The sequence below is a fragment of the Pseudochaenichthys georgianus genome, chromosome 6, assembly GCF_902827115.2.
Source record: "Pseudochaenichthys georgianus chromosome 6, fPseGeo1.2, whole genome shotgun sequence".
Lineage (NCBI taxonomy): Eukaryota > Metazoa > Chordata > Actinopteri > Perciformes > Channichthyidae > Pseudochaenichthys > Pseudochaenichthys georgianus.
Window position 1 is genome coordinate 23,124,591 of NC_047508.1, and position 233,779 is coordinate 23,358,369.

Here is a 233,779-nt window from a genome sequence, read left to right on the forward strand (position 1 = left end):
GTAGAGAATTAAGACACACTTGGTAGAACCTTTACGTAATCTTTTTTTAAATTGCTACTGTCACAGTAGATATATGAATTATAGCTCCTACGTATTGGCTAGAGATATGTTGGAACTTGGAAAAATACTGCAGCTAGGCAGTGATGGTTATAAAAGTTGTTTATAAAGGAAAAATTCTTCTGTTCTTCTGGTGTGGTCCCTTGGCTCTCTACTACACTAAGAGCAGTGGATATGCGAACACACGCATGCAATCACACACACACACACACACACACACACACACACACACACACACACACACACACACACACACGCACGCACACGCACACGCACACGCACACGCACACGCACACACACAGATAGTTACAAGTGACTGAGGTCAAATTCAAGCTCAAGCAGAGGGGTGTGTGAGTTGGGTTTTCATGTGCTTTACAGATTGGCTGGAGACTTGCAATGTCGATTACAGCCGCTGTGCTGTAATGCGGGTGTGTTTGACAGCTTTAATGTCACATCTCATTCCTTAGCCCCTCTGCTGTCCAATATAATCTAACATGCTTTATATTAAACATTTCTACATATGCATTTCCCCTGGAAGCGGGACTTTTGTGCAAAAGAGACACAAATAACAGTCTTCATCTCTGTACTAGTCACTGTCTTTACTTTTCTGGGATTAACTATGCATTGAACATTATAAAAAAGATACACTGTTTGTTATTCTACAGAAGTTCATTGCAGTTCAAATGGGTGCAATAAAAATCAATCTGCAAGAATACAAAAAAATGCGCAGACTTAATGTTGTCATTTGTTCTTCTCTTCTTATCTGTTTAATAGTCTCTGCAGGATATGCAGCATTGCTACTGTACTGTAATCCTCTAATATGATGTGTGAGTGAGTGTGACCTTTCTGAACCCAGTAACCCTGGCAGGGACCCAATATTTTTCAATTTTCCAATAACTATGGAATGTCTATGTTATTGTCTCTGATGACTCATCATATTACCTATTACAGTTTTGTGGAAATAATGTCTTTAGAGGCACAGGATTGTCAACTTTGATGTTTGGTTAAAAAGGGATTTTATTTTGTGAAATATTGCACATGTTTGAAGCCTGTCTCCATTTTCAGCTTTCTGTAACCACTTAAAATGTCTCCAGGATGTATAAGAAATGGCGTCATAGAAAAAAAATCATATTTTCCATCTTTCAGATAGAGACACATACTTTTGGCTTTATTGGTCTGATTTCATGGAACTTAAGATCGATTGAAATCATTGCTGGTGAGGAATGATATAATAACATAGCGGCCAGAGATGAGTCATCACTAATTTCATGTTCCCTTTTAAACCCGCTGTTCAATTGTACCGTTCAAACACTGCGGGGGAACGGTACAATTGAAAGCCCAGGCAATGAGAAAGCCGAGTCATTACATCACAGTCATACAGTGTGGCATACAGTGTGGATGGGGAAAAACGCTCCAGAAACAGAAATCAGAAGCCGAAGTTCAACTCTTGTTTCATTAGTGGCCCAGCAATTATCAGCAGAATTGGTTAGAGGAAGGCATCGAGCCAGGGGTCTTACTTACGGGACAGGAACACAGTGACACTCTGCGGACACGCTTGGATAAGAAAACCATAACACAGCCCTGGGGTGTGCCATAGTTGTGCGTTGATTGACAGTCCTTCATCTGCATACTTCTGCCATGAGGCCATAAGAATCAGAGCCAAATTGTCTGTTTGCCTTATCCGCTGTATATCATGTAAATGAAGTAACGTCCTTCTGAGTATAGATGAAGGAAACTATGGTGAGCACTACACAGCGACTATATTTCTGAGGCTTTTGTTTAAGAAACTCTTGGCCAATTTACCTCTAGTTTTTTAAATACAAAATGACCAGCTGATATGCAATGTTACTATTGCTACAGCTGGCTTTGCACCAACTACTAAGCTAGCCAGTTGCACAGTTTGCCAATTAATCGGTGGTGTTAGCTCCTTCCTGCTAGCTGAAATCTGGTTTAACTTTATCACAGCTCATATCAGAAATACTGTAGTTGGATGCTTCTCTTTGACTGCCAAGTGATTTATAGCGCTGTATCTTGATGGGCCAATTATGCAGCTAGTCACAAGCTTAGGCAACAGCTGCAGGACAGGGACAGCTGTGACTTCCTGAATCCCAACTACTGACACTGTTGCCAAGCCAGACTAACCACAGCTGGAGCAATCTCATTCTGATATCAAGCAGCTTACATTAAGTTCTTGAGAAACCTAGATACATTTTATGATCAAGGGTAAAGAAAGGGGATCAGGGCTGTTTTAAGCATATTTCGAAATGTACTGCACAGCTGGTTGAATCCTTTCCAGGTAATTTAGGATTCAGAGAGGCGTCCTTTGTAGCAAAGAGCGCCACTGAGGGGTTTGTTTAAGTTATTCAACATCACTTGGTGACATAACAATTAGAGATGTCCCGATCCGATCACGTGATCAGGGATCGGAGCCGATCACGTGATTTTCAAAAGATCGGAATCGGGAGAAAAAAATCGGGGATCGGGAATTATTATTATTTTTTTTCTATAAAATGTTTTTTTTTAATTTAATGTTACAAAACTAAAATGACCATGTTCATGTCTTAAAGTCATCCTGAGGCCTTAGTTTTGGTTTAAAATGACACAACATCATGTATGTGTTGCTTCTTTTGGGCTTGTTTTCAGACCTGGTTGCTTATTTCTCTCAAATCTGGCAACAGAGTGGGCGCAGTGTCTAATAGTAGCAGCAAGCTAACGAGAGGCTACGTTCAGCTGGTGACTCGGGAGTCGGGACAGAGAAAATGTCAGGAGTTTGGAAGTATTATAAAATTGAAAGCGAAGGCAGTGTAACAGCCAGATGCAATGTTTGCAAGGCAGAGGTTCTGCGTGGTGGAAAGAATAGAGCTACGTTCAACACGACCAATCTAATACGCCACCTGAGAAACAAACACCAACAACAACAGGACGAGTACACAGCGGCCACTCAGGGAACGGCACTGACACAACCGACACTTTCAGAGACTTTTAAAAGGAAAGAGAAACTGCCCCAGAACAGTGAAAAGGCCAAAAAAACAACAGCCAAGATAGCTGAATTCATCACGTTGGATGACCAGCCGTTATCTGTTACCTTTTTTTTCTCATTGCATAAAGATCGGATCGGGAAAAATCGGTATCGGCAGATTGTCAAAATCAAATTATCGGAATCGGATCGGGAGCAAAAAAAGGTGATCGGGACATCCCTAATAACAATGATGGACGAATAAGCGAGAGTATGTACATTTATCCATTCTGCTATATTACATTAAACTATCCATGAAAGGAACAAAGAGAAGAACAAGCAACAACATCCCTTGGCCTTATGGAATAAGCTGTTACACCATTAAGCCTTTGAGGAGATGATTATAAGAAACACAGTGGAAGAAGCAATTGTCATCCTGATACTTGCTCCTGTAGATGATCATAAGAAACTTAATGGAAGAAGCAATTGTCATACCACTACTTGCTCCTTCCTGTATGTCTGCCTCAGAAAGCGTAAAATGTGTTCATCTTCCCTTTCTTTATGTCTCTGTTTTTTTCTCCTCGACTTCTCCTTTCATCCTCAGCCAGAAGTTTTTGGACATTTAAGATGTAAAAAATGCAGGAAAGAGAAGAAAGGACAGTTCTAAAGGAATATGGCTCGTATTAATCTGGAAATATTGCTTTACCTCATCTGAACTAAATTACTGGTCTGAACTTGCTGTCCTAGGAGAGCAGGCAGAGCGCCACCGGCAGCCCAGATGGGCAAGGAGTGGTCGGCAGATCTGTCACCGTGACCACGGCAAGCACATGAACCCCTGGTCTGTCGAGCCCTATAGCTGGCCTTTTATACAGCGGATCAAAAGTGGTTCTTTGTTGTTGTTGGCCTCAGAGTTATACTCAGGTGCAACTTCTCTGCAAGAGAATCCAGACTCTGCATGTGTAACAAAGAGGAAATCTAAATCAAATCAAATCAAGTTTTATTTATATAGCACATTTATAAAGGAGTTTTGGTCGAGCCAAAGTGCTGTACATATAATAAAAATAGCCTACAGTAGAGACACTTTACAGCAAATACAACAGCACAGATTGTTCAGAATATCAGTATGAGAAAAACGACACCCTCTGTCCTTAGAACCTCACATCGTACAAGGAAAAACTTCCAGAGAAAACCCACAGTTTAAGGGGGAAAAATGGGAGAAACCTCAGGGAGAGCAACAGAGGAGGGATCCCTCTCCCAGGACGGACAGACGTGCAATAGATGCCGTGTGTAAATCGAAGAGATAATTCATTTTACAGCATATAGACCGAATGTTAGGAAATGCATGTGTCTGTAATAAGAAGATGAATCCACAAGGATGTCAGCTACAATCCTGTGGAAGCCATCAGGGAAGCAGCATGACGAGACCCAAGGCAGGACCGCAGAGACAGGTTCAGCCACGACCCGAAGTCCACGACTTAATCCAGAACTCAGGATAGAGGATCCAAGACACAGGACTACAGCAAGAGGATCAGCTTCGACTCCGGATCCCGGCGTAGATATAGATACAAAACAAGAAAAAAGATTTGGCTGGGTTAATCGGAACAAGAGAAGACACAGACACAGACAGAGAGGGAAAAGGTCATTGGATAAAAGTTATTCTTGATAACCCTCTAGAAAGATCTCATGAACTTCCCCACTCAATCTATCAAAATTGAGTGGGGAAGAAGATAATAGAATGTGATCTGTTGTAAAATATTAAGGATTTCCTTCTAGATTATGACAATATTGGAACAATTAATATTATTATTAAAGACAGTCATTTTGTTGTTCTGTGAGAGCTAAATGCACATTGCTAGAGGCCATGTAATCTATGGTGACACGAGATAAGCTGCCTTATGGTCTGGCTAAAGCTTGTCATGGTTTGTGTTTTCCACTGTTAAGGAGCAGAGGCAGACACAAGTGACTGCAACCTCTCTCCCTGCTAGGAATTTAAAGGTGTGATTGCACGAGCGACGAGTAAACACTGGCCCATCTGCTCTCTCTATCACCCATAACTGAGCAGAGCTGACACACAAAAATGTCACCACGCTATGGAGTGAAATAGACAGCAGCCTCAGAGAAACAAGAAATAGATATATGACTATTACGTAATATCAATAGCCAATGGCATCATGTTAAGCAAGGCATGTTGCTACTGTATGGTTGCTCATATCTCCACCTGTCAGAGGTAAAGGTGAAAAGTTTTAAAACGACCCGCTTTCCTAAGATGAAAGGCGTGTTATCTCAAGTTGAGGTTTAACAGGGCTTGACCTCAGAGATACAGAGAGGCTTCCTGTCGTTGTGTTGGTCAATCAGAAGGCGGTCATTGAAGAAGGCGGAGCAGCAGGTGTGTTTTTGTTCTTTAATCAATTCCAGTGTTCCCTTTAAAAAATATTACAAGACAGCAGAAAGCAGTGATTTATCTCCAGCAACGATCTTTCATGAAAGAATTCATAAATTACCACGCTGCAGATGCCCCTGACAGAAACCAGCAGGAAGGTAACAGCAGTTACGAGTCACAGCAAATGAAAAGCCTCATGCTTCAGTCACAATAACAACCACTAAACACATTAGTACATACAACACTGTAGACCTGTACATGTATTGTACTTATGGGCAACTAGGTGACATAAAAAAAAGGATTATGAATCCAATCAATCGTGAAAGTGAGTAAAATGTATGATAAAGGTTTGCATACACACAAGTATTAATCAAAGTTATTCTCACAGTGTTTGTGTCCAACACTTACAAATTAGGGCAAATTCCAGAATTCGTGTAACACATTGCATTTCCACCTTATCCTACTTTGAGTTTGTTTTATAAAAAGTATCTGCTCATACAAAGGTTTGATTTGATATGAATATGTACTTACATAATACAGCTACACAGTGCAAAAATATGTTATTAAACAAGCAATTTGAACTGCAGGTAACCAGTTGCATTATAACGAGATGTTATGCACCAGCATTTTTTCATGCCCATAATAGTGTGTCCATTTGACAGCTGTGGTACAGTAGTAGAACTAATCACACTTATCTAAGGATCATTGTGGATTTTGTACTATATAGTCTGCATGTCTTATGTGGCAGATGCCTTAATTGGTTTCCTGCAGACTCAACCCTGCTCAATATCCTTTAAGTGCAAAAGCCTTACACACAGGACCTGCCATACTGACAGAAGGATCACAACAAGGTACAAGAGCTGAGATTAGATGATCTGGGATATAATTGAATGTCTTGTACAATTCCTTCATTTCTGAAAATGTTACATGTTGGCTCTGATAGCCTAGTTTTTCATTGCTGGACTTCATCTACCTGCAAAACACTAAACCTCCACAAACCTCACGTACAATGATCATTTAAGTTAAGATGGTCCGAGCTGTTCAGGACACCCCGCTGACAGCTGATGTCGCATCATTTGCATTTTTCAGACTTTTCCCTTCCTTCTCCTTGGAGCCCAGAAACATATTCTGCCAAGTGGTACACGTTTGAAATGGCAACGCACAGTGGAGGTGTCATGATGAATGTCATCACAGTCAACTTGTGTTGTTTCCGCCAGGGGGGCGTCTTGCCGTAATTTGACGGCTTTATTAGATAAAATGTATTATCTCTTCGATTTACACACGGCATCTATTGCACGTCTGTCCGTCCTGGGAGAGGGATCCCTCCTCTGTTGCTCTCCCTGAGGTTTCTCCCATGTTCCCCTTAAACTGTGGGTTTTCTCTGGAAGTTTTTCCTTGTACGATGTGAGGGTCTAAGGACAGAGGGTCTAAGGACAGAGGGTCTAAGGACAGAGGGTGTCGTTTTTCTCATACTGATATTCTGAACAATCTGTGTTGTTGTATTTGCTGTAAAGTGTCTCTACTGTAGGCTATTTTATTATATGTACAGCACTTTGGCTCGACCAAACATCGTTTATAAATGTGCTATATAAATAAAACTTGATTTGATTTGATTTATTCAGCTCGGAACGCCCTGAACTCGAGCCGAGGGCGTCCGCTCTAGGGGTGGACGGCCGCCCTCTCAGCCCTGGTCTTACGGAAACACTGTTGTCACCATACATCTCAAAAATCCTTCCCAGTGTCAATGCATATGAACTCTTTAGAAGCCAGCTGTTTCATCACAGGATTGGCAAATGTCCATATGGTCTGAATGCTCTTGCATCAATTGATGCAATGTGATTCCAAAGATTTCTGTTGCACTTGATAGGAGAGGTGGATACTGGTCATTGTCCCTGTGTTTGTACGTTCACCTGGCATGCATGTAACCTCTGACCCCAGGAAACGCATCCCCGTGGGAGAAGGAAATGTGCCTGTGAGGGGCCCACTCGTGGGCGGCGGAGTGGTTTTATACACATACTGGCATTATCTGCATCTCCTGCTCAAAGGACAGGGCCACTAAATATACCCTGCGATGCCTTCCCAGGCTCCTCTGGGCTGGGGAGATGCGGCCGCTGCCTGGGCCGAAGGCCAATGACATGGCTGCCGACCTCCTCGGAAAGTATTTTTAAGGTCAATTACAGGGTACAGTGCCTTTAGATGACCGACTGGTGCTGAGGAGGCCTCATATTAAAGGTTTATGTGGAGAAGGCCCAGAGAAGCCTGCCTTAGCTCACCCCAGCTCCCATTGTTACCACACACCCACTGAGACATTGCACTCTGAAGGATTCATGGGGTGATGCGTGCAGTGTGTGGGTGTGGTTTTGTAATAAAAGAGAGATTGACATAGATAGATAAGACATTTATTTGTTTGTGAAGAGGATCATTTATGTATTTGGTGAGGTAAAAGTCAGTGAATACAATCCTCTTGTGGAGTCTTTCATGTTATGTTGTGGCTAACCTGCCTCCACTCACATATAATTACTCATCCTGTCCATACAGTCTATGTACAGTACTGTGTGACAACATGAGTACAGTGAGAAAGATTGACAGTTGAGAGCCACTCTTTTGTTGGACCTTCTGAAGTTGAGCTGCAGGTACTAAAAGTCAGAGATAGTTAAACCAAGTATTTAGTTTTCTAAAATTGCAGTACAAAATTACAAGGAAAGGAACATCAAACACTATACCAGAGAGCCAACATGTAAGTTGTGTAATAAATACATTTTACATTTGGAAGATACCTATTTAATTTAAATAACTCACACTGCCTGAGTCTCATAAAGTCTTTAATTGACCTGCAATTTTATGGATTTTCAAATTGTGTCGATGTTAGTGTGGGCATCTCAACTTTGTTTAAACATATCTTCAGATTCTAAAGTTGTAATTGTTGTGGTTTATAGTGCGATTGTTACAAAATATATTTTTAGCAAGCACACAGGCTTTAAAATGTCTGAGAAGAACACAGTCTCAACAGAGAAAACACATTCATCCACCCAGACACAGATTGTAAAATATTCTACAGAATAACAAACACACTTTGTTGCTCATTAGAGGGTTATCTTAATCCTATGCTCCCACACATTCACGTACACAAGCCTCATTCTTTAAACATAGGCCACACACACACAGACCCACACAGCTGACCAGCGCTCAATATAAACGGACATCCAGCGAGATGATTTTGGTCGCCTTCAGGGTTCATTCCAACACGACTCGGGCCGGCCATAAATACAGGCCTGTCGAAATGTGTTCTACCCCACAGAGAGGGGAGGGGAGGTACAGTAGACACCATTCACCTCTTTGTGTATTTGGAGGGGGCAGAGGGAAGGTTGGAGTTGGTGGCTTTGGTCTCCATGAAGAGTGAAGTGTTGATGGGACAAAAGTGAGGGGAAGGATTGAAAGGCCTATTTGTGCAGATGATGGGCCGGGCATCTCTGTGTTTGGTTTGCTGTGGCTCTGCTACAGTTCAATGGCAGCTCTATCCCTTCTCTATTTCAACCCAGATGCTTAAATAAAAGCAAAATAAAGGCACTAGAAGATGCAACCCAAAGGGTAAACATTGATATGTGTTTTAGTATTTAACTCTATCACTTTATCACTGTGCTCCAGACATAAATGACATTTTGAGTCAGTAACCCTTCAATTAGCTACAGTTAAGCCTGAGACACCAGTCTAGCAAGGAGCAGCCAAATAGTGAGCAAGCAGTGAAGTACAGAGTTATTACTTTTAGGGATAAAAAGCATGTTGGTATCAAACATATATCAACCATTTGTTATAACCCCAATCCTTAGCTAACCTTCACCACATGATATCTGCCATTTTAATGTGTTTTCAATCAAAAACAGGACTCCAAAAATTATGTTTTTTCCAGTTATATGTTTCCTTTGAAGCTATCTGCTACTTGTCTGTGTCTGATATTTTTGTAGGCATACAGAGTGGGCCTTTCCTCCTTTTTCAACTCTTCCTCTTTCACTTCTAACCCCCCAGGTCCCACATCAACTCCTGCTAGTCCAAATCCCCACACTTTGTTTCCCTGGGAACATCATCACTCCTGGTCCACATGGCTGGGCGAGTACACATCGCCGAGCTGCTAAGTCCACACTAGCTGGGGTGCCCGGTGTTTGCCCTGGGCGTTCGTGACCGCTGGGCTTTCTGGGTCAGAAATGGCACACCAGGGTGTGATGGGCTTTGCTCTGGTAATGGCCATCATAGGTGTGAAATTCCCATAGCCGAAGCCCGGCAGCTCTGGAGCCCGGCAGATGCTCAGACAGAGGGAGTGGATGACTGTGAGACCTTTTGGTTAGCCACCGTCTCTTTTTAGTGGGGCCCTTTCTTGTACACAAATACAATACACCCATAGAACTAGTTTGTAAAAGGCTTTATACTCCTGCTGTACAGTCCTAGTGTACATTTCAGGTGAGCAGCAGTCAGTGAGTCATGGAGTACAGTCACCACATGTAGTCACCCTCAGTTTCCCTAATTGACAGTCACAGGAGCGTAGCTGTGGGTGGGGATGGGGAGGCCTTTCATTGGGGTTCTGGGTGTGTCAGCACTCTGACCTGGAATGACCCTTGCGCTGCTGTACAACCTTACTGCAACTCTGGCCAAATCTGGTTGCACATATTATCATGCATGTAAAAAAAAAAAAACATTGCTGTTTTGTACTTGTTAGGCTTTAATTTTGAAGAAGATATATGCATGTGGAACTGAAGTTAATATTAAATTAAACGAAGACCTGATGCTTAATCTTTTCTTTAGCAGTTCAGACACTTCATTGTCAAGTATTGTTCAAAAGGCAGTACTGGTTATCAAACAGTAATGACTGTGTGTGCTTCATAGTGCACCAACTGCTGTGGTGCACAATTTGGCACACAGCCAGGCTACTACACTTGATTCGCCTGTCGTCTTGCCATAGCTACTTTGATTCATCCTCTTTTTCTAAAAAGTCCAGGATTGCTTCCTGTTTTTTTCAGAGGAAAGTACAAGTTTCAGAGCTGTATAGATGTATGGAAAGCAAATGTATCATCTCTATTTCAGCTATATTTATCTCAAGTCAATTATATTTAGTATTAAATACAGTAGTTCAATGTATTTCTAATTGCATGTTGCCTTAAAAAGATCACAGTTTAATTAGTTTTGTGACCCGGGTATTACTCCCTGAGGGGAAGTTAGACTTCTCCAAGGTCATTAAACACTTTATATGTTTAACATTGGTGTTTTATATGACTTTTTATGCCACAGAGAGGGAGAGAAAGAGTCTATTTGGATGGTTGGCAGAGTGAGGATATGAGTTTAAGGGTAACGTTTAAAGCTGTGTTTTTTTTAATGCACTGCATGAACTAAAATGACTTGTTTAGACAAGTACTGTATAACACAAGCCATTGGTATCCTGATATACAAAGTCCCCAGGGCTGGTTTTACACAATCTCCATATTCATGCTGGAAATATTGAGGAGTTAATGTTTTGCCTTACTTTGATACATCCTACAAAGGTTTTCTGTGTTGAGAACACAAAAAGTCCCCTCTCTTTACATCTGGCTCGACTCTGCTTTCAATTCAGGTTGTTACGAGGAACATTTCAATTTCACAACAACCTATGATTGAATCCTGAAGCCTAATATAATTCCTCTTGCCATTCAATGGCAAGTTGTCTCTGCTGCAGTAAATAACATGAAATCCTATTGTATGACGTTTTCTATGTATCTCGTTGACTTGCATGCCTACAGTATGTGATTTCACTCTGTACTATAATATTGTATTTCGTTTTGGCCCAGCCTTGTTGTTTTGCTTAATGTGTATAATGCCTGGCGCTCAGACTTTTGCCTGTGTCTTTTAAAATCCTTTCACAGAAGCAGACAGTTTTGGCTTTTCTGTAACCTAAATTTCTTACGAGATGATGGTGGTGTTCCTGACCCTAGTGGTGTTTAGATATTCACCCGTATACCCCCTTATTTAAGGGAGTCAGGAAGACATCTGAAGAACTCTCATTGAAACCTGTTGTTTGTAACAAGCAGATTTCTGCACCAGAAGCACGACATTCTCATTACATTTGCAAGCTGTGTTTGTTTGGGGCCTGGTCTGAATTTATCTTACAACAACACGATTCAACAGAAATGATGTGTGGTGGTGCAAAAGATTATATGAACAATTGAAATAAATGTTGGAGGAATCATCGATACAGGAACAGAAATGGGTGCAGAGTGAGAGAGATGTATACAAAAGTGCAAACTTTGCCTCATCCCTGTTTGTAAATGGACTGTATGTACATTACAGCTCAACTCGGCCCCTAGTGGCTGGAGACAATATTTCAGTAAATTCCACCTCAGTCCTAAATCCCATTTGTAGATCTTGAAACACAATCACATCTTTTGCTACTAAATGTGGCTGACAGCCTGTCATTACTATTCTAATTGTCCTTATTATATGGACCCATAGTGCTATTTTTATCTATTTACTGTCGTAATGGTAATGACAAGACGTAATGACATAGTAGACAGTAAACAAACAACAGCTTTCAGATGTTGGATTAGTTTTTTTTCCGTCATTTAAACCCCAGATTAAAGACATAAAATAGCACAGAAGGGCTGTCCGTGGCTCTGGTTTTGGAGGATTAGTGTTTGTTAGTAATAAAGAGCACTGAAATGCGTTTGTATCCCCTTTCTTTGCCTTCCCTGGACCAACCACCTCCAACAGTCTCAAGCCCAAACCCCAGGACTGGGCTTTCAAAGCCTACAATGAAGGCAGCCTGTGACCTTAAGTACTGTTTTGTGGACCCGTGTAAATGTGACACCATTATACCACAGAGAGGGTCTGTGTAGGTGTTAATGCTAGTGTGGGAGATCCCAAGAGATCTGTATAAATCCTTGCTTACCTCATAATGTGCTGCCAAAAAAGTTGCATAGTTTTGGTTCCTTTTGTTTCTGTCTGGGATATTTTGAATTGCTCGAAATCTTAGCAATCCCCCCAATGTTGTTTTTGAATACTCTGTTTCAGTGTTCTTTAGCTTATTCCTGTGGAGTAGTCCAAAAACGATCGCTGTTTCTAAGACTTGTTGAACTTCATTCAAATAAGGGCTTACTTTTTTTCTTTAAAGTTCTTCAAATGGGACACCATATCATAGTGGTCCAAGTGGATGTAGTGGTGTGCTGCTGTGGTGTGCATTTCATTTTGTTTGCAGCATCAAGGCAAAACTGGCTTTTTATGAAGTGGAACTTGACCTTCAGCATTTACAAGCAAATACGTTTTCTCAGTTTCTTGAAAAACTTAGAGCCTCAGTTTTTGCATTTTCATGCCAAGGACCTACACTGCAGTTTGACCTCTAGTAAACCCATAACTGTTACCTGATTGGAATATTCTTTACTGTGTCTGTTTCACTCTTTAACTGGAGGGAATTCCCTTTGCCGACACGTCTTTCCTAATTACAAGTTGATGTGAAACTGTTAACTTCCCTGTTGTTACTGTTCTTTTATTTTACTTTGCACCTCTCTGCCTGTGCCATGGCTCAGTTTAACTGGCAGTCTTGGTAGAGCTAGGTTTGTGTGTGGTGGCACTGGGGGCAGGGAGCAGCGCTCGCTTGGGTTTAGCATACCCTCATAATTACAGACAGTAAACAGCTAGAGCTTTTATGCCTATTTTCCCTCGTCTAATGGGAGAGAGTTCACTTTGGCATAAAAAGAAAAGGCAGAGAGGAGGGAAAAGACTGGAGATGGACAAAAACTGTCACCCTTATTTTGGGTGTTGACCCTGTTAGCCGTTTGCAAAGAGTTTGTGAGACTCGGAGACAGGTTTATAGACATACAAACTCACAGACATTGTCCCCACCCCCTAGAACTCAACACACATACTTCTTAAGCGACAGTCTTTTGATGTGTTACTTATGTCTTACAGTAAGTCTTAATTAAAACTTCCAACACCCCCTGCTTAGATGTGTCTCTCTTTTAACTTTTCTCCCTAAAAACTGTTAAATTGATCACGGCCTTACTCTGTGTTTCTTTTTCAGTGTTTGTCTTTCCGTCTGCCTGTCTGTCTCTGTCCTTCCCTCTCTCTTTGTGAATCTCTGCTGCCTCACACTCTTCGCTTGGTCCACATTTAATTCTATTCCCTTTGCTTTTCCTTTTTCGTTTTTTTCCCTTCACCTCACCTCACCACACCACCCACACACACACCCACCCACCCACCCACCCACACACACACACACACACACACACACACACACACACACACACACACACACACACACACACACACACACACACACACACACACACACACACACACACACACACACACACACACACACACACACACACACACACACACACACACACACACACACACAAACGTATTCTTTCCATACTGCATATTCAGTGCAGCTCTGAGGTTGTGTATTCAATGTAAAATATGAAAACAAATAAGTAACCGCGTGTGGATTTGAACCATATGCTATATACCGTCTCTCTGTCTCTTCTCCTCCTTCCTCATCTCTCCCTGTCCCTCTCTGTCTGTGCACTGCACAGCGCTGGCAGGCTGCGTAATGGGAGTTTTTTTTTCTAGAAGTCTGCTCCCCCTTCTTTGGCTGGGACAGGCCTGGAACGTGCTACTGGCTGGGAGTGTGGAAGGGAAGCGGGGAGTTAGGGAATGAGGAGGGGAGGGAGGGAGAGGGGGGTGTGAGGGCTGAGAAGGAGGGAGACTGGAGGGGTGGAGGCGTGGTTTGCAGCTGGTAATGAAGTCTTCTCTTTTCATCCTCAGAAGGCAGAGTGTGAGCGGACGGGCCCGGGGTCTGCGCGGCTCCACAGCTTTCTCTGCCTGTAAAGTGTGCCGACCGCCCCTCCGCTCAGCGCTGTGCTGCCTGTGCGTCAGCACCCGCCTGCCACAGCTGGAACACAAAGAGACTGAGTCTGAGAGACCGCTACAGTCATGAGGCTTTCCATTGTATTGGCTCTACAGAAAAACTCTTGAGGTAAGACCTTAAACTCCTTCATGTGTTCTGCTCCTGCCTGTCTCTCTCTCTCTCTCTCTCTCTCTCTCTCTCTCTCACTGCTCTCACTTTACTGTCTGTCGGTCTCTGTTGATTGTTGTGGTGGGGGGTGGGGGCTATAAAGGGGGCTGTCCAATTGAGGTCCCTCCCACTTTAAGTGTGCGAGTGTGTGCACATAATAGTGTGCAATGGTAGGTAGGTGAATGTTTGTGCATGTGTGAGCATGCACACATGAGTGTACTGTACATTATGAGACTGACTGAGTCAGCATTCAGTGAAAGGTTTATGCTAATAGTGACAAATGGCTCCTATTAGTCAGGCAAGTAAGAGGGTCATATTGGGGCCAAGACATTCTGGAAAAGATGGGACATCATTAAAAGGATGGGAACTTTAGTAACAGTCTGGATCTTGGATCACTTTGTTTTTTTTTTACACTTTATTTTGTTTTATTGTTGGTTTGTGCTAGTTTTATTGAAATATACAATTGTGTGTGTATCCTGGCAGGGGGTAACATCTGTTGAGTTATTTATTTGCATTGTTGATTGCTGTTTGAGTCAGATGGATGCAACAGGCTCGTCTCTGTAAATAAAAAAGGACAGGAGACTCTACTCATCCGCAACCCAGTGACACCAGGCTTTGAAGTGATTTCAGTGGATCTGTCCTCCTCCCCGCTGGGCAATTCAGATCCGGCCTGCTACTCACTGACTTTCATCCACATTCCCTTGGAAATCCATCCATCTGTATTCTCTCACTTACCTCCTTCCTGCTCCCATTCACCCCATGAGTTCTTGCACGCTGATACCCCTTAGTGAGCCCTTCCATCCTATCAACACCTTCTGTATTCTCATAGAAAGTATTCCTACTGTTTTATTCTCCACTAGTCTGACACTTCTAGGGAATGGGTCTTTCCAATACCTCTCCCGGAGAAAAAAAAACTAAGCGACTTTCCATTAGTTTCTGCTGGGCCATGAGAATTATGGTTTCCCAAATGAATAGTGTACAGAAGCCCGGCTTAATTGAAAAAACACAAGCATGGTCTGCCATGGACGAGACGGTCCTTGTGTCACTGCAGAACTGTGCGAATGTACTTTCCAGAGCTGGCGTGTGGGAGAAAAAAGAGGGAGGAAAATACAAAAAAAGCACAAGATAGAGTACAGACAAACAGAGGGCCGAGGCAAGTAGAATTACGAAATAAAAAGTTGGAACATCGAAATGACTGACTGAAAACATTGATGGGAGTTTCCACTAAAGGTTTGGAAGTGAATGCAGAGACATTGGGGGATTCAATGATATACCAGCTATTATGAAGGAATTCAGAAGTAAAAGAAAGTAGTGTTTTGTGTGTACATTTCATGTGGCCTCATCTGGTCAGGAAAGTGTGTATAAAAGGGGGTTTAAGGAAAGGAGGCCATCATTAGGCTGCTTGCTGGTCATTAAGCCCCAAAGGGAAACAATAGAGCCCACAGTAAAACCTGCTGGATTGCAGTTAACAGCAGCATCTTCCTCATGATGTTCCCAACAGGGAGTCATCATAACAGTTAACCCCACTGAAGCAGTCTGCTCTGCTATGAGACCACCATGAGCCTTTAGAGAAGTGTGTTCTTGATGCATTTCCCATCAGAACAATACTTGACATATCCTATTAATATCTGCCTCGTTATCTTGTTGCTGACTTCTGTCTCTCCCGCCCCTCCTCTGTCTGTCTTCGCCCCCTGCCGTGTGACGTGTCTGTGTGGCAACCCCATATGGCGATGATTGAGACCACGCCGTTGGTTCACATGGCACATTTGTCACACACATGTTTGCCAGAAGCTGTTGTTGCTAGGGTTGCTAGGTAAAGCATCTTGTGTTGACTTCCTCTCTGGGTGGCTCATTTTGTTTGTCAGGGCACTTTGACCCCTGACCCCGCTACCACTCACACCACTCTCACACCACTGCTCATTAATGTAACTCTAGACTCCCTGACAGCCCCAACGCCCCCACTCTTCCACCACACTCATGCATGCATGATTACCAGGAGAGAGGAATATGGAAAGATCAACACTTGCAACAGTAGGTCTTAGTTAAAGTCGGCCTTCTAAAGATACATCCACTGGGATTCTGTAATGAAATTGTATGCAGGAGTGGTGACCTCACTGTAACAAGAGAGAGTGTGTGGTGATTGAAATGTGAATGGAAAGATAACACTCCTTTTTTTGATTAATCCACATTTGAATTTTCATTTAAAAAGGCTATTCATCATAATCCCCCCAACTAGAGTCTTTGACTACGTGACTATTTATATGTATTATTAAATTCAGTCGCAAGGGGCCTGATAATGGCCGTACGGTTGGTTTATTAGAAGCTTAGCAGGTGCTCTCCAGACAAGTTACTGAGGTGACTGGTGAGGTTATCCATCCCTCAATACGCATGTGGAGTGATAGGGTCATGACTCCTGACCTCTGTCCCACTCCTGACTTTCATTGGGCTTCAATAGTCAAAGCTGAACAGTGAACTTGACCTTATGAGAAAATACTCTGCCCCGGTGGTTTAATATTCCCTTCATCACCAGTGTAACAGAGCTGGTGGAGTATTTTAAGGAGATGATGAGTAAATGAAAGTGCTTCTCATGGGTTCAATTATATGGTGTGTGGGGATTCCCTGGCAACCATCATAACCACCATATGAGTCTTTGACACATAGATTGTCCCTCAGCAACACTTTTGCTTATCTTGACTTAGACAAATATCATATTACAAGCACAGAACTTAGGGACAGTCACCAAATAGCATCCTACCGAGAAAGACAACAATGCCTACAGACATATTGGGGTTCATCCCATAATCCTGATTTGTGATTTTGCACATAGATATACTCATTAACAGAAAAACTAGTACACATTTTCTCTGATGGTAAAAATGAGTTCTAATAGGCGGTGAATGAGGCATACAGTATTGTCAAAGTGACTTATCGAAAAGCATGTGTGACTATACAACTGACAAATCCCTGCCATACTGTTTTTTATTAACATATATTTAAATAAATAGCTGGCTTTTACATAGATATACTTCTCGGAAACACACACCACACTACAATTCTTGTCACTTCTCCCTCTGTCCATCTTAAAGATTAGAGAATGGTTGTTTTGAAAGTGCTGCCAAGGTGTTTAAAGAACACATCAAGAGCAAGGGGGGAAACAAAGAAAAGAGATGCTGTCCTATCTTGTTCATACCTGAATGCCTGAGTTTAAAATGTATAAAATGATCCAGTTTGGATTGCATTTGACAGTGTACCCGGATTTGCTCCCATCACTAAAACTCGTTAGTTAGTGTTAGTGGTGCAATCCTTTCAATAAACACGTTCGAAGGCCAAACTATATTTCTTTGCCCATATAATTTCCATCTAAATTTAAATACATAATTGAAGAGTTGCCTTCAGGTTTTCTGTGTTAATTCTCTGAAACTTTACTAATATAAGTATACAAAGTTTTAAAAGTATCGGAAACCATATAAGGTTTGAGTTCTGTCAGTTTAAGAGTAAGTCTTTGTCTTTGTCTTTATTAGGATGAGATCCCCATTAGCACTAGCATGAGCATTGGCTATTCTTCCTGGGGTCCTCACACACTCAAAACATACATAAACATACAACAAAATTAAAACAAAACAAAACAGCTCATCATTTCATGCAATTTACAGTGAAATGAAGTGAAAACTAAAATGGTCATCAATTATCGCCATCTGAAGTGAAAGCAATTTACTGACACATGTTTTGTATTTTGGTGTTGGGGGTTCACTTCTGTTTGGATTTACATCATGCAACAAAAATAAATACGCTATAGTCTTGTCATTGACAGTAAAATAAATGGTGGTATGAATGAAATACATTTAGGTTTTGTCGAGCTTATGAGGGAAACATCCATAGTGTTAGCAAAAGCTTTACTTCTCAATACAACAACACACTGTTGACACACTGCTCCTTTTGCTGCCTTTTCTACGACTCATAAGTTCTAAGTAAAGTTTGTCACAAGGTCATTGGGTATAATAAGGATGCTGTTCAAATGCAGGCAGCTTCCTGCGCAAACCAGACACTTTGTCCTCTCCTCTCTGGTGCTCTCTCCAGCTGGTGGCGCTCTGACTGACCCGCACCTAGTGTACCCGCACCTAGAATTGTGCCTGTAGATATGATTTGGAGGCTGAGGTTACTCAAGGTGAGCAGATTCACCGCAGTGCAGATGTAAATCTCATAACTTGCATGAGGAGAGATTCCCTCTGGTTCCATCATTTCAGCTCTTTCCCCACCTCCTTTTCCTCTATCAGTGTCTTCCTCCTCAAGCTGAACACATTAAGCATATTTTCCATCCTACCTTACTGTACTGTATGTCTGTTTGTCAGGTCACACTTTCATTCTTAAAAACCCCCTGAGCTACCACACGCATCCACTCACACACTGACGAATATGTGTTACTATTATTATATGTGTTACTATTATTATTATTATTATGTACAGCATGTACAAATTAGTTTAAGTATGCTGTTGGGTTCATTTTAAGAATTCTTAACAACAAATCTAAGCATTTCTATCAGATTGTAGGTGGTATACTACAGTATGTGTCTGCTGACAAATAACTGTTGGATAAGCCGCCACGTCTTTATGAGACACTTTATCCAACAGGCAGAAAATTGGCCGGAATGTTTTCCTGCTCCTCTGCTCCTTCTGCTGAATGCAGACCCAGCAGCGCTGATTGCTTCTGACAGTGACAACAAGAACAGGCTGTCTGAGAAGACTTTCTGAAGACCTCCTCCTGCATCTGCTCAGAAAAGTCAGAAGAATCAGCCAAACCAAACAAGAAATTGCTTTTCTCTCTGAACTTCTTTGAGAACTTTCTGGAACTTATTATGGAACGTATTAAAGTTGGGCTACCAGCATACAAGTACTGCAGTGGTTGGCAGTTAAGTTTAAAACGTGTTTGATATTGGTTGAACTTTGTGGACGTACAATGTGCAGAAATAAAAAAACATCATTGTATTAATTCTTCCGGATGCTTGGGTCTGCAGTTGTGACATCAGATCTTTTGGGGGAGGGAAGCAAGGGAAATCACCATACAATTATAGGTCAGGCACATCCACAGACGCCTTGGCCAGCTAAGCAGCTTTAGAACTGCTTTCCCTTTTCAAATCCTTTTCCACTACATTCCTGCTCTTCCCCTCTCACTGCTGCGTTTCGCTCCAGATGTGGCATTGTTTGGACACATTTGTTTTGGGCTTGGGCCGGTAGACCTGTGCAGGGTGTGATGTCATGCTCTATTTAAAGGGAAAGCCATGAGAACTGGGTGGACATGAGTGCACTGTGGTCTCACTTCAAAGCCTCTGTCTAGGACTACTGATGACTGTCATCCATGGCACAGCAATCTGTGTCATGGACAGATGACCACATTCATTTTAAGTGTTGACAGACATGTCATTTTGAAGAGGTTCATATAGGAGGCACCACTTTTCACAAAAGCAAGATGGGTAAAGTAAAACAATTGTATATCTCAAATCGCCCACCGGGTTTACTGAATTTAAAAAAAATGTGGAATACTCAATCACAGAAACAATCCTTAGTTTCATTTGAAGTTTGCACTGTAGTTCTTTGTGGTATAACCGAGTGAAACTTAAAACCATAGTTAGATTAAATGAATAGATGATGCCCTCAATTGAACCAACAAACATGACAGGGTTTTCTTATGGTTGAGAGGAGTCACATGCTGCACAAACTGCCATGCCCCTCTAATTAACTCTGTCAGTCAATGAACCTGGCACCTCATGCCATTGAAGAATGGGATAATGAATCTCGTTCTCTGTCTGTCCCTCAGTGTGTGGGGTATATGCATGAACAGTATGTGTATAGTTTATTCTACACCACTCTAAATACGATATAATCCATTGTTAGTGGGAGTTAGGAATGGCACCTTTTCTTTGAAGAAGGGATGAGCAGATATTTTCCTCGATGACTGAGCTTATTGTGCCTTTTTATTTAAACTGTCAGCATAGTGGAGAGTCAGCAGCAGCTGACTATGAGGCTCTACTGTTAGATTCCCCATGGGAGTTCTGCCTTCAACACTGTTTGGCCTTCAAACACATATATTTGCCAGGTCCTCTCTAGGGTCCCTGGTTCAAACAGCTATAAGCTCCAACCCTGCTGAATATTTCCGGTTCAAACGGGCATGTTTGCTAGATCTTCACCCCTCACTGTTCCCTCTCCGTGTTTGTTCAAGGAGTTCACAGTGGCTTTGTGGTCCTTTAGGAGTTGAAACATGGAATGAAACAAAGTGCTTGCAGACGATGAGCGTATTTCCATTCGTTCATGATACATACTCTCACACATACAGACACAGAGAAAGTGAAAGCAGCATTTGGATAACAAAGTCAACTGTCATCCTATGAAAACAGAGTCTTGAATGTTTTTAAAACATTGTTTGCCTCACCTGTGTGGAATGATGGTCTTAACAAATCCAGGTGAGCTGTTCTGTTCTCTCACATGTACGGCCATAGTTGATGCAGTTTATTGCAAGAATATTTAAGAAGCTCCTTTCCAAACAAGTTGGAAGAATACGTCTTCCCACTTTTGGCAGCACATATATAATAATCCTCTTGTGTTTGAGAGTAGTTATATATATAAAGCCTAAGATGTTTTTGATGCAGACACGTGGGTGTTTGTGGGTCTCTTTTGACTCTCAGATTGAAGTTCCCCTGTGGTCAACATCAGAGACTTGGACACAGACAAGATTGCACACTTGCATGCACAGACTTGCAAACAGACTTTTGGATAATTTATATTTACTTCCATACACGAACATAAACATTAAAGATAAAATGAGGCAATTCTCTAGCATGTGTGTCCTGTCTCAAATACATACTCACAAACACCCAGCATCCCGGGTTTCTTCCAGGCGGATTGGCCAGGAAAACGCATGGTGAAAACATAACAGTTCGGCCCCTGGGTCATAAGGTCTAGCACATCTAGGTGATCAGCGTTTCCGCTCCAGATACTGTTTATGGCTGTGTGTATACACACCATGCAGTCTGTCAGACAATTGTATACACCCCACACCCTGCCTCGAGCTCACACAGCTGGCACAGCCAAACATTCACAGAGTCAGTTTTAGGGAAGGGGGAGGGTGTGTGTGCGTGTGTGTGGGTGTTTCTGTGTGTGTCAGTCTGTGTACTTCTTGAAGCTAAAAAATCTTCAACCGCCACCCACACACAAAAACTAATGCAAAAACAAAACACAAACTCTCAAACTCATGCAGAGATTGGCATGTACAGTAGGCTAACTGCATGGGAATGTAGGCTCCTATAATTCATTTTTAATTCTGGAAACACATTTAGCCAGATTGGATGTATTATCTTCTTGGCAAAATATTAGGCTGATTGCTTAATGTTTCTCTTTGGCATAGAACAATCTGCAGTCTCCCAATCTTGATCTACAGTTTGCAACTGATGTGAAAGTAAATCAAGATGTGTTTCTGCGAAAAGGTGTCAGGAAACAGAAAAAGAGGGGTTATTAAACTCACTGTTTATAGGGCTGAAACAGGTGGCTTGCAGAAATGGGAGGTGCAGATGGGTGAAGTGAGTGGGGTGGAGTAATGACAAACTTCAGTATAAATTAAAGTTAAACATTGTCATTTGAGGGGAGTGTCAGGATGGTTTAAATTGACCTTTACTTTGCTTTAGTCTTATTTGTATTCAGTTCTGCTGTTTGTATGACGGATTCTCCTTTTGCTTCTACATTTCGGTAAGTTTTCAATCTAAAGGGATGTAAAAGGGCAGTACTAAATCAGGTTATTCATACGAAAATGTACCATTCTTTGTCAATGGGAATTCTCTCGTTCCAGGCGGTAAAACAATATTTCACTGATCTCACCAGGAAATCTATCTATCAAAGGAGAACACCTATTTTAAAAATAAAAACAGCTATGGAGGTACATTTTGGCTTCCTGCTAATCCTGTTTCGTGTAGCATCTGTTATGGACTTTACAGAATGGTCAACTTTGTTAACACAGCTGACTGAGATTGTAAGTAAGTATGTAATGTATGTGTGAGAGAATTGATGTATGTTTGTGTATGTGCGTGTGTTTGTGCAGCCATGTACACACATGTGCTTTTGTTTAAATGGCCCCTTGTTTAAATGGCCCCTTGTGGGTTCTCTTGGCTATCTGCTGGTTATATCTCTGCAGTAAAGGTTGGTGCCCACCCCTCAAGATGTACCCTCAGCACAGTAGTGTATATCTCAATTCCATGTTTGCATGTAGCCCTAAACTGCCAAGGAGAAGAAAGGGATTTGTTATGTAAACCATGTGTGACTGCTGACGCAAATGGGAGAGGTTAAAGCAGCGGGAGACTCAAAAAGTGTTGCTTCATCTGCCAATCGGTTTCCCTTTCCAACTGATGTCAGACATGAGATTGACAGTCTGCGAGATGCTATCAGCTCCTAAAAAGCCACTGAGGCTGAAAATAACCACTGATGCTAGTGATAAGTGTATTTTCTAATATTTTTGTTGTTGTTGATAAAACAGTTGTGTTGTAATTTCATATTCCTAAATCCCACTTTGTTCTGTAAAGTCAAACTTTTTTTTAGAGGGGCTGATTTCCAAAAGCTTCCAGGCCTGGTGAGTGGGCGTGTGCAGCTGTGCTAAGCTAACAGTGCTTCTCCCTTTGAGCCACAGTGATGTTACAAATAAATACAACAGATGCAGAGAGTGTACCGTGGAGGCGGATGTTTTCACAGATTATGGGAGTGATCCACTCGCAGTGGGCTAACAATGGCCTCATCAGTGAGAGGTGCAGTGGGTTTGTGCAGCTTTGGGTTGTGTGGTGTTTATGTAGCCCTGGGAAGGCTATCCTGCTACATGTTAACACAGTATTATATCATCTCATGCCGACAGCATTATCATAAGGATGTTGACTCTGGAAAGCTAGGTATGGCTCAGATTCCTCCTAAAGTGTCATCATGCCACAGCCAGGGGCAGCTGCCCCCCACTGTAGAGCCTTTCCCCCCCAGCTGACCCCCTAACTTTTGTGTCCCTAAAACGGTACTTGTAGAAACAAACAAGCTTCTCAAGCAACGAAACAAGCAGTTCATTAATTAAAAGTGAATCATTTTAAATATCATCTTAGGCCCGTTAAAAAACGTAGCTACGACCCTGCATTAAACTGCGGAGCGGCGTTCACACAGACCGCAGCTCACACCGCTGCAGAAAGAGAGCGAGCTGCCCCAGCACCTGAAGGTGGGTCAGCTTCCCCTGGGAGAATTTCCCCTTCCACTAGTTTTGTTTTTACTAAGGACGAGAGCTTGAAACTAAATATTAATAAAACACTGCCGTTTGAATCGATAGCGTTTAACAGACATTCGCTGTTTGGGACGTTACGTTACAAAATACAACACAGACAGCGCTAGCTGGGAGATCGATCACTTTATTTGCTAAACTATGCGGTACTATTAAATCCACGTAAATTACACATCACAGCAATGAGGCCAGATAAATTAAACCAGGATACATCCTCTACCGTCAAAATGGATCTAAACACTACCTGTGTGCACTTGATAAATACTTTCTGATTTTATATTTAGCTACTTATTAGCTGGTTATAAGTTATACAAGCATTTGTACCAGTGCTTTTCACACGTAGACTCTTGCAGGCCAGAGTAGCTGGAGTGATTCAACAACAACACAAAGACATATCTGAGAAGTGATCAGGATGAACAGAAAGAGGAAAAGTAAAATACAGTACACGGAAGAGACCAGGAGGGTCAGAGCAGGAGGAAGAGGAGGAGATGAAGACATTAGTGAAGAAGAAGAAATGTATGTGAGGAATAAAGATCAAGTGTCAGAAAGAGGGACAGAGGAAGGGATCAGGAGGCAGATGAGACTCCAGCTGGACCACATGGTATGTTTTTATTCTCCTTGCGTACATATTCCATTACAGCTCTTAGTATTGACAAATATGTATTGAAATGTGTTGCTGCACGGGTCACCTTTAGCTCTCTTAAGAGATGGGTGATGTCATTTGTGTACTTAATTATAACCAAGTACTCTTATGTACTTACAGTAAACAGAATTCTAGGGTATCATGAGTATTTTCTGCTGTTTTATACTATATTTTTGTTTGTTTGTCTGAACACCTTGTTTCTCTTGTGAATTAAGAACACTTGTGTTAGGGCATGATTTAACAACAAATAGGTTATATATACAGTATAAAATACCTCGTACTGTCCGCCCTCCCATGCCACCCTGTCATGACCTCTTGCCCCCCCCTTGCCCCCCCATGTAAAATGTTCTAGAACCGCCACTGGCCATAGCTGTGTAGGCAACTATATAAAGTACATCTGTTTTTTTGCAGATAATTTTCCTCTGAATCCATCAAACAGGCAAACCCTGCATAGCTACAGTGTATTACAGCATAACTTATGAAGCATACATGTGGTGAAGCAGTTTATCCAATACAAATCCAAGTAGGATTTAAGAGCTATCTTTTGGACAGGTTGGAGTAGGGTTTAGCTTTAAAGTAGGGTAATTTCAAAGATGTACTGTATAGTGTGTTGTTTGATGAAGAGTAGCTCTATCTAAGAGGACATTACATTCAAGCAGATCAAGCCATTAACCTTTCAACTTCACAAGTCATTCTAGTTGGCAGACAGGCCCACTGAAGGAATACTTCTGCCTATAATTCCTAGAGACCCGGGGCTCAATGAGAATGTTTTCTGCAGGAGGCACAGCTCCAGGTATGCTAACAACATAAATGCTCTGAAGCCCTGGAGCAGAAAAGCTTTTCCTGCTTGCAGGTCTGAAAAAAGAAACCTAACGCTTTCAGATTTCTCCTGACAATAGAAAGCCTAATAGGCAGATCATCGCCAGAGCCACAAATGCCTCTTTCTCTCTGGTACTTTTATTTGAGAAGCTTAAACACATTGAAGGAGCTTAGTTGTCTTGTAGACACTGGCGTACACCTGGGAGAGGGGCTAGGGAATCCCCCGTCTCACTATCAGCAGAGAGCACTGATGTTATCTCTTCACCTGCTTCTGAAGGACCTTTTCTGTCGATCTCTGTTACTCTTGTCTTCAGACGTAAATGCAGGGGAAAGCCACATCATTCTGGCCTTTTTTTAATCTTCATGGCTCTGTGAGATGCTAGACTGCCACTGTGGTCCAGGCACCCTCCTTTGGCTAGAATGACATACTCAGTGAGGGGGAGAGAGGGTGGACAGGGCAGAGGTATTACTATCAGGTTACCCTCTAACTACTGCAAAGACTGGGCCCGAGCCAGAGCTGCTATAGGGCTCTTCATATTCCCAGAGGCACTCATGTGTATTCTACGTATGAAATAACATGATTGCCTCAGCTATTCGATTTCACAGAAGTTCGCCATTATTGCTGACATTTTGTTTTCCATCATTTTTTCTGGTTACTGAGATGAAGGGAAGGATAGGAATGAGTGGGGGTGGCAGTGTTTTGGTACAGCAGTTGGATACAGCTATTTCTGTTGGAGAGCAGCTTCTCTCAGTGTGCCATGTGTTTTGAATAAAGCAACATATACCGCATATGTATTTTTACGTGTGATCGACAATTAGACCAAATGTGTTCCTTGTTTCTGACAGCAGCTCCCAAAGCATCAATAAAGTATGCTTGAGAAGGAGCAATTTGAAGTGGTTTGATGTGCTGTAACTCACCAGAGTGCTCTGTGATTAGACTTCATTTCCCCCTTAGGTTTATCTTTATCACTTTCCCTCCCCATTTGTTCACTCTTTTACAACAGTGAACTTGCACTCTTTCTTTCTTCTTTTGGCTCAATGACAATGTCATGAAAGTTCAAGTCCTTGATCAAGCACACACATGCCCACAGATGACTTCAAACACAGCTGCCAATCAGAAGCTTAAACTTTATTCCTAAATCTATTATTTATTTGTACTGCTAGTGTTCGACTAAGTTCCGGGTCTCATTTGCCAGTCTGTGATTGAGGGCATTATAAACCCTTCAACAGAGCTGCTGTTATTATTCAATATCTAACACAGAGCTTCAAGTCACGATGGACCTTGAGTGAGTTTTAATGAAAGATTTCCTGCTTGGTCGCTGCCAGGCCGTCTACCACGCAACATCCCCTGCTCCTTAAGAGCTCGCTCCTTCCTTCAAATTAAGGGTGAGGGAAAAGCTGCAATGCTAAAAACAGAATATTTTCAAAAGAACGGGGCCGTAGTCAAGGAAAGTAACAGGAGCTGTATCCGACTCTAGACCCCGGCATGGGTCAGTGAGAGTGGGACTAGTAAAACCCAGAGGGCCATGTCTCCCCCTCTCACTTCACCAATTTAGGCCAGAGATGAGGTGATCCACATGGTGGGGAAGTGTGTGTGCTTATGTATGTAGGTGTGTAGAGACAGAAGGAAACAGTCAGACTTTGGTTTTGGTCCAAGACAGGAAAACTCTGAAGTAAGCTCACCGTCACCCTCCAGACTCCTGGATAAAGAACTGACCTAATTATGCCTAATGTAGTTTTGTGATTTATTCTTTTAACACAGGGGTGGGGAACCTTTTTCCTGTCAAGGGCCATTTCAATGTTTTCAACATCCTCTGAGGGCCGTACAAATTATTGACCTCTGCTTCAAAAAACAAAAATCACAGCCCATTCATTTCGCCTTTCTTTCATGCTGTGCAAAGAAAAAGCAACCTCTTAATCCAGATATCTCACCATGACTCGTGCATGCATGCACGTGCACGGTGTGGCATGACCACCAAAACAGAAAGATATGGACACAAGATGTGTACAAATGTATTTAGTTTCCTATCCATGTGGACATGATTTAAGTGGGGGGGGGGACCTAACCTCCTCTAGGGGGGTCCAGGGGGCATGCTCCCCCGGGAAGATTTTTTTTTAAATGTTGAAGTTAAAAGCATCAATCTGGTGCACTTTGAGATCACAATTAGGAGATCTATGGATACATCTCTCAACACCCATATGAAACAGAACTGGAAGCAGATTTATTTTTCTTTATGAATATTTGACAAATCACTCCCCTTTCAAACTGTATTCTTTTTACAGTCATATAGTATTTTATACCTGTTTACTTTATTCTCTTATTCTCTTATAACTATAATGATCATATAAAGATGTGCCTTTACCTCACTGGTTGTAGAAAAAGCTTCTTATATTCGTTAGCATAGCTAGCTAACCAGATGCTAATAACAACAAAGTTATTGACTGTCTGATCAGTATGACAGATGAACAGATCGCCACTGGGCTTTCAACTAAAACACAGCCACGCAAAAACTGCGGCATGTGTACGGCTCCTTATGGGTACTGCAATTTTTGGAAGTGCCGGAGCAGAGCTGCGTTCTGGTGCTCCCCGTCAGAACTACACCCCTGTCAGAGATACCACGTGATGAAGTGTTAGGCTTGTGTTGTGTTCAATGACCCTGACCTTGGCCAGGAAATACAGGCACTCACTTGTTTAATTATTTTGCGGTCTAGATTTCTTTAATTTTTTTTTTTTTTTTGCGTGTGTTTAGAAATTACCTCGAGGGCCACACCAAATGGTCTCGCGGGCCGTGTACGGCCCGGGGGCCCCTGTTTTACCCCTGTTTTAACACTATGTTAAGTGTGCATGTGCGCATGCGTGTGTGGCCACCACCAGCCTAATGTGGCAGTGACGCTGAAGAAAAGGTCATGTGAGGGAAATTGCACTGACTATGTCATGATATATCAGGCTTGTTTTCCTGCAGCAGATGTTTGTTTTCGGACAGCTTGTTTTTTTCACCCGTTCCTTGATTTGTGACAGGAGCTGGGGCTTACCCATTTCATGCCGTAAAGACAGAACAGAACAGCCCCCACAGGCACAGGAAGGAGTTTGGTCTGTCAGATGATGTCAGTGTTTGGAGAGGATGAGTGTGTTGGCGGTAGGGAGTTAGAGGAGTCTGGTGGAGGGGAAGAGAAGAGTATGTGAGGGGGAGGCAACACAAGATCCCCCACAGAGATGTAAACTCCGCTACAGACGGAAAGAGAAGGAAGAGGACTCTTTACAAGGATAGAGAAAAACGTTCCACTTTAAAATGTGTGCAATCTAAAAATAACCTCCCCATTCTGCCGACTGCCCACTGGGGCATGCTTGTTAAAAAATATGTCTCCACATAGAGCCAGCGTCAAAGTGCGTAAGAGTAACACAATAAAATAAGAGAGAAAAGGGACAAGAGAAGGAGGGATTACAATGGGAAATTGTAGTGGGAGGGGGGAAAAGAGAGAGTGACAGCAAAAGAAGGCAGAGTGCTGGGAAAGATGTGGGATAGATGAATCTTCTACAAAGTGAGAATGAGTTCATGAAGCCTTAGAGACTGCCGAGTGGATCAGACTACTATGTTGTCAACTGTTCCCTCTCACCAAGCCAGTCAGACAGCCAAGCTATAAGCAACGCCATTACACACCTATTTGGCCTCAAGGCTTTTGTGAGTCTTGGTCCAGCAATAAAAGCACCCAGTGCTTGGAAATGTGGAATAACAGACAACCTTTTACAGGGACCGGTGTCATGGCCTTTCTCTGAGAGGTTCACCTCACAAGCTGTGAATCACACACTAACCCATTCTACAAATGCTTTCCTCTTTGAGCGTCTGACTCACAACTTGCTACTGTACTAGCCAGCCACCCAGCCTGATGTGTCATCTCTATCTCTTTTTCCCACTACTTGGGAAACTTGGTTTGTTTAAGTCAGCACTGGGTCTTTGTTATTTAAGCCAATGACTTACAAGAAGCGTCTTACAATGAGGGGAACAGATTCTAAAAATACTAGACAGTCTCTATGATGTTGAGGTCCTGCCGCGGAAACTAAAACAATCCTTTTACTAACATCTGCCCAAGGGTAGGAGACTCTAGACTGCACAAAGCCATGGTTATGTCTTCCTGAATAATTTGGAACAAATCTTGCACAGTTGCGACCAGGTGGCTCACTGTGCTCATCTTATGGTGAATGTATTGTACATATAAGCACCCTTCATTTGACCTACTGTAAAAACCCAACTGAACTTTGACAATCCAGCTTAAGCAGGGGCTGTTGAAGAATAAGCATCATTCATATGGCAGCTTCAGTTCCTTTCTTTATATAAACACACTCACACTGCAAATGTCAGCATATACATATTGCTCTTATATTCACACAGATGGCATAAAGAACAACGGCTGCCAAGTATACAATCACAGTGATGCAATTACCCAACATAGCTGATAAACTACATATGGACGCAGGATGAAACAAATATACTGAACCTTAGGGTGACTTTTTACTACTGTGATGCCATATTTCCCATTTAAAAGAGGGGCGCTATCACTGTTTTAACAATGGAACATTAGCTGGGCGGCTGTGGAGGGATTGCATCACTGAGGTTATTCGAGCAGCAGACGTCTGAAAGAAACAAAACAGCTCAGAACTAGCGAGGCCGTTGACCAACCTAACACCATTCATAAATTCATCCTAGATTGTAGCCAAGTGCGCAGGACACACACACACACAGAGACACACACGCACGCACGCACACACACACACACACACACACACACACACAGACATGCACACACACACACACACACACACACACACACACACACACACATACATGCACACACCAGGCTTGGAATGTCGTCATTTTAGGGGCAAGGCCATTTGGCCTTCCCGTTCACATTTTTTTTAAGGGCACAAAGGCCACATGACAGGGCACAAAGGCCACATGACAGGGCACAAAGGCCACATGACAGGGCACAAAGGCTGTTTGGTTAAATTACGCTGGTCAATCAACATGACTGAAAAGTGTAGCACTAACGTCAACACCAGTCGTTTTACAAACGGCTGAATAGCAATAGTGTTTCTTAAACGTATACGTTAAGTTCAGCCATAAACCACATAAGTCAGTCAGGGGTAGACAGTAAGGGTAACATTGTATTGTCACTGGCCCCACCATTGTAACCACTGGCCCGGAGCATTCGTCCACCAAAAAAAAATCGACTAATAATGAAGAAAATTAACACATTTGTTGCAATAATTTATGCACTAACTACATTACTACTTGTACTACAACATTTTAATCATCAGTTCTTCCTCATTTTCCTCAATTGTTCATATTTGGTTTATTAAAACAATGATATTGTGGTCATTGTTAAAAAATGTCTGCTATTATTATGAGTATTATTATTTGTATAATGCACTTTCTGCCTTCCTGTCATTAGGAGTTAGACATGTAATGGCTATATGTAATTGATTTGATTATAACCTTCATTATCCTAAACTGCTGGGACATTTCGCCAATACCTTTATATTGTCTACTATTCACTTACTTGTAAGCATAGGTCGGCATTGATGTACAGAGCCCACAGAAGACCTTGTTTATATTGGCATCATATTGAGAGGTGCAGTGACGCGTCCTGAAACCAGGAAGTAAGCTGCTGGTTCCCTCCACAAAAAGCAATGGAATTTCTCCACAGGATTTTGGAAAATAGCTGGAAATAAGGTATTTGGAAAACAAACCTGTTTGATGGTTAGGTGGCGCGATAGTCTGTAGTGAAGAAGGAGCGCCCTCCCGCTCACGGGAGCCTGCTCGCGCTGTGCTCCGCAGCAAACAGCTGTTTGCTGCGGAGCACATCGCGAGCAGCAAACAGCTGTTTGCCTTCCCCCCAACAATGACAACCGACTCACGAAACGCTATGTTGTAGCGTTGATAAACGAAACAATTTAACTAAATTGCTAGTCAAAATACCAATACCACAGGACATTTTGTTTTACTCGTGGCCGTCGTGAAATTCCCACCCTGGCACACACACACACACACACACACCCACACACACACACACCACACACACACACACACACACACACACACACACACACACACACACCACAGAGACATGCACACACATGCGCACACACACACACACACACACACACACACACACACACACACACACACACACACACACACACACACTGCTGGCTGTCACTGCTTCTTTGAGGGAATGGTGGTTGCCAAACTTGCCATAGAAAAATAGCGTGTTCTTTTCCATTTCTATCTCCCCAAAAAGAAGTCTTACTAACTCTTAAAAACACCACAAAAGAGATGTGTGTTTTTCACTCTCGAAAGTTGGACAATGCTATTTCAAATCAGCTCAAAACATTGCAACCTTATATTCCGTTTTAAATGACCACCACTTCTCTTTATGCATGCACAAACTCAGTGGGATACAGAGAATCTACTCTTTGGATACAGATTGCCAATCAGTTGGGAACTGTATCATCTGTTATTCTTTTCCTCAAACTTTTGCATACAACTCGTCCACATAGTTTTCAGAGCAGGAACTTCATGTCTTTTTTTCAGGAAAAAAGAAAGAAAGTTGATGTAATTCTTAGTCTTGACATTCCTTTTGCGACAGATGAAGAGGAAATGATATGACAACCCTACATGTAATATCTGTGATGTCCAACGCTTGCATGCAAAGCAGGCTGATCCAATGTGGGTTCAAAATAAATCAGACATAGCTGGTCCTCAGTGAGTGGAAACAGAAGAGGAAAAAATGATCAAAGACAAAGTCATCCCATTTTACAAGTGTATTGTTTATTTAGAATAAGTGTTTCTTTAGATATTCAATATTTTAACATAGTTCTGTTTAAATAAATCAAGGCTCATGTTCATGACTGCCCCTTTGACCAAGATCAGGGTATGTTTTGGTGACCAGTGGTCCTCGCATGGCTCCTAAAGACCCACTAGCCCTAGATGAATGGCTTTCCCCCTGCCCCAGAGATGCAAGCTGTGCCAACACAAATGGTTGGGCACGCGATGTTGGCGTGACGAATTGAAGTGAGGGCAAAACACAGACCGCAGCTCAGACTGGCAGTTTTTCTTTGGGAGCTGCATGAAGGCAGCATTAGGACCACAATGCTAAGCTGAGAGGTCAAAGGTGCAGGTTACAGATCTTAGCTTGTCCCTCGTCTCAGTCTTTAAATGGGCTGTGACAAGACTTCCGATCCTAACAGCCTGGCCAAATGGTTTATTCATCAGAGCTGTTCATGGGTGCAACCAACACTAGCACGTTTGGTGCACACAGTGGTTGGCACATAAATGCGTCAGTGTGCGCTCCTTATTTCGACTTGTGCAAATGGCAATGTTTCCATCTGATTGATGTGCGAAGCTCTGAAAGCAGGCATTTCATTTGATTTTGACTAAACAAGATTTCATAAATAAGAATTACCATAGGGAAAAAATGTAAACAGTGAAAAAGATACACATCCGATCCCAGCTCAAGTCTTTGTTAAACCTTTGTTTATCATAATCCCTGATGTGTCCTTATTTATGATTTCGGAAGCTATCATTTCTGGTTATCCCTAATGGTCTCTTAGTCTTAAGTCATATATTGTATCCTGTCTCCAAATGAAGTACTAGCCAATGTTAAAACAGTAGTTTAATGTTTGTTTAATGCTTTACAAGATGGTGTGACAGCCTGATATGGCATCAGGTTTTAGCTCCTGTAGTTTAAAGTCAATTGGCTAGATCAAATTGGAAAAACAGAGCCTGTAACTCATTACTCATTCTCAGATTAGATTTTTCTGAAATGCACGTGCAATGTGCAATATAACACACACACACACATTTGTGGGCATGAATGCTTGCGTGCGTTTGAAGGTCAAGAGGGGATCGTTGGTGGTTGTTTATGCAGAGAGTGTGAGGAAGCAGAGTGACTGTGAGAACCTGAGTCTGGAACTGGGTTTCTTGTCTTTCTCAGTCACAGAGGAGCAAAGCGTTTGAGCAGATCTAGATTTGTAGCAGCTGTAAAAATAGGCAGGAGAGGGAAAGTATGATTCATGTGATGGGGGAGAGAATTGCTCCAGCTTGCATATACTGATTTGCTGCACCATGAAGAGGATCCAAATCATGTGCCCAAGTCAGGCCTTATCAATTCGCTCCCACGGTGACTCAAGAGGGGTGGAGTGTAGGAAAGACCAGTTTGATAAGGGTTCAGCTTTATTTAACTGACTAAACACATGCCCCAAAAACTATTCTCATTATTTATGATTTATGATTTATGATTTATTTATGATGAATAATGCGCTCAGAGGATTTTTGAATGTGTGTTTTAGATTAGCAAAAAAAGGTGTAGACCCTTACTTGTATCCAGAGAATTTCTTAATGAGTTGCTGCACTATACCTTGGATTCCTCTGAAGGAAGCGTGGTCACTATGGACAATTCTTGTGATTCCACCAGACGTGACGTAGTGAGTTTGTCAGCTAAAATTACACACCCTAGTCTATTTTTGAAGGTGACGCAGGCACAAGCCGGACAGGAAGTGCAATGGCAAAAGCATTTAGAAAAACCCTTTTCCCTTTTCTGTTTGTATCACAAACCACCACACGTCTTTCATTATGTAGTTAAAAACTGGATTTGTTGTTCAATACTGGAAACTATAAAACGACCTACCCTTCTCACTAACTGATAGAAGAACAGATATCCAGGAAAGATTTGACAAATCAACAGTCTGCAAGTCAATTGGCCGTTACTGGCGTAAGTCTCAGAAGCAGTTTTGTGCTTTTATTATGTTCCAAACCTCTGGTCTGACGGACTTGGAATAAATACCACTCATTCATCCTACTGTATATACTCCCTTAAAAGTTATATCAAATGTTATCTTTTTAAATGTTACATAAATACTCTATTAAGTGCACCTGAGATGGTATATTTTCCATAAGACCTGGGTTGAGTATAACTCCAAAGCACACAGCATTCTCTTTGGGTCCCTCTTTGGCTTGGCCCGGTCGTCCAGCTTTCACGCAGGCATGTGGAGCCGAGGAGGTTGGGCACAGATGAAGCACAGAAGCCACTTTCTCTATCCCTGCCTCCAGCACCGGTCTCCAGTGAGCCTGAGCAGGTCTGAGGGGAACAACGTGAGTTCTGCCAGGGGCTTTGGTTTGTTCCTCAGACTGCAGTTAGCCACTGACCTATAATAAGGCCTCCTGTTCAACATGGCAAAGGCAATGGGGAGAGTGGAAAAGAGTTTACAGCAGCACGGGTTGACTGAGTTTGTTGATCAACCGAAGATTACTCCTGTAAACACAGGTTTGTAGATACTCTGCAAAGCCTTAAGAGAGCTCCATCAGTAATACAAATATTGTTCCTGACAGGCTGTAGTGGTTCGCTCTTGGAGACGGTTGAGTATCTTGATGTACCTTTCTCATCAGGTGTTGACTGAGTCTTTTGAGCAGGATCCTTCAGAAGTCGGTCTTTCTGGCCGAATCAGGGGCTGTTTTGTGTACGTTGGTAGGACCCAGCGGAGATCCAGCTGAATCAGTGGACATGTTGTCTCAGAGGTGCTGTCCTGTCTAGGATGGATTAGATCAATACTGGTGTTGTGTAGTGTTGGGACAGCAAGGACTGGATCAGTACTGGTTCTGTTCCAGCCAGGATCGGTCCGTGCTGCACACTCTCTGTGGATGTATGAATGGCTTCTTGCAGTGGCCGTACAGAGCGTCATTCTTCTCACCCTCATCTGAGGCTGACATCCGAGGGGGAAGCCCAGGGAGCCGGCAGGCTAAATGTTTTTCTATCCCCCTGGTAGGAATGGACGTATCGGGTGCTGTTTTAATGCGTTTCAAGTAGAAAAACAAGGCAGTGTCCTATGACTGAAAGTAGAAACGACAAGGACAGTAGTGAAAACAGACTGTGGCTCCGGCTGTTTGCCCTCCCCCTTGCAGTATACAGGGGGAAAGCGAAAACATCCAGTCAAGCGACAGACTCATCATTAATGCTCTTGGTTTGTTTGTCTTAAGAGTTATTTGCCCCCTTTGCCATTTCCCCAGGAATCTTAAATACCTCTGCCTGCTTGGCCCTCATTGGGTCCCTGTTTAAATAGTCCAACTCAGTGGGAATCCACTATCCAAAAGCTCCTGTCCTTCCCACTGTAGCCAGGTCTAGATGGGACAAAGTGAGCATTCCAGGAATAGCTAAACGACTCCAACCCACCTGCTCCCCTCCCCCTCAGCTGGGAATGTTGTGTGTTTTTGCCCTGTACCCCTACCATACTGTCTATGACTGTGAGGGTTCCCAGGCAGTAGCAGTTTTTCCACAAGAAACTAAAGGACTCATTTACCCATAAAGCATCCCTATAACTCTGCTAAGCTCAAAGTGTTTCCTGTATCTGACTCTCACTCCTCTCTTTCCCTTCCCTTATGTAATGAGGCAGATGCAGGAGGTGTGGCTATAGCAGACAGATGGACATCGCACGAATACTTAACACAAGCACGTTTCACCTCCCCAGACCTGGGGCAACATTGACACAGCTCGTCTGTCAAGCACCACTGAAAAGAGGGAATGAGCATCGAGTGGATCTCAATGCCTCAGAACGAGGAATATTAGTAAATGTTAACATAAAGGCATCCTGAGGCTGGCAGGGGAGAAATAGGGAGGAGCATTGGGGAGACGATGAATAGGGTCCTGTGCTCAGCCCCTGGGTGGACTGAACCCCTCTGTTTGCGCTTTTTTGGGCCTTGGCACACAGGGCTGCCTGTGAGGAGTGGGTCGGAAGCAGGAAGTGGTTGTGTAAGGCGATCTGCAGATGCTGCACAGAGCCCCTTTTCAACAGCAGACCCCTTGGTCCCTGAACAGCGACACATCAGGTAGTCCTCCTGCTGCAGCCACAGCAATACACAAGCCACGCCCACATGTGACCACTAGGGGAGAGATGAGAGGAGAAGATAGGACAGTGGACAGAGAGAGGGGAAACCAAAAATTGGGCCAGTTGCAGAATGTGGAGGGACTGCAAGGAAAGATGACAGTGTGGGCTTCTGCTATTCTAGTCACTGACCAGATAGGAACATATTTTCATAAGAGCGTTGTTAGGGTCTCTGCCAACATTTGACATGGCTTGACAATTTGTATCCATGAAATCTTCTATTACTGCAAAGCAAGAAATGAAGAAAATGATAATGCGGTTACTTTACTGAAATCAGACACGGAAGATCAAGCTGCAGGTGTACCGCAGGTTCATTTTGTCATGGCACATTATGGAGGAACCTGTTGAACTGTAGGCTATTGGTCTAAAGCAGAAAAGCTTCTGTTTTATCCAATTCTGAATCTGAAGTAGGTTGGCAGTCAGAGCTTAGGGCCCCTGGAGCTGGAATCTGTCTCCTTCACTTCCTCCCCCCTTCCTTATATCTCCCCTCCCTCCCTATTTTGGACTTTTGGATTTCTCAGGAGACCTAATTGTTGTAGGTGAATAGCTGAAATCTGCTTTAATATCTGATTTCAGATCCTGCAACTGCCCAAGGTTATCCGGCCAGCCACCCCCCCTCCTAGGTATTTATAGATAGTTTTTGCAGCTGCAAATAAAAGGGCCTCACTCACAAATGTGGTCCATTGACAAAACACTTAGTTTAAACACTGAGCAGGAATACTAGGCACTTCAACCAGTCCATCACGTTCCCCTTGGTTTTGCTGTAATTTTCGTGGCTATTTCCTAACCATTACCTAAAAGTGGTTTTGAGCAGGGTGCATACCACCTCCTGTCCAACAGTGTTAAATAAACAAACACAAGAAAAGGATAAAGTTAGGATCCTGCTGAGATGTCACTAAAGGACAGCTAAACTGAGCTTCACTAGGTATGAATGAGCCTTTGTTATCGTTGTTATTGTTTCCAAGCACTACTTTGGGTGCTACTAAGCTGCTGAAGTGGACCAAAGTGTTGGGGCCCTAAAATAGAAACAATTATTTAATAGTGTTTGTTCAGGCAGGGCAGCTTTTGTGTGTGTGTCCATCAATGTCCCGAGTAGAAACTATCTATGTTGTCTTTACATTAGTTTACAGTTTGTATTATTGTGACATATATTAAAGTGTGATAAAGTGACCTGGTCAGATGTACATCTCTGGCAAATCGTTTAACTCCAGTGAGCCTTTGAAGGTCTGCCAAAGCCACTGAAAGCTTTGAAAACCGAGACACAACAGAGAGGAATATAGACAAAGACAGAATCCAGCTCCCTGTCCCATCATAACACTAATAAAACAAAACAGAAGGAAAGCATACTTCACTGCCACCAAAGACCTGCTGTTTTGTCACAATGTATATTTTTGAATACCGTGTCACGCATTGACACAGGCTACTTAGGAAAGCCTGAGTCGTAATTGGGTCATTTGAACATTTCCGTGGCCTATTTAAAGTGAGGCAAGCAGGGTGAATTTGGAAATTGGAATTCCCTCTTACCATTGGCCAGGGGACTACTGATTTTGGCTTTGGTGCAAATTGAAATGAAGAATAATAAAAGGGAGAGAGAAATATTACTCAATGTTTTTCTTCTTTGCTACCCTTTCCACCCTTCTCTTACCATACAGAACGTACTGGAATAATGCTCGGAAAGAAAAATCCTCTCAGATTTCCCCAAAACACTTAACTCAAAATAACCTAAGCTCGTGATCTTATTCTTTGAGTTAGCCCTGTTGCTTCTAGCATTACTCCCTGACTGTCAATCCTGGGCTTGCTCCACTCAGGTTCATCCTAAATCTTAGACAAATGTTTTCATTTCAGTTCCTGTGACCTAATGCCAAACTGAAGATATATGTTTGTATACATGTAGGTTGCAAAGGAAATAAAGAAAGCAAGAAAGCACACATAAAGACAAGACTGAACTGCTTTTCCTTCCGGAAAAAGATTGTCCCACTCTTGACCTAACAATCAACATTGGCACCTCTGTTGTTTCCCCGACTCAGACTGCAAGGAATCTGGGCGTGATCCTAGATAACAAACTGTCCTTCACTGCAAACATCGCTGCTACAACCCGCTGCTGCAGATACACGCTTTACAACATCAGGAGGATGCGTCCCCAGCTGACCCAGAAAGCCACGCAGCTTCTGGTCCAGGCTCTCGTCATCTCACGCCTAGACTACTGCAACTCCCTCCTGGCTGGTCTACCTGCATGTGCCATCCGACCTCTGCAGCTCATCCAGAATGCAGCGGCTCGTCTGGTCTTCAACCTTCCTAAATGTTCCCACACCACTCCGCTCCTCCGCTCCCTCCACTGGCTTCCGGTAACTGCTAGAATCCACTTCAAGACACTGGTACTTGCGTACCATGCTGCGAATGGATCTGGCCCTTCCTACATCCAGGACATGGTTAAACCGTACACCCCAGCACGTGCACTCCGCTCTGCATCAGCCAAACGGCTCGCTGCACCATCGCTGCAAAGGGGACCCAAGTTCCCATCAGCAAAAACACGTGGGTTTGCTATCCTGGCTCCAAAATGGTGGAATGAGCTCCCCACTGACATCAGGACAGCAGAAGGCTTACACACCTTCCGGCGCAGACTGAAAACTCATCACTTTCGACTCCACTTCGAGCGATAGAATTACTAACAAAGCTCTATATACTAATAAAGGGCTGGCTTATCTGAAGCCAGTTGAGTAGCACTTGAAATGTTTTTTCTCTATGAAGCCTGATGTACTTATATGATTCTGTTTTCTTCAAGTTTGTATTTTGTTGGTCGAACGCACTTATTGTAAGTCGCTTTGGGTAAAAGCGTCAGCTAAATGCAATGTAATGTAATGTAATAAAGGAAAGGCAGGATGGTGCATCATGCAATGTGGTTTGAAGCAGAGGAATTTAAGAAGCTGTTACTGATGCTGTCGTTCAAGCCCTATTCTTTGCTGAGCTCCACCCTCCCGATTTTATTTTAGAGCGGTTTCTCCCAGCATTCATTATGTATTACTTAGTGCCAAGACTATAGGAAATGAATCCCTTCCTGTCACAAGTGTGTTCTCCCTTTGATTCAAACCTCTGTGTGCCAGGCTGTGACCCCGGCAAAACAGAAATACATTTAACTGAAACCCTTTACTTCATCTACTGGGGCTTAGAAAGTAACATTATACCTACTACTCTATAAAAGCCAACTACCAAATCAGTCAGTCACACAATGTATGCTGAAATTATACACGAAAGCACACTTAATTACTGTAAAACCACACAGATGCACATATATACAATTATACCCAATTGAGTGGGCAACTGTACTCACACGCTATCGTTGCATTTGTGTGTAAAAGACGCTTACTTCGACCAAAGGTTCATTCCAAAAATGCGCTTTTGTATATCTGCTGGCTCTGTAGTCTCACAGGAAAACGGTTGTTTTTTTCATGAAAATGTGCTTGTTTTACTTGGCAATGATAAACCGTGCATTTAAGTAGCCTTCTCTCCCATGTTGTTAGGAAAACCCCTTTCACTTGTTGGAACTTGACTGTCTGTCACCTTGTCTGGAGATGTAAGTAGAGAAACCTCCCTATAAGTCTTACAAGCAAAGTTCCTATACCTATAGGTGAAAGGTTAAGAGTGCGGCCTGCAGGTACGCAGTAGACCAAACACATTTTATGCTGATACTCTCTGATGGATTTTAGCCACACCAAAACTTTCCAACTCACCCTTAAGAATAATTATCTTCCCAAATGTCACTTCAGGGGCATACAGCCTATCACTCCTTTTCCTCCATACTCGTCATACAAAGCATTCAGCAGAAGGTGATGGTGTTGAAAGTCATCAGCCATGAAGCAGTATGAGTCACATCTGGGTACAAGAGAAACAAATCAAGCCAGGCTGTCACATTTATTTGAACAACATTCACTTTATTGTGTTCTGTAATGTACTTATTTAATAACACATGACATGGTTCTTATTCCAGATGCTAGTTAGTTTGCATTTGGTTTCTGGAGGGGACTATAGAATTTCCTGACTGTTCAATACATTACTGTGAAGGAAGCGCTAATGCCTATGCCATCTTTAAAAATCATTATTGAGCTTTTGTGACACGGCACCCTTATTATTGCTATAGGAACAGTGGGATGTGTATTGCTGACAGTGTTTTTCGTCATAAATGTATTATGCATGTGGAGAAAGTACATTCTGTCAGAATACCTGTGCTTAATAGTGACACGACGATGTCGTTATCTACCACCCAGCCTGCTTGTGCATGTTATGTTCAGGTGTGTTTGTTCGTCGGTGCACAGGAGGGAGGGTTACGGACGGGTCAGTAAGAAAAGGATGAGTCCCCTGAGGCCGCTGACACTCAGCTTGTAACTCTGCCTCTGCGGGACCATCTCCCCTCAGGACTTTCACCAGTGGGCCTGAACTCCTCTCTGTGCCACTGGCTTGCTGGTGGTAGAGGATATGTGAAAGTTAATGGAGCAAAACTCCAGTTCATATGAAGAAAAGGCTTCCCCTGTAAATCGTTCCTGAATTGATCATTGAGATCCTGTGACTTAATACTTTTAGAAACTCAAACTACTGAATGACTGTGAAACTTGAAAACATTTCTTTATTTGAGATAAAATAAAAATCATACTCTATATAAAACTAAATCCTGTTTTTTTCCATATAGAACTAAAAAGCATGCGGATTAGAGATGCTGCTGTAAAGATGTTCACATTTAAAGAGGACATTTAATTGTGTGACGTCTAAGACTTGTGTTCTTTTAAGTATTTGTTGACATTTTTCGTACTTGTCAGCCTTTAGATAGTTGCAAATTAAGGAGTTAAGGAGGTTTGCTTGGGACTGTTAAATGGTGAGAAAGTGAAATTGATTGTTCACTTTTCTGATTGTTTTTCTTTGGCCGCTTCCGTTCTCTTTACTATCTTCAAGCACAATAAAACAAAAAGATGTATGAGTTCCTTGTAGTGTGTAGTAGAAACCATTGATGTCAAGACTGCCATATTTCATCCTTCACATCTTGTTTGTGTTTGTAGGGGGTCCATCCACCGCATCCAGATTCAGTATTTTAGGGTCATTTAAAATGGCATGCTTGCTAGTTACTTTCTAACCAATGTTTAGTTACTGAGAGTTCAGGACGTCTCTTTTTTGCCTGTTAGAGATTATATTTATTGAGTGTCATTTACCTTGTAAATATCTGAATATCTGTTGCCAGTGCAAGTCAGCTTATCAAGCGACAATCTTCTTCTCTCTTGGTATTATAAAATGCGTGGGCCATTCCAACTAAAAGTTTCTTTTACATTTAATAAAACGTTGTTGGTTTTGTAAAGGAAATTAAATACTTTGGTCCAAGCAAAAGAAGGGACAAGCAAATATTGATAGGATGAAATAAGGAATGCCTGTCCAGTAAGGATAGGGTTATCATGGTAATAACACGGAGTCAGGAAATGTTGCCTAGATTGCCGTATCCTTAATATCCTGTTCGACTCATTTATGTTTTAAAGTCTATCGCACACGTTTTTCACACAGCGACCCACATAGAATTCCATTGAAATGCAGAAATAAAGGGAAATTGTTTCAAAAAGAGGAAAAAATAACAGTCTAAAACAAAGATTCCATCATGTTTGTGGAATGCTGTGGTTAGCAATATGGAAACAGACTGAGTCCAGAATCCAGTGGTTAGAAAAAAATAAATAAATGAAAAAACCCGTCTGAGAAAGAGGAAAAACTTGGGAGGGGGTAGGGGGGGGCCTCTGGAATTACACACCAAAAAAACCTTAGACACACACACACACACATGCATGAACACAGACACATACTGAGACACGCTGACACACACTCACACCACACACACACACACACACACACTGCTTCTATCCGTCCCACCGCGTAGCTAACCACAGTGGGTTAAGGGTGGAGTTAGGGGTGGTGGAGGTAGGGAGGCACGAGTATAACAAGCCTCCTTCAGTACTGTGCTCACTGTTTCATTTGAAGTTTTCGAATGTTGGTTGTCCCGGCGTCTTCCAAATATTCAGAAGGCTTCTGACAAAACATCACTGGCTCATTAATTATGTCTAAATGATACATTGAGAAACAAAGCTACTGACAGACCACTACTGTCCACACTTCTACATCCAGAGCTTGCGTATAAATAACTATGTGGTGGTATAGTCGTGTAAGCATGCTGAGCTCTCCTCACATCGCTGACATATCTCTCCTCCTACTCTGCTTTTGAATGGACACAGGCTTTGGGATCTAAACGGCAAATTGCTTGCATAATAGCTGTTTCCAAAAATACAGAGGAGTAGGCAGGCGCGCTGACCAAAGTTTTGGCAGTGCGCCCCAGCATGGGCCTGAGCCAGCCATTCCCGCAGCGCATTCCCTTCACTGGACCACTCGTGCTGGGAGAGGTGTGAGGAGAGCAGCCAGACAGCTTTTATCCTACCACCTGATCCTCCCCCCTGCATCCCTCTGATTACACAGCCTACGGGGCTCTGCAGTATACTGAGCCCCCCAAACCCCCTCTTTACTTCCTGACAATCATCCCTTGGTATGGTTTACCCACTCGAATGGCTGTCAAGATCGTCTCTCCTCTCCACCCTCTCTGATCTCATCCCTCCTCATCATCGTCTCTCTTTTCTCCCTCAGCGGTTTTTGAGACTACTGTGTGGTGATATTTTAGTTAGCATCTGGTACAGCTGAACAAGACTGAAACATCCTGCTAAGGCTAGTTATTTCTATTATTATAAAGGGAGCCATTGTTTGTAGAAGTGGATCGCTCGGCCTGCTGCTGCCCTTCTCTTGGCTCTAACAATGTTTCCCGTCCCTGGAGAGTCATTGTCTTCAGGATTTAACTGCTTTGTGTGGTATCTTACGCAAGTGTTAAATTGCTCTACTGTTAGGATCACCCATTTTAGTAGCTATGGTCTGTTTTTACCGTTCCTTTTAGCCACCTTCGGGTGCTCTCCTGTTACAAAACACACATCAACAGAAATGTTGAATAGCTCAGGAGAAGTTCACTGATGTGATGAGTCAACAGAGATGTTAACAGTGCTACCAGCATATTCTCACTCAAGCAAACACTACATACATCCTGCACCGAAATTACAGGAAAAAGACCTTTCAGGAAATGGAGTTTTCATTCAGGTCCCTTTTACCCACTCCCTCGGACAGAAACCAAGACATACCTTTGTGTTAGTAATGAAAAGAGGTTTTACTTCCTCTTTTATTCTCGTAATGCACACACAGTAAACACACGTGCACCTATACCACAAACACACCAGTTCTTTAACACTCAGCAGTCTCAAGCATCAGGGTGGTGTTGTGGTAAAGCCATATGGGGCGCCACTGCTTGAGAGACTTAGTGATTTGACAGGAGGCCTAAAGAACACACAGACACACACACAGCCTTAATTGACTTGTAAAACTCCACTAAAAGTCGCTTTTATGGAACAAATTTTAGACCAGTCTCACAGGATTTGATATCAACTTGTGCCCAGCTTGCAATTCTGTCACCACAACACTGTCTTTATACCCAATCCAAGAGCAATTTATACTTTTCATGATGAATAAGCTGAATAAGCTGTACCAAAGACGCCAGAAAATTGGCAGATTGATATGGGTAAAGTCTGTGTGAAGTAATTCTGGTTTGGACCTTGGTGCAAGGGAAGAGTTATTGAGCTGCTCGGGGTGGTAGGGGAAATGGACAAGACATTTGTTAGGGTATTAATAACCCCTTACTCTTTGTACACTGACAGTTCAGGCTTAGGTGCTACTTCTGTAAGGCCCTTGTGATCCTCATACTGCTCTATCTGTTGCTGGAAGCATTCATCTTCAAGCCCGAATCTCAACGGCCAGTCTGTGTAAATACAGTCGAGGCTATATGCTGTATGATTGTGACTGTTGACTCTGTGGACCGAGCGTTTCCTGGTGGAGATGCTGGCAGAGGCATTCACACCAGTTTCCCCTCTGGTGGCAGAGCTGCAGACACTCCGGCTTTCAGATTCTATGGAGGTGTAGAGGGGATGTGATTTTTCACAACCAGGCCTAAACTCAGCCAAGTCTCAGTCTCAGGCCTCACTCCAAACCTGCTAAATACCTCCGGGAGGTTTACCAGAGGATGAGACAAGGAAACACATGGCAGAGAGTGATGCCTCTGGGTAAAAGAGCAGGGTCATATCTCACTACTCCATTTATCAGGCGATATCTTGACACATTGGCTACCGCTCTGTGGACGTAAACATAGCCCCAAAGACACACGCCATCTTATCCGATTTCTATATCTCTGGCCTCATCTCTCTGCCTGTGAGGGGGATCTGGCTTTATACACTGAATAAATGTACTCTTTGGACATGTATGCAGCAAGGGCCCCTCAGGCCTCTTTAGGGCACCACACTCTGGCTGTGAGCTTTCATTTACACTGTAAAGCAGTCAACACACCATCAAGTTTGGAGTCTAATATTATTAATAAGGCAACAAGACATGTAGTGGTCTCTAATTGTTAGGACTATGATTTACCATCTTTTAAGCTGGTTTGGTCCTTTCACCGTCATGTGTGTGCAGTCTGTCATCATCTCTCGGATAATAGCACTAATGGTATGTCAAACAATCTTATCATGACCTCGACATGGAGATGATCAGATAAGATCTCCATGAAAGGAATCTACAGTAGGTGTGTTTTCACCATAGAGCCTCAAGTACAGAGCGAACTTCAGTCAGGGTATACTGCTTTATGTTTAAAGAGAACTAATGTCACTACAGTGCATATTCACTGACACCTGTCTAAAAGCAGATGTTCTGTCGTGCATGCAATGTTTGGCTTTGAGGCGGTGCTTCACATTTTCACGTTGTAATACATGACAGTCTTTTGCAAACAGAGAATGATTTCTAAAGCTACTATGCTACCTAACCATTTTTTTTAGCATTTTATTGTAAAATAAAGTCCTTTAATTTAATAAATGCATTACCATAAAGTAGCTGATAGGGGGTAATCCCTTTCACTAGCAGAGAGGCACTCAGGCAATCAGAATCGGAACATCTGTTGCTGATCTTAAAATGACAAAAAGAGCTAAATATATCTCCATAAAGATGAAAGAGGATTGGATTTTAGTGGATATATTTACTTCATCTCTGCAGAGAGACTACATGCTCAGAACATTTGCTTTCTAATCTTTACGCTAATTATGAATCCATAGGACTCTGAGGGTAAATCTGGATTTATATTTATTTTATATTCTGGCTGCTTTCCTCTAACTATTCTAAAAATGTATAGTTCAGAGAAGCAATGCCTCGTGCAGTAGTGGTGTTTCACAATCTATTAGTTAGCTGTTGTGGAAAGTAACTACCTTAGTACAAATGTTAGACACTTCAATAATTGTCTTTTCATGCCACATTTCAAAGGGTAATTATGTACTTTTTACTACCACCATATTTATCTTACAGATGAACTAACTAGTCACTATACAAACAAATGATTACAATTACAGCTGAAACAATGACTTGATACATTTGCAACTATTCTGATTTGGTTTATTCAGTTTTAAAACAAAATCATTTCAGTTTCACAAATGTGAGAATGTACTGCTTCCTTTTAATTAGTTTAATTGTAAATTAACTTCAGTAAAATGTTCAATGTTAAAGTTTTACCTGTAAAAGACATTTTGTACACAGTGTTATTAGTTTTTTTGGATCTAAATACTTCCTCCACTACTGCTATTTAGTCAGTCTAGATGATGGGGGGGCCAATACAAAGCTCACGTGTACCACATTCATTCAGTAATACTGGGATGGAACAGTACATTTTTCACTCCCTCCACGTGAGAAGGCCATAAGAGCACCCCTTAAACTGTCAGGAATGTGTCTTGCTCATGGACACTTCAGCGGTGTGGAAGGTAGCCAAAACAGAAGCTTAAACCTGAATCCTCCGGGCTAAATAATGATATATCCCGACTCCCTGCCGCCCCAGCATAGTATACCGTGGATATAGCAGGGGAAACAGACAAGAAGGTGGCATAGAAGGAAACTTTTCCAGGCCTAGAAATTGCATTTTGGTGCTAACTCCAAGTGTCATCTGGTCTGACCGCAAACAAAGCAGGAGCAGTGGCAAGCCAAAGTCAACTTGGACCTGAGAAGCCGTGTCTGGGATGCCTGATGAAAGGCAAGAGAACGTCAGTGTGCCCGCAGTTCTCACTGTCAAATGGCTTACTGAATAATCCCTGATATTCCTCCATGATCTAAACCTGCAGCCTGAAAACCTAAAACTGTAGCAACAGAACACTGTGGCATTGTTGTGCCCCTGCTCTAGAGGAGTCTGTGATTCATTTACTGGCGGAACATTTTGGATTCATATGCTGTATTTTTCTCATCCTTATACTGTTGTGAACTTCAGCATTCCAAGACCAAACTGGATTCTTTGTGTGACTGTTTGTGTAGAGGATTAGGACTGATTACAGCCATCACTTCACTGATTTGAAGCAGGACTTATAAACAACCATTTTCACTGGTTTCAAATGTCTTATTGTTGTCAAGAATAGAGAATGTAAGTGTTAGTAGTATCTCCAAGACTTGGAGTATAAGTTTGGCAGCATTCTGAAACTCCCCACTGATCACACTGGCTCTTTGTGCAATGACAGCACCACGGTGAAACGCTGCAATAGTGCTCTCTGCTGGTATGAACTCGGAATATTATTATTTAACTTTTTAAGAATGAATTGGGTTTTTTAAGGTTTACTTTAAAGATGTATTAAAAAAGGAAATATTTTGTGAACTTGGTTTAATGCTTTGCTTGCCTATATTAATAGTTTTCAGATAAGATTTGAAAAGCACATGATATAATCACTTTTAATATTTTGTATAACTTAAACAGTTAACGTTTGACAACTGATCCTCTCTGTTCTCTTCTTCTTTCAGGTTGGCTTTGCTCTGGTGCCTCATCAGCTGTCAGCGATGAAACTGAAGAGATGAACCTGCAACGAGCGGCCCTGTCCCTGCACTTCCTGCCACTGGACGTTTAGTGATTCATACCACACAGAGGACGATGCCCCTGTCTCCCAGATAGCCCTTCTGAGGAACAGGCCTTCACAGCACGCATTGTGCACCATGGCAGGAGAGACTCAGCGGATGCATGCTTTTAAAGAGCTGGCCGCTGAGTCCAAACTGCAGGATGAAGGGACAGCGCTGGAACAGCACAGTGACAAAACCACAAAGGATTCTTCAGAGCACTTTTCAAGCACAGGCACTGATGCCAGAGCCGGCAGCAGAGGGGCCAAACTAGAGAAGACAAGGGACGTTCCTCAGCAGCGTGAGGCTGTCATACGGCCACAGCAGACAGGGAAGATTGACTTTAGCTCACTGCAGAACCGATCAAAATTTGCCACTGACAGGACTTGGTCGAGTGGCAAAGGCAGCCCCCAGTCCCCGAGTGGAAAGGGCCGCAGCCGAGAGAAGGGGAAGCGAGCAGGGAAGACGGAGCGTGGCAACCCGCAGCAGCTGTACAGACTGAGCATTACAAATCCACGCTCCAACCCCACCATTGGGATTGCCTACCCACAACAGAAAGTCACGCCACCCAAGAAGTTGGAGTCGAGTCGGGGCCCAGTCTCGGGCAGCTACAGATTCCACGTTCCCAGTATACCAGAGAGGGAGGCCGAACTTCAGCAAGAAGACCTCAACTATAGCCGCTGCTTCCAGGAGGCCTCGTCTAACCTTACCTCCCAAAGCTATACCTCACAGGCACTGGGTTCCTCAGGTGGAGTTTCATCCCACCCACACCCACCCCTGTCGCAGCAGCAGCAGCAGCCTTCCTCAATGGAGAACAACAGCACACAGCCCGGCAGCCAGTTGATCCTTGCTGACTTTCAGCTGAGTGGATCTAATGTATGGCAGTCTCCTGAACGGACTTTTAACGGTGCTAACTATGGGGTGTCATTACAAAAATCCACTTCCCTGACAGATGCTAATAAGGCAAGTGCCTTCTTGTCTGGGCAGTTTCAATATGGATATAATTTTCTGGAAGAATCAACCTCTGACTCTTTTCCCTGTGAACAGAACCCCCAAACCCAAGACTTTACAGACTCCTCGCTGGGTTCTGTTCATGTGCCCCACAACTCCTTTTCCTTTACGACTGGAGAAGGGCAAAACATTGCTCACAATAGCACTCAGTTTAGTAATGAACAGCTGTCGGAGGATAGAAACTCTTATCCTCAACCCCCGCTGTCTCAGTTTATTCAGGGGGTCCCTTCCTCTATCCAGTGTCCGAGGAATCTGAGCGAGGACTCAGCCAGTAGTGACAGCTCTGGGTCCAGCTCACAGCAGTCAGAGCAGGGGAAAACTGCCCTGCCCGAGAGCACAGACACTATTGCACTGGAAGACAGTCGGGATGCAGCCATCACCTCAGGGAGTAAGAGGAACTGTCATCCTAAAGGCACAGCTGCCAACCAAAGAACACACATTCAAGAAAGTGTGCACCATGCAAGAAATATTTCAGGTCCAGGCTCCCAAATGCACTTTCCCAGCAAAACCTTCAACAACATTCCAGTCAGTAACATTCACACCGGCTCCATGCCTTTTGATAAAAACATCAATAATAAGGTTTTAAATAGGTTACCACAATCATGGGAGGGGCCTAATAAGACATATTCACCAGATGAACAAAACACAATTCAGTATACTGATATGAATGACAAGTTTCAGTTTCAGAACCAGCCAGCACCAGACCAAAGGTCCAATTCATCTAAAAATAGCAGAATGCCCTGGCAGCAGATACGGCCAACCCCTTCCATGCCCAACCAAAACAGAATTGAGTTATCGAGTCAAATAAGCAATCAGAAACTGCCTTATATTGTTTCCCCTTCTGACTGGCAGGAGGAAAGTAAATCCCATAAACATAGCTCACTGAAAAACCCAGCCACTTTTCAAAACAGCAGAACCAGTGATGGGTTTTTAAACCAAAGACAGGAGACTGTAAAACATAGCAATAATACAGTCTCTACTTTTAAAGTTGAGATGAGTCACGCACAAGTATGTGAATCCAAAAATAAGGGGGTGTATTTTGGACTAAACCAGTCCCTTCCAGCACCGGCATCGAGAAACTACAGCTATCCTCCACTACAGGTCCCACCTATGGGACTAATGATGGTGTCACCTTACGAATCTCCTTTGCCCTCACCAGTTCATAATGCTGCGTCCAGTAGTACCTGCTCCTCCCTCTCCCCAGCGTCCACCAGTCCTGTAAACATCAGTTCAGAGGACAGTCAAATGTCAAAGTCAGCCCCCCCTCACTCTTATTATCACCAGCCCATACCCAAAACACAGTTGCCCTCAGATCACCTGAACTCTAACCCTCATCAGTTTCATTCTGATGCTCAACGAAACCATCCTTACGCGCCAGACCGAGCCAAAGACGACATGATGAGCTACCTGCAAAACAGCACACATCCGAAGGCTAATATGGATGGGAACAAAGGTTACATGGACAGTTTTGGGGTTGAGCATCACCAGCCCCCGCCGCCATACTCTGCACATCAGCTGTTAGCGTCCTCATTAGCCGCAGCCAATCTTGACCAGTTAGATGTGCTTCTGACATGCAAGCAGTGCGATCAGAATTTCAACAACCTAGCTTCCTTTCTGGGCCATAAGCAATATTGTGCTCAGCATACGTTTGCACAAAATGAACTCAAAGACATATCAAAGATGGAAGACAGCAGAAAGTTTCACACAGAACCCGCAAAAGCAATGTCGTCTGTATCAAATGTGTTGATGTCACTGTGCCCATCTGACCTTCACCTATCTCTGTTGGGCCTCAATAAAAATGGGGAACTGATATCTGACAGTGAAACAAAAGGAGACAGCAAAGATGATCCAATGAAGCTCCACCTGTTCTCTGGACCTGGTCACCTCCCTGTCACTCTCCCTGAGCTGGAAATGGATGCTAAATTAGACAGCCTAATTACAGAAGCTTTGAATGGACTCGGATATCAATCAGACAATGCAGAGATAGACAGTAGTTTCATCGATGCATTTGTTGATGACGACCTCACCACTGTCAAAGCGACATCAAATAAACAATGCCTGAAAACCAAAGAATCCCTGGTCTTTGAGAGCAAAAATAAACAGGCAGCAGAGGATGACAGGTCTTCCTCACAGGGAAAGTATTTTTATGACTCTGATGTTGAGAATCCTGAGACTGATAAACAGTACACAGAGAGCAAGCTTGAGAAAATATCTCTGAATTTGGAACAAGATGAGAGAATGAACATAAAAAGGGAAGTCTCTCATAAGAATTCAAGAATTGCCTCGAGGGAGAAGACGAGGGAACAAGACAACACATTGAAAGAGGCGAGAAAACTATGCAAGAGTGAGGATGAAAACACAGGTACACAAAGGTTTCTCTTATCCAGCAAGTTTTCTGAGCGTTGTGGCGTTAAAAGCTTTCAGGAAAGCTCTGCACTTAGAGGGTCAACACCCTCACAGGCCTCCACATCTCCAACCTCAAGAACTGCAGTGAAAGAGAGCAAGAGGAAAAACTCTGGAGGGGGCACCTGGAGCAAAGAACTTATTCACAAAATAGTTCAACAGAAAAATAAGCTTCATAAGCTCCATGTTAAAGGAACTAAAAACCTCCAGTTTTCCCTCGTGATGGAGAGACTCACTCCCACTGTGCAGAACCCTGCATTTGGAGAATACGACTACGTCTCGGATACAGACGATGAATGCGAGCCTGTTAAGATAGCAAGCCAGGGCCGGCTGAATCAAAGCAGTCGGTGTAAATACACATACACAAAAGAGTGTAAGTGGAGGGCAAGAAGTGAGAGGGACCAGGCAGCGTGGCGACATGAGTCCAAGGAGTGTTTTGAGGTTAAAAAGAGTGAGGAGGTTTCTCTCTCGCCTGAGAAACATGCTTCTCACCAGAGACTCAGGAGGAGGGGTAGCAGGTCATCCACAAGCAGTGAAGTAAGCACATCTGTGAGTGTTTCAAGCGATGGTATCAGCAGCCCCAAAAGCATTGACCGCACTGACTCCGACTGTGAGAAAAAGACAGACGTCAAAAAGAAAGAATTCCCAGAGCAGCAAACGTATGAAAGGTCTTCCCCGCAGAGGTTATGTAAAGACTCCAGCACACTAGCACTGACATTCTCTAAACCTGTCAAGAAGTACAATACCGACAACGCCATTCTGTCAGACAACACAGACGATCCAAAGAATCAGTCCAATCCGGAAGTTGATGAACAAGTGTCATCCTCACAAAGATCAAAAGACATCATCAAAAACTTTGAAAAAAGCAGAAGCTCTCATACGAAAAGAGCGAAGCTAATGTCTCCTAGGAAGGAAACTGGTAAAACAGTCAATCCAGGCAAAAACGCTCAACAGAGAGAAGACAACCCGTGCACCAAAGAAGAACCAACACACGTGCTGTCTTTACACTGTAGTAGTACAGATAGCACACCACTACAGTTTGATGTACACTCTAACATCATCAACAAAGAACCTGATTTCAATATTGCCACACACACAAAGGGTACAGAAGGCGAGGGGCCCCAAGCCACACAGCCAGAGCTATCAGACAGTACCACATTTGAAAAACAGAGTGACAGTGTCTGCATGGTGAAAGAGACTATTAATTTAGTCAAGGACCTAGACGCACACAAGCCTGCATCCCTCTGCACCTCTTTGATGGATGAGGTGTGCCTGTCTCCAACTAAGCGGCAAGGCCCTTTGATACAAAAGGATACGCTCCACCTCATGCACTACCCCCTGGATCAGGACCAGGGGCTCCTGAAATCCCCCCTTTCATTTGACACCTCATCAATGTTCGGGGATCTGACAGGGTTTGACAGTGGCCTCTACTCAGATATGCCGATTCAGAAAGACGCTTTCCATTCAATGGAGAACACGACTGATAAAAAGGAAGAGTTTGTGTCATCCTTCTCTCCCTTTCTGGAACAGAGAGACTGGAACCTTATAGTTAGCCCTGTACTGCCAGATGAGATATCTCAGTACAAAAGCAGCTCTGAGAAACCAAACGAAAAGAAAACAGATTACAATCATGTTTCTTTGTCTCTGCCAGATAAAATAATTGACTACAGTGAAAGTCTCGACAGATGTGCATCAGAGGATGAGTTGGAGATAAAAAGAATAGTGAATGAGCTTGAAAACCAGCTGCAAACAACTAAGTTGGAAAACTCAACCCTATTAGCTCAGGATGTCACAAAACAGCTGAAAATGAGCAAGTTTTCACCTTTACGTCTGAGTGATGAGACAGAGAGTGGGGGTCTGGATATAAAGTGCTCTGTGCAAACCATGAATGTAGCAGTGAGCAGTTTGCCCTCTGAGCCTTTCACTGAACCATGGTCCAGCCCATTCCACTTTGACCTGATGGGTGAGCAGCACAGTCCCCACACTCCAATGCACAATGAACCAGGGGCCCTTGAGCATCTCACTGAAAACGTGGATGATAGTTTCATCACCACAGTCTCCCATATTGAACACCGACAGCTCCACCATGACCAGGAGTCAGTGAAGAGTGATGCTGAAAAAGAGACTCCTACTGAAACAAAGGAAGAGATTTTAGAACAGAAGAGGTATACAGAAAACCTCATGAAAAGCCTGGAGGTGATTTCCGACTCTATATTCAAAAAAGAACCCATTATATCAGAACACAAGGAGCCGAATGTCACCTCTCTCACAAGTCAACAACGTCAAGAAATTGAATGTCAGGCAACTGATGCAGTTGAGAGAGAAGATCACAGTGAAAAAGAAGCAATTACCGGGAAGGAGAATATATTATCACCTCCAAATATCAATGAGCGGAAGGACGATATTGAATTCATTCTGAACGAGTCACTGTCATCTCTCTCGAACAGCCCTGACCCCACTGTCGATGGAAAACAGCCAATTTCATTGCAGCCAAGTAAGCCCACAGAAAACAACGAGAGCAAGGCTGGGACTAAAGTCACACCAGAGGAGGATATCACAGAGAATAGTCATTTGATTGAGTCCGCTCCTTGCTCAAGTGTGGTGACACAGGACCCACGTGTGGTTGAAGAGTCTGACAGAGACAGTAATGCAGCGTACGATATGAATCGCTTATTTGAAAACAGTGGTAGCAGTCCAGAACATTTGACCACAAATGGATATGAGGAGGCAGAGGCAGTGAAGGGGATCACCGATCAATCCTTTAGCCAACCCTCATCACCAGCTCTACCTGACATTGGTCTCGACATTGACGACATTAAAACCGCAGACAAAGAACATTCCACCGAAAACCATGATAGCACTGAAGACATTAGTTCATTTGTCATTTCAGGAGTTGAATGCTCAGACAGCGTAAACGAGGAAATAACCACCGAACAGGATCCTTTGATTGGACTATCTCCATGTGAGAACCGCAGCCCTGCTAAGACTTACAGTGCAAGTCCAACAACTGCTCTGTCGATGGAGATCGTCACCACAGACGAGCCCTGTAGTCCAATACTTGTGGAACCCAATACAGAGAGCACCAGTCATTGCTCACCCTTCAGAGACACGGCGTCCATGAAGGGACAAAGTCATCTCTTGATTATTTCACAGTCCGATGCCCTTATTGAGAGAGCTTCCTGCAAAGTTTCGCTATTCGAAGATTCATTAGAACCTGAAACAGGTCTTGGCTTTCAGAAACAAGATGATATTTTAAATGTTCAGGACATCAAAGAACACCTTCCTGTTGATTTCCTGGCAAGTCGCCAAAACTCACCATGCAGAGAAGAGGAGGATGAAAGTGATGATTTTCCTCACACTTCCCCACCAACCAGTCCACTCACTTCAGCCTCTGATCAAACAACCTTGGAAAACTGGAACGTTGAAGAGGAGTCATGTCAGTCACAGAGCAAATCCAGTGATATGTCGGTTAATCAAGGCTCGATTCAAAGTATACAGTCCCCCATGAACACAGAAGAAAACTGCAACGAGAACGAGGCTTTGAACAGTGACAGAGAACTGCACACAACAGCAGAGATTGAGTATTCCTTGATAAGCCCACATACTCTGGATTTGGGGGTAATTGAGTGTAAAATACCCACCTCTGAAATCAGCATGCCTTCTCCACTTCCAGTCACCAGCTCAGCAGAACCAGCAGAAGTGTCAGATTGCCTCGAAAAGAGTGATTCGATGTGCGATTTCAAGCTCAGCCCTCTCAACTACAACAGCATCTCAGACGAACCTCCGCAACTGAATCAATATGACTACATTTCACCTGCCAGTGAACACAGTGAGAATGCAGACATCAAGCAGAGTCCAGGAGATGACTGTGGAGCATGTGACCTGAGCGTAAACCCTGCACTGATTTTCAACAAAGCTGAAGTAGAGGTGGTGGCATCACTGAACTCAGACCCTGCAGCTAAAATCATTGTATCAGATGAACCACTGGCCCTCCAGCAAAGCATGGAATCCTCAGGGTTTCCATTGGCTGATTCCTCAACTGTTAATGAAAAGACAGATGTGCAGGTTCACCATGAAATAGTTGGACCTGTTGAGCCTTTGAATATTGACCTGCTACGAAAGGATGAACCATCTGCTGAAGATAGTACACTCTTCATAAACAACATTTCAGATGGTCTGCCCACTTCTAAGCCACTCATTATCTGTGAAAATGAACAAATGCCCCCTCCACCAGACCCATCGGAGAAGCAACTCACAATACAGACTGGCCAGTATTCCAAAGTACACAAAGAAACAACACCAACAAAGACCCAGAACAGTGCTGAGCAGCTCTGTGAAATGTGTCTAATGTGTTTCAGGACTGTGTCTGGGTTAAAGAGACATAAAGCGATGAAACATTCCGTCAGAAGTGAAAAACACATTGGCCTCCAGAGCACAACATCAAGCCATCAGGGGACCATGCTTCTTTGTGAAGCATCACAAACCCCAGAGAAAGAACATAACGATGATTCACAGAGCTGTTACCCAACACAAAGAGACGGGCTGCCTGAAAGTAGCACTCTCATGTCTAAAGCAGCAGAGACTGATTCAGTCCTGGAGGGAATGGCAAAAGAGACACATGCAGTGACAGCGGGTGAAGTAGGCCATCAAAACCCTGTGCTACCATCAAAGGCAAAGAACAACAAAGCTAGAAAGAACAAAATCACTGATGTAGACATCATGACAGACCCTTTCTCTGATGAGATTCTGAATATATTAAAAACAGACCTACTTCAAGCTATAACGCCTGAATTCAAAAGCAGTGGAACACAAGAGATGCGCAAATCTCCAGCAGAGCATATGGAAATCAATGAAACAACTGTTACTGGAACAGAAACATTTCCTCAAGCTGTGACTACACAATCTGGCTTCAACAGCACACCCCACTCTCTAACAAAAGAACCAAATGTACTAAATGAGACTGTGGAGGAAAATGAAATCACTAATACGGAAGAAATGAAATGTACAAGCATGACAGAGATGGCAAATGAGGACATGTATACAGATAGTAATGTGGAAAGTGCTTTATCTGTAGACAATGAGCCAAGAAATACTCTGTGCTGTGCGGTGGAAGAAGTGTGTGAACAGAAGGCTTCAGAAGACAGCCTTGCCCAAGAGATTCTCAGAAAAGTGGTGGCATCAGACGAAGCACATCCTCTCTCCTGTTTGAGTTGCTCCCCTGTCAGTCCTCCCGGCATCAGTCCTGATCTGAAGGCACTACTTGACGACGACACCACATTCTCACAGCTGTTCCCCAGAGATGACGAGGCAAAAAGGAAAAAGTGCCCGAGGGTGTACAGCAAAAGAAACAAAAGACAAAAGCTATTGCCCGATACAAATGTTACTCAGGAATCTCCTCCTTTAGAAACTCTCATGCAAAGTAAAGATCAGTTCACGGAAAACAAAGCAGAGGAGATTTTCACTGAGAGTCAAACTAACCGCTGTGAATATGAGACGATATCTATTGATGATGCCATCATGTTGAACATGTGCCACAACAGCACGTTAAAGACTGACGTCAAGGAGGTGTCAGATGCGAAACAAAGTGATCAGCAGGATGTTCTTGAGGACGTTAAAGAGGTCTGCAACAGCCCCTTGAATCCACTCGAGAGCACCGTTGATGAATCTTCAATTGAATGGAGTGGCTCCAGTGGCTTGGACGCAGGCTCAACGGTGACCTCTGACCCCAGCAGCTGTAAAGCAGAGGAGCCAACTCCACCCAGCCCTTCGCCCCCGCCCTCGGCCCCCCACACCGTAGACCCATGCGTCACAAAGAGTATCCAAACCTTCCAAAGCATTGACATCCAAAACATCAACACCACCTTTCAACTTCCTGAGATTAAGTTCTTCGATCCGAAGAAAGACATCTCAGTGGCTCCTCCGATTGCAGCTGTCGACGTGGAAAACAGAGATGATGAAAAGTCCAAGAAAGTGATGGAGAGACGAGGCAGGAAACGGAAAGACGGCGGAATAAAGGTCAAAGATAAGCAGTACAAGTGCAAAGTGTGCTTCACCTGGTTCCTCACCCTGGGAGAGCTGAACTTTCATAAACTCTCCCACAACCCCTCCCCCCCTCCAACCTGCTACATGTGTGTCCAGCGTAAGTTCAGCTCCAGGGAGCAGCTGAGAGACCATCTGAGGGAGAAACACGCCAAGAACAAGACGGGTATCTGGACCTGTGGGATGTGCTTGAAGGAGATTTCGGACGTATGGATGTACAATGAACATTTACGAGAGCATGCCACTCAGTTCGCCCGCAGGGGTCAGACTCAAGGCTCCATGTTAGGCATTCCAGGCTGCTTCATGCAGGAGACAGCTGTGAAGAACTTTATCACCTCCATCATGCAGCACCGCCCCAGCAAAGCCAGCAGAGAATCCAGCAAAGCCACTAAAGAACAGGAAAAAGCTGTCGCTGTGGGAGAGGGGAAAAGCTCCGAGGGGGCTGAGCCAAAAGTTCACAAAACTAAAAGTAGCAGTGGAGCAGGCGGGAAGCAGAGCACATTAACCCCGCTCGAGGTCCTCCACAAAGCAGAGACACCTAAAAGTGTGGAGATGCATCCAAACTGCAAAGACCCCTCAAGAGACTGCCACCACTGCGGAAAACAATTCCCCAAGCCGTTCAAACTGCAGAGACATTTAGTGGTTCACAATCTGGAGAAGATCTTCCTGTGTCACAAATGCCCCGTCTCTTACCAGGAGGCCCAAGAGCTCAAAGGTCACCTGAAGAGAGAACACGAGGAGGTGGACGAGCCGGATTCCAAACACACCACCCTCTACACCTGTGAGCTCTGCGCGGATGTCATGCATGTGATTAAAAAATCTTTCATCTGCAGCACCTGCAACTACACCTTTTCAAAGAAGGAGCAGTTTGATCGTCACATGGAGAAGCACCTGTCAGGGGGGAACAAAATCTTCAAATTCCGAGGTGTTCTCAGACCTGTCAAAGCGTCGGCTCCCAAAGAAGATGAATGCCATTCGCCTGCGAGTAAAAAGAGGAGAATTCTCTCTGACAGTCTGCAGGAAAACAGCTCAGACAGCGGCATCGCCAGTGTAAGCTCACTGCACTTAAATCAAAGCTCAGAGTCTTCAAAACCCTCCGTGTCCACATCAGACGACTCCACTCAGACAATCACAAATGAATACCACAGTGACACAAACAACACAAATGTAAAGACTGAGGACGTTGCTGAGGACTACTCTGATCTACTTGTAGAGCTGGAGAAATGTATTCATATGGGCTCATCAGAGTCTGATGCAACGAAGAAAGAAGACCTTGACGCAGCCACCTCACCTCTTCCTGATAAAGACACTAATGGGAAATCAATGAGTGATCCATGTGACGTGAAAGAAGAGAACGAGTCAGTCTGCATTAGAGCGGAAACAACCTCATGGTCAGCGTCTAAAGAGAGTAGTAGTGCGGGGGAGGACACTGTTAAGGCTGAGGATAGCTCTGCTGAAGGTGACACAACTGAGACTGGAAAGGAAACAGATTCACTTCCACTTAGTAAAGACTCTTTTGTCAGCTTAAAAGAAAATCCAATTATTTCAAAGACACTTGAGGCGAAGCGTGAATCAGCTGCTGTTGTGATGGATCAACAGAGTGATGATGAGCACTCTCAGAAGGCTTCAAATAATGACAACAAACAGCTAACAGTACCCCAAGGTGCTGAGCCAGAAGGCAACAGTCCCATGAAAGACAAAGCCTCGCCTGCCAAAACAACGGAGAACACTAAAAACAGAACTGGCAGCATGAAGGCTACAGACAGCACACCCGTCGTCAACTCCAAGGTTGAGGACAAAGACTCGTTGAGACAACAGAAGAAGAGGAAAGACATGAAATCCCCCCACAGCCTGCAGAGGGTTTCCTCTCCAGCCACACAGGAGAACTTTGGTGTTGACTCTCGGGCCAAGAAAAAATGTCGCCCCAGCAAGTGTGCAAATCAGTCTCTGCAAAGGAAGGCAGATGGACCCAACGACTACCCCGTGCTGTCCTCAGTGCGGGACGACGTCGTTAGCAATAAAATAGTTTCCAAGTGCAAGACTTCAAACTTGGGGTTGCAGTCAAAAAGAAACTTGCTTGACGGCTGCACACAGAAGAAAGCTGAGATTCCTCTGAACGGAGATTACAAAGCCAAAAAGGGACCTCTGGGGCGGCCTATGCATCCCCCTATCTCAAAAGTGTCCTCAGTTCCCATGAACAATTCTTTGAATAAATCTAGGCCAAAGATGGGGGTTAGGTCAATAGAGAGCCATTCCTACAGGACAGCAGAGTCCCAGAATCACCTCTTAAGCCAGCTGTTTGGCCAAAAACTCACTAGCTTTAAGATTCCTTTAAGGAAGGACACATCAGAAACTATTAACTGAGAGGGGCGCGAGGGATCTGTGAATAAGAGACACAGTTATAAATGTTTAAGAGAATTCATTATGGTGAATGAGATTGCACAGCCTTTTTTCTGTGAAATGCTATCTTTAAATACTTACGTAGTCACTTTATGTCTTCTTTGTACATGTGTTTTTGTTACACAAATGTGAGGACGAACGGCGTATTTGAATTGTGGGTCAAAAATGAATATGTTAGTTGGGGAAATCATTGAACTCCTTTTCTGCTTTTCCTTTGTTGGCTATTATCTGTTTTAGATATTATATGTCATTTACCTAAAGGACAGGAACAATTACTTGAACATATGGTCAAATGTTTTCTTCTAAGAAATGCATGTTCATTTTGCATTGGATCTTATCAGATTACCTTTCTGCAAAAAGGACCAAATGACTTTGTAACTTTCCTGGACCTTTGTCTGTGCACCTTTTGTACATGCTTCCAACATATTCATTTTGTATTAATTTTGTACTTTGCTGTACTGCATTGACATTCATCATACTATCCTTTTGTATAAACTATATGGTGCTGCATTGTGTTTAATTGTAATGTGAATGCAAAATGTCCTCAAAAGAGAACATAAGATCTGTAGCAGTTACACTTCATCCATCCGACTGTCTTTTTCATAGATACTGTGCAAAGCATTCAAATACTTCATATGTAGGCTAAGAAGGCAAGATTAGGAAAGCTTCCATTGTATAATCTCAGGTGCATACAAGGACATTACAGTCCCAAGACCTGTATTCGGAGTTCTTCCCATGCACTGATAATCACACACAAATCACAAACTCAATCAACGTGTCCGTAACTCCAACTGTTTAATTATGAATAGTATTTACTACTACAACAAAGGTGCTTTATCTTGTTTATACTGTATGTATCTTATATTGTATAATATTGTAGGTAGATTGTTGTTTTTGGTGCCATGCTTCATGTCAAAGTTTTATTTTAATAATGTGCAAAAGAATCAGAGCGAGATGAAAGGATTGCAGTGCCTCTGCAAGATGTAAAGTGGTTCACTAAGTGCCTCTTTTATAGATGGTTATTAAAGATCTGTATTGGTCTCTACTTGCTCTTTTCTTCTTTTCTTCATGACTTGTTTTGCAAATGTTCCAACTTCCATCGCTGCGGACTGCAGCTGTCACCACATGCATCAAACAGTGGTCGCAGGGGGAAGCCTGTGCCTGCAGGCGGAAAACAGGTGCACACACAACAAAGTCTGTCTTGATGTGTTCAGGTCTCTATATCCAGTCTATGGTTCGGATCAGCACTTCAAAGAGCTCACTCATCTTTACTACAGGGAAACATTCAGCCGAAGACATTCATCCAGCCGTGTGCTAGTCTTCAGGAGAGGCCCTCCCTTCTGTCGTGGTGCTCTCTCACCCCGTGTAAAATGGCTTCTATCCCTACACGAACATGTTTCATCATCACATAGGAATAAAAAGCCATAGTACACGTTGGCATACACGTAGTAAAGCTGGGAGGAGCAATGTTCTCACAGCGTCCACTGGATGACGATGAAACCTGAGAAAAAGGTGTAGGGGAAAAGGGGAGGATGACAGATTGGGGAGAGAGTAAAAGAAAAAAAGGGTTATTTTATCTGTCCACTTAAAGCTCAATCAAACAGCTTGTTATACCCAACTATTGTGAACCGTTTCTCTTGGTATACAATGGACTTAGTGAAACTGAGATTCATTTTGACGCCAGACACCAGCAGAACAATCAACAGGCCTAAATGCATCAGTCTGTAATGAATATAAATACTACATATAAATGTGGCATTTTCAATGTTGTTATCGGAAAAGCATTATATATAATTGAATATACAAGATAACACTCAAAATACATATGAAGTTGCCATAATGCTTTGTAATGCATTTAATTGGCTTATAACTACAGCGTGTCCATGATAATTGACAAGCTACAAATGGTGCTACCCCTATTGGATAAAGGTTTATAAACTGTTGTGAACACATTGGTGTTTGCTGTGAAAAGAGACCATGGCAGACAGTCAGAGGAAGTGTGGAGAAAACAGAACACAGTGTTGAAATAACTTCTCTAATTAATTAAGTGCTTGGCAGCGCCGCAGAGACCATCTTTTTGGATGTATTGGTGACAACTGAAAATAGCTGTACGGCCACTGAATACTAGAATCTACTTCTCTATCCCTCTCCTCTCCGTGAATCAGAGTTTCTTCAGCAGGAGAACATTCACATTCATGAAGGTAGGTGGGTTTGTTACATCTTGACCTTTGTAACCGTCCTGAAGAAACCATGATCAGCATGTTTAAGATTTCAAGAGAGGCAGACAAGGAGCTGTCACGAAGCTCTGTTGGCAAGCTAATACCTCTACAACTATTACATTTTGTTTCGAGGAATCACCTTTTGTAGAATCTTTTTTATTTTAAAATCATTTTTTACGTATAATATATTCAGGTATCTGTTTTAGATTTGGGTTTCATAGAAAGAAATATTGCTCATGATCGACTTTACTATATTCTTGATTTGAACATCCTTTGCATTGCCCATATATTAAAGCACCTTGAATTGCCTTGTGTTGAAAGGGGCTATATAAATAAACTTGCCTTGCCATATATGACCGACACAGTATGCAATCTAGTACGCTGTTAACATTGGAGATGTACAAAATAGTCATGGTATTGATAGGTCTAGCCTTTTCTTTTTTTGTTGCATATGAATTTATATGGAGCATACACATTATATTGAATAAAATAATATTTAGTTGTTCTGTTAATGTATGCAGAGTTCACAGCTTTTCTCTTTTGCATATATACAGTATACGTTGCATCGATTGTGACCGTTTGTCGGCTAAAATGAGGTGCTGACATCTTTGATTGGCAGCGTAAAGATTGCATGTCATTTGCTAAAGATTGGTAAATCTCTTTTAAACACCTCGGTGATACCCGCTGAGACATGCTGTTACTGAGAATGTCTTCCGCTTTATAGTTGAGATTCAACAGGATAATATCAGAGAGGGTCACACAACGATAATCAAAGCATTGGATGAAAAGAATCTCCTCAGCTGTAGATTCACATAAACCAAAGAAAGAGCCCGAGTGGGAGGTTGGAGGACCATCTGTTGTTGTTGGATCCAATGGCAGTTGCATCAACATTCAAATAACACTTACTGAGAATTACAATGTGCTTTATTGTACACACACAAATGTGAAGAATAAAAAGGAGCTAATCTTCTTGGTAGAAAATGTACTGTATGTAGAGGCTAACGATATGCCAAAGCTAAACTGTATTCAGAGTTTCTATGTGAATATTACAAAATGAAGTCTTACTACATATTCAGTTGGACATGGTCTATTCGCCAGCCGAGATGAAATCAGTAACACTGCAGGAATCTCTGCAGGTCAGGGATGTATTGATGAGTGTGATGCCTGAGAGGCGAATCATTGATCACTTCAGGGACGTTTGAAATGTAAATGAAATGCCTGTGATTAACATGTCAAATAGAACAGTCATGACAGAAGTGTAAGAGACACGTACTGTTACATATTTAAAATGCTGCCAGTTAATTATTTCCTGATGCCGATTTTAATTCCTCGATGTGTGTAATATTGCACTGACAGCCGATAACTTCTCCTTGGTCTTTTACCTGATGCTCTTTGGGTGGGTGGTCTCGCTGCATATTCAAATCGTGTCCAGGTCCTCCGGGGGCATCTGTGTGTTGGAAATGAAGCAGAATTGTCATGTTTATGTTTTGTCACAATTGAACCCAGAATGTGTCATACAGTGTGAGAAGGAGCCCCCCGCACCCCACTGTCATGCATCCTTTTATCATCTGATCGATGAGGAGATTCTCCAGAGTCACAGTCGTACAGGAGCATGCCAGCAGCGCTTTGCACTTTGAAGTACAGTGACATTACCAGTAAGTATGGTCTTGAAATAGTGTCTCCTCTCACTCGAGTCTCATCTGATCTTTTACTTTCTTCCCTTCGTCTCTGTGTCCTACCCTCCTTCTTTCTCCATCAATTTCCTACTCAGTGACTTTCCCTTTTTTTTGCCTCAGCCCATTTTCCTCTCTCACCTTTTATCTCAGTTATTCACCTGCTTCTTTCCCTCCCCCTTCCCTTCCATATCACCCCGTTTCTCTCCACCTTTCATTTATCTTCTTCCATCCCTCCCTGTTGCCCTCTCACCTTCCCACCCGACCCTCCTCCCCTTGTTTTTCCTCCCTTCCTATCTCCTCTCTCCCCTCACCCTCTGCTCCCCCCCCCCGCTCGCTGTGGAGCGTGCTGTTTGCTGCTCTCAGGGAGGTCGGGGGATCACGGGCAGATAGAGATGGGCTACTGGTCAGCGGTAATGACACACAGGCTGAGGGGCCACTGAGGTCACCTCTTTGGGGAATGGGAGGCTTCAGCCACCACGGAGGGAGATAAATAGATGGATGGATGGGGAGGGATTTGTCGCATGAAGGGGAAGGAATGACTGAGCATCCCTCTCTGCACACACAGGGGGAGATCGTGATGGGATGATATCTGAAATCATGTGTGTTGGACAGTGAGAATGTGTATGAATAATTCAATATAAACACGTTCCCCCGGTGTGAACGAAATCAAGACATCAAACTCACTGCCTACCGCATTCTTTACTTTAATGGCAGCGCGCGTGCAGATAAAAATCGACACAGGTAAACCTCATTCCCCCACGACTGGCACATGAATAGGAGTCAAAGGAACTGGGGCACGTAACATCAAAATGAATTACTAAGTTAATGAGCAGATACAAATCAATCATAGTGGGGAGAGGATAATATGGAAGACGAGTCATCAAAGTAAAGTCGTGCCTCCTTTGGATTCCCTAATGAATGGCCGCTCAGCAGGAAGCTGCCGTCCCTTGCTTCCAACAGAGCCGTTATCTGCTCAGCCATTTGTCATCCAGCGGCACCAGAGCGGGAACAGGCTGTACGCAATGGCTGAAAGCACCTGTTTGATGTTCCAGGCTTACAGGAGTACATGGGGTTGCTCTGCAGGGGCTATGCAAACACATTAAAGGCTGCCGGTGAGTGTCTGCAGTGGCTGGAACACCGCGCCCGACAGCAGGTGCCCTCAGAGCGGCCGGCCTTAAACATGACTCACAGCTGCTTTAAACTTTCTTACACATACTTAGTTCAGCTGGCAAGTTTCATTTTCTAATCATGCAGCCAAAATCAATTCTGTCCATACCTTTCATACGGACCCATTTCCCTTCTCTGCGCATTTGGAGGGAAATCCTGTCTTTCAATTACAGAGAAAATCAGCCGGGAGAAAGTCTTATCTCAAATTGCTCTTCCTGGCATGACATTTTCAAATGGACCGAAATGCAATCATGCATATGAGAATTCCATAGACCAACCAAATGACCCTTTATATTCGTAGCAGGAGCTGCTGGCCAGTGGGGATGCTTCTCATAGCACTGAGTCCCCCCACCCCTCCTTCACCGCCCTTTTCTCACTCTTACTCCACCAACCTTCGTCCTCTCCCCTCCTCCACCTCCACAGAGCGCTCCTTCAGCTTCCCCTCTCGCTGTCTCTGCAGTTCTCACAGAGAATGTGAAGGATCTACGCTGACATTTGATGTGGCACAAAATTGGATTTCCAGTGTGATTCTCTCCCCGAGCCCCTCGTGGAGTGTCGTCCACGCTGTGACCAATTGAGTGGCATGCCAGCAGCCAGAGTGTGTACATGGATGGTGAAATGTGTCCGTGACCGGCTCCTCTCTTTTGGCAGATGGCCTGCTAGTTCATTAGACAGAGAAGAGAAAGGACACACACACACACACACACACACGGTCCTCGCTATGCATGTGCTTTTTGTCTGATCGCCTGTGACAATTAGAGCTAATCCAAGCAATAGAGAATCATGCATTAAAGACTGGCTGCACTTATGTGACGTAAATCCCCATGCTAAAAGACCTGTAATCTAAAGTGTGAGACAGAGGTGGCGGGTACAGATGTTAAAGGATGACTCACCACAGCTATGTCACCTGTCTGACCACCAGTATCCCAGAAGGCTTTGCTGAACTCAAATCCCTTATGCCGACAGAGAAAAAGCTCTGTAACAATGACGCCACAGACAAAAGAAAAAGTCCCCATGTTGATGGGTTATCTATGCACAAAATCCCCACACTCTAATCCCAAATCTCTGTCATGCCCTCTGCGCTCGGGACCCCAAGTCTGATTTGGATTTGAATAATTAGAGCTGTTTTTCTCCCCAGAGGACTGGATACAGTACAGCAGTTTCCTCTTCATTACAAACTTTCCACTTCTGCTTTATGTGTGTGTGTGTGTGTGTGTGTGTGTGTGTGTGTGTGTGTGTGTGTGTGTGTGTGTGTGTGTGTGTGTGTGTGTGTGTGTGTGTGTGTGTGTGTGTGTGTGTGCGTGTGCGTGCGCGCGTGCGTGCGTGCGTGCGTGCCCCCTCATTTACAGTGAGCACTCTCCCTACACCCCCCCGCTAAAACACACCCACACAAATGTACACAGACAGGCTTGGATAAAGTGTGCACTCAACACACACACACACACACTCCCAAGGTTTGCTGGGACACGTTAAAAGACAAAGAATACTTTAAAGAAACAAGATGCTGTCATCAATTCCAAGCAGGCAGCACACGACAAAAGACACTAATGAATGAATGAAGTCATAGATGGATGCCAACGTGGCATACGTACCTGCAGGATGTCATTCAGCAGACTCTCCCTGCTTCTCCCCTCTGTGTGTCTCTCACCCCTGTCTCTCCCTCTTTGTGGCTGGCAGCCTGTTTCCAGAGGAGGGAGTGTTCACCCCGTCGAGTCGGGCACCGGGGCTCAGCTGCAGAGACTGACATCATCCCTTTCAGAGAGGAGGTTTTCCCCTCCCGCTATCTGCACCCTCTCTCTCTGTGTCTCGCTCTCCCTTTCTCTCCCCCTCTCTCTCTCTCACCCTAACTTAGCCACTCACTCACTCTGTACAGTAGTACTCCTCCTATCTTTCCCTCCCCTGCTCCTTTTTTCTCCTCTTATATTCTCTCTTTCATTTGCTTCCACATATTGCTTCTATGTTTCAAAGCCAACACACGTGAGAGCTGCTGGCACTAACGCTGTGGCTCAGTAATAAACAGTAACAAGTGCTAAATAAGGCTTTACTAATCCCAGATGCCTGGACTTGTGCTGTGTTTTAATAAAGCATGTGCATCTGTCATCCCACAGGAAACCTATCCATGAGGAGTTCTCCATTAGAGGTGTTATTAATAGATGTGGTTGCCTGCAGGTCTTTCACAATTAGCTCCCCCTCTTCCATTTCCTTCCCATCCCCGTTAAAGATCAAGGGTTGGAGGAGTGTATCAAGACTGGAGCCTAATGGGCAGCCGGCTTTCACCTATCCAATTCTCTTAGATCTGCAAGAATGACAAAAGGTAAGGTGCTAGGCAGAGGAAGCCTCTTTGAGTCTATTGAGACGGATGCCTGCGGTGGTGCCTGCGGTGGGGGAGATCGTTGTTGCTGTCCATGGTGCTGATTACAGCAGAAGGAGACATTACTAAGGACAGCAGTGACCCTGCAGACCCAGAAAAAATAGCCTTGGACAGAGCAGCGAGGGAAAACCTGTTTCACCTGCTGCAGGAAACCTTAATAAATGCACAATCTTCCACACACACACACACACACACACACACACACACACACACACACACACACACACACACAAACACACGCACACACACACACACACACACACACACACACACACACACACACACACACACACACACACACACACACACTCAAGTGCACACACCCACAAACACACATGCACATATTGAGACTTACATCTACCTCCGAGCCTCCTCCTCTGTGTCTCGCGGGCATTTCTCTGCGTCTCAACTCATTTAGGCTTACATTCATCATTGTAAGGTAACAGTGGCAGGTGGGATTAAAATGGATTAGCTGTATTAAAGAAATGTGTGGTGCGTATTACACCCAGACTCTCACACACACACACACACACACACACACACACACACACACACACACACACACACACACACACACACACACACACACACACAAGCTCATGCATTTAAATGTAGACACAGCACAATAGCTTCCGTCCTTTAACACAAACACAGCAGCGTGTTTTAGATACACACGCATGTCTGCCCATACACAGATGCACACAGTCTGATAAAGAAATACATATTGATGTGGGGCCAACACAGCTGTTTGATGAAGACATTCAGGGTGGCAGAACAGGGAGGAAAAGTATATATGCCATGTATACTGCTGCTTTTCTGCCACTCACACTGTGGACTCCTTTTTGTTGTCTTAACTCTCGTCTCAAGAGGTAGCTTTTAGAATCTCGCCTCCTTGTTTCCATAGTGACACTTTCCCTCCTCTGTGCAAGAGAGTATGTGTGTATTTCAGAGACACACAGAGAGAAAAAGACAGGCGTAGGGAGGGAGAGGGGGGGGGATGCCAGCGAGATAACTTGGTTCACTTACATTTATTCACTATAAAAAGAAAGCGAAAAAGGAAAACAGAAATCCACACAGCCAGTTTCCTGCATCAGGGAAAGCCTCCTCTGTTCACTTTTCATTGGCCGTCAGCAGTAAGCTGTTTGAGTCTTTGACTAATGGCTCTGCAGCAGCTCACCGAAAATAAATCTGTTGTTGCTAAAACTGTGATTCCAACAATAGAGTGTAGTAACTTTTGTCACAAGTTCTTTCTTCAGTTTGTGAGAGTTTTTAATTGGAGTAAACACTGGGATTCATGCAAATGTTGGGGCTGCCAGAGTATCTGAAAATATACTTCACACACGTTGAGAACTGTTGAAGGTTTGAGCAATTCTGTTGAAATAATACTTAATACATAAATATTTGTATTAAAACCTTTCTCTTTCTCATCCACCTGGTGAACATAGCCCGAGTTGAATATTGGGTAAGGTTACCTTTTCACAGATTGCATCGCCTTTAAAAATGATACTGATGTTGGTTAGATATGGATTTTAAAATCAATTGTTGAAAGAAAACAATGTCTGTAAAATCTCCTAATTTTACCCTTAAATTCTGCCAAATAATGTAATTGACTCACTTTATCTCTAAATTGTTGCACAGCTTAAGCCTAAACTCAGGAAGCAATAATGAAAAACATTCAGAATGACCTTCAGGGGTAAAACTATTACCTCGATAAAATACTACCTAATCTAAATCTGTGGCGCGCTGTGTGTAATGAATTATTAATTATGGATATTAAATTGCTGAATGTATCACTTTCACAACAACCTGGGTGGATTTAGGAGATGGATGGCAGAAAAACAGGTGTGTGTAATGTGTGTGTGCTCATATGAGAGTGTATATACAGTGTCTTTAAGAGTTTAAATCTCTTCCTGTGGCCCTGTAGGAATCGACACAGAGAAAATACTTAGCCGAGGAGCAAATCCCTTCTCCCCATGCCCTCCAGCATCTCAGACAACAGCGTTCCACATCAGTGAGTCAGTATCAGGAGCAAGGACACTGGAGGCTGGGCTGAGACGCAGGGTCGACTACACATAAGGGGATTGTCTAAACTGAGACGTCTGCCATCTTGAGGTGTCACAACTCTTGTTTATATACAAGGATACACCTGACACACTTAAATGAAGGATGAGCTAAATGGAGCCTCTAAGAAAGGCTGAAATGATGTTTCCCTTACTCCAACCCAGTAATGCAGCACAAAGAAAACGGGCCTAAAAGAGCAGCTGAAGAACTTGTGTTGTGTTAACACAATTGCAGTTCTCATTCATAACACTCTGTTCGATGTCTCACTATGGGATGCGCCTCATCGCGGAGCAAACAGAAGCATCAATCTCATTACGCCAATCCTGATTGGCTGGTGATCTTGACGTCAGCATCAGGGAAATCACCCCCTATAAGTAGCTTGCGCCACAACGCATGCGTCATTCAAACACCTCTTCTCGCTTCAGAGCACATCTCTATAGTAACCGGACAAGCTTAACGGTCCACAGACTGAACCCAAATATAACCATTTCGGTCGACGGGCGCTAGCCGGCTACTCCTTCTGCTTTGCAGGAAGACGGTAATACTAACGCCAGTTAGTATTGAAATCGACGTCGCCCTTCTCTTCCCCGGAAAGTAAGGTAGGTCTGATTTTTTCAAGCTAGCAACACACCTGTTGCTAGCTAGCTTCCCCTTACTACCGTCACCACAGTAGCGAGGACGCTTTTCTTTTTCTCTCTCGCGGAGGAGAAAAGGATTAGAAGTATATTGACACACCAGTCAATATTCTTTGAGAACAAAGGACCCACACCGTCCCTTTTTCTCTGGATTAAGGACGGGTTGGTAATACTTTTCTCTCAACGACGTACCTGTTACGAGCGGGTCCTCTCCACGCCACGAGGCGAACAAGATGGACGCCTCTCCCCCTCACACCAGAGGAGTCAGGGACTCGGAGGCTCGGTCATGCGGCTGCGGGTTGAAGATAGCAGGCACAGACTCACACCAGGTCTGCTCGTCCTGCCTCGGGCTGGAACACGCCCAGGAAGCTATCTACAACTCCGGCTCGTGCGGGCATTGTGCCCGTTTCACCCGAAAGAGCCTCCACCGACGGCTAGCACACCAAGCTAGCTTGTTGGAACAGGACTCCCTCATGTCCACTGATTCGCCGTTTGGCAATCAAGACGCGGGGGCGTCAGCCGCAGAGACTGAGCCCCTCACTGTGTCGGTCTGGGGCTCACTAACAGCGGCAGCTGCGGAACCGGGATCCCACGCCGTGTCAGGCCGGGACCCGGTGGAGGCAAGAGACGCAGGAACGGAGCCCCACGCCTCACCAGGCGGGAGCTCCCGGCGAGACCTCACCATGGTCTCGCCCGTGGAGGCTCGGCCTGCTCCGCATACTGCCGATGGAACTGCTGGTGGCAGCCCACATCCTACCGAGGATGGGGCCGTCACCAAGCAAGAACCCCACGCTGCCAGTGAAGGTGGACCGTTTCCAGTCGACCATGATTGAACGGTCCTACAGAGCCGCAGCGTTGTCCGCCAGGGCTCTGAACGTTTCCTCACTGCTAACCGCATACCAAGCGGAGCTCCGTGAGGATATATGGCCCAGCCGCTGCGAAGGCCCTTCGTCCGAGCTGCCCCGAACCCTGCTCGGTTCAAAATACCGAAAACGCAGAGGTCGCAGTCCGCCCCAAGTCCCCAGCCCAGGCAGGGGACGAGGGCGAGCTGGCCTAGAAAATCTCCGATTCCGGCTGCAGCCCAGGCGCAGCCAACTCAGAATTTCGGCCAGCAGTCGAGGAAGAAGAAGCGAGCGGCGTGACCGCCCCTCCTTCTCCCCTCTGTGACAGAGCTGGAAGTCTACGGTTCCCCAGATCTAAATGTGTTCCCGCCGCCTCGAGAGATGCCTCAACACCATCCTCAAGTCCGCATAAACACATGTCACACACTTATTGATTTTTCTGTCATAAAACATTTTCCGCTGACGCATCCAGGCTTCGAGCCAAGGGCGCAGCTCTAAAAAAATGAAAAGAAAAACAATAACCAGTCCGTCAACTGTTCCCCTTCTGAGAGCAGCTACGGCCTCTTTCAAAGGGCGGACAATTGACGGGTCTGTGAAGGCACCACCGTCACGCGCATGCGCAGTGCCGGCTGGAGCCGTGAAGGCACCACCGCCACACGCATGCACTGTGTCGGTGGGGATTGTCGAAATGGGGCACCACAGTGCTCAGACACTGTAGGGCCCCATAACACAACAAATAGAGTCTCAGAGGGTAAGAGACGTGACATCTCAGCTGGCTCTAAGGAGCATACAGCGGGGGATGCTCACGACATCTGCTTGGGTTTCTCAAGACAGTAACACGGGGCTACAGACTCCAATTCGCTGTCACCCCCCCTCGCTTCTCGGGCATTCTGCACTCGCAGGCCCGAGGAGAGTCAGCCCTCATTCTGGAGAGAGAGATTCTCTCACTCCTAGAAAAGAGGGCTAGATCTATTGTACCCGCCGAGCAGAGTCAGGGCGGCTTCTATTCCAAGTACTTCCTCGTTCCCTAACGGGGAGGGAACGGAATTCGGCCAATACTTGATTTAAGGGCTCTGAACAAATATCTAAAAAGATATAAGTTCAGAATGCTCACTCACACATCTCTGCTGCGACTCGTGCGACAAAACGACTGGTTCACATCAGTCGACCTGAAAGATGCGTATTTCCACATCCCAGTATATTATCCACAAAGGAAATATCTGAGGTTCGCATTTCAGGGGATCTGTTACGAATACAGAGTACTCCCCTTCGGTCTGTCTCTCAGTCCAAGAGTGTTTGTACGATGTATGGAAGCCGCGATAGCCCCGTTAAGACAACAGGGTTTTCGCCTGGCGACCTACCTGGACGACTGGCTGCTTCTCGCACAGTCGGAGCAGGAGGCTGTTACGCAGACAAATGTCCTCGTAAAGCACCTGCTCAACCTGGGTTTCATAATAAACACAGAGAAGAGCATGTTGTGCCCAGCGCAGACTATACTCTTCCTGGGGTTACGCCTGAACTCGGTGCCCTTTACAGCTCGCTTGTCAACGGAAAGAGTGAAAGCTTTCAGAGCTTGTCTCGCTCTTTTCCAGCTGCAACGTTATTTCTGGAACCAACTGGAAATGTGAGATTCATATTTTTCAGATACACAGATCTTATAGTGAGGTTAATCTCATACAGTACTCTGCTCTTCAACACTAATGTGACGCTAGCTGTCTGCATCGTCGAGCATAGCTATTTTAAATTAACAATAACAATGCATACAGTTACCTAACTAGCAAGCTAACTAATGTACAAGCATGACCTTATTTTACCAACCTCACCGAGAAGCCTTATGTTTTATAGTATAATCCTTCTTAATGGTTTACACTTCTCTATTATGTTTTAACTTGTATGCTACGGATAGCATCGTTAGCACAGATGTAGCTTCGTCTCCCTTGTTAGCTGAATAAAAAGACAAGTAAGAAATAAAGTGCTTGAATTTCACTTACCGAATAAACTGCATTCAGGGACGGTCTGTTTGAACCGCAGAGCCATACGATAAGTGCGATATTTTAATGAAGAATACTCCACCAGGCATCAACACAACAAACACGTCGGAGTAGCAGCCTGGAGCTAATGAAGCTAACGGGGATAGCAAAGAGACCACTGACTTCCGTTACATTAGAATGACTTCCGTTACAGCAAGAATCCCCTCACACACACATAGGTGAAACACATGCACATTCCCTACTAAGAACCTTTCAGTAAAATGTTTTTCAGGAGTGTGTGTGTGTGAGGTTAATTTTCAGTATTGTGTGTGTGAGGTGTTCAGTAGTGAATGTGAGAGGATTTCAGTAGTGTGTGTGCATGGCCAGATGTTTTCAGTAGTGTGTGTGTGAGGTGTTCAGTAGTGAATGTGAGAGGATTTCAGTAGTATGTGTGCAAGGCCAGATGTTTTCAGTCGTGTGTGTGTGAGGTGTTCAGTAGTGAATGTGAGAGGATTTCAGTAGTGTGTGTGTGAGGCTTAATTTTCAGTAGTGTGTGTGTGAGGTGTTCAGTAGTGAATGTGAAAGGATTTCAGTAGTGTGTGTACAAGGCCAGATGTTTTCAGTAGGGCTGTCAAACGATTACAATTTTTAATCAGATTAATCACAGCTTAAAAATTAATTAATCATGATTAATCACCATTCGAACTATGTCCAAAATATGCCATTTATTTATGTATATTGTTGTGGGAATGGAAAGATAATTGAAAGAAGGCGGATATATCAATTTAACATACAGTGTGGGTTAGGGTTAGGGTTATGTTATAATAAACATACATACTGTATGTTTATTATAACATTTGTCTGCATGTCAAAATGAAAGACAACCCACACACCTATCAATCATCAAACCGTGGGGTCTTAATTCATTACGTGTTGATTTCGATCAACGGGGGAGAACTTCAGGAAAGTCGACAGAGGGGGGGGGGCAGTGGAGTACTTCGTGACCACAGAGTGTGAACGTTGTGATCAGCTATTTTAGCGCAGTTCTCCAGTGAAGGGGGGAGTCTCCCTCCGCAGCCGGTTGGCGTAGTTTTGGCAGAGTTCCGTTGTACAGACCGACGTTAACAGCAGCCCTGTCTGTGCACACGGAGACCGACTCTGTCGTCCGGTGATCCAACCGCCTTCTGGAAAAGCTTCACAAGTACGTCGGTACGCAAATGCGCTTTGTGACACAAGTGACGGTACGCATTTCAGATTACGCACATAACCTGCGTACCAGTTATGTGCACCCCTGTACCAGAGCCATATTATTACTATTATATGGCTCTGCCCTGTACTACAGCAAAAGTATTCTGCGTCGGGACTTCCTGCAACAACACCACGCCGTTATCAAAGATGTTCTATTGAGAAGACGATCACTACGTGACAAAAGTTTTCAAAACCGTGGCTACTGAAATCAATCTTACTAACTGCTGTCTGTGCAATTTACTCCGCGCGAGTTGGCAGACTTTATTTTGCTTACTTTAACATCATTGTCAGTGGCGTTTCTATATGTACAAAAGTGGTGGGGCACAAAAAACTCAGATATCTATATATAAGCTTCTGCAGAGAGGTTCATGGCTGGTGAGGCACTAGCACTGACTCTTCAGGTTTACAAATATATTAAATCAAAACATAATATTATTTTCAAAAGCTTTTTTTGTCTGATGCTTCAATTACTTTTAAACAGACAGTTCAACAGAAGGATACGCAAAAAAAATGTAATTTTATCATTTAAATATTGAATTGTTCTCTCTTAGTAAGATCTCATTTTCAATAACATTGCAGTTTTACCTTGACTTGAAGATTAAGTCCATTTGCCTATCCTTCTGGACAAACATCTCTATTACTTTTTTGTAAAAGTCCTCCTTATCTTCTTGTAGTTTCAAAAGTCTATCATAAATCTAATCTAATCAATAGATTTTTTATTCGAAAATTATAAAAGTAGGGTAGACATGTGGATATTATCCGGCTGAACAAAACGTACATTTATCTAACAGCTACGTTTCCCACAGATCTTACATTGAGCTATTTTCTAAAATCCTATGGAGAAATCTCGTTGCTTTTTTGTGGAGGGAAGCCATGCGCAGCTTACTTCCTGGTTTTAGGACGCCTCATGGCAGCTCTCTCGTCTCCTCTTCACACACCACACTTTTCGCGGCACACGTACTTACAGCCAATCAGCTCTGAATGATGTGAGATGACGTATGGTGGGGATGGCAGCACTTTGCCCCGATGGTCATTATTTTTTGCCACACACATTAAATAGGAAAATACTCTGAGCATGCGCAGTGTAGTTTTTGCAGTCACCGTTCACTTAGACAGTCAGAGGGAGGGGCAGGATCAGGTTTTGTCCCACATGGCTCTAAACAGCTCAATAGGCACACACTGTAGACACTAATTAGAAGAACACATACTAAAACAGCAATGTACAGACGAATCAGATGATTAAACATGATCTTAAAATATATTTTATATATTTTTTAATTTATTTTTTGCATTTTGTTGTAATCATTATTTTAATACTTTCTGCTGACACTAGGTGGGGCTGTGCCCCACCTGCCCCTAATGACCAGTCGCCACTGATCATTGTTCATGGTGGGGCTAAGCCATTTCTTGGTATGGGTGTAGCCTACCCCAGCCATACCCTGGCGCTGCCACTGGTGGCACGTATGGGGCGGGCCATTCTGCACATGCGTTAAATATTTTAACGCAATTAATTCAAAAAATTAATTACCGCCGTTAACGCGATAATTTTGACAGCACTAGTTTTCAGTAGTGTGTGTGTGAGGTGAGTTTGAATTTTGGCCTACACGGCCCTTCATATACGACTGGGACGCTTACACATGAGGGAGTTTCAGCGCTGGGTGGCCGCCCTAAAACTAAACCCAGAGAGTGATGGTTACTGTGAAATGCGTAATGGCACTGCGCCACTGGCTGCACCCGACTTTTCGAGTACGAGGTGTGACTATGGGTGCTGTCCTTTCACGGAAAGTGGTCACCACGGACGCATGTCTGACAGGTTGGGGAGGTATTTATGAAGGTCGCGCGGTGAGGGGTCTCTGGAGCAGAGACCTGCAGCGGGCTGTGGTGACCACCTATTTAACCACTGGGACATAATTCATACTTGGAACTACAGTTGCGGTTATTGTTCCCACACGGACATGTTATGGGTTACCTATAAATAGGTGTGCCCTGTTGGCTCTCTCTCTTGTCGACCCAGGGCTGCGACCCGACAACATGTCCTTTTCTGCTCCTCATTAAAGTTTCCTTTTGCACCTTCGATGCACCGCCTCTGACTCCATATCTCTCGGCACTACACTGGTGACCCTGACAAGTCTCGAGAAGTTTCCGGGACGGACCCGAACACGGCAAAAGGAACTCATGTTTCTTTCTCGAAATGCCGGGGATTTTTGGAATCGTCCGTGGCTGCCACCGGCACGCGGACTGAGGCTCGGTGCGCGCCCCGCAGAAGAGCTGGGGACGTTGCTCGCCGTTCCTGCATCGGCTTTCCAACCAGCAGGGGGACGATGCACGACCTGCTGGGTCGACCAGCAAACCGATTGCTACCTCGTGGGCTTGTTTCTTCGGAGCGTGCGGCTGCACGTCCTGGCTGCGCGGGCTGACGACGACTAGCGGCTAACCACGAGGGGCTAACGACGGCTAGCAGCTACCCATGGCAGCCAGCTAACGGCTTCCGGCTAGCGGCCGTCGACACCAGCTAACAGCTAACCACTACAGCTAACGGCTAGCAGCTAACGGCTAGCAGCTACCGACGGCTAACAACGACAGCTAACAACGGCTAACAGCTAACGACAACTAGCAGCTACCGACGGCTAACAACGACAGCTAACAGCTAACAACGGCTAACAGCTAACGACAACTAGCAGCGGCAGCTAACGGCTAGCAACTAACGACGTGTTGACATCTGACTGTTAACAATTTTTTTTTCCGGTGCCGGAGAGGAGGTTCGACCAGCCGGTTGACCTCATGTGGACACTCTCATTTTTTTCACCACCTCGACGGCGGTTCCAGACGCCACTCACGGTATCATCGACGCCTGGGTGGTGCACTCCTGGACCCCGTCTCGCCTCAACGGTTTTGGACGTCGCCCATGCTGCCATCGGCCCGTGGGTGGCGCGCTCCGGAGCCTGTTTGGCCTCTCCTGCCTTCCGGGGATATCCAGACGCCACTCACGTTCATCGACGCCTGGGTGGCGCACTCCTGGACCCCCTCTCGCCTCGACAGTTCCGGACGTCGCCCATGCTCCATCGGCCCATGGGTGGCGCGCTCCGGGACCCTGTCTGGCCTCTCCTGCTTCCCGGTGATGCCTCAGCACCTGCTGAGGACTTCATGCCCGCCGCCGCGGCACGTCTGCCTGCGGCCGGGTTGTGCTCCTTCCTCCCGGGGGGACTGCTCCTCTCTTCCGGGGATACCTCGACGCCTGCCGAGGACTTCATGCCCGCCGCCGTTGTGCGTCTGCCTGCGGCCGGGTTGCCCTCTCTTCCGGGGATACCTCGACGCCTACCGAGGACTTCATGCCCGCCGCCGTTGTGCGTCTGCCTGCGGCCGGGTTGCCCTCTTTCCTGCTGGGTTCTCCGCAACACCTAGTGCGGCCCCCTTACCCCGGTGTGGGTGCCCTCGCCCTCGTTAGGGCCCCTGCCCTCTCCTGCGGCCCCCTTTCGTGGCCCGTTCCATGGCCCGGTCCTCACCTGCGGCCCCACCCTCCTCGGCCCTTGTGATGTTTCCTCCACGGACGTGGGGATATATTTTCTTTTGCCATGTTTGAATTCTGGGGGGGCTTGTGTGGTGACCACCTATTTAACCACTGGGACATAATTCATACTTGGAACTACAGTTGCAGTTATTGTTCCCACACGGACATGTTATGGGTTACCTATAAATAGGTGTGCCCTCTTGGCTCTCTCTCTTGTCGACCCGGGCTGCGACCCGACAACATGTCCTTTTCTGCTCCTCATTAAAGTTTCCTTTTGCACCTTCGATGCACCGCCTCTGACTCCATATCTCTCGGCACTACAGGGCGCACATAAATTACCTGGAGCTTTTAGCGGTGTTTCTCACCCTAAAACGCTTTCTGCCTTTCCTCAGAGGACATCACGTCCTCGTGAGGACAGACAATACGACCACAATATCGTATATTAACCGCCACGGGGGTTTGCGTTCTCTCCAGTTACACATGCTGGCGCGCAAACTTATCCTATGGAGCGGTAGACGTCTCCTCTCTCTGAGAGCGACGCACGTACCGGGAGTGATGAACCTCGCGGCATATCTACTGTCCAGAGGTGCACCACTTTATGCAGACTGGACTCTATATCCAAGGATTGTGAGCCAGCTGTGGGTGCGTTATGGCAGAGCCGCGGTGGATCTGTTTGCATCAAAAGACAACGCTCAGTGTCAGCTGTTCTTTTCGATGTGTGATCTAAATGCACCGTTAGGCGTGGATGCACTCGCGCACGATTGGCCCCCGGGCCTTCTGTACGCGTTCCCACCCCTGGCTCTGATACCCCCAACTCTGGCCAGAGTGAAGGAACAACGCCACACACTTATCCTGATAGCTCCGCACTGGCCTGCAATGTACTGGCTAGCGGAGATATATCAGCTGCTGTGCGGGCAGCCATGGCAGCTCCCACTACGCAGGGACATACTGTCCCAAGCGGGGGGGGCGATCTTTCACCCACACCCAGAGCGCTTGGCTGTATGGGCCTGGCCCATGAGTGGTACAATCTGAATACAGTGTGACATGAAGCTGACCCTGGCAGCTGCCAAGCGAGCCAGTGGCACTCATGCGTTATCTGTACAGTCTTCAGGCACTCGGTTCGCCCCAGGGCAAACAGAGTGTGGTTGAAGCCCAACCCTGCCTTTATTTTAAGGCGGTTGGTTCAGGTACCATATTTGACATTGAGGCATCCTCCCCACCACTGTATTCCTCCGGGGAACAGCGGCCGGATTTGCCGTGTCCAGCCCGTGCTTTGCGCACGTACAGGGACGGATCAAGGGTGCTTCGTCATAATGACCAAACCCCTTGTGTCCTGGGCTAATCCTATAAGGGCAAGCCTGTTACTAAGCAACGGCTCTCCCACTGGTTTGTGGAAGCAATTGCTTTGGGGCCCATACGAGTCAGAGTTCGCAGGCACCCTCAGGTCCGCGAGCTCTTTTGACTCAGGGTCTGGCTGCATCCTGGGCTCTGTCCAGGATGTCTCCCATCCAAGACATTGGTACAGCGGCGAGCTGGCCCTCGCCGCTCACTTTTGTCCGCCTCTTAACAGGCTGGACGTTCTACTCCCAGTGTGACTCAAGCAGTGCTGGACACCTGGTTGAGTCAGAGCTCTACCTGTTAAAGTTCTGGTCGGTTTGGTGATTTTCGAGATAAGCTCGCCTGGCAATACGGGAGCTACAATTTCCCATAGTGAGACATCGAACGGAGTGTTATGAATGAGAACTATAGGTTACTTACGTAACCCCAGGTCTCAGAGTAACATGAAGTGAGATGTCTCACCAGACGGCCCTCCTTGCTGTGGTGAAGCGAGAAGAGGTGCTTATTTTGAATGACGCATGCGTTGTGGCGCAAGCTACTTATAGGGGGTGAATTCCCTGACGTCAAGATCACCAGCCAATCAGGATTGGCATAATGAGATTGATGCTTCTGTTTGCTCCGCGATGAGGCGCATCCATAGTGAGACATCTCACTTCATGTTACTCTGAGGTTACTGGGGTTACGTAAGTAACCTATAGTTTTTGAATGAATCACATGCAGCAAAACTGATCTGAAAAACATTATCTGAGTGCGATGGCAGGATGGTATTAAATAAATTAGAGCTTTTTCCCATGAGTGGTTGAAGGTAAGTGGTGGTTCTTGACCTTTTTTTGTGAGAGAAAGAGAACAGCCCAAAGAGCAGAAAGGAACATTCTGAAAGCGGTGAAACTGGACTGTGTGTGTCAGCGTTGCTGTGTGACGCTCGAGTGGATCTGGACTTCTCTCGGCAGCAGGTTGAAGTCATCTTAAGCCCAGTGTTGCTCAGCTGTTCCATCAGCCTGGAGTTATCTCCATAGAAAGCCGCTCTATCAGCCTGACAGTGAGGCTGAGGCGGAGGTACAGCACTCCATCTCTCACGATTTCAAATGACTGTAACCTACCTGCCACACACTTTAGCGGGGCCGTGTTACATCGCAAGGATTTGTTATCACGGAGATATTGAAGTTGCTCGGCCATGTGATTTCACATCTCTGTGCGAGCAGCAGTGTGTGTGTGTGTGTGTGTGTGTGTGTGTGTGTGTGTGTGTGTGTGTGTGTGTGTGTGTGTGTGTGTGTGTGTGTGTGTGTGTGTGTGTGTGTGTGTGTGTGTGTGTGTGTGTGTGTGTGTGTGTGTGTGTGAGTGTGTGTGTGTGTGTGTGTGTGTGTGTGTGTGTGTGTGTGTGTGTGTGTGACTCCAAGCAGGTGGCACATGGCCATAGATGACTGTGTAGTCTTCTCTTCACTTTTTCTATTTTGTCTTGAATCAATCCCCGGAGTGTAACAATACCTATTTCTCTCTGTATAATTGGACTGGATGACAGGCACATCTGAAGTCAGCAGATGAAAGCCTCTCCTGACAATGGTGTCTGGCCTGTGACATGACTTGAATAAGGAAGAGATAACGCTGACACACATACACACACATATATACTCTAGGTGCCCTAAGACATAGTTAATTGAAAAGACACAAAATCTACACACACACATTTTATTTCTCGTTTGCAACACAAATCAGAAGAGCCAGTGAGCAAAAAAAAGGTGATGAATTGATACAATTTGTACAATGATCTCAGATATACCCTACAATAAATGTCATCAGGAACAAGTTGCAGATTGAATGTATTGCTGTGCACACCAAATAGTGCTATCAAACTCTGCGTTCTGCTTGTTTTGCATAACACTAGTGTGACAGACTGAACATTTGAATAGCTGCCAGTAAAACAAATTATTATTCAGTTTCCCCTGTATTCTGCCTTGCCTATTTATATCTCCGTGTGAGGGTGTGAATAGAATCCTGATGCATAAAAACCCACACAAACATGCTAACAGGCTGTGAGCAAAACACACTGAATGCATCTCAATAAAGCACTCAAGGAGGTATTTATAAAAACAGACTCCCAAGTTGTGCCACCGAAGCACAAAATGGGTCTCTCTCTCTCTCTTAGCGTATTTGCTGTTCGCTTTGTCGCCACGGAAACCGCCATTACCCAGACATCCCCACGCTGGTGGACACTTACGTTAAAAGTGTCTCCCATCTCTCTCCCTCTGTCATCACTAAGATCATGCAGGCAAGTAAACATCTCTGAGAAATGGTGCTTCTCATAAGCCACAATGTTTTTGTTCCAAGAACTGGATCTCATAAAAGAGAATACGCTTGGCTTTAGATGGATTAAAGCCACTGGTGGAACACTATGTGGTGCCTAAATCAATATATTATAAGAGAGAGAGAGACATTTTTCTCTGAAGAGACTATTGATTTATCTCACCCAAGTTGGCTATATTCATACTCTCTAATGACACCCTGTGTGACCCATGCTATGGCAAAGGTCTGTGTACGTATGGAACAGGTAAAGGAGTATATAATAGCAGCCATAAATCAATATGACGCGATGTCTAAAAGTGATTGGTTTTCTTTATCTCCTCTAAATCCCCTTCACAACCTGAACATGGCCTCATGGAGAATGCATTTCTCACACAAAAGCTTAAAACAATTATTTGAAACAATGATTTATTCAACTGAAAAAGTGTTGCAGACTGCAAGCAGAAAGAACTGCATGCTGGGAAGATGTTTATGAATAAATTAGAGCAAACCATTAATCATGCACCAATGTCATCATATAAACAGAGAGCAAAACGTTTTACACAAGAACAATTTCGAGTTTTATCTTTTTAACAATGGCTTATAGTAATCACTGATACTGTGCTCTGTGTGTATGCAGCAGGTGGACCCATTGTCATGTGCATGGGTTCAATTTACTGAAACTCAACAGATAATACATCATAAATACTGAAGCATAGAAAGTTACATTTATGTTGAGGCTGCAAGAGCTGGTTCAATTCTTTGGGCAGTTCTGAAGCTGCTGCATTACAATGGATTCAATGCACCTTCTACATTCTCTACAGACAGGACCACATACCATGAATACATACACTAGTATAAGACTGGTGATGTTCTATATTGTGATTATTGTTAACAACAGCTTGATTACAATGAACACGGGAACTGTATAGTTTATTCAGTCACATTTGCATTGGGCTTCTGGCATAGATACCCACTAGCATCAAATGTGTATTGAAGTTTTTCTCGATTGCTAACACACTAACATTCTACATAAAGCACAATTATTTTAACTGATGTGACGGCCCCTAGGCCTTAGACTCAGGTCCCTGGTTAGCCACTCCCCAAATCAGGAGAGATTGCTGACACCTGATTTGGGTTGACTGCTCAGCTACAAGTATGGGTGCCTGAGCAGTCAGTCTCTCTCTCCTCTTGGGTTGCTTGGCTCTACTGGACCTTGATTTGTTTGTGGTTTCTTTATATACTGATGCATGTTCACACTACACACATTACTGATTAACTGACTTCATAGTTAATTTAGTTTCTTTAAATAAATGCACTTCAATTGGATAAATCATGTGTGGTCTCCTTCCTTTGTCCGTCCTTGAGCCAGGGCGTGACATGGGGGCTCGTCTAAAGTCAAAAGTCAAATTTTGACATACATTTTGTCGGTATGAATTTTCTGTACTAATTTAGGTTGGAGTATCACACATGGATGTAGTTGTTTTGGAGAGCTTTATTATAATCTAGTTTGGGCCAGTTTTCTTTGAGGTAAATATTCTAAATGTTTGGTGTGGCATGTGACTGGTGTTCTCCTCTGTGAGGCCAAGCAGCAGGTTCTAATAGAGAGTCTGTTGTCGGGGGTTGGGTTTAGTGTGACAGAGAAAGTGGCTAGAGCAGTTGTCTCGGGATCACGTCCATGGTTTCTTGTGGGGTCGCTGTGTATACAGTTGCTTTCCAGTGCCACTGGGTTTCAGTGAATAAATACCCGCCACAAGTATCTGTACGAAGACTAGGTACGAGTTTAGTCAGATAAGGGACATACTCTAATGAGTTAGTTGAGTATGGGGAGTCACCAGTTGTTGTTGCCACTAGTTGCATAGTGTAAAGGTTTTGTGTATGGTACCTCAATTTGGTTATCTAGGTTGCTAGATTTTTGTGGTTTGATATGGCTAACATTGTGGAAGATTTTGTTCAGTGTCCCTCGGCTGAGTTGTTGGAGCAATGTACAAAGGAGCAGTTGGTGAAGATTGCTCATTATTACTCTGTTGATTTTGATTCCAAGCAAACAAAGGAAACCCTGAAAAGTGTTATAAAGGCTCATTTGCTAGACTGTGCGGTACTGATGGACAGGGGAGGTCAGAGCATGGTCACTAATTATGTGTCTGGCTTAACATTTGAACAACAGGAAAGATTGTTGATTTTGAGGTTAGAAGAAATGAAACTGGATTTGGAACTGCAAAAATTGGCTTTGATTAGGGCAGGTAAAATGTCTGCATCGGCTTTGAATGAGGAACTTGTAAGTTCACGCTTGGATGTTGCAAGTAATTTACTGTTGTTGCCAAAGTTTAATGAAAATGATATAGACACTTTTTTTTGTCTGTTTGAGCGTGTTGCTGATTCAAGGGGCTGGCCTGATGAGGACAGAACTTTAATGTTGCAGTGTGTGTTTACAGGTAAAGCACAAGAAGCCTACTCCGCTTTATCTTCTGACGCCTGTAAAGATTATGATACGGTGAAATCGTCTGTTTTGAAGGCTTATGAGTTGGTGCCTGAAGCGTACCGCCAACGTTTTAGAGACTGGCGAAAGAGTGGTAACAAAACACATGTGGAATTTACACGGGATTTGATCTTGCATTTCAAGCGCTGGTACTCTGCTTCTGGGGTAAAAACATTGGATCAGTTATGTGATTGAATCATTCTGGAGCAGTTGAAACAGTCGGTCCCTGAGAACATTGCAACCTATATTAATGAACATAAAGTCACATGTCCTAGGGAGGCAGCAGTACTGGCTGATGAGTATGTGTTGACGCACAGGCGCATCTTTGGTGAGCGCAGTGACGACCGTGAGCGTTATGAAAGGAATGAATCTCAGAAAGCAGGATCTTTGTCCCCAAAGTATGCACAGCATCCTAATGGCACAAGCAATGCAAATGTGTGTAATTATTGCCATCAACAGGGTCATTGGAAAAAAGAATGTCCTTTGCTAGATGGGAAAAGCAACAATTTTCGTGTGAAGTCAGTTGGTTTGGCTACAACTGTTCATAATCCCAGAGTTGGGGAAACAGAAGTCTTGGCTCCATCGCAAATGCAGGGTAAGGCAATTGATATCTCAGAGGTTGAGTCGGGTTATGCTTCGTTTATGTCTGACGGTTTCGTAACCCTAGTTGGGAGTGACAAGAAAGTTCAAGTCAGGATTTTGAGGGACTCGGGCGCTTTGAATACTTTGGTGAGGGAGGCCATCTTGCCTTTTTCTCCAGATTCAGACACGGGGCGCTGTGTTCCAGTTCGAGGGATTGGTCTGCAAACCATTTCTGTGCCTGAGCATAAACTGTTTCTGTCCTGTGATTTGGTCCAGAGAGAAGTGGAGGTTGGTGTTCGTCCAGAGTTGCCCGTGACTGGAGTGGACATCATTTTGGGAAATGACCTGGCAGGTGGTCGTGTTTGGCCAGATCATGCAAAGCCATTCAGGGGTAACAAAATAAACATTGAAGGAAAGAGTTTTCATGTTAGAGGCGAGGACTGGTTTTGTACTGATAAGTGTGGAATGATGAACTTTGCTAGAAGAAGTAGTTGTTACAGATGTGGCAGGAAGAAACCCATGAGGGCACAGATGATGAAAGCTGGAAGAACAGATAGTTGGAAAACTCTGGCTGGGAGGAGCAGGGGTCTCTTCAGTGTATATGATTGGAAGTGCAAAACATGTGGCAATGTCAATTGGGCTAGAAGGTCAGAGTGCAACATTTGTAACACACGGAAGTATGTGAAAGAGAGCTACAGTAACCTCTTTGGGTAAGATGGGGCAGGCAAGGGGAGCTTCGTCCCAGTCTTCTTGAAGTGTTGGCCGTACAGGCATTCCCTGTTTCGTCCACTAAGCAGCAGTAGTTGTTTTTCCTGGGGTTAGGCTATAATGATTGCAGGTTTTGTGCACATTTCGGTAGTCACCTCAGGTACTTTTTGTCATAGTTCCTTCTTTGCCTAGTATCACTTTTGATAGGCTTATAATGCAGTTTTTATGTGCTCTGAGACGTGTTACTCAGATTTATGAATTGGAAGAAAATGTTGTGTCTAATATTCTTGTTTTGTTTCAGGATCTGAGGTGCTACCTCATTCTTAAGGGGGGAGGTGTGACGGCCCCTAGGCCTTAGACTCAGGTCCCTGGTTAGCCACTCCCCAATCAGGAGAGATTGCTGACACCTGATTTGGGTTGACTGCTCAGCTACAAGTATGGGTGCCTGAGCAGTCAGTCTCTCTCTCCTCTTGGGTTGCTTGGCTCTACGGGACCTTGGTTTGTTTGTGTTTTCTTTATATACTGATGCATGTTCACACTACACACATTACTGATTAACTGACTTCATAGTTAATTTAGTTTCTTTAAATAAATGCACTTCAATTGGATAAATCATGTGTGGTCTCCTTCCTTTGTCCGTCCTTGAGCCAGGGCGTGACACTGACACTCAAAGAGCAAAACATCGGCTCAAATCTCCAAAACTCTAAACACGTTTTCAGCTTTTCACACAATTTGCAAATCAACATGGCACTTTTTGCAAACCACTGCACACGTTTCTCCACGTAAGACACAGGAATCTGACATAAAGTCACGTGTTAGCAGGTTTAAAACACTGATATTCAAAATGCCTCACACATGGACCAATGATCAAGAAGCACGTTCCACCTGACCAAACACCTGGTAGCATTATTGTTGGCTCATCAATCAGGATGTTAGCACTATGAAAAGAACACAGGTGAGTACTTTCTTACAGCAACAATGGAAGCCAACATGGAAGCAAGAGCAAGAGGAAGAGGAGGAGGAAGAGTACTCTCTAATGAAATGAAATGTTATCAACCATGGTTTGACGATGAGAGAGGCTGGACAGAGGGCTCAGCCTAATCTAAGCCGATGTACTGTCGCCTCTGTAATCCGGACACTTAGACTTGAAAACAGGTTAGTCACCAGTTTGTAGCTCTGCCTAATTCATGATATATCAGAGCTTATATCTGTTGTGTGAAACGTATTTACTTCATTACTGTAATTGAATTGTTGGCATGTTGCATACTATAACTACAAACACCCTGCACAATGTACTGTGGTAGACTTACTTTGATGCAACACAGACACTGACCGACCACTATGTCTTTGTTGTTTATCTGAAGGACTGAGAAACAAAGAGGTGGAAGGCCAAGGGTTTCCAATGAGGCAGGAAGCAGCAGTTACATACTGGGTTTTGGAAAACAATGCATCACACTTAGAGAGGTCCGAAGCATAGCAGCTATGTGCTGAGATGCATGTTGCACAATATTATCTTTGAATATTTTTTCTCGATTGCTAACACACATTTTTTTTTTAATTGCTCAGTTTCTCAGAACACAAAACACAATTCACAAAACCACACACCCAAAGTGCAAAGCACCTAATTTCTCCTGCTAAATGAAGAACTGCCCTCAAAACTACATACACACTTACCAAATGCAAACTTTAGCACCAAATATAACACACTTCATTCATAATGCTAGATTGTTTCACCACCTAGCTACACACTGCTGAGCATACTCTAAATCACTTTCCTCTGTTATGGGCTATGCTCTGTACAGAGAGGGTTCTGCAGAGAAAGATTGCTGAGTTTACAGAAATACAGTAAATGAAGAAATACAAATGAGTTGTTGAAAGAAATCACATTTTATTCAAAAAGTACACACTGTGTGTACAGTTATAGTATGCAACATGCCAACAATTCAATTACAGTAATGAAGTAAATACGTTTCACACAACAGATATAAGCTCTGATATATCATGAGAGTATTGTTCTTTGTCCACGTCCTCTCCCTCCAGCTCTACACTGTAAAATATTACCATGATTTCACAATATTTAGCTGTAATATTTTACAATAAATTACTGTTTTACCACTTTACAGTCTTTACCTGTAATGTTCACAATATAACACTGTAATTTAGAATTTCACAGTGAAATCAATACAGGCACAGTTAATTACTGTGAATGTACAGGATCAATGATTACCAGGATTTCACAACATGTTACTGTATTATTTCATCGTAAAATACTGTATTCAGACCATCCTCTGTGATAACACAACAAATTAAATGATTTTTCTTGCTTTTATCGCTCTTGCTTGGCTTTAAATACAAATGTCTTTCTTTGGTGCAGGTTTTACTTAAATTGAAAGGGGCACCGCTGCATGTGCCTTCAAATAAATGAGGCAACATATACATCTATGTAAAATTGAAATTGTTGTCTTGACTTATTGTTTTCAGGTGCATCCTGGGCATTAATCCTGAGACGGGCTAGAAAGCCAAAAAGAGGCATGGCAATTTAAACCTCCATGTCAGCACATTCTTCAGAAAAATTGTTGACTTTGGGTGGATGTCTGTGTAGACATGTGTTAAGTGCTCCCCTCCTTGTTTTCTGTCTCCCTGGCTCTGCCTCTGCCCAGGTGCACCTGGTCTGCTCCTGGCTCCGCCTCTGCCCAGGTGCACCTGGTCTGCCCCTGGCTCCGCCTCTGCCCAGGTGTTCCAAATTCCACTCAGCCGTCTGTATATATAAAGAGAAGCTGGAGGAGAAGGATGTCTCACCTATCCTAATGCCGGAGACACTGTCCTTAGAATACCTCTGTGCCATATTTTTGCAGATGTGTTTATGTTTAGCCTGGAGGACCTGGTAGTCCAGTTTTTGCAGCTTTATTTTGTTTCCCATAGGGTTTATATTTTATTTTTGGTTAGGCGGGGGAGTTCTGGGTCCTACGGCCCGTGGTGTGGCTGGCTCGGGTTCCCTCCTTCTGTTTGTTCCTTTTGGCCAGTCCTCCAGACCTCTTTTTGTTTCCCATTTCGCTTGTGTGAGCAAACGGCTGATTATCAATAAATGCTCGTTACCAAGTACCGGTTATTGTGTGTATTCTTTCATGTTGCGGGTCTCAGCACGAGCCACTCCCGCGGATTAGAGGTTGGGGCCGTAACAACATTTCCAAAACACTGTAAAATGTACTTTGCACTTCAATGGAGTAATACAAAGTTAAAATGGACATTTTCTTTGTTGATTGAGCTGATTGAATTATGGTACAATCCCAGTCAAATTTACAATATATTATCGTATTATTTAGATTTGTATATTTACAGTAAATTACTGGCAACTCCTGCAGTACTTTCACAGTACACATTGTAAATTCACAGTAAATTACTGGCTACTCCTGCAGTACTTTCACAGTACACATTGTAAATTACTGGCTACTCCTGCAGTACTTTCACAGTACACATTGTAAATTACTGGCTACTCCTGCAGTACTTTCACAATAGAAATGTAAAAGTACAGGCCCTTGTTGTAATTAATGTACAACAAAATGATGTAATTCCCCAGTAACATACTGTAATATCACAGTAATTGAAGCTGTGAAGTTTCAGTATACAGTTGTACCTTTACAACAATGCATTGTAATATCATGGATGTGAAATTACAATACATTGCTGTGAAGACATTCACAGTAAATTGCTGTGAACCTTACTGTGAAAGTCATGCAACAAGTTGCCAGGTAATTATTGTGAATTCACGGTGGATATTTTTACAGTGTACCTCTCATTCCTCCTCCTCCTGTCACTCTCAGCCCAGCCCTTCCTCTTGCTCTTCCTCTTCCTCTTGCTCTTGCTCCTCCTCTTCCTCTTGCTCTTGCTTCCATGTTGGCTTCCATTGTTGCTGTAAGAAAGCACTCACCTGTGTTATTTTCATAGTGCTTACATCCTGATTGATGAGCCAACAATTATGCTACCAGGTGTTTGGTCAGGTGGAACGTGCTTCTTGATCATTGGTCCATGTGTGAGGCATTTTGAATATCAGTGTTTTAAACCTGCTAACACGTGACTTTGTCAGATTCCTGTGTCTTACGTGGAGAGACGTGTGCAGTGGTTTGCAAAAAGTGCCATGTTGATTTGCAAATTGTGTGAAAAGCTGAAAACGTGTTTAGAGTTTTGGAGATTTGAGCCGATGTTTTTGCTCTTTGAGTGTCAGTTAAAATAATTGTGCTTTATGTATAATTTTAGTGTGTTAGCAATCGAGAAAAACTGCAATTTCATTTCAAACCTTTATTTAACCAGATTGGTCCCATTGAGATCATAGATCTCTTTTTCAAGGGAGACCTGCAGCAAATAGGTTCCACATGAAACATAAAACAATAAAGGACATCATACATTATATTTACAGGATACATAGTTATAGACATTTACAAGTGCCCATTGTATTAACAAGCATTTCATTTAGCCTAGCTTTAAAAACATGCAGAGGAATGAGATTGCTCAGTTTCAATTCTTGCTGAAGATTGTTCCAAGCAAGTGGAGCTGCGCACATAAAAGCTGTCTTACCTAAGACAGTCCAGCTCTTGGCACATCTAACAAGACTACATCATGTGACCTCAGACAATAGCTGCTTGCAACTCTCTGTGTGATCAGAGAGCAGATATAATACGGGAATTTACCAAATTGTGTGAAAAGCTGAAAACGTGTTTAGAGTTTTGGAGATTTTAGCTGATGTTTTGCTCTTTGAGTGTCAGTTAAAATAATTGTGCTTTATGTATAATGTTAGTGTGTTAGCAATCGAGAAAAACTGTAACATTTCAACAACTCATTTGTATTTCTTCATTTGCTGTATTTCTGTAAACTCAAGAAATCTTTCTCTGCAGAACCCTCTCTGTACAGAGCATAGCCCATAACAGATGGAAGTGCTTTAGAGTATGCTCAGCAGTGTGTAGTTGGGTGGTCAAACAATCTAGTGTTATGAATGAAGTGTGTTATATTTGGTGCTAAAGTTTGCATTTGGTAAGTGTGTATGTAGTTTTGAGGGCAGTTCTTCATTTAGCAGGAGAAATGAGGTGTTTTGCACTTTGGGTGTGTGGTTTTGTGAATTGTGTTTAGTGTTCTGAGAAACTGAGCAATTTAAAAAAAAATGTGTTTTAGCAATCGAGAAAAACTGTAATCAAGGCTCTAGGCTGAAAGTGATTAACCCTCATAGAATCATCCCTGGATTCTGCAGTTCGCCTTAGGTATGCATAGCGCTTAACATCTTTCCACTTTCCTTTCATGTTTTGTCATCTCACAATGTAACTGTTATGGTTCAAATTGGTTTGCGAAAAGGTTCGTTTGTCGAGGCTTCAATTACACACAGAATCACCTGTTGTTCAAAGCTTGTAAAAAAGAAAGGTATATTAAAGAGTACTTTTTGTAAAATACATTTGTATGGCGTACTACACTTAGATTTGTATAACTTATTAATGGCATATAATAAGACTCAATATGACATACTATCACTTTCGTAATTTGTATGACATACTACACAATGCTTTTTTAATAACATTTTCCTGATGTATTATAATATGACTTTTTTATTACACTCTAGTCTATACCATGACTCTTTTATTACATACAATACTGAGACATACTGGTTGGGTGGGCGACTTTTTTCAAGTGTTGTTTGAGACGATAAGAACCTGTGTGTGTGTGTGCGTGCGTGCGTGCGTGCGTGCGTGAGTGCGTGCATGTGCGTGTGCGTGTATCTATGTATCTATATGTATGTATTTATGTATTCACGTATCTATGTATCTATAAATAGTAAAGTTTGTCTTTTTTTAATAGGGAGAGCAATGGGAATGATTAGATGATTTCTCCCACAGCTTAGTGTATCCATCATGATATGGCCTCCTGACACATTGGTCAGCAGCAGCAGGTGGTATGATGTGGCTGAAGTGTAAGTGGCTTTCAGAATGCAGGATAGCCTGTCAGCCAGAGGCCCTTAGGGGAGCAGCTTCACACCATGTCTGGTTGCAGAATGGCCTTTACACACTATTTTTCTGTCTCATTCCCTGTGTGTGTGTGTGTGTGTGTGTGTGTGTGTGTGTGTGTGTGTGTGTGTGTGTGTGTGTGTGTGTGTGTGTGTGTGTGTGTGTGTGTGTGTGTGTGTGTGTGTGTGTGTGTGTGTGTGTGTGTGTGTGTGTGTGTGTGTGTGTGAGTGCGTGCGTGCGTGCGTGCGTGCGTGCGTGCGTGCGTGCGTGCGTGCGTGCGTGTGTGTGTGTGTGTGTGTGTGTGTGTGTGTGTGTGTGTGTGTTAATATATAAAGCAAGGGAGGATGTTAGTGCGTGGGTGTAAATCTCTGTCCGGCAGCACGTTGGGATGGGTGTTTGGGGACTGGTTGGAGAGCTGGCTCACAGGAGCTCAGATTGATGAAGTGATGGTGATGGATGGAGGTAATAAAGGCCTGGATGTCCTGTCTGCTGCCAGTGATGAGGCTGGTATGAATCACCCGTCTGGGGCTGCTGAACATGACGCTGCTCAATCCCCAGGCCCTCCACCCTGCCACCCCACTCCATCCCTCCATCTCTTTATCTCTCCGCCTGTTGACTTACCATCATTATGAGGTGATTGCTGTCTGAATGGAACAAAGCAGAAACATTCACCAGCATGCCATTACTGTATCAATCTCTACCGATGCATACTATGAATTACATTATAAAGCCTGTTTATCCGTCTCAAAATACAGTGTGCGCAGTTCAAAGTGCTGCACGCTGTTCATTAATTTTGTGTCGAAACATCACTTGTTGAATGATTGCGAGCCCTGCTAGAAAAAAAATCCAATCAACTCAGTCAGCCACTCCTCATGAATAGGGCCATTTGAATAAAGAAGGGCATCTGGAATTGCAATGTTTGTGTCAACATAACAAGTTAATGATTGCAGATGATAATTGGTAGTTGGATGCTGGGGCGCCGTGTTGTGGCCCGTGAGCTTCAGTGGCAAGGGCCTCCTGTGATAAAAGAAGCAGCATGAGGGCTTTTAAAGTGGCACGATGCTGTAGGGAACACAATTCATCAACCACTACATGAATATTCATCCGGCTCTCCGTTTCCTCCAGGGCTGGTGGAAACACGTCTGTATTAAGTCTCTTGTATGTGCTGCGGTTTGAAGACACCTGAACCTTATGGCCTCTCATTACCGCACTACGCTCTCGCTGCCCCACCGTCAGCTGCCTGCCAGCCAGAAAAGCCATGCTTCATTAAAATAAAGAGGAAATTCTCTCGCTCCGTGCACTAACAAGGCAGAGGTCAGGCAGTCAGATGATTGTGAATTCACCCCTCTGCACACGTTTCTCAGACCTGGTGATTGTGATTGAGCTCGCTCCATAAAGTGTGCACAGACCAAGCAGGCAGATGGATTTGATTGTGTGGATGTGTTGTGTGCTTTCTGCATGCAACCAGTCTGAGGCTTGTTGTTTGCAATTTAGGGAACATTTGCTGTGTCTCTTCCCAACCCGCGCTTCTCCCTGACAGGAGCCCAGACCTCCTGGATTGGTTTCTGCGGCATCTTTTCAGTGCTTTATCAGACCTGCAGGCTTCTCAGCGCTGTCCCCAGATTACAGTTTAGGGATAGGGCACTTGACTGACAGGCCTCGGCCTCACCAGTCCCTGGAGGGAGAGGGATTTGTGATGGCTGCACTGACTCGCACTTCTCTTACAATTTTCTCCAGGCTGGTTTCAGACTGTCAGGCTGAGAGAAAGCTCTCTCTGCATAATTCATTAGACCTCCTCTCTTTTTCACTCTTGGCTGCTATGTGACAGGCACCGTATCCCCATTGTTTAAGAAGAAGGAGTAATAGAGCTTGTCACAATATGTTAACATAGTTTATTGTTCACAGCAACAGTTTGGAAACAACTTCAACCTCATTCAAAAGAGGCTATTCTGCATTTTCAGTGTCGTATAATTATGGAGGGAACAAGATTCAGGTGGCTTTTTGGACAAAACAACCAATAACACATGCAAATGTATGTATAATTGGCTAACAACTTAAACAAATATGTATTAATGATCATCAGCTTGCCTGCTTAAAACTAAACAAAAACAGCCTTCAGCTATACAGGTTGCTGCTACACCAAGCATTGTTTTGTAGCCTATTATCCCAGCCCATATGACACATACACAGGTCTGTCCTTTAGAAGCGTGTATACTGTCTCTAGTCATGATCTAGCTGGCATTTATTTCTTGGAAATCTGCAAGGGAAAATATCTCATATTTGATGCTACATGACATTCCCTTTCACAGAATGTGACAAAACAAGCGCATCCTCCAGCACACGATGCTGCTGCACGTTGAAGCCAGAAGACATCCTCTGTCACTGTGGCAGAAAAGAAGTGCTTGAAGGCAGAGACTTTGTATGAAACTGTGTAGATACAGTTTGACCTCTAAAACACCAAGCGTGTGTATGATACCAAAAACAAAAGTTGACAAAAGTGTTTTTAATGATGTTGTCTATTTGTTTCAAATTACACACTGGGAGTAACGTTCAAATGCAGTCAGCAGCGTTGTTTAGAGGCTACACTTAAAATATTAAATGCACAGGTAAACTAAGGATTATACATTTCTTAATTGTTTAGTTGATTGGATTGCATTGTGTAATAAACTGTTTATCTTGTGTTCAGTATCAGCCTACTCATTACAAACAAGCACATAGCTATACTACCCCACAGATGTCCCTGCTGTGAATTGTCCTCAGAGTTAAAGCTAAAATAAATCATATGAGGAAAACAAAGAGGAGGGAGTAGCTTTCTGGCTTAAGTTGAAGCAGTAATGATACAGATTTGTACAGACCCTAATAGTATTTTAATGGGCAATACCAGAATTACTGGATGTTTTGAAAACGTTATATTGTCTGTTTCACAACACTTTAGGACAGTTTATAACATTGTGATCATCTTCTGTATCTGCTGCAGGTATGTAACTATGGTTATGTTGAAAACAAACACTTTCATAATATAACGTAAGTAAAGATGAATTCAAACGAACTTGGATCTTGCTTTGATTGACAGAAGGGTCATAATTTGACCGTTGAGTATTTTCTATTAGAGATGATAATACAGAAATACAATTTGCCCAGAGAAATAGAGGGGAAACAAAGTTGCACACTGTGATGCCCCTGTGGGTCCATCAGTAGAGAGGGTGTGGCTGTTCTGTCTGGGCTGCATTGGCTGCATTGATCGCACTGATTGCAGTAACTCAGGGCACCTGGGTCTGGTGCTCTGCAGCTATTTTAAAGCTTTGTGCACTTCAACACTCTCACACATATACATGTCCATACAATCCTCACCCTGCATTTATACATTACTGATACCACTGACATCCACACCTCATACTTTACTGGTTTTTGACTTGATTTGATTTGTTTGTCCTAAATAAACATATTTTGTTAACCGTCAACATGGTGTGTCTCCTTTTTGTTGTGGCCTTTTGAGCCAGGTCATAACACACATTAATATTAAAACTAGATAATGCAATTCCTGAAGAAATTGCTAGTGCGAACGCTTTATGCTGAAAAGCTGACGCTAAACTGCTATGCTGAAACGTAATGTGTAAGAAGACCGTGAAGAATTTAGATTTAAAATGATACATGAACACTGGGGGCTTGAATGTGTGATGAGAGATGAAAAGAAAGTAAAAAGGCTTGGAAAAGCAGCAGAATATTTGAACTGCAAACTTTTGAACTAACTTAATGGCGAATGATCTGTCGCCATGGCAACGACATTTGATGACACCCCATAATACGCTAAGATGTGTTGATGGCTGCATCGTTACCAAACCTGTGAAGTTTTGGGCCATTTTGAGCATTTGAACTGAAGTTGTGCTTGTTGTGTACTTTCGGGTTCATAATGTGGCCTTTTTGGCAGATTAACTAAAGGTGTGCGGCTGCTGCTGTGAGTAAAGAGCAGCTTGAATTTACAATTGGCTTTAATGGTGACATGTTGAAAGTTGTTGTCACTTCATCGCCTCAAGAGGCATTTTGTTTAATTATTTTTGCTTAATTTGTTTTCCTTTTTCAAGCTACGAGATGTTTTCCTATGTTTGTCATGACAAATGATGTCTCAGGAATGTAGGGTTTGGGAATTATGGCAGGTTTACAATTTTTTTTCAAGCTGTCCTCCACTCTAGCTTTGAGATCACACACCGAGCTGCTCAATACACAGTAATGTTAAAATCTGAAGAAGGCCTCTTTACCAAGGTCTGAACAATGTTTAATATTTCTAAAAGTATGAATCAGATTGTTGTTTAATCAAAAGTTGTGTTACACGAATAATGTCAGAAAGATGTGTAACATGTTAAAGTTGGAATGAGGTTTCTGAGTGAAAGTATGAAGGAACAGTGAGCAGTTGAAGTTGCATGAAGATTTTTTATGTTTGAAAAGTTTTTGTATTGACTTCCATGTTAGAAATGTGATGAATTAGGGGATGTATCTCTGGAGTTATGAATGAGAAAAGTAATGGCCATCGATTCCCGACCGAGCTGAACATTTTGATGTTCGAACGGAGTTTCTGCGATGTGGAATGTGGGAGAAGAAGAGGTGCAAAATAACCCAGCGGAATAATAAAGAATTTTGTGCGTAGCATAACAGATCTTCAACAAATGTGATATTTTTGTATGAAGTTTTACTCCAAAGGGAAAATCCCTAACCCTGCGTTTGAAATAAGATACTGAATGTTTTTAATTAGCCTTCTAAAATCCTTGTCATTAATGTACCAAATACTGTCTTGTTTAAATCTTATTTGGTTAAGAGGGTTGTCAACCTCACTCCATTCCAAATCCGAAAATTCCCCTTACATTGTAAAGTCATTCTGAGGTCAATTGAGGTAAAGAGTTGATTGAGGTTGCAGAAAATATCTATAGTAACCTTAAAATAATCACACCATAATCCTATATGCTCTTGTAATTATAGACCCTTGCATTCCAAGATGGAGCCATTTCAGAGTTGTGTTCAAAGCAGCAGGGTCATGAAGCCGAGTCCCAGTATCTCTGATTACTGCATCCGTTTGTTTTATTTTATGTGTATCTTACAGTTGTTATTTAACGGCTTTGTAGCTGAAATGGCTTATATTGTTTCTTTTCACACCAAATGGCAGTTTACCTGTGTCATGTAGGCATAATAACATTAAACATTTCCTCACGTTGAACCTGCAAACACGCTTTCAAAGGAGGACAAGGTAAGGTGCTTGGACATAATAACATAAAGCAATGATGCATATAATTAAAGTTGCTCAATTTCTGTGGGGAGCTTCACAACACAAATATTCCCATAATACCAGGGTTATCTTTGTACCGGCTAATGGGCTTTTTTTAAAGTTCTATTGTCTCTACATAACTTAAGAGACAGAGACAGGTTTTCAAATGTTTATTTGAATGTTCAGCTGTAAGGCAAGGCAAGGCAAGTTTATATATATAGCACCTTTCAACACAAGGCAATTCAAAGTGCTTTACAAAAAACAAAAGACATTAAGAAAATGGCATTTAAAACCAGTCATTAAAAAGAAAAGATAATAAAAGAAACATTAAAAGAAAAAATACATGGATAAAAGTTACAGTGCAGTTTAAGATGTGAATAGTTCAATTAAAAGCAGCGGCAAAAAGAAAAGTCTTTAGTCTGGATTTAAAAGTAGTAAGAGTTGCAGCGGACCTGCAGGTTTCTGGGAGTTTGTTCCAGATATTTGGAGCATAATAACTGAACGCTGCTTTACCATGTTTAGTTCTGACTCTGGGGACAGAAAGCTGACCAGTCCCTGAAGACCTGAGAGATCTGGATGGTTCATCATTTAGCAGGAGGTCAGTAATGTATTTTGGGCCTAAACCATTCAGTGCTATATAAACCAGCAGCAATATTTTTGAAATCTATTCTTTGACACACAGGAAGCCAGTGTAAAGACTTCAGAACAGGAGTGATGTGATCCACTTTCTTAGTGTTAGTGAGGACTCGAGCAGCAGCGTTCTGAATCAGCTGCAGCTTTCTAATAGATTTTTTAGTGAGACCTGTGAAGACACCATTACAGTAGTCCAGTCTACTGAAGATAAAAGCATGGACAAGTTTTTCCAAATCCTGCTGTGACATTAGTCTTTTAATCCTAGATATGTTTTTTAGATGATAGTAGGCTGATTTAGTAACTGTTTTAATGTGACTGTTGAAACTCAGGTCAGAGTCCATGACTACACCTAGATTTCTGGCTTTATCTGTTGTTTTGAACATTGCAGACTGAAGCTCAGCGCTAACTTTTATACTTTCTGCCTTGGCTCCAAAAACCATTACCTCAGTTTTATCTTTGTTTAATTGGAGAAAGTTCTGACACATCCAGTCATTGATTTGTTCAATGCACTTACTCAGTGTTTGAATTGGAGCATAGTCTCCTGGTAAAATTGTTATGTAAATGTGTGTGTCATCCGCATAGCAATGGGAACTTATTTTGTTGTTTTTCATTATCTGAGCCAGTGGTAGCATATAGATGTTAAAGAGAAGAGGCCCCAAGATGGAGCCTTGAGGTACCCCACATGTCATATTTGTCAACTCAGATGTGTATTTACCTATAGAAACAACGTTTTTTCTGTCCTTTAAGTAGGATTCAAACCAATTTAGAACTGTTTCCGAAAGTCCCACCCAGTGTTCTAGTCGGTCGAGTAATATGTTGTGGTCAACAGTGTCAAACGCAGCACTGAGATCTAATAATACTAAAGTTCTGCCACTGTCTGTGTTTAAGTGGATGTCATTGAAGACCTTTACAAGAGCAGTCTCAGTGCTGTGGTTTGGACGACAGCCTGACTGGAACACATTGAAACAACTATTTAAATGCAAGAAATTACTCAACTGTTGAAAAACAACTTTTTCAAAGATTTTACCTAGAAATGGCAGGTTTGATATGGGCCTGTAATTGTTCATTACTGAAGCATCTAGATTATTCTTTTTTAAGAGCGGTTTAATGACTGCAGTTTTCAGGGCCTGTGGAAAAATACCTGAGTGAAGAGATTTGTTTACTATATGAAGTAGTTCTGAGGCCATGCAAAGAAAAACATCTTTGAAAAATCCTGTTGGAATAATATCAAGGCAGCAGGCGGAAGATTTCAGAAGTTGAATAATGTCCTCTAGGTTTTTATCATTAATCTGATGGAATTGTGTCATGGTGTTTGAATTGTTATTAGGTGGACATAGGGACAACACATTTGCTGTACCTGATGCAGAGGCACTGACTGCTTGTCTGATTTTCTGAATGTTGTCAGTGAAGAAGGAGGCAAAATCATTGCACGCCCTGGTGGATAGAAATTCAGAGGCTACTGACACCGGGGGGTTAGTTAGTCTGTCGACGGTAGCAAACAAGGCATGTGCGTTGTTTTTGGTAATGATGTCAGAGAAGAAAGACTGTCGTGCGTTTTTCAATTCCAAATTGTAGCATGCCAAAGGACTGCTTCTTTAATCAGTCGCCTTTAAACCCATCTTTATTTTAATGATACAACATGTATGACATATTGGCTGGTGAGCCTTATTACCTGGGAAATGTTAGCTTTAACAAAATATCTAGTAATTAAAGTTTTGATTATCTTGGTAATGAAGTCTTTTTTGTCTGTTATCTTTTTTGTAATAAACACATTATTTGTTCATCATGTCCATCAGTCACTTATATAAATTCAACTGTTTTGAAAAAAAACTGATGTTTTTGCCTTGAATCCTCAAGTATAATCAACTTGACAAATGCATGCTAGATTTATTCTCACCAAAAGAACAATTTGAAACAATGGGAGTATTTCTTCCCAGAAACCAGTCTACTTATTTTCGCTCTAAAATTAGCATATTTAGTTCTGCTTTATTTTTGAAAAAATATACTGGACTTGTAAAAGCTAAATCCAGGCTGAGTCTGTGGTCAGGGTGTAGAATAGCCCCTTCATAGATTTGGAAGTCTTTAAGAGTCAAAACTGCCTAAATGAGTGAACAGTGCCACCTACTGGGCAACACTGATAAGATGTTCAGACATAAAGCAGAGAAAAATGTAACAACACGTTCAAAATGTTATAATACTGAACATTATTGTTTGTAAATATGTATATATTTGTTATCATGGTCGTAAGGAGAAGATTGGAGCAAACACATGTGCAGGGCTTGTTGAACTCTAAATGTAGAATTAATTGTAGAAAGACAGACAACGTTAGGTTCCTCTTTACTTTGTTCTTTATTACACATTAAATAGGAGTGGTGAGATTCATGGCAAAAAATAGACTCATTTGAGATCAGATCACCACTCTACACTGCCAACAACAGGTGTGTTGTTAAGTGGTCATTCATTCACTTCCCTAGACCTGGATCCAGTCACACTAATCACATACACAGAGTGGAGGCAAACTCCATTAAAGCAACATTCATTTAGACACACCGACGAAATGAAGCACAATTTACAAAAGATGCACCTTTCAGTATCACAACTATACAAAGGTTGTTAAAATATGATCCAGGTAAAAATGATACATTTCAGAAATCAGCTGTTGGCACGCAATAAAGGAAGAGGATCATATCAGTAAAACTACTTTTGAAACATTGTTAAGAGGGTTCCATGATTAAAATTGTATTAACAGTTATTATCTACTTCATGGGGAAAAAGGGAGGTAATAATAAACTGGGTCAAAATTCATTAATCCTGAAAGCAAAATGTATCATGTCTGGATTTCCTGTGTCAACAACAGTGCGTTTGGTGCCTTTCTTGAGCACACACGGGACAAAGTAAATGTTGTCTCGACTCTCTCTACCGTCTAAATGTAGCACCTAATGGAAACATAGAAGGCAAATAGAAAATCTTCCGGGGGAACAGCTTGTTAATATGGTGGAAATATGGGTTGACCTGGGAAAGAAACAAGGGCTTGGTTGTTACAATTCTCTCTAAAAACCAATTGTATGGCAATTATAGCCTCATTTACAAACATCAGTTCCAGTTACACAACCACGTTACACGAGCTTTGTGAGAGAAAAGGACAAATTACTTTGCTGGACAATCATTTCTATTGAAAGGCAGCCATCCAAACAATTTAAACACTTTATGAAATTAATCCAAAAACTCTTTCAGAAGCTCTGCGAAAACGAAGAATCTGAAAATCCATTTAGACAATGTTTAATAACCTTTGTGACTCCACACCAAGAGAAACCTTCCTGAAAGCTGCTTTAAGATCTGCTTTCTAGCCATTCACAGGCAAACAAGTCAACAGCTCGGAAAATATGCAAGGCATGAGACCTCTATGGTCAGCTAATGGAGAATCATACATTCTCAAATTTAAATCCTAAAAAACATAATCTTATGAGCTGATAAAGGTTCCTTGTGCTGTGTATATATGACACCTTGATCAGGAGGATGTTTAGAAGAGGACTTTTTAACTCACTCTCCAGTAACAAAGAGAAAACAATTAATGTCAAGATAATTATAAAAGAAAAACATCCTGCTGTCAAGCCTTAGAGTAAAGAAAAGCAGGAAATGTGTGACCAGTGAGGCATGAATCCCTGCTAAATAAAATTACTCAAAACATGGCTGCTAGTCCCATTTCCTTATCCCAAAACAGGAGGAAATGGATCTCTAAATGTGTCATTAATCAAGCCAAATGGCTGATTTGTTTCTCACAAAGGCAAGTAAATGAGGATTTTATATAAACTTGCAAAACAAGACTGTATGATGTCAAGTTGAGTTCCTCATTGGTGGATCTGATTAAACGTATAAACCAGAGGCAGTTTGCAACACCCATGTCATCTGAGACACAATGCATGCAAAAAGAAAAAAAATCAATGTAGGCAAGAAATCACTCCCACACAGTACAAAGCATCGACAAAATGCAAATTAATTAATAGCTAATTAGGGTGTTAAACATCGGGAGAAGAGTAGGAGTTTGCATGCATACTTATATCAGTGACATAACCAAGTAATTCCTAGAGGTAATACAAATGGGGAAATGACACAGTGGCTGGGACATTTGGATCTCATCTGGCTGAATGTTGGTCCTTTCTTCAAATCTGGTATTTTTTTGAACGGGAAACGGGATGAACGTTAATTCTTTGGCATCCCAAACTTAAAAAGGGCATTACAGAACGTTTGCAGGCCATGACCTTTTAAGCAAAGGGTGGGGAAATAACATTGAGTTTGTAATAAGTAATTTGTCAACCATTCGTTGTGATGCAATTAGCTCACAGCTTAGCATGTATATAAAAAAAACGCAAATCAACACCGTGCTATAAAATCAAACAGGCTGTCGGACCAACACGTGGGCAACTGGCACTAAACTGAAAATAAAGCTTATTGGTGTCCATGTAGCAAATAATAGAAAGGCAGGAAAAAAGGGTCAGGTTTAGTATTCAGTATGGTGGGTATTGAGAAAGAGGATAATAATTTAGTGTAATGTACAAAATGTTTTACTTTAACTGTTCAACATAGTTTTTTTTTTTTAGTCTGTCTTGAAAAGGGGCAATTATTCACATAAGTGTACACTTTGTCTTGGACTTCTTTTTCTTCTTTTTGCCCTCCTTGCTCATCTTCTCCTTATGCTTCCGGATTTCTCGCACTAATGTGTAAAAGGCATCATCAACGCCCTGGGAAAAAACAAAAAACAATTAGAGTGACAGGTTATTACGACAACATAAACAAAGATGAAAAGAAAAACAAATATTAGAAAAACATTTAAAATGATTGACAATGTTTTTTGATTCAGAAGTGGTATTTTAAAGGCGGCCACATTTAAAAGGGTAATTCCACTTTATTAAAGAATTAGAACACAAAATAAATACCAATCCACACTTGCTATTAATATCAAACTGATGTGTAGCCTTTAAGTGATGCACAGTAAGTTGTTTTATACCATTTGTACATCTATGGCAGTTTAATTGTATTATTTGGGCTTTTCTTTCCAATTCCAAACAAGAACATATACTTAAATTGTCAAAAGGATCATCTTGGATAACGTAATTCCATCTGTACATCAGTTTGAACTCCATTTCTATCAAGTGTAGATCAGTGTGACAAAGTGCAGGTACATTTCCCAAATCATTTCAGCCTTTGTGCGACACAGAAGAGCAGCGTACAGATAAACAAATGAAGTGTAACGCCAGCAGTGTTCCCCCTGACAACAACACTGACAGAAGCTGCGGTTACATGAGCCAATTTCTTTCTCACTGAATGTGATTAATGCAATTTACCACTCCTACAGTGCGTTTAAATATGTGCTCAAATAAATGACCGAACAACTTGTCCTTTTTATATTTGCAATAGGTTGTGTACAGTCTGTCAAGCATTAAAGCACACACTAAAGAAAATGAGCCTTCACCCAGCGCTAGGTTACCGTTCTAAGCTTGTACTGAAAAAATTATTTTCACAAAGATATTCTACTGGCAGCTTTATTGAACAGCCTTCTGTTTATCTCACTAAAACTAAAACATATAAACTATTCTAAGATTGTTCCCCTGGGAGCGAAGCGACTCATGGGAACAACGGTAGAAAACTCATAAGCGACAAATAAAGAGAGGCAGGACTTCCTCAGGGAGTCAATTGATTCTGCACGAGGTGTCAAAATGAGGATTTTATATTCTGGCGGAGCTCTTATTCTGATTATTAGTGAATGAAAAGGCTCCATGTAAATGCAGCTAGCGTCTGTTGGTGCCACACTGAGGTCAGGCTGTGAGTACCAGAACAGGTTGTAGAGTGAATACATGTGATGGTGACCCTGCAAGGAGCTGCAGAGTCAGAGCCTGAGGTCAATTAAAGGTCGTGACAAGACGGCAGGAAAGGAAAGAAAGAAGACTTTTGGTGGCCGCAAGAAAAACTTTCACCCACAAACACACGTTTTTTTCACATGGTATCGGACAGTTCCTTGGACCACATCCTCATGGGAAACATTTCAGCAACTGATATGGTCCAGGGTTCACCATAATCTCCTTTAATCACACATTGGCTCACCAGCTCTATAAACACTGCTTTTGTTGATTTCAGCAGAATGGGATGCTTTCACACTGGTTCAAATTCTAAACTAGTTTGCCAGGAAATGTTTTAATATGAACGCTTTGTGCAAGAGGAGTGCAGACAAAGTCAACCTCAGCCATTCTCTGATTGACATTAGTCAACTCTGGAATGGCTTGAGTGCAGTCAGAAGGCACAGGAAACCGTGGCATGTTGACCAACAAAAGAGGAGATCTGAAATATATCACTGGTGTATGAGCAAAGAAATCAACAACTTCAGGAGACGTTGGTGCTTTGCTCCTGGAGAGTAAGAAAAGTATGTGATTTGTTGTTTGTTTTGTTTTTTAAATAGGTTGTATTGCTTTACAATGTAGCTTTCCTGACACTGCCCGCTTCGATAACATTCTCAATTGTTCCTTGTGGAAACCAGGTTTAGTTCCTGATGAAAAACATTTGTTAGGATATGAACACCCAGAGCAAAACCAAAGTAGAAAGTGTGAAAGCAGACTAGCATGGTTAGCATAAAAGGGGAGGGGGGGGGGGCATCAAACTCGCTCAGACCCAAGTCAACAAACCCAGTGTGAATGTATATGTTGATCAGCAATGATACACAGACACATTGAAGAGGGGGAATCATCCCGTGTTCCGCCTGCTGTCACAGCTCCACCACAGCCCCAGTAGAAACCAGCAGGTTAGCTTTGAGCACCAGCTCTCACTGTGTGTCCGCTCACATTGCCTTCTCCAAAATCCCCACCAACACACACACACATCCACACAGAGCTCGTGGGCGCCCGGCTGCATACACTTACCCCTTTCACATCACAACACACTTTTTAAGCTTGACACAGCGCGGAGTCTTTTCTTCCTTGCTGAGCTTATTGAGCCGGTACAGCCTGATCTCCCGTACCAGATTGTAAAAGGCATCTTCCACTCTCTGCAGTATGAGACACAACTTCCCTCAATGTTGAGGAACACAGGGGGACATACTGTATGGTGCATGTGTTACAGATACAAAGAAGCAAAGCAGATTTTTTTTTAGGTGGGTCTACCTGCAATGTCTGGCCTGCCTAAACATTGGAAATGTCCCCTCTGTGGGACGAATAAAGGTATTCGGATAACCTGATACTCCACCCTAACTTGTGAATTAACAACACTCACCTCCTCCTATATGCTTGGAAAATGTTATGCGTCCTTCCTCTCAATTAAGTGCGAGCACATGGATAGAACTCCTATGGTTATTAGTTTGTGAAATGGCAGCAATGAAGGTTTTGCCTTCATTGAAGCTCTGCCTAAGCAGTGTGTGTAGCAGTGTTGGCAGAGCTGTTTGGAAAATACTGAACAAATAGGAGTGGATACATTTGAGTTGTGTTCCTCTCACGTTGGACTCCATTCCATCTGAAATAAAAGACTAACTTAAAATAAAAAAAAAGTTTCTGTCTTCAGTGGGTGAGTGACACACTTGAACAGTTCGGGTGGAGTATCACGTTAGCAGCGTTGCCTCATGTACAAAGGAGAAGCGCATGCAGAAAGAGCACATCTTGATTGTGTGGTATGCTGGTGGGAGATTTCCCAGAGGAGCAAGAGGAAATCAGTGCAATTTGGCAAACACTGCTTTGAATGCAGGAGACCGTTGCCGTGCCGCCAGCAGCAGCAGCAGCGCCATGTGGACAGTGACTTATTGGTACTCAGGTAGGAATAGATGAACAGAGCTGTAGGAAGTGAATCACTGTGTCATTAATTTCCCCCGCACCAGAAGGAGCCGTGAATTACCCGGGTCGGAGAGACCAGGAAAGTTTGTGTTTACAGATCACTGTCAGCCAGTCAGCCACCTGAGGCCATGCTCACAACACACACCATTTGATGTACCTCCGCCACAGCAAACCTTCCAACACCCAGTCACAGTAGCCAGTAAGCAGTAAGCAGAATCATTAGACCTGAGTAATTACTGACAGTGTGTCCTTTCATGCAGACTCCTTGACACACGTTTACTGATTGCTGATTATTTATAATGCAGGATCCTCTGCAGATGGCCCTTATGATAGAATTTCATATTTCCGTGACAAAGTAGCATGCAATGATTACATTATCACCCATACATAAAAAATTCAATTAACCAGAGAGGATTCAACGATGCGCAGCGCAATGCCCACGACATTTCCAAGCAACGTTATAAAAAGGACCATTAGATGTGAGACAAATCAACAGCACCACATGACTCAACACTTAAACTTTTCTCACCATGCAAGTGCCAAGACCATCAAGCCTGTGCAAGGACACTTGTCAAAATCACTATGAGATGAATCTCTCTGGAGCAAGAACATTTGAAGGACTGATATGTCCATCAAGCCAATTCTCCTGAGGCCACATTTAACTTATCACTATTGAACTTCGTCTCCAGATGTGCAGAGGAATACTCCAGCTGTTAAGTGGCGGACTGAAAAGTTAAAGTGTTTGAGTCGTGAGGGCGTGGCTGTCTTTAGCGGGACGCTCACCTGTCTGGTTTTGGCTGATGTCTCAATAAAGGGAATGCCGTAGCTGCGTGCTAAGTCCTGAGCCTGCTTGGTGTCCACTGTCCGGGACGGGAGGTCACACTTGTTCCCCACCAGCACCATGGGGACGTCCTCGGAGTCCTTCACCCGCTTAATCTGTTCTCTGGACATTGACACAGAGGAAATGTCAATTCTCATCTAAAAAAGGTGATAACCCAATGGCTTTGCATCTGTTCAGAGTAACTCGAAAAGGACATCATCGTGGAAAGAATATGTTATATTATTGGCTTTTGCGCAATGCTGCAACATATAGGACATTGATATGCAATTTATCTACAAAGTATATCATATTATAAAGTATACAACTCTAAAGTTATAGCCAAACAATATCAATAAAGAAAATTGTCCCCAAAAAGACAATTGTGCAAAAATCTCTTCATTAGTTAGATTTTTCCCACAAACTGTGCTCGTCAAAACGTCACATTGCATTTAAAGGGTCATCAGCCACATGGTGCAAAGAGGTGATGATGCAGGGTAAGGGTTACACATACCATCACACATATTGTTACTTGTTGAGGCGTTTCCGTGTAGAGAAAAGGGGAATGACATGCACCTGGTTGGACTTAACCCCAGCACATTGCCTTCCGTCTCTCAGCTCACCTATAGTGGTGAATGTCCTCAAAAGACTTGGTGTTGTTGATGGCAAATACACAGAGGAAGCCCTCCCCTGTCCTCATGTACTGATCCCTCATGGCGCTGTACTCCTCCTGACCTGCAGTGTCCAGGATGTCCAGCAGACACGTCTCTCCGTCAATCACCACCTGCTTTCTGTAGGAATCCTGCGGGAGGAGGAGGAGGAGGAGGAGGAGGAGGAGGAGGAGGAGGCCAGAGAGCGATAAGAATTATGGGATAAACCGAACGGTGTCTAAATATTGGCTTAATCAATATATGATAAAAAAAAAATGTGCATGTCATCATTTAGAGATTATTTATTTTCTTCATACTTAAAGCTATGATAAGTGTGTTTAAGGATATATTGTGTAATAGAAGTGGAGCATGGTTTTTCAAGTTGCAACATACTTTCTTATACATTTAAATAACGGCTCAATGATAAGAATAACAACATCATGATAAAGAAATGTAGATATTGAAACTTAATGTTCAGCAAAGTGAATATTTATAAAAGATGTACTTTAATAACTTTAGTTTTAGGATAAACTTAATATGTGTTATCGTTTTATCACGACAGGATTGTATGAAATGATTTTGCAATTCACTCTCTTGTTCAACAGTAGTAAAAGTCTTGGTTTTCATAGTGACAAAGCACTCCAGCTTTTCATCACACTGACGGCCACTCGGAATCTGATCCATTACACATAATTACCGTCTGATCCAGTGAGCAGATTTAGTTTCAGATGTTATCTTTTATTCAAATAATCTATGGAGGAGATCGAACCTGCAACAGAACATCAAAACCTGAACGAAGTCATGATGAGACAGTTTACTACGTGTAGTTGAGCCCCCAGAGAAAAGGCAGGCAGACACACATGGAAAGTTATTAAAAACCAGTTTGGTGTCTTTTTAAGACTTGGACCAGAAGAACCTGCTGCAGGTCTTTTTTCTTTCTTAAACGCGTCTCCTTTTGCAGCCCCTATACTCAAATAGACACACAAACATGGACCATCATGAACTTGACTGCAAACACGTTCACACTTTATGTACATGAACACAATGGTTTGTTTACCTCAATGGTGGGGTCATATTCATCGACAAAGTGGTTCTGGATGAGCTGAATGGTAAGTGCACTCTTGCCAACACCACCAGCTCCCACCACTACCAGCTTATATTCTGTCATGATTCACCTGCGGGAACAAAAACAAAAGCACATTAGATTCATATTTCCACAGTCATCTGGCACAGCATCAATTCCTCTGGTGCACCGTGTTAGTAAAATACATTTCTCTCTCTGTCTGCACTTAAGAGGTTATATTCTTCTGCTGACTAATAAAGGATTTCTGATTCTGTGGATGGTTAAACTCTTTAGAGTACTGAATTGCCGCTTAAAACTGTTTTGTAAATTAGCTTCATTTCTGTCCGACAAGCTGTCAGTTTGCCTGGAAACGTGCATCTTTAGGATTGGCCGACTGATGTATCAACATCACTTCCCATGAGTAACGTATACTGCTAAAAAATAACTCAACGATTCTTTAAAAACAACTCCTGATTCACTGGGAAATTAGTTTCAATGCCATCATCTATATATTGCCTCATATATAAAATGCAGATGTTAGTATTCAACAAGAGGCCTGAGGAATAAACTACAATGTGATACAAATGTGAAAATTAAGATATTTAAAAACATGGACTGCAACTCAATTCAGGAAGAGTTTTCATTAAATCATCATCAACCCTGAAAAATATGTTAACTGTTAATTTAGCTAAGTTTAACGAGATTCTCAGGCACAAAAATTAAGCTTTATATCCCTAATACTGAAATAAATTAAGATAGGACAAACAGCATGTACATGTAATAATTGTCTGATACCAGCAACACATCAGTGGAATTGTATGAGTAGCAGCAGCACAACAGAAACGAACCCCAGGCAAAAATCTATGACATTACATTAAGGCTCCAAAATTGACATGCCACTGGGAGGCTGACTGCTGTCTGACTGCTTTGTTGAGCAGCAGCCATCAATAGTGGTGGCTGGCCTTTTCAGAAGTTACAGTACATATTGCTCACAGCCTGCAGTCAGGGAGGAGTTCAGCCGAATATCATTGCCTTTTCTAGACAAACAAAAGGGAGAATGTTGTTTGATAGGTAGTTGCAGCGACAAAAGGTATACTTTACTGCATGTTACATATTATACCAAACACAGCCTATAGTTTACAAATATTACAAAGAGGCTGTTCTGTCCATTATAAACAGTCTTATCTTTACCTAAAGAGATGAGACTACTGACAATTGTCAGACACATGCTTTCCATGCCTGTAAAAGTACTATGACTATTCGTCTTATTAGGCACTGAAAGTGGCTTTAAATGACTAACTAATACATGTGTATGTTTTAGAAACAAACAAGGGTGTATGGGAGGAATACGGCTCATTTATGGCCCAGTTTTAAAAGTAACCTTTCACAATCATTTGGGTTGTAGTAGAGTTAAAACTTTAACCTTGAATAGGTTTCCGTGCGTTACCTCAAATTTGACAAAGTTATGATGCTGTGGGATTTAAATGGGAAAATATTTCTGACTCATTCTCGTGTTTACAGCATCTGGATGGCATTAACCTTTTTATTTACAACACCACTGACAACAACACTATGACCAATGAATAACTCGATTTGTCAGACAATACACCACCAGAATAATTACCAAAAAGTGAGGACGTAGGGAGAAATTAACCACTGATAAACAGCTATTTAAATGAATAGTAGGCTATTCGTAACAGTTTGTTACCAATGTGAATTAGCCGAGGTTTAAACAGGCCTTTCAACGAAAGCCCCAGCCCTGGGTTCAAGCAGGCAAAAACACACAGGAGGCTTATAAGTCACAGGAATTGTATTTAAATCCACTGCTCTGTACCCGCAGGGTTTGCCAGATTGGTAGTGTGAAAACCTCTGAACACTGTGTTTAAATAACCAGGCTGCTGTGCTGATAGCTAGCTTAGCATTGGGGCTCGCCCACAGCCTCTAAATAAAGCTAACTAGGCCCTTTCAGCTAAACTAATATAATTTACAAACTGTATTTCGTTAATGCTATATTGTCTGCACCATATGCCCGAAAAAAGTCATTATTCATTCAAAGGGGAAGGGTGCATATTCTGAAGCCGCCATTGACAGGCTAGCCCAAAGGTCTGCATTGCAGGGCCAGGCGTTAGGTTAACAATTGGGCGTAGTTTGCACTGACAACGACATTTCCCACCCCCCATTATAATGCTATTAATCAATGGTTATATGTGGGGAAAACTCACTTATCTTATAATTTAGTGGTTACAATGTTGCAACAAACCGCAAGTGACACACATTTATAAAATGTATCCATTTGTTTTACCTTTTAGCGAGTGGAGTTCCGCGTCCGAAGTAGCGACCAAATAAGTCAAGCTGATAATCCTCTCGTTTCACACGATCTCTGCATTTCCTATTTCACACCGAAACGCCCGCATTTAAGTCGGTCTACCTCGTATCAAAAGCAAGTGGGAACATGCAAAAACGTGGGCAAATTAATCGATTGAACTTTCCATCTGATCCAGCGTCCGGCCTAGCTGCTCAGGTTGGCCTCCTTAAAGCGAATATGGGCGGATACCGGGGCGCACTTTACCCAGAAAGCATAGCTGGGGATTTCAACCGGTTTGGGGCATATCGCTGTTCTGTGTCGCAATGTGCCCAACAATACGCTCTCTTTTGTCCTTTTTCAACATGCTATTGGTGTTTTTATTATAATAAACTATATGTTAGATATACAAAAAAAGGTGATCCTTCAAACGTAGCCTCATACACACGTTATTAGGATCCTTTGAAATGTTAAGATCGCTTTTTGTATTACATATCATTGGAAGTACTTCATCACATTAATAATGTAATGATCAAACATAATATTGTAACTATGTGGGTCACATGGTGTCAGTTTCCTTTCAGTATCGTGATCCCTTACTGCTGCCTGCTGCAGAGTCAACAAAGCCTAGGGGGCGACTCCACTATATATAGGGTCTAAATATAACCGAATAGTGCTGGAGGGACGTCATTCCCAGGCAAGGGAAATGATTTGGCAATCCCTTGTCAGTTTTCCAAAGTGTTCGCTGGGCTGCCTCCTGCGCACTCTTTACGCATAAACACATGCACCGTTCGTTAAAAAACAAAACAAAACGAAAATTCACCCCGATTAAGAACGATGAGACCAAAGTATGGATTTATACTAGGGCTGTCAAACGATTAAAAATTGTAATCAGATTAATCACAGTTTAAAAATTAATTAATCATGATTAATCACCATTCGAACTATGTCCAAAATATGCCATTCCTTTATGTATATTGTTGTGGGAATGGAAAGATAAATGAAAGAAGGCGGATATATCCATTTAACATACAGTATGTATGTTTATTATAACATTTTTCTGTGTGTCAAAATGAAAGAGAGCACCTATCAATCATCAAACCGTGGGGTCTTAATTTACGTGTTGATTTCTATCAACAGGGGAGTACATCAGGAAAGTCGACGGGGGGGGGGGGCGCTAGTGGAGTACTTCGTGACCACAGAGTGTAAACGTTGTGATCAGCTGTTTTAGCGCAGTTCTCCAGTGAAGGGGGGAGTCTCCCTCCGCAGCCGGTTGGCGTAGTTTTGGCACAATTCTGTTGTACAGACCGACGTTAACAGCAGCCCTGTCTGTGCACACGGAGACCGACTCTGTCGTCCGGTGATCCAGCCGCCTTCTGGAAAAGCTTCACAAGTACGTCGGTACGCAAATGCGCTTTGTGACACAAGTGACGGTACGCATTTCAGATTACGCACATAACCTGCGTACCAGTTATGTGTTACCTGTACTACAGCAAAATAATTCTCCGTCGGGACTTCCTGCAACAACACCACGCCGTTATCTTGATTCTGATTGGCCAGAAGACATTATCAAAGATGTTCTATTGAGAAGACGATCACTACGTGACAAAAGTTTTCAAAACCGTGGCTACTGAAATCAATCTTACTAACTGCTGTCTGTGCAATTTACTCCGCGCGAGTTGGCAGACTTTATTTTGCTTACTTTAACATCATTTTTCATGGTGGGGCTAAGCCATTTCTTGGTATGGGTGTAGCCTACCCCAGCCATACCCTGGCGCTGCCACTGGAGGGATGTATGGGGCGGGCCATTCTGCACATGCATTAAATGCATTAAATATTTTTAACGCAATTAATTAAAAAAATTAATTACCGCCGTTAACGCGATCATTTTGACAGCACTAATTTATACACATTTACTTACTTGGTTAATTAAGTTATTTAACGACGAAAATTTATGTGAGGGAATTGCTCTTTTAAAAGACGTCGTAAGCTTACGACTAATGTAATATTATGATCTATTCATTCAAACGTGAAGCCTGCTGCAATTATACAAAAAATGTACGGCATAAAAGGCCATTACAAAATATATAAAAAGAAACACCGTTCTACTTGTGTTTTTGTTTGTTTTACTTCACACAGCAGACACACTAGAGGTCACTATTGAATTCTTGTCTGGCAGTTCTCCAAGCTGCAAGCCTCTGCCGAGAATATGTTGTTTGGAATAAGTAAAGGCCCTTTTTTAATCAAAGTGCCAACTGTTTTTATTCTCAAAACAGTATTGTATGGTTATGCATGTCATGTTATCTAAAGGGAAAAACTGGTTATTCATATAAGAAAGTTAAAATAAAAGGTGCATATTGTGTAAAACGATTATATCAGAAGAAATCTGTGTCTGCTGCTTATGTGTCTGTGTCCTTAAAAATGACCGACATAGTGCCCTTATGCTCTGATAGTGAGTGGTTCATTAATTAGGACCCATGTCAACATTTGTGTCCATCTATATTGTATCTATCTATTGTAATACTGCGTATGCTACAATTGGGTGCTTCGGACTGGGACTCCAATACAAACTATACAAATTTGTATTTTTTTAAAGTACAGAAATCACAACAAGGATTTCATAGGGAGCACATTGGTTATCAAATCCATCTGTACCTCCGTGGTCTGCATGGAGCCCCGTATTTGTAAGATGAGGGTTAATGAGCACATATTATGTGCAGAGTATAATATGTGAATATAATACGACCATATTTGAGACTGGAATTGCGTGTTAATTATCCCATTTTGTAATATGTTACCAGCTTCTTTTATTCACATTTCAAATACATGTTTTATCCAGGATTCAAACATATAATAGGATGTGATGAAACATAGAAATGTTTTTCAATTAAATAGTTTATAGTTATAGACATTCATATTGGAAATAAACATATTTACTCGCAGAATGGTCCCACTTACTGAGACACTAAAGAGCAATCATTGAAGTTATTATTTACACCTGTTATTTCCTGCTTGTTAAATTGTCTGTTGGAATACGTTTTTTAAATGGTTTGAGATTCAAATGGTATTCAGAATTTGATGACTTCATTTTTTTTAAATGAAGCCCTTATGTCTATTTTATGATGAGACTTTTGTTACCCTGACCTGCAGTCTTTAACCAGATGTAGTTACTTTAACTGCAATATATAATTTAGAAGACACTTTTTTAGAGATATGACAGTTCCAGCTGACATTTCAATACAACAGGAAATATGTTCTGTCACAAGAGGGCAGCAAGTCTCCACTGATGCATGGTCCCGTTGTCAAAGGCCTATCTGCCCCATTAAATGTGCGGTTTGTTTTAATTCAGTATTTACTTGACTATTTGTTGGAGCTGCACACATGTTCATGTCGGTTAACCCAACATGTTCTACCAAATGTGCTACTCTATATTATAAACAATACATAATGACTTAATCCTTCTTTGCCTTTATGGTGTGCTGAAATATGTTAATGAATTTAAACTGCATGGTATAATTTGCAATTTTAATTTAAGATTATGTGTTGCAATTGTATTTCATAACATTGGTCTCTCGGGAAACAGATGAATGATGACCACTTTCACTACATCTGCATAATGTTAAATCCTGAATGACTCTCGTGGCCTCTTATTCATTAACAAAGTTTACGCAAGGAAACTGCACATTTCAATTATCTATCAATGATTGATTCGGTTTTGCTCACAGCAACTGCTGATGTTATATGTTAATTTGGGTTATATCTGTATAAGATCAGGTATCAGGACCCCCTTTATTGATCCAGGGGCAATTCAGGTGCTACATTAACACAAAGAAAGACATGTAGCCTTAAAATAGTAAACATAAAATAAAGATGTGTATACCAGAGTTTAAATTATATATAATGATCCATGTTTGTTGGAAATAGGCTGTTAAGATGTCCTGGATGTGTAAAAGTTGGCTGAAGGTGGCCTCCCCTCAGAGTGTATTGCCGCTTTAAACGGTCCACAATGCCTTGCGGTGTCCCAGTTCCAATGCGATGTATTTACCAGCAGGAGTAATGAAACGGGGAGAGGGGCTTTTTCCGCAGCTTAATGCTGAGACCTTATGCTGAGACCGCAGGATACCAGCACACAGAGAGGACAGACAGACACAAACTTTCGGACAGAGGACCGAAACGTCATTTATCTGCTTTGCAGTCTTTCATTCAGTTTTGTCTGTCCAGCAGCCAAACGATACTTTGTCGCAGTTCGTTGGAAGTGATTTGCTGGGCAACGGTAAAGAAGAACACATTTTGCGGATTTTACGCCTTTACCTGTGTTTTCCCCCTAAACTTCACTTCGGATAGGGAGCACAGAGTTGAATCCTATTTGCTCCATAAAGGTAAGAACATTACACGGACCTAATAATAACAGAGTGTGCTGCAGCTGAGCCCGTTGTAGTTGTGAGGCTGAGATAACGGAAACATTTCTGTAGTAGAATAGTTCGGCTATAGCCTATACTCTGTGAGCCCACTACGGCCCATTATCGCCATTTCTCCAGCCTCGTCCCAATCAACACAACAATATGAGGCAGGGGTGCAGTGAACGATGCTAAAGTGTTCTGTCTTGTGGGATGTTAAAGGCTAATGCTGCTTTTCATTTGTAAATATGAGAGATGGGATGACTTGAAAACAAGTTTAGTTGGATGATCAAGCCTTTATCTTGTGTGTTTTCGCAGCAGGCTAGATGTTTTGTATCATAAGTGTTGCATAACGTTGCTTTGCAATTTTTTCACAGTTTTGTCTATCATCAGGTTCAGCATCTTCTGTAAATATAACTACCTCTCTTGGTTTGAAAAATATTACATTCATCATTAATCACAACAACATTGAGGTGTAAAATCGCTTCTTCCATCTCAAGTTGCATTGCTCCACATAACTTACTAACACACACCAGGTGCAGCAGAGCCAACCTGTGGAGCTGCTGCACTCAGCCAAGTTTTATGTCACACAGTACACTTTGTCATCTAGAGGCCTGCTTTAGTTCAGAAATAGAATCCAGTATGTCAGTGGCCCTTCCATCTGATAATGTCACAGCACCATGAAGACCAGGCGGCAAAGAACCACCCACAGACTGGAAACATAAATAAGTGTTGCCACTTTTGTGTGTGCAGGTGCCACTTACTGCACACACAAATTCAGTTCTATAAATGTTTAAAAATGCAAGAGTTGTGCATGTCCCGATACCTGTTTTGCAAACCACTATAACATGTAAACCTTGGTTAGGGGCCTCTTGTGGCCCCGCTGAGCCTCTTCCCCGGACCTGGAGCCTGCTGGCTCTTCAAAGCTGCTAGAGAGCAGTGAATATGGCAAGGGAACAAAGGCGGCATTATTGCTGGCCGAACGTGCCGTCCAGATGTTCAGGATCCTGCCATCACTGACCTCCCAAATGGGGGAGGCTGCTCCATCCCCTAATAGTTTAATATCATCCAGGCAGAGAGAGAAAGAGGTAGGCTGCTCCAGGGCAAGAGCCTCTGGAAAGCTCTCGGGAGCTGAGGGTGTAGCCTCTAGCGTGACAACACTGGGTTTAATCCCAAACACCCAGGTCTTTAGAAAAGTGTAAGAACGAAATTTGAAATAGGAACTTCATTCTGGGCAATGCCTCCTTCTTTGTTAATATAACTTGGGCAACAAACAACAAACTCTTCCCAAAAGCTTAACAAAACATTGTTTAATGAAATAAACATTCCTTTCTGCTTATAAATGCTGCAGCCTCTTTTAGCCTCTGATTAAATGGTGGTATGTGCAATGTCTCCTTTAATTATGTATTCATTAACATTCATCTATTTAGCAGGCATTAGGGCTTGTCTTGGGGAAGAGGCTAATGCAACTTAGACACTACATTAACTGAGAGGAGGCTGCGCAGCAGCAGCTTTTAGGAAACTTTACTACATCTTTTTTTATTTCAGATGCATCAACTCAAGGATTTCAACTATTCAAAAGGTTGCTTACACACATTGTTTTGTGATTACTCACTTGAGATAGGATGCATCCTGTTGAAGTGTCATTGCATAGCTGTGGCCTGTTGCATAGCCATCAAGATCTCAGAGGGACGCAGCCATCGCTTTCTTGTCTCTTAGTCATGGCCCGTTGCATTCTCACAGCCCAGGAATGCGTACCCTGGATGTTATCAGTTTCCCCTCGACAGGATCAAGGCCTGACTCTGGCAACAGTCTTTGCCCTGCTTCGTATGTTTACATTTGCAAAAGGTATTGTATGCCCTCCAGGCTGTCTCACTGATATTCCAATCCAACTTTATTTATATAGCACATTCAAAAACATCAGAGTTGACCAAAGTGCTATACATCAATACAAATGCTGTCAAAATTATCGCGTTAACGGCGGTAATTAATTTTTTTAATTAATTGCGTTAAAAATATTTAACGCATTTAATGCATGTGCAGAATGGCCCGCCCCATACATCCCTCCAGTGGCAGCGCCAGGGTATGGCTGGGGTAGGCTGCACCCATACCAAGAAATGGCTTAGCCCCACCATGAAAAATGATGTTAAAGTAAGCAAAATAAAGTCTGCCAACTCTCGCCGAGTAAATTGCACAGACAGCAGTTAGTAAGATTGATTTCAGTAGCCACGGTTTTGAAAACTTTTGTCACGTAGTGATCGTCTTCTCAATAGAACATCTTTGATAATGTCTTCTGGCCAATCAGAATCAAGATAACGGCGTGGTGTTGTTGCAGGAAGTCCCGACGGAGAATTATTTTGCTGTAGTACAGGTAACATATAACTGGTACGCAGGTTATGTGCGTAATCTGAAATGCGTACCGTCACTTGTGTCACAAAGCGCATTTGCGTACCGACGTACTTGTGAAGCTTTTCCAGAAGGCGGTTGGATCACCGGACGACAGAGTCGGTCTCCGTGTGCACAGACAGGGCTGCTGTTAACGTCGGTCTGTACAACGGAATTGTGCCAAAACTACGCCAACCGGCTGCGGAGGGAGACTCCCCCCTTCACTGGAGAACTGCGCTAAAACAGCTGATCACAACGTTCACACTCTTTGGTCACGAAGTACTCCACTAGCCCCCCCCCCACCCCCGGGGGACTTTCCTGAAGTACTCCCTGGTTGATAGAAATCAACACGTAAATTAAGACCCCACGGTTTGATGATTGATAGGTGCTCTCTTTCATTTTGACACGCAGAAAAATGTTATAATAAACATAGATACTGTATGTTAAATGGATATATCCGCCTTCTTTCATTTATCTTTCCATTCCCACAACAATATACATAAAGAAATGGCATATTTTGGACATAGTTCGAATGGTGATTAATCATGATTAATTAATTTTTAAGCTGTGATCAATCTGATTAAAAAAATGTAATCGTTTGACAGCCCTAATCAATACATATATAAAAAGCCGCATAAATACATTTAGACAAAACCGATATCACAAACAACTAATGTAAAAACACGAGACAATAAAACCATACTTATAGCCACAGACTGAAAAACTCTCATACACGATGTAAGAACAATATAAAACACAAGAAAAAAAAAAATGTTTAAATCACACACTTATAAGTCTTATACGTGTTCTGCAGAAGCACGGGAGAACAAGTAGGTCTTTAAACGAGATTTAAAAACAGGCAAAGTGGGAGCAAGTCTGATCGGGGAGTAGATCGTTCCACAGCCTGGGAGCAGCCCAGATAAAGAAGCTCCTGATATTGAGGAGCTTCTTTATCTGCTTCCCACTGAAAGTCCCTTCACTTTTAAACCACGGGGGTCCCATCTCGTTGGTGCATCTTATATTAAACTGTTGAGAAATCCAGTTAGTTCCAACCGTTTCACCGACACGCATCCACAACAAACCAGCGTCTGTCTCTGGCTCTTACAGAGATTTTTTTCACAACAGATCTGTTACCAATTACAGCAAAGTATAAATTGTTAGTAATTACATGTTGCTCTACAGGGAGTGCAATTTGAATTAAAGTTTGGTTAGCAATAGGCAACAAGGTTTAAGTACTAGAACATACTGCTGTCGTATCAGTCTGAATGAAGTATCCCATTGTCTTTAATTAACAGCATTGTGGGGGTTTTCTGCACGTCGGAAACCTTCTGTAATAAATTAGTTGCTAGTTGTAATAAGCCGCTTGGAGATACATTCCTTCAAACTTACAATGCCTTACTGAACAATGGCCTGTACATTTGGACAGGAGCCAAGGTGTAACGATGTCGATTTGTGGAAGTAATACTTGGAACGTTGTGTTTTCCTGTGAGATCATTTTACCCAACTCGGTTCAGTCGCTGCCCTGCAGGCTTTCTCCTGAGTCGAGCTCAGTCTTGGTTTTCTTTAATTGGAATGGATGGACATTTTGTTTTCCCCAAATACCCCTTTTGTTCAGCAAACTGGTACACTGCACGGAACTCATGCCCCTTTGTGATGCTTGACGGACTGTACATCCCCAAAAGAAGCAGTGCCATATTTAATCTCCTACGGAAGGAACTCCCACAGAATGTCTCCTTGGCGTATGTTACAGCAATGGTTGCTCGTGATGAAACCCCCGCAGGAGCATATGGTTGGTTGTTTAGACCAGCAGCCAGCTGAAGCTCTTTTCCTGCCAGCTCTGTGTGCTCCTGTAGGCCTGGAGAAATGTCATCAGCAGCCGGGCGGCAGGCTGCTCACACACCTCACTGCTCTGAGAGGAAAGCATCTTGAGTCAACACGACTGAACCAAAAGAACTCTGAAGTAATGAGGAGTTTGATGTTTCGCTGCAGTTGATCGTCTACTCTCAACTGAGCTTAAGTAGAACTCACAGGAATGTAAGCCCTCCTCTGTCTCATCAAATGCCCCTCTGGCACGAGATGAGCCGCACAAATCAGGGAGCGGGCATCTCCCCAGGCTGAGGCTTTGACAGGCCGGAGCGTGCAGAGCTCAGGATGGCACTCTGCCCCACACCGCTGTGCCTGGATCATCAGTCGGACTTTCTAGGTTAATGTTAACCAATATAAATGTTACTAGTCTGGACCAGAGCACATTTATAAAAACCCCGCTGAGTCTTGTTGGGCTTGTGCAAGAAAGAGCCATTGATTCAGTTTTTGTTTTAACAGTTTTTGTGATTTGTCTGCGTGAAAAAACCTTTTTGAATGTTGTTCATGCTGATGCAGTATTCTGTGCAGTTGTCCTTTTAAATCCTTTCCAGTTCATTCTTGTTAAAGGTGGTCTAGTATTGTTTTAGGCTCCTTCCCCTTCCCCCTCCAGTTTATCCAAACCTTCTTCCCGGCTGATCCACTATGCCTGCTTTGCATCAAGACCTACTCAGTCCCTATTACTGTTCCCCCTGAAAGACGGGTTCAACAAAATGGTGACTGAGTTCTGTGTCAGTGTGGAGAGAAGTCTCAGTGTGCTTGTGTGTGACCCTTTTCCTGTGCGTCTCCATCCCTCAGCCCTCAATGCCATTTAAGGGCAGTCTGAATGAAGGACAAAAGCACTTTCCAACCAGCTGTGAATGTGCCAGGAATAGAGTGATCAAGAGTCCAGGCCACTGACAAAGGTGACACTTACGTACATACAAATGCACAGACAGAACATATTTGATCAAGACACAATGAGACACACACTTAGAACACACTTCAGTCCCTGAATGTCTTAACTTCCTGAGTTTCAGTTTGTTTGTAGAGCTTGAATGATTAGTCGATGAATCAGTAAGGCAATCTACTTAAAACTACAAAAACAATGTCAGTACTAGATGATTCATACCAATCGTCCCACGTATTAGGATACTTATCAACAATGGAAATCATTAGTTGGAGCTCTATCGCTTTATCTTTAGAAAGCCATTGTTGGCGTGTAGGACAGGCTGGTGTGGGTGACTTTGTGGATGGGGACTAGGGGGGGGAGGTGTAATTGGTGGGGGGTTGGCGAACAAAAGGACCTTTTGACTCAGTAGTGTAGGTGCAGTGAAGGTTAGATCCACGGAGAGTGATACCGATCTGGGGAGATGCCATTCATTCTCTCTCTGTGCACTTTCCTTGAAGAATGCCTTGAAGGATTCCATTGGATGGGTTTTTCATACACTGTGTTGTATCTCATCTTTAATATATTTTCACACAAACAGAAAGATTGACATACAGTTGACTTTGAATATGTGCTCTGATAGCTGATTTTGTGACTCTTTTAAAAAGCATCAGTTGGTAGAAATCGTATCAAAACCAGCTTTATAAAGACAGCCCGGCACCTCGAATATCTTACATTTGTACTCGTATCATAATATTGACTGTTCTTATAACGAATACAGGACACAACTATGCGTTACAGAACAGTGAAAATAACTGAGTCATGCAAAAACAAACCCCTACTCTGCTCCCTCGTGTTATGATTCATCTCCCTTTTCCTTTTTAACTACATATTCATGCCTTCTCTGTTTCACTCGGTGTTCCCGTCCTCTCTGTGTCACTGAGTCAATCTTCCTGTTCTGTTTTCCCTGCCTTCACGTCATGTTCTGTACAAAAGCAGGAACTGGTCTTGGGAATGTCTGCTGGCAGTCTCTTCCTGCGCCCCCAACAGACATGTACCTATTCATAGAGAAGAACAAAACAACAGCGTTATGGCCAGCTGGTCGTGGCATACCTAGCTGTGCAGGTCCATTCTCCACTGGACTATCCTTTTACTTTCAGCTAAGGCTAAAATAATTGTCCTTACCTATTATTTTCTGCTCTATTTGACTACTCGTGTTCAAATGTTTTACTAAAGGGGGAAGTGTTTGCATATCTGTGTCTGTTAAACGTAATCCTTTTATGCCACTGATCATTTTAGCCGTGGCCTTGAGCACATCCTGACTAACCGCTTCCTGTTTTCCCCTGTGTTTCCTCCACAGAGACGTAGCCAGAGGGGCTTCAGCTGCCCTGCACCACTGGAGCCTTCAATAATGTCGGGGCCAATACACCACAACCAGCCCCTTCGCTTCTGACCCAACATGGAGCTCAAGGTCTGGGTGGATGGAGTCCAGAGGGTCGTCTGCGGGGTCACGGAGGCCACCACCTGCCAAGAGGTGGTGATCGCTCTGGCACAGGCCATAGGTAGATCATTTTCAGATTATTAAAGCACATTCAAGCACACGTGATATACAAAAAGGCATGTTTAAACTCTGCTATTGTTGACATCCTCATTCCGGGAAATTTGATTCATTATGAATTGGGCTGTGTCCAATAACCTCGAGGTAAACTGATTAGAAACAAGGCTCCAGTCATAAGAATCATTGCTACACTCAATAATTAACCTAATAGCTCATCCAGTTGGTTTAATCAATCACTATATTTTGGGCTCATATATACACAAGAATGAGTTTTGTGTGAATCCAGAAAGATTATATTTGTTGACAAATACTGTGTTGTGAGGTTTGTGTTCCTCTGATTTGTTGATTAAGTTACCCCACTGTGGGTTTCACAAGGAACATTCAATTCCCCGTGACCCGCTGAATTCCTATAACAAAGCCACTTTTGTCCTTATTTTGTTTTTGTACTTTGTCCACATCCGGTCAGTAGTGCTAGTGAACTCCGGCGTGCATTGGGTTATAAAAGGAGCTGACACTTCGGGCTGTCGGCAAACTTTATTCCAGAGCATATCTAACCCTGTGTGCTAACTTTAACCTTCTGTATGTTGCCTACTAGCATGCACAAAGCAGCTTCATGTTAGTTACAGGTTGATCTGACTGCTTAATAATAATAATAATAATAATAATAATAATACATTTAAATCTCCCTCTACGATGTAAGTTCTTTGTTAGTGAACATGGTATTCACTTTCTTTCTTCACACTTTCAATACTTAAAGCTGCAAAACCTTATGAAGCCTACCCATCGAGGGTATTGCTAAGCGTCCACCAACCTACAATCTGAGTATGACGCAAACTCCACATTTAGCTAAAAAAAGCCCTTCTGAATTAAACAAGTATTTGAGTCTTCTGCCTACATGTTAAGCTCCTGCTGGGATACAGTGGCTCATAGTCAGAGGCTTTATTACTTGCTTGGATCTAAGCAACCCCCTTCCCATGTGGCTCCTCCAGGAACGGGGGCACTTGAGCAGCCTGTATTGACATCACTTCCCTCAAAGCGTAGGGAGGGAAGAGGGAAAGTCTGACTCATCCTTCAGTCTCCTGCCAAACTGAGGAAGTAGCCCCCTCCTCTGCTTTATTCTGTTAAAAACATACACCATGTTAAGTGATCAGACGTCAATATTGATTTGGTCTGTTGGCCTTTCACAAGGGTTTATGTCTGTACTGCTACAACTGTTGTGTTTGGGTTTCCTCTACTCAGCCAGTGTTCGTGGGTCTGGTGGACCCGCTGCCTTTTTGGGCTTCAATTCAACACAATCAAACTATTTTTATGTTAAAATACTCAACAGATGTTTACTTCATCCCAATTACAAGCAATATAAACAACATATATGGTTCATATTTGCCCTTTTACATTTGTTAGATCACATTAATGAATTAAAGTGCTACTTGTTTGTTTGCCTGCTGACCAGCTGGTCATGTGGCTCGTCGTTTTTTTGTAACTAGCTGATGCTCAATCTCATCCTCGAAGTCACTGTCAGACTCAGAATTCTGATTCTCACATTCTGAAACCTCTTCCTCTACATCATCATCAAATGGTTCTCTCTCTTCCAAAATCATTTGGAAGGCCCTCTGAGCAGAGAATCGTTTGGCCATCTTGATCACTTGTGATAAGGACCCAAACTCACTCACTCACTCACTCACTCACTCACTCACTCACTCACTCACTCACTCACTCACTCACTCACTCACTCACTCACTCTCTCACTCACTCACTCACTCTCTCTCTCACTCACTCACTCACTCACTCTCTCACTCACTCACTCACTCACTCACTCACTCTCTCACTCACTCACTCACTCTCTCACTCACTCTCTCTCTCACTCACTCACTCACTCACTCACTCTCTCACTCACTCTCTCTCTCACTCACTCACTCTCTCACTCACTCACTCACTCACTCTCTCTCTCACTCACTCACTCACTCACTCTCTCACTCACTCACTCACTCACTCTCTCACTCACTCACTCACTCACTCTCTCACTCACACACACACACACACACACACACACACACACACACACACACACACACACACACACACACACACACACACACACACACACACACACACACACACACACACACACACACACACACACACACACCCAGACAGGTGCACAGGACCTACAACTTCCACACTTGTGTCAGCCCCGGGTCCGAACACCCTGTATGTAATGTAAATGTGGGTTGGGGGGGGGGGGGGTCATTGAAAATGTTTTCTGATATATGTTCTTCACAGAAATGAGCCAAGGCCATTGAGTGTGAGTTTGAGACAATAATTTATCATATCATTTTTCTTTAGCTAAATAATGAAAACGGGTCCCACAGACCCGAACACCATACAAGGGTTAAGCAATTGATGTCTTATAAACATTTAATCAAATCCTATGTGCAATGGTTGCTGATAAACCACGAGAAACACCCAGCAGTGCAGCTCCTTGCAGCTTTAATAATAAATAATAATACAGTACTTTTTTATAGTGCTTTTCCCAGTGCTCAAAGACGCTTTACACAAAATCAGAATCAGAAACAGCACAAAGAAAACAAATCACAAACAGTAGTCCTAATCCAAGTGCGAGCCTCTTTTTAAATGATTGTTCAGTTCACAGCCTTTCATTTCCCTTTACGTTCATTCAGCTCACTTCTGAAAGCACACTGTTCTTAGAACCAAACGTACACGAGCTGGATGAAATGCAAGTGTTTCAGTTGTTAGGTCCCCAGAACCATGGCTCCAACAGGATGATAAAACGGATCTGTGTCTGATAAATAGGAGAGATGGGCACATGTTATCTTAGCAGTTAGATGAGAGGATGGTAAATCATGGCTACGAGTTCATATTGACTCTTCTTCCCAGTTCATATCTTTGCAGGTTGCTTTATGCCACCAGCATAAGAATATGTTCATTATGCTTTTTCTTTTTTGTCTTTTTCAGGTCGCACTGGGAGATACACTCTAGTAGAAAAATGGCGGGACAGCGAGCGTCACCTGGCCCCTCATGAAAGCCCTGTAGCTTCTCTGAACACCTGGGGCCAGTATGCTGGGGACGTCCAGCTCATCCTGCATCGCACTGGCCCCTCCCTGACTGAACGCCCCCCCTCAGAAGGACCTCCTCTAAGAGGTCCTGAACGCGGGCTGCATCGGCAGAGCCTCCCTCCCCTTGCAAAGCTTCGCCATCCTAGCGATCGCTCCCTCCGCCGCCGAGAACCGCGCCGCAAGTCTCTGACGTTCACCGGGGCCCCCAGAGGCCTCAGGGAGATACTGAGCGGAGGCCGAATGGGCGAGGCGGAGGCTAAACACAGACTCTTCATGGGTAACGGTGGGAATCACAACCACGCAGGACCGGCCATGGGGACCGCCTCCCCCGGCCGGTGGGCCTGTCGCATGGAGGACCTGGTCAGACTGGTGGGCATACAGAGGGAGACGCTCAACGTTCTGGTGAACAAGCTGGGAGCCTATGAGGCGGAGCTCCAGGTGTGGGCTAAAGGGCGAGGGGGCCGCGGCGGAGGGTGCATCGGGGACCCAGATGGAGGAGGCGGGCTGATAAAGGAGATCCTGAGGCTGGAGAAGCATCTGCGGAAGAACGACGTGGAGATGGAGGAGGAGGAGTTTTGGGCCACTGAGCTGCAAATTGAGCTGGAGAGTGAGAGGCAGCTGGAGGAGAGACTGCAGGAGCTGATGGGACGCATGCAGGGCTGTGAAGTGGAGATTGAAGAAAGGCTGGCAATGGTACAGGTGTGCTATGTTTGGGCGAATTTCGGGTTATTCAATCAAAATCCTGTATTTTAGCAGCAGCTTTGGGGAAAAGATACAAAAATAACCAGCTAAGAATCAAACAAAAACACAGATTTGTTGATATTGTAGTGGTTGCTAGCTACCTCTTCCATAACTGTTTATCTCTTTGTCCCCTCAGAGTGTGGAGGCAGGCCTGGAGGAGGAGCGGCTGCAGAGGGAGCGGCAGGAGACCCAGTGGGTCAGTGAGGCAGAGGCTCGGGCGCAGATGCTCAGGGTCAAATCAGAAATGAAAGCCCAGGAGAGACAGGCCGTCCAGCTGGAGAGCAGCTGCAGAGCTGTGGACCGCTCACTTGGACAGAGCAGCAAGAAGCTGCAGGTAAGACATACTGTATGCATGCATGCAGGGATAAGGGAGACCATACATCAGTAATAATGCATTTAAGCATCTTCCACCTGAAGTATCCCTTCACACGATGCTGCACACCTGCCAATGCAAAGGGGATGTTTTTTCACTTTGAAATGTGTTGAAAGGGGAATGCTAGATCTGTAAGTGTAGGTAAAAAATAATCATATAAAGCCTTCTTCAGTTACCAGAGAGATGTGAGAAATTGAAGGCTTCTCAATACTCTAATTTCCCCTCCTTGACTCCCCTCCTCGACTCCTATCCTCGACTCCTATCCTCGTGTCTTAGTCCAGCCCACAGGAGATGCGAGCGGAGGAGTCGAGGAGGGGAACCGAGGAGAGAGGAGGGGAAGCAGCAGTCGTTTAGAGAAATTAGAAATCCTCTCCTCCTCCTTCTCATTTCAAAGAGACGTCCATTAATGATGACAGGAGGCACAGCAGCCCTCTGTCTGATGGACAGATGTGTTCATGACCACTTATATATTTACTTTGATTCATTCACAGTGCGGTATAATGAGACAATAACAGGCTACAGATGCGGACACACACACACACATATATTTATATAAATATATACAATTTCAGAATCAAACAAGTATGAGAGCACTCTCATAATAACGTAACACAATCAGAGACTGGATATATCCCCCCCCCCCTCTCTCTGGTCGCTGAAATGGGGAATTTAAATTACGGGCCAAAAGTTGTATTAAAAGTAAGCAGAGGACACCACACCAACTGAGACCCGTCTGTCCACCGCATCTACGCACTGTACAACACACACACACACACACACACACACACACACACACACACACACACACACACACACACACCTACACACTGTAGCCTACCACATACCTACACATTGTACAACATGCACCTACACTGTACCACACACACCTACACACTGTACTACACACACACACCTACAGCTCCTAAAGCATAATCAGGCTACAGCCGTTGTGTATTTTATTGTGAAGCACTAAATGGTTTTAGAAAAATATCGACTCTTTGTTTGTAAATATCTACTAAACTACAGCATACAAATACAGAAAGTAATGTAGGCCTGTTATACTGAGTGATATATATGTTACACACTGCTCTGCTTTCTGCACGGACCTCACAGCTGTTCTCACTGTAAACATCGCGTTGCGATGAAAGCAGTTACTAAAATAATATCCAGGGGATGCATGCAGAGCTGTCATTGGCTGAGATAAGTCCGGCCGTGCGTCACGCCTCCACCGTTCCCGGAAATGCATCCGCGGAGGAGCCGTGGAGGAACCATCAGTGTATCCTCGGTTAGAGCTCCTCCAGAGAGCCTCCTCGACGCTCGATGCTCGGTCCTCGAAATGCATTTAGAGAAATGAGATGTCCTTCAACATGGCGCGCTGAAATCCATTTCTGGACCACTACCGGAGGACCGAGGAGTCGAGGAGGGGAAATTAGAGTATTGAGAAGCCTTCGTTGACTCATGTGACTCACTTTGATGTCCTTTTAGATGGGATGCCTAGACTTCAAATACTAAAACACAGACTCATATATCATCATCAGAGCTGTTGGTAATCCTCTTGTGTTTCCTCAAGAATGACTCTCTTCACTGTTTCTTTGAAGGGCATGCAGCAGGAGCTGGAACAGCTGACCAAGGAGCTGAGGCAGGTTAACCTGCAGCAGTTCATCAAGCAGACCGGCACCAAGGTCACAGTGCTGCCGGCCGAAGCCTCCGAGGAGGACAGTCCTCACAGCACGCATGGTATAGGTAAGAGATTTTCTTACTAACATTAGATTTGTGGAATTTGTTCTCTTAGGGAATATGGTTTAGAGTTTACTTTCGACTCGATATGGGAGTGAAGTCATATATAGTGTTCTGTACGCCAAGGTGTCTCTTCCTGTTGTTCTCTGACATGTAGGGAACTGAGCTGGTGACTACAGTGCAGACAGTAACATATACGGGTCGCTTGTTGTAAGTAAGGTCCGTCAGGAGTTAAAACGGAATTGTATGTCAAACTGCATACTGCCTGAGGTTAAACGCTTTATGATTGCCATTCATGCAGGAATGTCAAGACTTATTTCAATAAGAGTGCATGAAGTGCTGTTCTTTTCCATCAAGGCACTTTTATTACATTTTCCTCATATCTTAACAGCCTGCTGAGAGAAAATGACTCAAATGTGAGGGTGCGTGCATGTGAGAGAGATTGTTATCAAGAAAATTATGAGGGGAGAGGGGGGGGGGTTGTGGATGTGGAGAGAACAGTGTTAGTTTTTACCCACTCAGTGGCTATTATAGTCACCATGCCAACAGCTGCCTGGATACTGGCAGACATGGTCTCATTCATTCACCTTACTCTCTCTGTCCGTCTCACTGCTTCCATCACGCATATTCTATCACATGCTCAGCAGTTTCTGCGATGGGCTCATTGTACCAAGGCTCATCCTACAGCAGCAACGCAGAGAGCTGACGCAGAGCTAAGAGCATTGATTCATGGGACAGCTGTCACAATGCAACATTTGTTGACCAGCTGGTTATTCAAACTACAGTCATAAACTACCCACAGCGTAATTAGTGACTAATGGTAAATAAGATTGACTTTGAGGAGAAAGTTTGAGGTTTGGGACTAAAGCAGTGCATCGTGTTTAAAGCAGGGACATGCACCACTTAGCAATAAGGAGCAATAAGACTTAAATAAAGTGTGCAAACTAAAGCACAGGAATACATATCAAAATGCACATTTACATGCAAAAACATTAAACTAACCCCCCCCCCCCCCCCATGAATAATTTAGTTTTCCAGATGCACCCTGCCTTTAAAACTGTATGTAAAAGTTGCTGTACTTGAAATGTTTAAAAATAATAAAGATTGCACACCAGTCTACTCTGGAAAAGCATATGGAGAAATAACTTAACGCAGTCATAGTGATGGTGACCTTTTTCCCCTTAATTTGATTCAAGATTAAAGATGTAACACAGTTGAATTTCTCCCCTCTCCAAAAAGCCCAGATATCTTTCTGATTGCATGACATGCACTTCATCATTGCATGCATTGAGAGCAGTAGGTCTCTTTATTAAACCTAGCAGTGATAATTCAATTATAAAAAAGTAATGAATTCAGTGTTCATGTCCTTCTAGTAACCTTCCGTTTTATGTGGGTAAAATCAGCTTTGCTGCCAGGCCATAACAAATCTCTGCATCGGCTGATTCTCTGCTTGGCTCAGTACTGCCCCCTGGTGGCTCTTAGCAGCGATATCATGTAGCATCCACTGGGCTTCATTGTTTTATTCAAACAAGTAATTGAATGGGGTTTCTTATCAAGTTGAAGTGTTTGGAAAAACAAAACGCTACAATAAGTTTGTGTAAAATCTCTCTGTTTATTTTCAGCACTACAACTTTTAAAACCCACATTTTTTCTTCCTTATGTCTTTTTAATTTTTAAGATTTAGTTCCCCTGTCTGGCTCCCTGAAGCGCCCCGTTTCGCATGCGATGTCTAGTCACCTCCGGGTCCTCCACAGCCCCATGACTTCAGGCCTGAACCCAGAGGGGATCTATGTGTGAACCGTCTCCCACCCTGAGACCAGAACACGCGTCTGTAAGTGGATATCTTTGTACAGGATACCTCGGTGGAACTCTACTATGCACTGTCTCGAATACAGGAGGCACCCTGGAGTGTGAAGACTCACAGAGTGAAGGAACAAAGATAATTTTGACAAGGAAGTCGTAGAGCACTTAGTGGGAATGAAAGATGTCATGGTGCTCAGTTTCTGAACTTACGAGGACTTCAAAATCAATATCAGGCTGTTGTGGACGTCCTTTATAAACATATCCACTTAACGTACTTTTACTCTCACTTTATTACCTGCTGAATGATTTGTATTGTTTTCTCACTTGCATCATGATTCTAAACGATTGCCTTTTGAACAGTATTCTTGACAACCTTGGTATGTGAATTTATGAATTATACCTCTAAAGTTATATGTATTTTCTGCAGTGAAAACGGCATAATGAATTGTTCTTATATAAGAAATGAAGGATCCACTTGTGTCAATACTAAACCAGTCTAGAATATATCGTTTTGCATTTCAGAATGTATTCCTGTAGCTCTGATTGTCTGTTCATGTTAAAACTATGCACAACTGGTCAATAGTTTTGTTACCGAAGAATGTTACTGTCCGTATGTACCAACATGTTGGCTAACTGTAAATATGTTTTCTTACTTTTCAGCTTTATTTAGAGAATTATTATATTTTATTACAGAGGTTACAGAATATGCAGTGCCCTCATTCCCGCTACAATGTCTGCATAATGAAACAGTGTTAATTACCCTCTTAAGCTTTTATTTGTTGTTTAGATGACGACATGATGACTACATGTTTTTGCCAAATGTATTATGCTTTTTTGTTTTTCTGTGTAAGGATTGGTGGCCAAAGATTAGCAGGTCTTGTTGCATGATTGTCGTACTATAACCATACCTGGATGTGCAGAGCACCCGCAGTACAGTAAATCAGTTAGTTGACTCTAAAAATGGTGGCATGCTATAATTCAATGGATAGCTACAGTGTGTATGAGAGTGTGATTGAGTCAGCGATTAAAGAGATGTGTGTGTGTGCAGAGTCGGGAATGTCAAGGTATGAAGCCCCTCTTAGGTTGTAGTGCAGCTGCTAATCACATCAAAGTGCCTTATTCATTCCACAGTTGGTGTATTCATATGATGACAGCAAAGCTTTAGTAGAAAACATTGAAGCAATGATCTAGTCAGTTTAGATCTGATGTTGCTAGATGTATTAGTGGCACATTGCTGCACAGAGAGAAATGGCAATAGCACAGCATCAACGACAAAACTGTAATCATGTTTTTGTCAGTATTTGATAGAAAAATCTATGGAGAAAATGTTACTGATAGCGTGTCTCGTTCTGACAATGTATTATTGACACCATCATACTATGTGATGTGAAATGCATTTACATTATCTGATTTATTTTGTCATCATGCAACACATACTGTTTACTGTAATTACCAGAATAAGAAATGTATTGATCCTGAGAGAGATGTATTAGAGTTAGAGAACATCAGTACCATCATTACATGTCACTTGTTAGGCGCTTTTATCCAAAGCGACTTACATACTCAATACTGTGGACAATCCCCACAGGAGCAATTTGGGGTGAAGTGTCTTAGGGACACAACGACATGCTGACTGCAGTGGGGTTTGAACCTGTGATCCACTGATCCGAACACCAACGCACTAGTCCACTGCGCCACAGCCTCCTGGGTTCCGTCACCCAGGAATAACTATGTAAAACAGAAGCAAAGTCCACCCTTTAACATTTAGCATCTACAAAAACCCTCATCAGGACATACCGTTTTAAATTCTTAGGTTTGAGATCATCTCTATATCGGGGCAGAATTTCCCTTTAAGAAATCACTTGTGTGCATTTTCCACCTGTGGATGAGATGTTGTTTTGGTCACTGTTTACAAACATATAATGTTCTATAGAACTGTACGATGTCAACTGTACATAACCTGTTTTTATTTTTGTCCTGCCTTAATATACTGCAAGTGTTGACAGATGTATGGCTGCAACTGGCTGCTGATATGACATGGATTGCATGATTCAATAAACCATCTGACAAAATGAAAAGTGTCACAACCGGTGCTCATTGTAACGGTTTGCCTGTGGATGTAAGGGAGAAGGAGTTTGTCCAGTATGTGCTCTTCATGCTTTGCAATCCTTTCGCCAGTAGATGGAGACATTTACTCAGTAATGGTAGACACAGGGTCACAACATGGCTGGGAGAAAATTAAAGGAGAAGCTTGTTTTTCCCACAGAAGAATGAAATTACAAGAAATGTCAGCTTATAAAATGCATATTTATGCAATAACAAAAAAGGTTTATAAGAGTGAGTAGCCGGTAAAAAAAAAAGGCAAAGTTGCTCTCATAGGTCAATGATAATACTGAGCTAACTGTGAATCCCGTCAGGTCATACTTTATTGTAATTTGAGGTGAGAAAGGAAGGTTACTTACAAAAAAGGAAAACAGCAAATTGCATGTTTTTTCCCCAAACCTTGAAAGGCATAGTTTGACTGTAACTGGACTGCATTGTTGCCAGGATCATTAGAAAGCCTCACGTCAGAGACATGAGTTTCAAAGCTGTTGAAATGATGCATAAAGATTAAAACTATATTGCAGATAGTCAGTACATGTTAACAACAAAGACTGGGTTTGATCCTGCTTAAAGCTTCTGACAAGTGTGGAGGAGGCCCCTTGTTTTTCATCAGCGTGTACAGACTGAGTGTAATCTCACTTCATCATCACATGACATGTGTTTAAAGCCTTGGTCTGTAAATTCCCTGCTGTGACCTGTCAGCTGATTAAAGTCTTAGCAACAATACATTTCATCTACTAGCCTTCCAGTAGTGTGTATTCATAATACTGTTCTCTGAACTGTTTTGTGCAAACACTCGTGCATTGTTTCCCGAGTCAGAAATTTGACATGTACGTAGTTGTTGGAAAAGTTTCACAAATTCTCACTGAGCTTTCCTGCTTTTGCTAACATTTGAGACTGTAGGCATAAACAGAATTTGTGTTAAACAAGAAGAAGTCTGCAGAGTTTAATTTTGATATTTATTTTACAACTCATCAGCAATAATTTAGAACAGCATATGTGTAAAGCATTAACGAAATGTGCAACAGTTGCTCAGTTAAATCTTTAAAAAAATCCATAGACTTCTACAACATTGACATAGACATGTATACTTTATGGAATATTCACAAAAATACTTCTATTTACAGACACACATGCCACTTTATATAACAGTGTATAACAGATTTGAGGCAAAACCAGCTGAAGTAAAATACGAAAGCAATATCATGTATGCAAAATACAATGAAAATCTGTGTATTCTGTCACGTGTGAAACTTAAAAAGTGGAACAACACTACATTGCAGGAATCTTAATCTCTGAGAAAACAGGCCAAGTTAAAGATCCTAAATCTTCATTATCAAGTGTAGGTCACATGACCACAGCTGCTTTAACACGTAAGTCAAATATTTGAAAGCAAGGTTTTACATAATGAAAGCATAAAAGACACAATCAGGGATCGTGTTGTAGAGTGCAGGGTTTTCAAATCTGATTATGATTTAAATTTTTGCAAGTCAAAAACAGAAATAAACATTGTTTTATCAAATCTGGCTTCATCACCCATTTACTACATTAATTAATCTCAAAGCATTTGGTATCTCTGCTCTCTCTTCTGAAATGAAACGAAATGTTCTTATTTCAAGACAACTCAACACAATACAAAGGTTCTGAGAGAACTACAGTGACTTTCAAAATGATGAGGCGACTGTTTGGGGGTAGTAAAAGCAAAAGAAAGGTGCATTTTAAAGAGTAAAGATCATCCTACATACAAACTTTACCAGTTGGGAAAATACAGGTACATTCAATATCAAAGATCTATAAGGTGCTATCCTACAATGTTTCCTGGAGGTTCAGGAGGTCACGGCATCTCTGTGCTGAGATGCTTCATTCCATTCGGGGGACGTACAATATTCTGTTCAAGCAGCTCCTTGTGAATAAAGGGTTTCTGAACTAATTCACTGATTGGTTTTTCTTTACTTCAAGTACAAAAAGTAAAGGAAACTCTGGTCTGTACAAATTAGTTGAGGGCAACCAGGCATAATACCTTAACCTTTATATCATCATGTATTGTTTTTACGTGTAAAGTAACTGTTTTTGTATGTATTGATGGAGATGGAGTGTCTGATGGTGGGATCAATGACAGTTACCTCCCTGTCAGCCTAACCCGTGCACAATTGGGGATGAGGTACTGTGGGCGTTTCATTTCTCGAGAGCACTTGTTTTATAGGGCCATTTACATGTCAATCAGCAAGACTGTCTTTCAGATAATAATATGTACAGTCAAAGTCAGCCAGGCTCTTAGCAACCTTGGCAGAGGTCAGTTGTAACTTCATACATCCAAAGAGACTCGCTGAATGGGATATTGCGCACTGTTGTAGTACTCAAAGTTTGGCACCAATGCTGCCACTTCAAAATATGTTATCAAAGAGTATACAAAACTAGCTCCAGCACTGTATTTATGTCAATCATTGTCGATAATCCTTTAGATTTATTAATCTAGCATAAGTGCAAAAGGCACACTCCGTCACAACTGTCCCCTGTTTCGCCAGGATATTGAACATGAGAAACTCTTCTGTGAAACCTCGTTTTAAAACTAGTCTAATTTGATGAAAAGAAACTCCTCAACAGGAAGGTTAACAGACAAATTAGCTGGTTTGACAAACAGAAAACTGATCGTGCGGGCTATTCTTGCTCTCCGACGCATCAGCTACGTCATCCTCCTCTTCGTCACTCGCGGGACTTTCCTCGCGCTCATCTGGTGAACCTATGTCAGCCTCGTGCAGCTCGTCGCTGTCTGGACTGTGAGAGTCATTGGACTGAGGAGAGGCTCCAAAGTGCACAGAGAGTCCGGGGAAAGCGGCTGCAGCAGCCGCGGCCGCTGACGCTTGTGCGGGGTAGAGCCAGGGGAAAGGGGAGGCAAGAGCCGCGGCAGGGTACATGTACTTTTCAATGTTGCTTTTGTCGAAAAAAGGCATGTAAGACGCCGCGGCTGAGGGGTTGATGAAGTAGAAAGGCATGCAAATGGGGGTCTGCTGGCCCACACTGCTTATTCCCATCAGAGAGTTCATAAACGCCAGGTCGGGTCTGGTGGGGTCAGTGCCCCCTAACCCGTTCCCAGGCCAGGTCATCTTTGGTTTTTTGGCAGCGCGATCGTCTCCAAACTCTTGCTTGATCTTCACTGCCTTGGGTCCCTGCGCCTTATTGCGGTCACATTCTTTATCTTTGCCATCAATCTTTTCCGCCTCGCCCCCGTATCCACTGTCCGTGTCTGTGTCATTCTCGTTAAGCTCCCCGCCTTGGGTCCTCTGGATGACCGGGACACAGTTAGCTTGGCCGTCGGCTTTCTGCCCATCATGTGCCTCCCCCGCGGGAAGCTGGTGCTGGAGCGGCGGTGCGCCTGGCTGGAACTGCGCCAGCACCTTGTGAAGGTGGCTGATCAGCTGCGCGCACCTCTCCTCTCGTGCAGTCCAGTTTTCAAACTGACTCAGGTACTGCAGGACTTCTTTGGCACATGCCTGGAACCCGGAGTGGAACGCATCCAGATCTGCATGAATGGACGTTTTCATCGACCGGTCCCCTGCAAAATAGTTGCAAGGATAACATTATTATTCTAAAGGTGTATAATAAAGCAATGACAAGACATGATTCTGTTAACGTATTTTCGAATTGCAAAATATTTTATTTGTTCTATTCATGTACATTTTCTGCTGCTGTAAAACTAGACTTCCTCGGACTATTAAAGTTTAATGCAACACATTTCTATATTAACTTCAGGTTTGTCAGCTCACCATTCTGCAAAGCGACAATCTTCTGGTGCTGCTGCTCAGTGACAGCAGTCAGAGCGTTTAAATGTTTCAACGTTAACTCCAGGACAACAGCTTTCTCCAAATGCCCGAGTGTCTATTGAGAGAAACAAAACATATGTTCAGTTAGCTGTTTAAGACAACTAATCTCATGTAAAGCCATATTCGCGTAAAAACCCTTTGCAGTGTCATGGACTCACCGACAGCTTCAGATGTTCGGGTAACAAATCCTTCAGCTGGCCAATACATTCGTTGATTCTGTCTCTCCTCTTCTTCTCTATCAACCGGTGTGGTAACTTGTATGCTTCCTGCTGGACATAAACAGGCGTGTAGCGTTTTTAAACACACATTGATATATATTTAAAGTTGTTGTAGTACATGTGAACATATCCATGAGTTTCATGCACACACAAATGTTGGTTCATGAAACAACACACTACATTTCTAGATCGCATTATAGCCTATAATAAACCTTACGCACCTTCCCACCGTCCTCTCGTTTTATTCCTCTTTTTGCTTTGCACATGTAGAGAGAGGGGTAATCCACCCTAAAGTCAAGAATGACGACAGATTATTCACCAGGTTGTCATAACAGTTTATCAGACAGTTTGACAGAGTTTGCCAAAAGCGACACTCACCCTAAGAAATCTGCGTGCTCCATGAACTGCCTGTCCTCTATGAACTGCCTGTCCTCTAAATGCGGTATTCTTTCATCCATCGCTTTTCTGCTGCTGCTTATCCGCTCCGATCGAGCTTCTTTTGGGAATGTTTGTTATTCCACGACCCGCACACACGCTATGCCGGCTGAGGGAGATGATGCACAGTGCGTGTCCTCCAGTGGAGCTGCTCTTCAGACTGATGTATATGCTTCCCTGAGCTGCCACTTTGCACAGCCGTCGGTGCTGTGGCTAGAGCGCACGCGCGCTTTGGGTAGGGAACAGCTTCCGACTCACGTGTAGCCTCAGCCTGCACCAGCACAAAGCCCGGTAATTAGACCTGCTCTGTTAGAGCACCGCCGCTGTTCCTATAGAGATCCAGTCCAAACACTTCTGACCCGGCTGCTGAAACGTGATTCAACATGATTTGAAAATGTAGCAGGGGAAAGTCTGCATGCAAGCTTGAGGGATGACAGAATAATGCATCATCTCACTGTTAATGCATCTCATATAATGTGGGACCTTACTTTGCAGCTCGAGCTGTGACTGCTGGCTGATAAGTGATCTAATGTGATAATGTTTTAATGCTGCTGCAACGCAAAAAATTAAAATGTTTCAATATTTTATTTTAAATAATTAGACTCCAAACTGCCATATACATTGGTGATTGCTGTCATTATTAGACAGAAATGACCAAACTAGTTTGCACGCATTCACAGTTTAGAGAAAACCCTATAGGTTCCAAGTGCTCCACCATCACTTAATACAAACGAAGATTTGTTTTCCTTCTGCTTATTAAAAACAACTGGGAACCTCCTGATCTCTCCATAACAAGAAAAACTATGCTAAAATAACAGTGAAGAAATGGAGATGAATGGGAAGTAAACACAGTGAGTAAACAAATATTGGAGGTGTGTGTCTGATCACACCATGTTGTTGCCCGGATCAGGGCAGGGTAACCTATTCATACACCTCGAGCTGTTCAAAGCTGCGTTGTCAGTAACCATGGCACCCAGCTGTGTGCTCAAACACGTGTGTAGAGATGCTCTATTAATCTGAGGATGGGTGCTTCTCTCCCCACCTTCATCTCACTGTCTCTGTCTAAAAATAAATGTTTAACACAAAATTAAACTTTGACTTTTTGATTTGTCTAATCTCCTAAACCAATCAACAAATCTCCCAAAAATATTTAGGTCGTCCCAATTTGTGATTTTATTCTTAAAATAACTAGCAGTACAAGTACGCATTTACATCAACATGTCTAACACACTACAAGCGTTTCATAAATGACTCCAGGAGGTTAATCTGATTGTCAGTGACACCTGTTCTCTTGTGAACGTTTACAGGCTCAAAACACTCACATCTGAGCCCTTGTAATGCTCTCACATGCCTTATGATGATCAACTTACTTCTTCCTGTAAGTCATGTGATTGATTCTGGCTGGCAGCATATAGCGCTCTTGTGTAACAGTGCTGACGAAAAATGATCCAATCACTTGGGCTCTCAAATATTTTGTGTGACCTCCTCTGCGCTGGCTTTTCATTAACTCATACCTGCTGATTTGCCTGTGTACTTTCCCTTTCTTGTCTTTATTGTAACTAAAAGTGAAATCATCTCACTGTCGTATGTTGGAATCCCCCTTTTGGGACTTCCTCCCCCCTTCCCTCCTCTTCCTTTCCTCCACAGTAGGCTGCCTGCTCTATATGTGGCACTGGAGTTGCTTTAGGAATCCAGTCCAAATGTTTTCCATATTAGTTCAGAGCCTTCTCTGTTTCCAAATAGCAGACGAGCTGTGCTTATGGTGAGAGGAGGCCTTGGCAGGGAGGGGAAGGGAAGTTGAGAGAGACAGACAGCAGGCAGGCTTATCCACCCCAAACACTGCAACAGTAAAAGTCGAGCGTACAGAACGAGAACAAAGAGGAGAAATGGGGCAGGGGCAGAAAGGTTCCTCCGACAAGGAGGAAAAGAAGAAGAAGAGAGATGAAAGCCCAGCGCCAGAGGACAGCCATAAGTACCGAGTCTGTCGCTTCCCTCTGCTCGTCGCCCTGCTCCAGCTGCTGTTGGGGGCGGCCGTCACAGTTGTGGCCTTCCTTATGTTGGCCATCAGCCCCTCACTCATGGCCCGGGAGACGCCACACTGGGCTGGAATCATTGTAAGCTCCGTCATTACGCTTTAACATCATACACTACAGCTACATGTTTGCATGGATCCCCATTAGTGATATGCCTGCATGACCCTCAGCTATTCCCTCCTTGTGTCGTCCATCTTCCTGTCCTCCACACTACACGTCAACACTGGCCCTCTCAGCCAGACGCTCACTGGAGGCATGGGAAGTCACTCTCTTTGCCATGTTCTAATAAATCTCCATCTGTCATATTCATCTGAATCTACAATCCGTCGCAGTCACACAAGCATGCTCACCTTCTGTTGTTTTTGTTCTATGTCCAACACATCCTCAACATCTGGCCTGATGAGACTGGCAAGCTAACTACAGCATGTCATATTGAAATGGCTTGACTTCAAAACAGAAAGATGAAAGCTAAGCGGAATATTTTATTCAAGTTGATGTGTTTAATAAGGTGTCATTTTAAAAGAGTTACAAGAAAATGCTTAGTTTTCTAAAGACTAGTTGGTCTTGAATTGTCTTAACATGGAAACTCCTTGCATGTGAACGTTTGTATGGAGGTTGTAGTTTAAGTTGATAAACTTAGGGGAGTCAAAGTGTAAGTTAAAGTTCAGGTACAGGCAAGCGTTGATAGGGGTGGAAAGTTTACACATTTAAGCCCTGGAAGTTTAGTCAATTTGTTTGGAATCACTTAGAATATGTAAACTAATGATTTGTGTATGCCAGTTATAACCTATAAACTGTGCTAAATGAAGTGTCTCGACAGACACCATGTAACAAGCTAAAAGTACACTTTACTAAAACTGTTAAATGTTTAAAAAACACTTTAAAGCAAATTAAGGTTAATTGTCTTTTAATATAAAAGGACAACATAGTGTAGTTTACTTATCATCCAATTAGGAATGGGAATTAAGGTCAACAATGTGTTGTTCCTGTTTGGATCCTAGCTTATCACAGACGCCATTTGCCTTTATAAAACATCCCTGGAAACCAACATCCCGAGGTAGATCCTCACGAGATTCAGCCAAGTGAAAAACACTGAGGTCATCAAGAACTTTCCAGAGAATCCTGAGTGCTTAAGAACCTGAGAAAAACATGAAAATAAGATGCTGCACGCCAGTCACAAGACTGAAAATACACTGAAGAGAATGTGAGTGTGTCCGTGAGAGAGAGAGATAGAGAGAGAGAGAGAGAGAGAGAGAGAGAGAGAGAGAGAGAGAGAGAGAGAGAGAGAAAGGGAGAGAGAGAGAGAAAGGGAGAGAGAGAGATGGAGAGATGTAATGTAATCAGATGACAGCTTAGTGCTGAATCGTGCAATATTAAGAGATACTCATGAAAACCTGGGCAACAAATACTATCTTGACACAACACTATCTCTACAACACATACTGCACATCATCTACATGTATTAGCAACAGTGAATAAGAGAAAAAGCAAGATAGGATGGTGAAATACTACAAAATGTGTATTATGTTGGTATTTTCATTGCACTAATATGAGTGGCTTTTAAGCAAACATTTACGATATCTTCTGATGTGTTGTTGCAGCTTTGTTTAGTTTCTATCCTGGGCTTAATCCTGTACTGTATCAATCACCACCCTGACGAGAGATCATCTATCCAGTTCATTGCCAAGGTGAGTGTACACACCCTTTCTGACACATTGTTTGCCGAAGTGGAAGTTAACATATCAGTTTGTAATAACCTTTTGTAAAAGTCAGGTTCCTTTATTAATGCACAATAGGTCTCTTTGAAATTGACCAGAGGAATATATTGTAGAGTGTTCATTTTACGAAAAGTAATGATCAGACAGGTCAATGTATTTCCTTTGCAGAGAACAAAGTTGAACTCAGTGAGAGTGTGTAATTGTTAGATGGCTGTTCTTACAGTAAGGAACTGCAACTTTAAATAAGAGAGAGAAAGGCATTTAGCTGCATTCTTGTTTAAGAGAGCTCTGTGGAGATTCCTGGGATGAGTGCATTCATTAATCCCACTTGATTGTACAGCTTAATTAGCCGTACAACATATGCAGTTGGAATTTCAGGGCAATTAAAATCAGTCCTCCATTGTTTGCTACTGAGAAGCCGGTCCTTGGAAGCAGCAACCTCAGTCAGTCTCGCGTTTGCATACCAGGTTCAAATATGTTCATTGGCTGTGAAGAGAGGGCTTCAAAACACTTCAATGGTATGTTGCCTTAAGAACTGCAGCTAATTTGCAAAATAGTCTTTGCAGAAAGGCAAGATAAAAAGCCAATTCAAAGTGGGCATGTGTCGTTTGGTGTGACATTTTGAACGTTAGAATGTCAGTGCTATGTTTCCAGTGTTCATTTAAAAACCTCTGTTACCTAATGACCTAACTAGAGTACATTATTCTTTTTAACTTGAACATTTATGACTTTAAAATCAGTTTGTTTATTTCAATGTGCACTTGAAGCAAGGTAAGCGACAACCCAAATAAGTATAAAATGTGTTGCAACTGGAGACAATTCTGAATGTAAGCGTTACTATGTTGACAGATGAAGATTACCCGTTACACATAGTTTACTGAGTTAAACCCTAAAAGTGTTCTAAGACCACAGATGTACTGTAAACAATAACAATGTAAGTGTTGGCTCCTTTCAGTTTGTCTTTAGGTCAACACTAAATATATTCCATTTAGTGAAGTACAACCTCTTGTCTATGCACATGCTGTCCATACATTTCCCTCTAACAGACCCAGCTCCAGATTTCACAGCTGTTCCTAAATGAACATAAATGATGTTTCAAATCAATCACCGCTCATCACTTGCATAATTCCATAAGCAGCATGTAACTGAGGGGCGAACGACGGCTCCCGTTACATGAGCAAAGGATTCAAACAAAGGTGTAGTGTTATTGAGATTGTGCAATTGCATAAACAACACAAAGCCTCTGTCACATTTCAAAACTCTATTTTTTAGACTCCGTTGTTCTCACTAAAGGTGGGAAGCGGCTGTAGCTGCAGGGCAATCTTATATGTTGTGTGTCTCCTCTGCACACAAGAGCTGTACTCCTACACTGAGGGTCAGCCCATGCCTTGTATTGTACTTAATCTCTTTGAATGTAACTTGCTGTCGGCACTGAGCCAGCATGTCTGTCTCGTAGCTAAGTGAGTTAATCATACAGAATGAAGCAGGGAACAGGCTTCCAGTATAAAGGTTTTCTGATCAAAGCTTCAAAAGGCTAAACGGCATGACCTCTGACTTGACCTCTGCCCTCCACAGCTCCTGTACTTCGTCCTGTGTACGTTCGGCCTGGTCATCTCAGTGCTGGTTATTGCCTTCTCCGGACACCATTACTCTCAGACCGGCAGCTTCAGGTGTCAGCAGGCGGGCGAGGACTGCGTGTGCAGACTGGATCAAGAGGACCCAATAGCTCGCACCTTCACCTATGAGGGAGTCAGTGACTGCGAGGTGATCACCGGGACCCTCACCCTCTACTTCCTGCTGCAGATCGTTCTCAACCTGCTCCAAGCAGTGGTGTGTGCCATCGGGGCCTTCATCATGTGGAAGCACCGCTACCAGGTGTTCTTCGCCGGCCTTCAGATCGGCTCCTCCTCCTCCCAGTGGCAGAACGTTTAACACGCCCATGACAGAGTTGAAAGATGACTGGTCAGGGCGGAGGGTAATACCTTCAGCGTGAGTGACGGGACATGTGCCTTTTTGGTTTGTGCCTAAGCTTGTTTTCATTGATCTCAATTTATATTAACCTTTTGTGATAGTTTTTCTATAATAGCTTTTTGCACACATTTTGTATACCATATAAGTCATATTTGTTCCAGTTGGCAATGTTATAATGTAGATGAAGAGATACAATACAGCTGCTTTGCTTTGAGAAGTAAGTGTTCCACTTGTGACTTATTCATGTTTCTAATTATCTGGATATGTACTGCTCATAAGCAATATGTTGACAAACTAGGTCACAACACTGAAACCACTTTAGTTCATCTGTGACATGCACTTTTCCAAAAAAGTACACGTCTTGTTTTGGGTTTGAATTATTAAGAATACGTAATTAGTTGCTATATTGATGCTTTACAGTAGGTCGCGCACTACTTTGTTGTCACATTATAGTTTGAAAAATGTAAATCAATGGCAGAGTTTCACACATTACAAGTAGAGCTTTTATTCCGATAGCAAACATTTGTAAGACATTTATCTTAATCAAAAAGTAGATTATTGCTTTTCAATAACAACATTTATCAGATTTAAGCACATTTAACACACACAAAAGCAACTAGGTGGATTCAACTATAAATAACCTGTTTTGTTTATTGCACGATAATATAAATAATTATTGGTGAAGTACTTTACAGCTGATAGAAGAACCCCCTGTGATAGAAACAGTCCAGTAAAATGCACTAAGAACAACCCCCGACAGCAGTAACACAAGCTGGGTGGTGTGCTCTTCGTGAGGCTGGATCCTGACATGAACTGGGCTGTGAAGGTGGGAGCCAGGCCAGCAGCCAGCATGACTCAAACAGCCTGTAGGAGTCAAACTACTGCAGCCGCAAAGGTGGGGGGGGGGGGAAGGGGCCGGGGGAGGCAAGGGGGACTCAGACAGGCAGCTGCATGGAGGAAACTAAATAATCTCGCTGAGTTTACGTTTCAGGTGTTTTCATTTAGGTATTACAGAACGGAAGGAGCGAAACAGCCAAAACATCTTAGCTTTTCTTTTCTAATATGATTTCCCCATAGCAGAGGTTTTATGTTGTGCTCACTCTCATCTCAGCTGCTGACTGAGGCGAGCTGCCTATACATGCTCAGCAGAGCTTCCGCAGAAAACAAGATGAATGAAGTGCTCGGAAGCAGAATGTAATTGGTGTGCAATCTGTGTTGTCAAAGATTAAAAAAGGTTGATTTAACGGGTATGATGTTAAAATATTGTTTATTTTTTACAGAATGTGGTTTGAACAAAGAAGCCAATAAGCACATATCATCTTTCAACAAAGCTATACTGTTTTTTGTGACAAATACAAATCTTTGTTTCAGTTAATACGATTTATTTTATGTTTTTCTGTCACCACACAGACACAAAAAGAGCCAACTCAGGTAACATCACTCATATTTGAATACATATATTTTAGTTGTCAATTGTATTATTATTTGTAAAGACTGAATAACTGAGCAGAATAAGAACCAGAAAGCATCATTTAAACTGTTGTATACTATATTGTTATAAACAAGAACTCAGATACTTGAAGTTATGAAAAATGTAAGAAATACAAATAATTCTCTCTAAGATAAACATATAAAGGTGCATAACAGAAAGAGTCAAGTAAAGCAAAAGTACCTCATCCTATTACTTAAGTACAGTAGTTACATAACCTTGATCATATTATAACAAAACGTTTCAATCACTATCTCAATCTATAACTATATAGTTCTTCTTATGACTAATCTGTGGCACCACCAAGAGACAAAGGCGCCTCTGTCTGGGCCTGGCAGTGATCTACTGTCCATTTATTCAAGTTAACTGGGACTGCTCAGTTTCTTTCTTTGGAGACATTATGAGAATGTCAGAGCTCCGTTTGACAATACTCAGCAGAGAATCACCAGGATAATAAAAGATGTGGCGAATTGCTTAATTGTTAAATTATTAACAAATTCTGTTAAATCGTGCATTTCACACATTGTACTTTCTGTATCTATATCTAATGGAGGGCCAGTTCAGCTGCAGTGTTTTCATGTTGATGCATCATGTGACTACAACAGGCTCAATCTCACCAGACACAGAAGTCACATGCCAGTCATCACAGGGGCATGTTTATTTTTAAAAAATGACAGTGAGAGAGAACTTCCTCCCTCCTCCCCGGAGTCACAACTCTCTGTGTGGCCAATTGATCTTTCAAGGCAAAACACGCAGATTGATATCAGATGGTAGGGACGCATGCTGTTAGTCTTTACAAGAGATTGCAGGAGACAGAAGATCAATACGTGTATTGACACAAAACATGAAAACTTTCTCAGGAAATTGAAAACAGCCGACCGAACTCTCACCCAGTATTCTAATTAACGAGCTTCAACTGTTGGTTTTATGTGTATATCAACACGTTTATAACCAGTTGAATATGACTATAGTTTAGAGTAAGGCAAGAAAGTATTTTTCTAAACTCACATTGGTTTCTCATAGAGCATCTCTGTAAAGTATGTGTATTACTATTCACCGGTATTCACTCTCTGTCCTAAACAGCTTGTTGGAGCTGTTTTTAGGAAGTAAACAATGGAAAATGAGAAATCTCCAACGAGGCGTTTTGGGGCAGCATAGACTGTGTTAGAGTTTTACTCGCTACAGGGTGTACTTTGAGAGGTTGTGACTCTGCAGACCGTTTACATGCATAAAAACCTTCATAACACACAAGGGGACGGGTAATAACCGGAAAAGCACGACATGGGACCTTTAAATAAAATGCTAAGTATATTCTGTTATGCAATGATAAGAAGCGATATCAGACATTCCTTCTGTAATAACCTTTGGTTCTTGTACGTGAAAAAAGTGCATTTTAATCTATTGATTTATCCAGTGTTCGGATTTCAGTTCTACAGATCTTTGCTAAAGTTTACAAAAATGTAATAAGATAATGCCTTATTTGAATATAAAAGCACACAATTTCAGGGATCTTGTCAAATAAAAACAATCGTCTGAATGTAAGTAATAGCCGATAAACGTTTATGGCGGTATCTACCCATGCATAGGTACCTGTAGTGTCTCCTACAGTTTATATGTATGGCATTTCCTGCAAGAAGTCCTGTTAGTCCGGTGCTTTAAGTGCATCAGAGTCACCTGACTCACTCTCACTGCCTGCAGCCACAGAGGCGTTGGGACATTGCCTTGTATTTAGTGACCTTCTCTGGGTGTTTTCTCACTCTCGCTACTGAACACACACAGGCTATGCACGTAACTGTGGTTTGCAAAGAGATTTAAAAAAAATTGTGATCCAAATGTGTCAAAGGTAGTGTTCATAAAGTAAATAATACACCCCTCACGTGCATTCAAAAGGTCCAAAGTGTACTGACAGAGAATGAAATGAAGCAGACCATCTTATGTTATTATTCTAAGCACAACCCTAAAGTAATTTAAAATGTCCTGTTGATAAGTGGATCACCATGTTCAATGTTTTTGCTCAAGGATTGAGAGCATCAAAAAAACATGTTTTCGGAACTGACGGAAGCAGTTTGTATGGCATCACAACATGGAAATAAAACATTTGCGAGTCAGTAATGACGGTCTGTGTACCATCCTCTCCCCTCCCTTCTGTGTGTGAGTCCAATACATTCCAGTTTTGCACTTTACCCTTCTTGTCTACGCATGACAGCTGCTCACCATTATGGCACTGCGTGAGCTAATTTTAATGGCTGTCACAGGCAGCAGGAGCAAATACAGGCCTGCCAGCGTAAACAGTGAACGAGAGCCAAGAAGGATGGGCCTGTCTGTAGAGGGTAAATGACAGGACAGGATAAATGACCAGTTAAGGCTATTTTGTGATGCGTGTATCATAACAAATGTGTTACAAAAGCACGGACATACAGGAAAATCAACAAGCCACTGTTATTAATGATCAATTTCCACATCATAGTAGGCTACCGAGTACTACATTAGGCCAAACAACAAGGTGAAAGGATACGCGCATGAAAGGATTAAATATAGGCCTATTAAATGTTTCACAACTAAAAATGTATTGCATTACTTATACAAACTGCAACACAAAGGAAAAACAGCTTTTTGAATAGACAGAAGCAAACAAGTGCTTTCGGTTTTGACATGTTCTAAAACAGTGGTTCCCAACCTTTTCTGTCTCATGTAGGTCTACACCTCCAGCTCTAGTCAGATGCAGATACGCAAAGTTGTGATTAATGGTGGTCTATTTTTGCTAAATATGCATGTGAGAGACCTACCGTTTTGAAACCTGGAACCTAACGGGGTCTTCAGCTTTCTGTAATCAATCTGTATGTTGTCCAAGCAGTCTAATTCAGACGGATTTAATTGTAAAATGTTATAAGTAAATACGTGAGGAGCAAGTTGTGTTTACAAGAATTCTCTGTTTCATGCAAGTGATCTATTTGTTTTAGGGCATAATAGTTGACTTTATTTAATATAATAAAGCAGAGAATGTAACAATAATTCTTTATTAACATCATATGTTTGGTTGCTCAACTGAACCTAGATGTTTAATTTAACTACCATGGCTATCTATGTTACCCATAATCAAGTACTTTTAGCTGTGGCTATAGCCGGCAAACATACACAATCTCTTTTTTCTCTTTATACAATCTCTTTTTTCTGTATAAAGATTACTTTAATTCAAGTGAAAAAGAATGTTACACTTGGATAACGGCAAAGCTTGTGAAGTAGACTGAACAAAGGTGACATTTCAGAGTCTGGTTTCTCTGTCCATCATATCTGCCGTTAATGAGCTGCAATTAAATGCCAAGAGCAGCTTAACAAAAGCAGCCGTGACTGACGGCATGTGCAGAGAATCTGATAACTTTAATATTAGATGACTACCCTGGCTGCATTCGCTGAAACCTGATCCTGTCTGAATGAGGACAGCCTTTGACTCTGTCCTGCGCTGCCTTTATGGACAAGTGTGTGGGTGGGTGGGTGCAACGGGGGTCAAGGGGAGCGCCCATTCATCCTCAACAACAATCAGGACTGAGGCACAACTCTGTTAGAAAATATGCTGACTCAAAGCACATTGAATCATTTTGTTACACATTTATTCCAACATCCAAACACATAAAATACATTTTTCTATACACTTGTTTAAACCAAAAGTGTTGTAGCACAGTTACCATCGAGAGCTCACTTGTATCTGCCATTAGTTTGTGCCAGTTAAAAACACAAGTTCAGACTTAACAATCAGTTGCAGTCCAAGACACCTGTGAGCATGATTTGCACTCAAAAATTAAAGTTTTAAGAAAAAGTAGAAGATGAAGACGGGAGCAAATCCAGTAAATATTACAGTATTAGCTGACATCTCTTAGAAATAAGTATGTTCATTTGTAACAAAGAACTGTAAGCTCCCCATCTTCAGTCAGTACTACATTATGTACCAATATAAGATTTTAAAAATAATTTTCAAGTAAGTTCTGCAAAGGTAATAATTATTTTGAATTCACATTAAGTTATTGATATACTCTGTAGAAATCTATTTAAAAACAAGGCAACTGAAATGTGCAGCAAATGCATTTTTACCATAGAACAGAGCATGCAAAAAATACCCCACCCAACTAGCCACATGTTCCAGTTAAAGGCTTACATTTTAGCACTTTTCTTCTTTAAAAAGTGCACTTTCAGCAGTTGCAATTTACTGTTAAGAAAAGTTAATGAGTGAGGCAGCATCATACTTTTTCCAAAAGGCAAACATAATACTCCAGTTATGAACCGTAAATGTTCTCATAAATACCATCAGAAAACTAAAAAGGTAAAGGGAAGAATACTTAATGTTTGCACACACACTCTTCCCCTCACGGCATAAAAAAGCAGTTCCTCAAACACCTCCAATCACAGAGGGTGCGGCCTATCTGTCCCCTTTCTGACACATCAGCACTGTGGACAGTCGAGGAAGGAGATGTGATCGTCCGCAGACCTAACAGCACTTAACTATTAACCTTACCTTTCCCTCGACCTCTGTCTGGCACAATAACACCACACTGGCAGATGTGTGCTGCGGCTGGCCAACCATTGACAGAGCTCCTCTGTACGAGGGCGTGTACACACGGCCAGTAAAGCCCGCTGCTAGCAGCAGAGTGAGCACAGTTTGTATCCCATAAGACAGTCATTGTTTCATAGAAGACACTATGTCAAAAATGATGTGTCAACACTTCCGGCCCTTTTGCTTTTTCTCATCAATAATCTGAGCACATTGTTCTTTAGGCTGAAGTGTCCTGTTTGAGCCTTGAGCCCCTTAGTGGGCATTGGTGTGATGGTTGGGCTGAGGAGGACCCAGGAACCCGAGCCTCTGCTTGTTCTTCCTCTGTTCCGTCATCTATGGAGAGATGAAAAAACAACGACCTTGAGAGGCTTTCACTCTGCGTGTTGCCTACACATGATATGCAAACCTGTATTTGTGTTATTTTTGTTCAAGTGGGCACTTTATTATGCAAAACACAATGTTCCCACTATGTTCACACATCATTATTACATTCCAGGGGGAGCATTTATCTTTGTGAGCTAGGAGTGCAGGTAAAATGAGAATAATTCAGTTAGACAATACAAAAATCATATTTGGCTTATTAAATAAAGAACTCAATTAGTGTTACAGAAACTATTGGATGGCAAAAGGAGTCGCACAGTCATTTCAAACACTGCAAACAATTACTTTGTGAGGATTTCACCATGAATTTCAAATAACCTTTTTAACATTGGACTACTATAGAAGAGATATTTCCTCTTCATGGTGGTTCATTAATTGCTTAATTCAATCACTGTTGGACCGGAAACTAATGTCCCTTTTTAAACTAAATGAGAGGACACTGTTGGCTGTTGTGTAAGTGTTGTGAGGAAGTGTCACAAATCATAAGCGGCTGGTATCGCATTTGCGGGGGTTACAGTGCTGACATCATAAATGAAGGCCAATGATTTTGTCCACCCTAAACTTGAAATGCAAGTGAATCCATTACGCTGTGCAGAACCCTTAAACCCACAGAAACAAAGAGCAGCACTCACATTCTGAGCTGTGAGAGTGTAAAGACCTGAGGTCAGCAGAGGTTGTAATGAGGGAGGAGCTGGAGGAGTACTTTCCTCCCAGTCAGAAACAGTTTGAGCTGAGCCGGTGTGAGACCTTCAGGCCTCGCCTTGTGACTGCAGAGCAGCGGTTTGGCCTGCACACTCTCTCTCACCTCTGAACACTTGTGTTCACCATAGAGGAGGAGGAGTGCCTTCCTTGCTAAACCCATGACTACATATTGGTCAGTGAACACCGCTAAAGCAAGGTTGGAATAATAAATGGGATGCAGAAGCTACAGATTAAGATAAGGTGTCAGTGTCTTGCTCAAGGGCACACATACAAGTTGTTACAAGAGCAACCCGAGGATCCCAGGCAACAGCGAGGTGTTACTGACTGGGCCAACAGAGGTTGTTATTTTGTTTATTGGACTGTGCTCCTTCCCCAGTAGGAACTGTTTTCACACATCTGGAAGGAGAGGAACAAGCGCAGGCCTGTGGCTGGAATCACATGCAGAGGAGGCAGGTGATGGGAGTGATCAGTCACACTGCAGCAGCAGAGCTAGTCATCTCAACAGCCAGAGGCTCAGTGGCGACAATCAGTCGCGTTGATCTCTGACGTGATAACCACCGGTCGTGCTGCGTTCAGGAGCATCAAGGGTCGGATAGTACCCATCTAGGTTACTGAGCTAAGTAAAGATATTCATCGCATGTCTCTTCAAATGTGATCTCTTGCCCTGCAGGTGTTTTAGGGCAAAAGGAGTCTCAAGGTCAGATGGCACGTGGAAAACATTGTGTTACTATGAGACAGGAAGACGTCTTCCCCCACGGCTTGAAAAGGTGTGCTGAAGTGGCACTGTACCTGTTCCTTCAGCTCAGCCAGCTGGCCAGACAGCTGAGACACCAGAGTGACAGTGCCGTCCAGTTTGTCCTGCAGAGAGCGCATCTCATTCTGCTCGTTGTCTCCCTCGCTGCTCACCAGAGAAATGGCTCTCATGCGGGGGAACCACTCCAAGTTCTTCTCCTGGGGGAGAGAGGGAGAGATGGGATTTGAGAGGAGCAGCAGTAAGGGGAAAGGCAGAGAAGGGCTGAATTAAAGCTGACTCAGAAGGTCAGAGAGGCGGCGGCAACAGCAAGGAGGATTTGCATTGACGTGAAGGCAGCATTACGAAGCTAAAGACGGTGTGCAGGAGGACAGCAAACAGACAGGGATTGGTCATCAGAGACAGGTGTGGGGGTTTAATATGAATCATTTCATCAGAATGGCTGCTGCTCTCTGTTTCGTACTTGACGGTGTGAAGTGTTTCAAGCAGCACTGATGTCTGCATAGGCTGCTTGGGGATCGCAGTCACTAAATGAGCAGTTACTGGCATTTCAATTCTCACCCACACCAAGCACACTGTTGATGCAGGAATGAGTCACTGCTGTCTATCAAGGACACAACTGGGAGTATAGTGTTATTAATATGTGTGTGTGTTCATGCCATCATGTAAAACTGAGACTTTCAGTTTGTCTGTATTTCCATCAGGTCAGGGGAGAGAGAAAATCATCTGCCGCGACGCCATGAGAACACTGTGAGCCAAACAAACCTATGGCGTTATATAATAGACTTAAGTGCGTCTGTGTTTGTACATGTGTGGGTGTGTGTACTGTTGGCGTGCATCTGCATGGATATGTATGTACATAACAGCCTGAGAGCAAGAGTGTGTGTTTTGAAACACACATGCTCTAGAAAGAGAGATAGGCTTCACAGAGACAGACTGCCACCAGCTGATCTTATGTAATATTCCTTTGCCAGCTCTTCGAATAAAAATGACTTAAAAAGGTGCCGAGAATGGGATTTGACTGGCACCACATTAAGCCCAGTAGGAGGAGTGAGGTATTCTCCCACCCACTCTTATATAAGAATAGACTACAGGGGTAGAAACACTGATCAGTGTGTGAGATGCCGAGGAAAGAGAAGAGGACACGAGGAGATACTGAGGGGAGAGAAGAAGGTGGGGTGGTGGGGTTATTGTTTGTGTGTCCTTAATCCATGAGTGTATCACACTTTAACAGCATATCATGGGACTGCTGTTCCAAACTAAACTTACTGTCTGTAAATCTCATAAGCGGAACATAACATAAAAAGGATTACTAACAAACTCTTATAATCTGGAAAATTGTAAAAGACAATTAAATATTCTGCTTTTGGTAATAAAATGAAGGCATGTATTACATATTTAAGTAAACTGTGCACAGGAATATAAATGCACTGTTAAGCAACTGTAAAAGCTTACAGTTGATGAGAACTTGGAACAAAACCTTGCTTTTCTTCAAACTTTACTTTTCAACTAGCACGTAGTATGAATGCATCTTCAGCAACAGATACAAGTATAGCAATTTGTTTCCTAAATTAGAGTTGATCTTCAGTGCAGGTCTAAATTGTACATTACAGCTACAAACCATTAGCACAGCTGCACTCAGTGAAGCTCAGCTGTGCTTTTAGCTTACCAACATGCTACATTAACCTGCTAACTTGGCGTTCAGCTCAAAATCGAAGACTTGAGGTTGGGGTGAAAACTTTTTAAAATTCACATATAATTGTTACGAAGGAGTTAACCATTTATCTGTAACTACTATAATTAGGTAATCTTTCTTTCTGATAAGGTGCATGTGTTCTACTTTACACTGATGAAGCAACTGACCCTAAGCTCACCCTTAGCGTGAGCCTTTTTCTAGAAAAAAAGTGGATGTTACTTCAAACATTACTGGATCAAAGCCAGACTGTCAGTGGGGTGGATTTACGATGAAATCCTATAGTGAAGATGCCACGTTGGCCCTGTTGCAGTTATCACCTAACTAAGTAACTGTTAACATGTACTTACATGTGTATATGTTGCTCAGATTTCCTCTTCATCTTTACTACCCTTTGGTAATTGTCAACACTTTAAACACTGTGTCACTTTTTCCTTCCCTGACTACAGACGAAGCAGTTAGACTGATTAAGTATGACTGCTGAGCAACTCGGTATGAATAGAGTCATTCTATAAGAACACGTCTGAGAATCTCAAGCTAATTTGGGCCTCAGGCATCGGGGGGGGGGGCAGTAAAATAAAAGTTTCCTTTTTCTCAGTAATGGCTGTGCTGACTCAAAGACAAAGCTTTAACGTTACTAAAACTGAGGCTTATTGACGCATGTTTTTTCATGTTATCCATAACTGATGAATTAAGGAACCTCAACGACTCAATAAAAGGGACCTAAGAGACATAATTATTGGGGAATACAATATACTTTTTGAACTACAGTCACTCATGTCGGCTGAAGCATCCTCTCTGTGTTAATGATATGAGGCTAAGCAGTGACTGTACAGAATTGGATCTACCCTGCTCACGTCTTGTTGCGGCGCATTAGACTGTACAGTAGTCCACTGTGTGCTGCACTGACTGAATGACTCAAGGCTTTAGTGTTGCTTCACTGATCCATTTAAACACCTCAGTGAGCATGGATTTACAGACATTCATGTGCTTCTCACTATGCTGTCGCCATACCACTGGTGTGTTTCCCCACGTACATGCTATGTACTGTACTTCAGCCGCACAGTGCCACAGCGCCAACCAGAAAGCTACGGTCTGTGCTGTAAACACACCTAACAACAACAGACGACAATACAAAGTCAAATTCCACACGCTGAAACAATAACGCTCCTGTTGTAGTTGCTATTAGTTTGACCGACTACTACTTTTTTTTAAAGTTTTTAAAACAAGAGCAAACATATGAATATTTAGTGTGAATGCTGTGCAATTCCACTGTAGTTCTTCAAATCTTTATATCTTCTTCTTCTTATTTCAACCAATATTTTTCCGTCCGATAACTTCAGCCTACTTTCAGCTACAGAAACCATTCAAATGTCAAAATATTCAGCCTTTTCAGCACATAATGGGAAACTTTCAACTTTTTCCAAATATTTTATACTTTTTGAAATATTTAGCTTTTTTAACATGTAACTCAATGGGAGGAACCCTCAAATCCTCTTCTACCTACACCTTGCGCCAAATGCTTCTCCTTCCACATACTTTCAGCTAGAGACTTCATTCCAACTATAAAACTTGTTCTTCAGATCTTTCATGTCATTTACACTTTTTGAGATATTTAACTTAGTTTGGAGCTTGGTAAAGAGGCCTTCTTCAGATGTTAACATTAGTGTGTACTCAAACTTCACATGTGTGCTAACACTCCAGCCGTGAAGACATCTACGTGACAGTTTTTAGATTTCTTCAAATGTTGTTGCCATGGCAACACAATGCTCACCATGAAACACGGTTTTCTCATAACTTCAGGGGAAATGCTCCAAACGGACCAAAACTTCACAGGTTTGGTAACGATGCAGCCATCAACACATCTAAGCCTACTATGGGGTTTCATCAAATGCTGTTACCATGGCGACAGATCACTCGCCATCAAGTTAGTTCAAAAGTTTGCAGTTAAAATATTCTGATGCTTTTCAAAGCGTTTTTACTTTCTTTTCTCTTCTTAATACACATTCATTCACTACTACGTACATCTACGTTCAGCCTACTTTCAGCTACCATTCAACTATTAACCTATTCAGCTATTTCAGGACATTGAGGCTATACATTGTTGTTTATACCTTTTAAAACATTTTCTTTTAATTATTAAGCTTCTTCACTATTTGTCCTACTCTTCCAGCTTAACATTTCAATTTCAAGTTTCCAACAAAGTCATTGCAATGCGTTTGAGCTGTAACAATTTTGATTCAAATCATTTCACTTTTCTGCATTTCTCCGCTAAGTTCAGCAACACACTTAGGCCTACTTGGTTTTTGTAGCTAAAAGAAGCTACCATTCAAATAATAACATTCAGCTTTTTCTGCATTTTCAGTTAAATTCAGCAACAAATGTTCACAGTTTACAGCATTCGCACGCATTTTCAGCAGGAAAAGCATTTTCTAGTATAATCTATGTCTCAGGTTTGCTTTCCCTTTTCATATGCATTCTCAAACTCAGGAAGTTGTGATGGTCTTCGAGAGTTTGGAGAACATTTTATTTGTAAATAAACTTGAATTAATGTATTTATAGTAAATTATCTTTAGCTCAGGTGTTATCAATGTACTGCTTATGATATCCTCCCTATACCTTAAAACCCTGAATAAAATATATTTTGGATTTTAATCAAATATAATCTTTTAGCTCTCTGTTATTGGTTTGTGCCCACAGTAACACACATTATTTACTTGGGTCAGAATGTTAATCCTAAAGAAGCGGAGCTGTTGAGTGACGTACTGTAGCTTCTCAACAACCACAAAGATAAAGAAGAGTGTCAAGAGATGCAATGACACAGAGAGTCTACTAGATGAGTACACACACACACACACACACACACACACACACACACACACACACACACACACACACACACACACACACACACACACACACACACACACACACACACACACACACACACACACACACACACACACACACACACACACACACACACACACACACACACACACACACACACACACACACACACACACACACACACACACACACACGTTTCTAAAGAGCCACAGTCCTACTACATTTTATGAAGCAACACCTGACCTCTGACAACAATATGTACCTTTTCTATTCAGATAGTAGCTATTTTGTTACAGACACCGTTTAAAGTAAGTGAAGGATTCCTCACGTGACTCTTTGTGTGTGTTCGAGAGGGAAAGGGACAGGAAAGCACGTGCCAGGCAGGGCTGAGCTATTAGCAGGCCACTTGAGAAGGCTTATGTAACAGCGCTGTGGCTGCTGCAGTACCTGCGAGGCCTGTAGTCGCTGTCATCATTTTACACACAAACACCCACACACTAATTTCCATCCACATGCACAGCACACCAACAGAACATACACTCAGTGTAACGCGATCCTACTCTTTTGCTTGGAACCACATCACTCTATCCTGCCAGATGCACTCATTATTCTAGTCAATGTGCGTGTGTGTGTGTGTGTGTGTGTGTGTGTGTGTGTGTGTGTGTGTGTGTGTGTGTGTGTGTGTGTGTGTGTGTGTGTGTGTGTGTGTGTGTGTGTGTGTGTGTTTTCTTGAGGTCATCGGGTTTCAGCTCTTTTCCATCAAGGAGAGGGGAGGGCAGAGTTCTTATTAGGACAGTAGCTTCATGTTGTGTATAGTCGGCCCAAAAACTGTTGTGCAGTGTTGCAGGAGATTACTATAAAGACGGAGCTTAAGAAGTGGAGCCCACCCCCCCGTAACATAGAGACGGACTTCTGGCTCGGCTAGGAGAGGGCAGCATCACATACTCCTATACTTTCTAATTCAACAGTTTTGACATTACAGCTTCTGCTAGTGAACCAAATCTCTCTTTCATCCAGAATCACTGTGTGAGATTATTAAGAGTCTGAACTCAGCTTTTGCACATGGAAGAAATAGATTATGAACAGCCTCATGTACGCAGTTGTTATCACGTATTTGACGTCCATAAAGTTTGATGCATATCCAGATAAAGTATATTTTAACTCTATTTAAATAACTTATATTATATTGTATCTCTGCCGGGTGAGGTTTCTTTAGTCCTTAGTTCATGTTACTTCTAGTCTATTCCACGTATATATGATTCAAATGCATTTGAAATTTGGGATAAACCTTGTTGGATGCTGTTTTTATATGATTGGTTGTCTTTACATTTTTCTTTTTTGGTAAGATGTATTGAAGGTTTAACCTTTAACATTGCTTTTGCTTTTACATAAACTTGCAAGCAGGTGAGGTTTTAGCTGAAGCCCTCAGTCTGTTTATCTTATGTCCTGCAACATGAGAGCCTGTATACAAAAACAACAACTATTTTAAGGATATTCTGGGGCTTTAAAATAATTTCACCATTTCATGAGGATCATTAAAGATTCACTTTCAATAAAAAAGAAACAATTGCTACTTTAAGTAACAAAATGGAAACAAAAGTGGGTTCAGCCAATGTTTCTCTCTGTGTGTTTCTGCTATGCAGCACTGCAGGAGTTGTTTGTATCATGTTCTGCCTCACCATTGCCTCATCACACAGTGATACCTTGGCCCCGCATCAGAGAGGCGACCTGTTGGAAGACCTGCTGATGCATATTAATTCAATATCTGTCACCTGTTTATAATGCAAATTGCTCATTATTACGCCGCCATTCTTATGCCCATCATGGCCAAATGTTAATCACAAAATGTGCCATTGTGCTCTGAGGCTTCATTTGAATCCATTAACCTAACGGCAACACCTTTAGTTACCCTTACATCCTTCAACTTCTTGTCTGTGTGTCAGTGCAGCAAGTTGGTGCATTGATGATAATAGAGCAGGACTGGGTTTAATTACTATTTAACCACACTGTCTCCCCGCAGGTGAGGAGCTCAGTGAAGACTACCTGAGTACAGAGCCGTCTCTCTCCAGCGGCGGGGGGAGAGAATAAATTGGGATGCTTTGCACAGGCTAGAGGCTCAGTCTCATTTTTCGATCGTTCGTCTGCTGTACAGCCTCACGCATTTCTAGCACACTGCGCAAGTCTGCAAAGTGAGCAAAGCTGCAAAACTTTAAGACTCCAACACTGAGACATCTGTATGCCGCGGCTGGCCAGAAAATATGAATTAAGCGGCGAAAAAAATGTGTTTGTTTGTCCATATGCTTCTGGAATAATAAACAAACAACTGTGGTTTCGGTGTTTTTATGTACCGTACTTTTCGGACTATAAAGCGCACCTGCATATAAGCCGCAGCAGCTAAATTGTCCGTCTGTCTTGCTCTCGTTCTGTCTCTTGGTTCCACTTTTACTTTGGCGCGCTACCTGTCTCACTCTTTTCCGGCCTCCAGCTTTTCCTGCTGGAGCCCGCCGCTTAAAGGTGGCGGGCGCGGACCGGTCATAGAGCCCATAGTGTTAAAGGTGGTTAATTTTACCTGTAAAATCCATAGATTTAGGAGGTTCCCTAGTGGCCGTTAGCTGTACAACAAAAAAAAAAATGGGGAAAAAAGTTGCGGCTTATAGTCCGAAAAGTACGGTACTTGTGTGTCATCTAGATAAAATGTGCAGTCTCATATTACTTTTTACACTTGCAAACGCAACAAATCAACTGCTTTAATGATCAGGCAGCTTTGTGGGAACACATTTTTAGGAGGAATAAAAAATGTGTGTGTTACAATTTACTGTTTGTGCAATGCATGTTTGTTTTGTTTACTGACCGCTATCATCTGGGCCACGTAGCTCTCGGGGCCGGTGTACTCGGTCGGATCCTTCACCCTCACCAGAACCAGGAAGTAAAGGTAGTGCCACATGTTGTGTTCGGATTTAATGTGCTGCTCAAAGGACACCGTCTTGTTATCAAATTTGTCTCTCTCCAACCCTGCAAGAGATTTGTTTCGTTTAACATAAGATATTCCAAACATACTTCAATGTCATGTGCATACAGAGTTGGGTGAACCACATAGCTGTACACACCACAGATGAAACAGGTGGTTTTCAGGATCTCCTCCTTCCTCTGTTTTTCACTTCTCAAGTCAGCGAAGGTGTCGATGATAACACCAAAGATGAGGTTAAGAACGATGATGATAACGATGAAGAAGAACAGAAGGTCGTAAACCACCCGGGCCGCAAACAGAGGCTCCTGGATGTTGCGATTACAGGAAAAAAAAGTGAAAAGAGTGCATATTTAAACTTTCACCTACACAAATTAAGCTTGAACAGAAGCTACTGTAGCAGTAATTTATGTATAGTTCAAGTCATTAAAAAAAAGACATGGGGTATTAAAAAATGATTCTGTTATAAGTAGAAACACATATTTAAGCCATATTACCTCTTTGGAGGGTCTCCTGAGGATGTCTCCCACGCCTCCTCCATTACGTAGTCCCTGGTTCAAAACTGTGATTATACACATGAGCAGAGTGTCGCACACCCGCTCCGTCCCATCGTCTATAACCAGATACATACATAGAGACAACATGCTTAGAAACATGAAAGAAGGGCAAAATGTGCAATATGGCTTCTAAATATCTACACAAAATATTCAACATGAGTACAAATCATTCATCTGAATACAACTTGAAGAAATTCAATTCAACTGAACTAAGAATGTGTGAAAGATGTTAAGGATACTCAAATTCAAGCTCAGGAAAAACAGCCTGACTTATTTCAGATAATTATCACTCAGCTGACTTTGATAATAAAACACCTTGTGAGCAGAACAACTGATAATGATGCGACTATAGATCAGATGGATACCTTCAACTCACTCCCCTCCTCAAATGTGAGAAGAAAAATTATAATTTTTTTATAAACTGTTATTCATATCTCATAAAATTTACTTTTATTCTAAGTATAAAAATGGCATGCAGAGTTTGACTGCTGTGGAGACAGAGGGGGTAGACGATGCGAGATCACGTGTGCCCTTACAGGTGATCGAGGGAGATGCGGGAACACAAACAGGAGAGTGAGTCACCCCTCTGCCTCATCAAGTTTCTTTGTGTGCACTCGCTGTGTGCGTGTGCGTGTGCGTGTGCGTGTGTGTGTGTGTGTGTGATAACCTTTCATGAACTGATTACTGTGGGAAAGGTAAAATACAGACCCACACCTCGATGAAACCAAAAAAAACGTTGAACATGTCAACTCAGCAGTTTATTATAAGAAGTAAAATAACAAAAACTTACCAGGACCAGGTTGAGGTGTTGAAAGGGGGCAGCTATCTTTTGTACATGAGCCATCAACTTCATTGTTACTCAATTGATCCCCTTTTCAAAGAGAAAAAACAAAAGGGGAAATTATGTGAAGTTGATTAATGAGCACCGTTTATTGATAAATGAGAAAACATGATTAAATTGTGCTCTGGCGTTAAAACTCCTTCCCACTAATTTTCATTAGCTCCGGTAAAAATCAGTAAGAAATATTTAGTCAGATGTTATGTAAACTGAGGCGGCAGCTGCTGGGTGGGCGGTGAAGTGTTTCTGAAAACCTGAACAAATCATGTGCACATCGGTAAAGCCCCGAGCAGCAGAGGAGCCGTGCTGGAGTGTGACGGAGAACTGTACACCTGATCCAGTGTCAGCAGAGAGGCTCTCTTTCCTGACAGAATGGAGGACAGAGGGCAAAGCTGGGAGACAAGAGGAAGAGAGGGGGGGCGGAGCGGCTGAGGCGGGGGGCAGGGGTCACAGCCTTGGTGCAGCAGCAGTGTGGACAGGGTGCTCTCTGATGCCTGTGCTCGCCCCACAGTTCACGGAGAGACAGGAGTGAGTGAGCGAGGCTGCTTACATAATCCAACACTGCTGTGTCTGCTGAGCTCTATTCAGCAAAACACAGGATGGCGTGGCCACCAGGTTATGCAACAGGTGCACATGTGCACATGACCGTTGGAGCAATGTGCAGAAACTCATTAACACACCCACGCTCTCCACAGTGTTTTCAAAACATGTGCCTGGGTGTGTATATACAGTTCACCGTACATATCCAACACGTTGTATGTGGTCATTGTTCAGAGCAACGTTATTTCTACAGTTCCTATCAAGAAATATGATTAAATAAAAGGAGAAAGAAACGATAGCTGAAAGTTACTGTGAATGTTAAAGTGTCTGATGCACCGTGTATAGACTGCCCAGTCTGCTGCTTATCTTGTATTTTGCACAAGGTTTGAAACTCATTAACTTCTGAGATTTACCATGAGTAATTGATACGTTTGGGGCAGAAAATGATCAACACAGACGTTTGTGAGAGCAGTGTAAAAGAGTGCAGGTTCAGGAGATGTTTCAGGTTAACTAAGGTTAAATTCAGGAGGAGATCAGCCTCAGAAAATACAAAAAAAAGGTATAAAGTCACGAGCACTCATAATTCTGTACAATCTACTAATAATGAATAAACTGTTCACGATACAGTGTTTGGTCCCTTTACTACAGTCAAGAATCACTTAGAGCAGTGGTTCCCAACCAGGGGGGGCGCCAGGCCTCAGATGATTTGAGGCCAAATATCATATTTAGACTCTTTTTTTTTTTTACATATAATTGTAAGGCAATCCATGATTGTCACTAAAAGCCTTGTCTCTACATTACAATACAATATAAAAAATAATTGATTAATTCATTTTAATAAAAATTCAAGTTAGTAGCTAATAAAGGCATAAAAAGACAGGTTTGGGAACCCCTGACTTAATGTTTTAACAGGTTCTGACCTGGTGTAGGAAGACGGTCGACCTCCATGCGGAAGTCATCCTTGAGGAAGAGGAAGCCGATGATAGAGAAGAAGTAGACGAGGAAGATGGCCAGAACAGCTGTCAGAATAATAGAGCGGCCATTCCTGGTCACACTCTTTATCACGTTGAGCAGCGTCTCCTCTCGGATCACCAGGTCAAACAACTGTGAAAGGAGATCAACATTAGCAACCGTCTATATCTGAAGTGCAACACTAATCATTCACACTGTAATTGAACTGAAATGTTTTGAGACATTTCTTACCAAAAAGCTGTAGAAGAACTCGTGCACAAAGAGACCCAGGACGCAGATGATGGCGTAGCCCAAATGGTAGATGAAGAGCATGTCCATAACAACTGCTTTGTAGCCTCGGGTGAATGTCCCCTGGTTCCCCACAAAACTTACAAGAAAGACCAACTTGTTGAACAGCTAAAAGGGAAGAAGAGAGGCATGAAGACACTTGCTTTGATGTGTGGAAAGACAAACATGGACATTTCCCCCAGTAACACTACTTACATTGACAGCACCCAGCAGCAACAGAGCAGGGCCGAGGCCCATAGTGTAGATGGCCCGTAGGATGAGGGAGACGAGGAGGAACAGGATGCCCAGCGGCTTGGGTAAGAAGGCAAGTAATGAGGTGAACACCCCCAGCGCCACCCACAGCGAGATATTCCAAAAGGGGGACAAGGTGCCTGGACATGAGAAAAAAGGCAGAACTTAAAGTAGCGCACATCAGTGCTCTAAAATGTTGTGGCATTTCTCTCATGAATTATTCACCTGAGGTAAGAGCTTAACTTAGCAAAACAGAATGAGAGGCAACACTTTAAAATGTCAAAACAGTGGTCCGCAGGAACGCTCATCTTCATCACTCAAAACTGCTTTTTCAGCTCGCATTATCAACCATTGAACTGAAGCTCAGGATTCTTTATGAAACTGCAATGCCCTGATCCTTTGATGATTAGAGAGGCTTCTTTAGGAAAACACTAAAAAACAACATTTGAGCACACTATAACACAAAAACCGCATTTTGCTCCCATCGGTGTTGGATCTTGAAAAGCCCCAGATTGTGACTGATTTGGCAATGTGACACATTGTACATATGAACTATCTAAGAACTATCTAGAAGGTGTAAATCTCGCGCCAGGCCGTACCCATATCCGCAGCAGGTCTCCAAGGTGAACAGCCTCTGGCATGTTAGATCAAGCTGAAAACTCTGGCAATTTTATATGTACTGTAGGTTTAAACTGAGATGTTGATTAGTGTGCACATTCCCATGTAGATAAATAAATAAATAATAAAGTGATAAGTAATATATGTTTCTTAAAAAGGCTCTGCACCCCCACGCAGGTGTTTTCAGTTAACTTGACTGATTACACCTCAGGGTGAAGTTGTGCGGAGCTACAACAGGGGAATCACATGGGTGAATACCAATAAAGATGATTAAAGTGAGGCACATGATATGCAAACACTGTGATGGACAAAAGTCAAACCAGGCTAAAAAGTGTACTTTGTATCCCCTTCAAACACAACCTCAGGTGACACAGCCAGGAGGCGTTTTCAAATGCAATCACACAGCGCAATAAAGTGCTGAAAACAATAGGTATTTTCAAAGCAGATGGTTTAACCGGTCATAGTTGGAGAAGCCTAGTCACCATGAGTACAACAATGTCTTTGTTCTATTCAAGTGTCCTAGCAAGTCACGACAATGCCTTATTTGGCATCCTCGTCTCCCTCACTTGTGACTCCTCCTAGGCCAGAGGAGTCAGGTGTAAATGTGATTTCCTCGTTCAGTCAAGCGTCACTTTTAAATTAGGTCCTTAACTAATAGTGGGTGCACAGTTTTATCACCTGTCACTTGAATTAACTCAAAATAAATATTTTCAAACCTGTGCAATTTAGTTTGTACATGTTTGTTGAAATCAATTCATCGATTTATATTTGTTCATGGTTGTATCTTCAGTCCTGTATTTGTGTTTCTATTTATGACCGTTCCATTTTAAATAATAAATTAAACACAATAATAATAATATGTTTTTATGTTATGGTATATTTCTTTTACCAATAAATGGTTTGATGGTCAGTGTGCTATATCCACGCACGCAGCACAAACCCCTATTAAGAACTGTAAATAATCATTTATAATCGAACCGTTTATATAACCGTATGATCTCCTCATTCACCAAAGACATGTTAATATATTCTCACCCTCATCTCCATCATCACCAAATGGGTAGAAGACAGCCACAGCGATGTTGAGCAGACAGGCCAAGTAGAAGGAGATGCTCCCCCAAAGAGAGATGTTGCGTGAGAACCAGAACACAGCCTTTTTCTCTGCACAAACAGAACAGGAAGCATTGATAAGTACAGGGACACAAACTCGGGACACAAACACACACAGTTGCTGCAGGCGTTTCAATTTATTCTGGAAATAACAATAACCAGACACTCTGGTTGATAATCATGATTTGCCAGCCCGCTCTGCTGCCACCATCATTATTTTTGCAAGCGCTGGATTCTGAATGTGAAGACTTACTGCGGATCTTCTTCTGCCACCTCATCTCGTTGTAGAGGTTGTCGAACTGCTGGAAGAAGTCGTTAACCTTGCTGCCCTGGTCGTCTCTCTCCGTGGTGGTGAACACACGTGTCTTGGACTCCTCCGTGAGGTATTCACAGATGTCAGGGACCGGAAACACGATCTGCTCCATGGTGCGGTCGTGACGCACAATCTGGCAAATGGAAATCCAGCAAAAAGATCTCATTATGGGTTTATAGATATTTATTTTTTTAATAGAGAGAAAGGAAAAACAAGTATCAGTGTTTACATAAATGAAGTAATGATGAGAGTTACCTCTATCTGAGCTGTGTGGTTGGCATAGCAAAGGAGGGCGTCGTCTTTCTCGTTGTCGGGGTCCACTCCGGCCCCCAGGCCCAACCCGGACCCCGGCCTCAGGCTCTGCTGGAGGAGCTTATTGTGTCGGGCCAGCTAGGATTGAAAAACAAAATTATGCAGCCATTTAATGTTTTTTTACCAACAGGGCAGTCTCAATGACAATAACTGTCTCAATACAAATAATTTCCCATGATTCCCACAACAATACCATCATGTGAAAGAACGCTTTAAAACAGACACTGAGACAATTCAATTGGAGTGTAAAAAAGATGATGCAACTTCACAGGAAAATAAGAGTACAGAAGAGCAGAAAAGCCAAATAATGGTGAAATGAAGAGCTCTAGTAGCTGGAGTTACAAATATACATACAGTTCTACACCCAGACTTTACAGCATGATAATGATGTATCTTATCCATGTTGCCATTTATTCAAGTTCTATGTTTACACTTCTGTTAAATAGTATTGGATGCTTAAACCTGGAATAAATGAAGTTGGTAACTTGGGAGCAGCAGAACAAGTGTGAGCGTTGTCATACCACCACTTTTTTTCTGTACCGTAAATAATATATAATTGCCAAAGGAGGGGGACAAATGCAGAATTGTTGCAAAGGGCCGACAGTAAATCCCATGGTTGCCTGGGGAATTAAAGTACAATAGTTTACTGTCTGTATTTCTATGAACTACTGTTTATTATTGAATCTTTATTTAATTATTCATTATGCATTTCTTATCTGACACACCACTGACAATGAATTGCAGCTGGCCTGAGGAGCAAACCCCGAATCATATCTTAAAAAATATACTTTATTAGTTATGTCAAAGTCTGTGTGTCATCGGTGGATATGTGTGGGGTGTTAATAAATAAATTAATTGACAGGTTTGACAAAGATATCCTGTTTGACAGAAGTGAACACCTGATAGACTTGGACTGCCCTTGCACACACACACACACACACACACACACACACACACACACACACACACACACACACACCACACACACACACACACACACACTCACACACACACACACGACACACACACACACACACACACAACACACAACACACACACACACCACACACACACACACACACACCACACACACACAACCACACACACCACACACACACACACACACACACACACACACACACAACACACACACACACACACACACACACACACACACACACACACACACACACACACACACACACACACACACACACACACACACACACACACACACCTTTCAATGACACAACACTTACACCATTTCCTTACTGCTGAAAACGCTGTGCAAATGTAGCAACGGATATTTAGTTTAGTGATACAGTGAACACCTACAGCCCACCTGTCTGCACAACCAGTGTCACATCCTGAAAGCTAATGTTGGTAAAACTGGCAGAGCAATTCTTTCATAGAAGAGCAGTGATTCATCATTTAGCGCAGGAGCCACACTTAAATTGGATCATGCACGTGGACACACACAAACACACACTTTATGCACGGCCCTGAGGTCGGCAGAAGGTCAGAGACAAAGAGAGGAAATGCAGTGTCGCCTATCCCACGAATAAAAAACAGCTCAAGCATTTTCATCACCTGGTGGGCCAGGATGTAAATGTTGTGTCCGACGTCTCTGGGCTTGATCTGGTCTCCCACACTGTCCTCGTCCTCCTCACTCTCCAGGCCCTGGGCGTAGGCTTCCTTCATGACATCCACCTGATGCACAAACAGTGTGAAAAGTTACTGCGACCTACAGTGAGGTGAAAACAGGTTTTCATGGGACCTAGCTACTCACCAGTTCAGTGGGTCTCATCTTGTAGAGAATCTTCTCTGCGTTCTCGCTGTCATGACGGCTCTCCATGATAGCCAATAAGAGTTTGGAGGCATTGTTCTACAACACAAGCCAATGAGATTGTATATGTTGATCAACTGTAATCTACAAACTATTCAGGAATCAATGGATGACATTTCTTTTAGCAGAATCAAAACACTTAAACTATTTTTTTTTAAATTGGGTTGTACAATTGAAATCCTTAGCAGTTTCACAGCTACATAGTGATGGCTTCTAATGCCAGTGCGTTATTGCAAGCAGCCACTCAGGCTCTCAGAGGCACGAGGCGCTCACCTTCAGTACCAGCACAAGGTCCATCCGATGCTTCCCCAGGGGGTTGATGGAGTTCACAATCAGTGCTATAATAATGTCAATGCCATTGGACTCATGCTTGGCTATACAGCTCTGAAAAAAGAGGTGTATAGTTAAAGCGAATGCACATAAGAAAATAACTAAATTGATCAGGAGAACATTGACAAACATATACACAGAAAAGAAGAGGGCAAGATCAATATCATGAAATGCATAGTTACTGTCCTTGGTTATGTTTGGCTGAGCCATGTTTAAATTAATGGTAATACCCTATAAACACACACTTGTGATTGAATTACAATAGTACAACTGCGCCCAATTTTTTTGTTTAAATGTCACATCTTGTTGTGATTTTTGAATTAATGTGTTTGCCAAGCTTTAAAATAAAAACAAAGAATAAAGGATTAACGTAAAACGAGACATTCTGAAGAATTAAATTGCTAGGCAGAATAATAATAATAATAACATTGCTGTTTGTTGCTGCATGTTTATTTTACTTAACATTGCCAAGATTTTGATGTAGGAATACAGTACAAAAATAAAATACACATTTTAGAATAAGCCTCCACATTAACAAACCCTCCATCTACCTGGTTTTCATGGCAGGGTCCCTGGCAGTACTCTGTGATGGTTTCCAGGGTTTGGCGAACCAGGTCCACATTACTCTCATTAATGTAAAGGCCCAACAGCCCGAGGCCTCCGGTGGTGCTTCCACAAATACAGTCCAAGAACTGAAGAGTCTCACACACCAGATTGTAGTTGGTCTTGTTGTTCTGGTTGCGCAGAAAGTTCTGGATTCAGAGGATAAATACAATAAATCAGCAGTCAATTTCAGAAAACTTGAACGTCAAGGTCACTCTCAATCGTAAAAGGAGCCGGTACCTGCAGGTCTGTGTTGTGGTTCTCACAGAGCAGCTGTAGGTAACGCAGGATTGGTTTCATGATGGTGATGGCTGGGCTCATTGGAGTTTCTTCTAAAACCTCTTCGGCAACGGCCATCTCACTGTTGTGTCCCAAGCCTTCGAGGTCGGGGTCCAGCTCCTTTCTGAAGGCACAGAAGGCTTTGGAGGTCACTGAGGAGGCCTCCCTCAGCTGCCCATGCATGTCCTCCCTCATATAAAGCCCTGAGTCTTTATCTAGAGTGTAGCACAAAGGACATATTTGAAAAAAATATACATGATTGGACAATACATTCACTTTTAGATGAAGTTGACACATGCAACATGCAAAGGATACCATTTCAGATAATGATCAATGGCAGGCTTCACTTTGACACATTACAAAATAAATTATTTAGTTGGGTTCTGTTAAATGAAAGTAACTGATTTGGATACAATGGCCTTGTGGTAGGCTTGTGATGTGGGCATCACATGGCCTCTGACATGTGACTGCAGAAACAACAGTCGCACAGAGGTCAGTAGGGCTACAAAGATCATTCTGGATTTATCCTTTTCCATTGTATAAATTCCAAGTCAACTTGAACTCGAAGACCACACATACTGTAGATAAAATCAGTTCGGTTTTTAAGACTATATTTGAGCCTATTTTGTGGCTTTCCGCTCCTTCGAGGCCCATTACAATGTAAAGGTTTGGCTGTGCCTAAGGCATGGCCCCACTGATTCACTATGTCACTGGTAAATGCTCATCTCTAGGTACATCTGACATCATTATCCATGTTCAATCTATATAAAGATTGCTTTCAGCTTAGTTTTTTCCACAGCTCCATGTTAAAGACAGCAAAGAAGACAAATGTGTTCTAAACACACTCGAGGATGTGGTTAACCCAGTGGCGAACCGTCAGGGCCTTCAAGGTATTCAGAGAATACCCTGGAACACTCAGGTAAAACAAACAAAAAATCTATTTAATTATATAAATAAAATGTATATAAAATGAATAAATGAGAATCGTATCCTTGTTGTTGATCTGTAATGTTACAGTGTTACGTTGATTTGTTTGTCCTTCTCGGACCATGCACTACGCATTTCAGTAGAAAAGAAAGCAACCAATCAGATCTTGTTCTGGGTCTCTGGGTAGAATATCCTTCAACCAAGGTAGGATCTACATCCTTGATCGAAGGCCCTGGCCGTTGCACTGAATGAGAGCGTACGTTTGGACTGACAGTTTGATCAACCAATCATATATTGATTTGTAGCCAATGGGCGTGTTCTTTCAGAGTTCCCCTCGGTTCCAGGGTATTCTAGAAGGCCCGCTAGTTAACTGGAGAGAGACAGAGGATCTAGATGAATACGAAGCAATTCATGCCGTTTTATTGTTTTTAACGTTGAAATGACAAGTGCAACAGGTGAAGAGGAAGTTGTTGCGGAATTGTTGCGAGTACCCTTTTCAAGACGACAATTCAGTGAAAAGACGGACATTATAAAGCCGCGGGAGGGTGTGTGTGTGTGTGTGTGTGTGTGTGTGTGTGTGTGTGTGTGTGTGTGTGTGTGTGTGTGTGTGTGTGTGTGTGTGTGTGTGTGTGTACAGAAGGTCCAGTTGTGATGGACACGGTTCGCCCCTGGGTTAACCCCAAGGAGCAGTGGTGTGTTGGTTATAATTCAAAGATTCAAATGCATCAATACTCGACTGTACCTTTCTTCGACCTGATGCTGTTGACGTCGCTGTCATCATCCCTTTTCCTGCAGTTGACCTCGAACATATTGACGGACACGGTGGCGCGGATCTCTTGCTGGGCCAAACGCATGCGGTCGTAGAAAACTTTGAAGAACCTCTCAGACTTCTTCTGCTTGAACAGCTGGTTATAGAAGGAGTTCTGGTGGGAGGCAGAGTATTAGTCAACATAAATCTGAAGGTTATAGAAGATCAATATGGCCAGAAATAAAAGGATTCGAGTGTCTGTGTCGCCCACTTGTGTCTGTGTGTTTCCGCCCTGGAGAAGGGCAATGCCCAGCAGGATGCTCTCCTCAAACACCCGGTCGTTCTTTGTGTTGACGATGAGGTCAATCACCAGCTCTGATGCTCCAACGTTGTCCAGGAGACACTGGATCTCCACCACACTGCTGCCCGGCTTGTCAGAGTCCAGTATGGGAGAACATGCTGCAGAGAATATTAAAAACGTAACATAAAAGTGCTCTAAACAGACATAACCACGCAGTTATAATGACCAGTTTTTTCATTGTCATTGTTCTATATTGTTTGAACAAAAATGCCATACAAACCATGTCCAGATAGTATACAAGATGCCCAGATAATGAATAGCTTCTTAATTTCCAGCTTCCTAACTCACTAATAAAACATATTCACAATTGTACGTGTCCATTTACTACGAATTGCACCTTTTTTTGTAGGTTGTTGTTTAGGATATTTATTGAATTACTTGAATAACTAAAATAATGTCTGTTAACTGCTTCATTGTACATATTGATATTTTCATTTAATTGTTTTAGGTCGGGGTAATAGATGTATATACACTACATACTACTTTGGCTGGAAAAACGAAAATGCCCATACATACATTTGTAAAAAATGCTTAACATAACTATTTATATTGATGTGGTGCTTTATGAATTGCTTAACCTGATTCAAAGTCTGCAAGAAATTGTGAAGCAGCGCTCCCCAAAGAGCCATCATGTTAGCTGCTGTTGTTTTCCCGGCAGTGAGCAGTTATTGCAGTGTCTATAGAGTTGTTTTTTTAGGGGGGGGTTCTCAGTACCTCCAGATGACGGTTTGACAAAGCTGCCAGATGAGCTGTTTCCACTCCCAAGCTCTAACTTCGAGAGAAGCTTTTGATTTCCAAAGTAGCGTGTGAGGAGGATCTTTCTCAAATCGTTTCCCTGCGGAGACAGAAAATCATGATGTTAAATCCATGTCACCTGCCATCACACTAGAAATATCCTATTTTTGTCACTTTTTGAAAAAGTAGCATTTTGTCAGCTGAAATAACTTCATTTCAGTGTTATAAAAATAACACTAAAATTAAGGACATGTTAACAAATATTGCATCCAAGAGAACATGTGTTGAATTTCATTCATTTATATCAACATAGGGCTTTGCAGATTTCATCTACCACATAATAGGAATTGTCACAGTCTTCCCATAATGCATTTCTTTCTTGAGGGGAGCAATGGCTCACAGCAACAAAGACATTCGAGACTCTCGTTCAGGTTCATGACAGTGTTGTAGATCAACTAGATTCTAACTGAGCATCTATGAAATATTACCTGATGGCAGCAACAATGTTGTCTTTTTTCTTAAACGTGAGACAATAGTGTAAAGGTTTATAATCAACCTAAACGATTCTGATTTGTATGTATGATGATGTTTTTGTTAAACCAATACCAGTTTATTTAGCTAAACATTTAATAAAGAGTTTTATTTTGTACTTACACTAACATCTCTGAGCATCTCTTATGACATTTGACGCAGATGAGCAGGAACGAGATTAAAGGATTCATAGAGATAATCTCCCCACGCTGGTTGTGTAATCAAAGAGTGATTGACAGGTGGATGCTTGCATTGTACTCCTCACCACCTATTGTCATTGGCAACCGGAGGAGGCCATCATGGGGTATATGGATGGGTTATAAATAACGTATGGACTAAGAGTGGTCAGCAACAGTTTCTATGGTAACCTTAGAACGCAAAATGTCCTTGTTATGATGACACCACCAGCATCGTTATTGATCAACAGACAGGAAGGACGGATGAATAGGTGGATAAACAGATCTATTGGAAGGTGGAGCTAAAGAGTGAATAGACTGTAAAGAGCTACCTGTGGTTCCCACGGAAACACGTTAGAAGGACAATCTGCCTTCCCCTGAGCTGCAGGTGGTGGACAAGCAGTTAATTATCTTTAAATGTATTTATCCATTAAAAACATTAATCTTTATTTTCTGTCTCCAGCTCATCAAATGTGATTATTTGTTGCTATTAATTTAATTGTTTTGTTGATTAAATCTCTTTAATAATCTGAAGATAGGCTCCTGTTTTAATACATTTTATACACTTATTTACCTTTAACCACTTAGTCATTATATCCATAATTGCTTATAAATATTTATAAAAAATGTCATTGTGGAAATATCTTGTGAAAGCACCAAAAGGCAATGGTTCATTATTGTCAAAATATCGAGTTGTTGTTAAATACCGTAATATTAGATTTTCCACACGTCACTCGGCCCTACACTAAACGATTATTTGAATAATCAGGGAATTTGTGTTTGAGTCAGATGACAATCCTTTGTTCCAATCAGATAATGTAGTGTTGCTGTGCTTAGCGCCATACACGACCATAAGATTCTCCTTATTACATTACACAATCCTGCAGTGTTTGCGACCAAACATTCAGGCAGCGATTATCTGGCCTCATGTGTAAGTTCTCTTTTTGTGATGTTCACCCCCTCTATTAAAGCTGACACATATTGCTAATTGGTATTCAGCTATATCTGACTCATTTGTGTAGCTGCTTTTGCGAGCATTGTTTAAAGCTGGTGCTGGTGCATTGCAAACAGCAGTTATGAGGCACAGGGAAAAAGCCTCTGCTTAACACTGAAACTGAACCATCCAAAGGGAAAAACTGGTCACTACTGAATACTTCCAGCAACCCTACAAAGTGCATGATGAGACAAATGAGGCACCTCAAAGCCTCGCCGCTAAGGACACCTGGGTAAAGTCCATCTAAAGAGGCTCAAACTAAGTGCAGTGAGGAGTGAAGATGGAGGCGCACGTGCAGCTGATGCTCCCTGTGTCAGTAAACACTCCATCTCATCTGCAGTCAGCAGAGACACTTGTCTGCCTGCACTGTCTGGCTGAGCCGTCTCACAAACAGACACACTTCTTGAACTGAAGGTGAGTATCCGTTGAGATAGCCTCTCTCCTTTCCACACAGTAATGCACAGACACAAGATCAGTGCAACCACACACTCAGCACTACACTTTTTAAGCAGTGCATCCCAATGAACCCTCTTTGACTGATTGCAGATTAAAATCACATTTGACTAAACATGTTCCTCTTTTCTTACAGAAGAAGTGATTGTTTTACACCACTCTCAAACACCAGTGAAAGAAATGCTCCGTGGGAGGGGGAAGTTAAAAGGGTTGGGGGTTTTTACTCTTGTTCGCCTCCCTTCTGGGCGATGCAGTCTGCTGGCTCGGGCTGCAGAGAGAGAGGGGAGGAGAGGAGAGGAGAGGGGAGGCAGGATGGCGATGGAGAAGAGTCAGCCCAGCCTGACTCATCTGCTTGCTGCTGCATTGACGAGGAAAAAACTCCAGTCAGGTGATGTAAGAGCCACGAGAAAGAAAGAGAGATGGAAATAGAGGTAGAAGAACTGACAGAAATAAGAGGAGGAGGGAGAGGAAGTGGGGGCGACGGGGAGGAAGAGAGGAACAAACAAAACCCAGCGAGGAGCAGACAGTCGTGGCATTTTAAAATGTGCACCGGCACGCCACACTGCGGCTCTGGGGTCCACGCTAGGGATGAGCTGCACATCCCCACCTCCGGCATCCTCGCACCCCCTCCCTCCCTCCCTCCCTGGCCTGGCCCACTCGCAGCTCTGCTGTCTGCAGATCTCTCTGACTTCGCATGGAGGGAAAAAAAGACAAAGCCTGCCCTGTGCTTTGCTCCTCGAGGTGATCTGAAAGCTCTCACAGGCAGAGGTGGTCAGAACGAAGTCTGAACCAGGACAGACACTACCGGGGGGCAGCATGAGCTTTCTCCAACAACAGAAACCTGGGTCTTTTGTAAACAGTGGGAAACTCTGTTCAAGTACGCTGTGAAAAAGTAGAAGCAGAGGTCCCCAAAGGCAATGTGAGGGTCGAGTAATATCCAACAACTTCACCATCAGGGAGCAACATTTAGTCCCAGCAGAAACTGCCGTCAACACACTTTGTTCAGTGCAGAGATTCCAACTGATTGCCGTCTATTGTTGTTGTACAGTAGTTAGCACATGATACTAAAACTGAAATCTGATCATGCACAGTATAAAGGCATGCCTTGCAAGTTATCCAACAAAGGCTTCAGAAGTCTCTAAGGACTCAGTGAGCTCCTCCACAGCCGGGTACTGCAGGGAAATTGAAAAGCTTAAAGAGGGAGCTGTCTGTAATATAATACATATCTACATCAATGTGGTTCTGCAAGGCTTTCTCACCAAGGGACTTGTTTTATGAACAGGACAAAATCAGGAAACCAAGACACATACTGTCACATTATCCTGCTGTTTTAGTTCAGACACTTTGGGGACACGAAGTGAGAGAGTAAAGAGAGATGTGGGAGACAGAGGCAGGGCTGGAGCTGCCATTCGGGACAGTGACATCAGGTCAACTCTATTTTTCTGTGATTTTAAAGGGGGTTTTTCAACTTTGCAGGAGACTTTTTGGTTCCAACAGAAAGGTCTCCCGCAGTCAAACTTCAGTCATGTCAGATTCATCTTACCAAGATTCAACATTTTCCACCAGAATTTGACTCTTAAAGTATAAATAGCACTATCAAACAGAACTCACAAATTTCCCAATTGGAACGGCTCGTTTTAAATCCATTTTACGGAAATATGATTACATGTTCGCTGGTGGTGGCTTTGACGCATCACGTGCCACCATTTATAATGTTTTCAAGCTTTAATTCCACAGCACCTAAAATGTTTTCATCAAACAAACAAGCAGATCAGGAAAAACAAATTAAGCCCACATGTGAGAGCAATTGGTGAGAGTGGTTCAGGGAAAAACAGACCAGCAGCGTAAACAAGCGTTCATCCCGGTGTCAGCCGGCAGGTTCACTATGGAAGTGTTACATGTGATTCACTAACATTGTTAGGCACTGATTGTGTTGGTTAGGAAGACTGTGATGTTCCAGAGAGGCTAGCGGGTAAGGTGCAGCATGTATTCAAGGTGGACAAAATAAGAGAAACACCTTACTATGAAATAGCTCTGCTGTGTCTGATACATTTCATCCATGCTGGTGGCGTTGCTTTGCCGTCAGATGGTGCGTCCACCGAAATATAATTTCTGACCTTGGTGATCCTATGACCTTTTCATCAAGCTCAATGGCAGTGACTAGTCCACATAAGTGACTCATATACAGACTTGCAGCTTTAATAGAAGTGTGATTACCTTTTCATAAATGCGTTACCACAGCAAAATAATGGAACATACAGAGGGACACAAAGGACGAAAATTGGCTTAGAAAATGATGTAATGTAGAAAGAAGAACAATAGTCACAAGTAGACACTAATCAAAAACCTATTTTGTTTTATTCTAAGATGTTTCTATTATTTTGTCCATAAGCAATCAGTCCAAACACACACTGCAATTCACCCAGTCGCCTGTTATGTGCCTCCCTGTGCAAAAATGACTTAACTTGCCTGCAATCAGATTCAAATAACGTGCCATGAACTGTGTCGAAACACTGTTCACAATGATAACTAATCTCATTCATATCAAATGCATGAGGCCCTGAAGTCAAGTCCTTTTGCAATTTCACAGGATGGCTCTTTCCTCCGAGGCGTAGTACTTAACGGGTCAGGAAAGCACCGTGCCCAGTCACAGCCAGACAGACAAACAACATGTGCTAATCCTTCATCGCCATGGAAACCAAAACATAACACTCAGCTAACAGACACCTGACTGATGGACCAAGTGAAGTAAGGACCAGAGGAGAGAAGAAAGAAGTAGGAAGGAGAAACGGAAGGATCTTCTTAGCGTAACTGGGATGGTAAAAACAAACATGACTTTTCAAAATAGACTGTCCACATTTAGGTCCAGCATTTCCTGACTCCAACTTGCTGTTGATGCCATTTGTGAGCCATAGGTGAGGGCATGCAATCCAACCAAAGGTCACAGCCTGACTCTGCTGCATGTGGATGGACCTACAGTACGCCATGTATACAGACAGACAGGGAAACCACAGGGGGACGGCCGGCATGGCAATGCACGCCATGGGGGGGGGTGGGTGGTGTGTGTGTGTGTGTGTGTGTGTGTGTGTGTGTGTGCGCGCGCGCTTGGCTCTCTGTCTGCATGCGTCTGTGTGATGCGCTTAGTATCAAGAGGGTGGTAATCTGTAAATCTGCTTGCCTTGGGCAGGTGGTGTGAAACTTGGCAAGAAAGAAAGAGACGCACAGGAATATAAAAGGAAAGAGACAGACTGGGAGAGACTGTGAATGGCAGGGATGAGTGTGAAAGAGAGGGAGCAAAGAGTGTGAAAGTGGTTTATATTACATAACTAGCTTTTTTTAATCCCTCAGAGAACAAGACATGCTAACATGCACAAACACTTGGCAGCACATTACATCCTTCATGGATGCATGTGTTCACAGAAAAGAACATCGACAATATGGACACGTTTTTAAATAAATCTTGTCAAAACGTGTGCCTTTGTAAAAAAAAAGGATACTTCTTTTGTAGTTTTCTATATATATTTTCAATAATAACGTTTTCTATCCGTGTATCCAACACCTGATATAACTTGTTTCAGCGGGCCACAGACCTTCCTTGTTGTCAGTAAACTATTAAAAATAGTCTGATGAAAATATGATGTTGTTCAAAGCATATATATCAGATCTAATTGCTCTAGTGTCAAGTTTTTTACACATTTTACAATCATATTATATTGTAAACGCTTTAGTAACTAGAGCTCAGTTAATTAATCCACATGACAATGTATTGTATTGAATCCGACATCATATACAATCATGGAGCCCAAATACTCCGCATCAAATGTGTATAAATCCTCAGCAGAAAATAGTCCCCAACAAATGCATTATTGACTTCTGATAGTGTAACTATTTAAAACACTACTGTGCCCAGGTGATTACGATTTGTTTTGTCAATCTATACATTTGTGACCCTCTTTTAAATATGTATGTCTTCAGTAGCAACACATGTGCTTGCTGTTGAGTATCTACGACAGGGTAGGGTTGTATTATTGACTTGGTTTTCATGGGATTTGAAAAACTGAACATTTTAGAATATCAACTTATTCTTAAATGACAAATTGCAAGTCTAAAATAGTGTGTCATGCATATGTTCTCCATGGAAACATGTAAAAGTATGGCATTATTTCTACAAGTCGGCTGGGATGCCAGTGTCTCAGTTCATAGGGACCCCCACACTGCTCCCCAATGCGTTTTCTGCCCACTGCTCATTATACTGGTATGGGATAAAGGAAGAGTTAAGTCTACATTTAACTTTTTCGGTGCTGTACACGTGTGTGACGATTTGAAGTTGAAAATTGAATCTTCCATTTCCATTGTTTACCCAAAAAACGGTCACCCAAACATCTTTAGGTCAAGCAGTAGCACACTCATTTATGAGGCTGCCCTTAAATCTGGCAGCCAATAAGAGCAGTGCAGCAGTGAAGGCTGCAGATCTTCCCTCTGCTGCCCGCTCAGCTCTCCTGGCATGACCCATGCAAACAGAGAGCAGAGCCTGGGCAGACTACAGGGGAGAGGAAGAGAACAAATAACTTGGGCGGGCAGACAAAATGCGAAAGACTGAGACAAAGCATGGAGGGGGCAGAGGAGGGAGAGAAAGGCAGCGAGCGGACAGAAGAGTGAGAGTGAGTAAGGAGGGAGGGAGGGAGGGGAGGAGGGAGAACGTGATGTTGCACGTGACGCTGGCTCAGGCACTGCAGGCTGTTACGTAAGCGCACCCCCTGCCCTGTCTCCTCATGGACCGAGCAGACTCTGCTTTTCTCCAATCCCTCACCCTGCAGCCGCTGCCCACTTTTTTTTTTTCTTCCACTCACATGGCTCCTCACATGGCTGCCTCCCTCCCTCCCTCCCTCCCTCTCTCAATCAGTCTCCCTCCGTCTCTTTCTCTCACTCTCCTCCACCCACTCATTGCACCCCAGGGGAGCCACCAACCTCTGCTGCCGAGGCTGTCACTCTGTCTCTCTCTCTCCTTCTGTTTTTGTCTGTCTGCCTCTGCCTCTCCCTCTCTCATTATTTCCATCAATCGTTCTCCCTCCCTCCCTCCCTCCCTCTCTCTCCCTCTCCTTTGCAGTGAGGCTGCAGCTCCACGCTCAGGGCTACAGGGATATGACAAAAAGAGGCCACAAATACACTCACACACACCTACACAAACTGACATTTCACATATCGTTTCCGCACTGTCTGGTTGCTCGAATGCTCCTAGCCGCTCTTATAAAAGTGACTGTTTTGCCACTTTAAATTCCTCTGATCTTGTTCCACACAACTGTGGACACTGGCTGACACAGGAAGCAAACAAAAATAGTGAAAACAAAACTGACTCTTCCATCAGCTGTAAGTGAAACCTGCTGGCATGTACTATACTGACAAAGGTAGTCTTGACAGTATTAATAATGCACTTAAACAGAAACATGGGTGAAGGCATATGCATTGTATTTATGTAGTTGCTTTTGTGCTGCAACAACAACAGCAGCCTTAAGCAGGACAGCAGTGTCAGGCCCAAATAATCATGTCTGCATGAAATTCCACATGGTCGGAGGACAGCAACACATGCTTTCCCCAAGTTCACTTCAGGACAATGTTCAATAAACTGAGCTCTAAGAAATCCAAAACAACTGAGTTGTTGTCTTCTAACTAAGAATTATTCTTCATGTCTCAAACCAGGCAGCACGTAGTGTTGTTTGAATTGCACAGCGTCACCTCCTCTCACCACGCAGCTGGAACAAATGCTCCAACAAGGTGATTACAGACCTGACTTTTTTGTGCTTTGGCCCTCACCCCCTCCACCATCTTGGTTCGACAAACACACAGCCTCCTCCATGAGTCCCTGGCTCGGAGGGGTGCAGCAGGAGATGTGCTCCTGCACCCCCCACTCGCTGCAGTATTGCTTTGTTTGTTCAGTGCTTGCCCCCCTCCTCCTCGTTCTTTTCCTTCCTCCCTCCTATTCTCCCTCTCAGTGTGAGTGTGTCCTCAAGTGCCTCCCTGTCTTATGTAACAGAGAAAGGCCCACAGCATACTGATGAAGGGGAGTCTGGGCTCTGGGCCGACAGACCTGGGAGAAAACAAGGACTACACCGCACTGCTGATGGGAGAACAGCTTTCCTGGCACTCAAAGACAGGGCTAGATTCACAGACAACTTTGAGATAAAATGGCCTATTCACCCTTTTCTTTATGTAGCCGTGAGAGTGTAAGAGATTCAGGGGACGGGTGGCGCAGTGGTCTGTGCATCTGATCATCAGATCTAGGGGGTGCTGGGGAACTCCAGTTTGAAACCCGCTCCTGCCGCCACTGCGTCAGGCCGTTGTGTCCTTGGGCAAGACACTTCACCCGGATTTGCTCCTGTGGGTATTGTCCACAGTACATGTATGATACCAATGTGTACTTGTAAAAGCGCCTTGATGACCTCGAGGCGTGAAGATGGACGGTGTGGCGCAGTGCGCTGTGCAATGATCATCAGATCAAGGGGTGAAACCCGCCACTGCTGCGTCTGTAAAGCCGTTGGGTCCTTGGGCAAGACCCTTCACCTGAACTTGCTCCTGTGGGTATTGTCCACAGTGACCATTGCATGTATAACAAAAAATACGTGTAATGTGTATCTGTACTTTGAGCACTGGAAAAGCGCTATAATAAACTGGAAAAGCGCTATAATAAATGTAAGGAATTATTATATAATTTCCTTGAAGACTCCTAAATATTGACTGTTAAAAAGGGTTTCAATAATAATGTAATCACATAAATAACACCATGTTTCTGTGACATATTGCTCATGCACTCACAGCATCCTGGAAGCATTCCTTCTTGTCCAGCATCTCTCTGAGTGTTTGCAGGATCTTGATGCACAGCTTCTCCTCTTTGTCCATGAGCTTCTTGGTGTGTTTGATCAGTCTGTCACGGAGACAAGAGAAGTGCTGCATCATTCACAGTCGTTTCCTGCTAATGCAGTCACTGGCTCTTGAGTAAAAACAAAGCAATACTTTATTGATCACCACTACAGGTGAAATCTGCTTCTCTGCTCTCCAGGGGGGTCTGACAGTAGCAGCAGATTAACAGCACCCCCGCAGGTTTGATGATGTATTAAACTATTCTTCAGTGAATTGCTTTGGTAACAATCTAATCTGTTGGTCCACTGACTACATATACATTACATGTGTTTTCTTTAACATTTGCTATTGCTAATTTTAAAAGCTAAATGTTTGTCTTTTTACTTTTGAATTATATTTTTGAGCTATTGTTCTTGACTTTTTTCCAAAGCCTCGTCAACTAATCTAATTATAGTAAGTGGTAGTTTAAAGTATAGGTTTAAGTAAATGCTCATTTTACATCTTGGCACTATTTTTGAAATGCCAATCTTAAACTTAGCACGACATAATATCAGATAAAAAACGATAATAGCAATTTGCAACTTTTGTCAAAAATTCTAACCTAATCCTAAATCTCTACATAAACCATGCTGCTAGTGCTCTCCGTTGCTAGATGAACACTTTAAAAAGTGGCCTCCCGTCCCTCAGAAAGGAAAACTGTACTTTTTGGTCCATATCCAGGTTGTGAACATTGACTCACTTGGACATGAACGCTCCGCTCTCACAGCGTAACCGAGCAGCCTCTGGAAACAGCAGCTCCGGGCTGTGAAGAACGTCCACCAGCACGGAGAACTCTGCCTGGACCTTCGGACTGAACTGCTCCTCCAGAAGGGACACGACCGCCTGTACATCACAGACAGACACAAATTAAGGCTCAATCTGATGCTGTCCTGAATAGATGGATACTGCTGAAGACCATTCAGAAAGCCCTCAAAAACATCCTGTGAATGTAAACTTGTAGCAATGCTAGCAGCCAGGCTAGAGGAATGGAAATGCCAAACACTTTGGTACAGACTCAAGTATCTCAAGAAACTGTATGCCATGAAATCTTGTGCAGCTATGCTTTGTCCCTAAAGGATGTTGCCTCGTACCTCTGGTGATCCTATGTTTATGTTTATTAAGGATCCCCATTAGCTTTAGCTCTCGACAAAAGCTACTCTTCCTGGGGTCCGACACTTAAAACAATACAACAATAATACAACAATAATACAGCAACATTTAGGACATAAGTCCTGACATCATTAACAACATTAAAAACATCATCAATATCATCAACAACATGCGATCAAATTAAATTAAGGTAGGGTTCACAGCTCACAAGGGTACATGGTCATTAGTAGATGGCCCTTCAATCTCTTCTTGAAAGAGGCTCTGGACTCTATTTCAGTAAGGTAGTTTGGCAATGAGTTCCATTCCTTTATAGCTCTATAAGACACAGAAGATTTCAGAAGATGTGTCCTGGGTGTAGGTGCCAGTAGATGGCCTGATGTAGAGTAGCTTGTCTAGTCTTATGGTCATGCTCGTGAAAAGTGATAACACGAGATTGCAGACGTTTCTCAACTGGAAGCCATGATAGGTTTTTATGCATAACTCCAATATGAGTGTGCTTCGAACAGTGGAGAGCTAGTCGGGCAGCCTTGTTTTGAGCTATTTGTAATTTCTGTAAATGTGTTTTTGCTGCTGACGACCATATGACCGGACAGTACTCAAGATGTGACAAAACCAGAGACTGAATGACTTGTTTCAAAGTGTTTGGTGTTACATACTTTCTTGCCACAGCTATGCTCCTTCGCATTTTAGTTACGATACTGTCAATTTGCTTTGTCCACCGTAAACCAGAATCAAGAACAATGCCAAGCAACTTAGTCTCGTTTACCTGTTCCACTGGCGGTCCTATAACCTTTTCCATAGAACCATTATGAGGTTGACCATTTAGTTTAAGTGAAATGTGTCAACTATTATTCGATCGGTTGCTTCAAACAGCCAGGGTGTCTCATGCATAGTCCTTTAAACCCTGCTTCACATCTTTAGGTGACCTCGTGAAATTGTTTAGGTAAAGTGGTTGAAGAATGAACTTCCTTTACAAGGGTCATTGCAAGCACATTAGCAAGCTGACATTTGTATAAGGCTTTAAAGAGCCTGTGACACGGTTTTCCCCCATCATCCAAACCCATCAATTTGAGTACATATTGTCCCCTTGAAAACCGTTACTGAACTGATTTTGGATATTTGTACTTTGATAACCATTAATCTGCCTTAAATGTTGACAATTTTCTGGATCTTCTCGCGGATTCTTCCAAGTCCCGCCAAATGATGGGTGACGTCATTGCGGGCACAGCGCTCCAGCTGCAGCGTCCAGGATCCCAGCTTCTGCATGTAAACCTTTATATATATATACAGTCAGATGTAAACGCACGATGGTGCACACAGCAGCAAGCTCAGACAGCGATGACAGGTTCTGAACGTGTCTGAGAGCTCATATGAGGCTGAAGGATCGGTTTATGTTGTATCTGTTAGAAGTTTAGGAATGAGATGCGTCAATATGGGGCGATCATATGGTCATGTAGCCAGTGGTGGACTGGGACTAAAAATCATCCCGGGACTCTCGACCGGCCCACTTCGGTACCGCTAGTAAATTGTCAACGGGGGGAGTGGGGATGTCAGGGGCGGCGGGTGCTGTAGATAGTAAATGTAAATATGTAAATATTTGTGTCACTGCATCCTGGTAAAATACAAATATAATGTATAATGTCTGTGTCTTTGACATTAGCGCTGCTAGCCACCTGTGCCCTGTACTACGAAGCCAGTTCAACAGACCCTGGATATGTTTGAGTAACAAACAAACTAACAACAACAAACTAACAAACGAGACCTCGCTAAGCGGTCCGACGACGCTGGTTATCAACTCGGTAAATCAAGCCAGGGTTTCTCTCTCCAGCTGAGAGCGCGTTCACGTCTAAGAGACGAGTGGATCTGACTTTAATTACATTTGTCTCGAGTGTTTCGTCAACATAATGTGTTAAATAATACTTCTGCATACAGTCTGTGACACTGTGAGTGTTGCACGGCCAGATGACGGCTGAGAAGCTGACTCAGATAAGGAAATATATGATATATTATGATATTATATGATCGATGATCTGATTGATGATGTAATATGAATGATAAGTGCGACACGTCGGCGTCTTCTCTGCATGGCAGTTTAAACTGTATTTCCTTTATCCTGTAATATGACTTGAGAGATTTAAACTCTGCACACTGAGTTGATCTCTTTTCTATAGACGCCGGAGGCGGGCAGCGTCAGGTAAAATAAGTTATTTAGCCTTCTCAAACCTGAGCCTCACGCGCCGCCTATGGGGGATGTGCTAGTTACTTATCCGACCGGCCCACTTCGGTACCGGCCCATCGGGATTCGTCCCGATGGCCAGTCCGCCACTGCACCCAGCCCACGTAAACTGTCAACGGGGGAGCCTCGCTGCGGGGAAACGGTGGACCTAGTGTCCCGATCGGAGTGGGAATAATAATAATAATCCGTGCATTTTATCCATTAATTTCCCCAACATTGTGGTAAAAAAAACACACGTTTAATCCATGTTGTTGGTGTACTACAACTACAAAAAGCATCGGTTTGTTTTCTCATCAGGAAATGCAGACCGGCTCAAACAAACGATTTTTAATCATCATCCTCACGATCATTTAATGTATCATATGTTCGCCGCATTGACATGAAAGCACTAATAAATGTAGTTTCACAAAAATAATCGATTTGTTTTTATATCACATCCGACGGGCAGAAATTCAGCAGCTCTCACTCCCGATTTTTAATCCAAATGTAATCATCATCTTCACCACGATCATTTATGTTTATGTCGCCGAATTGACATGAAAGCACTGACAAATATGAATATACTGTAGTCAACTTCATTAAAACGTTATTAACGTGCCTAATCTCAGTAATTCACCATTTCTACGCATGACAACACACTTTGTCCGTGTTTGGCTCTCGAAGCGTTCCCGCATTGACGTCACTTCCGGCTTCCCCCAAAACTTCAAAATGAGTCGAAGGAATTTCCCCGCGATGTTCGAAATTATTGATATTTAATGGAACGGTATCGCTTTTTCTTTTTTAAATTGACGGTTCGAGATTACTAGTAGCCCAATATTTCATTGCACAACAGTTGTTGGGATGCTGTCACAGGCTCTTTAAGCTCTGCTGTGGCTTTGTGTCGTCTCTGGGCAGCTAGCAAGTGTAGGATCATAGTAATGTAAAAAATGTTCACCTGCAGCTTCTCAATGATGTTCTTGTAGTCGGGGACCCCCAGGGGCTCCTTGCGGGGTCGTGTGCGGGCAGACGTCCTCCAGTCCTTGGCTGCTCGCTGCACCATGTTGCTGTGGACCTTGAGAGACAAAGTGTTGACCTGACTGTCCAGGTCCACTGGGATGGCTATTGCCCGGGCCTTAGCTGAAAAACACCACGGAGGGTCAGATGTCGGGGAAATGTAGTGTCAGCGAGATCTTACCATTACATTAAATCTAATTTGATATTTTAACGACACTTCTTCAATGTATTTCTATATCTGTCTCCATCATTTTGAGGTATTGAAGCAGATTAGCAGCACTCACCAACATCAGCCAGTGTTTTGATGCAGCTCTCGATATTAGCCTTCTGAGCGGAGTTGATCCAGGTGCAGTTGTAGATCCTGAAAGAAGACTGGAGCAGCTTGATGAAGACAGACTGGTTTGTCTGTGAAGAGAGAGAGCAAGGATAATATTCTTTCAAAGTGGTCGAAGTGTAGAGAAATGCAGAGATAATCCTGAACACTTCAATATTGTGTCTGATAGTTGACATTAGTACACAATTATGCGTAAAACACCTTAAGCATCTGCTCGAGGTACAAACATCTGCAATGAAACAAAAGGTCCAGGCAATGGTGCAGTGAAGGCGGCAGTCTGCGGTCATATATTTTACTGTAAAGAAGCTCAACGTTGGCAGAGGATTTAGCCGTGGTTTGAGTGAGCGTCCCTTAGTGGGCTCATTGTGAAAAGAATACCTGCAGGTTGGAGTGGTTGACAGAGAAAGGTGAGCTGAAGAAACCCTTGATGATGCCCATCACCGTCTCCGTCACATACTTCTCAAGGGCCAGATCGGCATGGTTACGGTCTGTGGTAGTGTTGCACACCTTCAGAAACAGAGAAAACAAGCGTTGTCATTTTTCTTTGCAGGTGAATTGTGAATGTATTTAACACATGAGTAAGCCTCGGTGTCTCTCGACTGCCTCGTTAGAATAGCATCAGACAGAGTGCATGACCTTTCAGTCTGACAGAGCCTTACACTGGACATGTCCACCAGGAAGTTGTCAAAGAGCTTCCAGATATGGTTGGAGGTGTAGATCTCCTTCATTTCGACCTCTGTGTCTACGTAGCAGTGATTCACGAAGTTCACATAGGCAGTTTTGACCTGGAGGATAAAGAGATGAGATGCAAGGTAACTTCAGGTCAAATTAATGTGTCAAATTGAGAGAAATTGTATTATTATCGAACCCTTACCTCTGGTATACAGTGGATATCAGTGACAACTTTAACAATGTCGTCCAGTGGTAGCAGAGAGTTGCATTTCAGCTCAGTGTAGACGTTCTTTCCTTCGGTGCAGGCGGCCAGCAGCTCCACCAGTGTGTTGTGGTAGGCCAGAGCTCCATCCTCATCTGTCCGCTCACGCTCAGAGCCCATCATCTGCAGCAGCACCGGGAACGAGGAGCGGTCGTTGTAGAACACCAGCACGTCTTCGCCTCCATTCACAAGCTGGACACAGACAGAGATCCAAAGTAAAGAAACAGTAACCATCACAAATGAATTCATGTACAAAGTGGTTTGATTTGAAACGTTTATAATCTCACCTCTGTCATGACCTTGTCCTGACATTTCTTCACATACTTTCCATCTGCTTTCACAATGGTTTGCAGGAACTTGAGGTACAACACATGTCTACCGTGTGTTTCAATGCAGTGGACAAAATGATGGACCACACGGTCGCTGATCTCGTGGCACAGCTGGTAGCTGTTCATAAAGATGTTACGCATCGTCTCAGCTTCAAGCAACTGGTGAAAGATAGGAGGCATGATTCAGTAACAGAAAATGAACATAGAAAACGATAGTTACGGCTGTAACTACGGTTCTATGAGTCCCGGATGACCGCCAGAGGCGGTGCTTTAGCACTGGATATGTCCATCGCGCGCATGCGCAGCTCGAGTACCAATAACAACAAAGTCACCCGTGACTCACGTGACACCGGCTATATCAGCCGGTATTGTCAGGGGATCTGTTCCCCGAATCTTCTCGCGAGCACACAAGAATTCTGAGTGACAGGGAACTCTGGCGGTCATCCGGGACTCATAGAACCGTAGTTACAGCCGTAACTATCGTCCTATTTCGTCCCTACTGACCGCCAGAGGCGGTGCTTTAGCACTGGATGACTTATACCAACAATGTCATGAAGAATCCAAGCCCTTGCTCACCACTGGAAGCAGCGGAGCTCGGCAAAAGGACCACGCCCAAAGAATGGGGAGTGTCGACATTGACCTGATGACAACTGGAGAATGTGCCAGAAGACGCCCACGACGCCGCGGCGCAGATGGTCTCCAGGGGCACCCCTCTCAGGGCAGCCCAATATGTTGAGATGCTCCTTGTAGAGTGGCATCTCAGCCTGGTGGCAGGGGGCGGCCACTGGCCCCGTAAGCCTGTGAGATGGTATCGACAACCCAGTGGGGAAGCCACTGGTTAGAGGGCCTAACCTCCTTTAGTGCCGCCAGGGCAAACTCAAGAGTTGCTCCTCCTGCCGTATACAGGCAGTAGCCTTGATATACGCCCTTTGGGCACCCCCCGGGCACAGCAACTTCGATGTGCCGTACTCCTGAATGTCAAAGCGTGCCAGCTAGGCAGGCTGATTGAAGTGAGTTTGTGGAAGGACCCCGGGGGGGAATGCCACATTTGCCCAAAGGGCAACGCCTGAGAGTCTCACCTCGGGCATGTATTGTTTATGGAGAGGACATGCAACTCCCCGACTCACTTCCCTGAGGCTATGGCAAGCAGAAATGCTGCCTTTGTGGGCAGCCACCTAAGCCCCACCTGGGCCAGGGGCTCGAAGGGAGGAGGTGATGGGGCATCCGGCAGCAAGGGCAGGTCCCAAGCCGGAGCCCTCGGGGTGCAAGGGGGACGCTGCCGTAAAGCCCCTCTCATAAAGAGGGACACCGACCTGTGGCACCCCGCCGTGGCGCCGTCGACCCGAACATGTTGGGCAGAATCGCAGCCACATAAATTCAGAGTGGAGTGAGAACGTCCACTATCTAGAAGGGACTGTTGTCTAAGCAACAATGTACATGCTGTCCCCAAGGAACACGCACATTCTTGCCCCCCAGTTGGGGTAGAAAGTGCGTGAGTGCAAGCTGCCCGGCCCGAAGCTCTAGCACGTTGACCCGGCGCACACTCTGCTGGGCAGACCACTGACCCTGAACGGTCCTGCCCTGCCGCACTGCACCCCACCCTGAGAGACATGCACCTATGGTGATGGTCTCCTGGCGGGATGGGATGGCGCCCATGGGCACGCCTACCAGAGATGGGCCCTGCCCCTCCAGCGTGACGGAGAGTGGAGCAATGCTGCGACACCCTGACTTCACTGTGCCTGTGCCATTTGGCGTCCAAGTGAAGGCTGTTCAGCCACATCTGCATGGGGCACAACGACAGCGGGCCTAAGGGCCCAGCGGCCGAGGCAGCTGCCAGTCTGCCCAAGGGCCGGAGGAACTGAATATAAGGCACCCTCTTGCCCGGCCCACGTGGAAGTAGGCATCCCTCGGTTGGGAACCACTCCACCTGTGCGTATGCAGTAGTCAGTATATAGAATGGCAGCACCTTCAGGAATCTGTTGATTCCTCTGAGGTCCAAGATCGGGCGAAATCCGGCGACTTTCTTGCTCACGAGAAAGTATGCCGAGTAGAACCCCCTGGCTAAGCAGAGGGTCTTACTGGGTTGATTGCGTCCTTGGACAAAAGGACGGACAACTCTTGGCCCAGAGGTAGGGCCCCTGCCGGATCGCTGACGACTGTCAATTAGACCCAGCCGAAGGCTAGGGGCCGGAGCTGCGGTCCGTACCCCTGGGTTAAGGTGAAAACCACCCAAGGGACGGAAGTACAGACTGCCCAGAAACTGAGCTGCTGCTGGGAAAGCAGCCGCCGACCACCCCCGGGATTTCAAGGCCCAGCCCCCCGGACCCTGGAGCCTCTTGGGGGGTTCCGGTAAGGCTCTGGGGCACGAGGCCGCCTGGAAGGCGGGCGACATGGGGCACGAAAGTCATTGGGAGGCGGTTGAGTGGGCCGCTAAGACCTCTGCAGACCACCCCTGTAATCCAGCGGCTGAGTGCGGCTATAGGGGCATGATGAGTGCGACTTCATCATGCCCCTATCGGCAGCTAGCCGATCCACTTTAGAGGACAGCCTATTTCTAGTCCTATTGGGGGGGAGCACGCAAAGCCATCGTAAATAAGGCAGTTTACCAAGAGCGGGGGCGAAAACACTGCCTTCACTGGCTGAGCTAGAGGCGAGTGCCAGATGCAGCGTAACCGGGAGCGGGTGCGGGAACACAGCCTTCACCAGCTACCTGCTTAACGGAACCAGGCGACTTCATCATGCCCCTATCGGCAGCTTAGCCGATCCACTTTAGAAGACAGCCTATTTCTAGTCCTATTGGGGGAGCACGCAAAGCCATCGTAAATAAGGCAGTTTACCAAGAGCGGGGGCGAAAACACTGCCTTCACTGGCTGAGCTAGAGGCGAGTGCCAGATGCAGCGTAACCGGGAGCGGGTGCGGGAACACAGCCTTCACCAGCTACCTGCTTAACGGAACCAGGCAGTTAGCGTCTACCAGGAGCGGGGGGCGAGAACACTGCCTTCACTGGTTGAGTTAGAGACGAATGCCAGATGCAGCGTAACCGGGAGCGGGTGCGGGAACACAGCCTCTTCACCAGCTACCTGCTTAACAGAAAAACAAGGCAGTTTGGCGTCTACCAGGAGCGGGGGGGCGAGAAACTGCCTTCACTGGTTGAGTTAGAGACGAATGCCAGATGCAGCGTAACCGGGAGCGGGTGCGGGAACACAGCCTTCACCAGCTACCTGCTTAACAGAAAAACAAGGCAGTTTGGCGTCTACCAGGAGTGGGGGCGAGAACTGCCTTCACTGGTTAAGTTAGAGTCGAATGCCAGATGCAGTGTAACCGGGAGCGGGAACACAGCCTTCACCGGCTACCTGCTGAACGGGAAGAGTAGAGCGGTGCTACTACTCGCCGAACAGAAAAAGGGATGTAGCTACATCCGCATTACCAGTAGAGGGAGCGGGAGCGAGAGCACTGCCTTCACCTAGCTGGGTAAAATAAAGAAGCTAACAGTATACGCAAGACGTTAGCCGAGCGGCTGCTGCTAACGATCAAGCGAGATCAAGTCAAATAACACACATGTTTAAGACCAGATAACTAGCTTCTAAAGAATAGAATAGCACAGAGCCGTAGTTACAGCAGTAACCATGGCCAGGGCTCACACGGCATCTAACCGTAGTTACAGTAGTAACTATGGCCAGTACTTACACGGCTTAGAACCGTAGTTACAGTCGTAACTCTGGCCAGTACTTGCACGGCTTGGATACTTACACAGCATAGAGCCGTAGTTACAGTAGTAACTCTGGCCAGTACTTGCACGGCTTGGAACCGTAGTTACAGTAGTAACTATGGCCAGTACTTACATGGTTTAGAACCGTAGTTACAGTAGTAACTATGGCCAGTATTTACACGGCATAGAGCCGTAGTTACGGTATTACCTATGGCCAGTACATGCACGGCTTGGAACCGTAGTTACAGAGTAACTATGGCCAGTACTTACGGCTTAACCCCGTAGTTACAGTATTAACTATGGCCAGTACTTACACAGCTTGGAACCGTAGTTACAGTAGTAACTGTGGCCGGTGCCTAAAAGTGTCAGCCAACGGCTGCCCACTAGACAATATAATATTGGGAGGATGAAATCCTCCTTAATGGCCATACATGCAGAGCACACGGCACACACAGTGAAGATTGTTCTCTGCATATCGTCCTAGTGCTAGGAGTCTAGTACTAGGAGCAGTAAATACCACGATATAGCGCTACTGCAACCATACCATGCGTTTACCGGGAGCAGCAGCGAGAGCACTGCCCTCACCGGCTGAGTTAAATAATGAAGCTTAACCGTACATGCAAGGTGTTAGCCAAGCGGCTGCTGCTAACAATCAAGCAACAAAGTCAGAACACAATGTTAAGACCAGATAATTAGCTTCTAAGAAGAGAACAGCCCGCATAGAACCGTGTCTGGTTACAGTAGTAACCGCACATGCAGAGCACACAGCACCCGCCGTGAAGATGTTCTCTGCATATCATCCTAGTGCTAGGAGTCTAGTACTAGGAGCAGTAATACAACGAACTAGCGCTACTGCAATCAAACCCTATGCTACAGGGAGCGGGAGCACTGCCCTGAGTTAATAGTTAAGCTCAACAGCAAGGTGTTAGCCAAGCGGCTGCTGCTAACAATCAAGCGACCAAGTCAGAACACAAATGTTAAGACCAGATAATAGCTTCTAGAAAATAGAAAGTACTTACCTTACTTTCTGCATCTAAACGAAAAACGGGTTTAAAGTATGACACTCTTGGCTTTCCATACTAAATCGAATGAGGGACGCAGCCAAAGCTGGGACTCAAATGCTAATGATAGCTCGGGCACAACGCCACAAGCAGAACTTTCAAAAGAGCATAAGGGCAGCTTTATGGGAGAGGAAGCGGGAACACTGTCGTCACCAGAAAGTCTAAGCCACAAACAATAAGACGGTAATCAGGACAACTTGGCTGGGAGCGGGTGTGGAAACACAGCCATCACCAGCAACAAGCTGACACAAACCTGTCTGTCGAGGCTCTGCACAGCCGGCGCAGCTCCTGGAGGACGCGTCTAACAACCCGTAGCTCCGACTGTCAGTCGCGAAGCTTCACGCGGCCAGCTGTTTGCAGAGAAATCCCTCAGATCAAACGTTCAAACCTGAACGCTGTAGGCTACGAAAACGTAGCCACGGTACCCTCGCGCAGCGAGAAGATGAAAAGGAACAGATCCTCTGACAATACCGGCTGATATAGCCGGTGTCACGTGGGTCACGGTGACTTTGTTGTTATTGGTACTCGAGCTGCGCATGCGCGCGATGGACATATCCAGTGCTAAAGCACCGCCTCTGGCGGTCAGTAGGGACGAAATAGAACTGTTGTTTTTAAAAACTAGGACTAATGTTCCTGATGTCAGGTTGCTGTTGTTTTGGACCTTGTTAGTTTCATTATAGGTTAATTCTGATGATGCTATTGCACACTCTGCTACAAAAGTGGACATCAATAAAAATGAAGGCATGACAACAAGTGAAAAGTAAAATAAGGTCATATAAATATACCCCTGGAGTGAGAAAGAGGTTCAGGTGTTTATGCAGCAGAACTTGGTTCTGAGGGTTTCCTCTGCAGAAATTTTGCAAAAATGCATGAGCCAGGGTCATGATCTCATTCATCTTGTCATCACTCTGTGGAAAGGCAGAGCAGATAGGGAAAATGTGAGCGAATGTAAGACAGCGAAACACCAAAACCACGTTTCGCAAAGAATTCAATGAAACAATGATAAGCACTCGGCTGTTTTGCTTGTTCCTCACCGTCTCAAAGGGAATCTGCAGCAGGTCCAGCACCACAGTGTGGGCCCCCATGTTCTTCAGCAGCCTCTGCTGCTGCACACGACTCTTCTTACTGGGAGAACACAGCTTACTGAGCCGCAGTAGGATCTACACATCAGACACAGAGGAGTGTTATCGATATATTATACACAAATGTATTACACACAATACAGAAACAATAGATACGAATGATCTGGAAATAAAGACAAGGAGCTCACCTCTTTGACAATGTTGTAGTTGTTTGATTTGTTGCTGTCAATCTGAGGTTTAATATCTCCATCCTGCACAGGGCTAAGGACAACTTCCTGGAAAGATAAATCCATGAAAAACATTCATTTGAATTCATGAATTGCCACAGTGAACTAAAGCTCCACTATTCTGATGTGTCACTTACGACACACAGTACATCCTGCATTTTCCAGCCATTTGTCAGTGTTGTGGATAAAGTCTCCGCTATGATCCTTATCATTCACATCATTGCATTATTGTAAAAATAATAATGTTAAAAAGGCACACTATATGACATGGGCCTGACTAATAAAAACTGATTTAGGGCAGATTCCCGTTCTGCCAGACATTATCATGCATTATGCCTTTGTACTAAGCCAACAAAGCAGCTTTCCATCAGCTTTGATGAACAATGACAACAAACAAGTGCAGTATTTACAGTGCAGCGGAATGACTGATGTTTGAGGTAAATATAGTATCTTCCTGCGGAGAAATATCTCTCACTTAAATCTGAACTTTTATACTTTATTGCTGGACACCATTTAATAAAGGTGCAACACCTCTAGGTTCTGCTCTTTGCCCTGTCTGACCCCCAGGTCCTCGCTGCTGTAGACTCCACTCTTCTCCACCCACAGCTCGGACTTCTCCACAGTCAGACGCAGCTGGTCCAGGTCTGTCTTGATCTGCTTGTAGTTCTCCACATCCTGCTCTGACACAAGCAGCTGGACCTGGAGGACACACAAAGGATGAGAAATAAACCAGACATCGAGATATTAAAAAAACAAATGTGTATGAAAGCATATCCCTGCCAAGATAGTCCCAGTGCACTTTGGAAAGGCAGAGCATTGTTTAGAAGTGAGTTTGTGCAGTTCTGTCATCCAGCTGAGGAAGCTCTTAGTGAGAGAGTTTACAACAGCTGGTGCTTGGCCCTTAGGAGGACCCTCCTAATCCAGACTGATTATCTCAGGAAGTGTCTAACGCCAATGCTTTAGTGAAATGCTGTCTCGCTACCTGTTTGAAGGCCTGCAGCACCTCGGATCTCTGGCTGAAGTGCTTGAAGATAAGCTGCAGCGAGCCAGACACCAGCGGAGGGTAATCTTGCATGATGAGATGGATCAGAACCCTCAAAAACGTGCGGCCGCCCTCATCGTCCAGCTCCACCGCACTCAACTCTGCGCTGAAATTGCAATTAAACTTAGACAGGAGTTTTAAAGCAGATGCGATCATTTGGCAAGAGACTAAGAAAGCAGGTCAAACACAATCAGCCTACATCTCCTATTCATTTATCTGCGTGAGTGTTTGAGTGACACTTACCTCCCTGCAAACATGCTCTCTGCTTTGGTCGCAATCTCATCTATGTCTGGTGCAGGAGCTAGAGCTAGAAGAAAGTGGACAACAGATCAGTAAACACCTCATTAAAAAGATAAAAACAACGTTCAAGTACTTGCATGTAGAGATTTTAAAGTCTCACGTGGCATAGGAAGCATATCAGAGACAGAGCTTTCCGTTAGGGTCTTGTCCCCAAACTCTTTCTTGTAGATGGACAGCAAAGATGTGATCCTATAATCCAACCTCACACTCAGGATGAACTATCAAGGAAACAAAAATAATAAACAAAATAGAATCAAATACTAAAATCAAAACATTTGTATTAATGCCAAATGTCATCATAAATCACTGAGTACATCCCGAAGGCAGCACTTACTTGCAGGATCTCAATGATCTTTAGCTTGGTGTCCATCACCATGACATCCTCATTATCCGGCAGGAAGTGTCCCCTCCCGTAGCGCAGGGACGGAGAGGTGTCAGGGAGGCTGTGCGGCACACCTCGACTCATCATAATCTGAGTCATCATCTCTCCAACTCCATGAATCGTTCGCAGGACATTGTTGCCTAAAAGAAACATTCATCTTCATTCATTTTGCATGAGTGTGTGTATTTATTTATTTCATTATCTTTGCTTTTTTATGCCTGTTTTTAAATGTCATTTAATAATGTGTTTATGCTGTATTTATTCTTAAATGTCTTTTATTTTTATTTTGTAAAGCACTTTGAATAGTCGCGTGCTGAAAGGTGCTATATAAATAAAATGTCCTTGCCTTGCGTGTGTTTGAAAAGCCTATCCTTTACATCTATTTCCATTGGTTGACATTTCAGCTCAAGCCTGTCAAAGTTATATATATATATATATATATATATACATAAAACGATGTAACGAAATATATCAAATGGATGCTCTATAACATTATTTAGCTTAAATAAACCTGTAGTAATTGTGTTCAGACCATTTAACCACCTTGATAAAAGAAATATATGTCCTTCCCAAAAGCAGATCTGTTCTTTCTTTCAGTGATTTCTGATCTCATATATTCATATTTCCTTTTTTCTCTAACTTACTATTTTTGTTTCACTGACACCCAGGCTTCTTTGGACCAAAAGCTCTTATTAAAAGAACTTGAAAGCAAGACTAATACCCCATTTGTCTCCCTCTGTGACTCCCTGTTTCTCTTACAGTTGAATTCTAAATCCTGATGTGTTCATGCATAGCCTTGCTCCTGCATACATTTATCAACTGCTGCATCCATATTTCCCAACTACAAACTCTACTGATGCTGGGATCTTCTCTGTACTTTATTTGAAATGAATCCTACTTTTTTGTTAGCTTTCCTAACATTTGGAACCAAAATGTGGAACTGCCATATCTTGTTTCATTATCTTAGTCACTGAACTAGGAAACAACAAACACGATTCTATTCATTAGGTTTAAACTTTCTATCTATTATTTAAGTGCTAAATAACAAAGTTGCCAACGGAATGAATGAAGCACTGATGCTGTGCACTGACCGGCCTCTGGGCTCTTGTTGAGCTTGTTCATGAAGGTGAGTGGGTGCTGGACAATATCCAGGATGGCAAGCAGAGTGCGTGTGAGGCGCAGCAGCTCACTGAAGCTATAGAACCCAAAGTACACCAGGTTACGAGCCAGATTCACCACCTGGAAGACAGAGGGAACACATTGTGGTGTTAAAAACCTTAACAGTGGCACATTGAATCTAATTTATAGAGCACAATTTAAGACTGAAGAAGACTTCTGTATCTTGGAAAATAAGTGTGGATGAAAGTAGTCTGAAGAGTTTATTTCACCTCTAGCGTGAGTTCATTCTTGTCTTTATCCCCAAATGGAAACGGCTGGCTGACCACATCTTTAAGGTATTCTTCCACGAACTCCATGGTGTGAGCAAACTTCTTCTTCATCTCGTCTGTTGACGTGTCAGTGGACTCGTACTCATACCTGTAAAGGAGCAAAATCTGTTTGTGTTGGATCACAAAAAAAAGTTGTACATAACACGCCTAGTCACACAGACACTCACTCATGGATGGTGATCTTGGAGGGGATCTCTGTCCAGAGGCGGGCGTAGCGTACAGGCACCACGGCCTCCTGAGGGTCCCGGTCCACATGCATGTGCAGCATGAGGCGGCAGAAGGAGGCTCGGAGGTTGTAGGGCAGGCAGTCGTCGAACATGCAGCGCAGGATCAGATCCACTGGTAGCTGACAGGAGATCTGATTGATGGCTAGGTACTGGCGGTCCAGACACATTTTAGCAAAGAGGTTCAACTGGTACCTACGGGAGGAGAAGGACGTGTTTTTATTGCAGATTGCAGAAGGTGGAAGATAATGGTAGAAAAGAAAATGTCAGTGATTGCCCAGTTTAATAAAGTATTATTTCAAAAGGGCTATATAAACGTAAAGATTCAAGATTCAAGGCTTTATTGTCATGTGCAAATTAGCTACAGTGTAGATATGGCAATGGAAAACGTAAGTCACAGGCTCCTCCAACAGTGCAACATGAATATATAGGACATATAACAAATAAAAACAAATAAAATAGTACAAGAGAATGTTTTGAGATGTGCAAGTAAATACAAATTAAAAATAGTGCCATTAGAGTCTATATAAAAGTTAATGGAATATGATATATAGATAAATAATTTGCTAGATGCAAACAGATGAATGTTTATGGATGTTCTTTACACATGTGTTTAATAGTCTTATGGTCTAATGTTATGATGATTGTTAAAGTGATGCTAATAGCAGATTATAATGCCTCATAAGTATGTTTATCATGCATTATAGGCATAGAAAGTTATATATTTGTTTCAGCTCGTTTTGTGTTGCTGGGGAAGGAAGGAGTAGTACACTGAGGAACTAGAAGCAAGTATTCCATCGTCACCTGTAATAGGTCACAATGTCTACATCCATCTTGTGGGTGCCCTTGGCGTCCTGGGCCAGGTGGCGGATGGATTTTCCGTGAGGCTCCTTGTGGCTGTCGATCCAGTAGAGCCACACCTCCTCCTCCTCCTCCACCTCCTCCTGCAGCAGAGAGGACTCCAGGGTGGCCTCCGTGTTAGGGATTAGTCTGGTGGGAGAAGGGAGGGCGAGGGAGAGAGTGTGACATAAAGCAGTTACTAGAAAAATTGCACACATAACATTCTGATGTGATGCTGCTGCTGAAAATATATTTTTCTCAACAGGGCCCCTGGAGGAAACAGCACATGCTTCAGAGCGTACTGAATGTGCGTGTTTGTACATGTTTGGAGATGATGATCTGAACTAGAAACGGATCAACTTGGATGCTTAAAAATAGATCCACAGGGTGTGACTCACCTGGTCTGGATGAGGATATCTGCGTTGGTGGGGTTCAGCATAAATTTACAGATGAGCTCCTGTGTGACGGGGATGGCAGTTTTGTTGGACACGCAGAGATCAGACAGATAATCCAGGAATCTGAAAGAGCAGAGACGAATCACCATGTTTAACAAATGTTTTACACACAAGTGTTACAGCAAAGGAGTTCATAAACCGATTGTACACATGAAGTTTGTGTGTGTTCCTGTAACATCTTTGTCTCTTCTATTTCCATCTAAAAACTCTCTTACAGTATGTAGTTCACAGTATATTCTTTATAAAGCAGCGGAACCACAATAACTGTGACATCTTATAATATATAATGGAGGAAAACACGTATATTTTATTTATTATTATATATTTATTGTTTCAATGCCGTTAAATCCTTTCCTATTTCCATTTATCTTAATATTAAGGTATATTACTTGTATATAGACTCATATTGCAATATTGCACTATTTTTTCTCACTTTTTTTAAAACTATTTTTCTTTTTGTATTACTTTTAATATAGTATATTTTAATATTGTTTTAATATTGTCTGCTTATCTGTATTATTGTGTTGCATTGTTGGAGAAGCCTGTGACCTAATTACTCTGTAGCTATGTTACTTTGACAATAAAGAACCTTGAACCCTAAGTGTTGTTCAGGAAAAAATAACATTGATATTTTATTATTCAAAAAAGAAAAAATGAACATTTCAAATTTCACAAAAGTAGAGCTAAGTAGGTAAGAAGATGTACCGGTTGCATTGTTGTGTGTTATACCGTGTTCCTGTGTCAGTGTTCTGTCTCTGTGTTAGAAAATCAACCAATTGCAACAAAAGTCATATGTAGGACTGCTAATTTTCATGCACTGTGTCAGATCTCTAGATATACATCATTTTCCTCTCTGGTCGTCTAATCTCCTGGAGGTGTCCATGTCTGACCTGGGCTCTCTGTTGCGCCTCAGCAGGCTGACGAAGGTCTCGATCTCTTTGGCTGTGATGTGTTTTTCCAGCAGCTTGCGGTTGTTGTGCAGCAAGGCAGTGATTGTGTCCTCAGCCAAGATCTCATACCCAATCTGAGACTGCATGATTGAGAACTTTTTGGCTATATATTCCTACGTGGCACAAGAGAATATTGGTTATAAAAAAAGATAGAAATGGTGGTAAGGTGAAGTTAAGAGAAAAAAGTCTGGGAAACACAGAGAGCATAAACATTTGCCGAATCGCTATGTGTTCATTTCACCATCACCCAGGGAGAAGAAGTAAAACAAGATAACATTTTCATAAAAAAAGATAAACAAAATGATTAAAAAAGTTACACATAGTGAACTGAGAGCAGGCTGTCACACCCGCAGCCTTTTAGCCACTGAACAGCTCAACAGGATTTATTTAGAATTAGGCAACGGCAGCAAATAATGACTGTTTTCATCAAGGGGTTGGGTTCTATCAATTCATCTACGTTCTACATTTTAGCTTGTAAAATGCAACATTAGCTAAATTAAAATGTAGCAAAGACCAAGTGAGGTTGCACAATAGGCAAGTTTGGTTAATGAGCACACAAAATAACAAAAATATTAACTTTGTATGGAATTGAATTTAGAAAAGTGAGCACATCTTCCAAATTGTGTCACTAGAAAATGTTGTATATTTAGTTGATTTGTTAAAAGGAGGTATACCTTTCTTTTACCCACTTCAAAAGTAGTGAATGTGTCATAAAGGCATAAATCATCACATAACATGAGTTCATTTTTGTGATCCAATATTGCATCCAGTGGCAGTCTGCCAGAATCTATACACTGATATGATCCCAGTCATTAGTCAGCTCTCTCTGCCCGTGATAATGAGCCTGATGACAGCTCCATTGTGTAGACGGAGGGAACCTGCCTGGTTCTTGCGATAGTCCTGTTGGGAGTGGCGGAGCACCCTGTAGCAGAGTCTCAACATGTACTTGAAGTGAGCGTAGCGCTGGTCTCCCAGATCCTCCAGCTTAAGCATCGGACCATCGCCCTGGTCTGTGAACGGAGCCTTCAGGATGCCAAAGATCTGGAGGAACAGAAACCCATGAATACTGTTTGTTCAACCAAGAACCTAAATACTAAGCATTGCAATATTCACTGTCTATAAAGTGTTATTAATGAAGGTTAGAAATGCTGGATAACAGGTCTCCTGTTTGTTTGTTTGTTTGTTTGTTTGTTTGTTTGTTTGTTTGTTTGTTTGTTTGTTTGTAGCCTTTATTTAACCAGGTGAAAGCCCCTTGAGATCAAAAGATCTCTTTTTCAAGGGTGACCTGCAGGACATTAGTTACATATGTAACATAAAAACAACATCACAACAATAAGGAAGACATACAACATAATGTACAGGGTACAGTTTACAAACTCTATTTACAGTGACCGGTACCATGAGTATCAAACAGCATGTGTCCCAGCCGAGTTTTAAAATGATGCAGGGGAACCAAAGTGCTCAGTTTTAAACATGTTTGCAGACTGTTCCAATTTAGTGGAGCTGCACAACTAAAAGCTTTCTTCCCTAAGACAGTCCTAGCACTTGGCACATTTAATAAAACCACATCATGAGATCTCAGGCAATACGTCCTTTCAATTCGTCGAGAGATCAGAGAGCAGATATAAAAAGGTAGTTCACCCAACATGGCTTTATAGATGAACATGTACCAGTGACTGAGCCTCCGTACAGTTAGTGAAGGCAGACCTGCCTTGGCATACAGGGTACAGTGATGAGTATGTGCTTTACAGTTGGTAACAAATCTCAGAGCACTGTGATAGGCGGCATCTAACTTTTCCAGGCAATTAGCAGGTGCATTCATATAGACCAGATCCCCATAGTCCAGCACAGGTAAAAAGGTCGGAGTGATTAGCCTTTTCCTGGCCTCAAGCAAGAAACAGGACTTGTTTCTGAAAAAGAACCCTAGTCTAACCCTCAGTTTTTTAAGCAGATTAATGACCTGAAGTTTAAAAGAGAGACAATCATCAAGCCAGATACCTAGGTATTTATAACAGGTAACCACTATGAGTACTTGTCCTTGCATAGTAACAATATCCAAAGCAGTGCCTGTAGTCTTTTTAGCTTTAGAAAAGAGCATTACCTTGGTTTTATCAACATTTAAAAGAAGCTTAAGCTCAGCGAGCTGAGTCTGAATAATATTAAAAACAGCCTGTAATTTAACACCAGCCTCCTTAATGTCATATGGCAAAGGTAAACACTGGGCAATGCAAGCCAAGTGTCCCCAATCTACAGACACTTAACATTTTTAACATCTTAATGGTCTAGTTAAAACATTGCGATACAACATGGCAGACCCAGTAAGAGGACTATGTTGGAACAAAGAGCTCATTCTCAGGCAATAAAAACAACATCTCTTAGCTTCAGGTGATTTTACACTAACTGAAACATAGTTATGAATATTGTGGTCTTTTTATGCCATAAGAGCCTACATTATTCTACACACTGGTTGTTTATGGCCAATCTGTAGTTATTATAAAATATCACCCAATAGTAATCTGATAATACGTTTTTCACTTGGCATCACTGTCCTCAATGAACTCCGAGTTAAACCTAAGATTCATCTGCATTCTGTAGAGCTAGACAAGTGCTGTACTGGTGCTGACCTGGGCGAGGATGTTCTGTTCCCTCATGAGTTTCTGCCTCTCTCGGTTGGGAGTGGAGGTCACCACAGAGAGAACATCCTGGCCATTGTTTGGTACCACACACACAAAGAAAGCCAGGTCTTCCAGGAGCTTAGTCACAAACCTGAAAAATATATGAAGGGCAAAAAAAACACATGAGATCATAAAATATGCACATCATCTCGTATCACCTGAGTCGTCACGCTCACGCCTCTGTACCTCCTCTCGTTCTGAGCGATGTTGCCATACTGCAGCTTCCTCACGGTGGACTCCAGCACCTTGCTGGCATCGTTGGCAAAGTCCAAGTCTCTGACCTCGGACAGAGGAACAGATACGATGGCAAAAGCCTCTTTGTCCTCTTTCGTAGAACAGGTGCCAATCTATTGTGACAGCCAAAAGAAATGTTTAATATGCATTCATATTTGTTTTACTTGTGAATGTGTGTTAGTGTATACAATACAATACAAAGGGGCTTTATTGGCATGACCACATATTACACTTTGCCAAAGCATTCCGCACAAGGCGTTATATAACAAAACAAAAACAAAAAGAAACACTAAACATTCATGTCAACAATACATGTGGAAAGGTGTATACCTTGAGCATGACCGGACGCTCCTCCTCTGCATCGATGGGGACGTTGGTGCTCGTCACCCAGGTGTTGGTGCACAGGTGCCTTAGTCTCACATACGAGTTTCTGGGGAAGGATGGGACCAATCATTAACACCACATTCATTTTAAGTTGATTGTATGCTTGCTGCTGTACTTGAACTAAAAGGTATCAAGTGTCAATTAGCTGCTAGCATGTCTTGAGGCATGGCATTTGTGTCATGTCGTTTGATCAGGACATAAATATCTTTACAACTATGGAATTGTCATGAGATTTGGCCCAGATATTTATGTTATCCTCAGGATAAAATTGTAAAAACATAACTGTTCATATTATGTTTACCAAGACAAAACAAGTCAAAATTCAAATGTGTCCAAAAAACATTGTTATTTATGACCGAATAACTTCAAAAGCAGCCCAGCAGCCTCAGAAATTAGCTAGCTTATGCATGCTAACACGCTAAATTAATATGAAAATGGAATACATGGAATACATTATGCCTGCTAAACATCATAGTCAGGTTCATTATAACTTGATTTTAACTTTCGTGGGATTTTTTGGGGGATTTGCTAAACTATAAAAAAAATCCCACGAAAGTATATAGTGAACTTGACTGTCAGCAGGGAAGCATTGTCATGAGAACGTGTTCGCATGTTAAAATTATCATCTTTGCGTGTGTATGGTGCGTATATCATGCAAATTAAATAAGAAACTCCCACTAGCTTCTATTCCAGGTCCAATTTTTTGTGAGCATTTCCAGGAGCAAGTGTTGGTTTATTTTGGATTGGAATCAAAATATTAAAATGTTCTGTGAAGTGTGGTGAAAAATGCCCCCTGTGGATAACACGACATCAGATGTAACCTGTTGTTGTTGCCCCCCCATGTGAGTGACTGACCTGGGCACCAGGCAGTCGGCTCGCTGCAGAGTGGTGGCATCCAGCTCAAACAGAGAGGCAATGTCGTTCCCATGGGGAACAGAAACCAGGGTGAAAGCAATCTTCTCTGCTGCTTGGTGCTTCCTCTTAGAGAACAAAGTGTCCGTCTCATTCTGCAAAACACACACAGTAGAAATTAGCATCTGTAGTTTAAAGCTTGAATGGCAAAGACAGTTAAATCCTTCATCAATGTCTGACACAGTGGATTATATTATCCGCTGACAATCTTTTAAACATGGGGAACATTTGTATGTACAAATAGTTAATAAAAAAAAATCTAATCATTGACTGGTTCAAGCCTATCAAATATACTGATTGGTCATATTTGACAGCAGATTGAATATCTTCTTTTTTATTTAGTGTTGGTTGAGTAAAACAAACTATATAGCCACATTTAGACTTTGGAAACTTGCATGTTCTGATATTTTGCGGACAAAATGATAGATCAGAATAACCCCATTTCTAATAAAAAAAGGTTCAGAAAAAAGGCACATTTTCTAATTTGTATAGCTGCAACAATGTTTGGTAAATTATTTTACACTATAGCATCAACAATGAAAACTATACAGGATATTATAGTGGAGTGTTACAAAACTTAAAATGTCCTACTGTCCGCTAATGATTACTAGTGTAGTATTAAAGGCAGTTTGCACAGCAGGATAACACCTTGTTGTTTTCGTGTCCAGCAGTAATGGGTCAAAAAATGTATATCTGCATGCACACATTTGACATTTGTTCATAAATTGTATTGTTTGCTAAATTCAACAGCCTAATTCAAATGACACTTGTTATGTTTAGTATTAGTAAGTGCATTCAAGGCGAAGCATAGACATGTTTTCTTCCAAGTTAACATATCTTTCCACACATCAACTCTGATAAATGAGCCCAACTGTTGATAAGATCTATAATTGAGAACGCACGGATGTGAGCCAAACTAAACCGTCACAGCTTCTAACACTAATGAGGTATCAAATTGCATGAGCGGCAGCCAGAGAGCCTCCTGTGTGTGGTGTTAGACACTGCGGTACGGAGGCTGCTACAGTCAACGCAGTGCAGATGCAGCACATAATGGCAAGGGTTAATTTCTCCCACTGTTCTCTGCATGTCAATGGGAAGCTCCCTAGAGCTGCCTCCACACCTCAGCTTCTCCATCCTCCCACTCTTCCTCACCCCCTCCTCTGCTGGTGACTCACCCCACCAGCTTAGCACAGGCGAGTGGAGCAGAGCAGACAGCACGTCTGCCTCCCCTCCATCCCCTCTCGCAGGGCACCCCCACACCCAGACGTTATGTAAGGAGCCCCCTGTGTGTCTGAAATTCAGCATGTGCATGAGAAAGTGTGCGAGGCTGGCAGAGTTTGTGCGAGTGTTCCTCGCACTGCCAGAATACAAATGTGCAAGGTAGCTGAGAGCTGAAAGACATTTCTAGATATAGATCCAGAGTTCGTTTGTTAGTGTCAGAGAACTACTGCTATTGCATAACCAAAGAATGAGGAGACGTTGGACGGACAATGTTTAAGCGCTGAGATAATTGATCTTTCCACTAAAACACTGGAGTAATCCCTTGTGGTCACTAGATCACTCTTTTTCAGTCAATCCGACCCATTAATAATGTGCACAATCTGTTAGTCGCAGCCAGGGTGAGACTGTGCGTTTGTGACTTTAAAGCTGAAGGTGCTTGTTCGACTGACTCACCTCTCCTTTGGGCTCCACCGTGTTGTCTTTGAATTCAGGGTTCGCCTGCAGAGAAATTAAGAGGTGATTCTGAGACCTCAGATATTGAAAACACTGACGATTATCCTGCCATTATCATCCCCATCACCCTAGATCCAAACTATCCAACAGAAGATGGGTGATGAGAGCAATATCAATGGGAATACTGCCACCTACAGCACACCACCTGAAATCTTTTTAAATGCAATGTAGAGCCTCTCAGTTCAAAAAAGGACTGAGACAGGCTGCTCTCTAATGGTTCTCTGAGTAAATTATTTAATGGGCTAAAACATTTTTTTAATTCACCTCAGCTGCGAGGTAATTCCCAGTCGCCAGGTGTTTGAAGCGGAAGAGGCTGTTCCACTGGCCGGCTCCACCTCTGCAGGGGTCATAGTGCACAACCTGGCATGGGAACACAACAAATGATAGTTACATGTACGCAGGATGGAGGGTTTCATCTTTTTGTTATTATATTGTTTTAATTGAGTTAGAAAAGGTTACAAACCTTATGAGATCCAGTTAATTCTGTCACTATGGTAAGTCAGACTAAAAGTCCCTTTGTGCAATGTACAACAGGAATTTTAGTTTGTCATACTGGCGCAACGTCATGTCAACAACTGATATGGTAACATAAGTTGATACTGGCACACACAGTAAAGGGACAACAGGAACTTCTACTCACAGTAGTGCAAGCTGATAAAGAGGAATACACAGTACAATAGACAGTAAATGACAAGGAACTAGAGGCTTAAAAAAGGCAGACAGTATGTATTATCCAAGAGGAAATTGCGTCCTAAATAATTAGGAAATGCTCCTATTAAAATGTATGTTAATCTCAACTTCCGTTTAAGCACGGTCATTTTTATTATTATGTCTGGTTGTTACTCAAACTCCAACATGGCTTGACATTTCAAAGATATATACATGTTGTTAATTCCTGTGTTTCACCTCGATCTCCCAGAGAGCCTTGGAGCTGGTGGCGGAGGTGGCAGACTGCCGCAGGGTCGTCCTTAGGAAGACGTGCTGCTGCTTCTTGTACTCGTCACCGGTCAGAAACTTCTCCTGCTCGGCGTGAAAAAGCCTCACCACGTCTCCCTGACGGAGGGCAAAAGCAAAACATGAGAAGGTTGAAAAATGATTGAGCAGAGTTGATGCTGGTCTGCTTAAAAAACATGAGGAAACCGATGTAAAAATGATAAAACAACACACCCCCTTTAACACATCTTCTCTGTAGTCGCTGAACTTCATGAACAAGGTGACCTTCCAGCTGGTGTTACAGTTTACAGCATTCACCTGGAGCATGAGGAAAACACAACATGAAATTAAGATGTTTATCACACACACAGCTGTTGAAATCCCTGCAAAAACAAATGTTTAACACATTTCAACCAGTTTAGGAACTACGACAAAATAATAATATTAACAACTATTTAGATAACTTAAGCTGTCTTTTTTTTTATTGAGTTTATTGAATCATGAAGACCACAACACTGTATATAGTTTAACTAGCAAAACTGCTTTGATTTGTTCAGTTTCCTGCTTATACTTGTATCTAAGTTTAGTTAATTCTACATTTATTTTTCTTTATTTGTACTTTAAGAATAGTTTGATTGCTCTGTATTTTTCACATAACACTACAACACATTTGGGTACAGTGTGTTTATTATTTGTTATGATGTTTTGCAGTGGCGGCCGGCCCATAAGGGCGCTAGGGGCAACGCCCCACCTCTTCCCACATTCTAGATTTTTTATTTTATAAAAACATTTTTTAATGAACAAGGTACATTTTATATAGTTGGTGTCAGTTAAATGTATAATCTACGATAAAATATAGATAACAATTGTTTTACGATGTCTAAAGTTACTGATAAGTCACGTATTTCCTGCTTGGGGCGCAGAAATCTTTACCCATTGACTCTCGTTATAAGTGGTGCATGCGCGGTCCACACCTCTTCAATGCAAGTGATAGGAGCACCTCGGGGTGCACCAAACTGCGCCCCAAGCAGCTGTTGACACCGCCAACAACTAGGGGGCAGCAGGAGCGCCAGAGTGAGTGATTGACGTTTGAATGAGAGAGAGTTAGATGGAGAGGGAGTGTAAACAAAACTAGATAGCGAATATGGAGAAGGACAATGATGTTTAATCACTTAAAGAAACACTCTTTGAGAGGAGGACAGTGGAGGGAAAGCTGAGAGTAAAAGAGCTCGGACCTCATCAGCCTGACATAGGCAGGAGTTAAGGACAGAGGAAGGCAGTATACGTGCTCTTTTTCAAGGAGCTGGTTTAGCAAGAAGGCTGGGCTAACTACCTGTAGCAACACGAGTGCTATATTTTGCTTCCTCTGGCTCCCTTTTTAAATGTCAGGGTCAGACCAGTCTATGGACCAGACCCAGCATAGATAGAGACAGATGTGAGTAATTAAAGGTGGGGTAGGTAAGTTTGAGAAACCGGCTCGAAATACACTTTTTGTTATATTCCATGGAATGCTCTTAACATCCCGATAGCAATGAATATCTGAAGTGCTTTGACAAAAAATCCATAAAAAAATGTCATCTGTGGAAGCCGTGGTGCTGTAAAAAGCACCACCAATCATTTTAGCCGGCCCGGAAAAATGCACCAGCCACCACCGATGTATTGACACTTGGCCTGGCTAAATGTGACATATTTTTGTATTTTGTGAACATTTAAGGAAAAAAAGGTTGATTCACTACAGCAAAAAGACAAGCAATTGGTATTTTGTGGTAAAACTGACAGCTATGTTTCAGCCCATATATAAACAATAGACAAAACAGTCGCACCTCTTTGCAGCCGAGGTTGTCCAGCAGCTCGATGTTGCTGGCATGGAGAGGCTGCCCTGCGTTCACCGGCATCAGCACCACCTTGTCTCCAACCACCACCTTCAACACGAGGAGAGACAGCGGTCATATTGCAGCGCAGGACGAGACACAGGCTGGTAAACTTCCAGAAGTGTTTAAATAGACTAAGTAAGAATGTGACCATGCACGGGGCTTGTCTAAAGTCTGCAAACATCCCCTGATTTAAAATAAAAACAAAAAGGTGATATATGCAGCAGCAACAGGCTGAGCTTCACATGAGTGAGTTGTTTGCGGTGGGGCTGGGTGACATCGCAAAAATATTTTTATCGTCATGCTATGATAACAGTATACATCAGATATAGCATGTTTTATGGGAATCAAATAAATATATTGATGAGTATTTCTTCTAAATTAATGAAAAAATATGGGCAAAATTAACAAACACTTGTTTTATGAAAATAAATGTAATTAACATTTATACCGTATTGACATTTTTGTAATCACATTGAACTGATAAGTATTGTTAAGTTTAATGAATAATAACTAAAATCTTAAAATTACATTCCTTTAAAATATTTCAGATCATTGTCTATGACAATAGAGTTAGTACGTGTGCAATTTATTCATTTAGACAACATAATTGTGTACCACAATAGCTAGATGGATGACTTCATCACGTTACAATTATATATCATTAAAAGACGATAAACTATCATATTGAATTATTGCCAACCCTAGTTCACAGCAAACAAGTTTATCATACGGTGTTGAGAGGACATGAATGCAGCACACAGAGGTACACTGCCTGTCATTGTATCATCAGTTACACAATACATGCTCTCTTACCAAATCCAAGTTATAAAAGACTCCACACAGTATCTCATGTTAACCAGCCTCATGCAATATTTAAAAACATTTTAAATAACACGAAGCAGCATCAGTGACGTTCAGTGGATAGCAAGTAACAACCGTCTGGGTGCTTTAAAGCTCATCCTAAGAGTCTAACATGCAATGGGAAGGTTGGTGCGTCCATGCTGTTTCCATGATATTCTGTATATGACTAATGCACAAACACCATGCACAATCAGGAGCAATACCTTTAACCATAGGATGCTAAAGCCAAAGGAGGAAGGACAAAATCAGAAATGTTACTGGGACAGGACGAACAACGAACTGACAGGATGAAAAATCTGCTTTACTTATAACAGCGAGGAATGTTAAGTTGTTGAACAGTACTCTGTGTCTATAGTAATGTGAAAAGGGGGAGGCCTACATTATCTCCTTCGCTGCGGAGCTTCCAGAAGGGCTGGATGTAGAACCAGGAGCCCTCGTTCCCGGCCGCGTCCAGAGAAACCCGCATGGCGTTCTTCTCCAGGAGAGCAGGGAGACGCTTGTTCACCGTCAGGTACTTATTGCTCTTAATGTGCAGCAGCTGAGACAGAAGAGTCAAAGGGATTAAATACTGAAACATAGGGGTGGAGGAAGTCCTCAACTCATTAAGTGAATTACTCATACGACACTGTAGAAATACTCCATAAAGAGTTCAAACCTGCACCAAGTAAAATTAGGAAACGTGTAATCTCAGAAGTATAAAAAGTACTAAAATGAACACTTTATACAACTTTTATTTGTTATATTATTCTTACTCATGCAATAAGACATATTTATATAGGGACTCCAACTAAATATTGTTTCCTTATGGATAGTTTTCACTTGATTATACTCTCAATGTATAATTTGCTTGTTTGTTTTTATTCCCACTACATTAACCCACAGCCCTGTAAAGTGACACCTTTACAATGCATTTTGTCTAACCACAATAAATATAAAAAAATGTATATGAATTATCTCAATTTAGAGGAAAGCAGCATATACTAACATTTGAGAAGCTGGGACTATGAAATGTTTGACACTGACTTCTACAACTATCAATCAACTAATAGATTAATCAATCAATCAACTACTTGTTTCAGCTCTAACTGAATATACCGTATGTTTGAATCCATGAGAAAGCACAATATTTTATAAGGTTGTCATGTGTTTTAAATGGAAATATTTCAATATGTAGTAACAGCTATTAAAGCTATGAAATACTTGTAGTCAATTCAAAGGTAAACAATTTCCCTCTGAATTGCAGAATAGTGGAAGTACAAAGGGAAATGTACAAGTGTAAGAGAACAGAGGTATATTATACCTTCAATGTAACGTTTTGTTTGATTTAAAACAGCTTGTTCAATATTTTATTTTACATGGCCTCAAGTGTGGGTTTTACCACACATTACATGGCCCTATTCCATTTAACAAACAGGAGCTAAGATATAGGGAATACTAACACATGCTCTATTGAAAAAAGCCTGTTTGTTGAAGGAACAATGGAGACTGCCTTGAAAGCATTTTTGCATTAGCACTAAAGTTGCTGCTTTTCTCAAATAAACTCGTAAAACAAGAGTTTAGCAATCAGTCACACCAAATACTGCCATTGTGGACTTACTGACTGAGGTATCAGGGATTGGGTGACAGTAACACAACCTTAGTAAACAAGAAAACCAAAACAAGGCTCTGGACTAAAGACAGTGGGACGCCGCAGATCTTTGCTGAGGAGCTGTACCTGGATGACATTACTGTATTTCACAACTTCTCCAAGGAGCTTCTTGTTCTCCGACTCGTTCTGCTTCTGCTCCAGTTCTGCTGCATGCTGGGTACACAGACAGACACAGAGATTTACTAAAGTGTTAGTCTGCAAATGAAAATGGAGATTAGAATTGGAATTAAAAACTGATGAATATCTACCTGTAACTTCTTAAACAGGTCTCCCTGTGTGTTGTTGTTCCCTTGTTTCCCTTGTTTGGCCTTCCAGAACTGCTTTTGGGCCGAGTATCTGTTCATGGGACACACCTTGAAGAGGCAATCTGCAGAGGAGGAGAAGCATCCAGGCACACACACTCTGTGGGTCAGGTTAAGCAGTACTCAAGGGTCTTAATGTGGTGAAGCAGCCTTTTTGAGGTTAATGGTTATTTACCCACCAGAGTTATTTAGACTTGCTTTTAAACATACAAGATTCTCTAAACCCACAATGTAGTGTGTAACAACATTGTGGTACATTGAGGGCAAACTGTCAGGTCAGCCTTAAGAGAGAGAGAGAGAGAGAGAGAGAGAGAGTGTGTGTGTGTGTGTGTGTGTGTGTGTGTGTGTGTGTGAGTGAGTGAGTGAGTGAGTGAGTGAGTGAGTGAGTGAGTGAGTGAGTGAGTGAGTGAGTGAGTGAGTGAGTGAGTGAGTGAGTGAGTGAGTGTGTGTGTGTGACCTCAAAACCAGTGTGACTAGTATTTTTGTACACACCTCTGAACTTTTTGGGCGGGTTGGCCAGGTCTCCAGCATCGGGCTGGACCACACACCTGTCATCAACAAGCCTGCAGAGATAAGGAAGTTTAACATTCAATCAGCATAATTTATTCATATCTAAACATGTATGCAATGGTTCCGTTAGCCAGTAAATCACCCGCCTTGAAAACAAAGGTGTGTACTATACACTGTAGTCTGATAGTGGTATCACGGTCAAATGCAAATACACAAAGCAATGTTCCGGACTTCTATTAAAGCAGAACATTTGAATAAGCAGCTCGAAACCATGCTTGCTCTACAGCTGATCAGCCAGCTGCAGGATGAAAAGCTCAGCTGGCAGCAGAAGAAAGAGGAATGGCTCTGCTCGCCTTCACATCCTCCTCCCAGAGCTCTCCCAGTATCTGGACCGAGCTCCTCTCACTTAACAGGACTCTGATCTCCGATTAGCAGCCCAGCAGGGGGTCTGCTCAACGTACAGGTTGTATGGAGATAAACTGATAAACTGAGTGATTGGTATCTCTCTGGGTTTGTCATAGTGCAGAGTGGAACAGACTGATAGTGAATACATCTAATTATTAGGTGTGAGAATCTTGCTGTATCTTACAATACATTTCAAAACTATTCGGGATTCAAAATCGGTTATCGATTCAGTATATGGGGGTGCTAATGTCATGATCTACTGCAGTCCAGTGTGGGCGAACAAAGGCAGTAAGGAAAACTTATGGCATGAAAGCAGATTCACGCTTTTTACGGTTTTAAGTCTTTAACGGATTGTCATAATGTTAATACACAAAGGCAAACCTAAGACAAAAGATAACGTTAATTATTGCTAAAATTGCACACATTTGTACTGAAAAAGTGGTAGTATTTCAAAAGTCTTGTTGACTTTAATAGTAACAGGTTCAAGTTATACAAAAAATAAAGTGCATCGTGTACCATGCATAACATTGGTAGGCTAGACAAATACCCGCACAATAATGCTGGGCTCAATTTGACTTAGTATGTAGCATTATTATCAAACAAAAACAATATGGTTCTTTTGTAAAACATTTACTTTAAGATATGATTAGATTTGATTTTAGAAGATAATATTCTTGATTCTTACCATAATAAATGTTTCCCCCACCCCAACTGATTATACATAACAAAACTAGATATCACCATGCCAGTGTGTAAAATAAGCATTTGAAGTCAAGTTGTTTTGTACATTTAAGACAAAGCCTAAGCTATATGCAGCTTGTCTACGCTGCAGTGGGCTGCAGAGGATGCATGTGGTTTCTGTGCAGGGTTGATTAGAGGACATGGGAGTGATGTCATCAAGTTAACTGCCATGCTTCCCACATCCTAGCCTTGTTTTGTTTTTTTACAAGACTGACAATTTTACACACTAGTGGTGTTTCATTGACAGGTTCAGTAATGCACTGCATCTAGATGGAATTCACACGTTGGACTGAATTCAGTTGCTTTTTAAATCTGATGACAGATATCAAGAGAAACTGGAAAAGCTGACGGGCCGGAATGTATGCTGCATAAGAAAGGGAAGGTGCCAAGTGTTTGGTTTTCGTATAGGCCAATTTACCTCATCCATGTAAAATAAAAGAAACATGTATTCATATGTTTCATTACATCATACATCAGTGGGACGGGTTTGTATTGGACAGTTTCCCAGGTCTTTATCTGGAATATAAAACCCTGGTTTAGAAGTGGCTTTGAGACAAAAATCATGTACAACAGAATCCATTTCAGGCACCTATGTTAATAGTCCACACTGAGAAGACTCAGGGTGGAGGTGCAACAAAAGCAGCCCATTATTTAGTGGAGCAGTGAGAGCAGCAAACAATGGCAATGGAAAACCGAGTGAGATCAATAAGAGAATACCTAAAACATTACATAGATCAGAGGGGGAATTTTCTGAGGTGTGCATTTACTTTGTACACCTAAAGAAATGTGTCAAAATGAATGATTAAGTCTGGGTGTTGTTTTCAGTAAAGGTTTTATTTAAGGCTTAATTTGGTCTGAGGGTAACACTATTCCCCCTTCAGGAAATATTTTTGTTTTTAAATGTCAAGACAAGGCTCAACCTGTGAAAGTGAGGTAATCTGGTGTTAAAGTACACTTCTTTTTTTTTTTTAGAGTACGGTTTAATTCATGCTTGGACAAGCAGTTATGTGAGGGTGAGGGTAAGAGGAGTTTTTAAACTTTGGTAGAAAGCCATCTGTGACTTTAAAACTGCAGAAAAGGATTGTAACTTCAACTTGCTGTGGTGTATTCTATGACACAAGCTATACATTTCTGTCAAAACCCCATATCATCCCATTCCACTTCTCCCCTTTGCACCAAAGGCCGAGATTCACAAACACATCCATTCATCCCGTCCACTGAGGAGAAACATAATGCAATGCACAATTCCTCCAATTCATACAATGCTGGCAGCCCCGCTGAAGTGAGCTGAGCCGTTTATGCCACAGCACTTGATCAGTGTCAATCCACAGGCTGTGTACTATTTCCACCGACTCGATATCAGAGTTACATCTTAATGAGACACAATAGAGCCCAACAGGAAGCAGAATCAAGTGCTAAATGGCTAAACAGGAAGGAAATACTCTGGATAAGTCAATCGAGCTCATAAATAAGTAACCTTCAGTATGCAGAGAGCTGTGCTTTAGTTCAAACAGAGAGACTTTGACAGTGGCACTCGAGTTTGCTCCGTAACCGAGTTAAACATGAACCAATGATAGCAGGCTGGACACAGAGAAGCTAATTTTAGCTCTATTGCTTGTGTCGAGACAACAAGGCCCGGAAAATAAAGCATGTATTGCAGAGCAGCAGGTCTGATGTTTGTTCTGTCAATTGTTTTCCAGTGAAAAACTATAGGCAACTGACACATGACTCATCTGTGAGAAAAGTGTGAAATTTCACAACCAATGCCAGTTATTGCATGTTTCAACGTGCTGATAGAGTGGCCCAGTGATGTAATTGAGTCACACACTTCCTCGTTAAATGTATCCTGCCATTATTTCACTGTTTATTAATTCATCTAAATTAATGGGGAAATAATGTTTACACTTAGATAATGTGTGCAAAAGTATTGTATCTGTGTCTTATGATGTATTTCTTATCTATATATTCAAGACAATAGATTGATTACTATAAAACAAAACATATTATGGATCTAATTAACTTAAGTCCACTTGTGGTTCTGCCAAATGACCGCAAAAGGAAAGTCAAAAGGTAATTTAGCTCTCAAATGTTTGCATTATTAGGTGTGTGAGGAACTAGCAGATGTAATGTTATCCAAAGCAAATAAGGGCATGTAAGGCCGAGGTTACATTGTGCTCACAGGGGCCGTGGTTCCTGCACGCTCTGACGCTCGCTCTCTGGGCCTTGGTGAGCCCTTGATAAAATACTCGGTGCCCCTGTCACACTACATGAGTTATTGAAAGGCTGATAAGAGTTTGGCGGCTTTGCCTCATAACAACATGAGCTGTGAACAATCACCGCTGTGCATGTTCGCTTTTTGAAGTGTATAGCCCCTGTGCTGCTTGCAATTGGGTAGGCAAAAGCCTTAACTGTTAAGAGCGCATTCAGCAAATTAAAGTAGGATAGCTGTGTGCACTCAGATAATGAGGCAGGGGACATTGTTGCTTACAAACAGGTTGTTTGTAAAGGTGCTCGCATGTTTCAGCTGCCATCTTCCCTGAGACCTCTGCTTGTTTTGATCCTCCACAGCGCATGGCATTAAAGAGAGGTTTAAACTTCAAATAATTACCTCTGTTCTGAAGTTTAGAAAGACATTTAAAAAGGAAGTTTTAAAAAAGAGTGGCGAACAGAGTAAGGAGGTGGGTGGGGCACATTCATTCTTCAGGGCAGGTCTATCTATCCAGGGTTGTTCTGTAGGCAAAGAGGTCAGAGTGCACCGGGAACCAGTGAGGTATTTCACCTTAAGGTGACACAGCTCAGGAAGAACCACAGCCTGCTAGTGGAAAGTTTCTTTTTTTGCACTGAAGTGTAGCGACACACAATGAAAGCAGATTCCATCACACCTACACCCAACCTGACAACTAACAGTATGACATACAGGCAACTGAAAGAAGAACAATAACTATCACTATCAAAGCCACGTTAAGTTCTTAGCTGTCACAGAATGTCACAAAATGAAAGCTTAGTAAAAATAGAGCATACAATATTCTTCTTTCTTGCCCCATTACTTATCTTGTGACCCCAGGTTGGTCACCAATGCTTTAAATGAAGGATGATTATGGAGCAAACTCCAAAATCACTCTCTTCTTAATCAATCCCTTTTAAATTGGACTGCTCCACTACAATAAGATCACAAAGACACCTCAAGAGGTGTGTAACATTCATGCAGTGTTTTCTTAGCGTCATTAAACCCACATACAGACACAATGCTTCTGCAAAGGTCTCAAATAAAGTATGTTATTTGAGGATCTACATGACTTAAAGCTGCAGATGAGGAGCAGTGAGCAACAAACCTCTTTCTCCTAACTTCAAATGAATACAAAAAGTGTCTTAATGGGGTACCCCATTAAGTCCCCTACTTTGGGGTCCACAACAAATTAAAATGTGAGTGTAACCATTACCACAAGTGTACCTGGACAACACGCTGCTTTGCATTCCTGTTACATTTGCCTAAACGTGAAGTTTCCTGAGAAGCAGCCGTTTTCCCTGACAGGCCTCCGCCACAAGTCGCACTTTAACTTTTGACTTGTTAGTTTGCAGGGAACGTATGTACACATAGAAGTTTAGGTGGTGACAGATGCAAAGTGAAAGTATTAAAGGTGTGAGGATTAATCCATACGGAGTCCCCAGTGAGTAGAAATTGAGAGGCGGAGGAACATACCCCAAAGTACTGATGAAGCCATTCACCGAGCCCTCCGCGTAAAGAGACACAATGTCTCCAATGTGAAGAAAACTGGACCTGTGCTCTGACATTTTGTTTCACTGAACAAACGATTTAGTTAGGTCCCGGTTTCTCCATTTAGAAACGCCTAGCGCTTCTTCTCTTCGGGTGAAGTAGTCCGCACGTTACAGGGGCTTTGGTTCAGCAGCAGTCTTCAGATTCACCCTCATTCTTCAATATTTACAATCCTGCAAGACCGAGTGTCAAAAGAGCGAAACTGCAAAAAACTGTTGGCGTTTTTTGAAGATAACGCTGTGTTTTGAGACTTATTTAACTTCTTCCTGTATGTCACGCAGACCGGAGTGTGCTCGTCTTCACATCCACTTCAGGGGGAGGAGACTGCTGCTGTCAGGCTCTGAGCAAATTCCGCTCAATCACACGTTTCTGTTTTTATTCGGGGTAGGCCCCCAAAAAAGTCATTAAAATATACCTTTACTTGTCCCTATGGCTGTATTGTTTCAGGAGATAAGTGTAGCATAACGGTTGCTTAACAGACTAGTAAGGCTACATGTGTTTTGATTATATTGAAATATTGCACGCTAAACCCTGTTAATGTAGCCTATGACAAACATTTCTCAATAGTGAGTTCTCTTTTTCTAAACTGTTGGATAACATGTGGATCATTTTGCATTGCTTGCCTTTGACACAACATTTGCAATGCTATGACAACATCCAGGGCCGTCCCTGGCCAATTTGGGGCCCCAGGAGACATTGTGAGATGTTACAACTGTAACAGGAAGAGTTACTGCAATGCGGAGGGCAATCCAGAGATTTGGGTACAGTTCCTGTAACTCACTTTTGTGGAGAAATGACAACATCTCCAAAGCAGTTCTTAATATAAATAATGCAAAAAAACTACTTCTACTAATAGCCTCGCAGCGGCGAAACTGTGGCACGCTTCGCATAAACGCATAAAGGTGCGCCGCATTTGCGCTACGGATGAGAAGCCCTCCGCGAGATGAGGCCCCACGTAGTCTGCGTGATCTGCGTGGAGGGGCGGGCCTGCATACAACAAGATTAGGCTTGTTTGAGACTCGTTGCGGCTCGCCTCGAAAGTAGAGGAGAATAGCCGATCGCAGCCGGGGGAGGTCTCAAAAAGCTTGCCTGAAGTCGGACAGCTCGGAGTCGGCTTCGTCTTCTTCTTCTCTCGGTTTTTTGGCGGATTGCAAACAACTTTAAGGTGCATACCGCCAGGGTTGGGTTGTAACGGAATACATGATGTAACGGCGTTACGTAATCAGAATACAAAAATCAAGTAACTGTATTCAGCTCGCGTTACATTTGAAAAACGAGTAATCTGATTACAGATACTTTCGTAAACCTGAAGTGAATACATTTTGGATTACTTATTGGAATTATTGGTGGAAAGATTTCCTCTCAACATTTAATATTCATTACTAAAGGTACAGCCGAATCATCACAGCGCACAAAACCTATTACCGCCGCAGATGGACCAAAAAAGCGTTTGAAAAAAAATCGCTGGTCTGCTCAGTGGAACAATAACAACGAAACATGGAGGAACAAAAGTCTGGGTTTAAATCGCGTGTGTGTGTGTGTAGGTGTGTGTGGTTAAAACTAGGGCTGTCAAGTTAACGCGTTAATAACGCCAAAAAAATTAACGCCACTAATTATTTTAACGCGATTAACGCATGTGTATTTGTTTTCCTCGGCCGCCCCGTAGTTTCAGAGCGCATCGAGTTTAAAATACCATCTACAAGCTGATGCTGTTGACAGCCCCGCTCCTGCCGCCCGCTTGTGGCAGACCACACTTCCACGCTCACCGGCAGGCATCGACTGGCCATCGGGAGGACCGGGAGGGGGGAGGGGGGGGGGGGGGGGTGTGTGTGTGTGTGTGTGTGTGGCCCGAGCGAGCGAGAGAGAGACCTTACGTGCATTACCGTACCGCGGTGTGAACGCGGCTATTGTTGTTGTTAGCATCTGGTGCTAGCTAGCTGCGCTAACGGATATAAGGAGCTGTTTCAATGAAAACAGAGGAGCGAGCTATCCACACAACTGCGCCGAGCACTTGACTTTATGCAGGAAGCAGACAGCGGGACATTGTACGAGAAGTCAGCACACTCATGATTTCAGCAACATGATTGCAGCGTCCAGTATGAAGGTAGATATGGTGCAAAATGCGAGAGCGTGAAAACCTGATGTGAGCACTTGCAGAAAAAAAATCTGTGCTTGTGTGCATACATTTACACTTGTATACAATATCCACGTAACTGTGAACCAAATGTACACTTGTATAAAATATCCACGTAACTGTGAATCAAATTTACACTTGTAAAAAATATCCACGTAACTGTGAACCAAATTTGAAGTCACAGAAGAAAAAAAAATGTTTTGTAGCTTGTAGGAAAAAAATGAACTTAGAGATGAAATGTTCACTTGCAGAAAAATACACATTTTTTAAATATATTTTCCATTACAACTGCAACTTTATTTATTACAACCTCTCAAATCAGTCATTACAACTTGACGAATCTGCTCTGTGGCAGTATAAATCGACGAATCTGCAGTCTTGACTTTTGCTACACTTCTTGCGATAAATGTGTCGCAAAAGTAATTTTCACCTGTAGATGTGGGGGGAGGGAGGGGGGTTGGAGCGAAGGGGCGGAGCTATCAGAAGGACGAGGCTCGGGTGACTGGAGACTGCGGGGCTAACGGTTCGTGTCGCTACCAGTCCGCTGACATGGCGCATCAATCAACGGTACATTTTGGCCCATTACTTGCCCAGTATTACTTTGAATATTATTATTGTGATTGAGGATTAAATCCGCTTTGAAGACCATCGTTTTATATCGTGCAGTTTAGCGGCGAAATAACGTTGTTGAGTTTATTCTAGCTAAACAAGTAGTGGTTGTAGTCTATACAGCAGTAATTCATATATTATAGCCTACTGCTTTGGCACTAACGGTTGATAACCGTTTATGAAAATAAAACCAATTGAACTGTACTGAAATAATGACAAGTTTTATAATTGTCTTGGGCTCCTGCTGTGTTTTTAAAGCCTTTGTAAATTATCCATGCTATTTTCTATTTAGAACGAAGACTTCAGAATCTTAAAATCCCTTAACGTTTGTATGCAATTGTGCTAAATTCAACTCTGGAATCAAGCAAATATTAATATGTTTGCATGACATATTTATATTTTGCCATCACTGAACTATACGTTTAATACATTTAAGTCAAGCTAAGGTACATGTGTTACATGTGTACAGCTAGTTAGTGCTCTTACCGATGCCTCCTCCAAACAGCATATTAACCAGACTGTATCATTAAAACTAAGTACCAGTTCTAGATCCTTGACTTTAGACAAACAATTCAAAAGACAACATGTATTTAAAGACCAATCTTTATTTGAAGGTGCCTCTTAACCTGATATATTAGTTATACAGTAATAGTATTGACAATCTAAAAAAACTGAGCAACTCAACAGTCAACTTTATGTTTCTTATTGTCTCTAAAGCATTTATTATTTTCATTTTTCCCCTCTCATATTCAGTGTGGACGGATTGAGACAGCGTGGTGTCCAGAGGGCTGCAGAGACTTCAGGGAGAAACCTCCGTGTGATGGACGTCCTGTCTGTTGGTGTGGAGAGGACTGAGGGTCTTTCCTCTGCGAGGAGGACCAGGCCTGATGGAGGAGCCCATGCTGGGCAAAGCTGATACCAACTGCACAGGCCTAGTCTGTCACGTTATTTGACTAAATGTGTTTACTTATACATTTAATAGGTTTACACCTTCTGTCCATATGTGCTTTTTATTTAAAACATTTGATTAACTTTTGGTTCACATTTCAATAAATTGTATTTGTATTTGTATCCTTTCGTCCATTATTCTTACTGAAAATGTTATATTACACATTCACATCTGACTGAAGATTGGCCCCATTTATTTGTGACGTTGCAAACTCTGCGGTACAAGGCACAAGTGATGTGAAGCTCATAAAGTGAGGCACATAGAAATAATCAGCTGATGGAGTGTAGATGTGGAAATAGGTGCATTCGATCAGCTGACTATGTTTTTCGCCACACTTTATAAGCCTGACTATAACCACCCCTTCTCTGAGGTGCAGGCAGCGTCACAAACAAATGATGGTCCTGATAGACTACAAAAATATTCGGTGTGCAGATCTTTGTTTTCACAATAAAAGTAGTTTCTTAGTGAATGTCTTGTACTGGTCTTAAAATCTCATAACATCAGCTTTTAATGTTCCTCTTGGATGTTCTTCTTGACCCTCAGAGAAGGAGAAGATGTCGTGTCTTTCAGGCATGTCCTTTCCTCACAAAAATGACAGGAAACATAAAACATTATTGCAGAACAAGTGTGTTATTTATGAAAAAGGTGTGTTTGTGTGTTATGGGGCTGTTGATATAATTATTTTTTAATTGTAATCAGATTATGAATGAACACTATGAAATTCATCAACATTGAAATATGTTATTATCAAAATAATATTTAACTGTTATCAAAACATAGTGCAACTGTAGAAGCTTGCTCTGTTGTCTCACTGAAAGAATAACTTTTACCACGTTTTTTTACAGACAATATTGAGAGATAAATAGTAGCAGTTCTCACTGTGTTAAATATCTTTGCCTTCAATACATTCAATTAGAAAGCTGACAAAGTCATATTGCTTGTTAACATCTAAATGTGACTTTTTGCATGGAATAAACCCTCAACTTAGCTGATGTGTAGGTGATCTAGTATTTAGTATTGTTTAATGGAATGTATATCAGTGTATTCAAGTCAATACTTCATTTATTGAAACCAATATCTTTCTTGATTCTTTGTACAGTATGAAAAAAGAGTCTTAGTACCTGTGCTGGAGTCCAGTTCTGTCTCTCACTCTCTGGTCCAGCCTGTCTGCATCACCTGGACACTTTAAACAAACAGATATGTAAAGTACCATGTGTACAAACAATATAACTGATTCTCTTCTGTTGAACATGTTGGATTGTGTATTGTCCGAGTCAGGGTCCTTTTTATTTTACTGTAACTTTGGAAATTGTGTTACCAATGCTTACTGTTTATTTGATATCAATTTGTAATACAATTAATAAAAACAACAAGGTTTGGGTTCGTTATTCAGATGACTGTGACGTTAACTTGTAAGCTCAATAATGAACTCCAGCTCAACCAACCATATTGTAATATCTAAGTAATCATCTTGAAATATGACATTAATAATTGTAATATACACACATCTTATTGTGAGGTTGATTTCACATACACTACTTTGACGTTAGCTAAATAGAAAATAGCATGGATAATTTACAAAGGCTTTAAAAACACAGCAGGAGCCCAAGACAATTATAAAACTTGTCATTATTTCAGTACAGTTCAATTGGTTTTATTTTCATAAACGCTTATCAACCGTTAGTGCCAAAGCAGTAGGCTATAATATATGAATTACTGCTGAATAGACTACAACCACTACTTGTTTAGCTAGCATAAACTCAACAAAGCTAGCGTTAGCTGGCTAACTGACGTTATTTCGCCGCTAAACTGCACGATATAAAACGGTGGTCTTCAAAGCGGATTTAATCCTCAATCACAATAATAATATTCAAAGTAATACTGGGCAAGTAATGGGCAAAACTTACCGTTGATTGACGCGCCATGTCAGCGGACTGGTAGCGACACGAACAGTAGCCCCGCTGTCATCCGGTTCGACCTGACTGTGACTGTGACTGACCCAAGCCTCGTCCTTCTGATAGCTCCGCCCCTTCGCTCCAACCCCCCTCCCTCCCCCCACATCTACAGGTGAAAATGACTTTTGCGACACATTTATCGCAAAAAGTGTAGCAAAAGTCAAGACCGCAGATTCGTCGATGTATACTGCCACAGAGCAGATTCGTCAAGTTGTAATGACTGATTTGAGAGGTTGTAATAAATAAAGTTGCAGTTGTAATGGAAAATATATTTAAAAAATGTGTATTTTTCTGCAAGTGAACATTTCATCTCTAAATTCATTTTTTTCCTACAAGCTACAACACATTTTTTTTTCTTCTGTGACTTCAAATTTGGTTCACAGTTACGTGGATATTTTTTACAAGTGTAAATTTGATTCACAGTTACGTGGATATTTTATACAAGTGTACATTTGGTTCACAGTTATGTGGATATTGTATACAAGTGTAAATGTAAGCACACGAACTCAGATTTTTTTTCTGCAAGTGCTCACATCAGGTTTTCACGCTCTCGCATTTTGCACCATATCTACCTTCATAGTCCAGGCAGCTCCCGTTCGAGCATATGCCTTGAGTTGCACATAGCTCCAACGATCACAATCACACACACACACACACACACACACACACACACACACACACACACACACACACACACACACACACACACACACACACACACACACACACACACACACACACACACACACACACACACACACACACACACACACACACACACACACACACACACACACACACACACACACACACACACACACACACACACACACACACACACACCATTTGTATTGTATGAGAGGTTCCAGGTTGAATTGAGGCGAATATTTGTAATGTTCAGAGGTTGTTGTGTTTAATATTCATGAGAATATTTGTCATTGTTCAAATGATAATAAACATTAGCATAAAGCATATTTGTCCACTCATATGTTGATAAGAGTATTAAAAACTTGAAAAATATTCCTCTAAGGTACATTTAGAACAGATAAAAAATGTGCGATTAATTTGCGATTAATCGCGATTAACTATGGACAATCATGCGATTAATCGCGATTAAATATTTTAATCGACTGACAGCCCTAGTTAAAACACATCAGCCTGCGGTCGCTCTTTAGCCTTACTAATGATTATTTCTGAAGGTATACACAGTGAAGGCGGTGCGTGAAAGGCGGTGCGTGAAAGGCGGTGCGTGAAAGGCACTGCGCGGCGCACTCGTCTTCTCATGCGGCTTTCACACCAGCGCTTTTCAGTTTCTAGCTCCGAGCGGGAGCTTTTCTGGTTCAGCTCCGGTTTCCCTTTTTAGCTCCCGCTCTGTACACACCGCCCACTGGCGCCCCAGAGCTGCCCTTGCTGCGTCATGACGTCACCGTTTACATCGCTGATTTGCCCCCCAACGGCAGCCATTACGGCAGCTCACAACAACAACAACTGCGTCGGGTCGATGATTGTGTTGCTTTTAATCACACGAAGCCAGAATAAATTGAATAACGACTTCTCCAACCTTGTACTTTTCTCCAGAGTGCCGTGGTTCATTGTTTATTAATGTGTTTCTGCAGCATTTACCGACCGCTGCAGTGCAGCTCTTCCACAGGAGTTTATTCTCCCGTTAGCTCCCGGTTAGCTCACACTGCAGCGGCCGCTCTAAAGTATTCACTGTCCGACTCACACAAGCAGCTGATGCATATCCCCAGTTCCCCTTAGCCTAAGTGAATGTGTGTCAGTCTGAATTGACACTGTTTGGTATCACAACGCTGTTATGAAAGTTTCTCTGGTATAAAACGGGTGATGTTAGCATAGCAACCGAAGCTAAACTGACTACTTGCATCCGATAGCTGCAATAATACAAAACAACACGTCTGCCTCTCTCCACAATGATTGATAACAGTGAACGGATGGTCAAAGTAAGGTACAAATAAACAGAATCACACGAAGCCTGGTTAGTGTTGCCTGACTTTATAAAGTGTGTTTATAGGCACTACTGCTTGTAGGCAGGCATAACAGTCGACCCATGTCCAGGGGAGGTGGGTTTAGTTTCCTGCACGCCTCGACGTAAGAGAGACGTAAGCGACGTCACCTCTTAGCTCCAAAGCTCTTGCCTCTGGACCGACAATTTTTTGGAGCTGGAAATGAAGCGGATTCCGGAGCTAAGAGCTGGCGCTGCTGCGGTGTGAACTGGAAAACCCGGCGCTTTTCAGGCTCTAGCTCCGAGCCGGAGCTGAAAAGGCGCTGGTGTGAAAGGGGCATCAGAGGCTGAGTTAACCCTCCCGCTGCCTCCTGGTGCTGCAGAGATGTCATGAAGTGAAGGAGGTGTTCCTTCTATAAAACAGCTGCGGGCAGCAGATACTGTGAGTGTCACGGACATTAATTCATAGATCAAGGCAGACTGGTGCACACACTCTCCTGTTTTGCCGATCCGGTGCTTAAACAAATATAGCTCTACACCCCTGGCCGAAATGTCCTTAAAATAAAGTCCGAGTTAGACATTTTAATTCATGTCCTGCCAACACTGGCAGGACAGAAGGCGACACGCCCGTTCTAAGCCCTGTCCCTCACTCCTCACATCCCAAGCTGCATCCCCAAAACGTGTATTATGTTGTTACATCGTTTCAGATGTGATGTTTCAGTTGTGCTCTTGATAAGCCATTAAAACAGTAAAACACGTTCAGTTTCCTTTTGCTTTTTGTGTCTCCTGTTCACAAAAACATACCCAGTTTGGAAAGTAATCTAAAAGTAATCTGATTACGTTTTTTTTAAGACACGTAACTGTAACTGTATTCGGATTACTTTCAGAGCCATGTAATCAGTAACTGATTACATTTACAAAGTAACCCTCCCAACCCATACCGCCACCTCCGGAGTTTGCTTGACTCGGTTTGCATTTATAAAGAATGCACACGTGTTTAATCGTTAATGTCATATGTACTAAGTAAATACATTTGTTCCTGCTCAAGATTAGATTCAACTTTATTGTTATTGCACATATTACAGGTACTGAGACAACGAAATGAAGTTTAGCTTCTAACCAGGTGCAACAAGCAGTAAAGTGAAAAGTAATGTTCACAATCTACAGAATAACATATATAATGAATTGAATGATGAATAAACAGTGAGGGGTATGAATACTATATCAGCCTGTGAGCAGTATGAACAGTGTATGAATATGCTAAGATATATAAAGTATGAAAACGGTAAGCAGTGCAAGTATAGTATACAATATATAGATATTAATTTCATGATGATAAACATTGTGGAACAATGATGAAAAATGTGACTGGAAGTGGCGACGTAAAACTGACACAAAACAACAACAAACTTGTGCCGAGCCAATTGGAGAGTTTCATCAGCAGCACGTGGTAAAAACAACCTGATCTCACCAGAATGCGTGACTCCACCACGACTCCTTAACACCACAATGCGTGGTGGAGTCACGAACTTTGTTACATTTACGTGTCTGCACCACGCAAACAACCCCAATGTAAAGTGAATGAGGCTCCTTTGTCGTGGTGCACACACGCATTTCTACAACGTCCCGCAGTGAGCTTTTATTCTATACAACGTTTTTTAAATCTACTTCATAGCTTGTAGTAACTCACGGGAGGCTTCTTTTATTTTATTTGTATTCATAATTATTTTTTATTTTTCGTCAGAATGTAAAAATTACATTAGTTACGAATTTGTGTTCTCAAAAAACAGTGCATTGTGTGTAATGCAACTGTGATTTTTATTAAATGAGTTCGTTTTTAAGGAAGGCCAGAGCTTCAGCTGTGTCAAATAGATTGTTCCCTTTAGTTAACGTTATTTAAAAGATAATGATCATGTCCCCTGTATTGTATTACGAGCGTCCATTCCCATTGGATAACGGAGAATTGTACACCCGGAAGTAAGTAGCCTATTCTCCTGTCGATTGATTTTACAGTGATATCTGCACTACTCATCGACTAAAAAACACCAAATTGTCCTTGCTAATTACACAACATTGATAGGTTTGAATTGTGTACAATACTTTTGTATTTTCCCCCTTCGATTCGGAGAAACAAATATTTTTTCGGAGTTTTTGGACGGCAGAAGACACTACATTACCCAGAATCCTCAGCTATCGTTTGGGACTACACCATGTGCTTAGCTTGACAAACCCCGTGATCAGTCCTCAAGCTCTTTGATTGGTTGACCTCCAACTGCATTCCATATAAAAAATAAAACATTTCGTAAAAGAGAAAATCATACTTTATTCAGCAGTGCTTGCTTTACTCTTTGAAAGTCATCACATGAATGCATTGTAATAAATAGTTTGGCTGCATTAAATATTACACATCTGTCGTAGTTCTTTGTTTATCTACAGAGATCGGGCATCAGAATAGACCAGAAACTATTCTTTTACCGTTCTGTTTTAATTTCACAATAAAGTTAGTAGTAATATTTTGTTTTGATATTATTGTTTTTATTAATTACTAGACGACTGGGTCATGTTAAGACCATCTTTATTTGGTTGCTATGGGTTTTTTCCATCGCTTTTGTGTTACAAATATCAAAACAATAACAAAATAATATTCGTCGTAAACTAAACCGGAAACAGCAGTATATTTTATTTTGTTAACACTGTAAACTTGACAGCCTTTTAACCTATGCTTTTAACCCAAACCACCTACTGGTTAAAGCACGTTATTACACGTTTAGAGTAATTGCAATGCAGGAAGATTGTGTTGCTTTTTAATGACTGTTTAAAATGCCTTTTTCTTAATGTCTTTCATTTTTGTAAAGCACTTTTTAATGTGTTATATTTTATGAAAACATTTAAATATTAAGAGTACATACAAAATAGTGGGAAAGTAGAAGGTCAATTATATAAATATAGAATAGAAAATATCAAGAAGATACTCAAATGATATCTAGAGTAAAACAGTTTAGTGCCTGATAGGAGGATGTGCTAACTAATAAGGCTTTATTTAAAGAAATGTGCAGAATACGATGTAATGGTGGAGGTATACACACATATTGATAGATGTCTTGTAATGCACTGTTGAGGAACCTGTGACCCAAGTTTTTCATTCATTGCATAACTACACTGTTGTGTATATGATATGTCAATAAACCTTAGAAAATCTTGAAATCTTGAAAGGGATGTGCAAAATAGCAATTATATACAGTCTTTAATGAACTATTAGAGAATAACGAGTAATGAATTTGCTTTAAACGGATCTGCAGATAAATATTTAGTCTTCTCAAGCACCAACTATCAAATATCTCTCCTGATTGTTGGCACTTGACAATCACCTTCACTGAATTTCATTCAGGTGTAACTAAAGTCTGATTTAAGGGTTGTTTATATTTCACATCATTAATCCAAATCTGTAAAGTAACTAAAAATAAATGTAGTGGAATAAAAATACCAGGTTAACCTTAAAGAAAGCCCTCAGGATTATAAAAGACCCCATCACCCCAGCCACAAACTGTTCTGTCTGCTGCAGTCTGGCAGGCGGTACCGCAGCATCCGGACTAAACCCACCAGACACAGAGACAGCTTCATCCCACAGGCTATACGATTATTAAACACCTGAATTTAGAAATAACATTCATCTGGCTGCTACTTAGAAATTATTTATCTAATATATCATATTCCAATCACTTGTATATAGACTCTTATTGCACTATTTCACTATTTTTTCTGTGTATCTGTTTTATTGCGTAGCACTGTTGGAGGAGCCTGTGACCTAAGGGGGGGAGGGGGGGGGGGGGGTGGTAGGACACGTCCGATTCCTGTTTTGAATAGTGTGCCGTAGATGGGTTTCATTCCATTTCAAAGTCCTTTTTGACGCTCTGTGTAAACTTCGCGCATCCAATCACAGAGGCTGAGGACTGATCACGGGGTTTGTCAAGCTAAGCACATGGTGTAGTCCCAAACGATAGCTGAGGATTCTGGGTAGTGTAGTGTCTTCTGCCGTCCTAAAACTCAGAAAAAATATTTTGGAGGGGGAAAATACAAAAGCATTGTACACAATTCAAACCAATCAATGTTGTGTAATTAACAAGGACAATTTGGTGTTTTTTAGTCGATGAGTAGTGCAGATATCACTGTAAAATCAATCGACAGTAAGGAGAATAGGCTACTTACTTCCGGGTGTAAAATTCTCCGTTATCCAATGGGAATGGACGCTCGTAATACAATACAGGGGACATGATCATTATCTTTTAAATAACGTTAACTAAAGGGAACAATCTATTTGACACGGCTGAAGCTCTGGCCTTCCTTAAAAACTAACTAATTTAATAAAAATCACAGTTGTATTACACACAATGCACTGTTTTTTGAGAACACAAATTCGTAACTAATGTAATTTTTACATTCTGACGAAAAATAAAAAATAATTATGAATACAAATAAAATAAAAGAAGCCTCCCGTGAGCAGGGTTGGGTTGTAACGGAATACAAGTAACGGCGTTACGTAATCAGAATACAAAAATCAAGTAACTGTATTCAGCTCGCGTTACATTTGAAAAACGAGTAATCTGATTACAGTTACTTTCGTAAACCTGAAGTGAATACATTTTGGATTACTTATTGGAATTATTGGTGGAAAGATTTCCTCACAACATTTAATATTCATTACTAAAGGTACAGCGGAATCATCACAGCGCACAAAACCTATTACCGCCGCAGATGGGCCAAAAAAGCGTTTGAAAAAAAATCGCGGGTCCGCTCGCTCTGAAACAATAACAACGAAACATGGAGGAACAAAAGTCTGCGTTTAAATCGCGTGTGTGTATATAGAGGTGTGTGTGGTTAAAACCAAGCGGCAAACTCTGGGGAAGAGCCGGGAAGCCAATACGGAAGTGCCACACACTGCAGTTCATATATTGGCCGATAGGCGATGGCTGCAGAAAGGAGCAATTTCCATAGACCCCCATGTTAAAATGCCCAACTTTACAGCAGAAAAAAACATGTTTCTGTCCCTGGCTCCATACATTTTTATTATCGATCTAGTTAGATTCCACCTTCATGATTATGGATCTGTGAGTGAATTGTTGTCTAACACGACCCTTTTATTTATATTAGGTCTTAAAGTTTTTGCATTAATTAGGGCGTGGTCACGTTGATGGACACGTACATGCCTCACTGTCAGCTAACAGCAACTTGTCCACTCTGCTAGGCTACAACCAAAGAGGCTACAACGTTAGTTAGTCATAGTACTGTACTTGACCCTTTAGCTTTAGCCGTGTTCGTGGTGATATACCAGACAATTAAGACGTCGTGCTGTGCGCTTGAATGTACTAAAAGAACTTCCAAGAAGTCTACTCTCAGCTTTTTTCGGTGAGTAAAATGATAATATTATACATGTTAACCCCGTTAGCAGGTGTGTGTGTGCTTGTTAGCTTAGCTTGTTATGTAGCTTATTAGCCAGCTAAGGACGTAACCCTTTATACATGTGTATATACAGTTTAGTTTATGATTCAGCCTTGGGTAAGACTTTTATAGTCTATGGCTATGACGCCCATAATGGTAAATGGGAGCAAATGTTAAAAGGGGACCCAATAGCCGCGTTCACACTGCGGTACTTTTCCCACAAAGGTTCATGCGAACTTAGTTCATGTGAACTCTTTAGTTCGCATGAACTAAGTACAGATCGCGTTCACACCAGAAAAAGTCCCTGGGGGTGGATTAGGCAAATGAAGCCGCTGATGTCACTTCTTCTTCTTCTGCTTTGGGTTTACTGGCAGGCCGCAAACCACTTCACGGCATATACTGCCACCCGGAGTCCCCGGCCGGAAGTCCCCGGAGTTGGGGAAGGCTTCAGTAGAAGCTGCTGGGAGTCCCAGCAGCTTCTACTGAAGCCTTCCGAGTAAATCGCCAGAACGCCGACACCTCCTCATCTCCACCGCTCCCATGTTTTATTTTGTGTTGCCATAAGTTAGTCTCTCTGCGTTTCTGCGCTGGGCTAATGCTAATAATGCTAATGCGAGGATAATAAAATGGCGGCTTCACAAAACTTTTTGGGAGTTTTACGGGGCGTGGTTTGCAATTCGCCCAGCCAATCAGGAATATAGCTCTTTTCTCAAAAAAGAGACGCTCGAAAGTCCCTGCTCTCTAGCAGGGACTTTCGAGGGGGTAAAAAGGTTCGCATGAACTACTTTTAGTACCGGCTCTTTTTGGTGTGAACGCGATCATGAACTAAGTTCGCATGAACCTTTGTGGGAAAAGTACCGCAGTGTGAACGCGGCTAAATTATCTCAGTGGTGGCCGCCGGAGTCTGCCGCCGAAGCTAACCGGAGCCGTAGCTAGCCCTTTGCGGCTCCGTTAGCTTCGGCCAGCAGCGGAGCCCGGCGTTATAACTGGAGATCAAGGAATGCAGCGAAACGCGGAATTGGTTCGCCTGCAGCCCGCTATAGTATTAGCCAGAGCCCTAGAGATACTAAGAGTTACGACACTCCCATAGACCTCCGTTGTAAAAAATGGCGGCGCCTACTTCCGGGGTATGGACATCGAAATAGTTCAACATATTGTCATGTGGGCGTTGGACCTCATTCATTTACATTACGGCGCGTCGATTAGTTCCAGAGGTAAGTTGCTGAAATATCGAACTCTTTTGAATTGTCAACTGTCTATATTGTATCAGAGGCCCTTTGTGATGCTTATACTGGTCTTCAGTTGTATATGCACAGCGTAATTATCTATATTTGATCTTGGTCCAATTTTGCTAGCATTGCCTGCTAGTTAGCTAGCGCGACTTCGTCAGCTTTGATTTGAAGGCAGGGTGCGAACTGGAGGGGAGCAGGGGGAGCTATAGCTCCCCTAGTGGTGACATGAGCTCCCCTGGGAACATGGTTTGTGAAATTTGGGGGGAGCTCTCTAAAATACTGATATGATGACCAAATAAATTCCATTTTGGGCATGTTTTTTTTTCAAAGGTGTAAAATGTCTCCGATTTCTAAAATAAAAATGCCGGCGTAGCCGATAAATGATTTGTGTTGCTTTCAATGCAAAATCACTACACGTCAACGAAATGTCGGCGTATTCTTTAAAAAAAACCTTCAGTTTTAATAAAACTGAGTAGTCTTTAAAGTATGCAGTGATATCCTTTACAAGTAAAACATTGTGCATTGGAAAATATAAAGTAGAAAATGATTGAAACAACATAAAAAGATAAGCCAAAAAAAGACTGAAATCAGCATAAAAAGCTAAGCAATTGGCATGGAAAGAGATTTAATTGCCACAATTTTATATTGAGGGGAAACTCATTGAAAATAATGTTGTCGTGAGAATATTTATCTGTGAATCCTATCCCTACATTACCACCCGCGAAACTTGCTTAAAGAGCCTGTGACACCATCCCAACAACTGTTGTGCAATGAAATATTGGGCTACTAGTAATCTCGAACCGTCAGTTTAAAAAAGAAAAAGCGATACCGTTCCGTTAAATATCAATAATTTCGAACATCGCGGGGAAATTCCTTCACTCATTTTGAAGTTTTGGGGGAAGCCGGAAGTGACGTCAATGCGGGAACGCTTCGAGAGCCAAACACGGACAAAGTGTGTTGTTATGCGTAGAAATGGTGAATTACTGAGATTAGGCACGTTAATAACGTTTTAATGAAGTTGACTACAGTATATTCATATTTGTCAGTGCTTTCATGTCAATTCGGCGACATAAACATAAATGATCGTGGTGAAGATGATGATTACATTAGGATTACAAATCGGGAGTGAGAGCTGCTGAATTTCCTCCCGTCGGATGTGATATAAAAACAAATCGATTATTTTTGTGGTTGTAAACTCAAGTGGATGAAACTACATTTATTAGTGCTTTCATGTCAATTCGGCGAACATATGATACATTAAATGATCGTTTGTTTGAGCCGGTCTGCATTTCCTGATGAGAAAACAAACCGATGCTTTTTGTAGTTGTAGTACACCAACAACATGGATTAAACGTGTGTTTTTTTTACCACAATGTTGGGGAAATTAATGGATAAAATGCACGGATTATTATTATTATTCCCACTCCGATCGGGACACTAGGTCCACCGTTTCCCCGCAGCGAGGCTCCCCCCGTTGACAGTTTACGTGGGCTGGGTGCAGTGGCGGACTGGCCATCGGGACGAATCCCGATGGGCCGGTAACCGAAGTGGGCCGGTCGGATAAGTCACCAGCACATCCCCCATAGGCGGCGCGTGAGGCTCAGGTTTGAGAAGGCTAAATAACTTCTTTTACCTGACGCTGCCCGCCTCCGGCGTCTATAGAAAAGAGATGAACTCAGTGTGCGGAGTTTAAATCTCTCAAGTCATATTACAGGATAAAGGAAATACAGTTTAAACTGCCGTATGCAGAGAAGACGCCGACGTGTCGCACTTATCATTCATATTACATCATCAATCAGATCATCGATCATATAATATCATAATATATCATATATTTCCTTATCTGAGTCAGCTTCTCCAGCCTCATCTGGCCGTGCAACACTCACAGTGTCACAGACTGGATGCAGAAGTATTATTTAACACATTATGTTGACGAAACACTCGAGACAAATGTAATTAAAGTCAGATCCACTCGTGTCTTAGACGTGAACGCGCTCTCAGCTGGAGAGAGAAACCCTGGCTTGATTTACCGAGTTGATAACCAGCGTCGTCGGACCGCTTAGCGAGATCTCGTTTGTTAGTTTGTTGTTGTTAGTTTGTTTGTTACTCAAACATATCCAGGGTCTGTTGAACTGGCTTCGTAGTACAGGGCACAGGTGGCTAGCAGCGCTAATGTCAAAGACACAGACATTATACATTATATTTGTATTTTAACAGGATGCAGTGACACAAATATTTACATATTTACATTTACTATATACAGCACCTGCCGCCCCTGACATCCCCACTCCCCCCGTTGACAATTTACTAGCGGTACCGAAGTGGGCCGGTCGAGAGTCCCGGGATGATTTGTAGTCCCAGTCCACCACTGGCTACATGACCATATGATCGCCCATATTGATGCACCTCATTCCTAAACTTAGAAGATACAACATAAACCGATCCTTCAGCCTCATATGAGCTCTCAGACACGTTCAACATTAACCTGTCATCGCTGTCTGAGCTTGCTGCTGTGTGCGCCGTCGTGCGTTTACATCTGACTGTATATATATAAAGGTTTACATGCAGAAGCTGGGATCCTGGACGGTGCAGCTGGAGCGCTGTGCCCGCAATGACGTCACCCATCATTTGGCGGGACTTGAAGAATCCGCGAGAAGATCCAGAAAATTGTCAACATTGAAGGCAGATTAATGGTTATCAAAGTACAAATATCCAAAATCAGTTCAGTAACGGTTTTCAAGGGGACAATATGTACTCAAATTGATGGGTTTGGATGATGGGGGAAAACCGTGTCACAGGCTCTTTAAGCATGCTATAATAGCCCGGTCTGTATATATCATTTGACGTTAGCTGCAGGACGGTCCTGTATATAGCCATTTCAGATATCTTAAGGCCCTGACACACCAACCCGATTTTGGGAGTCAGAGGCCGTCAGGCATTCGCGGCGCCGTAGTCAGGTTGGTGTGTCCCGCACCGTCGACCGTGACACGCCTTATTTGGACTGCCAGACCCGATGCATGGCCGATTCAACATGTTGAATCGGCCATGCATCGGGTCTGGCAGTCGGACCAAATAATCACTCTGATTGGCTGTTCAGCTAGCAAATCAGTGCATGAGAAGCGAAGCGGAAGTGAGGGACGTAAACAAACGATTTAAGAAGGCACACACAGACTGCTATTCATTTTCATCTCATCATGGCGATCTGGAATGATGCAAACGAAGACCTGCTCATCACCTTGATCCAGGAGAGGCCAGCTCTGTATGATATTACGGAGAAAATATACTCTTCTTCTTCACTGTCTTCCGGTTGTTGCCTCTTTTGAATGACGACTACACACTACCGCCGCCTGCTGGTAAGGAGAGTTATTGCCACTCATGCACTGAAGTCGGTGCGGTGTGTTCCCGTGCGACACATGGCCAAAACGCAGGAGAACACGGCCAGGCAACAGCCGACTTCAGCGTCGGCTAGTCCTCTGGTGACTGCTTGGTGTGTCAGGGCCTTTATCCACAGGACCGTACTGTATATAGCCATTTCAGAGACCTTTTCAGGGCTTCTGTGCAGGACCGTCCTGCAGGGTGCGAACTGGAGGGGAGCAGGGGGAGCTATAGCTCCCCTAGTGGTGACATGAGCTCCCCTGGGAACATGGTTTGTGAAATTTGGGGGGAGCTCTCTAAAATACTGATATGATGACCAAATAAATTCCATTTTGGGCATGTTTTTTTTTTTCAAAGGTGTAAAATAAGTGAAATAAAATTATATTTAGAGTTTATGATTCATGAAAAAAGTGTCGCCTGCTTGCACGCTGCCCGCAGCTCCACCCACTACCCACTCAGTCACAAGCTCGTTTAGTTAGCACTGCATGTTTACCAGGCATTGTTGCTGCTGCTGACATGTCGAAAAGAAAAAAACAACATAGCAATTTCTTTAAAAAGACGGCCAAACAACCTGATCAAGAAGACCAACCGAATGTAGCTGGTGGTAGCATATCGTACGTTGTGACTGCTGCTACAACAGAACCGAGAGAGGAGGGAGCTAAGGTCAGTGCTAGTGCTAACTTGACAGCTAACGTTAACTTGGGGGCTGAAGAGACACAAGAAGACGAGCCGTTGTGTTGTGTGTGTGGCGTCGCGTCTCTCCAGGCAGTGAGAGGGTTGTGTTGTGCTATAGCTGTATTATTAATATTAATATTGTTCATGGTTGGTGCCGCTGGCTGCTCTTATCGCGTGTGTTCGGCTCTGTGTAGGCTACAGCCATAATAGGCTATAGCCCATGTGAAACAATGTAGCCTGTTTTTGAGTCATTTTAAATTGATTTCATTAAACAGTCAAACGTTACATTGGTGGTCCGTGGATTATTTATTATCAAGTTGATTGAAGTTTGCGTAGCCCATACATGCTCGGGAAATCTGTTGACATGAACATGATCCATCGGGACGTTTCATGTAAATGTAGACCTGTGGCACCACCCCGTGTGCAACAGGTTTTCTCTTTATAATAGGCCTATGTCTGTGCTGTTGCTATTAATGCACGGATCAGCATTTACCCACCCCGCCCGGCAAAAAAAAAAAAATCCCGGCTCCCCTGGAGACCGTGGTATGGTTCGCACACTGCCGTCCTGTATATAGCCATTTCAGAGAGCTGTGTACAGGACGGTCCTGTATATAGCCCAGGGCTCGACATTAAGGATGGCCCGATGGCCCGGGGCCATCTAGCATTTAGCTCGGGCAATGAAGCCTCACCTGCTGGTGGCCCGATCGGGCAATCTATTATGCCAGTATCATGCAGCTCGCGGATCCAGTAATGAGTGACCCGACAGTAAAACTAAACGCATCTATAACTAGTTTAGGTAGTTTGAGAAGTAATTAAAATAGCTACGTGTGATATTCTAACCTGAAGTGTGTGTTTTGTCCGCTCACCGCTGCATGTGGTCATGCAGAGCTGCGTGTCGACTCGTCAGCAGCAGCTGATCTCTCTCTCCCGTCAGATTAGACTTCACTCGCGTTTATGTCCATATCGATCAGATCCAGCTAGTTCTAGCTAATGATATGACTACCTGCTTATTAAAAGACAACTACACAATAAGTGTCGCTATGCAACTGGGTGAGGCCACAAAGTATAGCGCAGCATTATGCATTTGTTTACATGCCCACCGGAACCCCGAGGCATTACCAACAGATCAACGCACAATCAACCCATACAGGACATCTCTTTCTCCACATTAAGTGTTAGACATTAGAGTTGACTATTCTTGTCTGTCACATAAGTGGCGCAACTGAATACTACCCGGACAATGAATCGAATGCAACCACATTTTCGCGGGAATTTCAGTTTGTTACGGATTCTGATGCTGAATACATAATGATCAAATAATTTAAAGTCAGAGTGTATTACAATGTTTCTTAGTCCACCAAAGCAAGGTGAACAACCTGGAAAGAAGAGAAAGACTGAGCTGCAGCCCCCCCCCCCGAAAAAAGAGAATCAAAATGATAGGTATGTGCCCAATAATATTTTCTTCAAAGTAAATATTCAATATTTTTTCTTCAAAAGTACATATTTTTTTCATAAGTAAATATGGGCATAACATGTTTTAATAGATAATTTTTGTATGGTGGTCCAGAGACAGGAATATAATTTCACATTTGTTATGATATAAATGATTTTTTTATGGTGGTCCAGAGACAGGGATTATAATTTGACATTTTGTATGTGTTTGCAGATGTGCTCATCAAGCACCTGGAGAAAAGATTCCAAGATCTCCAGAAAGGGAGTGTCCCTTCAAAATGTTCCATCTTCAACCCCAGTCAGTGGCCCTCTGACAGACAGAGGGCCATTGAGTCGTTGAATCAGCAAACACAAACAAGAAGAAGTGAAATTAAGAATACAATTGAAATTGTATAATATTGTAGTGGTTCATTTTATAATTCTAGAGAATGCACCAGACAGCATCTAAGACCTGCAGGTCCCCCAAACCTTTCGTGAGTCATTTCGTCCGCGCGCATTTTTCAGGGCCATCTCTAGTGGACTCAGGGCCATCTGTAAATTAGCTTAGATGGCCCACAGGGCCATCTCCCAAAATCCTTAATGTCATGCCCTGATAGCCATTTGGCGTTGTGTACAGGACCGTCCTGTATATAGCCATTTCAGAGAGCTGTGTACAGGACGGTCCTGTATATAGCCATTTCAGAGAGCTGTGTACAGGACGGTCCTGTATATAGCCATTTGGCGTTGTGTACAGGACCGTCCTGTATATAGCCATTTCAGAGAGCTGTGTACAGGACGGTCCTGTATATAGCCATTTGGCGTTGTGTACAGGACCGTCCTGTATATAGCCATTTCAGAGAGCTGTGTACAGGACGGTCCTGTATATAGCCATTTGGCGTTGTGTACAGGACCGTCCTGTATATAGCCATTTCAGAGAGCTGTGTACAGGACGGTCCTGTATATAGCCATTTGGCGTTGTGTACAGGACCGTCCTGTATATAGCCATTTCAGAGAGCTGTGTACAGGACGGTCCTGTATATAGCCATTTGGCGTTGTGTACAGGACCGTCCTGTATATAGCCTCGGCCTCTACTTAATGTATGTGGGTCTACAACAGATGATACAAATGTTTGTGTCAGTAAATCTGTACTAACAGAGGCGGGGGGGTTTGTGAACACAACGGGGACAGAGCTGCTGTCAGACGATCAGCTGTGCGGCGTCATCACAAACGGACGTCGCTTCACGTGACGCCCCGGAGGAAAGGACGTCCCATTGCTCTTAAAACTAATTTCCCTGCTTCTCGTGGTTTCCTTGCGTCTCTCCATGCTTCCCTGCTGGGAGGGACTAGTCGCAGGGAAACGAGCAAGTGAGGGACGCAAGGAATCCATTTAACCGAAGTGAGAAGGACCCCTGGTCGGACAAAGTAGGCTTGTTTGAGACAAGCGAGACCTGCGCAGACCTGCGCAGTTGCGATCAACGTCTTGCTAGTGCGTTGCATGATGGTTAGACATTTTGTGAAATGCTTGATGGGAAACGACCGACTCGCTGATATCTCGAGCTGAGCGCTCATTGGTGGTTTTTACCACGTGCTGCTGATGAAGTGTGTTGTTATTTTGTGTCAGTTTTACGTCGCCACTTCCATTCCCATTTGTCATCATTGTTCCACAATGTTTATCATCATGAAATTAATATCTTTATATTGTATACTATACTTGCACTGCTTACCGTTTTCATACTTTATATATCTTAGCATATACACACTGTGCATACTGCTCACAGGCTGATATCTAGTGTATTCATACCCCTCACTGTTTATTCATCATTCAATTCATTCAATATTTTATTTTGTCTATTGTGTACATTACTTTTCACTTTACTGCTTGTTGCACCTGGTTAGAAGCTAAACTGCATTTCGTTGTCTCAGTAGGCTACCTGTAATATATGTGCAATAACAATAAAGTTTAATCTAATCTTGAGCAGGAACAAATGTATTTACTTAGTACATAATCTGATATTAACGATTACACACATGTGCATTCTTTATAAATGCAAACCGAGTCAAGCAAACTCCGGAGGTGGCGGTATGCACCTTAAAGTAAAAACCGAGAGAAGAAGAAGACGAAGCCGACTCCGAGCTGTCCGACTTCAGGCGAGCTTTTTGAGACCTCCCCCGGCTGCGATCGGCTATTCTCCTCTACTTTCGAGGCGAGCCGCAGCTCGTCTCAAACAAGCCTAATGACTAACCTCATGCAACGCACTAGCAAGACGTTGATCGCAACTGCTTAGGTCTCGCTTGTCTCAAACAAGCCTATTATCTCCCAGCTGTACTATGACAGGACATACAGTAGGATGTGGATGAGCACTTGTGGCCAAGACATGGTTCACTAGAACTGTTATATATATTTACATAATATAAGTAGGCTACGTTTTATTGTGTGCACTTGTTATTGCTCTAAAAATACATACAAATATAGCCAAATAACCTTACTGAAACATGCAGCATTTATTATTATTGTATGTGAAATATATTGACTTTTATCACAATCCTGCATACATGAGTTTCCTTTGTTCTTATGGAATCTGTTTTTCGCATGGAGCCAATGTCCCCCTACCATAAATAGTGTCTGAATGTGTGATTTTATCAACTGTTCAAGGCAGAAAAGGGAAAGCTGTCCAATGTTTCTAAAGTGGGACGCCACATTTTTTTTATATAGGCCTGTAGCTAGTCTAAATATTTAAAAGAAAAACAAAAAAGGTAAGAAATAATAAAGACATCTAAAGAATGTATAGCCTAAACTTATATATCAGAGCTTTTCCCCACTCCTATCAATAGTCCAAATCCCTCACATTTATCTTGTGACACTCTGGAGGGGTCCGGCCTTCAGGCTGGGAACCATTGTAGTAAAATAATAAATGTATGTAGTCTATTATAATATTTCTAAAAAGGGGATCTTTTTCTGCAGAAGTGCATGCATCTGATACACATTTACATAAGTAGGCTGGTTTGGAATGCAGGACAACTTGTAACCAAGTGACAAAGACTATAATGATTACAAAGATAATATGAGTCGTTGGGATGTTTTTGTGGATTGTTTTGAACAGGTTTTGACAGTTTGAGCCATCAAACTAAGTAATGGTAAGTGGTGGTAATCATGGCACACAGACGTGGAGTCGGCTGAAGGAAAGTGACAACATTAATCTTATTTTAACTGACCCTATCCCTATCCTTTGAACGGCTGAAGGTGGCCTAAATGGCCAGCAGGGAAACAGTGACAGAGGCTTTTACAGAAGGATGTTAGCGGGGTTTTTTTATGTACTAGGCCTACCTACATTCACACAGCAGGGGCCGCCAGAGATCCAGCCACAGGAGATCCCATAATTTGACATTTGTCGCTCTCTAGTGCTCACTTTACGAAACAACAGGTTATTTTGCTGTGTTAAATCCAAACAAATGCACCAGTAACAGTTATTTCATACTGGTGGTGCGAAATACTTGTTCCTATGGAATATAGTGTCTCTAATGGGCTCATCCACAACATTGAAAATACCACTATATTAAAGAATTTACCAATTTGGGATCAATAACATATCTGTCTATATGTAGTCAAGTTATATAAAACTGTGAGGTACTTTACTTGCATTTATGTTGTTCCTCTTATGCTACTCCATTTCACTAATTTACAGAGGAT

General features: G+C 42.7%; 6 protein-coding genes and 1 long non-coding RNA gene across 13 annotated transcripts; 3 read left to right on the plus strand and 4 right to left on the minus strand.

Annotated features, from left to right (window-relative positions):
• The first annotated feature begins 14,288 nt into the window (after positions 1 to 14,288).
• Positions 14,289 to 60,318, plus strand: znf469 (zinc finger protein 469). The gene is made up of 2 exons (XM_034085786.2): positions 14,289 to 14,388; positions 47,026 to 60,318. Exon 2 carries the CDS (start codon positions 47,215 to 47,217, stop codon positions 58,930 to 58,932), a length of 11,718 nt encoding a protein of 3,905 aa, XP_033941677.1. The 5' UTR covers positions 14,289 to 14,388; positions 47,026 to 47,214; the 3' UTR covers positions 58,933 to 60,318.
• Positions 60,319 to 98,250: 37,932 nt separating this feature from the next.
• kras (v-Ki-ras2 Kirsten rat sarcoma viral oncogene homolog) lies at positions 98,251 to 108,869 on the minus strand. 2 transcript variants are annotated; one of them, XM_034086107.2, is made up of 6 exons: positions 108,561 to 108,869; positions 106,253 to 106,370; positions 105,169 to 105,347; positions 104,512 to 104,671; positions 102,829 to 102,953; positions 100,570 to 100,659 (listed from the first exon to the last, which is right to left on the minus strand). In XM_034086107.2, exons 2-5 carry the CDS (start codon positions 106,361 to 106,363, stop codon positions 102,834 to 102,836), a joined length of 570 nt encoding a protein of 189 aa, XP_033941998.1. In that variant the 5' UTR covers positions 106,364 to 106,370; positions 108,561 to 108,869; the 3' UTR covers positions 100,570 to 100,659; positions 102,829 to 102,833. The 2 variants fall into 2 exon arrangements, with proteins under 2 accessions (XP_033941999.1, XP_033941998.1); XM_034086108.2 differs by lacking the exon at positions 102,829 to 102,953 and having other exon boundaries at positions 98,251 to 100,659; positions 108,561 to 108,842.
• Positions 108,870 to 112,586: 3,717 nt separating this feature from the next.
• On the plus strand, positions 112,587 to 129,434 carry LOC117448273 (ras association domain-containing protein 8). 4 transcript variants are annotated; one of them, XM_034085484.2, is made up of 6 exons: positions 112,587 to 112,939; positions 119,431 to 119,632; positions 122,602 to 123,401; positions 123,580 to 123,777; positions 125,415 to 125,559; positions 127,232 to 129,434. In XM_034085484.2, the coding sequence occupies exons 2-6, from the start codon at positions 119,530 to 119,532 to the stop codon at positions 127,348 to 127,350; spliced, it is 1,365 nt and encodes a 454-aa protein (XP_033941375.1). In that variant the 5' UTR covers positions 112,587 to 112,939; positions 119,431 to 119,529; the 3' UTR covers positions 127,351 to 129,434. The 4 variants fall into 4 exon arrangements, with proteins under 4 accessions (XP_033941375.1, XP_033941378.1, XP_033941376.1 ...); XM_034085487.2 differs by having other exon boundaries at positions 122,602 to 123,395; XM_034085485.2 differs by lacking the exon at positions 112,587 to 112,939 and adding an exon at positions 118,027 to 118,107.
• A 970-nt stretch (positions 129,435 to 130,404) lies between these two features.
• bhlhe41 (basic helix-loop-helix family, member e41) lies at positions 130,405 to 134,289 on the minus strand. Of its 2 annotated transcripts, none has more exons than XM_034084689.2 (5): positions 133,877 to 134,289; positions 133,720 to 133,786; positions 133,439 to 133,549; positions 133,224 to 133,335; positions 130,405 to 133,012 (listed from the first exon to the last, which is right to left on the minus strand). In XM_034084689.2, exons 1-5 carry the CDS (start codon positions 133,954 to 133,956, stop codon positions 132,081 to 132,083), a joined length of 1,302 nt encoding a protein of 433 aa, XP_033940580.1. In that variant the 5' UTR covers positions 133,957 to 134,289; the 3' UTR covers positions 130,405 to 132,080. The 2 variants fall into 2 exon arrangements, with proteins under 2 accessions (XP_033940580.1, XP_033940582.1); XM_034084691.2 differs by having other exon boundaries at positions 133,439 to 133,546; positions 133,877 to 134,278.
• A 1,294-nt stretch (positions 134,290 to 135,583) lies between these two features.
• sspn (sarcospan (Kras oncogene-associated gene)) lies at positions 135,584 to 140,903 on the plus strand. The gene is made up of 3 exons (XM_034084692.1): positions 135,584 to 136,047; positions 137,568 to 137,654; positions 139,260 to 140,903. The coding sequence occupies exons 1-3, from the start codon at positions 135,820 to 135,822 to the stop codon at positions 139,614 to 139,616; spliced, it is 672 nt and encodes a 223-aa protein (XP_033940583.1). The 5' UTR covers positions 135,584 to 135,819; the 3' UTR covers positions 139,617 to 140,903.
• A 3,832-nt stretch (positions 140,904 to 144,735) lies between these two features.
• Positions 144,736 to 210,664, minus strand: itpr2 (inositol 1,4,5-trisphosphate receptor, type 2). The gene is made up of 57 exons (XM_034084383.2): positions 210,258 to 210,664; positions 205,394 to 205,464; positions 204,848 to 204,966; positions 204,666 to 204,752; positions 203,331 to 203,489; positions 202,040 to 202,138; positions 200,451 to 200,534; positions 200,190 to 200,336; positions 199,548 to 199,643; positions 199,224 to 199,268; positions 197,493 to 197,644; positions 196,584 to 196,683; positions 196,206 to 196,366; positions 195,969 to 196,110; positions 194,227 to 194,385; positions 193,285 to 193,457; positions 192,338 to 192,457; positions 191,904 to 192,089; positions 191,043 to 191,294; positions 190,816 to 190,963; positions 190,519 to 190,666; positions 189,380 to 189,567; positions 189,146 to 189,263; positions 188,989 to 189,052; positions 188,686 to 188,851; positions 188,235 to 188,402; positions 187,665 to 187,751; positions 187,429 to 187,554; positions 187,180 to 187,302; positions 181,583 to 181,783; positions 181,236 to 181,487; positions 181,021 to 181,146; positions 180,740 to 180,868; positions 180,312 to 180,432; positions 179,969 to 180,150; positions 176,389 to 176,531; positions 175,605 to 175,713; positions 166,620 to 166,740; positions 165,816 to 166,003; positions 165,539 to 165,719; positions 163,831 to 164,084; positions 163,539 to 163,739; positions 162,931 to 163,041; positions 162,601 to 162,696; positions 162,402 to 162,521; positions 160,755 to 160,889; positions 160,440 to 160,632; positions 160,112 to 160,237; positions 158,423 to 158,598; positions 158,171 to 158,335; positions 157,888 to 158,071; positions 156,380 to 156,460; positions 155,530 to 155,645; positions 155,175 to 155,340; positions 154,919 to 155,079; positions 147,563 to 147,724; positions 144,736 to 146,023 (listed from the first exon to the last, which is right to left on the minus strand). Exons 1-57 carry the CDS (start codon positions 210,347 to 210,349, stop codon positions 145,943 to 145,945), a joined length of 8,061 nt encoding a protein of 2,686 aa, XP_033940274.1. The 5' UTR covers positions 210,350 to 210,664; the 3' UTR covers positions 144,736 to 145,942.
• Positions 210,665 to 213,660: 2,996 nt separating this feature from the next.
• Positions 213,661 to 216,027, minus strand: LOC139433992 (uncharacterized). 2 transcript variants are annotated; one of them, XR_011643391.1, is made up of 3 exons: positions 215,932 to 216,027; positions 215,146 to 215,207; positions 213,661 to 214,601 (listed from the first exon to the last, which is right to left on the minus strand). It is a non-coding gene; the product is annotated as an uncharacterized lncRNA (long non-coding RNA). The 2 variants fall into 2 exon arrangements; XR_011643392.1 differs by having other exon boundaries at positions 213,661 to 214,606.
• Between the last annotated feature and the right edge of the window lie 17,752 nt (positions 216,028 to 233,779).

What these genes read in the sequence shown, in the direction of transcription:
- bhlhe41 (XM_034084689.2), bottom strand. Translation starts at nt 133,956, where the DNA reads ATGGATGAAAGAATACCGCATTTAGAGGACAGGCAGTTCATAGAGGAC. An exon ending in CCGAACATCTGAAGCTGTCG is followed by an intron (nt 133,336 to 133,438) that starts GTGAGTCCATGA and finishes TTCTCTCAATAG; the next exon opens with ACACTCGGGCATTTGGAGAA. An exon ending in GATTGTCGCTTTGCAGAATG is followed by an intron (nt 133,013 to 133,223) that starts GTGAGCTGACAA and finishes ACTATTTTGCAG; the next exon opens with GGGACCGGTCGATGAAAACG.
- kras (XM_034086107.2), bottom strand. Translation starts at nt 106,363, where the DNA reads ATGACAGAATATAAGCTGGTAGTGGTGGGAGCTGGTGGTGTTGGCAAG. An exon ending in GAGGACATTCACCACTATAG is followed by an intron (nt 104,672 to 105,168) that starts GTGAGCTGAGAG and finishes GTCAATGTCCAG; the next exon opens with AGAACAGATTAAGCGGGTGA. An exon ending in CATCAGCCAAAACCAGACAG is followed by an intron (nt 102,954 to 104,511) that starts GTGAGCGTCCCG and finishes CTCATACTGCAG; the next exon opens with AGAGTGGAAGATGCCTTTTA.
- sspn (XM_034084692.1), top strand. Translation starts at nt 135,820, where the DNA reads ATGGGGCAGGGGCAGAAAGGTTCCTCCGACAAGGAGGAAAAGAAGAAG. An exon ending in CACACTGGGCTGGAATCATT is followed by an intron (nt 136,048 to 137,567) that starts GTAAGCTCCGTC and finishes GTGTTGTTGCAG; the next exon opens with CTTTGTTTAGTTTCTATCCT. An exon ending in CTATCCAGTTCATTGCCAAG is followed by an intron (nt 137,655 to 139,259) that starts GTGAGTGTACAC and finishes TGCCCTCCACAG; the next exon opens with CTCCTGTACTTCGTCCTGTG.
- itpr2 (XM_034084383.2), bottom strand. Translation starts at nt 210,349, where the DNA reads ATGTCAGAGCACAGGTCCAGTTTTCTTCACATTGGAGACATTGTGTCT. An exon ending in TTTACATCCTGGCCCACCAG is followed by an intron (nt 160,890 to 162,401) that starts GTGATGAAAATG and finishes TTTCAATCCTAG; the next exon opens with CTGGCCCGACACAATAAGCT. An exon ending in GTGGCAGAAGAAGATCCGCA is followed by an intron (nt 160,238 to 160,439) that starts GTAAGTCTTCAC and finishes CTGTTTGTGCAG; the next exon opens with AGAAAAAGGCTGTGTTCTGG.
- LOC117448273 (XM_034085484.2), top strand. Translation starts at nt 119,530, where the DNA reads ATGGAGCTCAAGGTCTGGGTGGATGGAGTCCAGAGGGTCGTCTGCGGG. An exon ending in AAAGGCTGGCAATGGTACAG is followed by an intron (nt 123,402 to 123,579) that starts GTGTGCTATGTT and finishes TTGTCCCCTCAG; the next exon opens with AGTGTGGAGGCAGGCCTGGA. An exon ending in AGAGCAGCAAGAAGCTGCAG is followed by an intron (nt 123,778 to 125,414) that starts GTAAGACATACT and finishes GTTTCTTTGAAG; the next exon opens with GGCATGCAGCAGGAGCTGGA.
- znf469 (XM_034085786.2), top strand. Translation starts at nt 47,215, where the DNA reads ATGGCAGGAGAGACTCAGCGGATGCATGCTTTTAAAGAGCTGGCCGCT.